The 288,358-nt window shown below is 45.1% G+C and overlaps 1 protein-coding gene across 1 annotated transcript; it reads left to right on the top strand.

The window, feature by feature from the left end:
* Nucleotides 1–50,008: 50,008 nt before the first annotated feature.
* MARK2 (microtubule affinity regulating kinase 2) lies at nt 50,009–275,095 on the top strand. Its single transcript, XM_030219412.1, is given in 21 exon segments — nt 50,009–50,218; nt 181,364–181,543; nt 183,828–183,881; nt 201,231–201,279; nt 201,740–201,805; nt 202,222–202,292; nt 213,278–213,334; nt 213,778–214,014; nt 215,157–215,276; nt 216,165–216,264; nt 216,520–216,632; nt 227,571–227,589; nt 227,592–227,702; nt 228,137–228,319; nt 228,800–228,840; nt 228,842–228,894; nt 230,870–231,028; nt 231,722–231,973; nt 233,134–233,160; nt 267,798–267,842; nt 269,172–275,095. Coding segments are annotated over 21 exon segments (2,325 nt in total). The 5' UTR covers nt 50,009–50,173; the 3' UTR covers nt 269,515–275,095.
* The last annotated feature ends 13,263 nt before the right edge of the window (nt 275,096–288,358 follow it).

Below are 288,358 nucleotides of genomic sequence, written 5' to 3'. Positions count from 1 at the left end.
ACAACTGGCACACTATGTGGGTTCATTGAAAAGGCCTGGACTGAAGTAGGCCCATCATTGGGATTGCTTAATGTCCCCCATTTAATGAAGGGAACCCCTCATTTGGTTCAAGGGGCCGACTTGCTTGAATGTCAGTTTCGGATTCTCCACAGAGCCTATTCCCCCCCCCCCCCAAACGTGCATATAAGGCCCATATCTTACAGTCGCTTATTTGTGAAAAATGTGGCACGGCTGAGGGCACCTTGTTCCATGTTTTCTGGGATTATCCAGATATCTTTATTTTTTTGGAGCGAGATGGCTATTTATTTAAGTCAGCTGCTCAGTAGGGTTCACCTCATTTGTGGTTTGGATTTTGAGCTCAATGTGGGGAGGGGTAAGGGGGTGGTCCCATTTTTCATAGGGCTGCTTTGGTGGGGATAAAGTATACTTTACAATGGCTGTATCCAGAGGGTCCTAATGTATTGGCAATGGAGGAATCAGTTCCATATTCTTATGATATGGGAAGCAAAGGAGGCCCACTTTACCCTTAAGCACTCCCAATGTTTTCCGGCAGTTTGGGGTATATATGTTCAGTCTCTTCCAGAGCGCACTGGAAGTGCCATCCTTAACAAATTGCAATGCTAATGTTTTTGGGTGTCTTGTTTTTTTTTTAAATTTCTCTTTTGTCTCCTAGTCCATACCAGAATTATATTGCATCATAGAAGGTGGAGAGCTGCTGGAATAGGTTGGGGGAGGTGGGAGGGGGGGACTGATTTCTGGTTATTTATTTTTAATAAGTCCTGGAGGAAGCTATAAGAGCTCAGGTCTCTTCCCAAGGAATAACAGGTATGTCCAGTGGTGTGCTGGAGCAGGCTCTCATGGGCTCGCGAGAGCCGTTTGTTAAATTTTGAAGAATTTTGGGAGCCGGTTGTTAAAGTAGGCCCTCCATGGCTACTTTAACTACTGGCTCCCAAAATGTGGGCTTGGGCTCCCACCTCAATTCTCTTTTACTTTGCTGGTGGGATGCTGAGCTTCGCCAGCCAAGTGAATAGACTACTGCTGCTCCCTGCTCCTTATTTCCAGCTCTGAGCAGCAGGCTGGGACTTCTCCTGCATGTGCAAGAAGTCCCAGCTTGCTGCTCAGAGCCAGAAACAAGCAGTGGGGTGTGGTGGCAGTCTATAGCATGCCTATATGAGGTGGAGAGAGAGGGGCATGTGTTGTCCCCCCAGTCCATCCATGCCCCCCCTCAAATTGCAGGGCTGGCTATGCCCAGAGAGAGAGAGACCGTTGTTAAAAATTTACCAGCACACCCCTGGGTATGTCTGGCCCCTTTGAGGGTCTGCTTATCCCCTTCATGTTGGCTTGCTGATAGGTTAAGAATGTGTACTATAAGAGGGGGATTAGGATCTTTATGGGGTTAGTTTGGGCGATGGGAGGGATTGGTTGGGCGGGAGAGGTTTTTTGTTGCACTTAAAATGATTGAACTGATAAAGTATATTGTTTGTATACTGCGGTATTTTGGTTCAATAAAAATTGTTTACAGTTAAAAGAGAGAATAGTCAAGATTTTGGAACCCAATGGATTACAGGACCTGAGGCAACATGATTTCACTAGAAGCAGGTCTTGTCAGAGAAATCTGATTAATTTCTTTGGGTGACCAGAGAGTTGAATCAAGGGAGAGTGCTAGATGTGGTGTATTTAGATTTTAGCAAAGCCTTTGACACGGATTTGCATAGACGAGTGCCCTCGGTATGGGTCCTAAAGTGACTGACTGGGTTAGGAACTGGTTGAAAGGAAAGGCAACAAAGGGTAGTGGTAAATGGATCTCATTCTGAGGAAAAGGATGTTACTAGTGGTGTACCGCAAGGTTCAGTTCTTGAGCCGGTTTTTTTGTAACATTTTTGTAAGCAATATTGCTGAAGGGCTGTCTGGTAAGGTTTGCCTCTTTGTGGATGATACCAAAAGCTACAATAGGGTAGACACTCCTGATGGTGTGGATAACATGAGGAAGAACTTGGCAAAACTAGAGGAATGGTCTGGAATATGATAGCTTAGATTTAATGCTAAAAAATGCGGGGTCATGCATTTGGGCTGCAAAAACCTGTTACGATTCTGCCCATGTTTCAGGCTCTCAGTCATCTCGCCACCTGGTGGCTGCATTGAACTGGCTGGTTATTGTCACCCATTCCAGATTTCAGCCCAGTCCGGTCCGGATCTTCCAGACTGCCAGACTTGCTCTTTTTGAACCTGCACAGCTCCCATAGTTGCCTGGTGATTGCTGCAGCTTGAGCCTCAGCTGCTGCTGGGCTTATTAGTCAGTTGGAAATTCTCTGCCTTTGCCTTTACATCGTCTAAGGTCCCTGGTATGTTGGTGCTGTGTGCACGTCTGCCAAGTCTGGTTTCATGTTTTAGTTTCTTGCCTGATTCTGCTGCCTGCCCTGACCTGGCTAGTATCCTGGTTTTCTCTTCTGTCTGCTGCCTGCCCAGACCCGGCTTGTCCTTTGGTTTACTCTTCTGTTCTGTGTTTAGTCCTTGTCTGTTTGTGTCTTTAGATACTTTTCTGCAGCTTTCAGTTCTGTCTTTGTCAGTATTTGTTCCCTTTTTCAGTGGCTGCTTGCAGCTTTCAGTCTTGCCCTTTAGCTTTCCCTTCCTTGCTTGCTGCTTCTGTATGTTCCTTTCCCCTCTGGCTCTGAGTCCTGGTTCAGCCTAGGGGGTATCCTGTCCTGCCCAGTAAGTCCTGCCGGCCACCTGCAGCCAGGGGCTCAACTCCTGGTGAAAAGTGGCCAAGCGCAGGTGAAGTTTAAGTGTGCCTGCTCTGCTTATTCCTGCCTGTTAGCCTCTGCTGCAACTCCAGTCCGGGGTTCCAGTCCTGTTCTGCCTGGTCTCCGGTGTGGGGTGGTTTTGCCTGCCACTGCCGCTCTTCGGCAGTGGCCAAAGGGCTCATAAACCTAGTTTCAGTGTTGGAAACGTGACAAAACCTGAGAGAACAATACAGTTTCGGGGGTGAAGAACTTTTGTGCATGAAAGAGGAGCGAGGCTTTGGTGTGATTGTATGTGACAATCTTAAGGTGGCAAAACAGGTAGAAAAGACGACAGCAAAAGCTTGAAGGATGCTTGGATGCATAGAGAGAGGACTGGCCAGTAGGAAAAAGGAGGTGATGATGTCCCTGTATAAGACTCTGGTGAGATCTCATTTAGACTAATGTGTACAATTCTGGAGACCACATCTTCAAAAGGATATAAACAGGATGGAGACAGTTCAGAGGGTGGTTACTAAAATGGTCAGTGGTCTTCATCATAAAGCATAGGGGTACAGATTTAAAGATCTCAATATGTATACTCTGGAAGAAAGGCAGGAGAGGAGAGATATTACAAAGACATTTAAATACCTATGCAATATCAGGGCCACCGAGAGCCAGAGCCGGGCCCGGGACAAGGCCGCCCCGCCCCCCCCACCCAAGGTCAAGGTCGTCATCGCCGGGCTCCCCCACCCGAGGTCGCCAGGCCCCCCACCCGCTACCGGGCCCTGAACTAACCTTAAACGCCTCCTTTCACCACCTTCGCAGCAAGCAGCAGCAGGGCAGACCTTTCCTTCCTTCCATGCCCCGCCCTCGTGGACGTTACGTCAGGCGAGGGCGGGACACGGAAGGAAGGAGTGGCCTGCCCTGCTGCTGCTTGCTGAGAAGGTGGTGAAAGGAGGCGTTTAAGGTTAGTTCCGGGAGCGATGGCGGGCTGGCCGGACTGCGGTGGCACCGGGCCCGGGGACTTTTGTCCTCCCTGTCTCCCCCTCTCGGCGGCCTTGTGAAACATAAATGCACAAGAGAAGGTGAATCTCAATTGAAATGAAGCTCTGGAACGAGGGGGAATAGGATGAAGGTGACAGGGGATAGACTCAAAAGTAACCTAAGGAAATACTTCTTTACAGAAAGGTTGGTGAATTTGTGGAATGGCCTCTCGGCGGAACTGGTGAAGCACAAAACAGTATCTGAATTGGAGAGCTTGGGACAAGTACATAGGGTCTAAGGGAGTGATAGGGAGAGTAGATGACATGGATGGGCAGATTAGATAGGCTAAATGGTCTTTATCTACCTACATTTTTCTAGGTTTCTAGGATATAAATGACACAAATTAATTTAAATTATTCATCACATTCTTCCATGTGAAAGTGAAGTCTGAATTCTGTACAGGATTTGACAAAATTTCAATATAGAACCTGTATATACTCTACATTCCCTCAACAGTGGAGCTAAGACCTGTAGCCTTACAGCTCAGCATACCTATATACAGTAGAACTTCATTATAAGTGGATGAAACATTTTGCCTCGGCTGAGAAAATAGGACTTCCGATGTATTTCACATGGTCCCGTGACTTCAAAGGATTATGTATATAAAGAACTCTTATGGCGGTTGCGCTTCTAGTGAACTGACTTACGACTGGTACTGATATTCAACAAAGGTAGACATTCTGCACTTGATTTGGAAATGAAAATCACCATAATTACTGATATTGAGAATGGACAAAAACAGTCAACCATATGTGCAAGACTAAATCTTGCAAAACAAACAGTATAAGATTCTGTTGTTAGTTTTCAAAGTATTAACTAATAGGATTTCTTCTCTTATTGCCTCTAGTTTTCATCTGCATCAACCTGTAAGGTCTCTAAGATCAGCCTCTAGCAATATTGGATGTTCTTTCTTTCAAATTGACAGGGCCAAAGTTCTGGAATACCCTACCCTTAGCGGTAAGGTCTTTGAAGAACATGTCTGATATTAAGAAAGTTTTGAAAACTGGTCTATTTCAGAGAGCATTCTAAACCTATTAAGTTAGGAATTTTGAATAGAAGTGCTGTTCTTTTCCAATTCTGGACTGTTTTTATGTGATTATATTCTGTGTTTAATATTATGATTATATTTTGTTACCCACGGAGGCTAAAAATATATATGTAAATAAATAAAGATGGCAGGAAAATGAAAAGCTTAAGCAAGCGTTTGAAATGTCTTCGACTGCAAGTAGAAAGTGTTTGCGAATGGCAGCATTCGAAGACATAGAATCAGTGCAGTTAAAGTGGTTTCATCTGGCACAATCACAGAACGCGTGGAAAAGTGGACATTTTCACCAAGAAATTAATGCACGACGCATTGTAGTGCAGCATTGGATGGTTGGACAGATTCAAAGACAAATATGGAATTGTGTTTTGTGAGGTGTTTGGCAAAACAGCAGCAGTGGACGAGAAAAGCGTCACCAAATGGATGACAACAGTTCTACCAAATCTGTTGTCATCATACGTACATGCGATATCTTTAATGCTGATGAAACAGGCATTTTGTTTACACCTACTTCCTAAAAAGACCATGTGCTTCAAAGGGGATGCATGTCACGGGGGCAAACAAAACAAAGAATGCTTGACTGCAATGGTTTGTGCAAATATGAATGGCAGCGAAAAACTGCCACTGTTAATCATTGGCAAGTTCAAGGGATCCTTCTGCTTTAAGCACGTAAAATTGCTGCTGGCCGAGTACACTTTCAACAAGAAGGCTTGGATGACTTCAGAGATTTTCACTGATTGGCTAATGAAACTGATCAAACGATTTAAAGCACAGAAATGGCGTCTATTGATGACTGTGGACAACTGCCTGGTGCACCCAAAAGTAAAAAATATGAACACTGTGACACTAGCATTTCTGCCACCTATTGCTACGTCGGGCTTACAACCATGTGATATGGAACTAATAAAGAACCTCAGGGTGAAGTACAGACAATTAGTAGCGAAGAGTTTAATCAAGAGCGTTGAAAAGAAAACCAACTTTGAAATCAATATTCTTGTGTGCCACTCACAAGGCATTGCAAACTGAAGACTCTAGTAGTCAAGAAAATACTGATGACGATGAAGATGACTTGCCTCTTTCCAGATTCTTATCTGAGAACAGCACATTCATGGATTATGTCAACGTGGACGATGCCATTGAGACATGTGAACAACCAACCAATAACAATGTTGCTGAAGTTGTATCACCAAAGGAAGAATCAGGTGATGATACGGTAGAGACTTCTGGAGATGAAGTGGAAGCCATTCCTACTTTTCTGAATGCTGTATCAGCCTTGGAGACGTTACAGTGCTATCTTTACACTGTCAAGGACAGCAAAGTAGCTTTGCAGCACATTTTTTTTTAAATTCTTTATTTATCAATTTAGATATATTAAAACAAGCAAAAATAAACTTGTCAAGTAAATAACATCACTGTTCAACTATATAAGGAAGTCAATTAGTATTCAACTTATTACAGCATGTTAATTAAAGTCCACATTAGTGAGATTCAAAAATTACATCATGGATTCCAAAAGAAAATAATTAAGGAAGCTTTCCTTTATCGGATGCTCATAGAAGATATCTTCTCTTAATATATAGGGTTCTAAGTTAATTACTCCCTTGTCCTTTTGCAGCTAAGAATGAAGAAAAGAATGAAGAAAGCTGTGCCGGCTCATAAAACACATATTTATTAGATTGATATTTAACTAGGCATTTGCACGGGTACTTTAGAAAAAACGTACCTCCTAACTGAATTACACCAGGCCTCATGAGTAAAAATCTCTGTCTACGTTTTTGAGTCTCCTTAGTCACATCAGGGAAGAGACTAACTTTTAAACCAAGGAAACTCTTATCCTTATTTTGGAAGAAAAGTCTCATCAGCCAGTGTTTATCTGGCGACAAGGCTACTGTGGCAATTAAAGTAGAAGCTTGGACTAATTCAGTATCTGAGGATTCCAATATCAGTGAAATGTCCAATTCTGACTTTTCTTGAGGCACCTGGCGTTTCAGGGGCAAATAATATATTTGTGTAAATGGTGGAACCATTTCCTCTGAAGCGCCCAGTGTCTCAGTAATATACTTTCTAAGCATTTCCCTTGGTAAAACTCCAACTTTTTTTGGAAAATTTAAAAAGCGGATATTGTTATTTCTGGTTACATTCTCCAAGAATTCAGTGCGTCTCCTCAAAGAAATTAAATCTTTAATCATAGTCTCTTGGTTTAAATGAACCTCTTTCACTTGTTTTTCCAATTCTTCTTGACGATTCGATATTGTCTCTACCTTGAGTTCAGCACATTTTTAACATTGACTTATTCCTAACTAGGTGTGAGTGTTGTCTTAACATCTCTCAGACTGTTTTAACTGAAGTGTTAGACTTCTTTTGCATCTATATTTGCCTTTGCTTATACAGTACTGTACTTTACGCTTCTTTTGTTTACAGTAAACCTGGGTTTAAAGAAAAACCAGGTGGTGTAGAATGGGTAGAAGTGAATCAATTTTCCACACTTTCAAAACGTACAAAGACCAGGGGACACTCAATGAAATCACCTGGAAATACTTTTAAAACAAATAGGAGCAAATATTTTTTCACTCAGAGAAGCTGGAACTCACTAATGGAGGGTATGGTAACAGTGGTTAGCATATCTGGGTTTAAAAAAAGGTTTGGGCAAGTTCCTGGAGGAAATGTCCATAGTCTGTAATTGAGATGGACATGGGGGAAGCCACTGCTTGTCCTGGGATTGATAGCCTGAAATGTTGATACTAATTGGGTTTCTGCCAGGTACTTGTGACCTGGATTTGCCACTGTTAGAAGCAGGATACTGGGCTAGATTATTGATCTGACCCAGTATGGCTATTCTTCTTATGTGTGAGCTTTTATTTATTTACTTAAAATTTTCTATTCTGCCTACAACTAAGAGAATTACAATAAAACATACACAATAAAAAGTAACACAAAATTTCAGTTTACTTCAAACAAAAGTGACATATCAGCCCTCTGCCTGCACAAACATATGTGTCTTCAATAATTTGCGAAACGATGCCATACTACCACACAGTCTTAAAACTCCAGGTAAAGCATTCCAGATCTGCAGACCAGCAAAAGAAAATACTGTATTTCAAGTACAAGCATATTTCACAGAGTGCAATCCCCTATTTGCCAACAGCATCGCGTGCTCTGACCTCAAGGCCCTTAAAGGCTGATACACCACAATAGCCTCTTTATTTATATATTTATTTTGACTTTTATTTCCTGCGTTTTCCTAAACAATGTTTAGGTTCAATGTGGCTTACAGATACAGATATTTAGAAAAATACATACTGTATAGTGCAGTTCACTGCAATTAAGCATAATGTATTTTACAATAAATCTTATAAGTCAAAACAGAAAAATGTTCAAATTGTTTCACAATGTTACAGAATGATTAAATTTCACTTTAGTGTTGAGAAAGATATACAGAAGTATTCAAAGACCATATGAGATTGGATTAGAATTCTTGTAGTTGTAAGAACTGGTTATTAACATAAGAACAGCCATGCTGGGTCAGATCAATGGCCCATTCAGCCCAGCATCTCACCCCCAACAGCGGCCAATCCAGGCCACAAGCACTAGGCAGAAACCCAACCAGTAGCACCATTCCATGCCACCAATCCCAGGGCAAGCAGTGGCCTCCCCCATGTCCATCTCAATACAGACCATAGACTTTTCCTCCAGTAACACCTCCAAACCCAGATATGCTAATCGCTACCACCACATCCCACTGGCAACGAGCTCCAGAGCTCAACCACTCTCTGAGTAAAAAAATATCTTCTCCCATTTGCCCCAAAAGTACCTCCATGCAATCTCATCGAGCATCCCCTGGTTTTTGTACTGTTTGAATGAATGAAAAAATCAATTCACCACCACACACCATTCAGGATTTTGTAGACCTGAATCATATCCCCCCTCAGCCATTTCTTTTCTAAGCTAAAGAGCTCTAACCTCTTTAGCCTTTCTTCATATGAGAGCAGTTCCATCTCCTCTATCATTTTGGTTGCTGTTCTTTGAACCTTTTCTAATTCTGCTATATCTTTTTTGAGCTACAGCAACCAGAATTGAATGCAATACTCAAGAGAGCAATAAAGAGGCATTATAATATTCTTGGTCTTATTTTGCATCCTTCTCCTAATAATTCCTAGCATTCTGTTTGCTTTGCTGGCTGCTGCTGCTGCCACACACTGGGCAGAAGATTTCACGTATTCTCTACAGTGACATCCAGCTCTTTGTCTTGAGGACTGACACCTTAAGTGGACCCCAGCATTAGATAACCATGAATCAGATTATTCTTCCAAATGTGCATCACTTTGCATTTGTCTACATTAAATTTCATCTGCCATTTGAATGCCCAGTCTTCCAGTTTCCTAAGGTCTTCCTGCAATTTTTCGCAATCTGCATGCATTTTGACAACTTTGAATAGTTTTGTGTCATCTGTAAATTTAAACACCTCACTCGACATTCCAATATCCAGATCATTTATAAATATGTTAAATAGTACAGGTCCCAATTCAGATCCCTGTGACACTCCATTATTTTCCCTTTTACTTTGAGAAAAATGGCCATTTAACCCTACCCTCTGTTTTCTGTCCAATAACCAATTGTTAATCCACAGAAGACATTGCCTCCTATCCTATGACTCTCTCAGAAGTCTCTCATGAGGTACTTTGTCAAAAGATTTCTGAAAATCTAGATATGCTACATCAACTAGCCCACCTTTAATTGTCATGTTTATTCACGCCTTCAAAGAAATTAAGCAAATTGGTAAGGCAAGACTTCCCTTGGCTGAATCCATGCTGACTCTGTTCCATTAAATCACGTTTGTCTACATGTTCTGTAATTTTATTCTTTACAATAGTTTCCACTATTTTGCCTGGTACTGAAGTCAGGCTTACCGGTCTGTAATTTCCCAGATCACCCCTGGAACCGATTTTTAAAAGATCAGCATCACATTGGCCAACTTCCGGTCTTCATGGGGAACCAGATGGCTCAGAAGGCGAGGGCGGAAACGGGGTTGAGAGCCTATGCCGCCCAGGGAGGTGCTGGACAGCAAGAGCGGATACGGGGCTGAGAGCCCAAATGCCAGGGGAGGCAGCAGACAGTCCGGCTGCGCCATACCAGGGCATCGCGCTCCCAGATGGTGAGCATGCTTCACCCAAAATGGCCCTAGATGTTCGCCAAGCTGAACCAACTGGGGGAGCCATATCTACAGGAATGTGCGAAGATCTCAATCCAGGATTGTTTCTGGTAATTCCATCAGTCTTAAGTTATTTCATCTTGAGCGGTTTTCAAGGTTGACTAATTTGTGTTCTAATTCCACCACCCGCTTCAGTAGCTGCAATTGCGTGAGGGTTAGTGGGTGGGCCCGGTCCTCCAGGTCTCCTGTTTTTTGCAACTGCACGTCGAGGTCTAGCCCAAATGCAACCAGGCGTTCATGGGCTTCCTCTGTCCAATCATACAGTTGTTGTAACTTCTTGTCTATGGTTGCTTCCACCACTACCTCTGTGGTAGGTAATCTTAGAAGTCCAGGCAGAGTCGACTGAAGGGCTGGGCGGGGATGGGGCCGCCGCCATCTTGCTTTCCTGCTGTGTGTGCCAATCCCTGTCCTTTGTCACCAACCTGGAGGCCATAAGTAATATTGTATGCTGCCAAAATTGTGCACTGTAATAGACCGGGGTTCCACCATAGGCAAGCCCAATTGTTGCTTAAAAAGTCACATCTAAAGCAGATAAATAGCTGACGAAGGCAGGGGCATGGAGGAACTTCACTATTTAGCTATTGCTCCCGTCCATCGTGTCACGTGACTCTTGGAATATTTTGAAATTTTTGGGATTGAAATGTATCAGCTTGGGTAAAATGTGATGTGATATGGTTCTTGTATCCCGCTAACTCCAACTTATTAGTAGTTCAAAGCAGGTAAAGTAAATTAAAAATTGGTAACTTAAAACATTAAGACAAAAATCTTTTAAACAAATAAGTCTTTAAGTTCTTATGAAATGAAAAATAACTGAAAGAACTGTGAAGTTCAATAGGGAGAGAGAGACAAAAATAAGGAGCCTGGTAACAAAAGGACGCTTCCAAAATCTTTTTGTATCTAACATTTAAGAAAGAAGGTAGAATCAAGCAAAATGGATCTCTAACTTTCAAGATTCCATGAACGAAAGGAAAAGAAATCAATCTAAAAACATGACCTATATAATTTTTTAAATGTTTGATGGTACATCCCCAGACTAAGTTAAATAAAACTTTCAAGTGAATGGGAAGTCAATGAAGAGAGGCAAGAGCAACAGTAGAACTGTCAGATTTTTTGAGACCAAGAATAAGTTTGGGAGCAGTATTCTGTACTAACTGAAGCTTAAGACGTAATTTCACAGTAAAAGATGAATAAAGGGCATTACATTAATCTAAATGGCTTTAAAATGGCAACGAATATGACATAACTGACGTAGCTTGAAAATAATGATTTGAGTTAGATGATTAACTTGCGGTTCAAAAGAAAGAGTAGTATCTAATATAGCGCCAAGGATCTTAGAAGACCAATCAATTTTAAGAGTTAAGTCACTAGACACTGGGAGGGAATTGGGGATAGGATTATCCTTGCGGTCCAGCCAAAGTAAATTGGTTTTATCAGCATTCAATTTAAAACCATGAATCGAGTTATAATGTTTAATCATAGAAACGCATGTGGCAACTTTCAGAGTGATATCAGTCCAGTTCTCACTGACTGGAATTAAAAGCAGCATATTTTGAGCATATGAATAAAAATGCACTCCCAGTGAAAAAAACCATGATCCATAGGCTTAGGAGTAAACTAAGGAAGTACTATTTCACAGAAGGGTGGTGGAAGCGTGGAATGGCCTCCCGGTGGAGGCAGTGGAGTCTAGGAACTGTTCCAGAATTTAAAAAGGCATTGGATAAGCATGTGGAATCGCTTAGGAACAGGAAGAATTAGGGGTTACAGAGGATGGGCAGACTGGATGGGTCATATGGCCTTTATCTGCCGTCATGTTTCTATGTTTCTATAGTAGTCATATGCTTTTATATTTTGCACAGTACAGGAGAAAATGTGGTTACTTTTTCCAGTATTGTATTGCCATGCTTTGTATGTGTGACTGAGGTGAAGGATGCTAGCACAGTGATTCTCAAACTTATTTGGCCTGCCACCCCCATGGTTCCATAAATTTGTTACAGTACCTCCCTCAGCCATTGAGGCTATTACTCAAAACAAAATATTCAAAATTTTGATACATTTTTATTTAATTAATAACATAAATAGTATCATTTAATAATATTCATGATGGAATTGAAATAATTTAATTTACAAACATATGCACCATTAGTTCACTTGTGATGGCGCAAACATGTATACGCAGGTAAATACTGTTATAGATTGGCCTATTCGCCAAGCTACCACGTTAATGAAATTGTTAAAAAATAATGCTTTCTTACTACTTAGTTGTTCATGCCACTATATTGTCCTTTTCCTTCCAGTGCCCCCACCTTGTCTTTTAACACCTCCCTAGACTAGTCCAACGCCTCCCAGGGGGCGGTGCCATCCACTTTGGAATCACTGTGCTAGCACAAAGGGATCTTTAGCTCATTCTAGTTTCCACAACAGTAGGGACATGACTGATCTCGGAACTGGTATAAGGACAAGGTGAGAGTACTGGATGTGATTTTGGATTCTCAGTTGTCTATGCAAGATCAGATATTGTCCGTGGTTTGATCTGCTTTCTTTCAGCTTCACCTGCTAACTGTGTTGAAACCTAGGCTACCAAAATACAAATTTAGGTCTGTTGTACAGAGTATGGTGATTATTTGATTTCTGCAATGCTCTGTATTTGGGTATTGCAAAATCCAGGATACAGGCATTGCAGACAATTCAGAATGCTACAGCTTACTTGTTGAGTGGCACAACTCGATTGGAACATGTTTCGCCTGTACTCCATTTGTTGCATTGGTTACCTATCCAGTTTAGGGTATTAAATTGCATGTTTGATTCATCAGGAATTGTACTCAGTTCCTTGGTACCTTACTTATTGCTCCAGACTAATTGTCCTGTCAGCTAGAAATGCAAAACCAGCATCAACAGAATATTTCCTATTACATGTACCTAGCTGCAAAATGTAACATGCAAATCTGTTTAGATAGTTGAATTTAATTATTAGGAGTAACTAAGTAAAGGAAATTAAGTATAAGTATTAGTTACCTAGTTACGTTTACCTAATTACTTATATTTATTTGTTACCAAGTTATTTATACTTAATTACCTTTAGTTACCTAGTTACATTTTACATTTACTTACTAGTTACTTATACTTGTACTTAAAGTAACTGAGTAACTAAGTATAAGTAACTAGGTACTTATTTATTTTTTTACCAAGTATAGGTGGCTAGTTAACTAGCAGGCTCATTTTCGAAAGAGAAGGGCGCCCATCTTTCGACACAAATCGGAAGATGGGCGTCCTTCTCACAGGGTCGTCCAAATCGGTATAATCGAAAGCCGATTTTGGACGTCCCCAGCTGCTTTCCGTCGCAGGGACAGCCAAGGTTCACGGGGGCGTGTTGGAGGCGTAGCGAAGGCGGGACTGGGGTGTGCCTAACACATGGGCGTCCTCGACCCATAATGGAAAAAAAGGGCGTCTCTGACGAGCACTTGGATGACTTTACCTGGTCCTGTTTTTCTTACGACCAAGGCACAAAAAGGTGCCCAAAATGACCAGATGACCACCGGAGAGAATCAGGGATGACCTCCCCTTACTCCCCCAGTGGTCACTAACCCCCTCCCACCCTAAAAAAAAATCTTTAAAAATATTTTGTGCCAGCCTCTATGTCAGCCTCAAATGTCATACTCAGGTCCATCACAGCAGTATGCAGGTCCCTGGAGCAATTTTAGTGGGTGCATTGTACTTCAGGCAGGCGGACCCAGGCCCATCCCCCTTCCACCTGTGGTAAATGTGAGCTCTCCAAAACCCACCACAAACCCACTGTACCCACATCTAGGTGCCCCCCTTCACCCGTAAGGGCTATGGTAGTGGTGTACAGTTGTGGGTAGTGGGTTTTGGGGGGCTCAGCACACAAGGTAAGGGAGCTATGTACCTGGGAGCAATTTATGAAGTCCACTGCAGTGGCCCCTAGGGTGCCCGGTTGGTGTTCTGGCATATCATGGGGATCAGTGCACTATGAATGCTGGCTCCTCCCACGACCAAAGGGCTTGCATTTGATCGTTTCTGAGATGGGCATCCTTGGTTTCCATTATCGCCGAAAATCAGAAATGACCAAGTCTAGGGACGACCATCTCTAAGGACGACCTAAATTTCAAGATTTGGGCGTCGCTGACCGTATTATCGAAACAAAAGATGGGCGTCCATCTTGTTTCGATAATACAGGTTTCCCCACCCCTCCATCGGGACATTTTACGAGGACGTCCTCAGCAAAACTTGGGCGTCCCTTTTGATAATGCTCCTCTAGGTAATCAAATACCTAGAGATGAAAATGGTAACTGAATTCTAAAATGCGTGGGATAAACATAAAGGAATCCTGTTCAGAAGGAAGGGATCCTCAGAAGCTTAGCGGAGATTGGGTGGCAGAGCCGGTGGTGGGAGGCAGGGCTAGTGGTTGGGAGGCGAGGCTAGTGCTCGCAAGACTTCTACGGTCTGCACTCTAAAAATGACAGATACAAATCAAGGTCAGGTATGCACATAAAGTAGCACATATGAGTTTATCTTGTTGGGCAGACTGGATGGACTGTGCAGGTCTTTCTCTGCCGTCATCTACTATGTTACTATCCAGCTGATTTTCGAAAGAGAAGGGCGCCCATCTTCTGACACAAATTGGGAGATGGGTGTCCTTCTCTCAGGGCCGGCCAAATCGGCATAATCGAAAGCTGATTTTGGCCGCCTTCAACTGCTTTCCGTCGCGGGGACACCCAAAGTTCAAGGGGGCGTGTCGCCAGTGTATCGAAGGCGGGACGGGGGCGTGGTTAAGAGATGACCGTCCTCGGCCGATAATGGAAAAAAGAAGGGCGTCCCTGACGAGCATTTGGCCAACTTTACTTGGTCCCTTTTGTTTCACGACCAAGCCTTGACAAGGTGCCTGAACTGACCATATGACCACTGGAGGGAATCGGGGACGACCTCTCCTTACTCCCCCAGTGGTCACCAACCCCCTTCCACCCAAAAAAAACAATTTTAAAAAACATTTTTTTTCCAGCCTCTAGGCCAGCCTCAAATGTCATACCCAGCTCCATGACAGCAGTATGCAGGTCCCTGGAGCAGTTTTTAGTGGGTGCAGTGCACTTCAGACAGGCGTACCCAGGCCCATCCCCCCTACCTGTTACACTTGTGGTGGTAAATGTGAGCCCTCCAAAACCCACCCGAAACCCAGTGTACCTACATGTAGGTGCCCCCCTTCATCCCTAAGTGCTATGGTAGTGGTGTAGAGTTGTGGGTAGTGGGTTTTGGGGGGCTCAGCACACAAGGTAAAGGAGATATGCAGCTGGGAGCAATTTGTGATGTCCACTGCAGTGCCCCCTAGGGTGCCCGGTTGGTGTCCTGGCATGTGAGGGGGACCAGTACCCTACAAATGCTAGCTCCTCCCACGACCAAAAGCAAAACTTGGGCATCCCTTTCGATTATGCCCCTCTTAGTTACCTAGCTACCTTTACCTAACTACTTATACTAAATAACTAATTCTTGGTAATTAAGTATAAGTAACTAACTAATAGGTAAATATAAGTATAGGTACAATCCACGGTACTCACCCACGCTGATTACTGTAATAGTATCTTCGTTGGATGTAAGGCCCAAATAATGAAAAAACTTCAAACTGCCCAGAACATGGTAGCTAGACTTATTTATGGGAAGCCTAGATTTGAAAGTGCAACACCCCCCCCCCCCATGAAACTTCATTGGCTCCCTATTAGAGAACGAGTCAACTTTAAGGCCATCACACTAATCCACAAGATCATCCATGGAATATCACCAAGTTACAAGGTCAATCTATTAAACCTTCCGACCAGAAACATGTCAATATCTTCACGATCATACCTTAACCTGCACCTTCCCAATTGCAAAGGACTAAAGTACAAAACATATCATGCATCTAACTTCCCCTACCTCGGATCCCAACTCTGGAATGCTCTACCCAGATACATTCGGTCAATTAGTGAATACCTTTAGAAAATTATTGAAAACCCATCTATTCAAACAGGTTTACCCGAACGACTTGACCTACCATAAGCAAACATAAGGAACCCATCTATTTACCAGTTTATCTTATCATTAACAACATGACTCAGAAATATTTCCTACCAATCCTTCTTACCCTCCATGCTCTTCCCAACTTCTCCTTTATCGCTCCACCTTCTTACCTATCCATATCCTTTCTCTTATACCTCTTTTATCCCATTTACTACTTGGTCACTTGTCCTATCACATACCTCCTTTGTTGATTCTGATACTACAGATTGTATTTTCTTGTTACTATGTAAGCCGCATTGAGCCTATGATGAGTGGGAAAGCACGGGGTACAAATGTAATAAATAAATAAATAGAGAACTAAGTATAGGCAACCAATTATAATTAAGTATAAGTAACTTGGTAACGAAAGGTAACTAAGTATAATTAAGTTGGCAACAAGTATAAATAACTAAGTAAAGGTTACTAAGTATAAATGACAAGATCCAATGGACAGTGTTTTTGTGATGATTTCAATAAAGTGCACTGGTTTTGAAGTGACATCATCGAATGACATTGCTGTACGCGTCTTTTTAAATACCGGTGCCATTTTGTGTGAGGGATTATTGCCGGCAAACATGTAGTTTTTGATAGCAGGATGAGTATGTGTTTTGAAGGGGGTCGGAAGATAAATGTGTCTAAACCTATTGCTTTATTCATTGAATTTTTCTTTTTATGCAGCTTATATGACCTACAGTTTCCCCTGAAGAAGCCTGCATTGGTGAAACGGGTCCCCGTTGGGATCGGGTCATAGACAGAGCATGTTGAAAGCTAAGTGCTGTTTTTCACTGTGCTATTGGATGTTAGTTATTACACACAGGAGATTTATTTGTTTGCTGCAAGTATTGTGAAACAAGTTAATTGAAAGAAACATTTTCGGGAGGTTTTAGCCAATGATTGGCCTTAGTCAGTAGGCAGCTGCGGTACTCATGTCAGAATGACGGAGTGGAATGGACAAAGCCTAATTTCCATAGCATGAGCTTATGACTGCTGAGGCTTTTTTTCCTCCTGTTTGGAAAAACATCTATTAATTAAGAAAAAATGTATGTATTACAACATTGAAGAGAAAAGAATTGAATGTTGTAACCTGAGAATTTTCATAGGTGAATCAGAGGTCCAGAATATTTTTGTTTTAAGCTAAGCTTTGCTTGTGGAATTGTTCATAGTTCTTGTGTTGATGGTCTATAGAGAAAGCCAATACTGTATTCTCACTAGGGCTTACTTTTCACAGAAGCAAGCCTTTTATGCAGGATGTGTGGAGGTGGCCTGTTGTATTAAATGTGGATCCCCTGACCCCACTCTAGCTCATGCCTTTTGGCACTGCTCCCGGGTAGAGTGGTTTTGGTTAAGGATACTAAAATACTAGGGGACACTATTGAGAATTATTTTTGGGAAACTGGCTTGCTGTGGAACCCTCTCTAAGTATGAGAAGTCCTTTCTGTATAAAGCCTTTCTGATGGGGAAGAATTGTCCCCTGCACCACTGAATGATGGACACTATGCCCACGTTTTGGCATTGGAAAAATTGATTTCACTCTTTACTGGTTTTTTTTTTTGGGGGGGGGGGGGGTGAAGCCTGTCTTTCGCCTAAGCGTAAATGACATTTCTGGGCTATTTGGGAACTTTATATTCAATCTCTACTGCCCAGGGCCTGTAGTCTTATTCTTAATGAGCTGAACCTTTAGTTTGCTAGCTGGTTACTATGTCTAGGGGGGATGGGTGGGAGAGGGGTGAGGGTGAGATCTTAAGTAGGGGGCTATTGGTTGGCAGTTTGCTATTTTCCTTACATGAAGGGGGTAGTCGGTAGATCATCGGAGTTCTTTACCTTACCTTACATTAGTTGGATGTGTAATTGTTTATTTCTTATATCTGTCTAGTCAAATGTTGTATCATTGCAATTATAAATACTTCCAATAAAATATTTTCAAATAAAATATTTATCCTTTATTGTCTGGATATTTTATATTTCAAACCAGGCTGGTTACAGTCTCTCTTTTACACTCTCCTTGTATCAGTCTTCTAAGTTTTCTCAGGGTCTCCTTTCCATTTCTCTAAACTCCAGTCTTCTTTCCTTTCTCTTGTACAACTGTCTGACATTTATCTTGCCTTTCCCCTCTTTTCCACTCATGTCTTATCCCTCATTCTTTTCTTCTCTCACCCTCCAGTAAATGGGCTATTTGAAAACTGCCCACTGTCCCTGCAGGTAAAACTATGCATTGATCATTCTTATGTGGCTGTCGGGTCTATTGTTTTGCTTTCTGTCCCCCAAAGGTTGCTGCCCTAGGTGACTGCCTAGTCTTGTTGGCCCTACAATTGGCCTATCAAGTCTGCCCATCAGGACAAACTGAACTGGTCCTGGTTTCAGCCCACTGCTTTTCTTAATGCATTAAGGTTAGTGCAGTGGGCTGAGAACCTGAGGAACTGGATTCAGTTCCCACTGCAGCTCCTTGTGACCCTGGGCAAGTCACTTAACCCTCCATTGCCCCAGGTACAAAACTTAGATTGGGAGCTCACTAGGGACAGATAAAGTATCTGCATACATTATATATAAACTGCTTTGGTTGTACCCACAGACAGGCAGTGTATCAAAAATCTATGACCCTTTAAGGAACTCACAACTACATCTCCCTGCATGCAATGAGATAAAATCAAGACTGGCCCATTCCACACCTTTGCTAAGGAGCTGAAATAGCCTGTAGGGGATGCAGGTCTATGTGCAGAAACTTAGGGCAAGATGCACAAAAGTCCTTGTTAGAGCCGTTCCGTACCAAATTCCATAACGAATCGGTACGGAATGGCTATGCACGAAGGAAAGGGAATGCAAATGAGCTGCTCATTGCAGCTCACTTGCATTCACTAACCCTTCTTTAAAACCATCGGTAATCGGCTCGTAAAGCATGCGCAGAGCAGCCAAGTGTTATGCTGGCTGCTCTGCGCATGCCACAAACGTAAAAAAACCAAAACACATCCTTTATGGACGGCCTTGTCCTGCCCTGCCCGAGGTCGCCGCTGCTCCCCGCTCCCCCCTGCATTAAAAAATCAAAACTTTATGCAGCCCTGGCCCCCCTCCCTTCCTCTCTTCCTCTCTTTCTCCTCAGCTCTGCCTCCCGCCATCCTCCGCCCTGTGCCCTGCCCCTGCTGCCCCCCCTGAGGTCGTCACCGCCGCTCCCCCCCCCCCCACCGGGCGCCTCTCACCTCTGTGTGAAGGCATTGTGTAGGTTACTTACGTCAGACGAGGGCAGGACCAGGAGGAACGGAGGGACGTCCGAAGATGCGATGAGATCAGCTGTTCTTCCCCGTGCTGTGCAGACCTCTCGTTAGCTTTCCCGGAATTTTCCAGCGTTAGGGCAAGTGGTAAACTTTGATGCATCTCATTTCAATAGGGTTTCTACACAATTTGCTCATCTGCATTCCGTTTTCGTTTGCTGCTACCGTCGTCGGAAATTGGGCTTTAATACATGCCAGGGTTAAACACTTGTTCATTAAAGGGTCATTAAAGGCTCGTTTAGTTTAGTGCATCTGGCCCTTAATTTGAAGTAAAAAATGTACCCTTCCCTCTCCTCTCTCCAGCATTCACCCATGTCAACCGGTGTTCACCTCCCTCCTAAGCAGGGTAGTCCAGGGGGGAGGAGACAGTATTAGCCATTTCTGCTTTTTTTTCTCCCATGTAGTTTGATGAGCTCAACTTCACAGGGTCTGTATTGCTACCTTTCTCTTGAGACTGTTAAGGCAATGCTTTTATGTTTCACAGATATATTTTGATCATATTGTCATCTTTTGCTGATTCCTGACCTGAGGAAAAAGGTTCTGCCTTCAGAAGCTTGTCAAAAATGAATTAGGTTAGTGCTAGAGACAGACACAGTATCAGAATTCAAGAGTGGCACAAGCACTGTGACTGGACAGCCCTTAAGGATCTCTGAAGGAAAAATAGATTGTAGAGACCAGGTTGTTGGTTTGAATAGGCAATCTTGATCGGCTATATAATCTTTTTCTGTCATTGTGTGCTCTGTTTCTACATTTTTATGATACAGAGCACTGCATGGTTCAAACGCTTAATGGAACCACATGGGAGGAAGAAGCGAGGGTGTGTGCTGCAGCAGAAGAAATGGAAGTGCCAGAACCACAGTGGGAAGGGAGGTGTGACTACTGGGCAGAGGGGAGTGTACACAAAAACCATTCATGCTCAGGCTTAGGGCCAGTCCTTCTTAGGAGTATAATGGTTTTCCTATCTGTGACTGTCCCTTGAACCCCTCTGCACTCAGATTGAGATTGTAAGCTCTCTGGGGAAGGCATAAAGCTATTATGTGATCTCACAGATGTCACTGTGTACATATAACAATACATATATTAATGTGTTTTATAGCTCTGTATGTTTTCCTTTTCTTAGATGGTCTACTTAACCATAGGCGCTGTTGCTGCTGCCACACCAGTTCCCACAGAGCAATCGCTGGCTGTAAGTGAAGTGGAGAGACCTTAATTACAGCATATGAGCGAAGATAAAAGAGTCTTAATAACTGCCAGGGGAATCCACCAATTACACAGCTCAAACTTGGAAGGCAGCTGGCAGATCCTCCTTCCACCATGCCACCTGATTCTCCATTCCCAAAGGAAGCATGTCCTAGGGACCCCTTCCTAAACCAGTGCTCCTTAAAAACCGTTACTGAGCCCTGGGACCCCAGTGACAGGGGATTCCCTGAATTAATTTACACTGCCCTAGTTCCTCCTATTAGAAGGAAGTGGCCTTCACCCGAGCTGCCTGAAAGGACTTTTCCTTCATGTATATTCCCCATGCTGTATTTCTTTTCTTTTCCCTTCCCTTCCATTTCTTTTCTTTTTATTTAATATTTATTGTGTCAACATTAATATACACAAGCACATCACTTTTGTAATACAAACAGTTGGGTTCAAATGTATTTAACAATTTATCATTTTAACTCCTTTTCCATACAACACCTACCAAAACAATTTAATTAGCCCTCTTTTAGCCTCTTCCTCCCTTTAGGAATCTCAAATCTTTTGAAAGACATTTCTGAGTTCTGGAAATTTGCTCTTGATATCATTAATAAATGGTGCTCACACTTTCTCAAAATTCTGGCTGCTCTCATAATGTGCTCTTATCCTTTCCATCAAATAAATTCTATTCATCCTGATTAACCACTGACCCGGTTCTGGGATTGTGCAGGTTTCCAGCTTAGTGCAATCTCCCACCTATCTCCAATCACACACAACTTTATTACATTATCCTGGCTTGTTCTTTCTCCCTGTCTTCACACATCCTGACATTGCCGCTTTAGAATCTCTTCTTTGGATTTTTCTCACACCTTTTTCAGTAGTAGCTCAAAGTGAGTTGGTACACTGGGTATTGTTTGAATAGGGTCCCCCACTGCCTGCCAGAAACGCCGGATTACTGGGCAGGCCCATTATGTAACAGCATAAGAACATAAGAGTTGCCATACTGGGTCAGACCAAGGGTCCATCTAACCCAGTATCCTGTTTCCATTAGTGGCCAGTCCAGGTCACAAGTACCTGGCAGAGTCCCACATGTGAAAGAAATCCCCTTCATGACCCCAACCTCTCCAACACATCTTGGAGGTATTAGGGAAAATGTTACTTAGCCTAAGTAGGGTGATGCACCTTTAGTGTAATAACTTACAACCAGTCTTCTTGGCTACTGGATTGGATACTGACTCTACCTGTTTCTTTAAACTCTTCTTCTCATTGCTTTCCCTCCAATTCTAGCCCAAGATCTTTTTCCTAGGCAGTCTGAAATGTAAACATCCCTTGCTGTAGTTCTCTGAGCATTTTCTATATTCACCTTTTTTTTTTTTGCAAAGCTTTTAAGGTGGAGGGGACTTGGGTTAAGCTGGGAGAGATGTGGCCTGACACTGGATGACTGCGCCAATCATGGTGTCAGTGTGGCTGGCTCTAGATAGCAGGCTGAAGGTTGGTATGGGAATGGCTGATGAGAGCTGTAACTGGTTCAGGTTATGTGACAATATGGATCAATAAAACTGTGACTTTGTACAACCAACAACAAAATGTGTGCATATCTACTGATGTGGAGGGGGAAGGAAGAAAGTCAACGGCTGCCTGATTTACATCTCAGGCTCAGTGAGACCCTTCTGTCTTGCCCTTACCATCCCCTCTTGCCCCAGGTTGTGCTTTAATTGCAAGTATACATAAAAGTCTCAAGCTTCAACCCTATACTGTTCTCTCACTTCTGCAAATGACAGAATTTCCCCCTCTGGGCATCATTGATAGACTGACCGTAGGCCCATCTGTTCCCAGGTAAGAAACAATTTATCCTCTTTCCCTGGGGGTGGAATTTCAAATTATATCTAATTGGTTGTAACAATGAGCTTCCCCTCCTCAACTATCTACATACTTTAAAAGTATCCCCTAATCTAATTTCATCCTTTACAAAACAGCTCTATGTTTTCTCCACTCCTCTATCCACCCATGGAAGAAATTCCAGAGGGATATTTGCAGCACTGTACCTTTCCACTAATACCCACTACTTTCCCCTCATTTTCTATCTGTAGAGCAGGGGCTTCAGTGGTAAGTACAAACCTCTCAGGCACTAATAGGGTTACCATCTTCAGTCTGGACAGGCTTATTCTAACCAAGGGGTTCTCCATCCACTCCTTGGGACACACCCAGCCAGTCAAGAGTTTAGGATACCCATAATGAATATGCATGAGATAAATTTGCATGCTCTCATGTAAATTCATTGAGGGTATTCTGGAAACCTGACTGGCTGGGTATGTCCTGAGGACTGAGTTGAGAACCACTGCTCTAACCTGACTATACATGACTGCATCCATGAAAATGTAGCTGTACTTTTCTTAGGAAATCATAGCTACAACTTAGTGCATGCATCAGGGAAAAATCAGGACCTGTTTTGGGTTGATCTGTGTTGAATGGCAACCCTGGACAGGTGTGATGTACATTGGCAAAGCTGTGAGTCAATTTGTGAGGGGAAGGGAGAGAAGAGCTGAGTAGTGAGATGGAGTGATACTGCACCTGGTGAGTGTTTCAGTGGGTGATCATCTGGGATCTAATGATTTTAGATTCTTCAAGGGGTCATAAGCTGGATGGGAGACTCTAAGAGAAGCAGGACAGCAGTGGGCAAAACTGAAAGGAGATATTGTAGCAGCAACAAACCTCTCTGTTTTGAAAGTAAATAAAGGTAAGAGGAAGCTATGGTTTTTTGTAGAAATGGCTAAACTAGTAAGCAAAAAAATGGTTTACATCAATAAAACACAAGAGATTGCAGAAAAAAAAGACAGGCAATGACATCTGGGAAAGCTAACAGAAGCTGGGAAGGTAGTCAGGAGAGCAAAGATTCAAATGGAAAGAAATAGTTAATAGACTAAAACAGTATGAACATTTTTTAATGGATATGTTAATGAGGATGACGTGCAGAAGTAGCATTCTGATACTCAGAGGTGCAGAGAAGGAATATATAGATCATGACTTCCCAAACTGTCTTGGGGCCCACACAACCAATCAGGTTTTTAGAATCATCACAATGAGTATGCGTGAGATAAATATGCATATGTTAGTATCTAAAGCATGCATATTTCTATCATGCATATTCATTGTGCAGATCCCAAAAACCTGACTGTATGTGAGGTCACCAGGGTAGACTGGAAAGTCTTCATGTAGAAGCTGATGAGAAAAACACTGAATTGCTTACCAAATAGTTCTCTTCAGAAAGACCAGGAGTAGGACCACAGAAAATGGACATAAATAGGAATATAAGTGATGTAGATCTCAAATGATTTTCAGAAGTTTGTCTATGAGGCGTTAGCTCAATTAAAAGTAAACAAAGTAATGGGGATGGATAGGATACATTCAAAGTTATTGAGGGAACTTATGGAACTTCTGGTGTCTCCGCTGCCTGACCTTTTTAATAGTTCTTTAGAATCAGACAGGTCCCAGAGAACTGTAGACGAATGGATGTGGTTTCTCTTCTCAAAAGTGAAATAAGGAGGAGTCTGGGAAGTATAGACTGGCTAATGAGATTTCAGTGGCAGGTAAGTTAATGGAAACACTGCTAAAACAGAGGATAGCACAGTTTTTTGTTGTAATCAGTGGATTACAGGATCCAAAACGGCATGGCCTAACTAGAGATAAGTCTTGACAGACAAATCTGATCAAATTCTTTGACTAACCAGAGAGATGAAATGGGGGAAAGCACTAGATGTGGTATACTTGAATTTCCATAACGCTTTTGACATGGTTCCACAAGGCAACTTGTAAATAAGAACATTTGTACATAAGTGTTGCCATACTGGGACAGACCAAAGGTCCATCAAGCCCAGTATCCTGTTCGCAACAGTGGTCAATCCATGTCACAAGTACCTGGCAAGATCTCAAAAGAGTAAAACACATTTTATGCAGCTTATTTTATAAATAAGCAGTGAATTTTCCCAAGTCCATGTCAATAATGTCTTTTGTACTTTTCTTTTAGAAAAGTAATCAAACTTTTTTAAAACTCTGCTAAGCTAACTGCTTTTACCACATTCTCTGGCCTCAAATTTCAAAGTTTAATTTTACGTTGAGTGAAAAAAATACTTTCTCTGGTTTGTTTTAAATTTACTACTTAGTAGCTTCATTGCATGCCCCCTAATCCTAGTATTTTTGAAAAGAGTAAACAAGCAAGTTGTATTCCTCTCAGTATCTTTTAGACCTCTATCATATCTCCCCTCAGCCGTCTCTTCTCCAAGCTGAAGAGCCCTAGCTGCTTTAGCCTTTCCTCATAGGGAAGTCATCCCATCCCTTTTCATGTTTGTTGTCCTTCTCTGTACCCTTTCCAATTCCACTATGAAGCTTATTTTCGAAAGAGAAAAAAAAAGTGGCATAAAGTAGAATTTGGACGTTTTTCTCACAAAAATGTCCAAATCAGTATTTTTGAAACCTATTTTTCAGACCTTTTTCTATGCTGTTTATCTGCGGTGCGGCCTGATCTCAAGGGAGTGTGATAAGGGCAGGGTTTGGGCATTCCTAATACTTAAACGTTTTTCAGCCATAATGGAACAAAACAAAACTAACATAAGACGTTTTGAGCTAGACCTGTTTTTTTTCATATAAGGAATAGACACAACAAGGTGCCTTAAATGACCAGATGACCACTGAAGGGAATCAGGAATGATCCCCCCCACACTACCCCTCAGTGGTGAATACCCCCTCCCATCTCCAAAAATGTGAATTCCCAGTCTTCCATTTTAAGATCTTCCTGCAATTTTTCAGTCTGCTTTGTCTCATTAATCCATGCTTATGTATATGCTCTGTAATTTTGTTCTTTATAATAGTCTCTGCCATTTTGCCTGGTACTGATGTCAGGCTCACTGGTCTATAATTTCCCAGATCATCTCTGTAACCCTTTTTAAAAATTGGCATCACATTGGCCACCCTCCAATCTTCTGGTACAATGCTTGATTTTAAAGATAAATTGTATATTACTAACAATAGCTTTTCAAGTTAATTTTTCAATTCTATCAGTACTCTGGGATGTATAGCATCCGGTCCATGCAATTTGCTACTCTTCAATTTGTCAAATTGCCCCACTTCCAGGTTTACAGAGTTTTGTTTCAGTTTCTCAGACTCATCAACATTGAATACCATTTCTGGCACAGGTACCTTCCCTATGTTTTCCTTGGTGGGTGCCCCTTTTACCCCTCGGTCATCTAGCAGTCCAACTGATCCTTTTACTGGATTCTTGCTTCTAATATACCTACAAAGTTTTTGCTATATGTTTTTGCCTCCAACGCAATCTTCTTTTCAAAGTGTCTCTTTGCCTTCCTTATCAGCACTTTGCATTTGATTTGCGGCATTTGCCATTCCTTATACTGTTTCCTACTATTTTCAGAGAGATCTTTTTTTCCATTTTCTGAAGGATTTTCTTTTAGCTCTAGTGGCCTCCTTCACTTCACTTTTTACCATGCCGGCTGTTGTTTGGCCTTCCTTCCTTCTGTTTTAATACATGGAATATATCTGGTCTGGGCTTCCAGGATGGTATTTTTGAATAGCATCCATGCCTGATGTAAATGTTTGACCTTTGCAGCTGTTCCTCTAAGGGTTGTTTTTTTTTTTTTTTAAACCATTCTTATAAGAACATAAGAATAGCCAAACTGAATCAGACCAATGGTACATCTAGCCCAATATTCTACTTCCAACAGTGGCCAGTCCAGGTCACAAGTACAAATTCTCTCACAGGCTTTCTGCTTCTGGTGTACCTGAAAAAGGTGTTACTATAAGTTTTGTCTTTGTGGCAAGTTTTTCTTCATATTCTTTTAACCTTCTTTATCAGTGCTTTACATCTAGCATAACAGTGCTTATGCTCAGGTCCGGTGCTAGGGTTTCTGGCGCCCTCCTGCAGCCTATTAGTTGGCGCCCCTACCCATCCAGGGGTGGAATCACTATGGCTCCGCCCCTACAATAGTCACACCCACAGTAGCCACACCCCCTTCACCAGCCATGGCATCACTGAAAATATTACACCAGTATAGAAGAAAATTATCTTGTGGGTTTTTTTTGTTTTCATTATAAATTATTTCTGTAAGCTGTTACAGCTCCAGTGTATCCAAAATGACACAAACCAAACTGGCATACAGACCAGGAATTAGGAGAACAGACAGTCTTGTCAACTCTGAAAAACAATGTGTTATCAAAATCTTAGAACCTAACAAACAGATCCCTATTCAGACACTTGGCCTTGCAGTCACACATGCAGAACAGATAGCCACTCTTCAAATTCTTAAAAAATTAACCTGAAATCCTAAGAAGTTAGACTCTGTCTGCAGCACGATACCAGAAAAACAGAAAGAAACACATTGCTACTGTCACGTCTGTGGCCGTGACCACCCTCAGCCTTACCTTCTTTCTGGGGGTCAGCAGCTCTGCTGGCTTCTGTCTGTGTTTGTGTTTCTCTTGTCTCTAGTCTCTGTGTTGATTGCTTCACTAGACCTCACCTGTGTGGGCTATGCCTCTTTAGGGAGCCAGCATCTAAGATGGCTGCCACCGGCTCTGTGCCAGCTTCCAAGATGGCTCCTGCTTGTCTTTCCTGTGGGCTCACTTCCTATGTGTGGCAAGCCTCTCTTTGGGGTCAGTGTACTTCCTGCTTCTGTCCTACTGCTGGTGACTCATCAGTGAGAGCCTTCATAAGGAGGTGCTGTGCTTGCAGTCAGGGCCTTTGCATAAGTGTTATGCTCTTAGGCCAGGCCAGGTCAGGTTAGTAAGTGTCTGCTGCACTACTGCTTAGCCTCTCTCTGGGTTCCAGCCCAGCTTATTTCTGTGTCTGTGTCTCTGTTGTCCTTCCGTGGGGGGTCTTCCCTGCCACTGTCTGTCTGTGGACTGCGGGTCCTTCCTGGCTTACCCTGTGTTTGGGGTGAAGCCTCTGCTCCAGGCTTACCCTGTGTTGGGGTGAAGCCTCTGTTCCTGGCTTACCCTGGGTTGGGGTGAAGCCTTTGTCCTGGTTTACTCTGTCTGTTCTCCTGTCTGCCCCAAAGACCCTTGGCCTGTTATTCCTGGTTACTCTGTTTGCTCTGCTGCCAGCCCAAGACCCCTGGCCTGTTCTTCCTGTTTTGCTCTCTTTACCCTAAGTCCTGCCTTGCCTAGCCTGTGTGCCTACCCTGCTTGTATATCCTGAGTGTATATCCTGAATCCTGTATCTGTCTAGCTAGTGTGTATTTCCTGGGTGGTTATTCCTGTATCCTGTCTCCACCTAGCTAGAGGGTTTACCCTGTGGGTATTCCCAGATCCCCGTTCTGCCTAGTGTGTATGCTGCCCTAGTCCTTGCTCCTGCTAGGCTTCTGTACGCCTTGTGTTCCTTGGTCTGTCTTCTGGGTCTTGCTAGTGGCTGTGCAGCAGCACACTGTCTGAGTCTAGTTTCGTGCCCTGTCACCCTTGTGTATCCCAGACCCAGGGTGGGTCCTCTGGATCTTCAGTTCCTGCCTTATCCTGCAAGTCCTGCCAGCTGCCTGCACTTTGGAGCTCAACTCCGGAGGAACGGTGGCTAGGTGCAGGTGAAGCTGTTCCTGTCTCATCTGTTCTAGTTGCCTGCCTTGTACTACTCCAGTCCAGAGTTCCTGTACTGCTCTTCGGGGTATCCAGTTCCAAGGTGGTCTTGCCTGCCGCTGCCGCTCCTCGGCAGTGGCCCAAGGGCTCACAAACTCCAGTCCTGCCTCGAGGACCTGACAGGATGCCACGGCCCTCGAGAACGCAACAGCTATACATTGCAAAATAAGATAGCAGATGTAAATTCTCAAAGTGGACATATTCCAAACACTAAAATGAAAATAAAATGATTTTTTTCTACCTTTGTTGTCTGGTGACTTCGTTTTTTTTATCATGCTGGCCCAGTATCTGATTCTGCTGCTATCTGTCCTCTTAACTCCATTTCCAGGGCTTCCTTTCCATTTATTTCTTTACTTTCCTTCTTTCTTCTTAATTTCTTGCCCTACATCCATAAATAAAAACTGGGTCCTCTGCAGACTTGACTGTCCAGTGGATCCAGCTTCTGCCTATTTTCTCCATCCATGTGCAGTTTTTCTCCTCTCTTCCTTTTCCCTCATCTCATCTCCTTCCTCTCTCTTCCCTCCCCTCCATCCATGTCCAGCATTTCTTCTCTCCCTTCCCTCTCCTCCATCCATGTCCAACATTTCTCCTCTCTCCCCTCCATTCATGTTCATCTCACTTCCTCTCTCTTCCCTCCCCTCCATCCATGTCCAGCATTTCTTCTCTCTCCCTTCCCCTCCATCCATGTGCATCTCCTTCCTCTGTCTTCCCTCCCCTCCATCCATGTCCAGAATTTCTCTTGCCCTCCCCTCCATCCATGTCCTGAAACTCTCCTCTCTCCCCTACCCTCCCCTCCATCCATCCGTGTCCTGAAACTCTCCTCTCTCCCCTCCATCCATCCATGTCCAGCAACCCTCCTCTTTCCCCTGCCCTCCCCTCCATCCACCCATGTCCAGCAACTCTCCTCTCCCCTGCCCTCCATCCATCCATATCCAGCAATTCTCCTCTCTCCCCTGCCCCCTCCATCCATTCATACCCAGCAATTCTCCTCTCCCCTGCCCTCCCCTCCATGTCCAGCAATTTCTCCTCTCTCCTTGGGCCCTGCCCTCCCCTCCATGTCCAGCAATTCTCCTTTGTCCCTATTATCTGCTCCCATCCATGTCCAGCGATTCTCCTCTCTCCCCTGCTCTCCCCTCCCGCTCCCATCCATGTCCAGCGATTTTTCTTTGCCCCCATCCTCCCCTCCCATTCATGTCCACCTGCCCGCCCTCTTCTCCCCCAACATCCCCCATTTTGTTCCTACCACCCTGAGTGCTTTAAATCTTTTATTCACCTCCATCGCAGCGGCCGTGTCAGTGAAAGCCTTGCCCGTCTCTAGCCTTCCCTTCGTTCCCTCTCAGTGTCCCGCCCTCGCGGAAAGAGGAAATGACATCAGAAGAAGGCGGGACACTGAGAGGGAACGAAGGGAAGGCTAGAGACGGGCAGGGCTTTCACTGACGCGGCCGCTGCGATGGAGGTGAATAAAAGATTTAAACCCCCAGGGCGGCGTGGGTGCAGGCAAATGATGGCTGTGGGAGGTGAGGTAAGCAGCGGTAAGCATGGCTTGTGGCGCCCTCCAGAGGTCGGCGCCCCCCTGCCATGCTTACCTCGCTTACCGGGTTGCGTCGGCCCTGCTTATGCTGCTTCTTATTGTCTTCATCTGGATCCTTTTTCCATTCTTTAAAGGATGTTCATTTGGCTCTAATAGCCTCTGTCACTTCAACTTTTAATCATGCTGGCTGTCATTTGCTCTTCTTTTCACCTTTTTTAATATGTAGAATACATCTGGTCTGGGCTTCCACGATGGTATTTTTAAACAATGTCCATGTCTGATTTTGGGCCTCTTTTACCAAACTGTGCTAGCGATTTCAGCGCAGCAGTGCCAACCAAGGCCATTCACTTTGAATGGGCTTCATAGGCATTGCTATGCGGGAATTGCTAGCGCTGTTTGATAAAAGAGGCCCTTAAAATCCTAACCTTTGTGGCCGATCCTTTTAGCTTCTTTTTAACCATTTTCCTCATTTTAGTCACCCTTCTGAAACCTAAATGCTGCTACAGTAGATTTCCTTAGTGATTTCACTCCAGATATCAGCTCAAAATTTGTTCATGTTATAATCACTGTTTCCCAGCAGATCCAACACCATTACCTCTCATACCATGGCATTCCACTAAAGACTAGATCTAAAATAGCTCCTCCTCTTGTTGGTTCTTCTTGTTGGTTCTTGGAATACAGTATATCTGATCTGGGCTCATTTTTGAAAGTTAAATGCTAATGTATTGGATTTCCTGTGTATACTTACTTCACAGATTATATCAAATCTGATCATCTTATGATCACTATTATCAAATGGCCCCAGCACCATTATCTCCTGCATCAGATCATACACTCCAGTAAGGATTAAGTCTAGAATTGTTCCCCCTCTTGTTGGTTCCTGAACCAGCTGCTCCATAAAGCAGTCCTTGATTTCATGAAGGAATTTTACCTCCCTATCATGTCCTGATGTTACATTTACCCAGTCAATATCAGGGTAATTGAAGTCACCTATTATTATTGTACTACCCAGTTTGTTAGCCTCCCTAATTTCTGATAACATTTCTGCCTCTGTTTCGTCATCCTGACCAGGTGAACGGTAGTACACTCCTATAACTATCCATTTTGTCTTTACACATGGAATTTCAAATGCGTTACACACTGCTAAAGAGTGAGAGAGGTCTCAGGCAGTGTGAAAGTGAGGCGTGGCATCGCTGCACTCCTGTTGCTTTGGGGGCAATTCTGGAACTTCACCGAAGCCATGCACTGAGTGCCAATTCTGTAACGACAAGCAAGCTATATTATACTCACAAGTGGGTCGACGATCTGCGTCAGCTCGGGAACCTGCATAATAGCAAAAAACTTACTAGAGCCTTCTGGCGTGCGTGCTGCACCCCACCGCGCAGGCGCAGAGTGCCTTCCTGCTCATTGTGCAACTGCGCTTCTCAGTTGTTTTTTCTTCGCGTGAGGAACAGAAGGGTTTTTCCATTGCTCCTTTTTTCACCTGGGAAAGAACCTTTATTGTGCCTGTTTCACAATTTTTTCGTGTTTTTTTTTCTTTCTTACAATTGTTCTAAAAAAACCCTTATTATTTTAGTTTTTGGGCCCACGTTTAAGTTTTCTTTACTTTATTATTATTATTTATTGCACTTGTATCCCACATTTTCCCACCTCTTTGCAGGCGCAATGTGGCTTACAAAACATCATGGATAATGGAAATGAGAAGAGGATATACATTTGGTGTTACAGAAGGATGTTGGATTGCTTGGTGATGGAATACATGATAGTAATATAATAGAATGCATTAATAACATTTCTGGGTATATGTATGAGTTTCACATGATTTGATCTTTGTGGTATATCTTGTCGAAGAGATGGGTCTTTAGTAGTTTACGGAAGTTGGTCAGTTCATAGGTCGCTTTTAGGTTGCGTGGCAGTGCGTTCCAGAATTGCGTGCTCATATAGGAAAAGGTTGATGCGTTCATTAATTTGTATTTTAGACCTTTACAGTTGGGGAAATGAAGATTGAGGAATGTGCGAGATGATTTTTTAGCATTCCTGGGTGGTAGGTCTATCAAGTCTGACATGTAGGCTGGGGCATCACCATGGATGATTTTATGTACTAGGGTACATATTTTGAACGTGATACGTTCTTTGAGTGGGAGCCAGTGTAGCTTCTCTCGTAGGGGTTTTGCACTTTCATATTTTGATTTTCCAAATATGAGTCTAGCCGCCGTGTTCTGGGCTGTTTGGAGTTTGTTGAGTATTTGCTGCTTGCAGCCAGCGTAGAGAGATTTGCAGTAGTCTAGATGACTGAGTACTAATGATTGTACCAGATTATGGAAGACGGTTCTTGGGAAGAATGGTCTTACTCTTTTTAATTTCCACATTGAGTGGAACATCTTTTTGGTTGTGTTTTTCGCGTGATTCTCAAGTGTTAGGTGCCGATCAATGGTAACTCCAAGAATTTTCAGGGTTTCCGAGATTGGTAGATTTAGTTTTGGTGTTTTGATGGTGGTGAATTTGCTCGTGTTGTGTTGAGAGGTGAGTATTAGACATTGGGTTTTTTCTGCGTTGAGTTTTAATTGAAAGGCATCTGCCCAGGAGTGCATGATATGTAGACTTTGGTTGATATCATTGGAAATTTCTTTTATGTCTTGTTTGAATGGGATGTAGATCGTTACATCATCAGCGTAAATGTATGGGTTGAGGTTTTGGTTTGATAGTAGTTTGGCCAAGGGTGTCATCATTAGGTTGAATATAGTCGGTGAGAGGGGAGATCCCTGTGGAACTCCATATTCAGGTGTCCATGTGGCTGATGTAATCGAATTTGATGTCACTTGATATGAGCGTGTGGTTAGGAATCCTTTAAACCAATTAAGAATGTTGCCTCCGATTCCGAAGTATTCAAGGATGTGTAGTAGAATTCCATGATCAACCATGTCGAAGGCCCTTGACATGTCGAATTTTAGAAGTAGTATATTCTTGCCGGTTGCAATCGTTTGTTTGAATTTAGTCATGAGCGTAACTAGTACTGTTTCAGTACTGTGATTAGAACGAAATCCTGACTGGGAGTCATGTAGTATTGAGAACTTGTTTAGATAGTTTGTGAGTTGTTTGGTTACCATCCCTTCTGTTATTTTGGTGATTAAGGGAATGGATGCTACTGGTCTATAGCTAGTTAATTCACTCGCGTTTTTCTTTGCATCTTTGGGTATGGGGGTGAGTAGAATGTTTCCTTTCTCCTTTGGGAAGAGTCCATTTTGTAGCATAAAATTCACGTGTTTCGTTAGATCTGTTATAAAGTGTTGGGGGGCCGATTTCATAAGGTTATTTGGACATATATCTAATTTGCGGTGAACTTTGGCGAATCTTTTAAGCGTTTGGGAAATGAGATCTTCCAATATTATCTCGAATTCTTTTCAAATATCTAAGAATATCTTTTCGTAGTGGGCCACACTTAGACCTGCTCGGTCGGGCTTCCCTTTTTTGTGCCTTTCTTCTCTTTAGGCACAATCGAGTCCTTTAATTTAGCCGAAGCTGTTTTCCCTTCCATGTCATTGAAGACTCCCAGTGGCTTCAAACGTTGTACTCAGTGCAATCAGACCATCTCAGGTACTGATACACATTCTTGGTATATTCAGTGCCTTGGGCCCGACCATAGCCTGGCAAATTGTGTCCTTTGTCTTCGTATGAAGAAAAGGATGCAAATTTCCCAAGAGGCCTAGAGAGAGAAACTTTTTGGAGCTAGATCCAGTCCTTTGAGGTCAGCATTGACATCTGGAGTCAAGGTAGGGATGGCTGCTGTGAGGCCCAGAGACACTGAGAGCAGTGAGGCATTGAGTGGGTCTTCACCTGCCTTGAGGCCTCCTGCTGTGCAGACCCCCAGAACCGGCCTTCGTTAGACCCGACCCCAAGGTGACGTGAGGATTCGACGTCGTCCTTGTCAGCACCGAGGAGTCTCAGTGAGGTGCATCGGGCAAAGGCAAAGAAACACTGGCATCGATTTCCGACACACAGTGCCGAGAGCTCTGGGATGTTGAGGGATCCGGCACCGGAGAAGCGTTGGCGCCGGGAAGAACGCTCCCCCTCCATTCAAGAGGTGCCGAGGCATAAATGTGCACACTTAAGTGCACCATGAAAAATGCAGGTAGTAGAGGAATCAAGATGGCATCAGAAACGGATGTGTGCTCCCAAAGCTCCTGAGACCCATCGTTAAACTAGCGAGGGAAGTTCTTTCTCCGACTTTAAGATGGGGAAAAGAAAGGGGAAGACGGTGGTTCCTACCTCCGTGGTTCCACCGACGACGCCAATCTCTCGACAAGCAACTTTGGAGAGCTTCGGAATTGGGATCCATGGCGAACAGATGACTGCTTTGACGGGTTCGACCTCTTTGGGTATGGACCGCAGCATTGAAGGAGCGACGCTGAGCCCTCCTTCTTACACCGCCCCTCCACAGCCCGGAAGTGAAAGGTTGCCCGAGGGACCACGGCAGTTGGAAGCGGTATTCGCAACGCCGTTGGGAGGAGGACCTTCGAGTACCTCAACCCCGGGGAAGGAAACAGCAGTGCAGGAGCAGTTGCAGGCCGATGCCCCTGTCGCCCGAGGCTCCACTACCGGGAGTAATGGAGGATTACAGAGACCAGCAGTGGTGACTATGAACTCATTATGGGATGCAATTCAAGGGGTCAATAACACTTTACTCCAGATGAATACCTCTATTAAGGGTGAAATTAAGGAATTAAAACAAACTTGTGAAAATCTGTCTAATAATTTTCAGGAACAAAAAGAAAAAGTTTTAAAGATGGAAGTTGAGGTTGGAAAAGTTCAAAATCTAACGGTCTCTTTAATTAAAGAAAAAGGAATACAGGAAAAGAAATTAGAAAATTTGGAAAATAATGCTCGAAGGAATAACTTAAGGTTAATAAATTTTCCAAAATCACCTTTAGTCGCAGCTATAGATATGCTGAAAAGATATTTTACCCAAATACTGGGAATCCCAATGGAGGGTTATCCCCCTATAACGAGAACCCAGTATATCTCGAGTGTTTCTAAACCTCTAAAGGAGCAACCGCCGACTACTCCAGATTTAAATTTGACAGAATTTCTAGAGAACTCTCTGGAAATTATCACAGAGAGAACAACACTTATTGTGACTTTTGCGCTGGAAATGGACAGAAATAATATTCTGAGACTATATTTTCGCCATTTAAATGATGTCTTCTTGGGTCAAAAGATACAATTTTTTCCAGATTTGGCAAGGAGTACGCAAAAGAGGAGAAAAGAATTTCTGATTTATAAAACTAGAGTTCTTAAACTGGGTGCTACTTTTTTGCTAAAATTTCCTTGCAAATGCTATATTACTTTTGAATCGGTTAACTATATATTCTTTACTCCCTCGAAGCTGTTAGAATTTATTGATTCCAAGGAGAGTGTTAATTCACCTGGAGACTTGCCTCCCTAGTTAGAAATGCTGTTTAGTTGGCTGCAGATATCTGTTATGACCCTTCCGTTTAAATAACTTTGTTTATTACTATTAATTCCTGGTATAAATATTTCCTAGTATCTTGATTCAACTTATTGAGGTCAAAATTTGAATCAGTATTTTCTGTAAGTAATGATATAAATGCATATTCCTTTATTTTATTTTTCTGATATTGCCAATCTTTATATCGTTTGATGTAAATGAAAAACTTATAAATAAAGAGTTAAAAAAAAAAAAAGAAAAATGCAGAACTTTTGGTATTCTATAAGTTACACGTTTGTTTGAGATACTCCCATAGCCTACCCATTCTCTGTCCACATATACACCCCCTTGCAGTTACACACAATCTGTCGGATTCTGTATAGCATGCCTAGCATTCCTCACTGAAATCTAAGCGTGTTCCATAAGAATGCGGTAACTTAATTGGCTTAACAAGCCAATCAGCGCTTTTTAACAGCACTTAAGCAATAATGGGCACTCATTGGCAATAATTAGAATTTACGCGCTTAAGTCGCTAAGCATATTCTGTAATGAACTGTGTCTAAATTCTAAAGTGCGCAGTTCAAAAGGGGCATGGCCAGGGGCAGGGAAATGGGCATTTTGTGGGCATTCCAAAATTTACGCATGTTGTTATAAAATATGGTCCAGTGTGTGTAAATCTACATGCAGGTATTTGTCACGTTTTCGTAGGTGTAAATGGAGGCGTGTAGTTTTAGGTGCTGGGTTATCGACTAAACATATTCTGTATACCGCACCTACATCTGTTAGAATACACTTAGGTTGAAATGTTTTCCACGTGGAGTTTTTTAAGCGCCATATATAGAATCTGGTTCTGTAGCCCTTAGGCATGACCCTATAAAATAGTTCTTTGTGCACTTATGTGCATTAGCTGCCAATTTTGACACCTCTGATGTGTGTAAGTGTAAGCACCAAGTTCTAGAACTGCCCTCCACATTTTTTTTAACCAAGTCATTATGCCTCGCCTCTGTGGGATTCATATATACACGATAGTATGGGCAAGGAGAACTTGGTTTCTTTAAGCTTCTCTTGGGGTTTTGGTGGTTTGGGGATGCCACTTCACTTCGGATCCACCAATCCTTGTTTTTCTCAACTGCATGCAGGGATTTGTAGTTCTGATTGTCTTAGGGAAAGTGATGGGAACATTAGAACTATCAATTCTTGCACGCACTAAAGCAGGAGTGGGCAACCTCGGTCCTCGAGGGCTGCAGCCCAGCAGATTTTCAGGATTTTCCCAATTAATACACATGAGATCTATTTGCATGCACTTCCTCCATCGTATCCTCATGTATATTCATTGGGGAAATACTGAAGCCAGACTGGGTTGTGGCCCTCGAGGACCAAGGTTGACCATCTCTACATTAGAATAAAACCTGGGCTGAATCTGTGTGTTTAGATGATGTGACATGAAGTGGCAGCTCTAGGCTGGTGGTTGTAGGAGGTGATACCTTAGTAAATATTTCCTATCTAAAACATTATTATAAGAATACACTACTCAGTCACACTATGGCAAAAAATAAAAAATAATTTAAGTTGTGCAGGAACTTCCTTCTGGTAATAATGGAAATATACTGGAGGATTGTAAACCATTTAGATTAGCAGAGGCAGGCACAACTAGGTGTGTGCCTAAGTGGTTAAAACAAATAGGAGGTAATATTTTTTTCACTCAATGAATAGTTAAGCTCTGAAACTCTTGGCCGGAGGATGTAGTAACAATGGTTAGCATATCTGGGTTTAAAAAATGTTTGGGCAAGTTCCTGGAGGAAAAGTCCATAGTCTGCTATTGAGACAGACATGGCGAAGCCACTGCTTGCCCTGGGATTGGTAGCATGGAATGTTGCTACTATTTGGGTTTTTGCCAAGTACTTGTGACCTGGCTTAGCCACTGTTGGAAACAGGATACTGAGCTAGATGGACCATTGTTCTGACCCAGTATGGCTACTCTTATGTTCTTATGGGGTCCCAGAAGAAGTTAGGTTACAAGATAGTAACATAGTAAATGACGGCAGAAAAAGACCTGCATGGTCCATCTAGTCTGCCCAACAAGACAAACTCATATGTGCTACTTTTTGTGTATACCCTACTTTGATTTGTACCTGTCCTCTTCAGGGCACAGACCGTATAAGTCTGTACAGCACTATCCCCGCCTCCCAACCACCAGCCCCGCCTCCCACCACTGGCTCTGGCACAGACCGTATAAGTCTGCCCAGCACTATCGTCGCCTCCCACCACCGGCTGGCTCTGCCACCCAATCTCGGCTAAGCTCCTTAGGATCCATTCCTTCTGAATAGGATTCCTTTATGTTTATCTCACGCGTGTTTGAATTCTGTTACCGTTTTCATTTCCTCCACCTCCCGCGGGAGGGCATTCCAAGCATCCACTACTCTCTCCGTGAAAAAATACTTCCTGACATTTTTCTTGAGTCTGCCCCCCTTCAATCTCTTTTCATGTCCTCTCATTCTACCGCCTTCGCACCTCCGGATGTTTGGTTTGTAAATCTGGGATCAAACATGGGTGGGGCAGGGCAAGTGCTCACTAGGAAATTTTCCACCATTAAAATGTTAAACTACAAAAATATAATTCTATTAATTCATCTCTTAACAAAATATATTATTTAAGTGGCTTAATACAAGATATACTGCCACAGGCTGCATATTGACCCCATAGTATATATATTCAGGGGAGCATACTAACGGGCAGGGGCTTCCAGTTGCACACATAACTTACAGAATACTGTAGGCTATGCATTTAGACACCTGCATTTACCCCAGCTCTATGGCTGGTGTAACTGTAGGTGAGTAGATGTTAGTTACACCAATACTGGGTTATAATAGTATTCTATAATGGAATCTGGGCACCCATCCTGCTTATTTTCGAAGGAGAAGGGCGGCCATCTTCTGACACAAATCGGGAGATGGCTGGCCTTCTCCTTATGCCAGCCAAATCGGTATAATCGAAAGCTGATTTTGGTCAGCTTCAACTGCTTTCCATCACAGGGCCGGCCAAAGTTCAAGGGGGCGTGTCGGCAGTGTACCAAAGGCGGGATGGGGGCGTAGTTAAGAGCTAGCCGGCCTCGTCCTATAATGGGAAAAAGAAGACCGGCCCTGACGAGCATTTGGCTGACTTTATTTGGTCCCTTTTTGTTAATGACCAAGCCTCGAAAAGGTGCCTGAACTGACCAGATGACCACCGGAGGGAATCAGGGATCACCTCCCCTTACTCCCCCAGTGGTCACCAACCCCCTCCCACCCCCCCCAAAAATTAAAACACATTTTTTTGCCAGCCTCTATGCCAGCCTCAAATGTCATACCCAGCTCCATCACAGCACTATGCAGGTCCCTGGAGCAGTTTTTAGTGGGTACTGCAGTGCACTTCAGGCAGGAGGACCCAGGCCCATCCCCCCTACCTGTTATACTTGTGGTAAATGGGAGCCCTCCAAAACCCACCTGAAACCCACTGTACCCACATCTAGGTGCCCCCCATTACCCTTTAAGGGCTATGGTAGTGTTGTACAGTTGTGGGTAGTGGGCTTTTGGGGGCTCAGCACCCAAGGTAAGGGAGCTATGCACCTGGGATCAATTTGTGAAGTCCACTGCAGTGCCCCCTAGGGTGCCCGGTTGGTGTCCTGGAATGTGAGGGGGACCAGTGCACTACAAATGCTGGCTCCTCCCATGACCAAATGGCTTGGATTTGGCCTGGTTTGAGATGGCTGCCATTAGTTTCCATTATCGGCAAAAACCAATGGCGGCCATCTCTAACGCCGGTGATCTCTAAGTGCGGCCCAAATGCTGAGATTTGGCCCGCCCCGACCGTATTATCGAAACGAAAGATGGCTGGCCATCTTGTTTCGATAATACAGTCGGGTATGCTGCTTTACGGGGCCATCATTAGAGATGGCCGCCCTTATACATGGCCGGCCCCGTTCGATTATGCCCCTCCACGTGTCTAAGTGCCCAGGTGAAGAATTGACTCCTATGTGGGGGCATGTGTTAAGGTTCTGAAACTTTAAACTAGGTCCCAAGAAATTTTACATTAATGAGTTATGTATCATCTACTATAATAAAACTCACCCTCAACACGTTCTGAGGACACTGACGTCAGTGAAGCCAAGCCCTGACTTCCTTCAAAAAGGTTCGAAGGTTCGTGGTGGTGAAGCCACCAAAATCGCTCCGGGCCCCGCCCTCGAGGGCGGAGCAATGGCAGAACAACGAACGGGTTGGCAGGGAGGGAGGCAGAGAGGCGGGGGTGGGGGTGGGGTGGGGGGGGACATCGCTCCGGGCCCCGCCCTCGCGTCAAACGTCATGACGTTGGGGGCGGAGCAATGGCAGAACAACGAAGGGGTTGGCCAGGGAGGGAGGGAGGGGGTGTTGGCGACGAAAACCTTGGTAGCGCCCGTTTCATTTGCTCTGAAACGGGCCTCTTTTACTAGTACACAATAAAACTGTCCAATCTTTGTTGTCTCTGGCTTGGTTTTATTGTTCAGCGTCTCTGGTCTCTTCTGTTCCTTGTGGTTTTCTCTCTTGTGTCTTTCTCCATTTTCATTCCTGTTTCAGCTCTTTTTCTTCCTTCTTTGCCTCTTTCCTTCACCAGTGGATGTTTTAATACTTTTCCTTTTATGTTTCAATATTTTTTATTAGGTTGATAACAACAGATTGCAACAACAATTTTTGTAAAAGCACACAAATATATCATGTCAGCATACATTCAACTGTTACAAACATTACTGATTATTGTTTTTATTTTCTCCCCTCCCAGACCTTCCCTCCCACCCCCCTATTCCTTTTCCAATACCCCATCATGGTGTCATGTACCATACACTTATGAACGTGTCACATATTTAACATTGTTTACCGTTATTAGTTTCAAGTATCTTGCAGTAGCCGGTCCAAGGTAGGCTTATCCCAGGTCACACTCAAAGCATGTAGTAATAACACGTGGAGGGGCATAATCGACCAGAAACGCCTATCTCCATGGGCGTTAATCTCCGAGAACGGGTCCGTGAAGGGGCGGAGTGAACCGTATTTTTTAAAAAAAATAGACGCCCATGCTTTATTCGCCAAGGTGTGAGCTGGGCGTTTTTGCTTTTCACCGATAATGGAAAATGAAATCGCCCAGCTCAAAAACGAATAAATGCAAGGCATTTGTTCGTGGGAGGGGCCAGGATTCATAGTGCACTGGTCCCCCTCACATGCCAGGACACCAACCGGGCACCCTAGGGGGCACTTTTACAAAAACAAAAAAAAAGGTAAAAGAGCTCCCAGGTGCATAGCACCCTTCCCTTGGGTGTTGAGCCCCCCAAATCCCCCTCAAAACCCACTGCCCACAAGTCTACACCAGTACTATAGCCCTAAGCGGTGAAGGGGGGCACCTACATGTGGGTACAGGGGGTTTGGGGGGGGGTTGGACGACTAGTAGCATTAAGCAGCACAATTGTAACAGGTAGGGGGGGGATGGGCCTGGGTCCACCTGCCTGACGTCCACTGCACCCCCTAACAACTGTTCCAGGGACCTGCATACTGCTGCTTGGGAGGAGGGTATGACATTTGAGGGTGAAAGTAAAAAGTTGTGAAACATCATTTGTTGTGGTGGGAGGGGGTTAGTGACCACTGGGGGAGTCAGGGGAGGTCATCCCCGACTCCCTCTGGGGGTCATCTGGTCATTTAGGGCACTTTTTGGGGCCTTATTCGTCAAAAAACAGGGTCCAGGAAAAGTGCCCTAAATTCTAGCTACAAACGCATCCATTATCGGCGAAGGGCGCCCATCTCTGTTCGGGTGATAACCACGCCCCAGTTCCGCCTTCACCACGCCTCCGACACTCCCCCGTCAACTTTGTCCGCATCCGCGACGGAGTGCAGTTGAAAGCGTCCAAAGTTCGGCTTTCGATTATGCCGCTTTATTTGTTTTTGTGAGAAGAACGCCCATCTCCCGATTTAGGTCGGAACTTGGGCGTTATTCTCGTTCGATTATAAGCAGGATAGAGTCCCTACACAATCTAACAGTGATTAATTATTCTGGGTTGTGTCAGGCGTTACAGATTTAATAGGAAACTTCTCCCTTTAGGAGGGAGAGAGGTCCATAAAGGCTCCCATAGAGCTCTGAACCGTAAGCCCGGTGTACTTTCCATGTCTATAACACCGAAACCTGTCTATCCGCATTTGTTTTATCAATTGTGATCGCCAGACTTGTAGCGGAGGTTCATCTTTGAGTCTCCATGATTACAGGATAGTATTTAGTCCAAAATACACAGCTAATTTTGCAAACGCTTTAAATCCCTCTGGGGGTTCCCTTGAATATTTAAAACTGTTGAACAGTAATAAAGGGTCCCAAAGCAGGGTACAATTCCATAATTGCTCTATCTGCTCCAGTACCCTTCGCCAAAAGTGTTCGATAGGTTTACAATGCCAGAACATGTGTCCTAGTGTAGCCCTCTTGCGTTTGCACTTGGGACAAGCCCCGTTAGTGGTGAACCCCGCCCGGAGCCTTCTTTAGGGAGATATGTGTGTTCTCAATACCCACCTATACAGCCTCTCTCTCTATGGTATACTTTTCCTTTTATATGTATGGTTCTAATAGAGGCCAACCAAATTTTGGTTTCAGTTTCAATGTTGAGTAGAGAGGTGTGGTAGCCGTGTTAGTCCACTTTTAAAGGTAATCAATAGAAATAAAACAAAATAAAACATGGAAAAGAAAATAAGATGATACCTTTTTTATTGGACATAACGTAATACATTTCTTGATTAGCTTTCGAAGGTTGCCCTTCTTCGTCAGATCGGAAATAAGCAAATGTTGGTAGATGACAGTATATATAAGTGAAACATCAAAGCATTTCAGTGACAGTCTAACAGGATGGGGGTGGATAGGTGAGAGACAGGAAGAGTAGGGTGGATGAGGGACAGGGAGATATGCATGGAGACAGGAGAGTGACAAAGCAGTACAATTTTATGGTTTATAATGGGCTAGAAAACCCAGAACCAACATTCCCAGACAACTTGGATACATATCTGGAGTATGTGAAAATCAGAGCCCAAACAAACCAAGAAATCAAGGAAGTCTGCAGAGACCCTGCAGACAAACCACACTTTTGGAGATACAGATCAAATGGGGATAGTAAACCTCTCGAACCATCAATTATCACAATATGAAGTCTCTGTACTCTCCAAAGGACTTTCATTTTGCCCATCCAGCAAGCTGGACGAAATTCAATTATACTCAGACCTGGAAGAATTCTTTAGAAAACTGCGCCTGAAGGCACATTTTCACAACAAAGGAACTCCCAACAGACTGGAATACAGATTTAAACAAAAGAACACTTATTTCACCCCACAGGATGGACAAAAGAACAAGCTGGACAACTACATAGAAAGCTTCAGACATAGGGTAAAATCACAACTTTCCAGCAAACAAAAGAAAATTCTGTACAATCTTACTCCACCAGAAAGAGCGTCCATAAGAACTCTACAAACTAACCAATGCATTATCATCAAACCCGCAGACAAAGGAGGCTCAGTGGTGATTATGGACACAAAAAAATACATTGAATGGCACAGACAGCTCACAGACAATACATACTACAGGAAAATAACTGAGGAACCCACACAGGATTATACAAAGCAGCTGAAAGACCTGATCAGAACATTTCCTAAACAAGTACAGCCACATCTGAAGAAACTCATACCAAAGCAGCTTTCTGTGGGCATATTCTACATGCTACCCAAAATCCACAAACCTGGAAACCCTGGCAGACCAATCATATCGGGTATTGGTACACTCACGGAGGAAATAGCTGGACTCATAGAGGGGATTCTGAAACCTTTCGTGCACAAAACAAACAGCTTCATACAAGACACCATAGACTTTCTGAATAAAATGAAAAATATCAAGCAATTACCACCAAGCACCCTTCTGGTCACGATGGATGTAGAATCACCATACAGCAACATTCCCCATGCGGATGGCATAGCTGCATGTGAGAAACTCCTAAAAACATCCACACACTGGACCATCAATACTCACCAGAAACCATTACAAAATTAATCAAATTTATTTTAACTCACAACTATTTCCGCTTTAGCAATGATATCTATCTACAAATAATGGGCACTGCGATGGGCACCAGGACAGCACCCCAATATGCCAACCTCTTTATGGCTGAGCTGGAAGAGACATTTCTGAATACATACCAGACCAAACCCCTAAAATACTACCAGTACATTGATGACATTTTTATGATTTGGACTGAGGGGGAAGAAACTCTGAAACAATTTTACAATTCCTTCAATACATACCATCCTACAATCAGATTCAAAATTGACTACTCCCCAGAAAAAGTAAATTTTTTTGGACACCACAGTCTCAATCAGCGATGGCTATATATAAACATCCATATACAAGAAACCCACAGACAAATGCAGCTACCTCCACAACTCCAGCTTCCACCCTTCACATACAAAAAGATCCATTATTTACAGCCAAGCCACAAGATACCACCATATCTGCTCTGACCCAGGGGACAGAGACAGACACCTTGAAATCCTGACTGCATCCTTCGAACAGAAAGGCTACAACCCCAAAATAATCTCCAAAAATATTGCCTCCTCCCTCAAAACACCCAGGGAAAATCTGCTACAGTACAAAGAGAAAAAAAAGCCACAGACAGAATCCCCCTTATAGTGACATACAACCCAGAGCTGGAAAAATTACGAAAAATCATAAAAGATCTTCAGCCTCTACTCCAGGAGGATGAATTACTGAAAGAGATATTCCCATCCCCACCAGTGCTGGCCTTCCGACAGCTACCCAACTTAAAACACAAGCTAATTAGAAGTAAGCTCCCAAAACAGACTCAAAAAGAAAAGAATGGCACACATCCTTGCAATATATCCAGCTGCAAACTATGCCAAAACATTTCACAGGACCCCACGGTCATTCACAAAGAAAAAATATTCAACATTAAGGAATCTTTCACGTGCTCATCTTCCAATGTGGTATATATCATTCAGTGTAAAAAATGCAACGAAGGCTGCTACATTGGAGAAACAAGTCAGATGCTAAAGAAGAGATTTAATTTACATAGACACCATATGAAAAATGCTAGTACTAATAAAGATGTCACGCCTGTGGGGCAGCACTTTACAAAACCAGAACACTGTACCAGTGATTTCATGGTAAGAATCCGGAAAGGGAACTTTAAAACAATACAGGAACGTAAGACCTTTGAAGTCAGAATGCTTAAATATTTTGACACCCACCAGACAGGACTTAAAAGATCTGGGTTTTCTAGCCCATTATCCTATATAATAATTCTCACCTCCAGCGTTCTATTGGTATTGCTGCCTGTGTTTGTGACTTCTTCGGAGTTGGTCTGCTAGGGTCCGTAGCACAGGCTGACGTCAGCAAATGCACTGTGACGTCAACATCAGAACCCGGGGTAAAAAAAAAACATGCCTTACAGCTGATCCAACCCCCCCTCCCAAACTGCCATACAGCTTGACAGCAACACAAACAAACAAAAAAAAGGCTCGAGCCTGCCTGACGCCACTGACACGCTCAACAGTCGTCCTCCCGAAATACCTGGGGGGGGGGTGCAGCATGACATCACCCCTCGCTGCAGCAACCCCCCCCCCTTGGAGCATCACCCAAGCCCCCCCCCCCCCGAGTACATTCTTGCCTGCCGTGTGCACACCACTGGGGGGGGGGGTGTCGGTTCCGCTGGTTCCCTGCTCCCTCTGCCCCGGAACAGGAAGCAACCTGTTCCGGGGCAGAGGGAGCAGGGAACCAGCGGAGCCGACACCCCCTCCAGCGGCGTGCATCTGGGGCGGACCGCCCCGCCCTTGCTACGCCACTGGTCAAGGGAAAGATGCTGGATAGAGGAGTAGAGAGGATAGGGAAGACAGGAGATACTGGATCAAGGAAGGATAGAAAGAAAGGAAATATGCTTGCGCAGGGAGAGGGTGGGAGTAGGGTGACAGAAGGGAGATGCTGAATTGGGAGGGAGGGAGACCCTGAACCTTGGAGGGAGGGAGGGGACGACCCTGAAACTCGGAGGGAGGGAGGGAGGGGATGACCCTGGCACTCGAAGAGAGGGAGAGGGGACTGGGAGGGAGGGAGGGGGCCCCTGGCACACACTCTCATTCTCACATACTCACTCACAGATACACTCGCACCCAGTCTTACTCTCTCTCTGTCACACACACTCGCACATTCACTCTCTCTCTTTTACAGAGTCACTCACACACACTCTCTCAAACATACACACTCCCAGTAAAACCTTGCTAGCACCTGTTTCATTTGTGTCAGAAACTGGCCTTTTTTACTAGTAAACCATAAAATTGTACTGCTTTGTCACCCTCCTGTCTCCATGCATATCTCCCTGTCCCTCATCCACCTGACTCTTCCTGTCTCTCACCTATCCACCCCCATCCTGCTACTGTCACTGAAATGCTTTGATGTTTCACTTTGATGGTGACTTTAGACATCAATGACAAGATGCACTAAAGACTCGTTAAAGCCCTTTCCTTACCGATTCTCTTAGCTAAACGCGCTGTGATTGGCTCAGAGACTTCCAGGTCTCTCAGCTGAGTGAAGCAATGCCAAAACAGACGTTTTTATTATTGCAGGGGAGGGGGGGGGGGGGGAGGCGGCCAAAATGGACACCCATCCAAAAAAAAACGTCCATTTTGGCCCCCTTAATAATAAAAATGTCTTTTTTGGCAGTGCTTCACTCAGCTGAGACCTGGAAGTCCCTGAGCCAATCACAACACGTTTAGCCGAGCTACACACGCTGTGATTGGCTCAGGGACTTCCAGATCTCTCAGCTTAGTGAAGCACTGCCAAAAAAGACGTTTTTATTAGTGCGGGGGGGGGGGGGGGGGGGGGGGGGGAAGGCGGCCAAAATAGACGTTTTTATTATTGCACTGACGAGCACTTGACTTTTTTTCCCCGATTTTTTGTGTTTTTACTTTTGTAGCAGTTTTTCAATCCCACGCAGCCTCAACAAGAGGTACAGACCTCTTGTTAGATTTTCCAGCGTTAAGGCAATCGGAAAAGGTTAGTGCATCTCATTACAATAGGGTTTCTACACAATTTGCTCATCTATATTCCGTTTTCGTTAGCTGCTACCATCGTCGGAAAAAAGTCTTTAGTGCATGCCAGGATTTACTACTTGCTCGTTAATGGCTCATTAAGTTTAGTGCATCTGGCCCCAAATCTCTCTATACATCTATCCCTCAGGAGCAAGTGCTGCAAGTAATTAAAACTATGTTGTATTCCCGCCCTAGACCTTTCGACTTGCCCACAGAATTTTTGATGGATCTAGCGGAGTTAGCCTTGTGTAAAAAATTTTTCTTATTCCAAGATGAATTTTTCCTACAGACCTTGGGAGTAGCAATGGGGGCATTGTTTGCCCCCTCAATTGCTAATCTATATGTGGCTGGCTTTGAAGACACCTGGTTTGTGAACTCTCAGTTTGCTGATTCTATTTTGCTGTGGAAGAGGTACATCGATGATGTATTCCTTTAGTGGAAAGGTGATGTTTTGGTTTTGTCACAGGTTGTAGATTGGTTGAATTCACAGAACCCAGCTCTACAATTCACTTATGAGTATTCTAATGACAGCATCCATTTTTTTGGATGTGTGTGTAGAAATTAAAGAAGGCATGTTTCACACGAGGGTGTACAAAAACCCGACTGACAAAAACACTCTATTACAATATGGGAGTTGTCACCCACGTGATTTAAACAACAGTCTTCCTTTTTCTCAATTTTTAAGATATAGAAGGATTTGCACCAGTGTGGCTGTTTTTAAACATCAAGCCGGTCTATTGGCCGTGTTGTTACAAAGCCGTGGATATCCCCCTAGGGTGTTGAAGAAGTCGTACACCCGGGCTCGGTTTAACAACTGGGAATTGTTATTGACGAACAGGTCTGAGTTTACTGTGGAAGATCGGAAAGAGACTTTTGTAATGAGATACAAGATGGGAGTGGAAGAGGTGGCCAATATTATTAGAAAGAATTGGGACATTATTCAGTCACATGAACTGTTCAAGCAATCAGGTCTACGGGTAGCCTTTTCAAGAAACCGTAACCTCAAGGAAATTTTGTGCCCTGCCGATGTGGTCAGACGATTTTCCCATGAAGTGGGGGAACATAGATCATGTGGGGCATGCTCTTTTTGTAATTTAATGGCTCCATGCAAGCAATTTGTCAATCCTGTGGACAGAAGATCCTACAAGTTGAGACAGCGCACTACTTGCAGATCGGACCATGTAATTTATATTCTCCAGTGCCCTTGCATGAGACTGTACTTAGGAAAGACAGAAAGATGATTGAGTACACGTTTGAGTGAGCACAAGTCCTGCATTTCCAATTTGAAGATTGGAGCCCCACTGGTAACCCCTTTGCAGAGAAGGACAGCATGGGTTCCATATGTTTAAGTGTTGGGTGATTGACAGTGTCATGGACCACCATATAGGAGGAGGAGATGGGGCGGGGGGGGGGGGGGGAGAGGTTACTACAAGCAGAACATTGGATTCATCGTTTACAGTCGTTGGAACCCACTGGGTTAAACTCAAGGATGCATTGGACTGTTTTCTTTTAACTTGTCCTTATGGATTTTTTCAGGATTTCTTTCAAGGTTTTTTTCAGGTTTTTTTTTTCTCAGGATTTTAGCTGCAGGATTATTAATCAATTTATTTATTTTCTTGAAAGTTATTGCTGTGTGCGAATCAGCTGTGAACTGGTGGCAAACTGTGATTGGACAGGGTCTGGTTATAACCAACTGTGCAGTTTGCTCTGATGTCTGCTAACCTGAAGGCAGTGTGGGAAGTTAACCCTCCAGCATTTGGATGTTAGACACCTTTTTGTAGTGACTTTTGTTTGATTTAAAATAATGTTTTTTTCGTCATGATCCACATTTTGCCCTTGTGTTTGTTTCTAGTATGGCAATGTGGTTCCCTGAAGAAGCGGAGCGAAACGGGACCGTTGGGACTGCATGACAGTGTTTCTGGAAGCAAAGAAGTACCACCCTTCATTTGAACTGGACAGCAGGTTAAGATAAGTGATTTGAATTCTTGCTGTCAGTTTGGGTGTTTAAAAGCGAAGAATTTAATTACGTATATTTTTTTATACACTTTTTTGCATATTTAAAAAACAAAAAAAAGTATCTAAGGGTTTTTTTTATGTCTATGATTACTTTTTGCGCTGTGTGCACCTGAAAAGTGAGAGTGTTGCCACAGGAGTGTATGACACATTTTCTGCATTTTTTGAGAAGTCACATATTTTGGTCTTCATTGGCGGACATTGTATTAACAGCTCACTTATATATACTGTCATCTACCAACATTTGCTTATTTCTGATCTGACGAAGGGCAACCTTCGAAAGCTAATCAAGAAATGTATTATGTCCAATAAAAAAGGTATCATCTTATTTTCTTTTCCATGTTTTATTTCTATTGATTACCTGGAAAAAGTCATAATCCCAAAAGAACAGGGGCTAGCCGCTACCATAAATATGAATTCTCAGTCCTCATTCTACACAGTGTTTTGTTTGCCATCCTCAGGAGTGAGATTCTCTGTAAAATTAAAAACATATCCTAATACAAAGGCATATATATACAAAGCTACTAACCCCCCTGAACATACTAACAAATATCATTCCTATATAGTATGTATCTATTTTAGAATAGGTAGATATTTTACCTATTTAGCTTTCAAGATTTTGTTGTGCTCAAAAGATTTGTAGTTGCATTTGTATATTTTTTTTGTATAGTTTCATAAAATTTGTATCATTGATCTTTTGAATAATTCTTGCATTTATTCATGTTTAGGCTTGATTTTGTTTCATTTTATCCCATTTATATTGTTTACTACAAAGCATATGGGTACAGACTTAAAGATCTGAATTGAAAGGAAGCTCTGGAAGGAAGAGGCATAGGATAAAGGTGAAAGGAGATAGATTCAGAAGTAACCTGAGTGAAATACTTTTTTAAGGAAAGGGTGGTGAATTCGTGGAATGGCCTCCCATTGGAGGTGGTGGAGATGAAAACTGTATCTAAATTTAAGAAAGCTTGGGACTAGTACATAGGATCTCTAAGGGAGTGAAAGGGAGAGTAGATGGCATGGATTGGCAGACTGGATAGGCCATATGTTCTTATCTGCTTTAATTTTTCTGTGTAAATGCCACACACTGCTCTCGGATGTAAGTATGGCCCTTACTACAATGCTACAGGATCTTAGTGAAAGACCAGTTCATGAGCAACAAAATGTACATATGCTACAGCTGGTTTTAAGGCAGGGGCCCACACGAGAAATCTTACGCATTGGCTTTAAATCTTTAGTACTGCGGTGGTAAATCTCCAGCTCTGGGATGGGCCACCCGTGGCGTCTTTGCAGCTGTGCACCTGAGCACAAAGAATGTGGGAAAGATAAATGCCCCTTTAATTCAGCAAAGGAAGTCAAATAATCATACTGGTCCTGTGCAGTTGAAAACCTGCCACTCCTAATTTAAGGGCGGCAACAGACATTGTTCAACCTATTCTGCAAATGCAATGCAAAGGGGCCTGCGGAACTGCAACTGCAGTACCAAACTGGCCAGAATAACCCAGGAAGTTCCTGAGTTACAGGTCGCACTTGGAGCTGCAAACTACAACACCCACAATGCTCTGGGCTGGCGACTTCCGGCAACCTTGGAAGGCGGTGGAAAGCTTGCAGGACTGGCGGAAGTAGCCGAAGCAGCACGAGGGCAGGCTGAACTCCCGGAGGTGGAAAGCTAGAGTCTGGCGGAAGTTGCCGAGGTTTTACGTCAGCACGGACGGGGAGGGTGCGGGGCGGTCCGGAGGCGGTGCTGCGTCGTGTCGGGAGGAGGCGGGAGCGGTGGCGGCGGCGCCATGTTGAGGAGGAAGCGGCTCCTGTTTTGGTCTCGGGCGCTGTGAGAGGAGCGGGGAAAGAGAGACGGGAGCCCGGGGAGAGTCCGGCGGTGCTACCGCCCCGCCCCCTGTCCGCGCAGAGGGGCGAGGAGAAGAGAGGGGAGCGATGTCCGCCCGCAGCCCGCTGCCCACCGTAAGCGAGAGCGACCAGGTGAGAGAGACCCGCCTATACCGCTCCCACCCGCCGGCACCGCAACCTCAGACGCTATGACGCTTCCTCCTCGCAATTCCCCCACCCCCGTGGTGCATCCCCCTCTCTCGCCTTGTCTGTCACTCGCTTCTTACTCTCCTTCTTATCCTCCCCTCACTTCATACTACTGCCTACTGGGAAATCCGTCTATAGCACTCCTGGCCCCCTCCCCCCACTTTACCACCACTCACAGCGAGACCCGGGTATAGCATGATTGACCCCCATTCCCACATACCACTGTGAGATTTGTGTGTAGGTTTATGGAGCCCTCCTCCACATCATCCTACTCACTGTGAGACCCGTGTATAGCACTACTTCTTATCCCTTCCTCGTCCCACTACTGCCCACTGTTAGACCAGGATATACACCTACTCAAATAGCCCCACATACCACTGTAAGACCTGGGTGTAGCGGAACTGAGCCCCCTTCCTAACATATGACAGCATACCTGTGTATAACACTACTTACTCCCCCCACATAGCACTGTGAAACTTGTGTATACCACTACTCAGCTCTCCCCCGCCTTCCCCACAACAGCCCTACATATCACTGTATCGCCCTATAGTACTAACTCCCATTCCCTCCACTCCATTGCTGCTCCCTGTGAGACCTAGCTATAGTATCACTGACCCCCCCACTCCCACATCCCTACATACTGTTACCCACTTTGAGACTTGTGTATAGTACGACTATCCCCCTCATCCACTTCCCCAGATATTGTTGACCACTTTTTGAAACCCCTGTATAGCATTACTGACTCGCATCTTACCTTTGTTTAGTGTGATCCCCCTAAATAATTCCTCACATACCACAGCCCAGTGTGAGACCCAGTATGACACTACATAATAACAAGACAGATTCACATTCTCCCTCTATAATAGTGTTTCCCAGGTCAGTCCCGGAGTACCCACTTGCCAGTGAGGTTTTCAGGATATCCACAATGAATATGCAGGAGGCAGTGTAGGCAAATCTGCCATGCATATTCATTGTGGATATCCCAAAAACCTGACTGGCAAGAGGGTACTCCAGGACCGACTTGGGAAACACTGCCCACTGTGACACTTGTGCAGAGTACTATTGACTCCCATTCCTTCACTATACGGCTGCCTACTTGTAAAACCTGTGTATCCTTGTTGACTCCCCCGCATTCCTGCCCACCTTCACCCAGTGTGAGACCCATGTATAGCACTACTAACCCCCATCCTCCTACTCTACCACTGCTTACTATGAGACCTGTATATAGTACTACAGACCCTTCTCCGTGCACCTCAAATCCACCTATAACACTACCTAGCCCACCCTACAAGCACACACACAAACACACATTCTCCACTACTGTTAAGGACTTCAGGGTATCCACAATTGATATGCAAGAAATCACTTTTGCATACACTAGAAATTCAGTGTCTGCAAATATTTCATGCACGTTCATTGTGAATGTCTTGAAATCTTGACTATTGTGAGCTGTTAGGGCAGGATTGAGAAGTCCTCTGATCCGATCCGCACACTACCCCTGCAGCACTTTGTTCTTGTTCACTTCTCTGGCATAGTTCTTCCTCACCTCTGCTGGTCCTTCACTTCTCTTGTCCCCTTTATTTTCTGTTTTTATACTCTTCTCTCTCTTTTTTTTTTTTTTTTTTACTTTCCCTTTTCCCCTCGTTTGTATTCCTTCACCCCAGATCCCTCCCTTGTGGATGGGGGAAGGTAGAACAGATTTTGTATGTTAGTTAATATTAATCATGTAAGGTTATTTATAATTGGTCTTAAGTCCTTTGGTGCTGGTGTGGGTGGACCAGTGGAAACCTGTTTGAAGGATTGAATGCAAAAACATATATATATATATATATATATATATATATATATATATATATATGCTTTTTGAAAGGAATTCACTCAAGGCAGTGTACAATAAGAATAGATCAAACATGAAAAATCTTACCCTCTTCCTTCTCCCTCAGTACAAGGCCACAGGCATTGAAATGTGATTTGTGTTAGAGGGCATTTTGTATCTGTCTAAAATGCTATACAAGTTGCAGGCTTTGGGGCATTAAAATATAGAGCATGAGGGCATATCTGTGATTTGAACTGGCTGTATTCAGGGCCTATGTTTTTGGCCTATAAGTACATAAGTAATGCCATACTGGGAAAATACCAAAGGTCCATCGAGCCCAGCATCCTGGCCCCGACAGCGGCCATCCCAGGTCAAGGGCACCTGGCAAGCTACCCAAACGTACAAACATTTTATATATGTTATTCCTGAAATTGTGGATTTTTCCCAAGTCCATTTATTAGCGGTCTATGGACTTGTCCTTTAGGAAACATAAGTAACTGTATCTTGAGATACTCAGCCTTGAGTTCTTATTTGTATCATCTGTGCTCTATTCATACCCGCCAGCTCACCAGTCGTTGCTGGGTATTTAGTATACAGAATGGGTCCTCTTTCATGGGGAGAGGGAACCTTGCCTTGTGTCTACAAATCTCTCCTATGTGAGATTTCATAAAGCTGCCTTATTCTGACAGTGCAATGTTTGGCTTAGAGTCCTATTATCTAAACAGTCTGTCAAGCAGGACACTTTGAAGCTGTTTATGCCAAGAGCTGTGATATACACTGCACCATAGTGGTGGTGGTAGTGGCATCTGCAAGGTAGGAAAGCAGAGACTTTCACTTAATAGTCAGCCAAGTTAGCCTTCTTACAACACTCTTAATAAGAATGTCCTGGAGTGGAGGAATAGTCTAGTGGGTAGAGCATGGGGCAGACGATGAGGGAAAAATTTCACTGTTGCTTCTTGTGATCCTGGGCAAGTCACCTAACCCTCCATTTTGCCACAGGTATAAAACTAGATAGTAACCCCTCTGGGGCCAGGAAAATACCTCGTGTATCTGAGTGTAACTCACCTTGAGCTACAGTTGAAAACAAAAAGTGAAGTAAATCCAAATAAATAATACCTAATAGTCAATATTCTGGTGTGTCCCTTTCTGTCAGAGAAGTTCGTCCAAGTTTTCCTGAGTGTTACACAATAAAACTGAATGCTGGTATGTTTTTATTCTCCGCTCAGAATATGTTGAGTTGAGGTTAGTGTGTGTTAACACACTTTGTTAGCTTCAAATGTGTTTCCTTCCCCATCTCTGCAAAATCCTTTTCTGAGGAGCTATGTTCACTTCCTCATTTGTGAAACAAAAAATATGTAATAAGGCACTGACGCCTAAAAGTGAAAGGGTTTTCCCTATCCCAGACTAAAACATTGCAGAGAGCAGGGTAGCCCCCAATCTCAGTCTCCCATGAATATATTTCATTAAAAAAAAGTATTTTCCTGGTTAAGGGGCCCGTTTACTAAACCGTGTAAACGTCTGTATGTGCCAAAATGGAGTTATCGCCCGACTACTGCGTGGCTTTTACGGTAATGTCATTTTTGGCGTGCATCTGAAAAATATTTTTTCTTTTTGGTTGCACATAATGGATGCGCGCCAAGTAGCATTTGACGCGTGTAGGTCATTATCGTACATATTCTTTACCACTAGGTCAATGGCTGGCGGTAAGGTGTCAGACCCAAAATAGACGTGCAGCAGTTTTGATTTTGCTGCACATTCGTTTTCGGCAGAAAAAAAGGCATTTTTTGTAGGTGCACTGAAGAATAATTCTGCGCGCACCCAAAACACATGTCTGCACTACCGTAGGCCATTTTTCAGCGCACCTTAGTAAAAGGACTCCTAAATGATGTGTGTGTGCAGATCAATCTATCACCCTCAGTTAAAGTTCAGATTAACCAGACAGTATTCTCTGGTTTTGGGGGGGGGATACACCCACCAATTAAACAAGCGTGGTAAGAGTTTAGTTGCTAAGATCTACTACCTGTTATGTAAAGCTGCCTGTATAGACCTGCTTATGTGTTAGACATGTCTGAAGAAAGAGAGCACCCCAGAACCCTTATTAAGATTCTATTATACCACCTTTCTGTGGTACAAAGTGCTTGGTATATTACATACAGGTACTTTCTTTGTCCCTAATGCGCTGAAAATCTGTTTGTGCCTGGTACGCAGTGGAGGGGTAAGTGACTTCCCCTGCATCACACCAAGTCGCACAAGGAATTAAACCTGGTCGTCCCTCCTCTCCTCCCCATTCTCATCCCACAGTGATAACCATTAGGCTACTCCCCCACTTATCAGTTCACAGAAAGGAAGGTCGAAGTAGGCCCCGTAACTCATGCCTGTTATGGTAGCTGTACTATCCAGGGTTGCAGCTGATCCTTTATTTTTTTTGTAAGCATCCTGTTTGTGGTTGGAACTGGCACAAGGGCTGTGGAGCTAGATCTCAGTATGTCACTTTCTACCAAACGCCCATGAGATTGTTTCCAGCAGACAGGTGGAAGCCAGTTATAATCTAACCAGTGCAATTTGGTACATTTTGTCAGCTTAATTGTTTCCAAGGACTTTGTCAGGGCAATGAAGCAGACGTGGTCTGCCCACTATGTTCTTCTGCTAATTTTGTAATGGCCTTGACAGCAAGAGAAAAGCTTTTGTTGATCTGCTCCCAGTCATGAGAAATGTAGAGGTTTGTAGCAAACAAGGGGCCTGGAAGAGCTCACTAGCAAGGGTGATAGGTCTGGTTTTTTTTTTAATGTCTTATTTGGTAGTCTTTTAGTCTTCCTGCATTGATAAAATAATTTAAACTTCTACAGTTCCAGTCATACAGAGTCCAAAGCCACTTCACAGAAACAGCACTTTTAGAAATAGACCAGTAGTGTGCTATCAAAAGTTCTGTTGTCTGTGAATGGCAAGGTGTTGGCACAAGTAGAGGCTGTAGTAACCTAGGTTAGGGTCCAAGGATTGGAGGCCGTATATAAACAAGACCATGGGATAATGAAAGCATTAATTTTCTCTCAGTAATATCAACGGTTACCTTCTCTGATGACCTGTTACATGCTGTGTAGGATAACTACAGTGGGGGAAATAAGTATTTGATCCCTTGCTGATTTTGTAAGTTTGCCCACTGACAAAGACATGAGCAGCCCATAATTGAAGGGTAGGTTATTGGTAACAGTGAGAGATAGCACATCACAAATTAAATCCGGAAAATCACATTGTGGAAAGTATATGAATTTATTTGCATTCTGCAGAGGGAAATAAGTATTTAATCCCTCTGGCAAACAAGACCTAATACTTGGTGGCAAAACCCTTGTTGGCAAGCACAGCGGTCAGACGTCTTCTGTAGTTGATGATGAGGTTTGCACACATGTCAGGAGGAATTTTGGTCCACTCCTCTTTGCAGATCATCTCTAAATCATTAAGAGTTCTGGGCTGTCGCTTGGCAACTCGCAGCTTCAGCTCCCTCCATAAGTTTTCAATGGGATTAAGGTCTGGTGACTGGCTAGGCCACTCCATGACCCTAATGTGCTTCTTCCTGAGCCACTCCTTTGTTGCCTTGGCTGTATGTTTTGGGTCATTGTCGTGCTGGAAGACCCAGCCACGACCCATTTTTAAGGCCCTGGCGGAGGGAAGGAGGTTGTCACTCAGAATTGTACGGTACATGGCCCCATCCATTCTCCCATTGATGCGGGTGAAGTAGTCCTGTGCCCTTAGCAGAGAAACACCCCCAAAACATAACATTTCCACCTCCATGCTTGACAGTGGGGACGGTGTTCTTTGGGTCATAGGCAGCATTTCTCTTCCTCCAAACACGGCGAGTTGAGTTCATGCCAAAGAGCTCAATTTTTGTCTCATCTGACCACAGCACCTTCTCCCAATCACTCTCGGCATCATCCAGGTGTTCACTGGCAAACTTCAGACGGGCCGTCACATGTGCCTTCCGGAGCAGGGGGACCTTGCGGGCACTGCAGGATTGCAATCCGTTATGTCGTAATGTGTTACCAATGGTTTTCGTGGTGACAGTGGTCCCAGCTGCCTTGAGATCATTGACAAGTTCCCCCCTTGTAGTTGTAGGCTGATTTCTAACCTTCCTCATGATCAAGGATACCCCACGAGGTGAGATTTTGCGTGGAGCCCCAGATCTTTGTCGATTGACAGTCATTTTGTACTTCTTCCATTTTCTTACTATGGCACCAACAGTTGTCTCCTTCTCGCCCAGCGTCTTACTGATGGTTTGTAGCCCATTCCAGCCTTGTGCAGGTGTATGATCTTGTCCCTGACATCCTTAGACAGCTCCTTGCTCTTGGCCATTTTGTAGAGGTTAGAGTCTGACTGATTCACTGAGTCTGTGGACAGGTGTCTTTCATACAGGTGACCATTGCCGACAGCTGTCTGTCATGCAGGTAACGAGTTGATTTGGAGCATCTACCTGGTCTGTAGGGGCCAGATCTCTTACTGGTTGGTGGGGGATCAAATACTTATTTCCCTCTGCAGAATGCAAATAAATTCATATACTTTCCACAATGTGATTTTCCGGATTTAATTTGTGATGTGCTATCTCTCACTGTCACCAATAACCTACCCTTCAATTATGGGCTGCTCATGTCTTTGTCAGTGGGCAAACTTACAAAATCAGCAAGGGATCAAATACTTATTTCCCCCACTGTATGCAAACCCCCGAAAACGACCAATATAAATAATGACGTTATCACCCATTGTCTATTTCCTGCAAAAACTATAAATACAGAGGTTAGCAAAAATTAAATCAATCAAGGCTCTCTAGTTATTAACTTTATTAAAATCTTAAATAGTTTAATAGTTATAATGTAAAATCAGTTTTTGCAGTTTTAAATAACTTATTCCTAATGTTCACTATACATCAAACATTAATAATGTCTATGCTTTCAGTATTTTTCATCTGTTTGATAACCCTTTCAATCACTTGCAAGGCTCTGGAATTTATAACGTTGGGTTTGCAAATTGCATCATCAATATCGTCGTCATTGTCACATTCGTCACCAGCATTGGTTGTGACATCTCACAGATTTTGAAGGATTTTTTTTTCATTTGTGTGATGCTGAGCTATTGGGGCTGCTTTGTCCAACTCCTTCCATTTCTTAATTTCTTCAGGTGTTTGTAAATTGAATTATTGGGTAAGTTCATACAGTTGCTGCAATTTCTCTTCTTTGTTAGGTTTCCAGGATGATTGTTTGATTTCTTCTGTAAACCCTTTTGAAAGCTGTGGTCTAATATGTCCTTGTCAGATGAGCCATCATCATCTGTGGCTGGAGAGTTAAAAGCTTCACCAAGACTTTAAGCAATTCTCAATAAGATTTGCTCGTAACTCCATCCCATGCAGCTTTAAATAAATGATTTATTTCATGTTTAATTCCTCCAAGAAGCTGCTAACCGCGATGATCTCCAGTGCATCTGATGTAATTAGTTCTCACCTATAGTTTTAAAATTCTTTATTATTCCTTGGTCCAGGGTCTGAAATTGAGAGGTCGTATTCTTCGGCAAGAACATCACGTGAGTTTACCAGCTTGGGAAAAAAGCGAGTCAGCAGAAGTATGAACACGGTAGTGATCAAAGAGCAGTTGGGCCTTGTTTTCCAGCTCCTTTGCATGCAAGTGCTTGCGTACTTCTGTGACAAAATGTTAATGAAACTATGACTCAAATATATCCCTGGTCATCCATGCAGTTTTACTGTTTGCATATAGCACAGGCAAGGATGTTCCATGTATAAGGTGAAAATACCTAGTGTTGCTAAGTTTCCCAATAAATAGAGAGAGAAGTTTGACTATCAGTTATTTTGACTCAGAATAGTAATCTTACTCAATCTTTTATCTTCTTAAAGCCAGCGGACTTAATTTCATCGTATTGGAAGCTCCGAGTTCTGTCAGGTAGACGTTTGGCAAAACAGGTTCATCATGCATTTGTTTCCATGCAAGCCCACAACTTTACTCACCTTTTTCTTTGGTGCTGATAGTTGAGTGCATTGTTCAAGATGATGTGTCTTATCTCTTAGAGATTGATATTCATGCCTTGGCTTAAGTGATACTGTGGGTTGACAGACCATGTGCTGTTGAATCTCGACTGTAACGTTGACTGGGAAAGCTTATGCATTACACAGGTGGCTAATGATATTCATCCAGTGATTAAAAGGCTACCATTGAACATTGTTGATTACATTCCTATATGTTAGCTAGTTGTATAGAAGCCTTGGGCGATGTCGTCTCAGGTCACATGTCTGTTAGATCAGGTTTTTTTTCCCCTCCCTATTTCCTCCAGCTTCCACAGACTAATTCTGGGGAAGGAGGTGGTGGTAGTTTGCACACTGAGGCACCCAATAAGAGAGTAGGCAGAAGAAATCCTAAGACCAGTACCTTTGCGTAGTCAGATAAAGCTGAGGTGCAGGACAATTAAGTGTCCTGGCTATGGTCACAGGTATGTTTTAGAAGCAAAGCATGTATATTTTAGGTTCAAATGTATTTATTTCAACATGATTTCCTTCACAAATCAGTCAAGGCACAGGAGAATAAAAATGACATACAGTACAAATAAAAACTTAAATATATTTGTTAATTCATATTTATTAAATATGTAGCCTTTTTTAATAACATGACAATTTAAATATCAAATACATTTTTAATACATCCTGCCTTATCCCACATTCATAACCTAATACCTTCTTTAAAACTTAGCAACTTCTTTCTTATCCATGAAACCTAAAGATGTTATAAATCACATTGTAAAAAGCATCTTTCAACATTTCATATAGTTTTTTTTTTCTTCAAATCGGATGATTAGTGGCAAAGAATTGTACAACTGAAGACAAAAATAAGCAAAGGCTCCTTGCCTTCTATATTGCAAATGGACGTGATCAGGCACAGTAATGTCAGAATTGATGTTTTTATTATTGCCTTATACTCTAAATCGGGGGTACCGAACCAGTTTGGTTTTCAGACTATCCTCAGTGAATATGCATGAGCTAGATTTGTACATAATGAAGGCAATACATTCAAATCTAGCTCATACATATTGGGGATAGTCTGAAAACCAGACTGGCTAGGTGTGTTCCGAAGACTGGGTTGAGAATCCCAGCTCTAAATGCATTCTGTTATATTGAGTGGCTTTTTTTCATATTTCTCATTTGGGTATTGCTATGAAGAGAGAAGTAATAAGTAGGCAAACTGAGTATTAAACAGGAGTTGGAAAATACTTATATTTTTGACTGACACCTAAGTGTTCAACGGCCAAGAAAAATGGTTTTTCCCCTGCACTCGAGCCCTTTAGAAATCAATGCAGGCTTTGCTTAATCCCCATGCTATGCCCTGTGTTCTAGAGATTGATGACCAAAGGGAGGATGTTGTATACTTGGGTCTGCTTGAGAGACTTTGTTTTTTTAATTCCATGAACAGTAGCGAATATCTGCCTGTTTAGTACTTTTTCTTGAGGCTGGAAGCATATGCTGGATTTCTTCTTGTTAGGTTATATGTACCATTTAGATGCTTGGGGGAAGGAGGGTTGTAATTTTACTTTGCAAGGCTGTTGGGCATTTCTAAGAGAACTATTTGCCTTCAGATTTTTCTAATCCACTTCAAAGACCAAATGCTGCTGAGAGCGGGATGTGGCTCTCCATAGGCAACTTATAAATAAACTGAGTGCTCTCATTACGGACTCTAAAGTGACTGGCTTAGAAACTGGTTGAATGGAAAGCAACAAAGGTTAGTGATAGATGGAGTTCATTCTGAGGAAAAGGGTTTTATCAGTGGTGTGTTGCAGGGATTGGTTCTTAGTCCATTTCTTTTTAACATTTTTGTAAGTGATATTCAGAGGGACTGTCTGGTAAGGTTTGCCTCTCTCTGTGATGATACCAATCTATGCAATAGGGTAGACACTGTGGATGGTGTGGCTAAAACAAGGAAGGGTCTAGCGAAGCTTGAAGACATGATGCCTCTTGGGAGACCTCATTTAGAGTACCATGTACAGTTCTGGAGACTGCAACTTCTATAAACAGGATGGAGTTGATCCAGAGGGTGGCTACTAAAATGGTCAGTGGTCTTCATCATAAAGTGTATGGGGAGAGACTTAAAGATCTCAATATGTATACTTTGGAAGAAAGGCGGCAGGGAGAGATAAGATAGGTGCTTAAATACTTCCATGGTATAATTCAGGCGGTTTTCAACACAGTCCTTGGGGCACACCCAGCCAGTCGGGGTTTTCAGGATATCCTCGATTGGCTGGGTGTGCCCCAAGGACTGGGTTGAAAACCTCTGGTATAACTTCACAGGAGGTGAGTCTCTTTCAGTTGAAAGAAACTTTGGAACAAGGGGCATAGGATGAAGGTGAAGAGGGATAGACTCAGGAGCAGTCTTAAGAAATAATTCTTTACCGAAAAGGGTGATGGACATAAGGATTATATCTGAATTCAAGGAAACATGGGACAAGCATTGGAGGTTCTCTAAGGGAATGGAAGGGATACTAGTTGGTATGGATGGGCAGACTGGGTATCCTTGTTTGCCGTCATTTCCTATCTTTGTGTTAAATTCTCAGAGCTTTTGTTTGCTTGGCTGGCACTTTAACCTATGTAGATGCTTTGGTATGTTGTGCTTTCCCTTTTGGTTTCTTTTTCAGCAACATTGCTGTCCCTGACTGGTAACTATAAAGGCCAACTAGTGTATAGCTATTATCTCTTGGGATGAGGTCATTTAGGAGTTCACAATGGGTGCACATGGTTTATGGTTTACTTTTGTTTGATATACTGACTTTCAAATCAAAACAGCTTATAATAAAAAAAAAATGAATAGAAAAGAAAATTACAGGAAAGAAACAATAATTCAGTAAATGGTAAAACATGATGATCAAAGCGTGGCAGCTTCAGCTGTGAGGCTTTCCTATCTCACAGGAACGTCAAACCTCCCAAAATGGAGCTGTAAATTTAAATACTATAGATATACAAAAGATGTCCTTTGAAGATAGACCATTGCAAGAATGATTCCCAGTTTATTTAAGGGTGAGAAATGCTGAGGTTTAGGTTGGGCTGTTAAGCATAAAATAAACCTGTTATTTCCTCCTCAAAGTCTGAGTTTCTTTGCATCACTGTTAGTAATTCTTTGGATATTTGTCTCTACCTCACTGTTGCTCTGTCTCTAGTAATAAGTGGGTTTTATTTTTGTTTCTGCTTTAATGTTGGTTTTATTGTGTTTTAATGTTTAATATATTGAGAAGAGTGGAATATCTAATTAAAATTTATTGGGCTTGGCACAGCTGGGTATTTAAGCCATCCTGGTGCCTATGCCAGACAGACTTCTACAGTTTGTGTCTGCCAATGGCAAAAGACAGGTGAAGATTCAACAGCTCCAGTATTGGGGGAACTAAGGCCCATTCTGGACAGACCTCTATGGTCTGTGACCTGCAAATGGCAAAAGACAGGTGAAGATTTGGCAACAGCATTGTATCAGGTTTATTTTATGCTTAGAAAGTTAAATACTGTTAAAATACTTGGTTGTAACATGTACAAAGACTGCATCATATTTAATTGCCTATATGTGGTTTACATGATAGCAAATTGCCAACCAGTGTATAAGCATGAATGACCATAACCTGCACAGAATGGTGTTTGCGGCTCTGGCCGCCCTGTTGGGCAGACTGAATGTACCGTGTAGGTCTTTATCTACCATCACTTACTGTTACACAAGTGCTCCAGAGTTCTTCAAACCTGTTGGGCTATGGTTTATCTCACCAGATACTGAATTGCCTTTCTGACACTAGTGACCTGCTTATGTAGACTTCTTGGGTCATGGATAAGATGCGCCTTAGTGGGTCAGATCAGATGTCCATCATGCTCAGCATCCTGTCTCCCAAGGATCCATATTTTATGTTGTTTAATTTTGGCATTTTATAATCTGCTTAACCATCAAGTTCAAGGCAGTTTTTGTACCTGAGGCAATGGAGGGTTAAGTGACTTGCCCAGGGTCACAAGGAGCTGCAGTGGGAGTCAAACCCAGGATGTTGGGATCAAAGCCTTCTGCACTAACCATTAGGCCATTCCTCCACTCCAGGTTATATAAGCAGTAGTTTTCCTAAGCCTATATGACTAATGATGATTATGGACACTTCTCCACAAAACTTCTCTAACCCCTTTTTAAACCCAGCTAACTTAGCTGCCTTGACCACATCTTTCAGCAATCAGTTCCACAGCTTACTTGTATGTTGGTTAAAAAACAAAATAAAACAAAAACAACTTTCTCCATTTTGTTTTAAATGTGCCACTCCTAGTTTCATAGCGTGGCCCCTCATCTTTGCACTAATAAATAGAAAAAGGTTGTTTATCTTTTTCATTTACTGTTCCAGTACACTTACGATTAAAAAAAATCTGTTATAGCTCCTGTCAGCTTTCCCTTCTCCAAGCTGAAGAGCCTTAACTCATGTGGAGTAGCATTTTAGAAAAGATGTTCAATTTAGAATTGAGATGGCCGGGACATTTGCCAGTATTTTAGAACAGGATCCCCCAGATGTAGAGCTTCTGAAATACATGGAAAAATGTAGGTTTATGTGCTTGCACATCGAGCACCCATTTTAGAAAAGTAAATGTCCAAAATATCAATGGGTCAACATAGGCACAAATGTTTGTTGTGGAGTAGTTAGTTCAAACAGTGTTGGACTATCTTGCAGATACTTTAGAACATGTAATCAGCAAATGCTGCAATACAATTTCTATGCTTTATACACCAGAATATAAAATAAGGAGGAAAAAGGCCAGGATAAGTTATTCTGGCATAGACCAGTGAGCACGACAGACCTTTGAGTCCTTTTTCCTCTGTATTTTATATTCTGATCAGTTAGTGTAGAAATAAATTGTATTTCAGCATTTGCTGATTGGATGTTGTGGAGTAGTAACATAAATATTTGCCTGAACATAAATATTTCTTAGCCATTTTAGAAACACTATTGTTTATTTTTCCTAAAGTTGTCACTGAGCCCAGTTTCCTTGCCAGTTTGACTTTTGGGGGGAGGGAGGAGTATCAAGTACTGGGAAATTAAGAGGATGACCTCCCCTAATCTTTGTAGAGCAGGGGATCTTAACCCAATCCTTGGGGCACACCTATCCAGTCAGGTGTTTAGGATACCCACAATGAATATGCATGAGACAATTTGTATGCACCACCTTCATTGTATGTAAATCTATATCAACTTATTCATTGTTGGGTATCTTGAAAACCAGACTGCTGTAGAAGAGCTCTGCTCAATAGGAGCACTTTTCTGAAACCTAGATGTCCTAGGTAGCAGGTATTAATTCTGATGTGGATCTCTTAGGACATAGACATTCATTCTCTTTTCTGAAATGGGAAATACAGGGTGGGTTTTTAGTCCTGCCCAAAACATGCCCAGACTATTCCCCCTTGCCCTTTTCACATTCTTCAGTTTTAGATACAGAGCCAATTTGATGTCTGTCATGCTACCTACCCTTAGGCGTCGGCTGAGTTTCCTCTCACTTTGCTGCACACCTGTCCGCATAGGCTGAGTCTCCGTTTGTGTACACCGTCCACCTGTAAGCATGGATTGAATGTCCTGTTATTTACACTGCCCACTGTAAGCATGGGCAGTCTTCACTTTTGCACTGCCTGCCTGTAGCTGTGGGTCAAGTGTCTGATGAAACCTCCCTCCCAACTTGGGGTAAACTTAGTCTGGGTCCTTGGAGATCCCCAAACCAATCCAAATCATCCTCAACTGTAGTACAAGGCCTAACAGTGGTTTGAGTATATACAACATAAAGAAAACTGTTCATAGCAATTGTACTATTGGCTCGAAGAAATAAGACAAAAACGTCTCAGGTTAGGACTAGGCCTGGCTTTGGCCTGCCCACCTGCCACCACCTACGTAGGTCCACTTGTGGCTACAACCTCCCACTGGCAGGGAAAAAAATATCACAATTTTGGCTTGTCCAAAACACTTTCAAAAACAAGGCACCTTGTGGGGAACAAAATAAACCCCCCACAGGTAAAACAAGTGTCCTGTACCTTCTTTCAGCATAGCAGGCTCTGGCATCGTTGACCGTGTCCTCCTCACAGGGAGTTTGAGCTCTACTCTCACTTCTTTTATAGGGTGGTAGGCTCCTTTCTTATGCACCCCTCCCCAGCCAGATTGGAGGCCCTACTGATCCATGGATTCTATTGAAAGGGTCAGAGGACCTGCCTCTAAATATCATGTGATCTCACTGTTCTAGCTGTTTCCCTGGAGATTGATTGTTGTGGTTCTCTTTGCTGGCGAGCTCTATTTTCCCCATGAAGGACTGAAGCTGGTTCTTTGTCAGTCCCTGCCTTCACCTTTTTCTCCCAGCCCTGGGTTTTCTTATGGGCAGGACATAGACCCCATCACAATGTTTAAAATGTGAATTGTGCTTCTAAATAAACGGCTTAGTGTTCACAGGGAAGTCATTCTGTTCCTCTCAGTCATTTTTGTTCTATGTATATTTTCGTTTGCAATTTTTTTTTCACTACTGCTCACTAAGCTGTGGACATTGTCCACAATTGTATTTATTTATTTATATTTTGCTCACACCTTTTTCAGTAGTAGCTCAAGGTGAGTTACATTCAGGTACTCTGGATATTTCTCTGTCCCAGGAGGGCTCACAATCTAAGTTTGTACCTGAGGCAATGGAGGGTTAAGTGACTTGCCCAAGATCACAAGGAGCAGCAGTGGGATTTGAACCGGCCATCTCTGGATCACAAGACTGATGCTCTAACCACTAAGCCACTTCTCCACTCTGCATTGTGGGAAGAGTGATATCAGAGTAATCATTACTATTGAGCTTAGTTTGCTCTTTTCTTCTTTATGATAAGTGCCGCTATACTCTACCTGAGTATTTACAAATCCTATTTAGTGGGAATGGGATGGGGACTACTTCAAGATCCTTTTCCTGGTGGTGACTCCCAACGTGGAACCCAGTACCATATACCTATTGTTTAGATTATTTGGCCTTATGTGCATTATTTTACACATGTTCACATTAAATTGCATCTGGCACTTAGATGCCCCATCTCACCAAGTCCTCGTGCAGCTACTCTCGATCTGCTAGTGATTTATTTTTATTTATTAGGATTTATTAAACACCCTTATGAAAATTCATCCAAGGTGATGTACAACAGATTTTAACTTGACATAAAGAACTTACATTGTAAGTAGTAAAATGGCCAAATATTAACATAAAATATAAACAATGACATAAACTTGGACATAGGCAAATTTAATTTATAGTAATAATGATATGAAAGAGATTGGGAATGTACATATTAAAACAACAGTAAAACATATAACAGAAATATAGAAACAGAGAAAATGACAGCAGATGTGGCCTATCCAGTTTGCCCAATCCATATCATCTGCTATCTCTTCCTTCCCCTAAGAGATTCCACATGCCTATACTGTGATACATGTTGGTAGACTAAAACCATATTAGGGAACATGGAAGAACATTTCATATAACATGGTACTCAAGATGTCAGCATAATGAAAATTAAATACCTTAGTAAGACACATACATGGAACAAGATGGGTGGGGAAAAGGCATTGGGATAAATAAGAGTGGGTAATATTAAGGCAAATTATATGTACAGTTGAGCAAGAGGGGAAATCATGCAGAGCATGGCTCATGAAATTTTCAACCCGTAAATGCATGTGTGTATACTTTGGGAAGGGGTGGTGTGTGTAAGCAATTTGAAGGTGTAGTTCCTTAATCACAATGCTACAGTGAATCAGTGTATGCATACTGCAGATGTTGAAGCTGCTTCTGCCATAGAAATGTATTGTGGCATTTTTAGAGGGGATTCATTTATCTTCTGCCTCCCACCAGATGCAGAAGCTTCACTTGTACAATGCAGAAACTTCCTCGAGATCACTTCCTTCCTGTGGTTAGAGCTGCCCTTCTGTCTTCTGCCTTCATATTGGCTGGATTTTATGTACAGATCTCTGCTGTTACTTACAGTGGAAACAGGCAAGGCAGGCTGGGAGGTGGGGGGAAGAAGGGATAGAGGTGTTAAAACTCAGGTAAAATGTCTGGACATTTTTTTCTATCATTCATTATGGGCATTAATGTGAAATTCTGCTGATTTCTGAATAAGGCCAGGCAGTTGGCACTCCTAATCTTCTGAGTCTTAAGCACATCTCACAAGGCACCCCTAAACACATGGACTGAAAGTACCATATATACTTGAATAGAAGCCCATACGAATATAAGCTGCATTTTCCCCTAAAGAAAAAAAAAAGGGGGGGGGGGTAATATAAACCAAGGGCTTATATTCAAGTATTCCTCTCCCGTGGTGACTGGCATGTCTCTCTCCTTCTCCCACAGTGACTGATACTTGTGTCTTCTCTTCCCTGGCACTTCTTTCTCCCTGCCGCCCCCCGCCTCCCCTGAAGTGACTAGCATTTCTCTTACCAGGAAGCCTGGACGCTAACACTAACATGGAAGTAACTGCAAGCAGGGCCGGTTCAGGACCTTGAGCATCTGCACCTTTTTGAGGCCTGCCAGCTCGGGAGCTGGCAGGTCTTGTGCATGCGCAGATGCTCAAGGCCCCAATTGGCTCTGCTTGCAGACACTTCCACGTCTGTCAGCATGCAGGCTTGCTGGTCACTTCCGGGGGGAAGGGACGTGCCTACTTGACTATAAGCAGAGATTATAATATTTGGACTTTTTTTTTTTTGGGCGGGGGTGTATGTGCAAAGTTTGTGGGGGCAATATGTAGGGTGGTGTGGCAGTTACAGGGGGTTGATGGGATAGTGTTTTGGAGTGGTGCAGTTTACATGTAATTTTAGTACATGGGGACAGTTTTGCAGTGGTGTGGTAGTTGCAGGGGATATGTTTTGGGTGTAGGGTTAGTATGTAGGATGGTATGGCAGTTGCAGGGTAGTGTGGCAGATTTGGGGGCAGTGGGTGGGGTAATTGTGAGAGGGGTAAATTTTCAGAGGGTTGCAAGATTAGGGAAATTCCACTTTTTAAAATGCCTTGTTCTAACTCCTACATTTTACTCTGTTTTCTAAGCTACAGAAGCTGTAACTCCCCATAGAAATGCATTGTGCCATTTTTTTTTGTTGGGGGGGGGGGGGGCTCTTTTTTCTAGAATTGATGGTCCAGTTTGGCCCATTTTGGTACTTTGTGTTTTTACTGTTTTTCCCCTACATGCCAAGTTTCATTGCATTCCATTAAATTTCCTCCCATAGGAATGTGTTGGGTCATTTTTGGGGGGGACTTATCTCTGGAACCCCCAGTTCAATTTGGCACATTTTCAAACTGTGTCTTTTTACGAGCTTTTCCCTCGTGGTAAGTTTCATCCCATTCTGTTAATTTTCTGAGAATTTTGCCCCAGACAAAGGACACTTTTTTTTTCTTGACCCCTTTTGTATAATTCTTTCCAATTTCCATTGGTTTGGAAAGAATAAGGTATGTGGAACTGGTCTTAGGTGTGCAGCAAGCTAGTCAAGGTATGGAATGAGTGCTTAATCGCTACAGGCATTAAAGGCTTGGCAGGAAAGCCAAGATTTTCACCAGTTTTCTGAAATACAGGAGTCTGGAGTTGGATGTAACCCCTCTGGTAGAGAGTTTGTGTGGGGGCTATTCTGATGGGTGTCACATTGTACAGTTTCCTTTAAGAGTACAGATAGCGGTGCTCTCTTAGAGGTCTAACCAAGGAGGTTTAATTGACAGGAGATGGCGGTAATGTGCTTGGCCCATTATCTGGCCTGAAGCCAGTAGGCGAAGCTTGTTGCCATATTGAGTCACCTAAAACAATAACAAATGCTTATTAGAAATAAGCACTGCCTATGAGTGGCTTGGTGTGGACCAGTTGTTTGCTTTGCTTTGCTTTGAGTGTATCAAGATGGCAGCTACAGCTTCAGCCTTGTCTTTTGACACAGTCTCCTATCAATTAAACCTCCTCCTTGGGTCTGTCTCAGGGTTGTCCAATCTCTGTCCTCGAAGGCCGCAATCCAGTTGGGTTTTTAGGATTTCCCCAATGAGTATGCATGAGATTGATTTGCATGCACTGCCTTCATTGTGTACAGATAGATCTCATGCATATTTATTGGGGAAATCCTGAAAACCTGACCTGGTGATGGCCAAGGTTGGACATTACTGGTCTAACTTATTCTTTAGGTTTTCTGGCCCATTTTGTCTGAGGGCTTTGAAAATCAAAGATGAGTTTTTTTTAAATTTGGCCCTGTAAGGTACTGGTAGCCAGTGCAGATTTTTGCAGGATTAGACAACTTTGAATAACCTTGTGTCAACTGCAGATTACCTGATTCATTGTTCCCTTTTCCAGATAATTTGTAATGGTACAAAAAAAGTACTGGTCCCAGTACAGATCTCCAGGGCACTCTCTCCACTGAGCTTGTAGTCCTAATTTTTGCTATTTTCTAGCCAGTTCTCATTCCACAATATGTTCCTTGTCATCAAGCAGATGAATCCATTACGAGTGGGTTGTGTCCATCAACCAGCAGGGGGAGATAGAGAGCACTGAAAAACCATAGTGCCTCATGGCCAGCTAGCTCCATCTGCCTCTTCAGTATTCTCTTATCTCCCCAGCAGGGTGGTTGCAGCTTGTTCAAGCTCCTTCAGAAAATCTGCCTGGAGTGGCTCCTGTGCTTTTGCCAGTTGTAGCAGGGGTGTTGTGGCTGATGGTGCCCACTTTAAAGGCAAATAGGTTAGCCCTTTCCCTGCCTTACCCGGCCCCCGATGTGGAAGTAGACAAATAGGCACGCCTGTCGCTGTCTTTGCCCACGCTGTGGATGCAGGCACATAGGTTCGCCCTTTCCCTGCCTTTTCCACGCTACTGATCCTCTGGAGTTAGAAATTTGCCTCTTTCGCTGTTGCCTCAAACTTTCCTCACAGCGTTAAAAAAAAAAAAAAGTTGCGTCGCGCTTTGGCGCTGCGATCCCAGAAAAGAGGTTTTCTTCTGATTGTGCAGCGTGACCGGAGCTCAGAGACTCGGTCTGGTGAGGTAAGAGCATTTTGTAGCTCCTCCGGGGAGGGCCTGCATTCAGGACGATTTTTTGAATTTCCGCCGTTTTCGGTGATGGCTGCTGAGAAAGTAAAGCGTTGTTCCATTTGTGGCAAGCGCAAATCTGCAGCGGGGCTCTGTAAGGTGTGCTTTTCAGATGATAGAGCCAGCCGGAGCATGGCGAGTGATATTCCTTCCCGCTCCGTGGAGCTGGCAGCGGGTGCCATTTTGGAACAGCATGGTGCGACCCCCGCTGAGGCGGAGGGGTTTGAGCCTGGAGGGGCGCCTTGTGTAAAGACTAATAAAAGAGCTGTTTCCCCCGGACTGGAACCGGGAGGCCAGGGTGAGCCATTTTCTCCTGAATTTGTTTTATTGCTGCATAATGCATACATGTTAAAAAGAGCTCTTCCGCAGGGGTCCTCTGCGGCCCTGCTTTCTGTATCCCCTCCAGTGGAGTCTGGCCTTGGATTACCTTCAGGCGCGTTTTCCCCTGACAGATGGCCACAAGACAAGCGCAGAAGGGTGGATTCCCTTCAGAGAGTGGCGCACCCCCTTCCCCCCCCCTCCCCGTGGTCGGGATGTGAGGACTCTGAGGGGTCTGGCAGGCCTTTGTGGTCTGGAGAGCCAGAAGAAGGTGCAGGATTGCCACCGGATCCAGATGATCTTTCCGCGGTGAGGATTTTCCACCGCGATGAGCTGCCAGCGCTTATTACTGATGCCTTGCAGGTCCTCTCTATAGAAGACCCTGGGAGTACTAAGACCTCCTCCGGTAATCCGAGGATGGCAAGTACTAAGAAGCCTGCTCGAGCCTTTCCTTTGCATGACTCCATCCAAGAGCTTATCACGGCTCAATGGGCTGACCCTGAGGGGCCTTTGAAAGTCGCCAGAGCTATGGGGCAATTATACCCTCTAAGTGAGGAGCATTTGGCGCGCCTAGCAGTGCCTAAAGTGGATGCCCTAGTCACGGTGTGACAAAGAGAACTACCCTCCCTGTTGAAGGAGGTGTTGCCCTGAAGGACATGCAGGACCGATGCCTGGAGGCAGCTATGAAACGGTCCTTTGAAATTTCAGGCCTATCCTTACGGGCGTCTGCATGCAGCTGCTACGCTGCCCGAGCCTGCCTCGCTTGGTTACAACAGGCAGTGGAACAGCCCAGAGATGGAGCGGAGCCCCTTACGGAGGTGGCACCGCGGATGGAGTCGGCCTTGTCATTTTTGGCTGACGCCCTTTATGATCTGGTCAGAGCTTCGGCTAAACGGCTGTAGCGTTGGCGGCTCGCCGTCTTCTGTGGCTACGGCATTGGGCAGCTGACATGGCCTCTAAGCAAAGGTTGGTGAAGTTGCCCTTTCAAGGCCTTCTCCTGTTTGGTGAAGAGTTGGAGAAAATTGTGAAAGGCCTGGGGGAGGTCAAACCCCAGCGCTTACCCAAGGATAGGCCGCGGCCTTCTTTCAAGGGTCAGATGGTTCCCTCCTCTTACAGACCTCGCTTCCGTGAAGCTAGAAGGTACCGCCCGGGGCGTTCTGCTGGGTTCACTTCGCGTGCCCGTTTTCAGCAGAGGAACTCCTTTCGCTCGGACAAACGTTCCGCAGCAGCAGGCTCAAGACCTTGAGTTCAAGGGCGACCCTCTCAATGATGGTGCGCTGGCCCCCTTCTCGATTCCTGTGATAGGAGGACGACTTTCCCTTTTGAGGAGTGGGCCAAGATTTCCTCAGATCAGTGGGTCTTGGACCTGATCAGAGAAGGCTTCAGAATAGAATTCAATGCCCAGATAAGAGACGTGTTTGTGGAGTCCCGATGTGGTTCTGCCGCCAAACGGGCGGCGGTAGAGGAGACGTTGCAAGGCTTGCTTCACATTGGGGCGGTTTCCCCCGTTCCTCCCGCCGAATGTGGCTCTGGCCGTTACTCCATTTACTTCGTGGTGCTGCGAAAAGGAGGGTCTTTTCGGCCTATCCTGGACTTAAAACAAGTCATCAAGTCTCTGAACGTGTGGCATTTCCACATGGAAACACTGCGCTCCGTCTTAGCGCCGTTACAGCCAGGAGAGTTTCTCGCGTCTGTGGACCTGAAAGAAGCTTACTTGCACATACCAATTTGGCCCCCGCACCAGAGGTTTCTGCATTTTGCGGTGATGGGAAAACATTTCCAGTTTCGGGCCTTGCCTTTTGGCCTCGCCACAGCTCGCCGAACCTTTTCCAAGGTAATGGTGGTAGTAGCTGCTTTTCTCAGGCGAGAGGGTATCTGGGTTCACCTGTACCTAGACGACTGGCTCATCAGAGCAGACTCTGCAGAAGAGAGTCATCAGGTTACAGCCAGAGTGGTCTCAGTACTGCAATCTTTGGGCTGGGCCGTCAATATAGCCAAACGTCACCTGACCCCCCTCTCAATCTCTAGAATATTTGGGGGTCCGGTTCGACACAGCCTCAGGGATGGTCTTCCTACCCGAGCAAAGGCGGTGCAAGCTTCAGAACCAGGTCCGTCTGCTCCTGAGGATGCCTCGCCCGTGAGCTTGGGACATAGTCCAGCTGGGGTCGATGACGGCCACTTTGGAAGTGGTGCCATGGGGCGAGAGCGCACCTGAGACCTCTGCAGTGTTCCCTGCTTCAACGGTGGTCTCCAATATCTCAGGATTATCAATGCAGACTCGCGTGGCTCCCTGCGGCCTGGCTCAGTATGGAGTGGTGACTCTCAGACAGCATGCTGCGGCGAGGAATGCTGCTAGCGCTCCCCGATTGGTGCCTGGTGGTAACAGATGCCAGCCTGAAGGGCTGGGGTGCACATTGCTGGGGAAGGCGTGCCCAGGGTTTTTGGACGCCCGAGGAGTCGGAGTGGTCCATCAATCGCTTGGAGTTTAAAGCGATTTTCCAGGCACTTCTGGCCTTTCAATTGACCCTGGAAGGATTGGCTGTCAGAGTTTTGTCGGACAACACGACAGCCATGGCCTACATAAATCGCCAAGGAGGCACTCAGTGCATAGCACTAGCAGTGCAGGCCGTGCAGATTTGCCACTGGGCCGAGCTTCATCTGCAGTTTCTGTCAGCAGCTCATTTTGCAGGTCAGAGCAACGTGCAAGCCGATTATCTGAGCAGGAATCAAATCGACCCAGCGGAATGGGAACTTGCAGATGAAGTATTCCTGCAGATATGTGCCAAATGGGAAAGCCCGTAATGGATCTTATGGCGTCAAGCACAATGCCAAAGTCCCGTGCTTCTACAGCAGACGGAGAGATCCTAGCTCGGCAGGGTGGATGCCTTGGCTCAACCCTGGCCTCAGGGCCTCCTGTATTGTTCCCTCCGTGGCCCTTGATAGGGCGAGTATTCCTGTGGATTCGGCCTCCACCAAGGAGAGGTGGTTCTCATTGCCCTGGATTGGCCCAGGAGGCCGTGGTATGCGGACCTCCGGCGGATGCTGGTAGAGGATCCCCTGCCGTTACCTCTGGTACCGAACCTGTTGTCACGGGGCCCGGTGACCATGGAGGACGCCTGCCGCTTTGGTCTTACGGCATGGCTATTGAGAGGGCGCAATTGAGAGACAAAGGATATTCCAGTAAAGTTATTTCCACTCTCCTACAGGCCCGCAAGCGTTCCACTTCCGTGGCTTATGCCAGGATTTGGCGCCAATTTGAGGCTTGGTGTGCTTCTAAAACGATTACACCCATGTGGGCTTCTGTCTCACCGTTACTTGACTTTTTGCAGGATGGTTTACAAAAAGGGTTGACCTATAATTCCCTGCGTGTTCAAATGGCAGCCTTAGCATGTTTTCGAGAGAAGGTCGCTGGCCTCTCTCTGGCTGCTTGCTCGATATGACACGGTTTCTTAGAGGGGTGCTTTGGCTCCGTCCTCCCGTCGGGCTCCGTGTCCGGCCTGGAACCTGGGGTTAGTTTTAAAGGCCCTTCAGTGTTTGCCCTTCGAGCCGCTTAGGCGAACTTCAGAGAAGGATGTGACCTTAAAGACGGTCTTTTTGGTGGCTGTGACATTGGCGAGACGGGTATCTGAGCTCCAGGCGCTGTCCTGTCAAGACCTATTTCTGCAATTCTCAGAGTCTGGAGTAATGGTACGTACAGTGCCTTCCTTCATACCTAAGGTGGTTTCAGCGTTTCACCTAAACCAGCCTATTTTCCTGCCCTCCTTTTCTAAAGAGGAGTTTCCAGAAGCCTATGGGCAGTTGCACCTTCTGGATGTGCGAAGGGCTCTATTGCAATATCTGAGCATGTCAAATGCCTTCAGGACCTCTGACCATCTTTTTGTTCTTTTGTCATGTCCGCGCAGAGGGTCTCCAGCGTCTAAGGCCACTATAGCCCGTTGGCTCAAAGAAGCTATCTTTTCAGCATATCTGCTATCTGGCCGGCCTCCGCCTGAAGCCTTTAAGGCACATTCCACAAGAGCGGTTTCCTCTTCTTGGGCTGAAACTGGAGCACTATCTCTTCAAGAGATATGTAGTGCAGCTACTTGGCTTCTAAGCTCATCATTTGCCTGAGATTACAGGCTGGATGTGGCTGCCAGGAGAGATGCGCATTTTGGAGCACAAGTGCTGGCGCGTGGTGTGGCTTGTTCCCACCCTATCTAGGGATTGCATTGATACATCCCACTCGTAATGGATTCATCTGCTTGATGACAAGGAAGGGAAAATTAGGTTCTTACCTTGGTAATTTTCTTTCCTTTAGTCATAGCAGATGAATCCATGAGCCCCCCTTCAGTGGTTCATTATGTGATTTATGTTACTTTTATGTTCAGTTTTTCCTGTGGATATGTTCCCTCATTGGGAGAAAGTTGGAAAACTCTTCAGGATTTCTGTTCAGTTACAGGAGGATGAGTTCATTCCCTCCCTTGAATTATAGCTCCAGTTTTGGGGCGTTCATCCGCTGTGAGGAAAGTTCATGTTGTTATGCTTTGCAGTGTAGCACTGCATTTGAAGCTTCAAATACTGAAGAGGCAGATGGAGCTAGCTGGCCATGAGGCACTATGGTTTTTCAGTGCTCTCTATCTCCCCCTGCTGGTTGATGGACACAACCCACTCGTAATGGATTCATCTGCTATGACTAAAGGAAAGAAAATTACCAAGGTAATTTTCCCATATTGCCTTCCATTCCATGACTTTAATTTCCTCAGGAATCTCATGAGGGATTTTGTCAAATGCTCTCTGCAAAACCTAATGTACAGTAGGTTTTGCAGTTAATGGTTGGTTATGATTTGCTTTATTTGACATACTGCCTTTTCCTTCAGACAATAACAAGGCAGTGCACAATAAAATTCAAATTGAAAAGGGAAAGGAATGCCAATTTTTAATAGGAAAGAAAAAAAGAAAAGAAATAATCAACAGTAGGGATATAGGGGGAGCTACAGAAAAGAAACAAAATTAGTGACAAGGAGGGGAAAAAGGAGGAGATTGTGGATTCTAGTAAATCAGTAAACCCTCATAGGTACACTGTCACCCATTTGTATAACAAGCTTTTTTTTTCAAATGAGTTTTGAGTAAAGATCTGAATCTTGGGTTTTAGAGTTTGAGTTTCAGAGCGAAGGTGGTATACAAAGGAAAACTATGTTCCTTGTAGACTTGTAGTTCACCTGTTGAATGGTGGAAATTTGGAGATGCCGATCATTCAAAGAGCAAAGGGCTCGGGTGAGGGTAGTAAGGAAGGATAAGAGGAAAAAGGTAGGCAGGTTTGCTCTAATTCAATACTGTATGAGTAAAGATAAGTACATCCTATATAATAATTCTCACCTCCAACGTTCTGAGGCTGCTTGGAACTGTGGTTTCCGGCCAGAGCTGCTCAGGAAAGTGGAGTAGATAAAAGTGACGTCATTCCTGAAGTGCCACTGATTGGCTGCGCCTCCAGCCTGGCACCCAGCATCAAAACGCGACCCAGCCAGCACGAAACAGCGATCCAAGCAAATGGCAACCCAACCAGCAGCAAACAGCGACCCAGGCAGGGGGAGCGTGTTTCCCTACTCCTCCCCCTGCCTAGGAATCGCTGCAGACTGCCTGCTAACCTACAGAACTAACCACCCTCAATCGGAGAGCACGAAGAGGGAGGATGGCGAAACGAGCGTCGGAGAAGTCGAAGAGGAGGGCGGTGAGACGGCGAGCGGAGGAGGCAGGTGAGGGCTCAGGGCGGGGATCGGGGTCCAGTACTGGCGAGTCAGAGGAGGGGGGAGGGAAAGCGCAGCAGGTCCGATTCCAGCGCGGCCGTCATCCCTGTTCACTCAAAAGAAAGCAAGCAAAACCTATGACATGCTGCAGGACGTTCAGTAGACAGGAGTGGAAGCGAACAAAGCAAGTCTATGGTAAGCAAGGAAGCCCATTGGTTAATCTCTGATTACACTCCCCAAAGCAGCCGTCATTCCTACACACTAAAAAAAAAAAAGGAAACCTAGGAGCTGCTTCTCATTGTCGTTTTTACAGCTGTTTCCACTGGACAAAAGGAGGGGGGAGACACACAGACCCTGCACTGGGAGGGGGAGGGGGGAACCATGCAACTGGGAAAAAGGGAGGGGGACCCTGCAACTGGGAAAAAGGGCGGAAGGGATGGAGGGGGGGACCCTGCAACTGGGGAAAAAAGGAGGAGGGGGGACCCTGCAACTGGGAGGAAGGGAGGGAGGGAGGGAGGGGGGACACCCCTGCAAATGGTAGACATACCGGGGGGGGGGGGGGCGACCCTGGAACTGGGAGAGAGGGGGGACCTTGGCACATACTCTCATTCTCACACACACACTCGCACCCAGTCTCACTCTCTGTCACACACACACACACTCGCACATTCACACTCTCTCAAACATACACACTCCTAGGAAAACCTTGCTAGCGCCCGTTTCCTTTAAAACAGAAACGGGCCTTTTTTACTAGTAAGTACATAAGTAATGCCACACTGGGAAAAGACCAAGGGTCCATCGAGCCCAGTATCCTATCCACGATAAGGATTTTAAGCTGAATAGGAGCTGGGATGGGTGGCCAATGATGGTGAGTGAACGTAGGTATGATCCGATCGAACTGGCTGATGTGAGAAAGAATACAGATAGCTGTGTTTTGGAATTGTTTGTTGAAGATGGCGAGGTTAAGATTGAGGAAGACCAGTGTAAATGATGTAGTCCAGACAGGACATCAGAAGGGCATTCAGCAAGGTTTTCTGTGAGGCTTCATCTAAGAAGGAGCGAATTATTCTGTCTTAAGCCAAAAAATAAAAAAAGTTTTGGCCAGAGCAGAAATGTGATGGTTGAAAGAGTTCTGATTATCAAAAACAGCTAGATATCTAAAGTGAGACATAAGGGAAATATGGGTATTGTGTAATTATGTGGAGTGAAGGGAGGAGTAGCCTAGTGATTAGTGCAGCGAACTTTGATCCTGGGGAAATGGGTTCGATTCCCACTGCAGCTCTTTGTGACCTTGTGCAAGTCACTTAACCCTTCATTTCCCCAGGTACCAAAAACAGATTGTGAGCTCTCTAGGAGCAAAGAAAGTACCTGCATATAATGTGTACAGCGCTGCGTACGTCTAGTTGCACTATAGAAATGATTAGTAGTAGTAGTGAAGGAGCATTGGAGAGGCCTGTAATCCAACAGGTAATGGGTTTTGATGGGTTGAGAAGGTGATTCTTATCAAGCCAGGATGAGATTTCTGTGAAAGCAGAGTCAAGTTTGGTCAAGTCAGGTGAGAATGGTGAAGATAATCTATATAATAAAATGCATGAAGGCCCAGGTCCTGTATTAGGGTTGCTAGGGGGCTCAAAAAGATGTTAAAAAGAAGGGGGGTCAGTATGGAGCCCTGAGGATCACCGCAGGGAGCCAAAAGCATTTCAGAGGAAGAATGAGATATGCTAAAAGTGTGGTTGTTGAGTGTGTCATAAACCAAGGATGAACTGAACCAGGGACTGATGTCACAGAGTTGTAGGAGTAGAATGTCATGGTTGCACTTCCCCTTGCTTCCGTCCTCCCAGTCACACATTCCATCACACCCAATTCTCAAATTTGACCCCCCTCCCCACACCCACCCAGCCACCCACATACCCACACACATACCCCTCCCCTGAACAATCTAGCCCCCCCAGCTAGGGCCCCCTAGTGAGGTCCAAGTGCTGCTGGGGGGAGATCAGGGGACCACTAATGCCCAGGGAGGACTTGGATGTCACCTCTGACCCCCAGTCCCTTTGGGACTTAGATTTTGAGGATTCTCCCCCTGGGATGAGAGAAGCAGTCCTGTTTGATCTGGCTCTTCCCCTCGGGAGGAGCTCTTTAGCCTTATTGAGGAGGTTTCAGGAGAATCTCTAGTTGCCCATATCTCCCACTGCGATCCCTTACAAGGGGCATTTGTACTTAGAGGGCCTTGGCAGGCCCCAGAGGCCTTTCCCGCTTCTTGATGCTCTCATCTGCATGTTGCTGGTGTGGTGTAGGACAACCTCCCCCTTCAGAAGTATTGGGCATTCCCCATGGTGGATACTTGTCTCGGCCGTCTCTGATGCGACTGCTGTACCTGTTCAGGGCAGCTCAGCCCTCTGGGAGTTCCACCACAGCGGGTGGTGCAGCACTTGTGATGGGCCCTTTTCAGTAGGGGTGTCTAGAGGCTATTTTTAAAGCACTTAGCCTTCCAAAGTTCCATAGGTTTCTATGGAACTTTGAAAGGCTAAGTGCTTTGAAAATATGCCTACTAGTGTCCTAGCAGCCTTATGTGGTAGCTAAGGGGCAAATGCCTTACTGTGCTGTTGGCAACAGCAACCTTCTTGGCGGATGTTCTTTATGATTTGGTCCATTGGGCTTCTTGGTCATTGAGCTTGGTTGTAGGGGGCTGCTGCTGGCTTTGGCTCCATCTCAGACGCTTCTCATTCAACTGCCTTTTCGAAGGCACTTGCTGCATGGTGTGGGCTTACCTCCTTCATCTCCCTGAGCTCAGGCAGTCGGGTTCCCAGCGTCTCCTGCTTCAGTGCTCGCTCCAGGGAGAGTCATTTTTGATTAGATTACTGCAACTCTTTATATCAGGGAATTAGGATCAAAGAAATGTGTCTCTTACAAGTCATTCAAAATGCAGCCATTACATTGATCGTTACATCTTATCTTAAAAATGCACACTGGCTACCTATAACCACCGTATTACATTTAAAAATTTATTACTTGTATTTAAAATACTATCCTTTAATTAACCACTATACCTTTCCCGACTGCTAATTCCATATTGTTCAAACAGAACATAAAGATCTGCCCAGCAGAATCTCCTCCTCATTCCCAGTCCACAAACACATTAGAGATTCTTTTTTTTTTCAGTACAAGGACCACGTCTTTGACATGCTCTCCCTCGGTCATTGAGACTACAGTCGTCCCTATCTAAATTTGACTGACCTCAAAACTTACCTATTGAAGATGCTTATAAATAACCCTACCTCCGCCCAGATGGGGAAGGCTGTGAGCCTACTGCACTATCCCACCCCTCTCTACTTTCACAATTGTAATTCTCCCTTTAATCTCGTCTGTTGTTTATTGCCCTCTTTATTTCCCTACCTCTTCTCCTCTATTCTCTTTTTTAGATTGTAAACCGTTCTGATGGCTGACAGCTTCCATAGGGCGGGGTAGTAAATACTAAATAAACTTGGACAGCCCAGCATGCTCTATCCTACGCCTCTGGTTCTGGGAGGCCTTTTTAGTCTAGCTCATTTTGGGGCCTTGAATATCAGTCATTCAGTCACCACTGGTGAAGTTCCAACTTCCCTTCCTGCCCAATGAGGAGACACCATAATCAAGCCCAGTATCCTGTTTCAAACAGTGGCCAATCCAGGTCACAAGTACCTGTCAGAAATCCAAATAGTAGCAACATTCCATGCTACTAATCGCAGGGCAAGCAGTGGCTTCCCAGTGTCTGTCACAATAGCAGACAGTGGATATTTCTTCCAGGAACTTGTCCAGACCTTTTTTAAAACCCAGATGTGCTAACCACTGTTACTACATCTTCAGCTAAAGAGTTCCAGAGCTTAACTATTCACTGAGTGAAAAAATATTTCTCCTAGGACAAGCAGGCTGCTTGTTCTCACCGACTGGGTTGACGTCCACGGCAGCCCCTCAAACCGAAGAAAATCTCGTGGGAGGTCACGCACAGCGGGCACGCCTACTGCGCATGCGCGGGCCGTCTTCCCGCCCGTGCGGGACCGCTCCTCAGTTTTTTCGATTTCCGCGCTGGAGAGAGACTCGTTTTTGTCCCTTTCCGTGTCAGCCCCAGAAAACCGTTTTGCGGCCTATTCCGTGATTTCTTTGATTCTACCGCGCGTTCGCGTGCCTCTTTTTTTCCTTTCATTAAAAAAAAAAATAATTCCCTTTCGCAAGTTTTCCTCTTTTGTTTCGCTTTGTCGTGGCCTTGTGGCCGCGCATACGATTTCTTTATTTGCATGGTGGTTACTTTTTACTGCCACCATCGATGGTTTGACCTCGCCGACATGATTTTTCCGTCAATGTCCTCGAAGGTCCTGAGCAGATTCAAGAAGTGTGGTCGGTGCGGCCGGCAGATCTCGCAGACCGATCCTCACGCTTGGTGTCTCTAGTGCCTCGGTCCGGAGCATAATTCCAAGGCGTGCACCTTGTGTCTCGGCTTGAAAAAGCGGACGCAGGTGGCAAGGCAAGTTCTTTGGGACTGTCTTTTTGGAACTTGCGCCGGCCCTTCGATGTCGGCGGCATCAGTGTCGACGGCCGGTCCTTCAGTATCAATACCGATGTCGACGTCTTCGACGCCGACTATGGCATCAACCCCAGGAGTACAGGTTCCCTTGGCCCGACGACCTGCCAGCGACAGCGAGTGACTGAGTTGGCAGTCCGCCTCGGCTGCGCCCGCTGTCCAGGGCCATCGGGACCGAACCCTGTCGGATCCGACCCCCAGAGGGCGCGGAGACTCCACCTCCTCCTCGTCCATGCCGCGGAGCGCCGATGACGGGCATCGAAAGAAAGTTGCGAAGAAGCACCATCATTGGTCGCCCACGGCGCATGGCACGGGCAGCTCAGGGACGTCGAGGGACGATTCGATCCCTAGGAAGCGCCCACGCCGAGAGGAGCGCTCCCCCTCTATTGAAGAGGTGTTGATGCGCAGGTCGTCGGTACCCCGGTACCCGTCTCCTGGACCCGTGCAGCTTCGAGCACCGACGCCCGCACCAGCCTCCCAGCCTCTCCCGACAGCGGGCCTAGACGAGTGCCATCCGAGCCATCCTCCCAGGTATCCTGGATGGGCTGATGTGCCAGGCCTTGCCGGCACCGTGGGTGCTTGCGCCAGTGGTGCCGTTGATGGAAGCGCCAGCTGGCTCTGGCCCCGTGATGCGGTTGTCGACACCGGTACCACTTGCAGCGCCGGTCTCGACCTCCATTCAGGTGGAATCCCCGTCGACGTCTGGAGGGAGTTTCGTCCCCGCCGGCGCGGGAGGTCCACCTCTCGGTACCATCATCGAGGACGTGGTTCCTCGGGGTTCGAGAGGGGCCTGGTTGCGGTCTGAGCTCAGAGAGCTCATGTCCGACACCGAGGAGGAGGCCTCGTGGGGGGAGGAGGAGGATCCCAGATATTTCTCCTCCGAGGAGTGTGCGGGTCTACCCTCTGACCCCACATCTTCACCGGAGAGGAAGCTCTCGCCTCCAGAGAGCCTCTCCTTTGCCTTTTTTGTCCAGGACATGTCCTATTAGCATTCCCTTTCCAGTGGTCACTGTGGATGAGCCTATCCGTCACCACCTAGAGAGTCTTCCACGGTACCGTTGCACAATGTCCTCAAGGAGACACTGCTTCGGAACTGGTTGAAGCCCTTATCTAATCCCACCATCCCTAAGAAAGCGGAGTCTCAATACAGAGGCCACACAGACCCGAAGTTGATGCGGCCCTCAGCTTGCCACATGACTCAGCGGTTGTGGACCTCTGCTCTCAAAAGGGCAAGGAGTTCAAGGGATAGCGCCTCTGCGCCCCCAGGGTGGGAGTCTCGCACTCTGGACTCGTTTGGGAGGAAGGCCTACCATTCTTCCATGCTCGTGACCAGAATCCAGTCATACCAGCTCTACACAAGCATCCACATGCGGAACAATGTGCGGCAACTGGCGGACCTGGTTGACAAGCTCCTGCCCGGAGCAGTCCAGGCCTTTTCAGGAGGTGGTCAGGCAGCTGAAGGCGTGCAGAAAATTCCTGTCCAGGGGTATTTATGACACCTGTGATTGTGGCATCCAGAGCCGCGGCCCAGGGTATAGTGATGTGCAGACTCTCATGCTGCATGCCTCTGACCTGGATAACTGGACTCAGCAACGGCTGGCGGGTGTCCCTTGCCGGGGGGATAACATCTTCAGCATCCACCTCCACAGTGGACGTTTTCCCGGGCCCGCAGGCTGCACCCTATGCTTACAGCAAGCGTAGTTAAACCAGCCGGCCCGAAGGCCTCCTCAGACAGGGACAGTCCCAGCGTGCTTGTTCCCGTCAACAGTGTGCGCCTAAGCAGGGGATGGGCTTTTGACTGGATCCATGGGAACATAGCCGCCATCAAAGTAGCTGTGCTGGACGGCCTGCCGGTCGGGGAGGGGTTGACAGTTTTTCACCAAAGGTGGCCTCCTCATAACCTCCGACCAGTGGGTTCTCCAAATAGTGGCGGTGCGGATACAGCCTGAATTTGATCTCCACCCCACCAAATTGCCCACCGGGAGCTCAATCCTTCAGCTCCCACCACAGGCAGGTACTTGCAGAGGAACTCTCCGGCCCTTCTCAGCGCTAATGCGGTCTACCCGTGCCACCCGGGCAGGAAGAGCAGGGATTCTATTCCAGGTACTTCCTAGTGGAAAAGAAAACAGGGGGGATGCGCCCCATCCTAGACCTGAGAGGCCTGAACAAATATCTGGTACGAGAAAAGTTCAGGATGCTTTTCTTGGGCACCCTTCTCCCCATGATTTAGAAAGACGATTGGCTATGTTCCCTGGATTTAAAGGATGCTTATACTCGCATCCCGATACTGCCAGCTCACAGACAGTATCTGCGATTCTGTCTGGGAACACGTCACTACCAGTATTGTGTGTTGCCCTTTGGGTTCGCCTCTGCACCACGGGTATTCACGCAGTGTCTCGGGTGGTTGCGGCGTATCTTCGCAAGCTGGGGGTGCATGTGTTCCCGTATCTCGACGATTGCTGGTGAAGAGCACCTCAGAGGCGGAAGCTCTTCGGTCCATGCAGTGCCCTATTCAACTGCTGGAGCTGCTGGGGTTTGTAATAATTACCCAAAGTTCCATCTCCAGCCAGTCCAATCTCTCGAATTCATAGGAGCTCTGCTGAATTCACAGACGGCTCATGCCTACCTTCCTGATGCGGGCTCAGAACCTTCTGTCCCTCGCCTCCCAGGCCAGAACGTCCCAGCAGATCACAGCTCGGCAGATTGTTGAGACTCCTGGGCCCACATGGCCTCTACAGTCCATGTGACTCCCATGGCTCGTCTTCACATGAGGCCGGTTCAATGGACCCTAGCTTCCTAGTGGTCCAAGCCACGGGGAACCTAGAAGATGCTATCCCCTGCCCACCAGTTGTCGCAATTCGCTGTGGCTGGTGGACGATTCGGACCAATTTGACCTTGGGACGCCCGTTCCAAATTCCTCAGAGCCGCAAAAAGTGCTGACGACGGATGCATCTCTCCTGTGGGTGGGGAGCTCATGTCGATGGGCTCCACACCCAAGGGGTGTGGTCCCTCCAGGAAGCAGGTCTTCAGATCAATGTCCTGGAGCTCCGAGCGGTCTGGAACGCGCTGAAGGCCTTCAGGGATCGGCTGTCCTTCCAAATTATCCAAATTCGGACAGACAATCAGGTTGCAATGTACTACATCAACAATCAGGGGGCACCGGATCTCGCCCCCTGTGTCAGGAAGCCGTCAGTATGTGGCGCTGGGCAGGCCAGCACGGCATGCTTCTCCAAGCCACGTACCTGGCAGGGCGTAAACAACAGTCTGGCCGATAGGCTGAGCAGAATCATGCAACCGCACGAGTGGTCGCTCCATTCCGGGTGATACGCAAGCTCTTCCGAGAGTGGGGCACTCCCTCGGTGGACCTTTTCGCCTCCAGACGCTGCCTCACAATCACAAGCTGCCTCAGTTCTGTTCCAGACTTCAGGCACATGGCAGACTAGCGTCGGATGCCTTTCTCCTCCATTGGGGGAGAGGGCCTCCTGTATGCATATCCTCCCATACCTTTGGTGGGGAAGACCTTACTGAAGCTCAGCAGACCCGCGGCACCATGATTCTGATCGGGCCCTTTTGGCCCTGTCAGTTCTGGTTCACCTTCTTCTGGAGTTGTCCTCCGAAGAACCGTGGAGATTGGAGTGTTTTCCAACCCTCATTTCACAGAACGACGGAGTACTTCTGCACCCCAACCTTCAGTCTCTGGCTCTCACGGCCTGAATGTTGAGGGTGTAGATTTGCTTCATTGGGGTCTCTCTGAGGGGGTTTCCCCGTATCTTGCTTGCCGCTAAGAAGGATTCCACTAAAAAGAGTTATTTTTTAAGTGGAGGAGGTTGTTGTTTGGTGTGAGAGCAAGGCCCTATAACCTCGTTCTTGTCCTGCGCAGACCCTGCTTGAATACCTTCTACACTTGTCAGAGTCGGGTCTCAAGACCAACTCAGTAAGGAATCACCTTAGTGCAATTAGTGCTTACCATCATCGTGTAGAGGGTAAAGCCATCTCTGGAGAGCCTTTAGAGTCGTTCGATTCATGAGAGGTTTGCTTCTGTCAAAGCCCCCTGTCAAGCCTCCTGCAGTGTCTGGGATCTCAACGTCGTCCTCACCCAGCTGATGAAACCTCCTTTTGAGCCTCTGAACTCCTGCCATCTGAAGTACTTGACCTGGAAGTCATTTTCTTGGTGGCAGTCACTTCAGTTCGTAGAGTCAGTGAGCTTCAAGCCCTGGTAGCTCATGCTCCTTATACAAAATTTCATCATAACAGAGTAGTCCTCCGCACTCACCCTAAGTTCCTGCCAAAGGTGGTGTCGGAGTTCCATCTTAACCAGTCAATTGTCTTGCCAACATTCTTTCCCAGGCCTCATACCTGCCCTGCTGAACGGCAGTTGCACACATTGGACTGCAAGAGAGCATTGGCCTTCTACCTGGAGCGGACACAAGCCCCACAGTTCGCCCAATGTTTGTTTCTTTCGACCCCAATAGGAAGGGGGTCGCTGTCAGAAAACGCACCATTTCCAATTGGCTAGCAGATTGCATTTCCTTCACTTACGCCCAGGCTGGGCTGACTCTTGAGGGTCATAGTCACGGCTCATAGTGTTCGAGCCATGGCAGCGTCAGTGGCCCCTTGAAGTCAGCCACTATTGAAGAGATTTGCAAGCCGCGACGTGGTCATCTGTCCACACATTCACATCACATTACTGCCTCCAGCAGGATACCCACGCGACAGTCGGTTCGGGCAGATCGGTGCTGCAGAATCTGTTTGGGGTTTGAATCCAACTCCACCCTCCTGGGCCCGGTTTTTATTCTGGTTCCAGGCTGCCTCTGTTGTTCTTCGTATGTCATTTCTGTTATGTCCTCGCCGTTGCGAGGCCCAATTGACCCTGTTTGGTTGTTTTGAGTGAGCCTGGGAGCTAGGGATACCCCAGTCGTGAGAACAAGCAGTCTGCTTGTCCTCGGAGAAAGCGAATGATACATACCTGTAGCAGATGTTTCTTCGAGGACAGCAGGCTGATTGTTCTCACCTACCCTCCCTCCTCCCCTTTGGAGTTGCGTTTTTTTCCTCATTTCTTTGCTTGTCATTTACGGAGCGGGAGCGCATGCGCGGTGGGCATGCCCCGAGTGCGGGACCTCCCCGAGATTTTCTTCTGGTTTGAGGGGCTGCCGTGGACGTCACCCAGTCATGAGAACAATCAGGTATGTATCATTCGCTTTCCTCCTATTTGTTTAAAAGTATTTCCGATGTAATTGAGTGTCCCCTAGTCTTTGTACTTTTTGAAAGAGTTAAAAATCGAGTCACTTCTACTCAGTCTACACCCACTCAGGAGTTTGTAGACCTCAATCATATCTCCCCTCAGCTGTCCTCTTTTCCAAGCTAAAAAGGGCCTTAAACCTCTTTAGCCTTCCTCAGATGAAAGGAGTTCTTCCCGTTTATCATTCTGGTCGCTCTGGTTTGAAACTTTTCTAATTCCGCTTTTTTTTTTAATACAGTGACGGAACTAAACACAGTGCTCTAGGTGAGGTCGCACCATGGAGCAGTACTGAGGCATTATAATAATCTCAGTCTTATGTACCATCCTTTTCCTAATATTTCCTTGCCTCCTGTTTGCTTTTTGGCTGCTACCACACACTGGGCAGAAGATTTCAGCGTATTGTCTACAACGACACCTAGACTCTTTGGTGGTTGCAGTTGGGGGGGAGGGCAGTCCCTCTTTCTTCACGAGTAGGCAGTTGTCATCTCAGATCATTGGGTTCTGGAGGTGGTTGAGGAGGGATACTCCTTGAGATTGCCCATCCTGCACATGACCACCTTCATGACTCCCCCCCCCCCCCCCCCCCCATTTGACTTGGCGCTCTGCGATGGACTATCGTTCTCTGGCATGTCCTGGAGCTAGGGGCCGGGAAGCTAGTGCCACGCAAAGAGCACAGGCTAGGATGTTATTCCATTTGTATTTGGCCCTAAAGAGGAGTGACTCCTGCCACATCCAGGCCTTGAAGGGAGTAAATGCCTGTCTGAGGGTGCAGATACTTTTCGCATCGAAATCCTCAGGTCTGTGATGCCACAGTATGACCAGGCAAGTTCTGATGTCCCTGGAGATCTGAGGCCTATCTGCACTTCAGCCCATCGCAGTATTATCTTTTCTTCTGTTCTTGGTGCCTTTGAGTTCAGGCTTGCTTTCCTGGCCATGACACCCTGCATATTTTCTAAGATTATGGGGTGGATGTGGTTTCTCTGCTTCACCAGGGGATCAGGGTACATCTTCCTGGATGACTGGCTGTGGGTGGGATTCAGCCACCAAAGCCAACCTAGCCACTTCTCAGTCCTTCTCTTAGTTAGAGACCCAGGCGTGAGTCGTTAATTGAGATGTCACCTGGGCCTTTCCCACGTTTTGAATGCATGGGAGTCTGCTTCTAAGCTGCCGGGGGGGATGGTGTTCCTCCTGGAGAACTGAGTGGAGAAGCTTTAGGCGCAGTAGCAAGCATCTGGTTTCCATGGTATGAGTCCACTTGGAGCTTCCTGGGTTCCATGGCTGCAATCCTGGAGGTGGTGCCTTGGACGAGGGCTCACATGCGTCTTTTGCAGGGGGCTCTGTTACCTCAATGGAATACGAGCTCTCGGGACTTCCTACATCCTCTGCCCTTTTTTGCTTTAGGTAAAATTCAATCAGCCCAGTTCACCTCTTGAGGGGGGGAGTTGCTGGTTCCCCCGCAGTTGGTGCTTGTCACCATGGATGAGAGGTTTCTCAGGTGGGGATCTTGTCTGTCATGTGGTGCAGGTGTGAGGCAGCCTGGTCCATCAGGTCGCCTGGAGACCCTGTCGATTTGTGTACTCTGCTAGAGTTTCTGCCATTCCCTCAAGGAAAGATGGTCAGGGTATTGTCTGACAATGCTCTATGGTGGGCCTGTATCAATAAGCAGGGAGGCACTAGGAGGGAGCTGGGGCAATAGGCTTTTCAGCTCATTATGGGCCCACTGGGGGCCCCCTGCTGTTTGAGCTGATGGCTTCTGGAGCCAGTGTGAAAAGTCATCAAAGGGAGCTGCCTCTCAAGGGATAGATGCTCTAGTCCAGCCACAGCCGCTAGAGGACCCTCTGTATGTCTTCACTCCATTGTCATTGCAGGTCATCCTCTTCTGGTCTTGTTAGTGGCTCTGTAATTGCCTGATACTGTTGTATGCAGACCTTGTGTGCCTGTGGAGGACATCCCTCTCCCATTGCCCAGAGGTTGGAGCTTTCTCTAGCAAGGTCTTGTAGAAATGGAGATCCAGAATGCCTTTCTGGCTTATGGTCTGGCCCTTGAGGGGAGACTTAGAGAACTGTGATTTATATATGCTATACTCTTGAAGTCTTTCATGTCCCTGGCCTGTGTCAGGGTTTGGAAATCTTTGAGACCTGATGTGTGGAACGGTTGTTGCCCTCTTGGAGAACTCAAGTCCCTGATTTGTATTTAGAATTCTTACAGCAAGGTCTGGACCAGAGTTTAGCATGGGATCCCCACTGAGGATCCAGGTAGGTGCTCTTTCGTCGACGACAAGCAGGCCCAGTTGTATTATCACATGTTGGTGATGGCATCTGACTGAGCCCAGTGTGGACTCTGGCTAGCTAATAGATGTTTCAAGAAAAATTCTAGCAGCGTCCCAATTCGAATGCACTGGTGCCTTCCCGCCTGACGCATGAGCACAGGTCATTGATCTTTGTTTTAAACCGCAGAGCAGGAGGACATGTCTTCACAGTCTCCCCTCAGCGCTTTTTTCCTCTGCGTTTTGCAGTTCCTTTCTGTGCAGATAATTTTCCTTAATTTCTTCATTTTTGTCTTTAAATTTTTATTTTTTTCCCTCTTCATTTTAATGTATTCAGCCTTTCAAGTTTGCTTTCTTTTCGCTTTTTCATAGGCCCGCTTAGGCCTGAGCACCTGCATCGATTTGGGCTCTGCTGCCTTTCTGGTCCAAATTGAGGAATTTAATTTGGCTGTGATTCTTTTCTTGATGTCTAAGGACCCCCAGTGGCTTCAGAGATGCACCCAATGTATCTGGGTGAATCTTGGCGCCGGACCCGCAACATTTGGTGAGTCGGGGGCCTTGAGCCTATCCATAATCCAAACTCCTGTTCTCTCTGCTTGGAAATGCAGTTGAGGACACAGAGGGTGCGTCAGGTCCAGCAGAGAGACTTTTTTTTTTTGGCTTTTCAAAGGCTGTTCCGTTGACATCCACACCAGAAGTATCAACCTCGAAGTCTGGGCAGCCATCAGCTACCACTGTGAGTGTACTGGCATCGAGGTGGTTGCCACACTCCCTCAACATAAGGCACTGTTAGTTGGCCCCGGGAGCAGTCCGCATTGGACCCGACACCGAGGACTTGTACAGGTTCAACGCTGTCCTTGTTGGTACCGAAGGACCGCAATTCTCAGCGTTGGAGGAAGCACAAGCATTGGCTCTCTTCGACGCATGATGTAGAGAGTACCGGGGCATCAGCATTGCTGGTACCAGAGAAGCACTGGCACCAGGAGCTGCGCTTCCCCTCCTTGGTGGAGGTGCTGGTGCACCAGTCCTTTAGGCAGTCAGGTTCCGGTTTGGTACTGACTCCTTCACAGGCTGTCTTTTGCTGGCTCCCCAGCCTTTGCTGATGCCTACCTTTGATGAGCGGTACCAAGCCATGCTCAAGGAGGGAGCTGGCGCAGTTGCAACCGCTGCACACCACTCAGGCTCAAGGGTACTTGTGCCAGCTGCAGCTCAGCCTCGTTTTTTTCCTGGCTCCTATCTTGCCTGGGTCATTGCTGCCGGCACCCCAAAGGGTGTTGACATTTACCCGTGCAGTACCACTCTTGATATTGGGCAGGAAACTTCCCTGGAGTCTGAGAGTAGGGCTGTACCCTGGTACCCTTCTGGGCATGGGTGCGGTACCACTGAGACGGGGCAGGCACAGACTTGCTTTGTTCAATCTGGGTACTGTGAGGAGTCTGATTGGGAGTGCTCGTGAGACTCAGAAGAGGACCCTCATTACTTTTCTGAGGGGGAGTCTTATCTGATCTCTCCCCACCTCAAGAGATGTAATTGTCCACCTGAGGGTCTCTTTCTCAGGTTTTGTGAAGGAGATGGCTTCAGCCATCCCATTTAATTTGGAGGAGGAACCCAGGGCACAGATGTCTGTCCTGGTTTATGAGCTTCCTGCTAAGGAAAGGGTCACGGTTCCATTACACCCTGTCCTTAAAGATGCACTGACAATCCGGGAATCTCCCCTCTCAGTGCAGGTTGCACCTATGAAAGAAGATACGCAGTATCGTATCCAGAAGGCTCCCGGATTCCAGAAGGCTCAGCTGTCTTGCCACTTTTTTTGGTAGTCGAATCTGCCTTCAAAGGAGCAGGGAGTTCCAGGACTCGTGCCACGGGTCCCCCAGGTAGAGAGGCTTGGACACTAGACTTGTTTGGAAGGAAAACTTATCAGGCCTCGATGCTTATTGCCCACGTAGAGTCCTACCAGTTCTTCACGAGCATCTATTTGAAGTCTTTGGTACGGAGTATTCTTATTCTTGTGGATTCTCTCCCTTAGGAGCAGGCCGCTGAGCTTTGCCAGTTGGCCAGTAAGCAGCTGGAGTTCAGAAGGTATCTGTCCAGGGGCACTTATGACACTTTTGATATTGTGTCCATACTCTCCATCATGGGTGTGGGGATGCAGAGACTCTCATGGCTGCATGTCTCTGACCTAGAACCAGAAGTTCAAGAGAGATTAGCGGACGTACCTTGCAGAGGATAGTCTTTTTGGTGACAAGGTGGAGGAGGTCGTTGACCTCTGTAAGAAGCACATGGACACCAACCAGTCCCTCTCTCAGCAGCATAGGTTTCTGCCACTGCCTTGCTCTGCTCAGCAGCCTCAGTCCTGCCCTCAGAAGCCCCAGATAGCTCCCCTGTCAAAACAGGGGATGGGCTTTTGACTGGCTGCAGGAGAGCATAGCTACAGTCCAAGTAACATTCCTGGACGACTTTCTGGAAGGGGAGAGCCTGTTTTTTTTTTTTTTTTCCATCAAAGGTGGCACCTTATAACCCCCAACCTTTGGGTTCTTCAAATTGTCCATCTTGGTTATATACTTCATTGACATCAAACCAACAAATTGCCTACCGAAAGCATTATTCATCAGTGCCTGGCACAAGCAGGTACTTGTAGAGGAAATCTTTGTCCTTCTAAAGGGCAATGCGGTTGAACCTGTGCCACCAGGGGAAGAAGGGGAGGGATTCTATTCCAGATACTTCCTTATGCCTAAGAAAGTGTTGGGGGGAGAGGAATCTGTCCAATCCTAGACCTAAGGGCCCAGAACAAATTCCTAGTCAAAAAAAAAAAAGTTAAGGATGCTTTCCCTAGGCACCCTTCTTCTCATGATTCAAGAAAACGATTGGTTATGCTCTCTGGACTTGAAGGATGCCTATACCCACAATCGATACTTCCCAGTAACAGGAAGTATCTCGGATTCTGTGTGGGGAAACACCACAACCAGTATTGCTTTTGCCTTGCTTCAGTTCCCAGGGTGTTCACCACATGTCTAGCAGTAGTTGCAGCATTCCTATGCAAACTGGAAGTTTACGTGTTTCCCTACCTGGACAATTGACTGGAGGGGGAGGGGTGCAAGAGTCAATGTAGAAAACTATTTGGTTGCTGGAGCTGAAGAACCAGAGGTTGGAGTGTTTTCCAACCCTCATCATGCAGAACGAAGGATCCGTTCTGCATCCCAGTCTCAAAGCCCCTGCCCTCATGGCCTGGATATTGAAAGTAGAGATTGCGTCCTTGAAGCTGCCAGAGGGTGTCTCCAGCATCTTTCTTGCTTGCTTCTAGGAAAGACTCCACTAAAAGGTGTTATTCTTTTAAGTGGAAGAGGTTTGCTGTCTGGTGTGAGGGCAAGGTCCTAGATACTCTTACTTTTTCTACACAAAAACTGCTTGACTACCTGCTCTACACCTCTGATTCTGTTTTGAAACCACTCTGTAACGGTTTATCTCAGTGCAATTAGTGCTTTCTTAGCATCGGCTCCACTGTTCTGAACCATTGGGTGTTGTCCCTTCCTACCAGGACGTGGAGGTAGAGAAAACTGAATTCTGCCAGTGACATTGCCAGCATAAGTAGAGGTGCTCTCTTGAACAATCCAGTACTTTTTCTACCTTCAGCAAGTGGTAGGTTGTGCTAATGGTGGTCCTGTTGCTGGCCTAGCTCCCTGCTGCGCCAGCCACGGTGCCTGTTGAGCTTGGAGCTTGGCTCTGCAGACCCCATTAGTGCCACGGTATGAGGCTTGGCTCGGTCCTGTGGGGCCTTACCATAGGGGTGTTGGTCCCCATTGCCCCACCCCTCTTGCTTGTTCACCCTGTTTGGGTGTACTCCCCACAGGCTCCCTCTGCAGATCCTAGGCTTTCCAAAAGTGCTTGTTTCAGCAGCACATACACTAAAAAAAAAAAAAAAGGCTCAGTTAGCTTCATTCCTTTTGTCAGGGGCTCATGCTATTGTAAAGTACAAAGTAGGGAATTTCCCTTCTAGGTGCACCCAGAGAACTGGGGACAGCAGAGATGCTAGAGCTCTGTGCCAGGGGTAAAGGGGCAGTCAGGCCAGCGCACGTCTGCCATGTTGTAGGGCATGCTGGTGGCCCATTCTGCACGGCCTTCAGAGCAAGCAGCTGAGCAGTGGTAATGGTGGATTATATTTATAGTAAATGTGGCTCATTGTCTGTCTCTCAGCATTTTACTTGTGCTGTGCCCTTCCCCCTTCAACTAAAATGGATACATTCTTCTCCACACTGTTCCTGCCAGGGCAAATTGGCAGTTAGAATACTTTCTTCTCTCTCAATTCACTCAAAGGAACATTCCTGGTCTTTGTGACAGGCTTTTTCTTTCATGTCCACCCCTGAATCCCTCAGCAGGGGGTCCCTAGGGGCCCTTTTCAGTTTATGGACCTTGCCCTTTGGCCGGGTTAGGATGCCCCACATGTTTTCCAAGGTGATGGTGGTAGTGGCTATGCACCTACAGTGTTGGTATTCAGCTTCATCCTCGCCTAGACAACTGACTGTTTCAGGCTGACTTGGCTTCCTGGGCCAGATTGGCTTTCTTGCAGGTCATTTCCCTCCTGGAATCTTTGGGCTGTGTAGTGAACTGGCCCAAGAACAATCTGGCCCTGTCTCAGTCCATGGAATGTCTCTGGGTTCGCTTCGACTTGGCCAGAGGGAATTTCTTTCTTCCAGAGGAGTGGACAGAGAAGCTCTGGGCACAGTTGCGCTGGTTGTGTGATCTCCCGGAGCCCATGGTTTGGAATTACTTGAAGATCTTTGACTTGATTAGTGCAACCTTGGAGGTGCTGCTGTGGGAAGAGGGCTCACGTGTGTCTGTTACAGCAGGCCCTGTTGGCCCGGTGGGCATTGACCTCTCAGGACTTCCATCATTCTCTCCTTCTCATGCCCAGGGCGAGGATCAGTCCGGAGAACCTTTCAAGAGGGGTCCCTTTGGATCCTCCTCAGCTGGTCACCACCAATGCGAGACTCCTCACTTTAGGAGTTCATTGTCTTAAGTATGTGGCACAGGGCACCTGGTGAAGCTAGGAGGTGTCCTGATCCATCAACTCCCTGGAGACCCGAGCGGTCCATCTGGCTCTGCAGGAATTTCAGCTGCTCTTGGAAGGCAAAGCGGTCAGAGTGCTGTCGGGCAACGCCATGGTGGTGGTGTACATCAACAAGCAGGGCGGAACCAGTGGCGGCCCTGGAGGCGGAGAGTCTCTGTCAGGGAGGCAGAGAAGTATCTGCAGGCTCTCTTAGTGGTGTATATTGTGGGCAAAGTCAATGTGCAGGCGGACTTTCTCAGTCTACATTATCATGAGAAGATAATTCAAAGATAAGGTGGCTATTTTGACGTCTTTGACCTTGTAAGTAATATATATCAGTATCAATGTCAAAGATGTCAAAACATCCACCTTATCTTTTAATGAGAAGATAATTCAAAGATAAGTTGCATATTTTGAGGTCTTTTTGGCATTGATACTGATATATATTATTTGCAATATATGAAGTGAAAGATTGCGATATACAAGCTATACTTTACTACTACTACTACTACTACTTAGCATTTCTATAGCGCTACAAGGCATACGCAGCGCTGCACAAACATAGAAGAAAGACAGTCCCTGCTCAAAGAGCTTACAATCTAATAGACAAAAAATAAATAAAGTAATCAATCAATTAATGTGAACGGGAAGGAAGAGAGGAGGGTAGGTGGAGGCGAGTGGTTACAAGTGGTTACGAGTCAAAAGCAATGTTAAAGAGGTGGGCTTTCAGTCTAGATTTAAAGGTGGCCAAGGATGGGGCAAGACGTAGGGGCTCAGGAAGTTTATTCCAGGCGTAGGGTGCAGTGAGACAGAAGGCGCGAAGTCTGGAGTTGGCAGTAGTGGAGAAGGGAACAGATAAGAAGGATTTATCCATGGAGCGGAGTGCACGGGAAGGGGTGTAGGGAAGGACGAGTGTGGAGAGATACTGGGGAGCAGCAGAGTGAATACATTTATAGGTTAGTAGAAGAAGTTTGAACAGGATGCGAAAACGGATAGGGAGCCAGTGAAGGGTCTTGAGGAGAGGGGTAGTATGAGTAAGAAAAGAGGAAAATAAAATAAAATAGATGTTTTTTTGCCAATGAAGGGAGGCCGGTCAGCGTGTCTGAATACAATAATATTCAGACCGCCAACGTGCAGAGGCATTTTCCATCTTTAAAAATTCCATTTCCTCAAGCAAAGAGATAATATGATTACTCAATTTATTGAAAAAATTTTGAGAAAATATAAAATTAAAAAATAGAAAAATAAAACATTTTGAAAAAAAATCTCCATAGTTAAGATACAATTTATAATAAATTTACATAGTAGAAAAAAAACACAGATTGGTTTCAAATTGAGGTGGTTTAGTGCTTCAGACATTTAAAAAATTAAAACTGTGTGAACAAGAAATCCCAAGCGACCCAGTTGGAGAGGGGGACCCAAACATACACTCCAAACAAAATCCCTGCGACAGATAGCAAAGTACCGAAGGTGGGTGATAAAATCTGTGAGATGCTTCTAAAAAGTAAGAGTTCCTGGACAGTGCCAGAACATATGTTCTAACGTTGCTCCAGGCTGGGAACATTTAGGGCAGGTATCCAAGGGAGCTATACCAGCCCAATGGGCATGGTGAGGTAAAATATTAATGCTCAAGAGAACATTATAGTGGTGTTCCCACAATTGTATGTTGAAAGTAACTCTACTGATGCCTAGTAAGAGACACCCTCGTCCAGAGCAATTACCAAATCCGTATTCCACAGTGTAGTAAGACTCACATAGTCAATGTCTGGGGTAGTTTCCAATAGAAATTTGTGATGGTAAGATGGTAGGACCGGCAGCTGGAAGCCCAGGGAATACACTTCAGACATAGTCTCTTGCACATCTCGCACAATTGTTCCCAAGGTAAGCTCTGGATGTAGTGCTTAAGTTGTAGATATGCAAAGTGATCCCGAACTGAGAGTTAATATTGGGTCTGCAACTCTGAAAAGGGCCAGGGTTTGCCCTTGTCTGTAAGTATATGAAGCAAACATTGGATGCCTTTAATTCCCCAGGTATGGAGAATTTGAGTCTGTGCCAGGTGGAAAAGAGGGGTTCTTTTGAATTGCCAGGAATAGAGACACTGCCACTGAAAAGTGATGTCTATGACAATGCCAGTGCCATACAAGATGTAACTGACTATGAAAAATGTCAGCCTTTAAGTTCTTTAGGAGGGGCCCGGCCTGTGGTGTGTAGAAGACAACTAAAGTGGACTGCAGGAACAATACTAGTTTCCAGACTGGTTGCCGATAAATGTTCTGTGGCCCGGTACTGGTCATTTACATGTTGTTTTCCTCAAGTGACCATTAGATATTGCAAATTCAGTAGTCCCAGGCCCCATTAAGCTTTGGTGTTTGAATCACCGTTATGGACAAATGTGTTCTCTTCCCATTCCAAAAGTATGATTGGATCCTACGATGAAGGTAACACTCATCATTTGTTTTTAGAAACAGTGGTAGCATCTGAAGAAGATACAAAAAACAGGGAGCAAGCATCATGTTAAATAGACTGATTCGACCCAGGGTATGCCCTCTATAAGTCCAGTTTATGACTGGTAGATCAAATTAGTGGTGGAACATTGCAGTCATACAAATCATCCAGATTAGCTGGAATAGTGACCCTGAAATAGTGAAGATGGCCCTCTGCCTACATTAAAGGAAAAGAGCTCTGTCAGGCATGTTGCTGTGTCTCTGGCAAAGCCAAAGCTTAACATTTAGTAAAGTTGAGTCTAGAGCCTGATAACACCTCATATTCCCTAATGACATGCAATAATGCATTCAAAGAATCAAGCAAATTAGTTATGATGAGCATTAAATCATCAGCAAGAGCAAGAACCCACCACAACCCCAGTGATGATAAGATGATAGTTTTAATTGGTGTCCGCCTTGCTTGCAGACTCTTGCCCTATGCCCATGATGGCGAACCTATGACACGCGTGTCAGTACTGACACGCTTAGCCATTTTCGGTGACACGCGGCCGCATGTGGCCGCATACAGAGAAGCAGCGGTGTTCCCCGGGGCGGATCGCCGATGCGTTCCCCCCCCCAGGTGCAGCGCGACCTCCCCCCCCCCCGGTGCATGTTTACCCGCTGGGGGGTGCCGTGTGCGCTCCTATTGGCTCCCTCCGAGTCCTCCGCTTGTTCCCTCCCTGCTGCTCCCTCTGCCCCGGCTCCTGCACGGCCGTTAGGGGATCTTTGACCTCACTTCCGGCCGGCGGAGCAGAGAGCAGCGGAATGCCGTGGGGGACGCATCTCTGGGGGCCCTGTGATCGCCATTACCACATAACCACAGCAACCATCATCCAATCTACTGTTCTGGGGTGTTGTGGATTTCTAATTGACCATCATTGCTGAGATAGGTGAGGGGGAGGCTGGGAGAGGCGAGGGCATGTGCTATGGGTGCCGTTTCCCGCCATTAGAAATAGCGGCAGCCATCTTAATTTACATAAGGTGGTCAGTTAGGCTAGTTAACCCCTAATTGCCTGCAGGGCTAACAGGTTATCTATAATTCTATCTTCTGTCACTGCCCCCCTGATGGAGAACCCAAAAAATAAAAAACCAAGGTTAAGTAAAGGAAGTGGTAGTAGCAGTAGCCGACCCTTTCAAGAGACATGGACCGAGATGTATGGCATTATAGAAAAAAATGGCAGATCATTTTGCGTTCTATGTACTGAAACGGTAGTAAGCAGAACGTGGAATATAAATAGACATTTTGAAACTAATCATTCCCAGCTCTTGAAAAAAAGTGAGGATGAAAGGAAGGAATACATTTCCAGGCAGCTACACTTTTATAAGAGCCAATCTAAGTCCATCCTTAAATTTGTAAAAGGTTCTACAAATTTAACATCTGCAAGTCTGAGCATTGCTCACTCCATAGCTCAGCATGGAAAAGCACTCAGTGAGGGAGAATTTATTAAAGAAACTCTCCTAAGATGTGCACCAGTTCTATTTCACGATATGCAGAATAAAGATGCAATTATTAAGAGAATATCTGAGTTACCAGGAAATTTGGAGTGCCTGGATCCGATTACCAGACACTTTTAGCACCCTGAAAAATATAGCAATGGCTTTACTCACAATTTTTCCCTCTACGTAGTTTTGTGAAACCTTATTCTCAGCGTTAATAATATCAAAACCAACAAAAGAAACAGATTGAAAGATGAAGTTAGTAGTGCTTGCTTGGGCTTGAAGTGTACAAAATACCAACCTTCAATTGAAGATTTAGCCAATGAAATTCAGCAACAAAAAAGTCACTAATAGGCAGATTAGTTAAAGAATTCCCCCTCCCCCTCACTTACAGTGGGGGAAATAAGTATTTGATCCCTTGCTGATTTTGTAAGTTTGCCCACTGACAAAGACATGAGCAGCCCATAATTGAAGGGTAGGTTATTGGTAACAGTGAGAGATAGCACATCACAAATTAAATCCGGAAAATCACATTGTGGAAAGTATATGAATTTATTTGCATTCTGCAGAGGGAAATAAGTATTTGATCCCCCACCAACCAGTAAGAGATCTGGCCCCTACAGACCAGGTAGATGCTCCAAATCAACTCGTTACCTGCATGACAGACAGCTGTCGGCAATGGTCACCTGTATGAAAGACACCTGTCCACAGACTCAGTGAATCAGTCAGACTCTAACCTCTACAAAATGGCCAAGAGCAAGGAGCTGTCTAAGGATGTCAGGGACAAGATCATACACCTGCACAAGGCTGGAATGGGCTACAAAACCATCAGTAAGATGCTGGGCGAGAAGGAGACAACTGTTGGTGCCATAGTAAGAAAATGGAAGAAGTACAAAATGACTGTCAATCGACAAAGATCTGGGGCTCCACGCAAAATCTCACCTCGTGGGGTATCCTTGATCATGAGGAAGGTTAGAAATCAGCCTACAACTACAGGGGGGGGAACTTGTCAATGATCTCAAGGCAGCTGGGACCACTGTCACCACGAAAACCATTGGTAACACATTACGACATAACGGATTGCAATCCTGCAGTGCCCGCAAGGTCCCCCTGCTCCGGAAGGCACATGTGACGGCCCGTCTGAAGTTTGCCAGTGAACACCTGGATGATGCCGAGAGTGATTGGGAGAAGGTGCTGTGGTCAGATGAGACAAAAATTGAGCTCTTTGGCATGAACTCAACTCGCCGTGTTTGGAGGAAGAGAAATGCTGCCTATGACCCAAAGAACACCGTCCCCACTGTCAAGCATGGAGGTGGAAATGTTATGTTTGGGGGTGTTTCTCTGCTAAGGGCACAGGACTACTTCACCACATCAATGGGAGAATGGATGGGGCCATGTACCATACAATTCTGAGTGACAACCTCCTTCCCTCCGCCAGGGCCTTAAAAATGGGTCGTGGCTGGGTCTTCCAGCACGACAATGACCCAAACATACAGCCAAGGCAACAAAGGAGTGGCTCAGGAAGAAGCACATTAGGGTCATGGAGTGGCCTAGCCAGTCACCAGACCTTAATCCCATTGAAAACTTATGGAGGGAGCTGAAGATGCGAGTTGCCAAGCGACAGCCCAGAACTCTTAATGATTTAGAGATGATCTGCAAAGAGGAGTGGACCAAAATTCCTCCTGACATGTGTGCAAACCTCATCATCAACTACAGAAGACGTCTGACCGCTGTGCTTGCCAACAAGGGTTTTGCCACCAAGTATTAGGTCTTGTTTGCCAGAGGGATTAAATACTTATTTCCCTCTGCAGAATGCAAATAAATTCATATACTTTCCACAATGTGATTTTCCGGATTTAATTTGTGATGTGCTATCTCTCACTGTTACCAATAACCTACCCTTCAATTATGGGCTGCTCATGTCTTTGTCAGTGGGCAAACTTACAAAATCAGCAAGGGATCAAATACTTATTTCCCCCACTGTATCTTAGTTCACGGCACCCCACACAAGTTAAATAATATCAAGACCAACAAAAGAAACCGACTGACAGATGAACAAAGAAGTCACTAAGCAGGTAAGTTAAATAAATAGGTTTTGGTTTATTAAATACAGTTATATATTACAATTATACATTTTTGTTATTTAAACTATAAATATCGCGAAATTATGGTTTTTTTCTCGAAGTGACACACCACCCGAGTTATGCTCGGTTTTTTGGCGAATTTTGACACACCAAGCTCAAAAGGTTGCCCATCACTGCCCTATGCAGTCATTCCTTTTAGTTCCTTAGCAGCTCCACCACCATTCCTACCCCCTCCATCATTTCTAGGACCGGCTGTTCATGAAGCAGCCACATATGACATCTAGAAACATTATCTCTTTAGCATGCCCCTATGAGACAGTTATCCAATCAAAATGGAGTAACTGAAAACTATAAATAAAGAAAAGAGTAGAATCAAAACCTGAAAATTTAAAATCAGCTCAAAAGGAATACTGTCATGGTTTGCCAGCACCTATATGCAGCAGATGTAAAAAAAATGTTGTGGAGACAAACAGGCATATTTTCAAAGCACTTAGCCTTCCAAAGTTCCATAGGTTTCTATGGAACTTTGGAAGGCTAAGTGTTTTGAAAATATGCCTAAAAGAGACAATTTTTTACATTTGCAACGTATATAGGTGCAAGCAAACCCATGAGAGTATTCCTTTTTGAGCTGATTGACTTTTAGATTTTTAGGTAACTGAAAACTCCCATTATTATTCTGCTACTGATTACTGTTGCCTCCCTTGTTGGCTATATCATCTCATTTCTAGTCCATGTCTACCCATGTCGGCTGTATCATCTCATTTCTAGTCCATGTCTACTATATACAGTGGTCATTTTTGCTTGCATTTGTGTTTACTGCTACCTTTTCTATGCTATTAAACCCGAGTTATGGGTGAAGGTAAGACATTTTCATTGTTTGTGGTTGTTGTATAACAACTGCCTGAATCACAGCCAGCTCCTTCAGAAATGTCATGTAACTTCCTGATGTTATCAGCCTCCATGCTTTTATGTGTGGAGTATTTTTCTTTCTGTAAACAAAACATTTTAGTTGAAGCTTTACATGTTTTTTGTTAGTATGCCTATTTACTTGTTTTATTTCTCTGTGTTTCTCAACCCAGTCCTTGAGGCTCAGGCAGTTGGGTTTTCAGGATTTCCACAATAAATATGCATATGAGAAATTTGCATCCCTGCTTCCTTGGTGTACAAATCTATTTTATGCCTTTTCATTGTGGGTATTCGAAAAACCTGACTGGCTGAATGTGCCTTGAGGACTGTTTTATATATGTATTGTACATCGCTTAGGTTGTTGGATAAGTGATTCATATATTATGAGAGAAGAAAATGTTGAAGTAATCTGTAAGCAAGACAGAAGAGATCTGTTCACTCACTAAGCAGCTTCCTTTGTAAGAGCTGCTCTTTGGTATCATGGTGGAACTTGACAGGCCTCCTGCCATTCTCTCTCTTCACTGAAACAGAAGTGTGGAGGTAGAGGCCTGTTTTGCAGAGCCAAAATAACTTCTATACTTAGAGCCGCCCGCACTTGTAACACAGGGAATAGATTTAGCTGTTGCAGTTCTGTATTTTCAGCAAGAGGAAAGATATTGAGCTTCTCTTTGTGAGATTGCTGGGAGCTGGGCATGTAAAATGCTCCCAGATTGTGAAAGGACTGTGATCCTGGAGCAGGAAGAGAAGAGAATCAGGAGCTTTTCCCATTCACAGTGAGATTCTGCCAATCACTAGAAACCCTTTAAATCATCCTTTGCATTTACTGCTCCAACGCTTCAAGTTAAAAATTCATTCTGGCTGATTCATGAGCCATTGATGAATAGAGATAACGGTGTGGCTGGAGATGGAGTAGTTGTGAAGCTTATCTCTGCTATCTTTTCATTTGCCTTACTCAACAGAATCTTGGTAAAGTGTGTGTGTTATATATGGCACTGTTTTTCAGCCCAGTCCTTGGGACACATCTAGCCAATCAGGTATCAGATACCCATAATGAATATGCCTGAGAGAGATTTGCACGCAAATTTCTTATGTATATTCATTGTGGGTATCCTTAAAAACGTATTGCCTGGGTATATTTTGAGTACTGGGTTGAGAACCCCTGACACACGCACACACGCGCGCACACACACACACACACACACACTCTGTGTAGATGACAGACAGTTCCTAGTAACACACACACAAATATATAAACTCTGTGTAGATGACAGACAGTTCCTAGTAGCTTTGTAGAAAGTGTTTTTCGGTTACTTTATTTGCTGCTCCTTTTAAAGATGGAGCCTTTATATAGCAAATTGGACAAAATTCTGCATGTCTTCTGTCCTCAGATTAACATTTGGGTGTAAAATCCTATTGGGCACAGCGGCATCTGTAAGCTGCAGCTCCTGATTCTTGTTTTGGGGGATTGGTTTTCACTCCTGGGGAACAGGTGGGCTTCCAAGGGCATTGGCTTGGCAGTGTCTGTAAGACATCAGAGGGTTAGATGGACATTGGCTTGGCAGTGTCTGTAAGATACGAGAAGGTTAGATTCAGGAGTATACTCTCTGTGCATTACCATATGGTACTATGTTCGTTATAGTGTATTGATCCCCATACTGTAGGTTGTGGAAAGTGCTGTTTAACCTTTTTATGAGTTCTCTGTCACATATTGTTATAGGTGAGGGAGAACAATTGTTTTCTTATGTGGATGGTATTTTAATGTTGGTTCCTGTCTCTGCTACCCTGCAAGAAATGTCTGTAAAAAGTTTTCATGCTATGGATAAAATTCAGACATGAGCTGTCGAACATATGCTTCAATTGAATCAAAGTCAAATGAAAGTTTTATGTGTTTTCTAATTCTGTAATAGATGTTCCTTCTAATTTAACATTAATGATATAGTTTTGCATGTGGAAAAAGATCTAAGGTCTTGGGTGTCATCTTGGATTACTCATTGAACTTTGAAGCCCAGATTAATCAAATTTTGGAAAAAAAATATTTTTTCAGAATGCACCAATTGAGGCTGATAAGGCCATATTTTTATACATCTCATTTTGCACTTTTAATTCAGATGTTGATTTGTCTAATCTTGATTACCATAATTCACTGTATGTTGGACTGAGTAGTAAGTTATAGCTAAAAATGTTATTACAGAATATGGAGGTATGGTTCATTTTTTGATTGCAGAAATATGACAGTGTTTCTGGATATATGGAAGACTTTGTGTTTGCTCAATTATTTTTAAAGCTGGATGTTTAATTTTTCAGGTGCTGTATGGATAGACATCTGTATTGCTTATCCAATTTTGTATTTGCTGTTTTTATACTTCTGTTCAAATTTGCAAAAGTTTGCAACTGAACTATCCAGTTTTTAAGAATATATGGTTTGAGGCAGCTTGGTTCAATATTTTCATTTCAGTCCATTACTGTTTGGAATGATCTACACACTCCAGTTCATCAATAAATAAATTTTCCTTAGCATAAGCAGCAGATGAATCCAGGAACTGGTGGGTTGTATCCGCCTACCAGCAGGTGGAGATAGAGAACACTGAACCGAAAGAAGTGACACTGGACACCCAGCTCCTTGTCTCCTCAGTATATCTCTATCTCCAGCAGGTGGTGGATGGATTTCTCCCAGCTCCTGGATTCTTGGGGAGCTCCTTATCTGTTTGACCAGTTGAGTGTAGGAGCGTTTGGCTGAGGGTGCCAGACTTGAGGACATACTTGTGCTGCAGGTCCCTGTCCTACCCTGTTCCTCCCCCAGCTCTCTGTAGTCTTCCTTTCCTAGCTGTCAAAAAAAAAAAAAGTTTTCTCTCCTCACAGCTTTTTGTGAAGGCAGCCAAGGAGAAACAGAGAATTTATTTTTATTTTCTGTGTAAACTGCCTGTTTGGTACTCAGTTTGCTGCTAGGCTGAGTGGAGGACGGGAGCGCCATTTGGGCTCCCTCAGAGAGTGACCGCCCCGTTTGTTTTGCCTTCCCTGCAGTGCTGGTGAGTTCTTTTCAGCTTTCTTTTTGTTGGAGGGTGCTGCGGCGGAGGTCAGTGAGAGGGCGGTTTGCGATGGTGGTCAAAAGATGTTCCCGCTGCGGCTTGTGCTGTTCGGAAGCGGGAGCCTGCTTGGCGTGCTGCTCAGATGTGGCGGCGGATACTTTAGAGCCGACGGGTGACAGTTCCCACGCTTTGGACCATGCGGTCTGCGTTTCTTCGGTGGCTTCTGATGTGCCTTTGGAGCCAGAGTCTGTTGTTTTCCCTGAGTCTTCCTGCCTTCCTGGTTCAGCAGGTGCGGGGAGTGGTAGTGCTGGGGTGGATCCTGGGTCGGATTTTAGTGTGGGACCTCCTTCTGGATCGGAGGTGGAGTTTTCGCCAGACTTTATTTTATTAATGTTCCAGGCTTATTTAAAAAAGGGATGCCTACAGGGCCTTCTCCTTGCTCTCAGCCTGTTTTGAAAACCAGAGAGTTCCTTTCTACTCAGGGAGATGTTGGGCCTGTATCTTACTCGGAGGATTTACCTGCTAAGTGCAGACGCTTATCCTCTTTCCCTGAGGGGGTGGCTTGTTGCCCCAATTTCTTCTCCTCCTCCTCCTCCTGTGGTAATGGGATCTGGGGATTCTTCTATTCCTTCCAAGTTCGAGGATTTGGAGGAGGGGGAGCCCTTGTTTGGGGAGCAGGATGATCCTTCTGCGGTGAGGATTTTTCATCGTGAGGAGCTTATTTCTGAAGCTTTAGCTGCAGTTAATATTTCAGATCCTGAGGAACTTGCAGTTGCTTCTGTGAACCCTAAAATGGCTACTACTAGGAAGCCGTCGAGGGCTTTACCTATGCATGAGTCCATTCAGGAGCTAATTTCTGCTCAGTAGACAGACCCTGAAGGTTCTTTAAAAGTGGCTAGAGCCATGACTCGGTTCTATCCGGTGTCCCCGGCTACTGGAGGGTACTGGAGGGTAGCCAATGTTACTCCGATTTTTAAGAAAGGTTCCAGAGGAGATCCGGGAAATTATAGACCGGTGAGTCTGACGTCGGTGCCGGGCAAGATGGTGGAGGCTATTAAGAATAAAATTGCAGAGCATATACAAAAACATGGACTGATGAGACAAAGTCAGCACGGATTTAGTGAAGGGAAGTCTTGCCTCACCAATCTAATGCATTTTTTTGAGGGGGTAAGCAAACATGTGGACAATGGGGAGCCGGTTGATATTGTATATCTGGATTTTCAGAAGGCGTTTGACAAAGTGCCGCACGAAAGACTCCTGAAGAAATTGCAGAGTCATGGAATCGGAGGTAGGGTATTATTATGGATTAAGAACTGGTTGAAAGATAGGAAGCAGAGAGTAGGATTGCGTGGCCAGTATTCTCAGTGGAGGAGGGTAGTTAGTGGGGTCCCGCAGGGGTCTGTGCTGGGTCCGTTGCTTTTTAATGTATTTATAAATGACCTAGAGATGGGAATAACTAGTGAGGTAATTAAATTCGCCGATGACACAAAATTATTCAGGGTCGTCAAGTCGCAGGAGGAATGTGAACGATTACAGGAGGACCTTGCGAGACTGGGAGAATGGGCGTGCAAGTGGCAGATGAAGTTCAATGTTGACAGTGCAAAGTGATGCATGTGGGTAAGAGGAACCCGAATTATAGCTACGTCTTGCAAGGTTCCGCGTTAGGAGTTACGGATCAAGAAAGGGATCTGGGTGTCGTCGTCGATGATACGCTGAAACCTTCTGCTCAGTGTGCTGCTGCGGCTAGGAAAGCGAATAGAATGTTGGGTGTTATTAGGAAGGGTATGGAGTCCAGGTGTGCGGATGTTATAATGCCGTTGTATCGCTCCATGGTGCGACCGCACCTGGAGTATTGTGTTCAGTACTGGTCTCCGTATCTCAAAAAAGATATAGTAGAATTGGAAAAGGTACAGCGAAGGGCGACGAAAATGATAGTGGGATGGGACGACTTTCCTATGAAGAGAGGCTGAGAAGGCTAGGGCTTTTCAGCTTGGAGAAGAGACGGCTGAGGGGAGATATGATAGAAGTGTATAAAATAATGAGTGGAATGGATCGGGTGGATGTGAAGCGACTGTTCACGCTATCCAAAAATACTAGGACTAGAGGGCATGAGTTGAAGCTACAGTGTGGTAAATTTAAAACGAATCGGAGAAAATTTTTCTTCACCCAACGTGTAATTAGACTCTGGAATTCATTGCCGGAGAACGTGGTACGGGCGGTTAGCTTGACGGAGTTTAAAAAGGGGTTAGATAGATTCCTAAAGGACAAGTCCATAGACCGCTATTAAATGGACTGGAAAAATTCCTCATTTTTAGGTATAACTTGTCTGGAATGTTTTTACGTTTGGGGAGCGTGCCAGGTGCCCTTGACCTGGATTGGCCACTGTCGGTGACAGGATGCTGGGCTAGATGGACCTTTGGTCTTTCCCAGTATGGCACTACTTATGTACTTATGTACTTTTCTTTGCCTAAGGTAGATGCCTTGGTGACGGTGGTCACTAAGAAGACTACGCTCCCTGTAGAAGGTGGTGTTGCTTTTAAGGATATGCAAGACAGGTGTCTTGAAGCCTTGCTTAAGTGTTCCTTTGAAGTGGCCGTGTTGGCTTTACAGGCTTCTATTTGCAGTTCTTATGCTGCCAGAGCTTCCCTTTCCTGGTTTCAGCAGTCCTTGGAGCATGAACAGGATTCAGCCTCGGGAGTCTTGGTTGGTACTCCGTTGGAGTCGGCTCTTGCCTATTTGGCGGATGCCCTCTATGACTTAGAGCTTCAGCCAGGCAGATGGCTTTGGCTGTTTCGCTCGTCGTTTACTTTGGTTACGTCACTGGGCCGCTGATATGGCTTCTAAACAGCGTCTCACTAGGCTTCCCTTTCAGGAGAAATTGCATTTTGGTGAGGATCTGGAAAAGATAGTTAAGCATTTGGGGAATTCTAAGTCCCAGCGTCTTCCTGAGGACAGGTCTTGAGCTGGTCCTAAATCTGGTTCAGCTAGGCCTCATTTTAGGAAGGCTCAGCGTTACCGTCCTGGGTGTAATGCTTCCTTTCAGCGTTCCAGATTCCAGCAGAAGTCTTCCTTTCGGAATGACAAAAGAGCCACAGGTGCCTCAAATAGGTCTCAAGTTCCTATCGCTCTACCCAGTGATGGGGCGCGGGTTCATACCTCGGGCCTTTCCATAGGAGGGCGATTATCTCTCTTTCTCGGGGTGTGGACCACCATAACTTCAGACCAGTGGGTCTTGGATATTATAAGAGATGGTTACAGGTTAGAGTTTGCCGTTCCCATCAGAGACAGATTTTTGGAATCTCATTGTGCCATGGTGTCCAAAAAGCAGGCCGTTCTGGCTACGTTGCAAACGTTGTTGGATCTCGGGGCGGTGGTTCCTGTTCCTCGAGCCGAATGGCACTCAGGCCGTTATTCAATCTACTTCGTTGTTCCTTGAAAAGGAGGTTCTTTCAGGCCCATTCTCAATCTCAGGAAGGTGAACGAGTGTCTGTGAGTTCGTCACTTCCGTATGGAGATGGAGAGGTCGGTGATCACCTCTGTTCAGCCAGGGGAGTTTCTCACGGCTTTGGACTTGAAGCGTACTTGCATATTCCCATTTGGCCTCCTCATCAAAAGTATCTCCGTTTTGCCGTCTTGGGGGAGTCATTTTCAGTTCTGTGAGCTTCCTTTTGACCTTGCCACGGCGCCTCGTACCTTTTCCAAGGTTATGGTAGTGGTGGCAGCCTCCCTCAGAAAAGAGGGAATCAGTTCATCCGTATCTCGACGATTGGTTGGTTCGGGCGGATTCTGCTCAGGAAAGCGTTTCGGCCACCTCTCGGGTCCTGGAGTTTCTGCAGTCCCTCGGCTGGGTGATCAACTTTTCCAAAAGCTCTTTACTCCCCTCCCAGACCTTGGAATATCTGGAAGTTCTGTTCGATACAGCTTGGGGACGTGTTTTCTTACCAGAAAGCAGAAGGCTCAAACTTTGCTCGCAGATTCACAGCCAGTTGCATTCCCCTCGTCCCTGGGACTGGGATTACGTTCAGGTCCTGGGTTCGATGACAGCCACTAGAAGTTGTTCCTTGGGCGAGAGTTCACATGCGCCCCCTTTAACGAGCCTTGCTGAGTCACTGGTCTCCAGTGTCCCAGGATTATTGTTGCTGTCTGGCGTGGCTTCCATTGGCGAGAGACAGCATGCACTGGTGGCTGTGTGCCGACAACCTTCGCAAGGGGATGGCTTTGGCATCCCCTCTCTGGATAATTGTAGTGACAGATGCCAGTCTCTCGGGATGGGGAGCCCATTGTCATCGGGTGGCTCATGGCCAGTGGTCTCTAATGGAGACGAAGTGGTCCATCAACCGTTTGGAGTTGAGGGCAGTCAGTCTGGCTCTCAGGAAGTTTCAGGATCTGCTAGAGGGGCAAGCAGTTCGAGTTCTTTCAGACAACACCACAACGGTAGCGTGTATCAATTGCCAGGGCGGCACTCAGAGTGCAGCCTTGGCTTTGGAAGTGACCGATCTGCATGGGTGGAGGCTCATCTGCTTTGTCTCTCAGTGGCTCACATTACAGGACAGAACAATGTGCAAGCAGACTTTCATTACTTGGATTCGGCAGAGTGGGAATTGGCGACGGAGGCCTTCAGTCAAATTTGTCTACGGTGGGGCACTCCAGTTATGGATCTGATGGTGACCAGACAAAATGCGAAAGTACGAAAGTTCTTCAGCAGAAGGCGGGAGGCAGAATCTGCAGGTCTAGACGCCCTGTTACAGCCTTGGCCAATGGTCGGTCTTCTTTATGTCTTCCCGCCTTGGCCTCTCATTGGACGTCTGCTGTGTCGGATCAGGTTTTATCCAGGTCTCGTGGTAATGGTAGCTCCAGACTGGCCACGTCGACCATGGTATGCGGATCTAGTACAACTTCTCGAGGAGCCCCCTCTTCAACTTCAGGTCTTTCCCGGACTGCTTCATCTGGGCCCGGTTCAGATGGGAGGACGTCGCCCGCTTTGGTCTTACGGCCTGGCTTTTGAGAGGGCAAGGTTGAGGAAGAAGGGTTATGAAGATTCTGTGATTGCCACCTTGCTTAGGGCTCGTAAGCATTTCCCAACCTCGGCTTATGCCAGGGTTTGGCTTACGTTTGAGGCATGATGCGCTGAGTGTGCCTGGGCTCCCTTTAAGGCTTCTGTTTCGCAGATTTTGGCCTTTCTGCAGGAGGGTCTTCAAAGAGGGTTGTCTTTTAACTCTCTTCGGGTGCAGGTCGCAGCTCTTGCCTGTTTTCGGGGGCGTCTGGCTGGTACTTCCCTTGCTGCCCATTCGGATGTGGTGCTTTTTTTGAGAGGCTCCCTGCATCTTCGTCATCCCCTTCGGCGTCTTTGGCCTTCTTGGAAGTTGAATTTGGTCCTTAGTGCATTGCAAATCCCTCCTGTTGAACCGTTGCATTCCGCTTCGGTTTAAGATCTCACGTTGAAGACGGTGTTCCTGGTGGCTATTTCCTCTGCTCGAAGAGTTTCGGAATTGCAGGCTGTCGTGTCGAGAGCCTTTTCTTCAGTTCTCTGAATCTGGTGTCTCTTTGAGAACAGTTCCTTCTTTTTTGCCCAAGATGGTGTCTGCTTTTCATTTGAATCAGCCTCTTTTTCTTCCCTCCTTTTGGAGAGCAGATTTTCCTGAAAACTTTGCTGGTTTGCATCTTTTAGATGTTCGGCGTTCTTCTCCAGTATCTTCACGTGACTAATGAGTTCCGCGCATCTGATAATCTGTTCTGTTTGCTGGACCTAGAAGGGGTTGCGCAGCATCCAAAGCGACCATTTCTCGTTGGATTAAGGAAACCATTTCCTCTGCCTACTTGGTGAAGGGTTTGGTTCCTCCGGAGGGTTTGCAAGCTCATTCGACTCAGGCTCAGGCTGCTTCTTGGGCGGAGACAGGAGTGGTTTCCTTGGATGACATTTGTCGAGCGGCTACCTGGGCCTCTCGCCATTCGTTTGTTAAACACTACAGGTTTGATGTGGAGGCGAGACAGGATGCGTGTTTTGGGGTTACGGTTCTCTCTCAGGGAGTGGCGGCTTTCCACCCTTAGTCTTTTGATAGCCGAATTTCTCGCCTTATTTTCTGATCTTTGCAGGGGATCCTTTAAGAAACCAAGAGGAATTTCTTTTTATACAAGTTGATGGATTCCGATTTTTGACTCTTGTTTTGTAGAGTCATTATTGTTTGAGTTTCGAGTTATTTCCTTGGCTGTTCACTTGTTGTGAGGAGAGTATTTTCTTCTCTTTATGACTCCTTTCATCTGCTTTGGAATACGATCTATACTGAGGAGACAAGGAGCTGGGCGTCCAGTGTCACTGCTTTTGGTTCAGTGTTGTCTATCTCCACCTGCTGGTAGGCGGATACAACCCACCAGTTCCTGGATTCATCTGCTGCTACTAAAGGAAAGAAAATTATCAGGTAGGACATAATTTTACCATATGCAATTCCATAAGAAGTTAAAACCCTTTTTATTTTATAAATTTTAGATTGTTTTTATGTTTTTCTTTAATATTTTATTTCTCCCTTTGGTGAATTTTGAATTGTAGACTGCCTAGAACCTTTTGTTGGGATCAGCACGGTCTATAATTCATGAACTAGATCAGATCTGATCTTGTTTTTACAGGGTTTTTTTTCCTCTGGTAGCCACCAGTACTCTTGGACTGTGGCTTGGTGTATTGTAATATCTTGGTTGTTTTTACAGTTGATAGCTTTTAATGTGGCCCTCATCTGCAGCCAGTGGTTTTCTTGTCATCCTGAAGCAACAGAAAGTTTGTATGTATATACGTGTTGTGTATATGTTTTTAATGATAAGTCTGTTTTATGGGTGTAACAAGGCACTTCCGCACGCCTGCTCATGAAAGGAATCCTGTTTCCTGGGTGCTACTTTTCATGCATCTGGAGTATCCTGGGTTTATGTGCTGCTGACATATACTGGGGCGATGTGTATGACATATCAGTTTGGTATCCTCTGGACAAGGGTGGCTTTATCCAACAGGCAGGTTGATGAAGGATATTGTATGAGCAAAAGATGACTAAAAAAGTATCTCACATGGTGAGTAGATATTGCAGAGGTGGTAGGAGCTGTTTGTGCCCTGCATGCTGTGTGCTTATCTGGCAGTGCTCTCTAATCCCTCCCTATTTGTGCTTCTTTCATTTCTGGTAAGAATAATTGTATGGCTTGGAAATTAGCTATGTGATGTAGACTGCCAGTGTGGTTACTAGGGGCTATATTGTTTAAAGGCTTGTGTATTCTGTACGAGTATATGTAGTTTTTGTTAAAAGCTTTTCTCCATTCTTTGAGAAGTGCTGCTCTTTGTGGCTAAGCATTAAAGTTGGAATTGAGGCAGTGCAGGTGAATTTGGCACGTTGTTAAGTTTAATATTTATTTCTTATAGTCTATCCCTGTAAACAACAGTTCTGATATTTATCCTGCAGCTCCTTACAGTGCTTGGCTGCCTTTGCACACAACAGGGAATAACTTTTCCTGGCTATTCAAACCCAGGAGTCCCATCAGTCTGAGATACATTCCTAGTCTGCCTAACAGAGATAGGAGTGGCAGGAGAAGGAACTTGGGGTTTCTATCCACATGGCATTGTAAGCTTATGTGGCCACTAATGTAGTTGTGCAAGTGTGACTGCCTTCTGGAAAGGCTGAGCAATCCTTTCACCAAAGAAACTTAATGTGTAGCTTGAAAAGTGTTGGAAAGCCTTATAGGGAACATCTTGGTGTTGGCAGTAGCACCCTGGGTACTTGCACTGTATGTAAGGCTCTGGGAGCCATTAATGACGGGCTTTGAGCACCCTCCTCCTTTCATTGAGAAATGGTGAGGCTGGATCACATAGCTTGGCAAAACCAGTCAGGCTGGTTCCTGCTGACTACCTGTTTTCATGCTGGCCCATCCTGTAGGAGGGAAATTCAGGCCCATGAGGTCATATTTACAGTGACGCTGTGGGCTGAGCACCTTTCACTGCTCTCAAAGTTACTAGGAGATGGAGAGACCTGTGCTTTTCAACCTGGACACATTTTCCCAAAAGCAAAAGTACTCTGAAGACTTCTATCAGCAAAGGTTTGAATCTTTTATACTGTTTGTGTTCAGTAGTATAATGTAGTTTGCATTTTGTTTTTCTTAATATACCTCTTTGATGTGTAAATTGTACAAGTTGATTCTAAGGAAATCTTTCAGGTTCTCTTTGGGGCAGTATCTCTAAATAAGTTGGTTTTACACATACTGTGACAATAATGGACCACATTCCTAAACTAGGGTATGTGGAATTTGATCTCAGTCTCTGGGATTTGCTGCCAGTACTCTGTCTTGCATCATGCCAAAGAGCTTCCAGTGGAGTTCATAGTGCAATATGTATAGGCAACTTATCAAGGTATGCATAAAAGTTGCTTTTAATTAGACCTGTGGCACCCAATGTGATGGGAAATATTTGTGTATCTTTCTGCCACATTTTCTCATCTTAGTCTGTTTTTCCTTGTCTCCCGTTTATCTTGTACAGTGCTGTGTACATTGATTTTGCTAAAATGGCAACATGATTTTATCAAAGTATATGTGAGCTTGAGAGGACTGTGTGTGTGTATGAAGGAAGGGGGTGGTCGGTTAAGACATGCTCTCCAGTTGTCCATCAGTCTGAGCTTATGTAAAATGGCTGAGAGGTTTTGAGTCTGTCCTCATTCAGGCCTTTAATGGATAGAGGGGTCCCAAACTTTCCGTAGAACAAGAATTTCTGCCAGTGTGGCCTGATATGTTTTTTTTATTTTTTATTTTGGATTTAGCTCATTCATTTTTTCAGTAGTAGCTCAAGGTGAGTTGTTCAAGAACACAAAGTGTGTTTCCACCTGGGGAAAGGAAGGGTTAAGTGAGTGTCCAAGATCAGAAGGAGCAGCAACATGATGTGAACTGGGCTTCTCCGGTTGGTGCTCTAACCTCTAGGCTACTCCTAGTGTCTTAGGAATAGCTTTTTTTCTGTTCTCTGATGGTTTCTCACAATCTACAGTAAAGTAGCTCAACTCAGTTATCTCTGTAGATTACTAAGATTTAAAAAAGTCTTTGTGTAAACAAAGCAGCTGGCTCAGTCCTTGGTTACCTGCTCTTCAGACCTGGGTCTTACCTGGCCACTCCTTTTCCAGTGTAAGTAATAAACTGATCCTGGAACAGCTGAACTACTATGCTAGGGCAGAGCAAAGGTTAGTGTAGCTTAAGAGACAGAAATCAAGGAGTGGATAAGAGGTGGTTCCACAGAACAGGAGAGGGTGTATTGGTGGAGCTATGTGTGCTGGAGGTGGAGGGGGATAGGGTACATCTTGATACTGGAATAGCAGGAAATGCTGCAGTTTGCAGTGAGGTGTATTAGCAAATCTGAGTTTGTTGAAGTCTTAGTGTAGTAATAATGGGCTTCTGCACAGCTGATGTGAGGTCAGTGCCAGGTTTTGGGTTCTGCAGCTGCATAGGATGCCAGTGCACAAGGGTATACCACCCAACACCTTTCAACAATATGTGAGCAAGGACAACAAGATGGGATGTGAGAGAGGAAGAGTAAGCAAAAAAGAGATGCTGGGTAAGGGAAGCAAGAGAAAAGGGCATGCTATATTAGGTATGTTGCAGCTACCAAAGAGAAAAAGATAATGCGCTGGAGAATTCACAGGTTGAAGGCTTGGGTGCTAAGTTCAGTTTTCATCCATGGCATCAGTTAGTATAGAGCAGTCTCTGAGGGGTCAATGCAGAAAGCTGCATCATGACTACCAATGGGGTTGTACGTGCATGTTAGTGGCTGAGCAATGCGCAGAAGAAATGCCACAGAGTGTATTAAAGTGTATGGACTTGATATACCGCCTTTCTGTGGTAAATCAAAGTGGTTTTCATATTCTGTGCAGGTACTTTCTCTGTTCATACTGTGCTCACAATCTATTTTTGTATCTGGGACAATGGAGAGTTAAGTGACTTGCCCAGGGTTATAAGGAGCTGCAGTGGAAATTGAACCCAATTCCCCAGGTTCTCAGCACTCAGTAGAAGAGGAAGCAGTGGCTTTTGCCACATGGATAACACAAGAAATTTCTTGCCATGTCTGGGGCAGGTTAGAAGGGTTAGTGGAGAGAATTTAATGCCAGGTTTTAAGATTTAACTGCCTGTTCCTTATCAGGAGCAGATGACTTGTGGGTTATGACCATCTACTAGCAGATGGAGATAGTTCAGAGCTCCCTCTGTGCTATAGGATGATATGCTCCTTGGCCAACGCAGCACCAAAAAAACAGGAAAAGGGGGACCCCTATGACGTGTCCAAAACGCAAATGAAGAAGTAGGGAATGACACAATGACTTTGGTGGGCAGTTCGATGTAACCACAACAGGACCCAACACGGTAACTGATACAGTTAAACTGGGTGCTAACGCTAACTGCGTTTGTCTCTGCAAGGAGTGGAGTCTGTAGTTTGCCATTCCATAGTGTAAGCAGCAGATGAATCCAGAAACTGGTTGGTCGTATCCGTATACCAGCAGGTGTAGATATAGAACACTGAAAGAAGCCAGTGATCCTGGACGTCCAGCCCCCTCTTCCTTCAGTATATCTCTATCTCCAGCAGGTGGTGGTCAGATTTCCTCCAGCTCCTGAATTCTATCTTGAGAAGGCTCCTGGAATGTATGGCTGGTGGTACCAACTTTGAAGGCATACTTATTGCTCAGATCCCCCTGCCTTACCCTATAGTTTCCTATACGCCAGGCTACTCCCTTCAGGTTTCTGGCTTTGCTGCTGAGGCCGTCCTCACCCCCCCCCCCCCCCGCCACTCATAAGTACATAAGTACATAAGTAGTGCCATACTGAGAAAGACCAAAGGTCCATCTAGCCCAGCATCCTGTCACCGACAGTGGCCAATCCAGGTCAAGGGCACCTGGCACGCTCCCCAAACTCAGCAAGCAGTTGTCAGCTGATTCTCATTTGGCAAAAAAAAAAAACAGGTGAGAGAGAGGAAACCTTTGCCTGTTTGGCTCTGGGGAGCCAGGAGTGCTTTTGGGCTCCTGCTCGGTCTCCCGCTGAGAGCACAGCGCCGTTCTGCCTGGGGTAAGTGGTTTTTTCCTTATTTTTCCCTGGGCTCTGAATCGCACCGGCGCTGGGGCAGTAAAAGGACAGCGTGAAGGCTCATGGCGCTGTGGATTGCCTGCTGAACGGAGTTTCCGACGTGTTTCTGGCGTGAGCGCCATATTGCCTGCAGATGTGGGGACAACTGCATCTCAGCGAGCGGCCTGTGATTCCTTGCGACTGGGGAGTTCTCGGGCGGCAGCTTCTTTGAAGTTCCTTTGACCTCGGGTGGATCTCTCGGTTTGGAGGCGGGAGATGTTTTTCTTCCGAGAATCTTTTTTCTCCCCGGCTTATTTTTGATAACGGATTTTCCCTGCACTTTGTGACAGCTTTGGTGCCAGCATCCCACAGGTTTTCCTGGGGTACCTTTTCTGAGGTTTCACGCTATCTTAGAGATTTCCGCGCAGAAGGCGCAGGTGCGTGTTCTCCATATTGGAAGTGGGGTTGTTCAGACCCCATTCCCCTCCTCCGCCTTTTTGGCAGACTCGGGGGAATCTTCCCGGCCTTCTATTTGGACGTGATAAGGATCAGATCTCCTCCTTAGGACCTGGAGGTCCTTTTGGCCTTACGCTTGGGTTTTCTATGAGCTGATGTCTTTTTCCAAGCGCTTTGTGGCATGGGGGCATAGTGTACTCTCAGGCACGGATGGCAGCTGCCGTCAGCCCTTCTTGTGCTAGAGCATGAAGGTCTTGCAGGCATTTCCCTCTTCCCTGTGGTTTTGGTCTCTTTTTCCGGACAGGTTTCTGACTGCTATGTGGTCGCTCAGGTGACTGAGGTCACCAAGAAGGCCATTCTGCTGTTGGGCAGCAGGTGGACCTCAAGGTTTTGCTGGTCCGGCAACTGAAGTCCTCCTCCCTGTGTTTTTGAGGTTAGACTCTTGCGCTGCAGGTGTCCTTTTGTAGCTGTTCCGCAGACACAGGTCTTCGCTGGCTGCAGCTGGAATAGGGCTACAAGTGGTCAAAGCGTTAGAGCCTGCGTCTTCCTGCATGGAGTCTGGTTTGGACTTTTTGGCTGATTCTCTTTTAACTTGGGGCGAGTTTCAGTCTTGCAGTTGGTCCTGGCGAGGAGCGAGAAGCTCTGCCTGGAGGCCTTCCTTTCAGCCGCTAAGACTGGGGCATTTAGACCTCGGTTTCTTGCAGTCTGGCCTTCCCTCCGGTCCCCCTGCTGGGTCCCTTTTCACCATGCCGCCTTTTTAGACCGGTCATCTTTTCATTCTGAATAGGTCGGTATGAGTAGCAACCCAGCAAGATGCTCCTTAATGTTCCTTGGCGCTCCTGGGAATGGGGAGGCACAGATTCCTCCTTCCGTGTTTTGGGGACCCTTGTCCACACTGTGTGGGCCTAGTTCTGTTTGGCCTTTGGGAGTTCCCCCACCGGTCAGACGAGCAGAGGTCGAGGGAATAGTAACGGCCGTTTTCAAGTTGGGGTGGTGGAGCCCAGGCCAGCCCCACCATCCACGGTGAGCACAGATCGACTCTCTTTTTAGTTGGTCATGCTTCATAGGAGGGTTCCTGCTGACCTGTGCCTTGGTCCTTTCAGGTATACGAGTTCCGGAGAGTGCGAGGTGCCCACAAGGAGATCTTCCTTTTCCTGGTAGCGACTTCTGCCTGTCTGTGCTGCTTTTGGCCCCCGCTTCTGCATTTCATGCACTTTGTGGTTCAGGGGTTTCTTTTCCAGTTTCTTGCCTTTCCCCTTGGGTTGGTTCAGCTCCCTACAACCTTTCCAGGTGTTGGTGGTGGTAGCGGCACATCTTTGGACGGCTTGGGTCAAGCTGTTCTGTTTCCTTCATGTTTGGTTCGAGCAGAATCTGTTCAGGGGTGTTGCTCGGCCGCCAGTCGAATTCTAGCGAGCTCGCAGGCTTTGGCATGGGTGATCAACTTTTCTGGAGTTTCCTCATTCGTTTTCGCTCCCTTGTCTTTTTGTGCCTGCACCGACATAGTGCAGGGACGGATCTTTTCGCCAGAGAGCAGGGGGATCAGACTCTGTTCTTCTTTACTTTGTTTTTGTGATCCTTCTTTACTTTGTCCCATTAGTCCATGCTTTTGAATGTGCTCTGTATTTTTGTTCTTGATTATAGTCTCTACCATTTTGCCCGGCACCAACGTCAGACTCACCAGTCTATAATTTCCCGGCTCTCCTCTGGAATCTTTTAAAAATATCGGCGTTACATTGGCCACCCTCCAATCTTCCGGTACCATGCTCGATTTTAATTTATCCTTAAAATCAAGCGTGGTACCGGAAGATTGGAGTGTGTCCAATATAACGCCAATATTTAAAAAAGGTTCCAGAGGAGACCCGGGAAATTATAGACTGGTGAGTCTGACGTTGGTGCCGGGCAAAATGGTAGAGACTATAATCAAGAACAAAAATACAGAGCACATTCAAAAGCATGGACTAATGGGACAAAGTCAGCATGGATTTAGTGAAGGGAAGTCTTGCTTCACCAATCTTCTGCATTTCTTTGAAGGGGTAAACAAACATGTGGACAAAGGTGAGCCGGTTGATATGGTGTATCTAGGTTTTCAGAAGGCGTTTGATAAGGTCCCTCATGAAAGACTACAGAGGAAATTAGAGGGACATAGGATCGGAGGTAGTGTCTTACTGTGGATTAAAAACTGGTTGAAAGATAGGAAACAGAGAGTAGGATTAAAAGGTCAATATTTGCAATGGAGAAGGGTAGTTAGCGGGGTTCTGCTTTTTAACATATTCATAAATGACCTAGAGATGGGGGTAACTAGTGAGGTAATCAAATTTGCCGATGACATAAAGTTGTTCAAAGTCATCAAATCGCGGGAAGATTGTGAAAAACTACAAGAGGACCTTATGAGACTGGGAGACTGGGCATCTAAATGGCAGATGACGTTTAATGTGAACAAGTGCAAAGTGATGCATGTGGGACAGAGGAACCCAAACTATAACTACGTCATGCAAGGTTCAGCGTTGAGAGTCACGGACCGAGAAAGGGATCTAGGTGTCGTCGTTGATGATACGTTGAAAACTTCTGCTCAATCTGCTGCTGCGGCTAGGAAAGCAATAGAATGTTGGGTATCATTAGGAAAGGGATTGAAGCAGATGATACCCATCATTAGTAAAGGGATTGAAAACAAAAATAAGGATATTATTCTGCCGTTGTATCGCTGTATCGTGCGACTGCATCTCGAGTATTGTGTTTAATTCTGGTCGCCGCACCTCAAAAAAGACATAGTGGAATTGGAAAAGGTGCAGAGAAGGGCGACAAAGATGGTACAGGGACGACTTCCCTATCAGGATAGGCTGAAGAGGCTGGGGCTCTTCAGCTTGGAGAAAAGGCAGCTGAGGGGAGATATGATAGAGGTCTATAAGATAATGAGTGCAATGGAACGGGTCGATGTGGAGTGTCTTTTTACGCTTTCCAAAAATACTAGGACAAGGGGGCATGCGATGAAGCTGCAGTGTGGTAAATTTAAAATGAATCGGAGGAAATGTTTCTTCACTCAACACATAGTTAAACTCTGAAATTTGCTGCCGGAAAAGGTGGTTAAGGCGGTTAACTTAGCGGACTTCAAAAAAGGTTTGGACGGCTTCCTGGAGGAAAAAGCCATAGAATGTTATTGAATGGACGAGGGAATAATACAGTATTTCTAGGATGGGCGGGACAAATTGCTTGTTCTTTTGGCTGCTGTCGGTGACAGGGCGCTGGACTCGATGGACTCTTGTTCTGTCCCAGCATGGCGATGCTTATGTACCCTTCCTTTTTGAGTCGCCTCGTCCTCGGGCCTGGAATTTTGTTTTCATGTTCGGGGGCCTTCATGGTCTCTGTTGTGCCTGTGCCCGAAGTGAGGCTGTGCTGGTATCTGCTATTGCTCTCCCTGCTTTGCCCTAGTCTTTGGTGCCCCAGGGCTGTCCTCGCTGTCTTTCTAGGCTGTCCCAGGTGTGGTGCAGCATGAGCTGGCAGCCTTGCTTTGCTGACCTCCAGCAGGGGCTGCAGATGATGGCTCTTCTGTTGGTTGTAGTGGTCACAGCGGCCAGCATCTCAGCATGCTGAGACCCTTTGTAGTTTGGAAGATGACCGCAGTTTGGGTTTCTGCCTGGTTCTGGTGACCTGGCTTGGCCACTGTATGGAAACAGGATTCTGAGCTAGATTGCCCTTTGGTTTGTCTCAGTAGGGCTGCTCTTATGTTCTTCGTTCCCTCTGGTTTTCTCTGGAGTTGTGGTCTCTGACAGAGGCTTGTGCCCACCTATTGCCTGGAGCTTCGAGCAGAAGCTTTTGCTCTGAGGTTTTTCTGATTCTGGGCAGTCGGCCTGTTCACGTTTTTGGTTTTTCTGCAGATAGGGTTGCAGAAGCTATTAGCCTGCAATTTTCTTCGGTGCAGGTTGCGCCTTTGGCATGTTTGAGGGGTTGAGTCTTTGGCCCTTCCTTGGTGGAGCGTTCGGATATGCTGTGGTACGGCATTGCACCCATTTTCTTGGTTTTCCTATGAGTTGTTCTTTCTTGCCCTGTAACTTCTGTTGCTGCCAGAGGTGAGGCAGGATTCGCTGCTTTGAGTGGCTGTGGTTCGCCTCCAACGAGGATCTTCCCTTTACGGCGGTGGTTTTGCTGCAGTGGCTTTGGATCAGCGGGGTTCGCAGTTCCAGGCATGGGCGTTGGAGTTCCTTCTTGCTGATTTTGGAGTCCGGTGTGATGGTGCACATAGTGTAATCCTTCTTTCCGCAGCTGTTTTCTGCGGGTTGGTACATTGGCTTTCTTTTCTTCCTATCTTCGGCATGAGGATTTCCTGTGGGAGTTTACACAGCTTCGGCTCTTGGATATGCAGAGAGACATCCTGCAGTAATTGTTGAGGTTTTAGGTCCATTGTTCGGATCCCCTTTTCGGGCTTACTTCTTTCCTCTGGCAAGGTTTTGCAGTCCCTCAGCCTCTTTAGTTCGTTGGTTGATGGCTGTGGTGTTTTTTCGTGTCCTTCTTGGCGGGGCAGTTTCTGCCGGTGGGGTTGTGAACCTTGCAACTTAAGAGCACGCTGCTTCCTGGATAGAGACCGGGCTTCTTTCCTTGAAGGGGATTTGGAGAGCAGCTTCATGGCCTACCTGGCCTTCTATTTCGAAGCTTTCTGGAGTCATTGTGGCCGCGCAGGGTGATGCGCAGATTGGAGGCATGGTTCGGTCCTAGGGAGTGACGGCGGCTTTCCCACCCTCGATAGAGGATTGCTTTGGTACATCCCACCAGTTTCTGGATTCATGCTGCTTATGCTATGGAAGGAAAAATTATGTATTAGATAATTTTCTTTCCTTTAGTAGCAGCAGATGAATCCAGGATCCCTCCCTTCCATTCTGCCGCGCTCTGTATTTACCTCTTGAGGTTTTGTTTTTTCAGTTTCAGAATTAAAAAAAAAAGAAAGAAAAAGATGACTGAACCCTTATTGGGGAAAGAAAGAATTCAATGGAGACAGTGACATGTTCTAGTCACAGTTCGAGATTCATGTCTCTTTTGTGAGGAAGGTTTACTCTTTGATTGTCTGTTTTCTGCTTTGTGATGAGACATATGCTGAAGGAAGAGGGGGCTGGATGTCCAGGATCACTGGCTTCTTTCAGTGTTTTCTATCTCCACCTGCTGGTAGACGGATACAGCCCACCAGTTTCTGGATTCAGCTGCTTCTGCTAAAGGAAAGAAAATTATCAGTTAAGACATAATTTTTCCTTGTCCCCTCTCTGAACATAGATTGTCGTATTAATTCCTACAATGCTGTTGACCCCGACTCTTTAGGAGACCCAAGCAAAGAGCTTGTGAGAGAGACCATCCATCCGCCTGCTGGAGATAGAGAATGCCGACTGGCCAAGGAGCATGTAGGGAATAACGCAATGACTTCCAGTGGGCAGTTCAATTTAACCACAATCTCTACTAAACAAGCATCAATACAGGACCCGACACGGGATCGTGATTTGATGGATGAGACCACCTGCCTCGGGGTCAAAAGCACTGTAGGAATTATTGTGAGAATCTATGTTCAGAGAGGGGACAAGGAAAAATGATGTCTTACCTGATAATTTTCTTTCCTTTAGTAGCAGCAGATGAATCCAGAAACTGGTGGGTTGTATCAGTTGAGCTTGGGGTTATAGGCTAACTCGGTGTTTATTTCTGAGTTACACCAGGTGGTGCCAGGTCCTTACCCCTCTCCCTGTTCTGCCTCTGACCCCCTTATCTCCTTCCTCACAGGGAAAAAAAACGGGAATTTGTGTGTCAAAACTAGGGCAATTTCACTGCTGCTGCGGCTCAAATTGGAGGCCTCTCTGCTCTGCTCACAGCCCAGTCCCTGCAAGGAAGCGGCAGGCTTCACTTCTCACCAGGTTGTGGTGAGTACCGCTTTAAATTTCTGCCTTTTTTTTTTTGTGTTGGAGCTGCACTTATGGTTTGCAGAATAATAGTGACAGAGTTAGTGAAGCATTTCTCCTGCTGTGGGAAGCATCGAGCAGTATCAGAAGTGTTCAAGCAGCATGGTGGGCTCTGAAACAGCTGCAGGTGAGGGAGAATCAATGGGGCCTTTTTCCTGCACAGAGGATGTGCTGCCACGTTCTTCTCCTCTTCCCCTCCTGTTTGGTGACTCCAGCAGCCATATTGGACAACCGGGTTTTTTCCCCAAATGAAGAGGGCAGACAGAGTATGACATCTGCTACCTAGGCTTCTCTCCTGGTGGGTTAGGGCAACTTTTCCTCCAAAATGAGGAGATTTGGAGATGTCTGAGGGAGATAATGTCTCTCTTCCTTCTCCTGGGCCATCGGAGGGAGGTGGATCTGCTGCCTCCATGTTTTCACCCGTCATGGACATGCTTACTGGAAGAAGGGGGAGGGGACCATGGCAGACAAGGCAGACATCCCTACGTCAGTCAGGGTTTTTTGTAAGGAGGAATATCCCTCTTCCATTATCAGGGCTCTAGAAGTACTTAACATTGTCCTCAGAGGTCCCAACTCCAGCAGTGACTATTCCTAATTTGGCTATCAATAAGCGGCCACCCAGGTTCTTTCCAATTCATGAGGCCATTCAGGAATTAATTACAGCTCAGTGGTCCACTCCGGATTATAGCTTGAAAGTGGCGAGGACAATGTCCCTTCTTTATTCAATTTCTTCTGATGAGTTGGAGAAATTAAAGTTGTCTCCATTTCAACACTTGGGGAGTATGGAGCCAGGTCAGAGTCGTTATGGCTGATCAATCGGTTGAAGCTCCAGGTTGTTCACAAGGCTCTTGGCCTTTTGGTCCCACCTCAAGGACAGGCCGGTCCGGATTTTGTTGGACAGTGTTGTGTCAGTAGCCTTATAATAGACAGGGTGACACAGCGTGTAGATGGCGGAGGAGTCTCACCTTCTGCTTTGGTGGGCAGAGTGGAATTTGCTGCTCATCTTGGTGGCTCACATCTCGTGGAAGTTGAATGTGTGAGTGGATTTTCTCAGCCACAGCTCTCTGGATCCAGTGGAGTGGGAGCTCTTAGAGAGACCGCCTTTTGGTTGGTGACTTGACGATGGGGCACACTGGTTATGAATCTCATGGCATCACGTCGCAATGCGAAAGTTCCCAGATTCTTCAGCAGAATAAGGGAATTTGGTTCAGAAGGGCTTGGGCACCTTGCTTCAGCTGCGGCTGTCATTCAGTCTACTCTCCGTCTTCTTTCAGTGACCACTGATAGGCAGGGTGCTGCACAGAGTCATGCTTCAGGCAGGTCTATTTTGATTACTCCAGATTGGCCAAGGAGGCCGTGGTACATGGATCTTGTCTGTCTGATGGTGGGAAAGTCCCCGTGCTGCCTCCTGCTCTGGACCTTCTTTGTCAAAGCCCAAATAAAATGGGCGATCCATCCCACTTTGGTTTTATGGCTTGGCTCTTGAGTGGTCAAGATCAAGGAGGAAAAGATATTCCGATTCAGCTATCAATCACTACATAAACTGTTGCAAATGTGGAAGTGTTCTACCTTGTCACTTGGTTAGAATTTGGAGGACCTTTGAATCCTGATGCTCACAGCAGGCAATTTCACCCCTTCACTCTTCCTTGCCTCAGTTTTTGGCCGCCTTACAGGAGGGGCTGTTCAAAAGATCTGGTGTACAATTCATTAAAGATTCAAGTAGCGGCCTTGGCATATTTTAGTGGTCAACTGCTCTTTGGCTACACATCCAGATGTTGTGCAGTTTTTGAAGGGGATTAGTCGATTTAAGCCTCCTATTCGGTATCCCTGTCTGGAATGGAACCTAAATACAGTTCTTTGAGCCCTGCATAGGTCCCCCTTTGAGCCTCTTCAGAATACTACATTGAAAGATGAAAACACTGAAGTCTGTGTTTCTGATGGTGATTTCATTGGCGCTCTGCATTTCCAAGCTCCAGGTGCTGTCCTGCAGGGATCCCTTTCTCCACTTTTCAAAGGCTGGGGTCACTATTCACACGGTGCCTGCTTTCCTTCCTTCCGTATGAATCAGCCCTTGTTTCCCATTTCATTTTAGGAGGTGGATTATCCCAAAGAGTTTTGTCTTCTGCATTGTCCTGACGTTCACTGATCGCTTCTTCAGTACCTTCAGGCCACAAATGAGTTTCGTTGCTTGGATCACCTTTTTGTTCTCTTGGGGGGGGGGGGAGGGGACCTTATTGGGGTGCAGAGGCATCTAAGGCTACCATTCTTCATTTTATCAGGGAGGCTGTTGCCCTAGCATACATGCTGGTGGAGAAGACTCCTCAGGCTCTTCGGGCGCACTCAACTAGGGCTCAATCTACGTCTTGGACGGAGTCATGCACTTTTTCTCTATAAGAAATCTGTAGATCAGCTACTTAGTCTTCATTGCATACGTTTTCTAAACATTACCAAGTGGATGTTTCAGTGTGAGCGGATGCTTCCTTTGGGGTGTCATTTCTTTCTGTAGTAGTTTCTGCTTCCAGCCCTATTGGAGGATTGCTTTGCTACATCCTACACGTCTGAATTCGTCTGCTGCGGTTAAATTATTTGATTCTTTCCTTTAGTCTTTTTCCTTTGGTTCTGTGTTTAAAAGTTTGTTGTTTGTCATGAGTTAATGTTCATATGATTCATATCTGAGGAGGAGTTTTTGTGAGGAAGGAGTCATGTTGATTTAATTGTTTTTCTGCTTTGTTATGTGAAATACTGACTGGCCAAAGAGCATAGAGTCCTATATCACAGGGTTCAGTTCAGTGCTCTCTGTTAGAGAATGACATGGGGACAAAGTTTGTCCCCGTGGGTTTTGTCTCCATCCCCGCCCCGTCCCCATGGGTTCTGTCTCCATCCCTGCCCCATCCCCTCGGGACCTGTCTCCGCCCTGTCCCCGCTCCATCCCCATGGGCTCTGTTCTTATCTGCAGAAGCCTCGAACAATTATGATTTTTATATTTAAATCTTTTTATTAAAGTATAAAAAGGAACAGTATGCTGGTCAACTATTGTGTATAAATTACAAATAGAAAACAATAATAACAGCGAGCAGCTATAATAACCCTCTTCACACCACCCTCTACCCTTCCAACCCCAACAATAGCTGATTTCTACTACTCCAAGGAATCCTAATCCACCCTGTTAAAATGTCTAGGGGTACAAAATACAACCCATTTTGTATGCCCTAGAGGGGAGAAATATGCCCTATGAAACACTGTTATGACTTGTTAATCTGTGGATGAATAAGAAGTCATGAACAATCTCAGGATTCAGTCTAGCTCTCCTGTCTTCCACAGTCCTTCCTGCAATAGAAGATGTCCTGGTAGCAGGAATGTATAAGATCCCCCATGCAAATTTTACTAGTTGTGGCCAGCATGTTTGCTTGTTTTTCCAAAAAAATCAATATATTATTGTTTGCATCACTGAAACATAAATAACAGTCCAGTTCATTAACAGGCTTCAAAGTAGAAAATAACACAGGGACAAAGTTTGTCCCCATCCTCATGGAATCTGTCCCCATCCCCACCCTATCCCTGCAAGCTCTGTCCCCATCCCCGCCGTTACTGCAGGTCCCCATCCCTGTGTCATTCTCTATGCTCTATCTCTACCTGCTTGTAGATGGTCATTATATTACATTACAATTAGTACTTATAGGCTGCACGTACCCAAAATTTAGTTCAGTGCGGCTTACAGAGTAAGGCAAATTCTAGAGCATACATAATATATGATACAAACTTCTAAAATATGTTATTAACAGCTTTTAAAAGGTCAGACTCATAACTTATGTTCTCTAGCTTACAAACAATGGGGCAGACCCTAAAACTTACATAATATTGAAGCCATAAAATTATCACAATTCAGCATAGTGCAGACTTGTTTAATTAAAACTTTTTATACAGCCTAATCTAACAAAATATAGGTCTAGGCAGTTTACATTTAAAATCAATATAGAAATAAGGTGAAAAGAGTGCTGTTTTCAAATAGGACAGAAACAACCAGAGATCAATGTATTCCCCCCCCCCCCCCCAAACAGAAAATTGTAATTTAAACCTCTGAATCTCCCCAGCCAAATGCCTTTGCATAAAAAATACATTTTAAAAAGAATTTTTAATTTTTTTATACGATGGTTTATATCGAATATTCCATAACTTAGGAGTCAGACAATAAAAAGCAGAATGTCTTGTGGATTCTAAGGCCCTGTTTACTAAGGTGCATTAGTATTTTTAGCATACCTACACTTAGTGTGTTCTGACAATGTAGGCGCCTATAGGGATATTGTAAGTACGTACATGGTTAACGCGCGTTAAAATTTTTTTTTTAAAGCAGTAAAGTTGTGTCTGTGCTTGAACAGGAGAAAAGTCTCAAGTACTGCTGCCTCCTGTTTGATTCTCGGGATGGCATACAGAAAAAGTCACCATCGACTGGAAAAACCCCTGACTAGGTACTGTTGATGTCCTTCTATAATGATTTTTTATTTTTCTTTTTTTATTTATATATCATAAATTCAAAAGTTTCTGGGTTGAACATTTCATTAGAACCCTTCACTTATCTTATCTGTTTATGATGAACTCTAGCTACTTACTAAACAGGGTCCTAAGTGAGCTAATTTTGGGGGAAGTAGAACCAAATGGTGGGAATCAACTGACCAAAGAGCTCTAGACAGCATGTATGGGACAGTGTGAACAAACAAAAATGATGGTTGGCCTATATGATAGGCCAAGAATGCAAGACACAGAATCTTGAACTGAATTCGGTATGATAGTAGAAGGCAATGTTTGAACAGCGTATGTTCTTTGGCAGCTTATTCCATTAATTTGCTGCTTGATGTTGAACAGTGAAGGAGAATTCCGCCTTATAAATTATACGTTGAGGTGAAGAAAACTGAAATGTCAAATAATGTGGTACTTTTACTAAGGTGCTGTAATGGATTTAGCATGCACTATAGGCGTCTTTATCACTTAGCACGCTCAATCTGTTAGCGCACCGTAGTAAAAGGACCCTGGTGTGTAAAAGGTCCCCAATATAGCCATTACTGTTTCCATACTAAACCCACTTCTAAAGCCCGATTGAGAGTAATGAAGAATATTGTATTCCACCAATTGTGTAGCAGCTGCATTCTTCATTACTTTTCTCAACAGGTATGGAAGCCACTGGTCTATAATTTGTGATTTCACTTTGAGAAACATTTTAATTTTTTGGTATAGGTGTTAAAATTATTTTGCCATCCTCCTCAGAAAAATTACCAGTAGTAAAAATCTGCAGTTCATAATATCTGTTATGTAGTGGACAAATTTTAAGGATGTTTATTTCATCAAAATAGAACAATTATCAATGATACAATATGATAAAGAAAATTTCTTTAAAAAAGTAGACACTGTTTGAGTAGAACGTTGAGTAAATGAGGACCAAATCATATCCACTGCCATAGCTTCTCTTTTACTACTCATGTTGTCGTCAACTAACTCATCCAAAGAATGTAATGCTCTTAAAGTGGTACTCTGATCTCATCCCATGGTTTTCAGTATCATCTTTATGCTGATGACTCCCAGATCTACCTCTCTACACCAGAAGTCTCAGCAGGAATCCTGGCCAAAGTGCCTGCCTGTCTGACATTGCTGCCTGGATGTTTCACCGCCATCTGAAACTAACCATGACCAAGACTGAGCTTCTTATCTTTCCCCCTAAACCAACTTCTCCTCTTCCCCCATTCTCTGTTTCTGTGGATAACACTCATCCTCCCTGTCTCATCAGCTCGTAACCTTGGGGTCATCTTCGACTCCTCTCTCTCCTTCTGTGCACATATTCAGCAGACTGCTAAAACCTGTCATTTCTTTCTCTGTAATATCACCAAAATTCGCCCTTTCCTTTCTGAGCACACTACCAGAACCCTCATCCACACTCTTATCACCTCTCGCTTAGACTGTTGCAACTTGCTTCTCACAGATCTCCCACTTAGCCATCTCTCTCCTCTTCAATCTGCTCAAAATTCTGCTGCATGACTTATATTCTGCCAGTGTTGCTTTGCTCATATTAGCCCTCTCCTCAAGTCACTTCACTGGCTCCCTATCTGTTTCCGCATACAGTTCAAACTCCTCTTACTGACCTATAAGTGCATTCACTCTGCAGCTCCTCAGTACCTCTCCACTCTCATCTCTCCCTACACTCCTCCCTGGGAACTCCGTTCACTGGTTAAATCTCTTCTGTGCACCCTTCTCCTCCACCGCTAACTCCAGTCTCCGTTCCTTTTATCTTGCTGCACCATATGCCTGGAATAGACTTCCTGAGCCGGTACATCAAGCTCCATCTCTGGCCGTCTTCAAATCTAAGCTAAAAGCCCACCTTTTTGATGCTGCTTTTAACTCCTAACCCTTATTCACTTGTTCAGTACCCTTATTTTATCATCCTCACTTTAATATTCCCTTGTGTCTTATTTGTCCTGTTCGTCCTAATTAGATTGTAAGCTCTGTTGAGCAGGGACTGTCTCTTCATGTTCGATTGTACAGCGCTGCGTACGTCTAGTAGCGCTATAGAAATGATCTTCTCAATTTTAATCCTAAAATATGTTGCAACACTTCAGCTGAATTCGTGACTAAAGGAAAGAAAATGATCAGGTAAGACATAGTTTTTCCTTTTGCCTTCTGCAGCCAGAGGTGCCTGCAAGTTTAAAGGACTGATGGGAGGTAACAGCTTGTGCACGTGTCGAAATAAAAACAGAAGTATCGGCACCTATCTTTCTTCGCATAAATATCAGCCTCGCAAAATTTTTATCTACTAGAAATTTTTAGCGAAATTAGAAAAGGTTTAAAGACGAGCGACCAAAATGATAAAGGAGATGGAACTACTCTCATATGAGGGAAGGCTGAAGAGGTTAGGGCTTTTCATCTTGGAAGAGCGATTCTGGGGGGGGGGGGGGGGGATATGATTGAGGTTTACAAAATCCTGAGTGGTGTAGAACGGGTAAAAGTGAATCAATTTTTCACTCTTTTAAAAAGTGCAAAAACTAGGAGACACTCAATTAAATTACATGGAAACACTTCTAAAACAAGTAGGAGGAAATATTTTTTTGCTCAAAGAATAGTTAAGCTCTGGAACTTGTTACCGGAGAATGTGGTAACAGTGGTTAGAATTTGGGTTTAAAAAAGGTTTAGACAGATTCCTGGAGGAAAAGTCCGTAGTCTGCTATTGAGGCAGACATGGGAAGTAACTGCTTGCCCTGGGATTTGTAGTATGGAGTGTTAACCAGTGCTCCGACTGTTGGAGCTTGAACAGACGGAGCACTTGTTAAGCACCACTGCTGAGCCTGAACTGGTATCGACGAATTGGGTATCCTATGTCCCCTGAAGAAGCCCTCTGGTGAAACGGGTCCGTCGGGTCTTGGTTGCCATTCGCGATAACTACATGCAGTCAGTTAAGTTAAGCTGAACCTTTATTTTTATACGGCTGGCAGTGGGATGTGGTGGTTACACAGTTATTATCTTTTTTTTCTTTTCAAGTTGATGCATGATGCAATTAAAAAATTCCAGAAAAAATATATAAAAAGAGACACTAATAATTTTGCACAACCCTTGCGGTTGGCTGGGGATTTTTTGACCGATGATTATACAGAAAAGACATGTGACCAGGATGGTCTAATTGCTACAGGCTTGGAGTAGCAGGTCACCATTTTCTGTGGTCTTTCCCCCCATTTTTTGCCTTTTTTTGATTGGGTGGTGTTAGTCACATTCAAAGTTTTTGCTCGCTTTCTGCAGTACTACTGAGGTCCTCTTTAATACCCCCACTTGGAATTGCCTATTTGTCTCCCTGCTTGTTATATTTGACTGTACTCATAGTTGAATGATGGCTTTAAAACATTTGATTAGGGTGAAAGGGGCTAGACTTGGGAGTAATCTAAGGAAATATTTCTTTGTAGAAAGGGTGGTTGATGCATGGAACTGCTTCCCAGTGAACTGGTGAAGATCACGACAGCATCTTGAATTCAAGGAAGTATGGAACAAGCACAAAGAATCTGAGGGAAAATAAAAGGTTGTAGAGCCTTAGGCTTGTAATTTTGCTGTTTCTAATTTAGCAGAAAGTGAGCAGGCAGAGTACCTTTCCCTTCTCTTTGAAGATGATTTGATGAGTTATCTCTCTAAAATCCTAGAATTTTGAGAGGTGTGTTTAAAATTTTTTTTTATTTTTAAGGGCCCGCAGTGAGTGTGTGACAATACTGGGAACGCTAGCAGTCTTACTTTCTTCTCTGGTAATGTTGATTTATTAATATGACTAATGAAACTTTACATTGCTTGGTGTAATCTCGGTATCAAGTAGGGCTGTGAATTATTCGCATTAACATGATTAGTGCAAGATTTTTTTACCATCATTAAAACAAAAAATTTAATTGCATTAACTGTGCTGAGCAGCTGTCTGCCTTCCCTTCTTTTCTCCAGCTTCTGCGGGTCTGACATCACAGCCCATACTGTTACCTGCCTTTCTCCGCTTGGCACCCCACCCAACCTTTTTGCTTCCACATCCTGCCTCCTCTGATGCAACTTCCTGTTTCTGTGAGGGGTGAGATGCAGCTGCAGGAAGGCTGTGGGGGCTAGAGGAGGAAGGCAGGTAACTTTTTTTTTTTTTTTTGTGTGTGTGTGTGTGTGTGTGTGTGTGTGCGCTTACTGCAGTGGCAAGCTCACACTCCACTGCATGTACTGCCACTTCCAACAGGGGGATAAGATGGTAGCTGCAGCAGCAATTGCAGGAGGGGCACTGCCGCATAACTTGCAGGGGATACGGGCAACTGTAGTTCTATCCTTGCTCCAGCCCTGCCCTCATGCTCTGTAATTGCTGATGCTGTTCAGTGAAATATTGGTCCGATGCCAGGCCAGCCAACTCAAGATTAAAAATTTTAATCGTTAGATTGGTCGCGATTAAAATTTTTAAGCAGCCAGCAGCCCTATTATTAAATGGGTTTTGAGAAATTTAATTTTATTAGTTTAACACACGTCCCTTGTTACACCACTAGGATGAATGGCCGCCTCTGCCACATTCCCCTCTCCCCACAAGCTTTATAAATTGGAAAATCTCTACTCAAGCAAGAAAAAAAGAAAATTAGGAACCTGCAGGAGCCTCTTCTGTGCTTTCCTCTCTAGCTTGTTCATAGGTGCTGTTAAGGATGTGAGGATGGGGAGGGTTATAGTCAGGGATGGTGATTCCATTCTTAGGGAAGCAGTTCTAGGCCCTGGAGGTTGGGATCAGTGTTAGGAGAGGAGGGTGTAATGACTTTGTGAGTGAGTGGATTGTTCTGTACAGCAATATTATTCAGGCACCACGCTAAGGCCCCAGTGCTGCCCTCCAGCCACTTGTCAAGTTCAGCTACTGGCCTTGCACCCTGCCACTTGTGTTCTCTCTACTTACTTAGGGCATTGAGGCCTGGTTTCTTTGGAGCCTTGGTGAGAAAAATGTCCTTTATTTTTTAAACAGTAAAACTCATAAGACCCTTTTCTATTGTTAGAACTAGAGATCTGATTTGTTTTGTGTCTTCTGCCTTTTTTATGTGTCTGCAGATTAGAAGTGGTCAGGTGAGGATTGGATTGTCAATCACAAAAAAGGTGGCTGCTTATTAGAAGAGGTCTTCGTACTTGGGTCTAGAAAGCAGCAGATCTCATATTCTGCTTTTTTTGTGAAAGATGCAGAATGTGTTTGCTACAATTCTTGTGGTGTGCTTTTCATTCCATATGGTGTGTGTCCGTTTCAAGATCTCATGATGACACTGAGAGGACAAATCCACACCTAGCCTGGCTTTGAAATGTTATATGGGAGCAGCAGGGGCCTGGTTGTTTGCGGGCCCCCTCTGTAGTTTTAGAAGTTTCAGGGTTTTACATTTAGGGACTGCTGCTTTCTGGAGGCAGGATATTGTTGGAGCTTGTCAGAAGTAAGCAGTTATGTTTCCTCAACCTGTTTAATTTTGGGATTTTGAAGAAAGGGTTAATTTTAGCTTGCTAAATAATTAGGTATTTCAGTGGTATTGCTTATTGTAAACGTTCTGTGCCTTTCATTTACTTTTATTTTTTCACATTTATTCTGAGCATATTTAAATGTTACTGAAAGCCGTACCTGATCTCATTTCCTTGCAGAAGAGGTATAAATAAATTGAGGCATCACCAACGCCTGTTCTGCCTGAGAGCTCCAAGACAGTTTGAGTCACAAGGCTGGCAGATGTTCACGACTAGTTTAGGGTTTTCATCGTGTTTGTGTGCTCATCCTGAGGAAAGAACCTATTAATGTACAGGTCTGGCTGGAAAGGCTGCTGTACATTTTTAGACACACCCCTTGATGCAAATATATTCCTGGGGAGTACAGAACTGCAAAAACTTGAAGATGCTGTCATTTCCTCTTGTGCACTTTCCAGAACCCCAACTGAACCTCTTTGAATTACTGCCTGCTGTTCTGACAGCTGACTTGCATCCAGCTGCTGAAAGAATCAGATTCCCACCTTGCTATTTTATTTTGTGATTCTCTGAATATATGTGTATTTTAAAATGTGAGCATGTGCAGCTTGGATGGTGGCTTTGAAAATAAATCCTCAGCAGCACATTCAGCACCATAGTTGATAAATATTGTGCTAAAGCCAGTGAGTAGTTCAAAACTGAAATTGATTATTTGAATGGGAGTGTGCTGACAGAGGGACTAGTACAAATGGTCCCTCATTATACACAAACTCACTTAATGATGTTTTGCTTAATTAAAATTGTTTTGTGGTTGGAATTTGATACAGGGAAAAGTATGGAATCACTTTAATGGAATTTTGACCCAGCCTTTTTTCCATACTGCTCAGCTGTTTTCCATGGAGGTAAGGTCTCAGTCCAGAGCCACCCTCCCCTAAGAGGAAAGGAAAACACTTTTGGATGCTTTGGAGATATGAAGCTGCAGATCCATTTTAGGAGAGGAAATCCTGAAACATGAACTCTTGCTACAACCCACAGCCTCTCTCCATTTTCTGCCTTGTCCTGTGGAGAGCAAATCATTTGGTAATGTCTAGAGCAGTGAATCCCAAACCTGGTCCTGGAGGCACCCCAGCCACTCAGGTTTTCAGGATATCCACAATGAATATTCATCAACTACCAAGTAACTACCTCACACTGTATTGGAAAATTCCAGCAACTTCTTTATTGAAAACTTTCAATTATAAAATTATATAAAATTTCAAGCACCTAAATACTAGTATCCCAACACGCTTGTCTCATTCTCACCATTCATTGCACATTCCCACTGAAAATACTACCAATCTTGTGGGTTCAATCAACCATAGGACTATTTAAATATATAATATTTCTGTTCTTCCCTCCATGTAAAATATATCACAATTCAAATACAAAATGTTCACTTTTCACAGAAATATGCCTTATATAATTCATTAATAAGTGTCCATCATTTCTCAGATACTTTAACCTTAATGTCCACTTATCTCTGTTGTTTCTATTCCATTGATTGTGTTTCCCACATGTATATCAAACAATGCCTTTATTTTTCCAATACACTTTTCATCTTCCTGATACTTTTCTTCGTATGGCAAATAACCACACCGCTATCCCTGTTCCCTCAGTTCTGTCCATCTCATGTGTTCACAGATTATATCCACTCTGCTTTTAATACCGTCAAACCCTACACAGTCTGTGTTTCACTGATTGCGTCTTCAGGAGTTTTAATTTATAATTTTAAAGTACCTTCTTAGCCACACTCCCAAGACGAACCTCCAGTTGGTATCTAGAACAATGGCGCCACTGCACTCTAAAATGCCAAAGCATTGTTTGAGATATGTGTAGGAACTGCAATCATTGGAATAGAAACAGCAGAGATAAGTGGACATTAAGGTTAAAGTATCTGAGAAATGATGGACACTTAAAGAAATTATATATGGGAATATTTCTGTGAAAAAAGTGAATATTTTATATTTGAATGGTGATATATTTTACATGGAGAGAAGAACAGAAATATTAGATATTTAAATAGTCCTGTGGTTGATTGAACCCACATGATTGGTAGGGTGGAATGAATGGTGAGAATGAGACAGTGTTGGGTTAATATTATTTAGGTGCTTGAAATTTTATATCATTTTATAATTGAAAGTTTTCAATAAAGAAGTTGCTGGAATTTTCCAATAAAGTATGAGGTAGTTACGTGGTAGTTGATATTTTGTATTGTAACTAGAGTGGAAGAGGGATACTCAGAGATTTGTATTTAACAATGAATATTCATGAAAGATTTGCACGCACTGTCTCCATTACATGCAGCTCTCTCTCATGAATATTCATTGTGGATATCTTGAAAACTTGCCTGGCTGGGGTGATTCCAGGACCAGGTTTGGGAACCACTGGTCTAGAGGCTGACCAAGTTTTGGTGTTGGTGCCGAAACTAGGCCGAAATCAGTATTCTGCCTTGTTTTGATTTTGGCTGAAAATGTCTGTGCATTTTCAGCTGAAACTGAAACATTGTGCTGTTTCCCTATAGTGCTCACTCCACCCCCCCCCCCCCCCCCTCCAAACAGGAGCAAGCTCCACTCCCTTCCCAAGCGTAACTTTATAATTGCTGGCTATTATAACCACTAGACCACCAGCAATTGTAAGATAGACCTTTGGGGGGGGGGGGGGGGGGCAACAGGTGGGCGGAGGAGGGGTCCATGGGGGGGGGGGGATCTATTTGTTCGAGGGCAAGTCGAGCCATAGTGCTGATTCAAGACAGTAGTGGCCAGTTTCAGTTTCTGCTTATATTTTGGCCAAAACTGAGTAGTGAATTTCAGCTGCAGATTCAATTTCTGCTGAAGTGAGAAAAAAAACGGTTTGTCAGACTCTTGTGAAGTTTGCAAAAGATCTATTGTCTGGTGGTCACAGCAGCACTAAAAGATTACAAAAATGAACTTAAAGGTAAAATTAGAAGGATTAAGGTGCATTATCTTGTGAAAAATACAGGGAATGTATGCTGGGGTTTGCAGCATCCACAGAAGAAATAATCTGTGACAAAGACAAAATCAGAGCAAATTATCAAGCAGCTACACCTTTAAATGCTTTTAGGCTGTTTTATCATAGGCATGATGTCATGGAAAACATGAGAAGACTGAGAGAGAACATGTGGATCGAAGATCAGACTTCTTTTGAATATTGACCCTTCCCTTTTGTTTTTCTTTCAGTTTCCAAGTTTAATAATTTATTATTAAATAATCTGTTTATTGAATGTCAGATGACAAATGCGACATATTCCAAATAACTAGATAATACATCTTACCAGAAGTCCCTCCCAGACTCCCCCCCCCCACCAAAGGTATACACCCTCCCCCAAAATCCTCTCCCCCGTCCCAAAAGAAAAGGTAGATGAGTAAAAGAGAGATCAGAGCCTTGGCGCTGACTCTGAACACACATCACCAATGAACCCCTGCACCCCATTGTTCCCTCACCCCCCCCCCATTAACTAGAAGGCATCCAAGGACTAGTTTGCATAACATTCAAAACATGACTTCCAGCTCTGGCAGAAATTCAGAGTAAGTAGGGTTCCCAGATGGATAAGAACTGCTTTTGTCTCTTGGGGTGTGTCTTAGCTCCTAGGATTCCCCCAATATCAGGGTGTGAAATTTATTTTGCCAATACCAGAATGTGGGAGGCAACATCAGCCCGTGACTCAAGATACATTTCTTTCCCACTACATAGGCCTTTCCCAAAAAGCTACATTCGCCTTTACTCCTGACTCCTAAGAATGTAGACTCCTCTTTTTATAACGAAGTTTTTAGGCTGTCAAGACAATAGGTGCATAAGTTGCCTTTATGGGAACCTGTTGCCCGATGCTGGTGTATAAACTTGAGTCCTGAACATGATGGCTAGTCTCTGCTCCCTTTTTTCTTTGTGTGTACATCTGTTTGGATGGTTGCTTCTTTCCTATCGTTAAAGTTTTTAGTTTGTAAACTCCATTGATTTGCATGCCAGGAATGGTGATATTGAAAGTACCAAGAATAAATGTAAATGACATAAGGTCCTTGTAAGCACAGCAGTAATCCAGGAAAAGGTATGGAGTTTGTGAAGGTGGGGGGAGGGGAGGTGGTTTGAAAGCAAATGGCAATAAGTGCAGATATATATTTTTAAATTCTGCACTCGGTGATTTGACCAGGGGGTGACAATGCACAGGATTCTGGGGGCATATCTGAGACGAGTGCAGCAGAGCAGGATCTTGCCAGCAGAGATGAATGCAGCACAAAATTCCCCACCTGTCCTGCCCTGAGAACATGAGTTAATGCTGGAAATTTGTGGTGATGTGTGGTGTTCAAAAGGTGTTGTTCGTCTCAGCGGAGACAGATATCTCAAGTGGGTGGGTAAGAAAATTGTAGAGAATTTGAGATGGAAGCTTGTTCATTAGTGATGTGTCTGTTGCAGTGGTGCCTCATCAGATGATGGTCACAAGACTTGCAAGTGTTTCTCCTTTGGACTCCTGGAATGGAGAAAGAGTCTGGAGAAAGGGTTTGCGGGCGGAGGACTTCAGGTCACTACCAGAAACCTGGTTGAGCCAGGGATTGGCTGTATTGGGTTGGAGACTAGCTTTAACCCTTTGCTTCAGCTGAAAATGGACTAGGAAAGAGGGAATGGTAAAGACCCCAGGCTTAGGGTGGGGGGTCTTTATACTGACTCAGGTTTGTGTATAGTTACAAATCTATGGCCAGGTTTAATTCCAGTTACTGACTCTTTATTATTTCAGAGATGTGGAGAATAGAGGTAATGACCGGGAGGAGGATGGGGAAGTGGAGGGAATAACCGGACGGAGGGTAAACTTCTGAGTGCCTATTTTAGTCTGTATGAAGATTTACAGGATGAATGTGGAGATGGTTCTGAAAGTGAAACTTTTACTGCTACAAAAGGGTGCTCCAAGAGATTTTGCACAGCATCAAGGAAGAAATAGCAAGTGCTAATGTAGATGCTACTCGTGAGTCTCTGCTGCTGAAGAAATTAGTCCAAGGAGAATACAAACAATAACAAGTTTTTTTCTTGATATGATAAGCCTTTCTGGAAGCAGATGTCTGACAGAAATGTAATTCCAAGGAAGAAAAGTTTGTACCATGTTTTGTCAGTAGCATCTCCTGGTTGGTAATGCTGCAGTAATTTTAAACCGAAACCCTTTCTGGTGTACGATTTCAAACATGCAAACGCCATAAAATGCTATGCAGAATTAAATTTACCAGTTATTTATACGTCCAACAAGGAAACCTGAGTGATGATGAAGCTCTCCTGAGAGAAAGTGCTTAATTTGATTCCATGTGGGGAAAGAATGTAATGGTGTTTCTTATGTTTAGTAAACTGCCTTGGACAAAGCTACTAAGGACATGGTAGATAACAGAAGATTGGGTACAACAGTGAATGAGGGGTTTTAAAGGATGAGCGTGAAAGGAAAGAATCAGAAGGTATTGCTTTTGGGAGAAGGGATGACTGACCCTCACTCGCCTGATCCCAGATACCCCATTTTAATATGCAGAATGCATTAAAAATGTGCCATACAATTGCTGCAGAAATTTGAAAACTCACCACAGGAAATAGGGTGGGGTGGTGCTCTGCTGGTCATAGTATCTCTCACACTCTATTTAAAGTGCTTCAAGATCCTCATGTTTATTCAGTACATACTATACTGCTGTTCAACAATATATCAGTGCCTTAGACTCCTGAGGGGAGTCAGTGATGATGTAGTTTCACCACAACTCTAATATTTGGCTTAGTCCCTGCTCATTTTCTGAGTTGCCAAAACGTTTGCCTTAGATAATGTGGCTATTGCCCCATGGGTTGCATCAATGTCGTTTTTTGTTCGTGGGGAGTTATTCAACTCTCCCGTTTCTCAGATGGATCCTCTAGGTTCACGGGATGACATGAGACACTGTCTATATCTTTTTCCTGGCACAGTAGTGTTCCACTGCAGCCAAAAGAAGTTTATTAATTTAAAACATTTTTCCTTGCCCCTCATGTCACATTTTGTTCTTACCTTGCCCTACCCCCCCCCCCCCCCCCATTCCTCTCATTTTCTCTCATGCCTCGCTCCATTCCATCACTCTGCTCTCTGTTTTCACTTCCATCTCAGCTTGGCTTGGCTACAAAGGAGGTCATCGGCATCTCCCTCCTGTTGCAGCCTGGGGTTGGTGTTGTGCTTTGTACTGTGCAGTTCAGAGTGACATTCTGGACCTGGAAGCAAAGGGAGAGAATGTGGCTTGAGGCAAAGTGCTCCCGCTGTGCTTACAAGAAGTCATGAATCAGCAGATTAGGGCTGCTGCTGCTGTTTCTAGTGCTCCAGCCCTGTCTCCTGTGATAATTCCATGAGCAGTGAGGAATTCCACTGGAAGAGCCAGGCTATAGAAATGATTTATAGTAGTAGTAGTAGTTTTACATCTCTTCCCATAGGATACTGGGAGCTCTGATGGCCAGAGCATATGTGCGCTCTTCAGAATTTTATCAGAAATGGAAATCCTTTCACAGTGACGAGTGATTTCTTACTAATGATTTGAAGGTATCATAGAACTGTAGCTGCAGTGAGGTTAGAACCCACAATGATTCTGATGGTGCCATAGAAGAAAGTTAGTGACATGTGAGCCTTTGTATACACAGTGGCTGATTTGCATAAAGGGCCAAAGACTAATATGGCATTGATGGAAGGTAGTATTTGAATTCTTGAAATTGATAATCTGTTAATAGACCACCTTTTCTGTGCGTTGAGAGAGAAATGGTAGGTTTGCCATGGGGTGAAAGTTTGCAGGAGCAAACTTGTCTAAGACTTTTTAAAGAAGGAGGTGAACCAATGAGTGCTTCCATAGTACAGAGGGAGAAAAAAACAAACAAACCTTGTGCCAGCCTGTTATAAGATCAGTAAGGATGGGTGATGGGGAAGATCAGGTGCCAAGGCGGGATTCCATCGAGAAATGAACCCAAGGGCCTTACAGAAGAAGTCAACTTTTGAAGGCTAATATAGAGGAATACACTTTGAGAAAGTGGTACTACTTACAACCTTGGTGACAGAGCAGTCTGTGTTCCAAGGAGGAAACAGTGGGAGGGGTGAAAAATAGCAAAGTTTCCCATAAGAAGGACCCTGGAATGATTCAAGTTTCTTTATCTGATACTGCAGGTATTAATCTAGGAAGGAAAGAGGCAGGTTGGAAGATCAATTAGATCTAGTGCAAAGGTTCTCCACTATTATAAATAGTTTATGAAGATAGTTCTCAGCAGAATGAATACGCTTACAAATACAAGAGGATTTAGCCTTTGAGAAAAGATTTATGTTTGTGAAGTAAAGACAAGTATTCCTGGTGAGAAACTGGGGATTTAGCCTTTTTCCATAAGTGTTCTTCTCTACACAATAGTAGTTTTGTAAGCTCTTAAGTACTGGGGAATATCAGGGTGGCTTTTCTTTGGATGAGCGGGTACTTCTGTGGATGTTCAAAGTGAATTGAGCATAGAAGAAAGGTGAGACAAAAATACAGGCAGGGAGAGAAGGGTTGGTTGAATTGCAAGTCACTATATTGTAAATTGGTTTCTGTCTAATGTCTTGAGGTGTTGACTAAAGTGGATGCATAGCTGGGAGGGTCTGACCTAACTTGTAGGTAGATAAAGACGTCTAAATACTTGACAAATAATTTAAAATGTGTAAGATGTGCTCAGAAAAAAAAAATATATATGTGCCCAATACATATAATGCAAATAATTCACACACATACTGATGGACTAGCGCATTTTTTGATCGTTACACATCAAGGAGGCATACTTATATCAATCAGATGTCAAAAAGATCAAAAATAGATGAATTTAATAAGTTAGTACTTAACTTATATAGTGCCACAGATGTATCCCAAAAAATATTCAGTATGAATGCACTTTCCAGCTATGAATAGAGGTTCACAGTCCTCAATCCTCAATATTCAGTTCTGACATAGATCTGTGTTTCACTTGATGTTTCTTCAGGGGATTAAAATTAAAAACTAAAAATATAAAGAAAACCTATATTTTGGGCATCATCAAAAAATATATATGTATACCATATCCATTTTATAAACATAACTACTAAAACAACATTCAGCAGCGCCGAAAGGTTCACTCCCAAGTGAACTGATGGCAGACATCAAAATGTTCAAATAAAAAGTTCACACCCCAGAAATGACATTAACAAGGATCCATTGTCCAATCAAAATCTTAAACAACATTTCAAAAATCAGACCAATCAATCTCTTGATTCAACCCCCAGGGGGAAACTGTATTCCAATAAAAAATAAACCAATGTTCCTTTTGCACCAAAGCTCACATTATATCACCCCCTTGGGGGAGCCGTCTCTCCACTAGTACTGTAAAAGTAAAATCCTCAAGTGTGTGTTCTGCTTGGATCCATTGAGACACCAGAGAGGCTTCTTCACAACAATTAGATAAGCAGCTTTAAATGTTCAGCCATCTGAAGTTTAACCTTATGGCTAGTCTACTCAATATATAATAATTAACAATTGCACTTAATACAATAAACAGCCAGTCCAGTATCACAATCAGAATAATGGTTAAAAATATATAATTTTCCCATTTTGGGTGAAACCACTCTGCTTCCCATGTGTAGCAGCAATAGGCACGATGACCACAGTTTTATGACCCAAGGAATATGTAGAAGCTATGGTCTTATAAAGGGATGAGTTATAAGACTATTGCTGAGGTTCCTACCACAGTGATATGCAAACCTGGGCTTTTCATTAAAACACTGATGATACTGTAAAATAGGCCAATGTTTTAAAATTATTTTATGCACAGAAAATGCTTAAGGGGGAATAAGATAATACACAAATCATAGAATTAAAATGAAATGGACATTGCACAAAATAAGCTTGCTTAAATGCTTGAACTATTGCACGTGGGTGGCCTTGTTCTAAAAATCATTATGCCATCCTAGTGGCTTGATCCTTAGCTAAAAGAACCATAAATTTATTTATTTTTGTTACATTTGTACCCTGCGCTTTCCCACTCATGGCAGGCTCAATGCGGCTTACATGGGGCAATGGAGGGTTAAGTGACTTGCCCAGAGTCACAAGGAGCTGCCTGTGCCGGGAATCGAACTCAGTTCCCCAGGACCAAAGTCCACCACCCTAACCACTAGGCCACTCCTCCACTCCAAAAGATGATTTATGTCCTGAAGAATTGCTACATCTAGGCAATAACGCTGGTTAGCTTTGTGTGTAGGGTAGTAAAGGTAAAGAGTGAAGCCAAGGTCAGAAAGAATATGCACATTTCAATGTCTAATTGTGAAATTGGATGAGCAACATGAATATTAAAATCACCAAGCAACAGGAAGGGGCTGGTAGTTGGAGGAGGAGGATTTGCTGTAGAAATGATAGAACTATAAAATTGCTCAAGGAGGAATAAATTAAGATTCTTGAGGGATGAGGGTCTCAAAAGCATGGACAAATGAACTGACTTGTCAAATAGTCAGGGGTGTCTGCCAGGTGGCTCTGAATGAAGAAGGAAGCCTGGAGGAGCTCACATTGCCTGAACTGGAGGGGGCACATTTCTATTTGGTATCTGGAAAAGGAGTGGGTGCTCCTAAAGAGCAGGGTGGTGGCCTGGAAAGACTGTAAAGTAGAGGTAAGTCACCTAACTCCATTTTGCCTCAGGTACAAAATTAGATTGTAAACCCTCTAGGAATAGGTAAATACCTAGTGTATCTGAGCGCAACTCATGTCGAGCTACAATTGAAAAAAGGTGTGAGCTAAATCCAAATAAATAATAAAGATATTCAGGTTGATACACAATAGAATTAATCTAAATTTCAGGGTCAACATTATACTTTAGTTAATGTGTACACTTCAATAACAATTGGTTGACTTTTTTGATCACCTTGGCACTCTGCTTTTGAAATAAGTGGAGGGCCAAGTGATTGAGGGTGGAGATTTTAATACAGTTCTGGATCCAAAAATAACACTTCAGGAGGGAGGAGGGCTAATGACAAAGGGGACGAGAGGAAGTTGAGACAGGTGCTGGAAGATGTATAGAAAGCATGTCACCTATTAGACAGGGAATATTCTTGAGAGAAAAAAAAAAGTTCATGTACTCCTAGTTGGATATATATCTAGTTGAAGCGGAAATGATGATGGTAGTGGTGGGAGGGATACGGGGTTGGCCTTATTACATGGTCAGACTGTGCCCCAGTATGGATGACCTTAGCCTTGGGGGAATTGGATATGGGGAGGAAGTTTTGATACGTTAAAACTTTTTAAACAATAGTGTCACCCAAGACCAAATTAGACAGGACGTTACAGCTAAATTTGATATGGTTGATACAGGGAACAATCACTTGGAGGATTCTTCAGGACTGTTTTGAAATCTATAATGAGCAGTAAACTGATTTCCTTCTTGGAAGCATTCCACAAAAAGGGTGTGGACTCTCGGAGGGTATATGAATGCCTATAAGAGAACTGAAAAGTAGTAAATGATTTGGAAATGAGAGCACTAAAGTCGTCGTTAGAGCCATTCCCTACTGAATTACATAGCGAATCGGTAGGGAACGGCAATGCATCAAAGAAAGGAAATGCAAATGAGCTGCTCGTTGCTGGCAAAAAACCCCCCCAAAACTTAAAACCTAAAGCAGTCACAGCAATGTTCCACACAACTTACTGATAAAATGAAACCAAGCTTTGATGCAGCAAGGCTAGTTACTGTGCTGGGGTCAAAGGTTACAAATCACAAACAATATTAAAAACTGCATTTAAAAGTAATTATTAAGGGCCTCTTTTACAAAGTCGTGCTAGCAATTCTTGGTGCAGCAAATGAGAGGAAGCCCATTCCATTCCTATGGGTGTCCTCTCATTCCATATCATCATGCTGATCAATCCATAGACTGGTGGGTTGTGTCCATCTACCAGCAGGTGGAGATAGAGAGCAATCCTTTTGCCTCCCTATATGTGGTCATGTGCTGCCAGAAACTCCTCAGTATGTTCTCTATCTCAGCAGGTGGTGGTCACACACAGCAGCAGCTCTGGCTAGGTCTCCAAGCCTAATTTTTAGGTTTTGTTGAGTACCTGGGGTTGAGGGCTCTTCTTGAGCAAGTGCAAACCTGGTGGCGCCAGGTCCCTCCTTTTCTCCCCCCTCCCGCTGGCTCCGTTAAAAAAAAAAAATAATAATTTTGGACGTCCTTAAAGGCGTTTATTTCGACCTTTATTTAAACGTTTATTGCAGCTACTCACTGGGACACCAGGTCGTTACAGCTCGGAGCGAGAAGCAGGTAATTTTTACCTTTTTATAGCGGGCAGGGGGTTCCCCGATCTATCTCCACGTGGCCTATGGCGTCGGAGGGCGAGGGCGCGAAGAATCGTTCCCCGGACCGCGTGTGCGCTTCTAGCGGGGATGCGGGGGTCTTAAAGTCTGATTCGCCCTTGTTGGGTGTCAGTTCGGAGGCCGGTCAGTGTCCCGGGTCTTCCTCCGGTGCGGCGGTTTTTCCCGCCATAAACGGCCATCCCCCGCTGCTCGCCTCCGCCATCTTGGCCGGCCACTCTACTCGGACGGCTTCTTCTTGGGCTGCCCTTGAGCTGGGAGACGTTAATGCCATGGCTGCCCTTGATTTGGGCGACGGCAAAAAAGCGGCTAAAGTTAAGCGCCGTTCTTCCCGCGCGGCTCCTTCGCGGAGTGTCGCGCTGGACGCCATCTTGGATGCGCAGCATGTTTCTCCCCCGCTCTTGCGAGCGCCGGTTGAGGGTGCGTCTAGGGCTGTGGCCCAGGCTGCTGAAGTGCACAGTCTGGGGGGTTTCTCCCCCGAGTTTATTTTGCTGCTGCATCAGGCCTTCCTTATGCAAAACGCTATCCCTTCTCCCTTGTCCGATAAAGGGGTTGAGGCCCCCGGAAGTAAACGCCCTCGGGTGGATTCCCAGGCCTTAGAGGACTCTGTTTCCTCTGATGTAGATGAGGGCAACGTATCTGAGTTCTCCCAACGGTCCTTTGGGGATTCCTTGGAGGAGACGGATTCCCGCTCGGATGGAGCGGATGACCCCTCTGCCAGCGCGGATCTTTCGCTCAGAGGATTTGCCCAACCTGTTAGTGCAGGCCATGAGCATTTTGAAGATTTCCTCTCCAGAGGACGTCTCTCCCTCAGCCCCTGTTGGCTCCGCCATTATGCTGGGGACGAAGCGCCCGCCTAGAACCTTCCACGTGCATGATGCCATGCACACCTTAATTTCGGCTCAATGGGATGTCCCGGAAGCGAGCCTCAAAGTGGCTAGGGCTATGTCCCGCCTCTATCCTTTGCCTGAAAGTGAACGGGAGGGCTTTCTTTGGCCTACCGTGGATTCTTTAATCACTGCGGTGACTAAGAAAACGGTGTTGCCGGTGGAAGGTGGCACGGCCCTAAAGGACGCCCAAGACAGAAGATTGGAGGCGGCCTTAAGGTCGTCCTTCGAGGCGGCTGCCTTAAGTTTGCAGGCCTCAGTTTGTGGCTCCTATGTGGCCAGGGCGTGCCTGACGATTGTGCAGCGGGCTTCCCCCTCGGATCCTTCCTTGAGGGCTGATTGGCCGGCCCTGGAATCGGGCTTGGCTTATTTGGCAGACTTACTGTATGATGTCTTGAGAGCCTCGGCTAAAGGCATGGCTCAGACAGTCTCTGCGCGGCGGTGGCTTTGGCTGAAACATTGGTCTGCTGACCACACCTCTAAGTCCCGCCTGGCTAAGTTGCCTTTTAAAGGCAAGCTGCTCTTTGGGGTCGAGCTGGACAAAATTGTGACTGATCTCGGCACGTCTAAAGGCAAGAGGTTACCAGAGGTCAGGGCTCGGGCCAGTGCTCGCTCCGGTATCTCCAGAGGATGGTTTCAGGAAGCCCGTCGGTACCGCCCAGGCAAGTCGGGCTCCTCTGCCCCCTCTTCCTTCAAGAGGAATTTCTCCCCCAAGCAGCATTCCTTTCGCAGAGACCGCCGTCCCGGAGTTGCGCCCTCCGGTCCTCCCCCAGGGTCTCGTACCCAATGACGGGGTCCTGGTCCATGGCCCAGTGCAGATTGGAGGACGCCTGTCCTCGTTTCTGGGCGAGTGGACTAGGGTAACTTCAGACGCTTGGGTGCTGGAAGTCATCAGAGACGGCTACAAGCTAGAGTTCTGCCGACCCTTAAGAGACGGGTTTGTACTCTCTCCCTGCAAGTCTCCGGTCAAAGCTGTGGCAGTGCAGCAGACCTTGGACAATCTGATCCGCCTGGATGCGGTCGTTCCGGTGCCAGAAAATCAGCTTGGCAAGGGAAGTTACTCCATTTACTTTGTGGTACCAAAGAAAGGAGGTTCTGTACGCCTATCCTCGACCTCAAAGGGGTCAATCGGGCCTTGACAGTTCGGCACTTTCGCATGGAGACTCTCCGCTCTGTTATAGCGGCAGTGAAGGCAGGGGAGTTCCTGGCATCCTTGGACATCAAGGAAGCGTACTTGCATATTCCCATCTGGCCTCCTCATCAACGCTTTCTGCGTTTTGCAGTCCTGGGCCGACACTTCCAGTTCAGGGCCCTCCCGTTCGGGTTGGTTACTGCTCCGCGGACCTTCTCCAAAGTAATGGTGGTCATTGCGGCCTTCCTGCGAAAGGAAGGAGTACAAGTCCATCCTTATCTGGACGACTGGTTGATCCGAGCCCCCTCTTATGCAGAGTGCGGCAAAGCTGTGGACCGGGTGATTGCTCTTTTGAGCTCCCTGGGGTGGATCATCAACTGGGAGAAAAGCCAGCTGCGCCCGACTCAGTCCCTGGAGTATCTGGGAGTTCGATTCGACACCCAAGTGGGCAGAGTGTTCCTGCCGGACAATTGGATTGTCAAACTTCAGGCTCAGGTGGACCAGTTCCTAGTAGCCTCTCCGCTTCGGGCTTGGGACTATGTGCAGCTGTTGGCCACTATGACGGCCACGATGGAAGTAGTGCCCTGGGCCAGGGCTCATATGAGACCACTACAACACTCTCTGCTGCAGCGCTGGACTCCGGTGTCGGAGGATTATGCTGTGCGCCTTCCCTTGGACCCAGCAGTGCGCAAGGCGCTGAGCTGGTGGCTGAAGACAGACAAGTTGTCTGCAGGGATGCCTCTTGTGACCCCGGAGTGGATTGTCGTCACGACGGACGCCTCTTTGACGGGCTGGGGAGCCCACTGCTTGGGAAGGACAGCGCAGGGGCTCTGGTCTCCTGCAGAGGCAAAGTGGTCTATCAACCTCCTGGAACTCAGAGCCATTCGGTTGGCGCTTTTGGAGTTCCTCCCGGTACTGGCGTTGAAGCCAGTACGGGTCCTGTCGGACAATGCCACGGCTGTGGCCTATGTCAACCGCCAGGGAGGTACCAAGAGCGCCCCTCTAGCCAAGGAAGCCATGAATCTATGCCAGTGGGCGGAAGCGAACCTGGAACAGCTGTCAGCTGCCCACATTGCCGGAGTCATGAATGTCAGGGCGGACTTTCTCAGTCGCCATACCTTGGATCCCGGAGAGTGGCAGTTATCGGCTCAGGCGTTCTTGGACATCACGAAGCGCTGGGGCCAGCCGAGCCTAGATCTGATGGCGTCATCGGTCAATTGCCAACTGCCGCGCTTTTTCAGCAGAGGACGGGACCCTCGATCTCTGGGAGTAGATGCTCTTCTCCAACAGTGGCCGACACAAGAGCTTCTCTATGTGTTCCCGCCCTGGCCCATGTTGGGCAGGGTACTAGACCGGGTGGCAAAGCATCCGGGCCGGATAATCCTGGTGGGTCTGGACTGGCCCAGACGTCCCTGGTATGCGGACTTGATCAGGCTCTCAGTGGACGACCCTCTGCGGCTGCCAGTGGAGCAGGGCCTGTTGCATCAGGGTCCCGTGGTGATGGAGGATCCCTCCCCCTTTGGTCTTACGGCCTGGCTATTGAGCGGCAGAGTCTGAGGAAGAAGGGCTTCTCAGACAAGGTCATAGCCACTATGCTGAGAGCGAGGAAGCGCTCTACTTCTACTGCTTACGCCAGGGTTTGGCGTACCTTTGCAGCGTGGTGTGAAGCAGGCTCACTTTCTCCCTTCACTGCTCCAATTTCTTCAGTGCTGGCGTTCCTGCAAGAAGGTCTGGAGAAAGGCCTGTCGCTCAGTTCCCTTAAAGTCCAGGTAGCGGCTCTGGCTTGCTTCAGGGGCCGCCTGAAGGATGCTTCCCTGGCTTCGCAGCCAGATGTGGTACGTTTTCTCAAGGGAGTTAATCACCTGTGCCCTCCTCTGCACTCAGTGGTGCCTGCGTGGAATCTCAACCTGGTGCTAAGAGCCTTGCAGAAGCCGCCTTTTGAACCCTTGTCGAGGGCATCTCTGAAAGACCTGACGTTGAAAGCAGTCTTTTTGGTGGCTATCACTTCAGCCAGAAGAGTTTCCGAGCTCCAGGCACTCTCATGTCGAGAGCCTTTTCTGCAGTTCACTGAGGCAGGAGTGACTATTCGCACAGTGCCTTCCTTCCTGCCCAAGATTGTTTCTCGCTTCCATGTGAATCAGCAGCTCTGTCTCCCTTCCTTTCGTAGGGAGGACTACCCAGAGGAATACTCTGCTCTCAAATATCTGGATGTGAGACGAGTTATCATCAGATACTTGGAAGTGACCAATGATTTCCGGAAATCGGATCATCTGTTTGTCCTGTTTGCAGGTCCTCGTAAGGGTCTGCAGGCTGCTAAGCCTACAGTGGCAAGATGGGTCAAGGAAGCCATTGCAGCGGCTTATGTGGCTGCGGGGAAGGTGCCGCCTATCCAGCTGAAGGCTCACTCCACTAGCGCTCAGGCGGCCTCGATGGCAGAGGCCGGGTCCGTCTCCTTGGAAGAGATTTGCAAGGCGGCAACTTGGGCATCGGCCCATACCTTCTCCAGGCATTACCGCTTGGCTGTGGCTGCTCGGGTGGAGGCCCGGTTTGGAGCTTCAGTGTTGCGGTCAGGGATTTCAATGTCCCGCCCTGGGTGAGTACTGCTTCGATACATCCCACCAGTCTATGGATTGATCAGCATGATGATATGGAAGGTAAAATTATGTATCATACCTGATAATTTTCTTTCCATTAATCATAGCTGATCAATCCATAGCCCCTCCCAGATATCTGTACTGTTTATATTCTGGTTGCATTTCAGATTCAAGTTTAGTCTTCAGTTCCTGTTCAGGAGGACTTCGTGTTCAAGATTTTTCAATTGGATTCTTCAAGAGTTGAGACGAGTTTGTGTTACAGTGAGCTGCTGCATTCCTCTCCCCTCTGTTTTACGGGGCTGGATTGAGACATAAATTCTGCCGGCGCTCCCTCCCGCTTCGTGCGGCTGTAGGGCAGCTTTGTACCCCTCCCGCTTCGGCGGTGTTAGGGTCGGTCAGCTCCTCCCGCGGTTGCAGGATAAGCCAGATCCCCCCGCATCGGCGGGGTGGTGTCCCTCCCCCGCTCCGCGGGGATGAGCTGGACGGATTCCCCTCCCCCACTTGTGTGGGGATGAGCTGGGTTAATTCCCCTCCCCCCATTTCGGCGGTGGTGAGCTGGGCAGAGTGTCCCTTTGTGGGTGTAATTCTCTAAGTGCTGAGTCCTGCGGATGGAGCTTGGATATCGACATACTGAGGAGTTTCCGGCAGCACATGACCACATATAGGGAGGCAAAAGGATTGCTCTCTATCTCCACCTGCTGGTAGATGGACACAACCCACCAGTCTATGGATTAATCAGCTATGATTAATGGAAAGAAAATTATCAGGTATGATACATAATTTTACCTTTGCTGCGTGGGAATCGCTAGTGCGGCTTTGTAAAAGAAGCCCTTAATGAAACACCCACCACACTCTTAAATAGGCAAAAAAAAAAAAAAAACCCAAAACTAAGCAAGCCTAAGAATACTTAAATCAAAAATGCATTTAAAAGCTGCACTATGTCTTTAAAAATGGCAGTTTTTTAACCCCTTAAAAAAAAAAAAAAGCAAAGCACAATCTGAAAGGATGACATGCCCTTCTAGAATATCTTTAAAAAAAGAAAAATAAAAACTGCACAAAATCACCACTTTATTCACTGAAAAATCGATAAAAACACTGAAAAGTTCTGTCCATACCAGTGATGCGATGATATCGACATTGGGGCACATCGAGAACTGGGAACATGTTTATATAGATCAAACACTTATTAAAGATGTAAACAATAAATAAGGTCATAAATTAATTTAAAAATGATGGCGAAAGCCATACTGTTTACTATCTGCAACTGTAATTGAAATTGTGAAACAGCAATGTAACTGCTTCAACTATCAATTGTAAGTCACATTGAACCGAAACTTGTTTTGGATAATTGTGGGATATAAGAATGAATAAATAAATAAAATAAAAATAATAAAATAACACATACTTAAAACCAGTTGAACATAAAAGCAATTGCTTGTCATAAGAGTGGAAGTGCTGATCATAAAGCAATAAATAATGTTCTAAAACAGCCAATAGCTGGTCAGAAACAAATACTAAAATTATCAAATTACATAGAGGTCATCATGCATATAAATAACACGTATAAAATGTTATTGGTTATAGATATCACATTCTTAAAACTAAATTATACAAAAAACAAGGCTTCAAACCAAATTCATTCTCTGGATTACTGTTTTTATATAAAAATCATATGTTCCCCATAAGTTAGTCTTCATGTGTGGCTTATATAGAAAGACACTCGGATCTGACTAAACCATTTTGGTGTTAGTTATCTAAAAATACATCTCTGTTTTTCCTGTAAAAGGATCCCATTTACATTGCTACCTTCCTATGAATTTTGAACTTTTTTGAAGCTCCAAGTTGTAAGCAGAGGGAAAGAAGGCGCGAGGCCATAGCCTTGTGTGCGCCATTGGTGGCTCTTGTGGGTCCTGCCCCCTATTTCCTGTTCTGGAGGGGCAGGACCCACATGAGCCAGTAGCGGTGCACACTAAAAACTATGGACTCGTGCCTTGTTTCGGTGTGCTTGTGACATGGAGTCGGGGAGACAGCGGGTCAGGGAACGTGTAGGCAGCAGGTATGGAAGGACGTAGTTTCTATTTATTGGTGCTGCTGCAGTTATGGGAAGGCAGCAGCCTTGCAAGTGAGCAAGTAGTAGCAGGGAGGGGAAGACAGCAGTTGGGCACCAACTGGGTTCCACATATCCCCTGCTAATGTCTCGCATGCATGCCGTATGTTGGGAACCTATGATATAGCCTAGAGCAGTGCTTCTCATCCCAGTCCTTGGGGTGCACCCAGTTGGCAGGCTTTCAGGACACCTATAATGAATATGGATGAGAGATTTGCATGCACTGCCTTATAGATATGCAAATCTTTCTCATGTATAGACATTGTGGATATCCAGAAAATCCGACCGTGGGTGCCTCAAGGATTGGTTGAGAAGCATTGGCCTAGAGGGAACCATAGGTAGGTAAATCCCTAAATATTAAAAGGATGTTTCTCATTTCAGAGGAAAATGTCCCTCCCATCCTTGTTTCAGTGCCTTATCTGATGCAAGAGTGTCTGATCTATTAACATTGTTTGAAACCCAAAAACCACTGTATGCTTGAAAGCTACTTGTTAATATTGGGAGTGATCTATGTAGATCAGTGATATGGACTACTACAAAGGTGGCTTTGTTAAAAGTAGACTGATGCAATTTTACTCCCTTGATCTTCAGATTTCTCTAGAATCTTTTGAATTGGAGAGTCTATCATCAATACAAAAAGCAGGGGAGAGAGAGGGTGACCTTGGCACATTCCCATTTGTATAGCAGAGATTAGGTGCAATTCCATTAACCCAGACAGCTGCCTTTGGCATTTGGTATAAAGTTTGAACAGCATCCAGAAAGAGACCACCTATGCCGTTTTTATCCATCTCCTCGTGCATAAACTCCCATGACACCCAGTCAGTATCGGAACTAATCAGGGAATGTTCCTTCCAATGTTTAACTGCTTCCAAGGTGGCCAAGATCGCTCACACATTCTTTGCTGTGCAACATGCACACACAAAACCAACTTGTTGCTCCATGATAATACTAGGAAGGTCAATGTAACGCCGATTTTTAAAAAGGTTCCAGAGGAGGTATGGGAAATTATAGACCAGTGAGCCTGTCAGTTCCAGGAAAAATGGTAGAGACTATTATAAAGAACAGAATTACAGAGCATATTCAAAAGCATGGATTAATGAGACAGCATGGATTTAGGGTAGGGAAATCTTTCCTCACCAATCTATTACATTTCTTTGAAGGGGTGAACAAACATGTGGATAAAGGTGAGTCGGTTGATATTGTGTATCTGGATTTTCAAAAGGCGTTTGACAAAGTACCCCATGAAAGACTCCAGAGGAAGTTGGAGAGTCATGAGATAGGAGGTAGTGTCCTATTGTGGATTAAAAAGTGGTTAAAAGATAGAAAACAGAGAGTAAGGTTAAATGGTCAGTATTCTTAATGGAGAAGGGTAGATAGTGAGGTTCCCCAGGGGAACTGAGACCGCTGCTTTTTAACATATTTGTAAATGATCTAGAGATGGGAGTAACTAGTGAGGTAATTAAACTTGCTGACAACACAAAGCTATTCAAAGTTGTTAAATCGCAAGAGGATTGTGAAAAATTACAAGAGGACCTTACGAGACTGGGAAACTGGGCATCTAAATGGCAGATGACATTTAATGTGTACAAGTGCAAAGTAATGCATGTGGGAAAGAGGAACCCGAATTATAGTTATGTAATGCAAGGTTCCACATTAGGAGGCACTGACCGGGAAAGGGATCTAGGCTTGAAACCCTCTTCTCAGTGTGTGGCGGCCTCTAAGAAAGCAAATAGAATGTTAGGTATTATTAGGAAAGGAATGGAAACCAAAAATGAGGATGTTATAATGCCTTTGTATCGCTCCATGGTGCGACTGCACCTCGAATATTGTGTTCAATTCTGGTCACCGCATCTCAAAAAAGATGTGGTGGAATTAGAAAAGGTACAGAGAAGGGCAACAAAAATGATAAAGGGGATGGGACAACTTCTCTATGAGGAAAGGCTAAAGCATCTAGGGCTCTTCAGTTTGCAGAAAAGGCGGCTGAGGGGAGATATAATAGAGGTCTATCAAATAATGAGTGGAGTGGAACGGGTAGACATGAATCACTTGTTTACTCTTTCCAAAAATACTAGGACTAGGGTGCACACAATGAAGCTACAAAGTAGTACATTTAAAATGAATCGTAGAAAATGTTTCTTCATTCAACGTGTAAATAATCTCTGAAATTTGTTGTCAGAGAATGTAGTAAAAGCGGTTAGCTTAGTGGTGTTTAAAAATAGTTTAGATAGCTTCCTAAAGGAAAAGTCCATAGACCATTATTAAAATGAACTTGGGGAAAATCCACTGCTTATTTCTAGAATAAGCAGCATAAAATGGATTGTACTGTTTTGGGATCTTGCCAGGTACTTGTGACCTGAATTGGCCACTATTGGAAACAGGATGCTGGGCTTGATGGACCTTCGATCTGTCCCAGTATGGCAATACTTATGTACTAATGTAACTGTTTATAAATCACAAATAGAAAACAATAATAATGAGCAACTATAATAACCCCCCCCCCCCCACACCCTGTATCATTCCAACCCCAACAATAGCTGACTTCTACTAACCCAAGGAATCGTAATCCATCCTGTTAAAATGTCCAAGGGTACAAAATACAACCCGCTCTGTTTGCCTTAGCTGGGGAGAAATATGCCTTTTGAAGCACTATTATGATTTTTTTAAATCTGTGGATGAGTAAGTCATCAACTATCTCAGGATTCAGTCTAGCTCTCCTGTCTTCCTGCAGTAGAAGATGTGTTCTTAGAAGATGTGCTGGTAGCAGGAATGTACAGCTTCCCTTGCAAATTTTGCTAGTTGCGGACAGTGTTTGCTTGTTTTTCCAAAAAAATCATCTGCATCACTCAAACATAAATAACAGTCCAGTTCATTAACAGGTTTCAAAGTAGAAAATGACATAGGGACAAAGTTTGTCTCCGTCCCCACCGTTCCCCGTCCCTGCGGGTTCTGTCCCTGCGGTTACTGTAGGTCCCCGTCCCTGTGCCATTCTCTACTTCAAAGCTTATCTCTTGCCCCCCCCTTTTTTTTTTTTTTTTATACATGCTGGCTAGATAAGAGGACCAATTGGAACAGATGTGGCCTCTTCCTCAACTAATCCCACCTGGTTTAGTGCCTTTCTATAATTTTATTATAGGAGCAGTAAAAGAAATCTTTATTTTTTTTTTTTTTTTAAGAGACTTGGATCTGGGCTAGGTGTCATTTTATTCATGTTAATTAGGAAAAGTCATTTGAAATGTTATGTTCATTTTTAAGTTGATTGGGGAACACATCTCTTACTGCACTAAGGGGGTCCTTTTACTAAGCTGTGGGAAAAAGGGCCCAGAGTTGGTGGTGGCGGCAATTTTTCCTGTGCGCCAGGGCCCTTTCGGGGCAAGACTACCGTTGGTAGCCGTGTTGGGCCAGTGGTAGTCCTGAAAGAGTGAGTGGTAAGCCCGCATTGGGCTTACCGCCGCTCTGTAAAAGGGCTCCTAAATCACATCAGTAATAATATCCATAACATAAGTTATCCTCAGGATTTGTACAGTACATACAAGATCTATGTGGTGATTTATAGAGACATAACAGTTCCTGGTGCTTACAAACTAGTTAAAGATTCAGTGAATGATTTTGATTGAAATGTGATGTAGGCACTGTTAAATATTTAAGAATTCTTGTTTTTATAGTTCAGGGAAAAAAGAAACTTTATTTCTTGGTATGCAGTTCCTGTGTCTAGACAGAGGGGCATGGTGAAAGAGGCAGGTTACAGTGATTTTCTGAAAGCTGCTGGGAGAGTCCGCTCCATCTTTTCCTGGAGACTGTGATGTATATGTAACTTTTTTTTTTTTTTAGTTGAAATGTAATTTCACATCATTTAGGTTTGCCTGGGCACACAGCTTCTTGGGCGCCCCATGCTGCCGGCTGCAGGGAGTGAATTTGGGCAAGATCCCAAGCTTGCTCGTAATGAGGAGGTGCTTAAGCTACTGAGCTTCCACCCTAGGGACAGGGAAGTAACTCCTGTGAGAGCCTGTACTGTGCATAGCTCAGACCGGACCTGCTAACGTCTAGTTCCGCCGCTCCCCATGACGGCAGCACTATGGAAACGAGTTAAGTTACTCGTGAGTACTTGCAAAGGTCCTGGAGGTTTTTTTTGTGACAAATTGGTGTCTTGCTTACTCTGCCCTTGACCTGCTTTTCTCGGTCACACCTGTTTTACTCCATGGGAGACAATAGCAAGCACTGGGTGTGTATGTGTGTGAGTGAAAGAGGTATTTTTTCATTTTTAGGTCTGGCTTTTTTTATTCCATCTTGTTTGGAGTTAGATAGATCTTAGGGTGGATAATGGAACACTGATGTTCCCAGGAAACCTGGCTGTGGTGGTATTCTTAGATATGTAAATATAAAGAATAGCTGACTTTTCAAAATGTATTTTCTTCTGTGGAACTTTGTTCAAGATCCTTTACATCACGTTATATTCTCCTTGTTTTCCTCTTTTTCTTCCCCCTCTCTCTGCTTGGAAGGATAGTTAATTAGTGGGTGTCTTAAAATACTGAGGCTGTCTTGCAGGCATGTCATCCCAGTAATGTTATAGGAAAGCTGAGCTTTTTTTCACCAGGTTTCTGCCTTCCTGTACTCGGCTCCCCGGATGCCCATCAGGACTGGGCGGGTTTCTCTGTACTAAGCTGTATATGAAACATTAGAAGGTTGTAACAGACAGACATGTTTGGGGAATGCAGGGACATGTAGAGGCACTGCAAAAGCTTTTCCCCTTGAGTAACAGTGCAGTCAGTAACTAGCTGAGTGCTTCACAGCTGGCCAAGTGTGAGAGCCTTTCAGAAAGAGAATATACATTAGATATATTTTTTGGGAAGTGAGGGGGAGAAGGGGGCAAGTCCAGGCTATGTCTATTGGTTCTATGTTTGGAACAGGCAATAAGAAAGTTCAGTTACTGAAAAGAGCCAGATGTTGGCAAATTGTTACCTTAATGGTTAGAGAGTCAATGTCTCACTGCTAGTCTTTTGTATCTTCATGGTGTGCATACGTTTCTAAATAACATAGTGGATGACGGCAGATAAAGACCTGTACGGTCCATCCAGTCTGCCCAACAAGATAAACTCATTGTATGTGCTACTTTATAAGTGATGTGGAAAAATGAAATGAAATCTCTGCTAGTCATGGCCTTTCTAACAGTATGAGCTCATCATCCTGGTTAGTGTCCTTATCCATATGTGCTTAATATTGATGACATCGATGATAGACCTGTATACCTTAATACATATTGGATGTTGTCAAATATAATTTGATTCTTTCTTTTAGTCTTTGTATTTGCTTTTTGCTTCCACTACTCTAACTGAGATCATTTCCAGTCTGCCAGCTATAAAAGCTTAACCACCTCACCTGCCCCTTCTTTTTCTACATAGCTGGAAGGTCATACAAAGAAATTTGCCTCTGGTGCTTTATCAACAGCAAATTCTTTGAGATCTGTTAGCAACATGAAGATTTGCAAAACTGGAGGAAACAAGAATAGGTAAAATCCCAGGAATTGATGAATATGTGGATGCATATTAAAGTATAAAAAGGAGCAATAAGCTGTGCAACTGTTGTGTATAAATTAGAAATAGAAAACAATAATAACAATGAGCAGCTATAATAACCCTCCTTCCCACCCCCACCCTCTACCCTTCCAACCCCAACAATAGCTGATTTCTACTACACCAAGGAATCCTAATTCACACTGTTAAAATGGAGTATAAAATACAAACCCGTACTGTATGCCCTAGAGAGGAAAAATATGCCCTATGAAGCACTGTTACATTTTTTAAATCTGTGGATGAATAAGAAGTCGTCATCAATCTCAGGATTCATTCTAGCTCTCCTGTCTTCTACAGTCCTTCCTGCAATAGATGATGTCTTAGAAGATATGCTGGTAGCAGGATGTACAGGATCCCCCATGCAAATTTTGATAGCTGTGGCCAGCATGTTTGCTTGTTTTTCCAAAAAATCAAAATATCGTCTGCATCACTCAAACATAAATAACAGTCCAGTTCATTAACAGGCTTCAAAGTAGAAAATGACATGGATCTGTCCCCATCCCCACCACATCCCCGTGGGATCTGTCCTCTTCCCATCCCCATGAGCTCTGTCCATGTCCCCATGTCATTCTCTAATATGATGTATAATGAGTTTATCTTGTTGGACAGACTGGATGGACCGTACAGGTCTTTGTCTGCCATCATTTACTGTGTTACTATGTTACTAATTCATGTTTATTATGGTATATTGTATTATAGTCTGAACTAGAGAGTTGCATGGGGACAGAAATCTTACCCAACCCTGCCCGTCCCTGCTGGAATCTTACCCGTCCCCACTGGAATCTTACCCACCCCCACCCATCCCCGCAAAAATTTAACCCATCCCAACCCGTCCCCGCAAGAATTTAACCCATCCCCACCCATCCCCGTAAAATTTAATGGTACATAAAAGAAAATTCCAGTCAGCTCCCTCAGTCTGTCTCTGGATTTGAGCCACAGCACTGTAGGCAAGGAAGGACCGGAAGTTGGAATTTGGAACACTCTGGTGTGCACATGTAAGATTTGTCTCTGATTCACTGGCATTGTGTGCTGAGAGGTCGCCACACGCACGCGCCAGTAGGTCAGGTGACATCTGATTCTCGTGCCTGTGTCAGAGCTGAGGTCTGTGCACCAGCCTGGGAGCAAAGAGGATTAATAGTAACATAGTAAGTGACAGCAAATAGACCTGAACGGTCCATTCACTCTGCCCAATAGTCACACTCATTATCAATTCATGATTAAATCAACGAGTGTGATATTATATACTTGATTATGGTCTTTCTTTCGTGTTTCTGGAACAAAGACCACAGAAGTCTATCTGGCTCTATCCTTAAGTTACAACTACTGGAATTGCCATTGATTGAAGCCCACTCCAGTCTATTCGTCTTCTCATTTGTGAGACATAGACCGTAAAAGTCTGTCCAGCACTGTCCTCATGTTCCAGCCACTGAAGTTGCTGTCTAAGCCCTTTCCAGCCCATCCTAAACCAGATTGCCATATATGAGACACAGACCATACAAGTCTGCCAGGTATCAGCCCTAGTTCATCAGAGCCAGAGTCGCCATCTAAGCGTCACTTGACACATCCACACACATGCATCCATTTAAGGTTAGGTTTTATATAACTTCCATTTTCTAATTAGAGATCCTTTGTGTTCATCCCATGCCTTTTTGAATTCCATCATCATTTGTGACTCTGCCACCTCCTTAATAGAAGACTTTCCACATTTGTGCTGTTAAAGCAATGAAGAAGAGGAAGAGGAGGAGACAGCACTCAAAGAACTTGGTATTCGGTAGATGAGAGGCTGGTGCAGGTGCAGCTTATATTTAAACGGGAATCCCGCTGATCTGCTTCCATCTCCGCGGGAACCCCGCAGGAACTGCCTCCGTCCCTGCGGGTTCCGCGGGATTCCCGCAAACCCCATTCCCGTGCAGCTTTCTAGTCTGAACATTGTGTTCACTTCTTATTTTGTAACCCACAGTGAACTGTATTGGTATTAGCGGGCTATAAGTTCTGTATAAAATAAATAAATGTTATTTCAATAAAAATTCAAAATTTAAAAAAAAAATGTCCAGGGCTACAACAGTGGGGGATAAATATGCCCTATAAAGCACTGCTATGATTTTTTAAATCTGTGGATGAATAATAAATCATCAATAATCTCAAAAAATAAATAAATAAAATATCTCGTTACTGGGATTGGTTTTGATTTGATGCAGTGTCTGTTTCCTTAATCAAGTTGTAATGCATATAAAATAGCTTAATCACTGGGAAAATATATCTGTATGACTGTTTGCAGAAAGCAACTATGTTGGTGGGGGGTGGGAGAACACTACAAGAAATTACTCTGACCAAGCCCTTTTGTCAGTGGTAGTGAAGGGTGTTTTAAATGAGAGGTGTGTGCTTTGAGATTGCCCTTATTTGCCTTGCCAACATTTAGAAGATTTCTAGGTATTTGAATTGTGGTGAATCGAGTTTTCACTTTATTTGCTGGAGGTGGACTGTGAATGATAGGTTCAGAGTTAGGTGAATTGAGTTTTCACTTTGTTTGCTGGAGATGGACTGTGAATGATGGGGTCAGATTTAGACACAGGCAATGTCTAGGGCAGTCCTTGACTACTTTCCTGTGAATGTAGAAGCCAGTGGATGAGAGTGCTCTGAACCTTCAGGTCATCCCCAGAGAGGTTGAAAGAGTGGGTGGAAGGGAGTCGATGACAAAGGGTAGGCAGTTCTCCAGCAGTTTTTAGAGGTTCTCCCAGTTCTGTTGCTTCTGCTTCAGAGCCTGACTTACTAAGACTATTTTCCTATTCTGTATCTATAGGAGGGGAAAACTTACTAAATCAAGCCTTTAATGTGTGGTTGCTCCCCCTTTCTCTCTCATCCTCTTAACCTGTACCTGGTAGCCTCCCCATCTCCACTATCCTAGTTTCCTCTGGTCTTCTTCTCCAGACTTCCACCTTCAACCCTATCAGTCTCAACCCATCTCTTCCCTGTGTTAATCATTCCTTCATGCAGTCACCTACCAATCACCCCCACTGTAGCCCTCACCAGGATCTTCCTTTCTCTTCAAACCCTCCTCCAGCCATTCCTTTTCTCATGCTTAACCAGAACCAATCGCCCATCTGTAATCCCCCTGGAAGTTATTCCTTCAGTTCCCCACCCTCCACCCAACCAGTCGGTCACCCCTAGCTGATCTGAGTCAGTTATTACTCCTAGAGGGAATTCTAATTTTGTGCAAACATTTTTTGAACTCTTCACAAAATTTTGCAAAAATTTTTAGTATTGTTTTACATAGTTCCCCCATCATAAAGCCTGAAATCCCTTCCTGCTTTTTCTTTCTGAGGCTTTAGCCTCCTTAGTTCCCCTTCTCACTCCAGCTGCAGTTCTCGCGCCCTCTTAATCCCAATAAGACCCATAATTGTCTGTCCCTGAAGTCTTCTGCATGTAATACTCCAGCCTTTCATTCTTTCACTTCCCAACTGTCATTGTATCTCCTCCTCCATGGTACACACTGAGATTGGATCGCTCACACAGCAGTGGTACACCTTCAGCTTGCTGGCACAAACTCTCAGCTTTGTCCCCCACCCCCACCCCTGCTTAATGCTCATGGCACACTCTCGCACCTTTACTCTGCATCCTAATCCCTGTGGCACACTCACCTTTGCTCTGGCCCCTTCTGATTTTCAGCCATGACAGCAGCTGTGCTTTCTCTCTTCCCTTCCCCTGCTGAGCTCCCGCGGCAAGAAGAGGAGGAAGTGAACAGTTGCATATCTGTTCACTTCCTCCTCCTGTGCCAGCTTAGACCCAACTGTTTATGTGCACTGCAGGCCTGACGTATCTGGTGGTCTTGTGAGACTAATATGAGAATTCAGGCCCTGTGCAGCTCAAACTAAATAGAGCTGTGTAGGTGCAGAAAGAACAGTTTGGTGGCAGTAGAGGTAGGACATTGGGCAGCCAAAATCTGGCCACAGATTACCAACCTTGTATATTTTTCTCTTTCTCCTGTCTACAGAGGTAAAATTCATAATGTTTTAAAGTAGGAGTTTGATTTCCAGTTCTACACAACATACTCTACACTTTCAGTATGAAAGGACAATTATAGAAACATTCCAAAAGTAAGAATAAGAAACCAAAAAGTCTTGATTGTGTAAGTCCTTCTTATCCCTTGACTCAGTATTTGGTGGAAACTTCTTTTGGTCTTTTAAGATAAGTGTCTACAGTAGGATGGTGCAGTTTTTGTCCATTTTCCTTAACAGAATATTGAAAATTATGGTTGCATGGTCTTTATATGCCCATTCATTCTGCCTATCCATACCAATTAAGAAGCTCTACAATCTTTTCCTCTCCCTTTAGAGATCCTCTGTGCTTCTCCCATATTTTCTAGAATTCAGATACAGTCCTTGCCTCCACCATCACCTTTGGAAGGCCATTCCATGCATCTACCATCCTTTCCATAAACAAGTATTTCTATAAATTATTCTTAAGATTATCTCCTTTATCATATGCCCCCTTATTCTAGAGCTTTTTTGTAATTGAAAGAAGTCTATCTCATGTGCATTTATGCCATAGAGGTGTTTAAATATCTATCAGATTTCCCCTTTCCACCCTCTCTTCCAAAGTCTGTCTCCACATGCCTTGTCAAAGTTCTCAAGTTGATAAGGGATCATCTATTGACTTCAGTCTTATATCTTGCCACACATTTTCTATTGGATTTGGGTCCAAATTTTGTATGGTCCAATTTTTTTTTTTAATTATTTTTATTGAAAAGAACTGCACAAACAATGAACAGTTACTGTTTTGTACTATCTACTATAATAAAACGCAGCCTCAACGTTCTGAGGACACTGACGTCACTGAAGTCACTCACACACCGGTTCGTGGTTTCATGGTGGTGAAGCCACCACAACATCTTCATGCCTCGCCCTCGCGTCACACGTGATGACGTCGAGGGCGGAACACGAAAACAAATTAACGCACGTTTCCCTACTCCTCCCCTTCCAACAAATCCCAGCCGCCACCGCCGTGCACATGAATCCGGCCCCTTTCGCCACATAGCCCCGCCCACGGTAGCACACGCTTAACCTCACCAACCTCCCTCCCTCCCTGTCACCTCCCCTCCCCTTACGCGTGTCTCCCTGGTGGTCTAGAGGTACCTGTTCCGTCGGCCCAGGAAAGAAAGAGCCCCCTCTTTCCTTCCGTAGCGGTGACTTCCTTGCTGTATGGTGTGGGAGTCTGGCTCTCAGCATTTGAAAATGGCCGCAGAGAGTTCAAGCTGCCTCGCGAGACTTCAACTCTCGGCGGCTATTTTGAAACGCCGAGAGCCGGACTCCCACACCATGCAGCAAGGAAGCCACCGCTACGGGAGGAAAGAGGGGGCTCTTTCTTTCCTGGGCCGACGGAACAGGTACCGTAAGGGGAGGGGAAGGGAGTCCCGTGCCTGCTAGCGCCCGTTTCATCGGCGCCAGAAACGGGCCATTTTTACTAGTAAACAATAAACACAAATAGTTGATACAAAATAAGATGTGATTTCAGTTTTACTTTTATAGATCGAACTCACCTTTCCCCGACCCACTCCCCTCTATACAGTGCTTTACTACAGCAAAAATAAAACCAAAAATGTATTTAGTCTGGTTCAGTGGGATTCCGTACACTAGAACACACAAAATACAGTAAAAGTAAGTCTCAGAATTTAGCACCATGTGATAACAGAATATCATGGCCTTACATTAAGTATCCAACTACGGACCCTATGTGGCATGGCAATCCAGACTGACTCCCAGATTACTTGATATTGTTTTTAATCATGCAAGGTTATTACGCCCCACCTTAAATCGCTCCATAACCATTGTAGTGTATAGTAGATTGTCTTAAATAGACCAGTTTGACTGCTCTATTTAAAACAATTCACTTCTTGCTCTAATTCAGTGCTGTTGCTTTTGCTTTGTGCCACCTTCAGTGGGCCTTACTATTCTGCTGAATACATCTGTTCCAGGACCTTGAGAAGTGTTTTCCCTTACTAAAGCCGCTACAAGCCCAAAGGGGCATCTTCTCAAGGGGATTCCACTGGATCTGCCCAGTTGGCTAGCAGTGACCATTGATGACGAGTCTCCAGGGATGTGGAGCTCACTGCCTAGGGAGGGTTGCATAAGGCTGGTGCTCAGACAGAGCAAAATGGCTCATCAATCGTTTGGAGGCAAGAGCTATCCTTTTGGTGTGTCAGGAGTTTCTCACCCTAGTTCAGGGGCAGGTGATCTCTTTATTGTCAGACCTATGGCTGTGGTATATAACAAGCAGGGAGGGTCCCAAAGTGCGGCAGTGGCCCTGGAAGCTGCCTAGCTTTACAGCTGGGCTGAGATTCATCTAACTGCCCTTTTGGTGGTCCACATAGCAGGATTGGAAAATGTCCAGGTAGTCTTTTTGAACAGACAGGCACTGGATCCAGGGGAGTGGAAGCTGGCTCCCTCAGTCTTACAGTTGTTGGCAGATGGCTGGGTTCCCCCATGGTTCAACCTGATAGCAATGCATCAGAACTCCAAATGTTCACAATTCTTCGGCCACAGGAAGGCGTATAGATCAGAGGGAATTGATGTGCTGGTGCAATATGTCTGCAGCCAGGTGTGTGTCTTAACTGTAAAATAGCGATCTAGGTGATCTCCAAGAGTATTCTTTAAGGGTGCTATCACATGGCTGGCTAAGCTGCCAGTTGTCAAATGCCATTTAAACTGATATTGTGTTGGGACTACTAGATGTAGTGAAGGCTTAGTATTCTCCAACAGTTATTTTATAGCCCTGTTAAATGGTTTCAACATCATAACTTCCTTCTGTAAGGAGTCATCAATTGTACACAATTTGGTTAGGAACTGCTTATTTTGCATTTGGTTCAGTGGGAATTGCATGCAGCTCCTCCATATTCTCTGCCACAGATTTCAGTGTCAATAGAACACTGTTCCACCAAGTTGACACACTTGAACAGTTGATTTTTTGTTTGCATAGTGAGTGTAACCACCTCCTTGCACAGTGTTATAAACTTGCTTACCTCACTGGGAAGGTCATTCGGATTAATGGTCTGGAGTCCATGAGAGATTGAGATTATGAGCTGCACAACCTACCTAGGCCTCATCTCAAAATGCATTCATATTAGCATACACAATAACACCTTCCCAACAGTCAGGTATAATAAATCTGTGCAGGAAAACATTTTTAATATATTTATTTTTGTGACCATCAACTTCAGGGTTATATTGCCAATTCAACATCGACTTTCTTCTTGCCATCCTTCTATACAGGATATGTTTGTGGAGCAAGCTTGAAAAAGTTGAACAGTTGAAGAGGACGGGTACAAATCAAAGTAGGGTATACACAAAAAGTAGCACATATGAGTTTGTCTTGTTGGGCAGACTGGATGGACCGTGCAGGTCTTTTTCTGCTGTCATCTACTATGCTACTATGTTCTCCAGTTTTAGAAAGAGAGCTGTGTAGGCCTCATAGTGATTTTCCTTAGCAGGTTCCTTAATTCACAGCATCAGAAGGAAATTCAACAACCTCACTAAAAGTTAAGTGGGTAAATCAATATCCGTCAAAAACAAAAGAAAAAGTCTCAGAATATTATGGAGTACTCACATGTACTTCCCCCACTTCAGTCACAGGCATAACAAACCTTTGTTATGACTTAAACAAAGTGCAGTTCAAATCCAAAGAGATTGTGAATAAACTTAAATAATCCAGCGTACATAAGGCTAAAAAAAACCAACATTTTTAGAAATTCACAGAAGAATGGTGATGCTTCTTGGGCAGGGATTTCCAATGAGTACCAAAGAGTTTGTTCATTGTTCAGATTGCCAGCATGGTCCAAACGGCCCACAAGGACCTTGTTTTACAGGAAAACCCCACTGCTTCAGGGCAAAAAAAGGACCTTTCATATAGCTGTGCTTATAGCATCAAATATCCTGAGTCTTTTTCCTTCGTTTAATGGATAGTGATTTACCTGCTTAAATTTTAGTGAGGAAGTTGAATTTTATTTGTAACTAGTAAAAAAAGGCCCGTTTCTGAGACCAATGAAACGGGCGCTAGTAAAGTATTTGTTTTCTGCAATTAATGTTTTGAAAGGGATATTTAGGATAATTGTGTGTGTGTGTGTGTGTGTGTGTGAGAGGGTGGGGCGGACTGGGAGGTTGGTTGCTAGTGTCTGTGTTTTTGTGTTGTTGTGTGTTTCTCTCCAAGGGTGGGGAGGTGATCTGAGAGGGTGTGGCAGGGGGCTTGGAGGGTGGGTCAGGGGTTTTTTTTTTTGGGAGGGGGGGGTTTGGCCATGTTGCTTGCTTGTATTACTGTGGTGTGGGTTTTTTTTGTTGGGGTTGTGGGATGTCTCGTGCTGGCAAAGTGGGATGAGGGTGGTTATTGTTTCTGGGATGATATATATATATATATAATAGAGAGAGAGAGAGGAGGGGTTGTGTGTGTTAGTGAAAGGTCATGTGTGTCACAGAGCTATATTGTGTGTGGAGAGAGTGTGTCTGTGTGTGTGTAAGTGAGAGAGGGTGGGGTGTTCAGGTTCCCCCTCCCTCCCTCTCTCTTTCTCCTAGTTTTGGGGTCTCTTTCCCTCCCAGTTTCAGGGTCCCCCTCCCCTCCCTCCCTCCCTCTGTCCTAGTTCTAGGGTCGTCGTCCCTCCCTTCCTCCCTCCCTTCCATTTCCCAGCCGCACTCCCTCCAAATGTGTAAAATCATTTTCACACTTACCACGTCGAAAACAGCGTTAAAGGCGTGCAGCCTCGGCCCTTCTCCCTGTGTTAGCTCTGGTCCCGCCCTCATTGCGGAAACAGGAAATGAGGGCGGGACCAAAGCTAACAGAAAGAGAAGGGCCGAGCCTGCATGCCTGGGGGCGGCGACCTGGGGCTGCGTGGCAGGGGCGGGGCTTCATGCTGTCGTTCGACCTGGGGGGCGGTGCGTTGCGGCGAGGGTGGCAGGGGCGTGACCTCGTGCTGCTGTCGTTCGACCTGGGGGGCATGGCGTTGCGGCGAGGGCGGCAAGGGCGTGGCCTCGTGCTGTTGATGTACCCGGAACTACGTGGCGTTGGTCTAGTAGTTGGAGCCAGAGAGCAGGAATGCCTCGGCCATGCAGTCAGCTTCAGAACATTGGAGGTAGGTTTTATTTTATAGGATATTGTCCCTCGCTCCTCATTTTTTCTGACAGTTACTGTAGGAGTGGCCTGATTGAGACAGTGTCCTGGTGAAGCCAAACTGTTTCCACTTTATGGGTCTGAGAATGCCCTAAAAGGATATTCATACACACTGAAATTTTCTTACTGCCTTCCACCTAATCTGTACTTTTTGAATAATTTTACCCTAGAGTTTAGATTTAGACAAGTGAAAATATCTTGATTTCTTATCATTAACTTTTCAAATATGTCTATACTTTTTCTTTCATGTTGGAAATGTAGACTATGATGTATAGATGAGTGAAACAAACTCCTATTTTGATGTATTTTGGTTTGTATTTTTTTAGACTTCAGAGTGTGAAAAATATACACGGTTGTGAAGATTTTTATAAGGCACTGTAGCCAAGTTGAGGAGAATCCGGCTTCCACCTGCTTTAAGCGCTATATGCATTTAGCAGTTCAAAGGGTCTTCATTGTGGCACTCTGGCTACTCTTACAAATATCCAGGCCTGCCTTTAGGCACCAAAACTTTGAATCAAGATCTCGGGGCCAGCTTAACCATTGGGCAAACTTGGGCAGTCTCCTAGAGCAGCAGCTTCTAGCTTTCAGGGCCGCAGAGAGGCTGAACCGGGGCAGGGCTGCCTCCCCCCCCCCCTCCCCACGATCGTTGCTTCTGCTGCCCCACCATACAGTCGTCTGCTTCGGGCCCCCCACCCACAATCATTGCCACTGTCGCAATTCAAATACCTTGGCTAGTGGAGATCCCGATGCCCTGCCAGCAGAAGAGCAGCACTGGAGGAAGACCTGCAGTGTCTGCTCCTCTGGGTCCTCCCTAGCCTCCAAGGGGGGCTCGGCACCGGATTTTTCTCTCTGCTGCTCCTGTGGGGAAGCGGGTCAGGAGCAGGAGAGAGAGAGAGAACCCTGCACTGCCCCCCCCCCCCTTGATGGCCCTACTAGCTGGCAGCAAAGAACAGCTGTAATCAAATCTTTCGGGAAGTATAAACTCTCTAAAATCACAGGTCAGGAATCTTGGGCTACTGTTAGTCATCACTTACTCTGATCCTGCAAATTAAAGCTACCTTTAAAAATTGTTTCTCCTATGGCAGCTACAAAATCTCTCTCCATATATTGAAAAGACAAACCTGACCATAGTGGTTCAGGCCATAATAAATGTCACGACTTAACTACGGTATAATGCCTTGTACACTGGTCAAACCAACACCAGCTCCAACTAATTCAGAATGATGCAGCATGACTGACAGATCACACCCTTCCTGCAAAAACTACACTGGCTACCAGTACCTTACAGGGCTAAATTTAAAACTATTTGATTTTCAAAGTCCTCAGACAAAATGGGCCAAAGTATGTAAAGGGGGAAATGGGACTTGATATACCGCCTTTCTGAGGTTTTTGCAACTACATTCAAAGCGGTTTACATATATTCAGGTACTTATTTTTTTGTACCGGGGGCAACGGAGGGTTAAGTGGCTTGCCCAGAGTCACAAGGAGCTGCAGTGGGAATCGAACTCAGTTCCCCAGGATCAAAGTCCACTGCACTAACCACTAGGCTACTGCTCCACTGTTTAGCCCTCTAAACACCTTTGAGGAGCATCACTCTCTGTACCCTCATCAAAAGAAATTGATAGCCAGCGAGCGTTCTCAGGAGTAGCCCCCACATTTTGGAACTTACTCCCAGAAGGGCTACATCTAACTTAAGACTACCTCTACTTCAGAAAGCAGGTGAAAGCCTGGCTCTTCTCCCAAGCTTTTAATACATTGTGTTGACTGACTATCCACTTACTCTGCACCTGGACTAGCTTGCTGCACACTCTGTAACTTAGACCATTCCTTATGTCTTTATTAACTGTACATATAACTTGCCTTGAATTTAGTCACTCATCTATATATCCCAGTTGACTTTGTATTACCCATCTTGTCCCCATCTGTGTATCTGCACTTGGCTCCCTCATCTACATAGTAAGATATTTCATTGTATTTTAGCATTACCTATGTTGTTCAAATGTTCTAATGTGTGCTTAGTAGGTGTTTTCATTTGTATTGTACTGATGCTTATGATATTTCTGTTATATGATTGTTCAACAGTGCTGTTAAATGTGTGTATTTGTTATTGTTTTATGTTAGCCCTATAACTAGGTTTCAATTTGCCGTTTCCAAATTTCTTATCGATTTTATTTACGCTTATGTTTAGTCACTTTTTTATACTGTTAACAAAATTGTAAGCTTTTTTAATGATAAACTGTACCTGCTCTACACCGTCTTGGGTGAATCTCTTCATAAAGGTAGTGTACAGCAGACAGTTTAAGGAGTGCAGTGGCCTGAGAACCAGGGGAACTGGGTTCAATTCCACTGCAGTTCCTTGTGATTCTGGGCAAGTTGCTAAACCCTTCATTGCCCCAGGTAAAAAAAAAAGGGTACCTGTACATATGTTTCAATGGTTTTTTTTATTAAATGAAATAAGAAAAACCACTGCAAAATGTTTCAATGGTTTTTTTTATTAAATGAAAGAAGAAAAACACCTGCAGAATGGTGTAGGCCTCCCACTTGTTTGATTGGAACCCTGAAAAATCACCATATTCTGTGATACTTTCCAACAAATTTAGAAGATATTGGCGAGGATGTGTTGAATGCACAAATAAGTCATTGGCAAATGCCGAAATTTTAAACTCCTGGTTCCCAGTTCTTACCCCTTGTATCTCAGAGTTACACAGAATTTCTCTAATCAGGGGATCTAAAACAGAAACAAATGGAGGGGACAGAGGGCAGCCCTGCCTCGTGCTTTGCTACTACTACTGCTACTTAACATTTCTAAAGCTGAGCAGTAACGATTCCATTTACCTGCATGGAAGCTACCGGATCTTTATATATAAAAAATTGATTGCATCTCCGAAGTAGCCTGTAACACCATATCATTTGTAGGCAGGCAGCAGTCATGAGAGTAATCCAGGTATAGGCAAGGTCAGGAGGCAGGCAGGCAGCAGACACGAGAGTAATCCAGGTACAGGCAAGGTCAGGAGGCAGGCAGCAGACACGAGAGTAATCCAGGTACAGGCTAAGTCAGCAACGAAGAACAAAGTAGAGGAGAAGCACACTACTGAGCAAGGGGAAGGAGGAACCGGAAGACCAATAGGAGAGAAGCAAGGGAAGCCACGCAGGGGAAGAGCAGACCCAGGTGGGTGGAAGCAAAGCAATCAAGGAGCCTGGAAGCCAGGCAGAGAGAGAGCAGAACCAGGTGCATGGAAGCAAAGCAATCAAGGAGCCTGCAGCCAGAGAAGAACTACACACACATGGCTCAGGGCTGTGCCAGTCAAGTGTGCGTGTTGACGGGACCCTGCGCGGCCCGAGGACTCCGCTTGCATTGAGGTAGTGGACATGACACTGTGTGATCTTTCATTGTTTCAAAGTGATGTGTCACAGTGACGGTGTCTCAGGTTGAACACTTTATATTTACTAAGAATCTACAAATTTGGTTATTACTTTCAGCAGAATGAGTTGGCTCATATTTATAGGAGGTGGCAACATGTGTTTGGCCAGCTATGGGCAACTCTAGCATCTGGAGTAGTGGCCAATTGAAAAGATAGTTGTTCATGGTCAAAGTGATTGCCAGCATCACTGGCCAGCTCTGTGCCACCTCCTAGCACTATGAGCCAACTCATTCTGCTGAAAGCAATAACCAAATTTGTAGATTCTCAGTAAATATAAAGTGTTCAACCTGAGACACTGTCACTGTGACACATTACGTTGAAACAATGAAGGACTACACAGCTCCAAAACTATGATTGCTGTTTGCTGAGCAGCATAAAACTTAATTGCAAAATGTGCTCCAAATGAGCCTTGATAAAATGCTATTGTGTTCGGAGTAGTCAATGCATTGGTGTCAGCAGTTACTAAGACATCTAGACAAATGAGCAACTGGATACTCCTGCAAGGATGTGTGGTGTTGCCACTGCTATTCAGTGTAATCATTGATTGGGTCTTGAAGCAAAGTTTTGCAGGGCATGTGGGCATAGAATGTGGTACAGACAGCATGACATTTACCAATGCAAGATACGCAGATGATAGTGAAGAATCAGCATCTAAGGCTCAAGGGCTACTAGATAGAACCCCTCAAAAGAGGAGGAAAACTGGAGGGGGGGGGGGGGGGGGGTACAGATCGGTGCAAAGAAAATCCAGCTCAGGGCATCAACTTTGAAAGTGGGCCCACTTGTCCTGTGATGAGCTAGTAGACCATGTAAAGGAATGTAAGTGTTTAGGATCAGTGATCTCAGTGTTGAGTTACTGCAACTGCTGATATTGCAGCCAGAATTGGTGGCATCCAAGCAGCCTTCATTAATCTAAAATGGTGCATGTGAAAGAAGCACACTGAAGACCAAGATGCCGCAGTCACTCTAGTCCTTCTCTTTATATCAGAAACATGGACATTGCTAGCTGAGGACTTGTGTAGGCTGGAAGTGTTCTAGATAAAATGCTTGTGCATGATTCTCAGCAGCGCACTGCTCATAACATAAGAACATAAGTGTTGCCACACTGGAACAGACCAAAAGTCCAAGCCCAGTATCCTGTTTCCAACAGTGGCCGTACCAGGCATGATCCCAAAAAAGTAAAACAGATTTTATTTATTGTGCTTATCCTAGAAATAAGCAGTAGATTTTCCTATGTCCATCTTAATAATGTCTAATGGACTTTTCTTTTAGGAAATTATCCAGACCTTTTGTTTTTTTAAATCCTTGCTAAGCTAACTGCTGTTACCACATTCTCTGGTAATTAATTCTAGAGTTAATTACGATGAGAAGAAATTTTTTCTCCGGTTTGTTTTAAATTTACTACTTAGCTTCATTACATGCCCCTTAGTCATAGTATTTTTGAAAAGAATAAACAAGTGACTTACGTTTACTCATTCCACTCCACTCAGTATTCTATAGAACCCTCATATCCTCCCCTAAGATGTCTCTCTTCTCCAAGCTGAAGAGCCCTAGTCGCTTTAGCCTTTCCTCTTAGGGAAGTCATCCCATTCTCTATCATTTTTGTCACCATTCTCTGTACCATTTCTAATTCTGTTATATATTTTTTGAGATGTGGTGACCAGCATCGCACACAGTATTCGAGGTGCGATCACACCATGGAGTGATACAAAGTGATAACATTCTCATTTTTGTTTTCCATTCCTTTCCTAATAATACCTAACATTCTGTTTTCTTTCTTAGCCACCATCGCACACTGAGCAGAGGGTTTCAGGTATCATCAACGAGGACACCTAGATCTTTTTCCTTGGCAGTGACTCCTAATATGGAACCTTGCATCACATAGTTATAGTTTTGAGTTCCTCTTTCCCGTATGCATCACGTTGCACTTGCTCACATTAAACGTCATCTGCCATTTGGATGCCCAGTCTCGTAAGGTCCTCTTGCAAATTTTCACGGTCCTGTTGTGATTTAACAACTTTGAATAACTACCAGTCATTGCTTGACTGGTGTAATGAAACAACTACAGTTAAAGAAAAGACAATCACACCTGCTGGGTTGGCCATGTCTGCAGAATGGAGGCATCTTGACTAAAGTTACTCCAACAGTGTTGACTACCTGGCGGGAAGGTTGTTAAAATAGTAACATAGTAAGTGACGGCAGATAAAGACCTGAATGGTCCATCTAGTCTGCCCAAGCATAAAAGACACAATTTACTTCCCCGCCCCCCTTTCAGCAGTTCTCTCTCCCAACGCCTCAAAACGCTCTTCCCTTGAAGAGGTTGACAGGCTACCAATCCATAGCAGTGCAGAGCCGTGCAGGGAGACCACAGGAGGAGTAGAGGGAGGGACCTGGCCACCTGAGTTTGACACCCCCCGCCCCCAAGGCTTAGGGAGACCCCCGCAGGCCTCAGCCTCCAGACACTGCAAGAGACACAGAATAAAGTTACTCCCTACCCCGAACAAAATAACGTTTATATGTTTAATTTAAAAAGACAGCAGAAAAACAAAAAAGAGAAGACAGACTGAAAGGCTCACCACCTTCCACCTGCTGGAGACTGAGAATACAGAGTCTAGTTCCAGTTAGTCAGGGCTCTTATTGGCTCCCTCTAGTCAGAGTTTTCAGTCTCCACCTGCTGGAAGGCGTGTAAATGCTCCAAAAAAACCTAGCATAGACATATTGAGGCTGAAGCAAAATGACTCCACCTCTACATGGATTATTTTACTGCAGCTGCTCAGGACAGACTGAATTGGAAGAGACTCGCTACGGATTTCCTTGCCATGTCTTCCACAGCACTTGTGGGACTTCCCTACTGAGGCAAGAGCATTGACTAGACTTGAGAATAAATGCAGGAATGGAGGCTGCTATTTGGCTAGCCAACTTGCCATATTGTTCCTGACATCTCTGCTAAAACAACACCAGTAGGTTACCAGTCCAACACCGCATTCTCTATAAAGTAGCAACATTCAAGGCCTTCAGCGTAGGCTCTCCTGATTATCTCTCCTATCTTACGATTCCCTATTTACCAGCTAGAGTTCTTCATTCCGTAAATGATTATCATCTAGTTCTCCCGAGCCCTAAGTTTGCACATCTAGAATCAACTTGACATAGTGCATCTTTCTTTCTTTTGCCTCACGTTTGGAACAATCTCCCTCTTCGTAGTAATCTCTTTTAAGAACTTTAAATCTGACTTTAAGTTGTAGTGCTATAGAAATTAGTAGTAGTAGATTGGGCAGGCTGGTCAGCGTTGAGTTGGTATGGGCAGACTGGATGGATCTTATGGTCCTTAACTGTAGTCATCTTCTGTATCTAAGATACTGCCTGTTTCTACTGCTGTGATGTAGTCTGCCTCCCTTTATTGTTCTCTCCAGGGTGGACACTATTCTTTTGTAATTAATGGCTGATTAACCTTAATTTGTGCTGTATAGGGAGGGAGGCTGTTCCTCCTGGTTGACTCCTTGGTAGGTGATAATACAGAATATGAAGATAGATGAGGACTGATATCTGCTTTCACATATCACTAAGGATCTTCTGTGCTTTTTCCAGACCCACTTCAGTTATAATTTCCCTGCATCCACCTCTCTTTAATGCTGGGTTTGCTGCTTTATAATATCTGTGAATTTATATCTCATACTCTGCCCCAACCTTTAGTTTACAGCCTCTTTTCTAGTGAACACTGCTTGCCCTTTGTACGCTCAGGTTGGGCTTTGAAATATCTGAGCCTGCATGGTTAGACCCCGAAGTATAGAAGCCCAGCCTGTATGATGTGGACCTCCTAGTACAGGAGACAGTGGCATATCTCTCCCCCCTCCACCCCTTAAGCACAGTGCAGCACTGCTACTGATGTAAAACAAGTAGCTTATACAGCTGGGCTCATGCCCATAGGCACTTGCCCACTTTGCCTCTTACTAAGTTCTCCCAACTGGACTCAATACCTTGGATCAAGGCTCAAGGTTTCCCTGCCTTCATTGGGTGTTGTCATGCCAGTTTGGTGATTCGCATTTCTGGAACAAGCTGGATAAATGCTGAGATGGCAACAGTGGCAGGTTCATGAGTGTCAGGTTGTTTGTTTCGGTCTCCTTCTGAGCTCCTTTGTCTTTTTCACGGTTCCCATGAAAACGAGGTATTTTTATCTCCTGCAAAAATCTTGAAAGCCTTGTATCAGAGTCTCTTAATTCTGCAGGGGAATGCACGCACAGTGTGGATGCTCGCTGGGGTGCCCCTGGCTTGCCTGTTTAGCCCTGCTGGTCGAAACAGGACTCGACTCCCGATTCCTGGCCTGCGTGGGTTGCTAATTAATTTCTGCCTACTACTTTGCATTCATTACAGTTATAATCGAGAGTCCGGAGACCTCTGGCAGATTACAGCAGTAAATGAAGAACAGCAGTGTGGTTTCTGTGTTGTAGACATTGAGGACTGGATGTTTTCATCTTTGAAGTATCTATTCTTTAACTGAAGTCATCCTAAACAGGTGGTTGCCTGACAGAAAAACACATCTTGACCTTCATGGTCATATTTACCTTTGTAGTAAGCAAATGTCTTGAAAGGAAATTGAGGGGTGTGTGTGTATGTATATTGAGCCTGCCCATGGGTGGGAATAATGTGGGATATAAATGCTATATATATATATTTTTTTTTTGACCACTATGCTAGAAGCTATTGGCCAGGTGACCTGGATTGGCCACTGTTGAAAACAGGATACTGGACTGAGTGTACCTTAGATCTGTCCCAGTATTGCAATGCTTATGTTCTTATAGCCTTCAGAACCTGGTCAAGTGTAGCTAGGGAGGTGAGAGCTTATGGCTCTGAAATGGCTATCCAGTTACAGGTGAATTCAGTGTATTAGGAGCAAAAAGAGATATTAAAAAGAAATGTACTCTACCTTTGAGGTTTGATTGTGGCAAACAGTGACAGTATTGGAGCCTTATAGTGGGACAGTATTAGATTTGGGTGATAGGTAAGGGTGACTGTTGTAGCTGTAGCTAATCTCCATCTCTAGGAGCAAGAGCCACAAAAAACCCACACACCCTTTTGCATAACACTCAGCACTGGCAGCTGTTTAAAGACTTCCTAAATACATCCTGAATACTTGATAGAAACTGCAAGAGATTCACCATCTATGTGCTGGGATTCCTGTGTCTGAATTATTTCCCCTCTTCGCAGACTCAGCATTGCAGAGACTCAAAGTGCCTGCCCTGACAGCCTCTCCCCCAAACAAGACACCTGTGTCATGCAGGGCAACTGGCTTATGGAGAGCCTGCAGGGGGCAGAACTAACGGGGATCAGGGTGTCCTTTTGTTGTAGTCAAGTCCCAGAGAAAATAGAGATTTTGTTTTGTCATTGTTAGAATCTTGTGTTTTTACCAGATTTCCTTGTGCAGAGCTCACATGCACACACCTACGCTGCCTCTCAAGCAGTCTCTGACTCTGGCATATGGGCTCACACATTCTTCCTTTCTCGCATTCAGATGCTGTGAATTTCCCATGTTAAGGAGGCTGGTGGAAGTCCACCTTAGGCTTGATTTCTGGAGAGGAGAGGGTAGGCTCATTGCTGTGGTTTAGAATCCAGTTAATCAGAGTTTAAGGTTAAGGTAGGAACTATATTTAGGGTTTCTGATTTCAAGTTTTAGCTGATAAACACCTAATGCGCAAACTAAATAGATGCTTATTGGATAAACATCATAAAAATTCCACTTCCCTTAATACTCTCTCACACCCTCCTCTCCTTATTTGCCTTGGATTCTCCATTCTTGTGTTTCTGTGCTGACAACTCCTCAACTGCTCAAGTAATATTGAGATTGGGGGGGGGGGGGGGGGCGGGGGGTTGGATTGAGATGTAATGTCAGGAAGTACTTTCTCACAGTGGGTGGTGGATGCCTGAAATGTTATGCTATATTGTATTTTTATAACCCGCTTTATCCTCAGAAGGGTTCAGAGTGAGGTAACAGGCTGATCGATAATACTAAATCGGGAATAATACATAAAATATGAAAACCATAAAATCCCAAAAATATTTATCAAACAAATAATCTTCAAACGTTTACAAAATGAAAGATGAGAAGTGCAGGCACAGACTTGCTCTGTTCAATCTGAGTACTGTGAAGGAGTCTGATTGGGAGCGCTCATGAGACTGAGAAGAGGACCCTCATTACTTTTCTGAGGGGGAGTCTTATGGGGTCCCTTCTGATCTCTCCCCACCTCAAGAGATGTAATTGTCCACCTGAGGGTCTCTTTCTCAGGTTTTATCTAGATTGTAAGCTCTTTGAGCAGGGACTGTCTTTCTGTGTATGGTGTACAGCGCTGCGTATGCCTTGTAGCAGTATAGAAATGATAAGTAGTAGTAGTAGTAGTTTTGTGAAGGAGATGGCTTCAGCCATCTCCTTCACAATGCCTGAACCCTGCAACACAACAAATCTAATACTCGAAATGGACATAACATAACTCTTCCTCCTTTCCGATTCCATAATGTGTCTGTCACACATGATCTCCACCATGATATCACTATGTATTTGTCATACCGGAACTGGCGATCACCAGCATGGTGCTATGTAAGCCACATTGAGCCTGCAAATAGGTGGGAAAATGTGGGATACAAATGCAACAAATAAATATTAACTCGTATTTCTTACAGTAAAGAATTCCATATTTCTATTGATTGATTAGAGGGGAAAGAAATGATCAGCATGAGGACGAATAGAACCAGAACTTGACAATCACAAAGATGAAGATAAACCTTCTGAAGAACATCCATTTAAAGTTTTAAATATCAAACAGCGGATCTTAAACAAAACACGAGCCTTTAAAGGCAACCAATGAAGTTGCACCATTAATGGTGATACGTGATCATAATTTTTTTGTCTTCCAGAAGCTGTATTTTGCATTAATTGAATTTTTTGAAATAGCTGAATACAGAGAGTTACAATAATCCAGCTGCAAAACAATCAGCTACTGGTAAACCACAGAAAAATGATGATTGGCAGTACTTTTCTTTATTGAATATTTATTATTTACCGCCTTTTTGATGCCGTTCCTTTCCTTAATTTTGTTGTAATTTTATGTAAACGCTATGTTCTGATAGGTCAGTAATGGCGATACATCAGGTGCTTATTAGATATAAACATTAACAAATCAAACGAAGTTGCTTAAGTTTGAAAAAAGTCTTTTTGATTAAATTATTAATCTAAGAGTCCAATAGTGTCCCCAGGACTCTAGAAACCTTGTCCACTATCAAAGGAACCAAGTACAATCTGGAATCACTTCAGCATTCAAAATCATCCTTCCCCCCTCACCCCCCGGCGGGAGGTGGTGGACACGAGAACAGTAACAAAGTTCAAGAATGCGTGGGATAAAAACAAGAATTCATATATGGAAAAAGAATAGAATCAAAACAAAACTATAGTGGTGCTTCGATGGCAGCTCAGTTGGGAAATCAGGCCAGTGCCAGGCTAGCATTGATGGTCTGTGTCCCAATTATGCCTGGACAGCTCTGGATGGGTTGGAGTGGGCTTCAACAGTAACTCCAGTAGTTAGGAAATAAAGCCAGTGCCAGACAGTCTGTGCCCTGAAAATGGCAAGGACAGATCAAGATCAGGCATGCATATGTTATCATATCGCATGCTATGAGTTTAGCAGTCATCTACTATATTACTATGGTGCTATATATAACATGTATTTGATTCCAACAGAAAAGGTGCCTAGTAATAGTACCTGTGATGTGAAAATGCCAGTAAGCACAGACTTTCAAAAGACCCTTAGCTGGAAATGTGCCTTTTTTTTTTTTTTTATACATTTTATAAACTCCTAAGAATGCAGTCACTGAATGTATTTACCCAGCAGTATCTGGAAGAGTCTCTAGCTGGCACAGTGCCTGCTCACCATGGTAGAATGGGTGGGAATGGCAGTAGAATGGCATACACCCCTTGATAACAGTGAAGCTGCAGCTAAGAGCAGGAACACAAGACTCCTGCAGCTAGCAAGCAGTTACTGTTACTCCCTCACGTGGTGTGGTGTTGCAACATCCTCTGTCTCCCTACCTTTGCTGTCCTCTTTTTTTTTTTTTTTCTCTCTCTTTTCTTTGTTCTTTCTCCTTCCTTTTGCCTGTGTCCCCTACTGTTCTGATTTTTTTTTCTCTCGTCCCCTTTCTCCATTCCTTTCACTGTCTCTCCTTCCCCATCTCTTTTCTTGCCTCTTCCACTTTTTCTTTCACCTGCACTTCCTGCAGAGTCAGGTCTGACCTTCCTCTCTGAAGCTGCCATGTTCTGGCTTGTTCACTCAGAAGGTTCAGAAAATATGCCGGGAGCAGCTGTGTAGGTCCAGCTCAGTCTGTCGCCTGGGGCTTCCCAGCAGGCAAGGCCTCGCCTATGCTCTCACCATGCTCTACAGGTTTTATAACCATTCAGGGCAAGGGACTGGTCCAGGATAAATAAAGCATTCAGCAGAATCCTAACCTCACTAATCGCATGTCCAGAGCACATATTTAACCCCCAGATTCTATATAGTGTGCCTAGAGATCAACGCCAAAATTGGTGCGAATTCTATAACAATGCATGTAATTTAACAAGCTAATACGCTGATAGCAGCATTTAAGCAATAATGAGTACTAACATAGTAAATGACGGCAGATAAAGACCTGTACGGTCCATCCAGGCTGCCCAACAAGATAAACTCATTTTACATGGTATGTGATACTTTATATGTATATCCGAGTTTCATTTGTCCTTGCCTTTCTCAGGGCACAGACCGTAGAAGTCTGCCCAGTACTAAGTTCTTGTACTAAGTTCTGAAGCTAACATCGAAGCCCCTTAAAATTTACACTCCAGCCCATCCCTGTCTATTCAGTCACGATCAGGGCGTAGACCATAGAAGTCTGCCTAGCTCCCGTTTTGTTTCCCAATTACCAGCGTCACCACCCAATCTCCGCTAAGTTTCCACAGAACCATTCCTACTAAACAGGATTCCTTGGTGTTTATCCCACGCATGTTTGAATTCCGTTACCATTTTCATCTTCACCACCTCCCGTGGGAGGGCATTCCACATATCCACCACCCTCTCCATGAAAAAATACTTTCTGACAGTCCTGAGTCTGCCCCCTTCAACCTCAATTCATGTCCTCTAGTTCTACCGCCTTCCCGTCTCCGGAAAAGGTTCATTTTCAGATTAATACCTTTCAAATATTTGAACATCTGTATCATATCACCACTGTTTCTCCTTTCCTCCAAGGTATACATGTTCAGGTCAGCAAGTCTCTCCTCGTATGGTTTGCATGGTTTGCAATACAAATCCCATACCATTTTTGTAGCTTTTCTTTGCACCGCTTCAATTCTTTTAACATTTTTAGCAAGATACGGCCTCCAAAACTGAACACAATACTCCAAGTGGGGCCTCACCAATGACTTGTAGAGGGGCATCAACACCTCCTTTCTTCTGCTGGTTATGCCCTCTCTACGCAGCCTAGCATCCTTCTGGCCACGGCCGTCGCCTTGTCACATTGTTTCTTCACCTTCAAATCCTCCGACACCAACACCTCAAGGTCTCTCTCCTGAGTCAAGCTTACTAATCTCTCCCCTCCTATCCGGTTTCTCTCTTTTGGGTTTCCGCACCCCAAGTGCATCACTCTACACTTCTTGGCATTAAGTTTTAACTGCTAGACCCTTGACCTTTCTTCTAACGTTTGGAGATCCCTTCTCATCGTTTCTACTCCCTCCAAGGTATCCACTCTATTGGCTATTTTCGTGTCATCAGCAAAAAGGCACACCTTTCCTTCCAACCCTTCAGCAATATCTCCCACAAATATATTAAACAGAATAGGTCCCAGCACCGACCCCTGAGGAACTCCACTGCTCACCTTCCTTTCCTCCAAGCGGATTCCATTTACTACCACCTTCTGGCCACATGTCAGTCAACCAATTTCTTATCCAGTTCACCATTTTCGATCCTAAGTTCAACCCTTTCAGCTTATTCATGAGTCTTCTGTGGGGGACCGTATCAAAGGCTTTACTGAAGTCCAGGTAGATTACATCTAGCGCACGTCCCTCATCCAGTTCTTTGGTCACCCAGTCAAAAAAGTCAATAAGATTCGTTTGGCAGGATTTTCCTTTGGTAAAGCCATGTTGCCTTGGGTCCTGTAACCCGTCGGCTTCTAGAAAGTTAACTATCCTTTCTTTCAGCAGCGACTCCATTACTTTTCCTACCACCAACGTGAGACTTACAGGTCTGTAGTTTCCCACTTCTTCCCTGTCTCCACTTTTGTGAAGAGGGACCACATCCACTCGTCTCCAATCTCGCAGAACCTCTCCCGTCTCTAAAGAGCTATTAAATCTTTAAGAGGTCCCGCCAGGACCTCTCTGAGCTCCTTCAGTATCCTGGGATGTATCCCATCTGGCCTCATAGCTTTGTTCACCTTCAGATTCTCCAGCTGTTTATAAACTCTTTCTTCCGTAAATGGCGCGGTATCCACTCCATTCCCAGATGTTCCCTCAGCAGCCAACCGCAGTCCTTCTCCAGGATTTTCCTCCGTGAACACTGAAGAGAAATAATTGTTTAGCACGTTCGCTTTATCTTCATCACTCTCCACATAGCCATTCTCATTATCTTTCAGTCTCGCAAGAATCGGTGTTCACGGAGGAAAATCCTGGAGAAGGGCCGCGGTTGGCTGCTGAGTGAACGTCTGGGAATGGAGTGGATACTGCGCTGTTTATGGAAGAAAGAGTTTATAAACAGCTGGAGAATTGGCACTGATCAGAATTTAGGCGCACAACTCACTAAGCATATTCTGTAACGATGTGCGCTGAACTTCTAATGCACACAGGCAAAAAGGAGCAAGTTTATGGGTGGGGAAATGGGTGTTTTGTGGGTGTTCCAAAATTTAGGCACCTAGTTATAGAATATGGCCCAGTGCATCTAAATCTACACACTGGGATTTATTCCACATGTTCATTGGTGTAAATGGATGCGTGTAGATTTAGGTGCTGAAATATCAACTAAGCATATTCTAAAATCTAGGCACCAATTATAGAATATGCGTAGCACCAGTTTCAGCTCTGATTTTTTTTTTTAGGCGCCATATATAGAATCTCCTCCTATATTCTTGTCTGTACCCCCAGTGATCATGTCCTTAATGCACAGAGGAGCTAATGTATACAGAAACGCACAGTTAGCATAATGTGTGTGCTCAAATTTATGTGTACCTGATGCAGAGAAGGGTTTTGTTCAGAAGCAAAATCTCATTCGACATCCACGTGCATCATATTAAAGTAGAGGCTGTTAACTGTTCTTCCCTAATGTGGAAAACTGCTGCCAAAGAATTTAAGGCACGCATAATACAGGAACCTGAATGCTAGGTCTGAGGAGGCATAGAAGAATTAGCTATTCTGCCCCTGCTGCAGAAAACCAGCTAACAGCCTGCACCCCACACCTCATCAAAAATCCCCTGGTAGTCTAGTGGACTCCCCCCACCCCTTGAAATCAAAAAAATCCCTGTTAGAAAAATGGACCCTGAAACCCCTCCCTCCTTTCCCGCCACCACCACCACCAAGTACCTTGAACAAGAGGCAGGAGCAATGCCTATTCGCTCCAGCCACCACATAACCAGTGGAGGTGCCTGATCCCACACGGTGCATCCAACGCCCCCAAAATAAATCCCTGGCAATTTAATGGTCCCCTATCCCCTCTCTCGATACCCCAAAAATAAATCTCTGGTAGAACGTGTGTGTGTGTTTGGGGGAGGGTTCGGATCCTATTAGATTGTAAGCTCTTTGAGCAGGGACTGTCTTTCTTCTATGTTTGTGCAGCGCTGCGTACACCTTGTAGCGCTATAGAAATGCTAAATAGTAGTAGTAGTAGCAGTGTTCTATAAGAGATTTGTTTTTGAGGTATGGGAGGCTGTTAGGCTATCAGGGATTCATTTGGGGGGTTTTGGAGGGTGGGGGTGTCTACTAGGCTTCCAGGGATTTATTTTTGAGGTGTTGAGGAAGGGATTGAGGGTTGGTGGGGCAGTAGACTACCATGGAATATTTTGTGTGTATGTGTGGTGTTGAAGATGACAAAAAAAAAAAAAAATATCCTCCACCAGCCTAGATGATAACTGCATTCATAAAACTTCTCCCTTTTTGCTCTTCAGCATGAAACCGCTGAATTCTGCTGCCTTGGTGTGTGCTGTTTTTCTTCACAGTGCATACACACTTTGTAACATGGTGGTAATTGCATGTCATTTGTTTACCGCATTAAATAGCAAAAATTGTGCATTCAGCTGAATGCCAACCCACAGTGCAGGCTTTTTGAATTGGCTCCAGAGTTTGCACTAGCCAGATGGTGCACGTTTGTGGGCCTTCCTGGAGTTCTCTGAAGCATCAGTAGGAAGTGCAGGTTGCTGATATCTTTAGACTCTGCTCCTTTAATTGTTGTTAACATGTGACCTAGAAGAATAACAAATAAGTGTCAGATTTCTAGATGCCTTTAGAGAGATGGCATATCAAATTTAATAAAATAAGTCTTAAACTGTAAGATATCTTTCTCAAGAGGGTTATAATCATACAGTAGAGGGTGATGACTGAAGGCCCACTGCTGTGTGCAAGTCCTCCTTTTCAGACACCAGACTTGGATCTAACAATCCACTCTGCCAGTTCTAGTCTTGAATGTTGGTACTTTCGGCTTTCCCAAGCCATTCCTGTGCATCAGGCACCTTTTCCTATCAAGAAATATTTCTTAATGTCATTCCCTAGTCTCCCTCTATTGAGTATGAGCTCTAATATTTTGATGTGAGCTGTATCCACTGCTGGCCTCTGTCCTCTAGATATCGGATATCAGGGAAATGGTTAATAAGAAGCTACTGTTTCCCCCCAGATCTGTCATTTTTGTATTTTACATTTTTGATTGGCTTTTCTCTAACAACTGGTAGTAAGATGTACATTATATTTTAATATACATATGTAAGTAAAACAGAATACATAGGTCATATAACCTCTTAACTTGAACAATTTGCTATCCATACATTTCCCCTTATCGTACATTATCAACTGTGTTGTGTATATACGTGTAATTTCCTTCATATAGGTAATAACATAGAAATAAATGAAACGATAACTTTTATTTATTGGACTAACTTAATACATTTTAGTCTAGTTTTGTCCAATAAAAAGGTATCAGCTTATTTTCTTTCTATGTTTTGTTTTATTTCTATTTATTACATTTAAAAGTGGACTAACACGGCAACCACATCACTTCCTTCATATAGATATCTTTAATCCCCTGTGATTTAATATCCCTTTTCTGTATGCCATGTAACCTGACACGTATGTCTTTCTCTTCCTTCTAGTTTTCTATTCACATAAGTTTAATCTTAAGCGAAAGAAAAATAAAGGGGGAACAAAGAGCGAGAGAGAGCAGTAGAAGGTGGGAAAAGATCAGAGTGAGAGAGTGCACACACATTGTTGGAGCTCCATGTGTCAGGCTTCTTGCAGGTTAAGTGGAGACAAAAGAAACATGTAGAGAAAGCTCATCTTTGCTGCTCACTTCCTCCTCTATAAGTCATGCAAGTCCCTGCTTTCAAAGTACCTGTATATCAAATGTGTAAACTTTAAATGCATGACTCCAGGGGGTTGAGTTTTGTGCTATATGTCTTGGTTTTGCATGGGCAACATACTGAAGGAACACAGTGTGTTATATGCCTAGGTTAATGAACATTTTCACATTTAATGTAATTGTTGATGTTGCTCTGTATGTTTTACAAAATATAAATAAAATTGGGACAATAAATAAATGCATGACCCAAATCCATATCCATATGGATCTTCAAGGGCCAGGCAGAAGATGGTTTTACAGAGTCTGGCAGAAGAGAGAAGCATACCAAACACAGGATGCGGTCTGCCTGGAAAGACTATTCTGTCCCTATGTGCTGTCCACAGCTCCTTATATACCACTATTTCTCGCTTCCTTTTCCTCTGGTCACCCCCATTTCTACCTGGCTCCCTTCTCCCTGCTTCCTTCACGCCAACCATCTTCCCTTCCTTTCTCTTCTCATCCTCCTCCTCTCAGGTTCCTCTGATTCATCCAGCCGGCTTCATTAGCATTCCTAAGTGAATGAGTAGGAAAGCTGTCAGCTCCTGAAGAGTCTGTTGCTTTAGGAGTGGGGATGTACAGAAGGGTGGAGTGCCAACTCTATTTTGGGCTCTGGTTGTTATGATGACCTAATAAAGTTTGCGTTTGGAGAGGACCTTGATATTATAATGCAGACAGGTCTTATAGTGGGGAGGAAGGAGTAATGATTTATACAGATCATTTTAGCAACATAGAGTTCCCTTGTCTGAATGATATGTGTAGGCTTATCTGTGATGGAAAGGCATCCCAGCATTTTGTGCAATTTGCATGACTGCATCTGCATGAATGTAGCGAATCAGTCCGTGGGACAGCTGGGATTAAGGAGATAGTATAGTAACATTATAGATAATAGAAAAAAAGAGTCCATTCACGCTGCTTAGTTTTACATGCTTATCTGCCTAAGTATTAGGATATCATTTCCCATATGCAACTCACTGCCAACTCTGCCCTCACTACCATGCCTTCTACCTAATTTCTCAACCTTTTTACCCACCATTGCCCTCTAAATCTGTCCTAAACATGGCCAAAATGTATTAAAAATGCTGTTCACTACCACCTCTGCTGGTAGACCATTTAGAGCCTTGTCATCTTCAACTTTAATTTCCTTAAAAACAGTACATAATGTAACATCTAGTCCCCCTTCCATGTCTCTTTACCAATTTTGTAATAATACTCCACAGCCACCACCCCCATGCTCAGTGATGTTTGGGTTTTAATCACAATTCCTCCAAGCAGGTTACAGCCATCTTGGTGTAGGGATGCAGCCACTGTTGTTTGCAATTATAACTGCCTCACCATGCAGGTTACTCCTTATACTTTGTGATAAACTGGCCCATCTGCAGGCTTATATACAGATACTTGCTGACAGAGCTGGGCATTAGAATGCATCATAAGGAAGATAGTAACTCAGTCCATGCAGTTAGGGGCAAAGCTGAAATCTCAGTGGCATCTTGCATGATTGTGGCCTAGTGGTTAAAGCAGTGGTTTAGAACCGGGGAAGTTAGCCAGGGTTTATTTGTTACATTTATATCCCACATTTTCCCACCTATTTGTAGGCTCAATTTCTGCTTCTGCCACTGACACTCTTTGTAACATTGAACAAGTCAACTTGCCTGCTACAGGTACCCACTTAAATTGTAAGCTTATTGGGGAAGGGACATATTGTACCTGCTTACTTAATACTTAATACTGTGAATGTCCAGTAATGCTATAAAAATAAGTGTTAGACCTGGAAATCCCACTAAGTGAATTGTGTCCTCCGAGGATGCCTCTTCTGGGACCCTTTGCCCTCTTGAAGGGCATACAGGGAGTGGAGTGCCTTGTTGAACCTTGAGTTGAATATATGGCCAAGAACAGCCTTAATTTAGGCTCTGTCTTCCTTTCTCTGCAGCCAGTGTTGGGGCACATGGAGCCAAAGTCAAGCAAGACCAACATGTTGCGATGTCGAAATTCCATCGCTACCTCTGCCGACGAGCAGCCACACATCGGCAATTACCGACTGCTGAAGACTATTGGCAAGGGCAACTTTGCCAAGGTCAAGCTGGCCCGGCACGTCCTGACTGGGAAAGAGGTAAGGGCAACAAATTTCATTGCTTGGTTTCCTGGGGAGTGTTGGAGCAGGAGCAAATCGCAGTGGTTTTGACAAGTGGCTTTACTTCAGAGCACATGTGAAGTAAAGATCTGTCAAACAGCATCGGATCATAGGTCCATCCAGGTTTACAAGTACCAAGTAGGGCCCCAAAGATATGATGGCTTTCTCAAGCCTACCTGTCTAATAATGGTTTATGGACTTTTCCTCTAGGAACATGTCTAATCCATTTTTGAACCCAGCTGTACATCTTCTGATAACTAATTCTACAGCTTAATTGTACATTGAATGAAGAAATGCCATCTCTAGTTCAGTTGACGCGTGCTATTTATTAGCTTCATGGACTGTCCCTTCCTTTCTACTATTTGAAAGGGTAAGCAACTGTTCTCAATTTACTTGGTTTATTGTTTATTGGAGAACTTGCTGTACTGCCTTTCCAGGAACAGTGTACAGTCTACATAAGGATTGAAAGGAATGACAGTGAAAATAGGACAGATAACCTCATTCATCTAGAGAGTAGAGCTACAAGTGCAACTAGATAGAGAACCATTCTTTGCATACAGCAGTGGTTCCCAAACCTGGTTCTAGAGGCACCCCAGCCAGTCAGGTTTTCAGGATATCCACAATGAATATTAATGAGAGAGATTTACATGCACTGCCTCCTTGGTATGCAAATCTCTCATGAATATTCATTGTGGATATCCTGAAAACCTGACTGGCTGGGGTGCCTCCAGGACCAGGTTTGGGAACCACTGGCATATAGCACTGTGTCACCACAGACTCCAGTCAAGTGACGGTTAACTGAAAGTCTCTACAAAAAAAAGTGTGTTTTTTAAGCACCGTTTTCAGTTTCTTAAATGAGGGTTCACTACAAGTAAATGAGGGGGAGGGTTCAAACTTTGGGGGTCAAAAAGAAAAAAGCTGCGTGCTTGGTAGATTCATAGTATGCTTTTGAGGGTGCAGGGAGCAGCAGGCGATGAGAGCCTGAAGAATGAGGGTTTTGGGAAGAGGTATAGGGTAGGATCAGATTGGATAAGTAAGGCGGCTCACCTGGGTGAAGGGCCTTATGTGGTAGACATAAGATCTTAAACTAGATACAGTGTTAGGCTGGTAGCCAGTGCAAAGTTTTCTGTAAAGGAGAGCAGTGCTCAAATTTATAGGCTTTGCAGGGAAAACAGGTGCCAGTGTTTTGTAATGTTTATAATAGTTTCGGTTCTAATTAGAGAAGACCTGTTTGTGTTGTGTTGCAATAGTCCAAGCGTGAGATCAAGAATGTGTGAATTTATGTGTGTAAGGCTGTGTTGTCAGGTATCTTCCTGAGTGGGTGTAGCCCACAGTGTGTTCATAATCCAGATTGTAAAACATTCGCGATCTGGGTGTGAAATTAAAAACATTTGAGATCTGGGTGTGAAATTAAAAAGAAGTGTCCAGTATGATTTCAGATAGTGAAAAGATTCCACTACAGTAGCAGGGGAGTCAAAGAGAACTGAAGCCACAGATTTTACCCGTCCTATTTCATCTCCACCTGCTTGCCATTTCTGGAAGGTTGTAGTTTCTGGGGATAGATAAGCGTAGCACTGGTAGATGGCTGGTCCAGGAGATATCTGAGCATGCCAAGATACCAGGATCACTGGGACCTTAATGTCTGTTCTCATAGTAGCTAACTGCAAGAACCTTAGACACAAACCACAGTGTATTGTATTTGGTGAATGTAACTAGTAACTGCCTTATCTGACTTCCTTGCTGTTAGGGGTGTTACACAGTGACACAGATGAGGCTGTTCAGAATAAGACATGGGAGAGGATTAGCAGGAAACCTTTTGAGAACCCTTTCCTGAAATTGCAGCCTTTGCATTTCTGCTGCTGAAGGTGTGCAGTAGGGATTGTGGCTAATGCAGTGGCTTAGGGCTGAAAAAGCACTTAGGGCTGAGAGCTTATTCCAGACTCAAGCACCAGCCCCCAAGACAATATGACATTTTATTGTGAGGTTTTGTCTTGATTCCTCCTCCTTCAGTTCTGCAAGTACAGTGGGGGCTTGAGAGCAGGATATTAGTGCACTAGTTCTTGGCTAGCAGAACTCCAGGCTTGTCCTGAGTGCATGGTGGAGGAGGGGGGGGGCAAGGGTTGATTTAAATGAGAGCATAACTTCAGAACAGTACACAGGTTGTATTTTTTGCATATATTCCTTGTTCAACATTAGGACTTACCATGATGTATGTCCCCATGCTGCTAACTTGCCGCCTCTTCCACATCTCTCTTCATTTTAGGTCGCTGTGAAAATAATTGACAAAACTCAGCTGAACTCCTCCAGTCTGCAGAAGGTAAGAACCTGATCCCTGCAACTTCTCACCTGTCTCCATTTTTTGGTTGTTAATGAGTTAGAATGCACCAGGGAGGGACATCTTGTGCCTTTTGCAAACTTCACAATCAGACTAGGACTGATGGAGGGTTCCAAGGACTTTGCGAGATGTAAGATGGTGATGCTGATGGCGTTTGTGCCCTATTGATGACTGCTTTTTGACTCTGTTTAGCCATTTAAAGGACTTTTCTGGAAAGATCTTGAGAGCTGGCATTCCTATGGCCAGAGCCTACTGTGGATCGTGACATCTTGATTATGAAGGGACAGGGTTTGGCTTTGCAATCTGATCTTTATGTCCCTTATAAAATAGGGGGAGGGGGATGGTTGCTGGTCTCACTGTTAACTCTGACTTTCCTTTTGGGGGTGCTAAAGAGACAAATGGGGGCTGGACCTGGACCTAGCTCATCTTTGCAAGCCCTAATGGATCTCTTTCTCATTTCTAAGTAATACCTCTCCTAGCATCTTTCTGTTAGGTTCAGGTAGCATTCAGTCATCCTATATATATATATATATATATGGAATTCGCTCAGAGGAGGGAAAGGTGAGTAGTGGAGTGCCTCAGGGATTGGTGCTGGGGCCAATTCTGTTCAATATATTTGTGAGTGACATTGCCGAAGGGTTAGAAGGTAAAGTTTGCCTTTTTGCGGATGATACTAAGATCTGTAACAGAGTGGACACCCGGGAGGGAGTGGAAAACATGAAAAAGGATCTCAGGAAGCTAGCAGAATGGTCTAAGGTTTGGCAATTAAAATTCAATGCAAAGTGATGCACTTAGGGAGTAGAAATCCACGGGAGACCTATGTGTTAGGCAGTGAGAGTCTGATAGGTACTGACGGGGAGAGGGATCTTGGGGTGATAGTATCTGAGGATCTGAAGGCGACAAAACAGTGTGACGAGGCAGTGGCCGTAGCCAGAAGGTTGCTAGGCTGTATAGAGAGAGGTGTGACCAGCAGAAGAAAGGGGGGTTTGCTGACCTGAACATGTATACCCTGGAGGAAAAGAGAAACAGGGGTGATATGATACAGACGTTCAAATATTTGAAAGGTATTAATCTGCAAACAAACCTTTTCCGGAGATGGGAAGGCGGTAGAACTAGAGGACATGAAATGAGATTGAAGGGGGGGGCAGACTCAAGAAAAATGTCAGGAAGTATTTTTTCACGGAGAGAGTGGTGGATGCTTGGAATGCCCTCCCGCGGGAGGTGGTGGAGATGAAAACGGTAACGAAATTCAAACGTGTGGGATAAACATAAAGGAATCCTGTGCAGAAGGAAGGGATCCTCAGGAGCTTAGCGAAGATTGGATGGCAGAGGCGGGGTTAGTGCTGGGCAGACTTATACGGTCTGTGCCCTGAAAAAGACAGATTCAAATCAAGGGGCTAGTGGTTGGGAGGCGGGGCTATTGTTGGGCAGACTTATACGGTCTGTGCCCTGAAAAAGACAGATACAAATCAAGGTAAGGTATACAGAAAAAGTAGCACATATGAGTTACCTTGTTGGGCAAACTGGATGGACCGTGCAGGTCTTTTTCTGCCGTCATCTACTATGTTACTATGTGTGTGTGTATATACGTGTGTATATATATATATATATATATATATATATATATATATATATATATATATATATATATCTCGAAAAAAACAAAAAATACTCACATATTAGCATATGGAAATTGTGGAAAATAGTTGTACTTGGAGACAAATGTTAACTGTATTATTTTCACAGAATGTTTAATAATAAAATATGATTTAAACATAAAGTATCTCGTGTACCAACCTGCTGAAAATGCTGGAGGCTATCCAAGGTTAACATGGCCTCTGGATGTCTAGGAATGATGGTGTTGATTAGCCATGTGTGTTTATTTATTTATTGCATTTGTATCCCACATTTTCCCACCTCTTTGCAGGCTCAATGTGGCTTACAATACATCGTGAATAGTGGAAGCATATAAGAAGATATACAATTAGTATTATAAAAGGATCTTGGGTAACATGATAATGATAAAACGTAATAGTAGTTTAACACGCGAACATGATAATGATGAGACAAACTAGTAGTTTAACAAGCTAGTATTGTAAGGCATTTCTGGATAGTTTTTTTTTTTTTTGTTACATTTGTACCCCGCGCTTTCCCACTCATGGCAGGCTCAATGTGTCTTACATGGGGCAATGGAGGGTTAAGTGACTTGCCCAGAGTCACAAGGAGCTGCCTGTGCCAGGAATTGAACTCAGTTCCTCAGTTCCCCAGGACCAAAGTCCACCACCCTAACCACTAGGCCACTCCTCCATATTTGTTGGTCTTTGGGGTATGCCTGGTTGAAGAGATGGGTCTTCAGTAGTTTGCGGAAGTTAGTTCATAGAGCGTTTTTAGGTTGCGCAGCATCGCGTTCCAGAATTTTGTGCTCAGGTAGGAAAAGGTTGACGCATGCATTGACTTGTATTTTAGACCTTCGCAGTTGGGGAGGTGAAGATTGAGGAATGTTCGGGATGATTTTTTGGCATTTCTGGGTGGTAGGTCTATCAGGTCTGACATGTAGGCTGGGGCGTCTCCGTGGATGATTTTGTGAACTAGGGTGCATGTTTTGAACGTGATGCATTCTTTAAGTGGGAGCCAATGTAGCTTTTCTCGTAGAGGTCTAGCACTTTCATATTTTGATTTACCAAATATGAGTCTGGCTGTAGTATTCTGAGCTGTCTGACGTTTTTTTGATTATTTGCTCTTTGCAGCCTGCGTGGAGTGCATTGCAGTAATCTAGATGACTGAGTACCATTGATTGTACCAAGTTGTGGAAGACAATTCTTGGGAAGAAAGGTCTTACTTTTAGTTTCCACATTGAGTGGAACATCTTCTTGGTGGTGTTTTTCGCGTGACTCTCAAGTGTTAGGTGTCAATCAATGGTAACTCCAAGGATTTTTAGGGTGTCTGAAATTGGAAGATTCAATTTTGGTGTGTTAATGGTGGTGAATTTGTTCCTGTTATGTTGCGAGGTTAGTATTAGGCATTGGGTTTTTTCTGCATTGTTTCAGTTGAAATGCGTTCGCCCATGTGTGCATGATATGTAGGCTTTGGTTGATGTCATTGGAAATTTCCTTTAAATCTTGTTTAAATGGGATGGAAAGCTGTCAGGGATGCTACCATATAATGCCCAGGGTTGACCTCTAGGTGAATGCTGGCTGCTTATTTGTATGTAGTCTAATTCACATATGCACACCCCAGCCCTTCATGTGAGACAAATGTCAGGAGAAGCCTTCAGTAAAGGAACTTTGTCCCTAGCAGATTACTTTGTGACCATAGAAAATGCTTGAGATGACTCCCTGCAAAACAAACAAAAAAGCAAAACTACAGAGATGATCACCAAGAGCAAGTGAAACTGTTACTGGCAGAATCCTGGTTTCCTCTGGCCTTTTCACCCTCAGCTGCTCTTATATTGACTCTCTGTCTGTATTGCACAAGAGTGCATTTTCTGAGTCCTACAGGTATGGGTTCTCATTTCTCCCCCTCCATCATCCCCTTGATGGTGTGTATGAAAACTAAGTAAAATATGACACTCAGATTCACTCACCAAGTAATGTGGAAAACTACTACTACTTAACATTTCTAGAGCGCTACTAGGGTTACGCAGCGCTGTACAAATTAACAATTAAGGACAGTCCCTGCTCGGAAGAGCTTACAATCTAAAGGAACACAAAAGATACAGTGAATCGTTATAATGGCACGCCCACTTTCTTAAAGGAGGAAAAGACCTCATCCAACTGTGGCAAACAGTATATAGAACTGGCAGGGGTGTAGCTACGTGGAGTGGCGTAGCCTGTAGGGGTAGAAGGCAATTTTTGGGTGGGCCAACTGGTTGGATGGGTGGGCACTAGACAGTGGTGTGCTGGTAAATGTTTAACAACAGGCTCTCTCCCCAGTCCACCTGTGTGCCCCCCCCCCCCCCCCCGTCCACCTCTGCGCCCCACTGTCCATCTCTGCCCCTCCCCTCAAAATTGCAGAGCTGGCTATAGCCGGGGAGAGAGCCTGGGGGGGCAATGCATTACTCTCTCCAGGAAAAAAAAATTAAATGATCTCAGGTTCGAATCTAATTCATGTTTAATGTGGGATAAAATGCCGTAAATAAGTAAATAAATATAAACTTTTAACATTCCAAACACTATAATGAAAATAAAATTATTTTTTATACCTTTGTTGTCTGGTGACTTTGTTTTTCTGATCATGCTGGCCCAGTATCTGATTCTGCTGTTATCTGTCCGCTTAACTCCGTTTCCAGGGCTTCCTTTCCATTTATTTCTTTACTTTCCTCCTTTCTTTTTCATTTCTTGCCCTACATCCGTAAGTAAAAGCTGGGTCCTCCGCAGACTTGACTGTCCAGTGGATCCAGCTTCTGCCTATTTTCTCCATCCATGAGCAGTTTTTCTCCTCTCTTCCTTTTCCCTCATCTCATCTCCTTCCTCTCTCTTCCCTCCCCTCTCTTCTCTCCCCTCCATCCATGTCCAGCATTTCTTCTCTCCCTTCCCTCTCCTCCATCCATGTCCAGCATTTCTTCTCTCCCTTCCCTCTCCTCCATCCATGTCCAGCATTTTTCCCCTTCCCTCCATCCATGTCCAGCATTTCTCCTCTCTCCCCTCCATTCATGTTCATCTCACTTCCTCTCTCGTCCCTCCCCTCCATCCATGCCCAGCATTTCTTCTCTCTCCCTTCCCCTCCATCCATGTGTATGTCCTTCCTTTGTCTTCCCTCCCCTCCATCCATGTCCAGAATTTCTTCTCTCTCCCCTCCATCCATGAGCATCTCCTTCCTGTCATACTCTTCCCTCCCCTCCATCCATGTCCAACAGTCTCCTCTCTCCCTGCCCTCTCCTCCATCCACTCATGTCCAGCAACTCTCCTCTCCCCTGCATCCACCTATGTCCAGCAACTCTCCTCTCCCTTCCATCCACCTATGTCAGCAACTCTCCTCTCCCCTGCCCTCCATCCACCCATGTCCAGCAACTCTCCTCTCCCCTGCCCTCCATCCACCCATGTCCAGCAACTCTCCTCTCCCCTGCCTTCCATCCACCCATGTCCAGCAACTCTCCTCTCCCCTGCCCTCCATCCACCCATGTCCAGCAACTCTCCTCTCCCCTGCCCTCCATCCTTCCATCCATCCATACTCAGCAATTCTCTTCTCTCCCCTGCCCCCCTCCATCCATCCATACCCAGCAATTCTCTTCTCTCCCCTGCCCCCCTCTATCGATCTATACCCAGCAATTCTCTTCCTGGCCTGCCCCCCTCTATCCATCCATACCTAGCAATTCTCTTCTCTTCCCTTCCCCCCTCCGTCAATCCATACCCAGCAATTCTCCTCTCTCCCCTGCACTCCCCTCCCGCTCCCATCCATGTCCAGCAATTCTCCTTCGCCCCCATCCTCTCCTCCCATTCATATCCACCTGCCCGCCCTCTTCTCCCCACAACATCAGATCAGCAATGCGGCCGCGCTGGAGAAGAGGACCGGCTGGCGGGGGAGGGTTGGCGGCGGGGGGAAGAGGGGGGTCGAAAGAGTTGGCGCTGGGGGGGGGGGGGGTCAAAGGTGGTGGTGGTGACGGGGGTTGGGGGGTCGGCGCCGCTGGGGGGGGGGCTAAAATGTGCCCCCTCACCTCGGGCTCTGTTCCCCCCTCCCGCCGAAGTCTGGCTACGCCCCTGAAAACCGGATCACTGATTCAGCTGATTCACATGCACACAGTTAAAAAATTAATCGTTATGATGATTAATTTTTTTACCTGTGTGCATGTGAATCAGCTGAATCAGTGGTCCGGTTCTACATACTGTTGTTTGCCACAGTTGGATGAAGTTTTTTTTTCCTCCTTTAAGAAAGTGAGCGTGCCATTATAACGATTCACTGTATCTTTTGTGTATGAGAAGTAAGCCATCCCACCTTGTTGCTTCTGTAGCAGTGACATCTAGCCACCTGACTTGGATTGATTCAGGGTTTCCATGGAAATTACTTAAATATTTAAACATTTGCAGTATGGCTCCCAAGAGTAGTGGTCTGGCAGTATGTATTGTGTAATGGGAGAGAACTGCTCGTTTTCTCTTTGAAGGCAGTAAAGGGCTACCTTTTCTCATTGATGACATAAAGTGAAGCTCCGCTTACTCTGGAATGAATCCCAGAGATTAAATGGAGCAGTGTACCAGAGAAATGCGAGAGGTTCAGTCCTTGATTTCAATTCCACTATTAACAACAAACTCTCACTGTGTTCTAGTGTGGAGAGAACACAGAAATGGGATAGCAGACTTTGGATCCCATCTCACTACTGCTGTCATCTTTATAAGAAAACTAGTAAAAAAGGCCCGTTTCTGACACAAATGCCCCCCCTGCAGCCACCCATGTCCAGCGACCCTCCTCTGGACATGGATCAGCTGTGAGGCATGTTCCCCCCCCCCCCCCCCCCCCCGGGTTCTGAAGTTGACATCATAATGGCTACGGTGATGTCAGCCTGATCTACGGAGCCTAGCAGACCAACTCGGAATGAGCCACGGTCCCAGGCAGCAAGTCAGAACGTTGGAGGTGAGAATCAAACATATAAACGGCAAGTGACCGACTCACCTGCAAATGCGTAGTAGAGTCACTCAGAACGCTAAGAGTGTAGAAGTCCAAGCCCCGCCTCCACCAGCAGTACAGCCCAATAGGGAGGAAGGCTTGGACATGGGCTTGGAAATCGGAGGAGGAGGGAGCAGGGAGGGAAGGAGGGGGCGGAACTGAGGGAAACACGCCAGGGGGAGGGCAGGGGAGAGAGCAGGGTTGGTGGACCCGGGGGGGGGGGGGGGAGCATAGGAAAACAAAAAACTAGCCTGTTGTTACGGGCTTAACAGCTAGTTATTATATAGGATACAACCTGGGTTAAAGCAGTGGTTCATTGAGCCCAGTATCCTGTCTGACAGTGGCTAGTCTGGGTCACTTGGAAGTACATTCCTAAGAACTGCCCAGTATTAAAGTGGAAAGACACCCATGTCTATCTACCTGATAATTATTTATGGACTTTAGCTGCAGAATCTTGTACCAGCTTTTAAGCCTTGACCTCATTCTCTGACAGCTAATTCCATGGCTTAATTGTGCACTGACTGGAAAAACCCCATTGTTTTAAATTTGCTATTGGGTTTCCCAGAACGTCCTCTAGACCTAGTATTATTTTGAAGGGGTAAGTTAAATTCTCCGAGGACAAGCAGGCTGCTTGTTCTCACTGATGGGTGATGTCCACGGCAGCCCCTCCAATCGGAACACTTTCTAGCAAAGTCCTTTGCTAGTCCTCGCGCGCCGATGCGCACCGCGCATGCGCAGCCGTCTTCCCGCCCGAACCGGCTCGTGCCGGCCAGTCTTCTTTTGTCCGCGCTCGGTACGGTCGTGTTTCGCCGTTCGCGCCCTGAAAGTTGACCTCGCGCGTCGTTTTTCGACTTCGCTTTAAAAAAAAAAAGTGTCAGAAGGAGACCTTTTCGGTCTGTTCCCTTCCTGTACTTCTAGTTTTGCCCCGGTAAGTTTTCTTTCGTCGTCGGGGTAGGCCCTATTTAGGCCTCGGTTCGAAGTTTTTCTTCCCCCTCTTTTGTGGTGCCATTTTCGCCATTTCGAGTTTTGATCTCACCGGCGCGATTTTTCCGCCCATGACATCGAAGTCTTCCAGCGGCTTCAAGAAGTGCACCCAGTGCGCCCGGGTAATCTCGCTCACTGACAGGCACGCGTCGTGTCTTCAGTGTCTGGGGGCTGGGCACCGCCCGCAGGCCTGTAGTCTGTGTTCTCTTTTGCAAAAGCGGACTCAGGTAGCGAGATTAGCCCAGTGGAACGTTTTGTTCTCGGGCTCTTCGTCGGCATCGGCACCGGGAGTATCGACTGCTTCGACGTCGTCGGCGCCCGGACCTTCATCCTCGCCCCCGATTGCATCGAGTGCATCGGCCATCTGCATCGGGGCGACATCGGAGGGCTGCGTCGGCCGTCTGCTGATGTCGTCGGACGGTGGTGCTTCGTCTGGAGTGCAGGTGAGGGCTGTCCATTCCCCTGCTGGTGGCGGTGAGCCTTTGGGTGGGTCTCCCCTTACCCTGAGGGCTCCTGCGGTACAGCCCCCCAAGACCGACCTCCCTCGGCCTCGGCCCCGAGGAAGAGACGGCTGGATTCTACGTCCTCCTCGTCGGTGCCGGGAAGCTCCGGTGACATGCTTCGTCCCAAAAAGTCGAAGAAGCATCGTCACCGGTCCCCTTCCCGTGTCGGCACTGAGAGCTCTAGGTCGCCGAGGGAGTCGGCACCCAGTAGGCATCGGCACCGAGAGGACCGCTCGCCCTCTGTTCAAGAGGTGTCGGTGCGCTCCCCTTTGGACAGCCCGGAACAGCCTCCACGCCCGGAACAGGTTCTGACATCGACTCCTGCATCGGCTTCCATGTCTTTTTCCACAGCCGCTCTGCACGAGAGCCTCCGGGCCGTTCTCCCAGAGATCCTGGGAGAGCTGTTGCGCCCTACCCCTCCGGTACCGGGGGTGCTTGCGCCACCGGTACCGTCGAGCGAGGCGCCGGCTGGCCCATTGCCCGGGGTGAGGTCTCCGACATCGGTGCCGCTTGCGGTACCGACTGCGGTAGCCTCCCAGGAAGGCTCCCCGACTACGTCGGCGGAGGGAGCTTCGCTGGTGCGGGCGAGGGAGTCTACCTCTCGACGCTCTCACCGTGGCCGTGGTTCCACGGAGTCGAGCCGGGCACGGCTTCAGATACAGGTCCGTGAACTTGTGTCTGACACCGATGGTGAGGCCTAATGGGAAGAGGAAGAGGACATCAGATATTTCTCTGACGAGGAGTCTGAGGGTCTTCCTTCTGATCCCACTCCCTCTCCTGAAAGGCAGCTTTCTCCTCCTGAGAGCCTGTCTTTCGTTTCCTTTGTCCGGGAGATGTCTACGGCCATCCCCTTCCCGGTGGTTGTGGAGGACGAGCCCAGGGCTGAAATGTTTGAGCTCCTGGACTATCCTTCTCCACCTAAGGAAGCGTCCACAGTACCCATGCATCATGTCCTCAAAAAGACATTGCTGGCGAACTGGACCAAGCCTCTAACTAATCCCCACATTCCCAAGAAGATCGAGTCCCAGTACCGGATCCATGGGGACCCAGAGCTGATGCGCACTCAGTTGCCTCCCGACTCTGGAGTTGTGGATTTGGCCCTAAAGAAGGCCAAGAGTTCTAGGGAGCATGCTTCGGCGCCCCCGGGCAAAGACTCTAGAACCTTGGACTCCTTTGGGAGGAAGGCCTACCATTCTTCTATGCTCGTGGCCAAAATTCAGTCCTACCAGCTCTACACGAGCATACACATGCGGAACAATGTGCGGCAGTTGGCGGGCTTGGTGGACAAGCTCTCCCCTGAGCAAGCCAAGCCATTTCAGGAGGTGGTCAGGCAGCTGAAGGCGTGCAGAAAATTCCTGGCCAGAGGGGTGTATGACACCTTTGATGTTGCGTCCAGGGCCGCTGCTCAAGGTGTGGTGATGCGCAGACTCTCATGGCTGCGTGCCTCCGACCTGGAGAATAGAATCCAGCAGCGGATTGCGGACTCGCCTTGCCATGCGGATAATATTTTTGGAGAGAAAGTCGAGCAGGTGGTAGAGCAGCTCCACCAGCGGGACACCGCTTTCGACAAGTTCTCACACCGGCAGCCTTCAGCCTCTACCTCTACAGGTAGAAGATTTTTTGGGGGAAGGAAGACTGTTCCCTACTCTTCTGGCAAGCGTAGGTACAATCCTCCTTCTCGACAGCCTGCGGCCCAGGCTAAGCCCCAGCGCGCTCGCTCTCGTCAGCAGCGTGTGACACAGCAAGGCCCCTCGGCTCCCCAGCAAAAGCAAAGGACGAGCTTTTGACTGGCTCCAGCAGAGCGTAGCCGACATCCAAGTGTCAGTGCCGGGCGACCTGCCAGTCGGAGGGAGGTTGAAAGCTTTTCACCAAAGGTGGCCTCTCATAACCTCCAATCAGTGGGTTCTCCAAATAGTCCGGCAAGGATACACCCTCAATTTGGCCTCAAAACCTCCAAATTGTCCACCGGGAGCTCAGTCTTACAGCTTCCAACACAAGCAGGTACTTGCAGAGGAACTCTCCGCCCTTCTCAGCGCCAATGCGGTCGAGCCCGTGCCATCCGGGCAAGAAGGGCTGGGATTCTATTCCAGGTACTTCCTTGTGGAAAAGAAAACAGGGGGGATGCGTCCCATCCTAGACCTAAGGGCCCTGAACAAATATCTGGTCAATGAAAAGTTCAGGATGCTTTCCCTGGGCACCCTTCTCCCCATGATTCAGGAAAACGATTGGCTATGCTCTCTGGACTTGAAGACGCCTAAACGCACATCCCGATCAGGGGCGTATCTGCTATGGGGCCACAGCGGCCTGGCCCCCGCAGATTTGCCCCTGGACCCCCTTACCAATGACACTCTCAACCCCCCTCCTCCTGCCGTCACTCCGCTGTTGCACCTCACCTCCCTTTGCTGGCGGGGGACCCCAACCCCCGCCAGCCAAAGTCTCCATCCTTTCTTCCTTCCTTCCTTTGTTTGAGATTGGTGGTTTCTGATGTCCTGCACGCACGCATGTACAACGTGCAGCGTGCAGGACGTCAGAAACCACCAAACCCAAACGAAGGAAGGACGGAGACTTCAGCTGGCGGGGGTTGGGGTCCCCCGCCAGCAAAGGGAAGTGAGGCATGACGGCAGAGTGACGGAAGGAAGGACGGAGACTTCGGCTGGCGGGCCAGCCCCCACCAGCAAAGGGAGGTGAGGCGCGACGGCGGGAGGAGGGGGGGTTCAAAGTAGTTGGAGCTGTCTTCCGCGAGAGGGGGGGTTTAAAGTAGTCGGGCGGGGGGGAGTGGTGTCGTCTTCGTCTTCGTCTTCATCGGGGGGGGGGGCTAAAATGTGCCCCCTCTCCTCGGCTCTGGCCCCCCCTACCGTTGAAGTTCAGATACGCCCCTGATCCCGATTCTGCCAGCTCACAGACAGTATCTGCGATTTCAGCTGGGCACACATCACTTCCAGTACTGTGTGGCTACCCTTTGGGCTCGCCTCTGCGACCAGAGTGTTCACGAAGTGCTTGGCTGTAGTAGCAGTGGCACTTCGCAGACTGGGGGTACACATGTTCCCATATCTCGACGATTGGCTGGTGAAGAACACATCCGAGGCAGGAGCCCTGCAGTCCATGCAGATGACTATTCGCCTCCTGGAACTACTGGGGTTTGTGATAAATTATCCAAAGTCCCATCTTCTCCCAGTGCAGAAACTCAAATTCATAGGAGCTCTGCTGGATTCTCGGACGGCTCGCGCCTATCTCCCAGAGACGAGAGCCAACAACTTGTTGTCCCTCGTCTCGCGGGTGCGAGCGTCCCAGCAGATCACAGCTCGGCAGATGTTGAGATTGCTGGGCCACATGGCCTCCACAGTTCATGTGACTCCCATGGCCCACCTTCACATGAGATCTGCTCAATGGACCCTAGCTTCTCAGTGGTTTCAAGCTGCTGGGGATCTAGAAGACGTGATCCACCTGTCCACGAGTTTTCTCAAATCCCTGTATTGGTGAACGATTTGGTCCAATTTGACTCTGGGACGTCCTTTCCAAATTCCTCAGCCACAAAAAGTGCTGACCACGGATGCGTCTCTCCTGGGGTGGGGAGCTCATGTCGATGGGCTTCACACCCAAGGAAGCTGGTCCCTCCAGGAACGCGATCTGCAGATCAATCTTCTGGAGTTACGAGCGATCTGGAACGCTCTGAAGGCTTTCAGAGATCGGCTGTCCCACCAAATTATCCAAATTCAGACAGACAACCAGGTTGCTATGTATTATGTCAACAAGCAGGGGGGCACCGGATCACGCCCCCTGTGTCAGGAAGCCGTCAGCATGTGGCTCTGGGCTCGCCGTCACGGCATGGTGCTCCAAGCCACATATCTGGCAGGCGTAAACAACAGTCTGGCCGACAGGTTGAGCAGGATTATGCAACCTCACAAGTGGTCGCTCAATTCCCATGTAGTGCGACAGATCTTCCAGGTGTGGGGCACCCCCTTGGTAGATCTCTTCGCATCTCGAGCCAACCACAAGGTCCCTCAGTTCTGTTCCAGACTTCAGGCCCACGGCCGACTGGCATCGGATGCCTTCCTCCTGGATTAGGGGGAAGGCCTGCTGTATGCTTATCCTCCCATACCTCTGGTGGGGAAGACTTTGTTGAAACTCAAGCAAGACCGAGGCACCATGATTCTGATTGCTCCTTTTTGGCCGCGTCAGATCTGGTTCCCTCTTCTTCTGGAGTTGTCCTCCGAAGAACCGTGGAGATTGGAGTGTTTTCCGACCCTCATCACACAGGACGAAGGGGCGCTTCTGCATCCCAACCTCCGGTCCCTGGCTCTCACGGCCTGGATGTTGAGAGCGTAGAATTTGCCTCTTTGGGTCTGTCAGAGGGTGTCTCCCGCATCTTGCTTGCTTCCAGGAAAGATTCCACTAAGAGGAGTTACTTCTTTCTGTGGAGGAGGTTTGCTGTCTGGTGTGACAGCAAGGCCCTAGATCCTCGCTCTTGTCCTACACAGACCCTGCTTGAATACCTTCTGCACTTGTCTGAGTCTGGTCTCAAGACCAACTCTGTAAGGGTTCACCTTAGTGCAATCAGTGCATACCATTACCGTGTGGAAGGTAAGCCGATCTCAGGACAGCCTTTAGTTGTTCGCTTCATGAGAGGTTTGCTTTTGTCAAAGCCCCCTGTCAAGCCTCCTACAGTGTCATGGGATCTCAATGTCGTTCTCACCCAGCTGATGAAACCTCCATTTGAGCCACTGAATTCCTGCCATCTGAAGTACTTGACCTGGAAGGTCATTTTCTTGGTGGCAGTTACTTCAGCTCGTAGAGTCAGTGAGCTTCAGGCCCTGGTAGCCCAGGCCCCTTACACCAAATTTCATCATAACAGCGTAGTCCTCCGCACTCACCCTAAGTTCTTGCCAAAGGTTGTGTCGGAGTTCCATCTGAACCAGTCAATTGTCTTGCCAACATTCTTTCCCCGTCCTCATTCCTGCCCTGCTGAACGTCAGCTGCACACATTGGACTGCAAGAGAGCATTGGCCTTCTATCTGGAGCGGACACAGCCCAACAGACAGTCCGCCCAATTGTTTGTTTCTTTTGATCCCAACAGGAGGGGAGTGGCTGTGGGAAAACGCACCATATCCAATTGGCTAGCAGATTGCATTTCCTTCACTTACGCCCAGGCTGGGCTGGCTCTTGAGGGTCATGTCACGGCTCATAATGTTAGAGCCATGGCAGCGTCGGTAGCCCACTTGAAGTCAGCCACTATTGAAGAGATTTGCAAAGCTGCGACGTGGTCATCTGTCCACACATTCACATCTCATTACTGCCTGCAGCAGGATACCCGACGCGACAGTCGGTTCGGGCAGTCAGTGCTTCAGAATCTGTTCGGGGTTTAGAATCCAACTCCACCCCCCTAGGCCCATGTTTATTCTGTTCCAGGCTGCACTCTCAGTTAGTTGGTAAATTTTTTAGGTCAATCTCAGTTATGTCCTCGCCGTTGCGAGGCCCAATTGACCATGGTTGTTGTTTTGAGTGAGCCTGGGGGCTAGGGATACCCCATCAGTGAGAACAAGCAGCCTGCTTGTCCTCGGAGAAAGCGAATGCTACATACCTGTAGAAGGTATTCTCCGAGGACAGCAGGCTGATTGTTCTCACAAACCCGCCCGCCTCCCCTTTGGAGTTGTGTCTTCCCTTCTCTTTGTCTTGCTACATATGAGACTGGCCGGCATGAGCCGGTTCGGGCGGGAAGATGGCCGCGCATGCGCGGTGTGCATCGGCGCACGAGGACTAGCAAAGGACTTTGCTAGAAAGTGTTCCGATTGGAGGGGCTGCCGTGGACATCACCCATCAGTGAGAACAATCAGCCTGCTGTCCTCGGAGAATACCTTCTACAGGTATGTAGCATTCGCTTTCCCTATGCACCTGTTCTGTCCCATGCATGGTTTTATAAGGCCTTTATCGTATTCCCTCTGTTATTTCCTCTGCAATCTATTTAGCCTTTCTTCAGAGGAGAGCACCCATCCCCTTTCATTTTGGTGGCCTTTCCTCTGACTTTTAAAATTTTGCTGTGTCCTTTTTGAGGTGGGGTGACCAGAACTGCACACAGTTCTCAAGGTGCATTTGCTTCTTTAGATCATGAGGTGGACATTTTGATAGTCTCCCTCTTATCTGTTTTTTTTCTGAATAATTTCTACCATTCAGTTTGCTTTTTGGACTACTGGCACACTCTGAGCTGAGGATTTCAATGTGGTGTTCACAGTGACTCCAAGAGCCTTATGTGGAACCCTGCAATGTGTACTTATAGTGAGGTTTATTTTCCCTAAGTACATCCCTTAGCACTTCTCCACATTAATACTCATCTGTATGACCTTGAGCTGAGAGTGAAAAACTGTGATAACAACTGACCCTATACCCAATCCCACTTTTCAAACAGTGTGGTCTTTAGTAAGCTATGTATGTATTGGAGGGCCTTTGTTTTAGAATAACATTTCTGAAGAGCAGGCATGAGGTGCATATAATGCACAGGCAGAGCTGTGCATTATGTGACTGCATTTTGTGCATTCCAGGAGTCATCTCAGTATTTTTGTTTATGAAATAAGTAGGCAGAAGGTGGATCTTTATTTAGGAAAGATAATATACCTGAATGTGTGAACTGTGATGATAGCACTCTTCACTCTTACCTAAATTGGGCTTGATGCAGAAAATGAAGGGTTTTATAGTACAAGAATCTGGCCTTGAAGCCACCGCCTCCAACATCAGGGAAACAGTTTTTAAATGAATCAGAAATTGGCTCTTTTTGGAATGATTTCCGTTAACACTTTGATTTCTTTGTTAATGATTAGGTGCTTTCTTCTGTCAGATTGATCAAACCTCCTGCATAATTTTAATGCTAAAGAACTATTAGGAAGGGAAAGAATGAAAATTGCAGATAGGATTTTGGCCTCTCTAATAATAGCTGGAAGGTGTTTTCTCTCTTGTTCAGGATTTAATATGGGGTGGTGCTTTGGTGGGTTCATTCCAGTAGATCAGACAAGCAGGTAAAATATATATTGCATAGCTTTTCCCACCAGAAAAAGACCCCGTTTAAATTATGGGCTAAACCTTTCCAAACGTTTTCACTTTAGGGAGCTGGGAGTTAGCTCTCTGTGTCTTTCCATTGCCAAAGCTGCTGCTTTTAAACATTCAGCTGTTACAAGAGAGTATGTGAGGGTCCTTGGGGGGGGGGGGGCAACAAGAATAGCACACAAACCAGCTCTTCTAGTGAATAATTAAGTGTAAAGATAGCAATACCACAATCGACATTTTAGCTCCTGGTTAGTTTCAACGTTCCTGTAGCAAGCCAGATGGTAAAGAGGCTGTCTGATGGGAAGGGGTAAGGTGCAGAGATTCTTATTGTCCTGGATGGGTGTTAAATGTAGGAATTATGAGGAAAGGCTTTACCTAATGACTAGCTTTGAGAGGCAGCTGAGTAGTAGTCAGGAGCTGTGCCTGATGGCTCTCTGATAAGAGCCAGCAGGAGAGGTTGTTCACAATAGGTATGGTGAGGGGGGAGGCGCTGTATCTGAGGGTTTGCTGTTGAGAGGTAGACGGAAAGGAGTGAAGACGTTAGGTTGTGCTTTATGGTTTTCTATTGAAAGCCAGATGGTGGAAGAGACAGTGCTTGATGGCTTCTTGCAGGATAAGAGTAGATGAGTGTAGAAGAATTGATGTGAATTGGTTTCCTGTTGCTTATGGAGTTTCTTTCTTTTTTCTGTTTTATGATGTATTAACTACCTTGACCTATTGTAGATTTGATGGTGAATGAAGGTTTAATAAACAATAAAGGGAAAGGAAAGGGGATGGGATTTTATATTCCACCTTTCTGTGATTACAATCAAAGCGGTTTACATATTATATACAGATACTTATTTTGTACCTGGGGCAGTGGAGAGTTAGGTGACTTGCCCAGAGTCACAGGAGCTGCAATAGGAATCAGACCCAGTTCCCCAGGTTCCTATGCTGCTACATTGCACTAACCATTAGGCTACTCCTCCACTGGTGGTGGGAGGAGGAGGAGAAGCTGTGTCTGGTGGCTTATTAATGGAAGCTGGATGTGAAGGAGTGAAGCAGTGTCTGGTGGCTTCTTGATGAGAGCCAAATAATGGACATAGGGAGGAGAGGCTATGCTTGATGGCGCTCTTAATGAAAGGGAATAAGGGAGGCCTCTGGTGGAATTGGAGGACCCACAACACCAACCCCCTGTGTCCTTCACTGTAGTGTGTTCTCTGTAATGCAGGAAGAGAGAGAGCAGATTTGAAACAGGAAATGAGGAGCAGGGCACACCCAGGACTGTGGTTGAGGCACTGACTGCTCAGCCCCACCTTACCGTCTCAGGACCTTGCCTCCAGTACAGTTTATCATTTGCTTTACTGCTCATATTGGGCCTTCTGCTCACAGATCGTTCCAGCAAATGATGGCTTTCTGAGTTTGTAAAGTGCTTGGGGAAGTGGTTTATATGAAACAGATCAAGGGTGCTTTGGGCCCAGGTAGTACCCCAGCCATGGGAACACTCACTTTTATGCTTAACCCTTAATTTAACTTTATATGGGCTGCTCTCATAGGCTTGGGCACTGGACAAATACCCCCATCTGCCTCCTGCTATCCCTTTAATCAGTCACTGTCCCCTTCTTTGTCTTGCTTTGTAAAATATGCACTCATATGGGGCTCAGGACTGGCATCATGCATCTCATTCAGCAAAACACTTGGGAGCAGAAACTGTATAAAAGGTGCAATGCATGTATACAGGGAGGATGGTTATTTTTTTTAAATGTTTGAGTAGCTTACTATACCGCCTAACAAGGGGACGCACAGGGCAGTTTACATATTAAAAATAGAAGGAAAGGAATGCCATCAATCACAGGACTCAGAGGGAAGAAAGAAAACTTCAGGAATAACTTCAGACTTCCAGGGGCAGAATGACTGTCAAGTATGCGTGTGACAGACACTAGAGCATAAATGGAATAAAGAGGCACAGATCAAGTGGACCACGGGGTCTTTATGGATTTTTTTTTCTGTCTGTTTGTAAAGTCTTTTATAGGTGAGAGATGCCAGCCATGCCCGGCTCAGCATCCTCAGGGCTTCATGTCTGTCATTTATCAGAACATAAGTGTTAGAGGTTTGTTAGTGAATTCTCTGCTCGTTTGATCATGGCCTACAGAGCACAGTTTGACATGACTGTCTGTGCAGCTCTTTACATGCATCCACTTCTAGATCAAGCTGATGAGGGTTTTTTTTTTTCCAGCTGTTCCGTGAAGTACGAATAATGAAGGTTTTAAATCATCCTAACATAGGTGAGTAAATCACCCACCATAAGGGAATTATAGCAGAAACGCGTACGAAAGGGCTTCAGCTATTCCTGCCTGTCACTACATCCCCATCTGCTGTGTATGAAGCGCTCCTTTCTCCAGCAGCTGAGATAGCTTACCTTTACTGCTGCTGAATACATTTACACATCTGTTATCTAGGTTTATAGTAGCAGAGTTTGAATCAGGACAGACGATGAGAATGTTCGTTTGTCCTCCCTCTATGAACTGACAAGTCATTTTCTTACGTTCTGGTTTAGTTCTAATCCCTGGACTTGTCACTGACTCTTTATATAACTTCTAAGCAAGTCTATCTCCCTTTTACTGTTACTGAAAGTGTGCAGCCTTTAAACTGAACTTTAAGCATTAAGCAGTGTTCAGAGTCCCACCTATGATTTTAATGGTTTTGCTTTTTTTTTTTTTTTTTAATGTCCAATCTGTTTTGCAGTTAAATTATTTGAAGTTATAGAGACAGAAAAAACGTTGTACTTAGTCATGGAATACGCCAGTGGAGGTAAGTCCTGACCGCTCACTAACTTTGTTCTGTGGAAGGAGAGCTGATCAGGGATCTGAGTACTGGAAGTTGCTTCTTTTCCTGATCTAACACTTTCATCTGACAAGCCTGGAGCAGACTTCCTCAGTCCTACTTTTAGTAAACCCAAGGATGTTCCATCAAATGGGACCAATACTAGCTTGCCCAGCTAAGAGCAGCTGCATCTAAGTGCAACAACCCCTATGCATGAAGTTAGAGGGCAGATCTTTCTCCCTGAATACAGGTCTCTGGGTTTACAGAAAGTTGCTTCAAAGATCTTGCTTTAGTTTATGGTTTCAGTTCCATAACAGACTTTACCTATACTCCCTGCGGAACCTTTTGTGCTTCTGTCATCCTTGTCTACCTCGCTTTCTGCTCACTTGTACTTTATTTGTTAGGTGAAGTTTTTGACTACCTGGTAGCACATGGAAGAATGAAAGAGAAGGAAGCCCGAGCAAAGTTTCGACAGGTTAGTTTGGTTTTTAGCTAACATTCAAAGGGTTGGAGGTTTATATGATCACCCATCTCTGTGTCTAACCCCAGCACACTTTTCTGTCAAGCCCTGTTGACACCAGATTTTCAAGACATTTCAAAAGAGCCAAAAAGAATCGGACATTGGAATCTCAGGTCCACTAATTCCACAATTATGTTCACATAATTGTTGTGCCGTTATAACTTTAGTCTTTCCAATCCAACATATGTTGCAAAGAAATTATACATAAGTGATCCAAAATGTCTGAGAAAAAAAATATCTTTGAAAATTTAATGAAATGGTGCCAACTTTGGCATGGGGAAAACCAGGGAAAAACATTGAGTTTGAAAATGGGTCAGATTAGATTGGAGATTCAAAAAAATAAATAAATAACCTCCCCCCCCCTTTTTTTTTTTTTTTAAATAAAATTAAAACAAAGGTCCAGTGCATTTGTATGGAAGAAAATGTTCAGTTTCTGCAGCATAGAAAATGTCATACATGGCAAGATAACAGTTCAGGAATTGTTCCTTTTAAGCTGCATTGCTCCTCTCAGTAAATAATCCTACTTACTTTTTGCTGTACAGTGGTAATAAATATTCAGATACAACATGTCTCTACCTCAAGAAGCTTACAGTATGAGTACCTGAGGCAATGAGAGAGAGTGATTTTTCCAAGGTCACAAGGGTTGTCAGAAGCAGGATTTTAGTCCTGGCTTCCCTGCTTCTCAGCCCACTGTTCTAGCCACTAGACTACTTACACTAAAACATGCACACACTCATCAAGAGGCATGCTGTTCACATAGCACCCATACACCCCATCCATGCTAGGCTGGTTATTAATTTATTTATTTGTTACATTTGTATCCCACATTTTCCCACCTAATTGCAGGCTCAATGTGGCTTGCATAGTACCGGAAGGCGTTTACCGATTCCAGTGTGAACAAATATGATGTGATGTAGTGGTAAGATAAGTTCATATGGCAGAGCCACAATAAGAATCGTAGAGTGGAAGAGTAGTGTTTAGTTTTCTTGTGTATCCGAGGTCAGGCATTTAATGATTCAGATGTGGGTTTTTTGTTGTTGTAAATTCTACTGTGAAACCAAGTGAATGAACAGTGTAGCTTTCTTTTTCCGAGTCCAAGCAGTATGTGGATATTCTTACAGGTGGATGATGTCATCTGACAGAGCCTGTCATGGTAAGCACTCCCCAGTGTTCCTTTTCAAAGCCTTTGGAAGCGGACCACCATGCATGCTTGCATCTTTCCACATGCTGTTGTAACACAGGACAAGTTCAGTCATGTATTTTCCACGAAGCAATGAGGACGTGTTTCTAGTCTCTTCCCAAAGCCTGGGTCTCGGTGACTTCTACTCCTTGATTTCTTTTAATTAGTTTTTTGGGGCGATTTCTTTTATTTTGCTTTTGCTTTTTTTCCTGTCATGTCCCAGAAAACTCTGTTTTCAAGAACTGCACTTGGTGCAACAGGATCATATTCCTCATGGACATCCATGACAGCCTGGAGCTGTCAAGAAGAGGTATTTAATGGTCAATAAAAGCAGCACGAACGGCTTTTTGGAGCTCAGAAGTCCTTTGACTTCAGTATCAGTCTCAATAGTTCTGGGAGCTATGTCAGACTCTGGGGATGCATAAACATTGAGATGGTCTCCATCTTCCTCAACCTCGAGTGTTGATAGTGGCTGCAGGGATCAGGCATCCTCTGATTCTCTTCCGAGGGCGAGGAAAGATTCATCATCCTCTTCAGCAATGCCATATATTGGACAAAGGCCAAGAAGCATCAATATTGAGAGCTTTGAGGCATCAAGATCATCAATACCTTCCGTGTCCCATGACGAGGGCCACTCGTCCTCCTGGGAACCGGATAGGGCATGATAGCCTCCATCAAACTGAGACCAAGTCTTTGATAGGGCCCCAATGACTTTGCAGGATGTGATCATTCCAGCTGAGCCTCAGACTTTGATGGCAGCCCTTGAGAAGTGACTCAGAGCTATGCTTTAGGAAGAGATGGGGTGCCTTCTGGCCCTGCAAGAGGCTATGGCATCAAGGGCAGCAATGCCAGGACCTCAGGCATTCCAGCCCATCCTGGAGGTCCATGCACTTCATGCAGGCAGCACATGGACGTCGAGGCCTTGGGGCCAGTCTGCACCAAGCCTGTGTCGGTCTCTAGCACCTCAAATGGGTAGCCTCCTTCGAAAACCAGGAATCCCCAGTGCCTTGGTGCCCCCAGCCTGGGCCTGAATGTAGTCTCAGATGTATGAAGCAGGCAGAGATTCCAGCATCTCCATGGGAGTACTTCTGCGAGTCTTGACTTCTGCTGGGTGTTTGATGAGGGGGGTCCCTTTGACTAATGTCAGACCTCCCTTCCCTCCATATAAATGAGTCATCTCCAGAAGACCTCTCCTTTTTTGACTTTATCAGGGAGACCGAGGATGAGCCTAGGACTCAGATGTTGGACGTCCTTCACTTTGACGTCTTGCAGCCCCCGTACAGCAAGTGAACAAGGTGGTCAACTCTATGTATAGGATTCAGAAGGCTCTGGGATTTAAGAAGCTTCAGCTTCCTCACATTCTTTTTTTCCCAACACAATCTTTATTGTAATTTTTCTTAATAATACAGCCAAAATGCATCATAAACATAAACACAGATTGTTCCCCAACTCCCTCCCTCCCTCCCTCCCCCAGAAACCCAGTAAAACCTGTCCTAATTGTCGTACTCACCATTCTAAGATAGTCAGATCTGCTGTCAAAACAGCCAGGTGCTCAAGACTCACTCCTTGATACCCTTGGGGAGGGAGGCCCGGACCTTGGAGTCTTTTGGGAAGAAGTTTTTTATCAGAATGTTATGCTTATCTCCCGCATAGTTTCTTACCAACTCTTAACGAGCATGCATTTGTGGAATGTTGTTCAGTCTGGTGGAGTTTGCAGACAGTCTCCCTCAGGAGAAGGCTGAGGAGCTCCATCAGCCAGTAGCCAAAGAGCAGGAGTGCAGCAAGTACAGGTGCAGGGGCAACATATGATGCTTTCAAGACATTTTGAGCCTCCGCTATGAGTATTGGATTGCACAGACTCGCCTGGCTGTGCATCTTGGACCTAGAACTAGCAGTTAAGGAGAAGCTGTTGGATGTTTCGTTACAGGGAGACAACTTTTTTGGTGACAAAGTGGAAGAGGTAGCCGACCTCATTAAGAAACATTCTGAAACCATGAAGTCGCTATCCTGACCCACTCCTGGCTCAGCTTCCACATCAAGAAGGTACGGTGATGGAGGATAACCAGCACTTCTTCCTCTTCTTCCCTCAACCCCCCACCCCACAATGCTAACATAGCTCCCTCTCCTTCCCTTACCCCCCCCCCCCCCCGTTTCTCACTCGTCAAACCTGCTTTGTTTGCCTGCCCCCGCAAATTTAACAGGCTACTTGGACTAGCCAGATCCTTCCCTCTACCGCATCTCATCCCTCTAACACAACTTCCTGTGTACGCAAGAGTGGGACTCAACAGAGGGAAGGATCCAGCACCAACCAAGGCAGCCTATTAAAGCTGCAGGGGCAGTCAAACAATGCAAGTTTGACAGACCGAAGGAGACAGGGAGAAGAGGAAGCGAGAAGTGGTGCTGGACTTAGGAAAGGGGGGGGGGGGGGTTGAGGGAAGAAGAGGGATCAGTGCTGGTCTCCATGGCAGAAGAGGGGAGAAAAGACATGCTGTACACTTTTAAAATAAACAAAATACCTGATGCTCTGTGCTTGCCCCGCAACACACTGGTTGAGAACCCCTGTATTAGACTGATGTAGTCCTGTGGGATGATGGTGGGCGGAAAATGTACACGTGCAGTGCTTCCAAGGCTTTGAGAAGGAAAGCTGGGGAGTACTTACCTCAGTGGGCTCCATCGAATGAAGTCACCCACTAATAGGAATGTCCTTGGAGAACACGTGCTACAGGTGAGTAACTTTGTTTAATGATTGCTGTGTATTATATCTAGTGAATAAATTGTGCAGTTTGCTACTGGTTGCTGTGTGTCTGGCCTCTGGTAATAATGAAGCATGGTAATATTTGTTGCCTTAGAAAAGTTACACACTACACCTGAAATCCATTCTTTCACATCTCTTGACAGTGACATCTAATATTTTCACACTTCTGTTCAATTTCTTCTTCTTTCCAAATCAATAGAATGTTTGGGTACTGATTCATTCAAATCAACCCCTCTTCCCTTCTGGTCAGTGATATACAAAGAGACAACACAAATGCAGAAGGGTTTGAAAGAATTCCAGAACCTGTGCTATGCAGGCCTTCCCCACTTTTTTGTTTTGCATTCTACTTGGTCAAATCTGTATCACATCACAGGGAGTTTACAAAGATCATGAATTTGGGGGACCTGCCTATTTCATGGATATTACGTTTACTTTTTGTTTTTGCATCCAATGCACACCAAATTTTCTAGAGATGCCATAGGGACAAACAAGATTTGGATACAGTATCTGTTTTTGAAAATCCACACAGTTATTTGTACATACCAGAAAATAAGCTCATAAATGCTGTGTGGAACCTGCATGGTTGTAGGTTAATTGTTTGGGGGGGGGGGGGGGAGGTGGGGGGTTGGGGGGGAAGGGTGTGTGACTGTACCAGGTCCTACATACAAACATAGATTCCATATCATCAAGCTGATCAATCCATAGACTGGTGGGTTGTGTCCATCTACCAGCAGGTGGAGATAGAGAGCAAACTTTTGCCTCCCTATATGTGGTCATGTGCTGCCGGAAACTCCTCAGTATGTTCTCTATCTCAGCAGGTGGTGGTCACACACAGCAGCAGCTCTGGCTAGGCCTCCAAGCCTAATCCTTAGGTTTTGTTGAGGCCTGGGGTTGAGGGCTCTTTTGAGCAAGTGCAAACCTGGTGGTGCCAGGTCCCTCCTTTTCTCCCCCCTCCCGCTGGCTCCGTTTAAAAAAAAAAAAAAAAAAAAATTTTAAACGTCTTTAAAGGCGTTTAATTCGACGTTTCTTTAAACGTTCATTGCAGCTACTCACTGGGACACCAGTTCGTTACAGCTCGGAGCGGCAAGCAGGTAATTTTACCTTTTTATAGCGGGCAGGGGGTTCCCCGATTCTTCTCCTCGTGGCATATGGCGTCGGAGGACGAGGGCGCAAAGGGTCGCTCCCCGGATCGCTGGAGCGCTTCTAGAGGGGATGCGGGGGTTTTACAACCTGATTCGCCCTTGATGGGTGACAGTTTAGTGACCGATGAATGTCCCGGTCGTTCCTCCGGCGTGGCGGTTTTTTTCCCGCCATAAACGCCCATCCCCCGCTCCTCGCCTCCGCCATCTTGGCCGGCCACGCGGCTCGGACGGCTTCTTCGTGGGCCGCCCTTGAGGTTGGAGACATTAATGCCATGAACGCCCTTAATTTGGGCGACGGCACAAGCGGCTAAAGTTAAGCGCCGTTCTTCCCGCACGGCTCCTTCGCGGAGTTTCACGCCGGACGCCATTTTGGATGCGCAGCATGTCTCTCCCCCGCTATTGCGAGCGCCGGTTGAGAGTGCGTCTAGGGCTGTTGCCCAGGCTGCGGAAGTGCACAGTCTGGGGGGTTTCTCCCCCGAGTTTGTTTTGCTGCTGCATCAGGCTTTCCTCATGCAAAACGCTGCCCCTGCTCCCTCTTCTGATAAAGAGGTTGAGGTTCCCAGAGGTAAACGCCCTCGGGTTGATTTCCAGGCCTTGGAGGACTTTGTCTCCTCCGATGTAGATGAGGGCAGCGTGTCTGAGGTCTCCCAACGGTCCTTTGCGGATTCCTTGGAGGAGATAGATCCCCGCTCGGATGGAGCGGATGACCCCTCTGCAGCGCGGCTTTTTAGCCCAGAGGATTTGCCCAACCTGTTTTTACAGGCCATGGACACTTTGAAGATTTCCTCTCCGGAGGACGTCTCTCCCTCAGCCCCTGTTGGCTCTGCCATTATGCTGGGGACGAAGCGCCCGCCTAGATCCTTCCACGTGCATGATGCCATGCACACCTTAATTGCGGCTCAATGGGATGTCCCGGAAACGAGCCTTAAAGTGGCTAGGGCTATGTCCCGCCTCTATCCTTTGGCTGTGAGTGAACGTGAGGCCTATCTGTGGCCTACCGTGGATTCTTTAATCACTGCGGTGACTAAGAAAACGGCGTTGCCGGTGGAAGGTGGCACGGCCCTAAAGGACGCCCAAGACAGAAGATTGGAGGCGGCCTTAAGGTCGTCCTTTGAGGCAGCTGCTTTAAGTTTGCAGGCCTCAGTTTGCGGCTCCTATGTGGCCAGGGCGTGCCTGACTATGGTGCAGCGGGCTTCCCCCTCGGATCTTTCCTTGAGGGCTGATTGGCCGGCCCTGGAATCGGGCTTAGCCTATTTGGCAGACTTGCTGTATGATGTCTTGAGAGCCTCAGCTAAAGGCATGGCTCAGACAGTCTCTGCGCGGCGGTGGCTTTGGCTGAAACATTGGTCTGCTGACCACGCCTCTAAATCCCGCCTGGCTAGATTGCCTTTTAAAGGCAAGCTGCTCTTTGGGGTCGAGCTGGACAAAATCGTGACCGATCTCGGCACGTCTAAGGGCAAGAAATTACCAGAGGTCAGGGCTCGGGCTAGTACTCGTCCCGGTACCTCCAGAGGACGGTTGCAGGAAGGCCCGTCGGTACCCGCCCGGGCAAGTCGGGTTCCTCTGCCCCCTCTTCCTACAAGAGGAATTTCTCCCCCAAGCAGCATTCCTTTCGCAGAGACCGCCGTCCCGGAGGTGCTCCGTCCGGTCCTCCCCCAGGGTCTCGTACCCAGTGACGGGGCCTTGGTCCACGCCCCAGTGCAGATTGGAGGACGGCTGTCCTCGTTTCTGGGCGAGTGGACCACTATAACTTCAGACGCGTGGGTGCTGGAAGTCATCAGAGACGGCTACAAGCTAGAGTTCTGCCAACCCTTAAGAGACGGGTTTGTACTCTCTCCCTGCAAGTCTCCGGTCAAGCTGTGGCAGTGCAGCAGACCTTGGACAACCTGATCCGCCTGGGTGCGGTCGTTCCGGTGCCAAAAAAAAAGAATCAGATTGGCAAGGGACGTTACTCCATTTACTTTGTGGTTCCAAAGAAAGGAGGTTCTGTCCGGCCTATCCTCGACCTCAAAGGGGTCAATCGGGCCTGGAAAGTGAGGCACTTTCGCATGGAGACTCTCCGCTCTGTTATAGCGGCAGTGAAGGCAGGAGAGTTCTTGGCTTCCTTGGACATCAAGGAAGCGTACCTGCATATTCCCATCTGGCCTCCTCTCCAACGCTTTCTGTGTTTTACAGTCCTGAGACGACACTTCCAGTTCAGAGCCCTCCCTTTCGGGTTGGCTACTGCTCCGCGGACCTTTTCCAAAGTAATGGGGGTCATAGCGGCCTTCCTGCTAAAGGAAGGAGTACAAGTCCATCCTTATCTGGACGACTGGTTGATCCGAGCCCCCTCTTATGCAGAGTGCGGCAAAGCTATGGACCGGGTAGTTGCTCTTGTGAGCTCCCTGGGATGGATCATCAACTGGAAGAAGAGCCAGCTGCGCCCGACTCAGTCCCTGGAGTATCTGGGAGTTCGATTCGACACCCAAGTGGGCAGAGTGTTCCTGCCAGACAATCGGATTGTCAAGCTTCAGGCTCAGGTGGACTAGTTCCTAGTAGCCTCTCCTATTCGGGCTTGGGACTACGTGCAGCTGTTGGGCTCTATGACGGCCACGATGGAAGTAGTGCCCTGGGCCAGGGCTCATATGAGACCACTACAGCTATCTCTGCTGCTGCGCTGGACTCCGATGTCGGAGGATTATGCTGTGCGCCTTCCCGTGGACCCAGCAGTGCGCAAGGCGCTGAGCTGGTGGACGCAGACAGACAAGTTGTCTGCAGGATTGCCTCTGGTGACCCCGGAGTGGATTGTCGTCACGACAGACGCCTCTTTGATGGGCTGGGGAGCCCACTGCTTGGGAAGGACAGCGCAGGGGCTCTAGTCTCCTGCAGAGGCAAGTGGTCTATCAACCTCCTGGAACTCAGAGCCATTCGGTTGGTGTTATGGAGTTCATCCCGGTACTGGTGTTGTAGCCTGTACGGGTCCTGTCGGACAATGCCACGGCTGTGGCCTATATCAACCGCCAGGGAGGGTACCAAGAGCGCCCCTCTAGCCAAGGAGGCTATGAGTCTTTGCCAGTGGGCGGAAGCGAACCTGGAGCAGCTTTCAGCGGCCCACATTGCCGGAGTCATGAATGTCAAGGCAGACTTTCTCAGTCGCCATACCTTGGAGCCCGGAGAGTGGCAACTATCTGCTCAGGCGTTCTTGGACATCACGAAGCGCTGGGGCCAGCCGAGCCTAGATCTGATGGCGTCATCGGCCAATTGCCAAGTGCCGCGCTTTTTTCAGCAGAGGACGGGACCCTCGATCCCTGGGAGTAGATGCTCTTCTCCAACAGTGGCCGACACAAGAGCTCCTCTATGTGTTCCCGCCCTGGCCCATGTTGGGCAGGGTGCTAGACCGGGTGGCAAAGCATCCCGGCAGGGTAATCCTGGTGGGTCCGGATTGGCCCAGACGTCCCTGGTATGCGGACTTGATCAGGCTCTCAGTCGACGATCCTCTGCGGCTGTCAGTGGAGCAGGGCCGGTTACATCAGGGTCCCGTGGTGATGGAGGATCCCTCTCCCTTTGGTCTTACGGCCTGGCTATTGAGCGGCAGCGTCTGAGGAAGAAGGGCTTCTCAGACAAGGTCATCGCCACTATGCTGAGAGCGAGGAAACGCTCTACTTCTACTGCTTACGCCAGGGTTTGGCGTATCTTTGCAGCATGGTGTGAAGCAGGCTCACTTTCTCCCTTCACTGCTCCAATTTCTTCAGTGTTGGCGTTCCTGCAAGAAGGTCTGGAGAAAGGCCTGTCGCTCAGTTCCCTTAAAGTCCAGGTAGCGGCTCTGCCTTGCTTCAGGGGCCGCCTGAAGGATGCTTCCCTGGCTTCGCAGCCAGATGTGGTGCGCTTTCTCAAGGGAGTTAATCACCGGCGCCCTCCTCTGCACTCAGTGGTGCCTGCGTGGAATCTCAACCTGGTGCTAAGAGCATTGCAGAAGCCGCCTTTTGAACCCTTGTCGAGGGCATCTCTGAAAGACCTGACGTTGAAAGCAGTCTTTTTGGTGGCTATCACTTCAGCCAGAAGAGTTTCCGAGCTCCAGGCGCTCTCATGTCGAGAGCCTTTTCTGCAGTTCACTGAGGCAGGAGTGACTATTCGCACAGTGCCTTCCTTCCTGCCCAAGATTGTTTCTCGCTTCCATGTGAATCAGCAGCTCTGTCTCCCTTCCTTTCGTAGGGAGGACTACCCAGAGGAGTACTCTGCTCTTAAATATCTGGATGTGAGACGAGTCATCTTCAGATACTTGGAAGTGACCAATGATTCCGGAAATCGGATCATCTGTTTGTCCTGTTTGCAGGTCCTCGTAAGGGTCTGCAGGCTGCTAAGCCTACAGTGGCAAGATGGGTCAAGGAAGCCATTGCAGCGGCTTATGTGGCCGCGGGGAAGGTGCCGCCTATCCAGCTGAAGGCTCACTCCACGAGAGCTCAGGCGGCCTCGATGGCAGAGGCCGGATCCGTCTCCTTGGAAGAGATATGCAAGGCGGCAACTTGGGCTTCGGCTCATACATTCTCCAAGCATTACCGTTTGACTGTGGCTGCACGGGCGGAGGCCCGGTTTGGAGCTTCAGTGTTGAGGTCAGGGATTTCGATGTCCCGCCCTGGGTGAGTACTGCTTCGGTACATCCCACCAGTCTATGGATTGATCAGCTTGATGATATGGAAGGTAAAATTATGTATAATCATACCTGATAATTTCTTTCCATTAATCATAGCTGATCAATCCATAGCCCCTCCCAGATATCGGTTTTTATTCTGGTTGCATTTCAGGTTCAAGTTTAGTCTTCAGTTATTTCAGAAAGACTTCGTGTTCAAGTTCTTTCACTTGGATTCTTCAAGAGTTGAGACGAGTTTGTGTTACAGTGAGCTGCTGCATTCCTCTCCCCTCCGTTTTACGGGGCTGGATTGAGACATAAATTCTGCCGGCACTCCCTCCCGCTTCGTGCGGCTGTAGGGCAGCTTTGTACCCCTCCCGCTTCGGCGGTGTTAGGGTCAGTCAGCTCCTCCCGCGGTTGCGGTTGCAGGATAAGCCAGATCCCCCCGCATCGGCGGGTGTGGTGTCCCTCCCCCGCTCCGCGGGGATGAGCTGGACGGATTCCCCTCCCCCACTTGTGTGGGGATGAGCTGGGTTAATTCCCCTCCCCCGTTTCGGCGGTGGTGAGCTGGGCAGAGTGTCCCTTCGTGGGTGTAATTCTCTAAGTGCTGAGTCCTGCGGATGGAGCTTTGATATCGACATACTGAGGAGTTTCCGGCAGCACATGACCACATATAGGGAGGCAAAAGTTTGCTCTCTATCTCCACCTGCTGGTAGATGGACACAACCCACCAGTCTATGGATTGATCAGCTATGATTAATGGAAAGAAAATTATCAGGTATGATTATACATAATTTTACCATATAACAGATCATGGGGGACATAAGGCCAATCCACTCTGCCCAGTTCGGTTCTCGGTGCAATACCATGGATCCTAGTTGAACTCTGGCCTTCTCTTTGTTTCTCCAGAACTAGGACTCCTCTGTGCTTATTCTAGTCTTTCCTATATCCTCCTAAGGTGTTGGTGGTGGTGAGTGGTCTTGCAGTACTGCCATTTTAGTCAGTCTGGTTTTCTGCAGTGACTGACTGGTTTCTTATGTTTAATCTCTTTATTGACTTTATTCTTATTTATTTCTCACCAGAACTTTTGGATCTGGTAGACTTTTCAATCTTTTAACATTTATTATGTGACCCAGAAACACCATTTAAATCTTCTGCTATTAATTCATTCTGGGACATTCAATTCTGTGGTTTTGTGAGAGCAATAGGGTTGTGTTACTCCATTGTATTCTCTAACGATGTTGTTCTGTCTCACAGATCGTGTCTGCAGTGCAATACTGTCATCAAAAATCAATTGTACATCGAGACTTGAAGGTAAGATGGGCTGAGAGGGGGACAGGAGGTGCTCTAGAACAGCTTCTTGTTGATCCTTTTGTCTGGAACAGTCACAAACCTTTCTACTCAGTGATGAGTTTAGAAATATATCACCAGAAAATAAACTAGGCCATCTTTGCTTCTTGTCCTTGCACCTTCTCCAGGGCTATATAGTGATAGTGTCATTTGGAACGTTTCCACGGCCTATGCTTTAGCATATGCCACTTTTGTTATACCTGCAACAAGGCTATTTAGATAACCACGGTCATCAGCAGATTTTCATGGCCCCCAAGGATGTTTGCTATAGTAGTAAGATGTATTAGGATCTCTTGTAGGAGATTTCACTGTCAATGGACCCTTTTTGGTTTTGCACACTTTTCCATAAGTCCTAGAAGGGTGTTGGTCATGTTTAAGCTTGACTGCTTTGGACTGTCTCCCCACAGGCTGAGAACCTGCTGCTGGATGCTGATATGAACATCAAGATTGCTGATTTTGGCTTTAGCAATGAGTTCATCTTCGGGAACAAGCTGGACACATTCTGTGGAAGCCCACCCTATGCTGCACCTGAGCTCTTCCAGGGCAAGAAGTATGATGGGCCTGAGGTGGATGTCTGGAGCCTGGGAGTTATCCTGTATACTCTGGTTAGCGGGTCCTTGCCCTTCGATGGCCAGAACTTAAAGGTATAGGTATACCCTGCTCTTCCATACAAAGGCACATATCCTCTTTTGCCCTCATACAGGATTGTTCTCAGCCTGCATGCTTCCAGTGATCTGCATCAGCTACTTAGCAACTGATCAGCTGCAGGAGGCTTTCATATGCTTGTGTCTATGCAGTGTTTGCTCACGGCACACTGTGGGCAGAGGAAAGCATGGACCAACAGGCTGCTATTACTGCACACTTTATGGCTAGAGCCTTTCAAAGCAGCAGCACTTTAGGGGTCAGGAATGGTAAAATGAAAGCTGCTGCCTACTGGGTGTGTTCATTCACATAATGTCTTAAGTGTGAAACTTGGGGGTTTTGGCCGAGCCAGGCTTGGAACTCCTGCCTCATCCTAACCTTAGGTGCTCTCTCTCTGTATCAGCAGTCTCTGCCTTTTCCATGTTTCATAGCACAAGAGTATTGTCAGATAAGTATATATTTATCCCCAGCCGTGAATGGCTCCATCTGCATAGGTGGGGGAGTGTGTGATATGCAGCTAGCCTGCCACAGCCTTCCTACCGAATCCTCCTCTTCCCAGCTGGTGACACAGATGCTTCTGAAAACACAGGGAGCTATACAGGAGGGAGATGGAGGAATCCACACATATGCCTTGGGGTTGGGGAGTGGAGACACTTAGTTAGAAAATGTGTGGCTACAATATATAGTTATCATAACATAAAAAGTCTTGTAGACAGCTAATACCTTGTAGTTCTAAGTGGTTAATAGATGAAGAACAGGAGCAAACTCCTGGAATAATCAAAGTTAAATTCAAAATAATGAATAATATAATATAAACATGAAAAAAATTGTAGTTAACCATATGAGAAGTTGAAATTATATAAAGTCAGTAGGTTTTGAGACATGAATGGGGAGGATTTGAAAGTGACTGGGATGTTAGCAAGGCTTCTGTTGTAGTGGCAAGATCTGGGAGTCTACCTTTCATTGCCAGGAATGTCTGCCTTATGTTAAAAGACAAGCAGCCTTAACAGTGAAGAATTTTTCTTCATTGTGGTTGCCCTACCCAAACTGTCTTGTGTGCCAGAACCCTGTTACTGTGCCGCATGAATTACTGTTCAACCATGTAACATTATTCTCAGTCTTTCGCCTGTACTGTTATTTCTAGGAACTGCGGGAACGGGTATTGAGAGGGAAATACCGTATCCCATTCTATATGTCAACAGACTGCGAAAACTTGCTGAAAAAGTTCCTTATTCTGAACCCCAGCAAGAGGGGTACTTTAGAGGTGAGTAGCAGAAGCACATGTGCACAGGCTCCCCAAGTGTGTGCGCTACTGGGTGCTAGGGGTGCTTAGAAATACCACTTTTCTTGTCCTTATCTCAAAGTGCCACTGAATTACACCATGTGCCCTGATTAGAGAGATGAAGTGGAAATGACAGGTAGTTCTCCTAGATGGCTGAAAAATAGCTCTATCAGTCTGATAAGTGTTTGGTTCTGTTAGCTGAAGAAATGTTTTGGGTATGAGTTGATTTTACCAGCTAAGCAGTGGCATTTGAACGTTGTGTTTCAGGCCCATTTCTCTGCCTAGTGAAACTTAAAGCACCGTAGGAAGATGTGGCTAGCATAGGCCAAGCCTAGCATTATAAATACCTTTGCATGGCTGCAACATAGTAAATCTCAAAGAAAATGAGCCCAGAGCTTCTGTAGTGTAGCCAGTGTGAAATCACTGCAGAACCCAACTTACCCTGTCAGGTTTTTTTTTATTTTGGATTTTGCTTATGCTTTTTCAGTGGAAGTTCAAGACAAGTTACATTCAGATACAGTAGGTATTTCCCTGTCCCAGGAAGACTCAGTCTAGGTTTGTACTTGAGATGCTGAAAGGTTGAGTGAATTCCCCAAAGCCACTTGTGACCTGGATTGGCCACTGTTGGAAACGAGATACTGGGCTTGATGGACTTTTGTCTGACCCAGTATGGCGATTATTAGTTACATTCTTATTCCTTCCAAAAACACAAAATCAAAATTAAAAAAAAAATCCCCTGCCTGCTTCACTGGGACTGAGAGCCACTTTATAATTGTCTCTTCTGTTGACAAGATCGGCTTAGCCTGGTTAGCAGAGAACCCATGTGAGGTTTTTTTTTTCCTGACCTTTTCCTGTTTTTACCCCCACCAGCAAATAATGCGAGACCGCTGGATGAATGTAGGTCATGAGGATGATGAGCTAAAGCCCTATGTGGAGCCGGTTCCAGATTACAAAGACCCCAGGAGAACAGGTGAAGTGCCCTGCCAGATTCTTTCTGCCAGCAGCTTCTCTTCTGGTTACATTTCTCTCTTCTCTGGAAGCTTTTCACATTCTCTGAAAACTACCATGTCTTTTCAGAGCTCTTGTCAGGAAACAGCTTTGTGGTAGCATATGGACAATAAATGTTGGTGGTGTGGAGTTCTTTGTGACTGGCACAGTATCCTGTTCTCTACCTGCATAAGGTATGGCGTACTCAAGCCTCTGGTCTCTTTGCCTCCTTCTATAGAATTGATGGTCTCTATGGGTTACACTCGTGAAGAGATTCAGGACTCGTTGGTCAGCCAGAAATACAATGAGGTTATGGCCACATACCTGCTACTAGGGTACAAGAATTCTGAGGTACTGTTTCATTATCACATTTATGACTCGCCTTTCTAAAGATTAACATTACAAAATGTAATTTGATCAGCAATAGAAATATAAAAATTGCATTTTTATGTATGTTTTTACTAGTTTTTAGCTTGTTTTTAATGTGTGTTTAATTGTTATTTCTTTTATGTTTTTATTAATGTTTGCCTGAAGTGATGGAGCAAATTTTAGAAATTTTAGATCTCTTAGATCACTAACTGGCATCAGATTAGTACTCCCTAATAAACAAGACTGTCAGCTCAAAAGGATTTTTAACTGCATGCTGCTAGCTAAGGAGGAAGAACTGTGGAACTCACTACTCCAAAAGCTCAGACAAACGTCAGACTACATGAGATTGATAACTTTTGAAAACATAGCTTCTTCAAAGACGCTGTGGGATGACAATGAATCCCAGCCAGATGACTCAATAATACTTAATTGACAATAAGTAACACCCAAAACGAGGACTCTATAGAGCAGTTAGAATGACAGAAAACTCTTTATTAATCTTCTGGAGCTCACTTTAATGACAATATAATCTCTAATCCACAATCTCAGGTATTACAAAATGATGACATAATTTCCAATCCTTAATCTCAGACGACACTTAAATGTTTTTATGCTTCTATTTACTCATAAGTGTCTATAGTTTTGCTCTGCTGATTGCATTTATTATATTTATTATGCATTTATCCTGTTATACTGTGCATAGGGCGCTGTTTACTAAGGTGTGCTAGCATTTGTAGCGCCCACTAAACGCTATACACCCATATAGTCCTATGGGTGTCTCTAACATTAGCATGTGCTAATTTTTAGCATGCGCTAAAAATGCTAGCATGCCTGTAGCACAGCTTAGTAAGCAGGGCCCCTAATGTATATGTTTACTTTTATTTGATATACTGCCTTTATAGGTCAAAGTGGTTAGCAAAGTTTATAAAAAAAAAAAGTTAAGGAAAAGAAATCGAGCAAGATCAAATAAAAGTGTTAAAGAAGACATTCACTTCTGCACTCCTGCATGGCTAATGGGACAAGCTGTCTGCGGGCAAGATAAACGCCAGTTTAAAAAAATGGCTCTTAAGTAGAGTTTTAAATTTAGGAAAGGAGAGTTTTGATCTGAGGGCTGGGGTAGGTTGTTCTGAAGTTTAGGGGCTGTTGATAAGCCAGTCATGGAGAGGGAAGAACCAGATGATCTGCTTCAAGGGAATGAAGTGAATGGAAGGAGTGTAGGGAATTATAACAGAGGAAAGATAGGAGGGGGAACCAGAATAGAGTACCTTGTGAGCAAGAATCAAGATTTTTAAACCAGACGTGATAAGGAAAAGGCAACCAGTGAAACTGAAGAAAGAGAGAAATGACATGGTCAGATATTTTTGATTACAGAAGAAGATGAGCTGCTGATTTTTGAAGGGTTTGAAGATGTTTGAACGGAAGTAATACCTGCATAAACTGAGTTACAGTAATCAAGTCATGATATAATGAATGCGTGAATGAGTATGCATTGCTGTGAAGTTGAAACACTAATAGATCAAAGACAGCTAAGCCAAAAAAAAAATCTGAGTTGAACAACCTTAGAAATCTGAAACTCAGAAGTTAGCCGTGAATCAATGGTAACCCACCCCTAGGTAACAAAATGATGAGACTGGAACTAAAGATGTGTTGAAAAAAGTGAGAGGTAGTGAGAGAACAGGGTAGGAATCAGACACCTAGCAAGCTGTGGTGTTGGATGGGTTCGGTACAAGTCTATGTGCAGAAAGCCAGTTATACAGAGCTTGAGTTGCTTTATAAAGAGGACCAAGATCTGGAGAAACAAAAGAGTTGGGATAAATAAAGAGAATATCACCAGCATAGAGAAAACCCCCAAATGTGATCCTGAAGCAGGGTTGCAAGGGGGCTTAAGAAAATATTGACGAGTAGAGGGGGAAAGAGCAGAGCCCTGGGGGGACCCCACACCGAACACGTTAAAATGTTTTACTGTACAATATCATTTTGAACTAGTCTTTCCTCCACCTAGAACTTAAGTGGAGGAGTGGCCTAGTAGTTAGGGTTGTGGACTTTGGTCCTGGGGAACTGAGGAACTGAGTTCGATTCCCACTTCAGGCACAGGCAGCTCCTTGTGACTCTGGGCAAGTCACTTAACCCTCCATTGCCCCATGTAAGCCGCATTGAGCCTGCCATGAGTGGGAAAGCGCAGGGTACAAATGTAACAAAAAAATAAATTAATTAAGGGTTCAGTGGATTATAAATGCCAACCTTAAATTAAATACAAATAAAATAACTTACCTTAAAAGAAAACATACTTCTCCAAGGACAGGCACTATTGGCACGGCACAGGCCACACCTACCAGCATCTGGGACTCACGTCCCTCTGCATAGCTGGCACCACTCTGATATAGTGCCACCTTGCTGATTATTGCAGCACTGAGGTTTGGGGAAGGCCTCTCACAGCTGGCTCTGGTCCCATGATACACACTGTATGAAAGATTGAGGAGGGGGGGGGAGAGGGGGGCTCAAGCTTTTCACTACAGACTCATTCTATTCACAGAAAACACTCCTCCAGCTACCCCAGGAGTCACAACTTGTCTGGACCATCTAGACACTGCCCCCTCCCCCAAGTCAAACAACATTGCAAAGACACTTGGATCAAGACCTTCACAGCTTCTCTCACTCTGCCCAGGCCAGAGCTCTGCCTAGGCCAGAGCTCTGCCTTCTCATCTGCAACTCCTGGACCTCTGCAACTGATTTGTGGCACAGCACCTCTCAGCACAGGGTCCTGCTTCGTTTACCCTACAGCTGAAACACAGAGCACCAGAAGGAAGTGCTCTAGCAACCTGTCGGCAGAAGTGGTTGTTATCCCCACTCGCCTCCCCCCAACTCCTCCTCTGAGCCTCTCCCTGGATTCAGACCCATCAGATGAAGGTGAGATTTGTGAGTCTGTCAGCTCTGATATCTCCTTCACTTCATCGTTGTCTAACTCCCCAGGCATACCTTCTGATGCCCCATCTCCTCCACCTCTCCCTGTCTCTCTACCAAAGTTTCTGCAGAAATTTGCCAACAATTTTCACTATCACCCAGTGATACAACTGACCCGTGATAATAAGATCTTCAGCATCCACAAACATCTGGTCACCACTAAACCCATGGTGAATCTATTGTTGACAAGATCCTCCTCAACCACAGGGATGGTAATTTATTTTTATTTATTTGTTACATTTGTACCCCACATTTTCCCACCTATTTGCAGGCTCAGTGTGGCTTACATAGTACCGTGAAGCGTTAGCCACCACCGGTGATGAAACAAATACAAAATGATGTTATGATTGAATGAGATTCGTGTGTTGCAGACACATTAGGGAATCGTAGAGGAGAAGAGTTATATAGTGTTAATTACGAGCTTTGATTTCGTTGTGTCGCAGGGTTCAGGCACTTAAGTTGGGTCAGTAGGGTATGCCTTTTCGAACAGGTTGGTCTTTAGTGATTTCCGGATGTTAAGGTGGTCGTACGTTGTTTTCATGGTTTTCGGTAGTGCATTCCATAGTTGCGTGCTTATATAGGAGAAACTGGATCCATAAATTGATTTGTACTTGAGTCCTTTACAGCTAGGGTAGTGAAGATTTAAGTATGTTCATGATGATCTGATTGTGTTTCTGGTTGGCAGGTCTATGAGGTCAGTCATATATCCCAGGGCTTCGCCATAGATGATTTTGTGGACCAGGGTGCAGATTTTGAAAGTAATACGTTCTTTGATTGGGAACCAGTGCAGTTTTTCTTGAAGGGGTTTGGCGCTTTCGAATCGCAATTTTCCAATATAAGCCTGGCTGCTGTGTTTTGAGCGGTCTGTAGTTTCTTTATGAGTGGCTCTTTGCATCCCGCATAAATTCCATTGCAGTAGTCAGCATGGCTTAGTACCATTGATTGTATCAGGTTGCGGAATGTTGCCCTCGGGAAGAATGGTTTCACGCGTTTGAGTTTCCACATTGAGTGGAACATTTTCTTGATTGTAGAGTTAACTTGGCTTTCGAGTGTAAGGTTCCAGTCGATTGTGACATCGAGGATTTTCAGGCTGTCTGAAATAGGGAGGGTGTTATCTGGGGTGTCTAAGTTTGTGGGTATGTTCGAATTGTATTGGGATGAGAGGATGAGACTTACCACCAAAAGGTCATGCAGTAGATTTGAGAAAACCCAACTGCTGCATCAATCTATCATTATCACATTGGCCATGAAGAACCTTGAGCTCTTCCCACTTCAGTACACCCCCTAGAAAAGAACAGGAGATCTTAGATGTGGTCAACAAAGTGATCTTCCAGGGTACCATGCTAATCTCCCGCATTGTTGCCCATCAATTGCAGCTTATCCTCTACCACAGTTGTTTTCTGGAAATTCAAGATATATTCTGATGTCCTTTTCCCAGAAAGTGAAGAACTCTCCTTTTCCACAACAAGAATGCAGAAAACACCTTTTTCACTCTGCATTTGACATGTTCAAGACCGCCTTGCACACTGCTGGCTTGTCTGTTGCAGCCAGGCGCATGGCATGACTGAGAGCCTTGGGTCTCCAAAGACATCTATGAGCATCAGATTGTCGTCTCCTGCTCTTGCCTTGTCGGCATCACACCTGCTCTGGAGAAAATATTTTGTGACAGTCACTACTGTCATCATCAAAGACCATTGTACCATCCTCCAATCCCTCTTCACCAATGGTGTGGTCTGCACACCAACATTCAGGAGACTATATGGATTTTGTCAGGAAATCCTACTCCAACCTACAGTGCTACTATGAATACCCAAGATGGCAAGCTTGACACCAAAGATCTCAATGTTGCCATAGTCCCACCAGCAAAGACCACAGCCAAGGTTGAGGTATCAGAGCAACCCGCTCATCTACAAAACCTACACCCAGTTTTTGACAACCTGTTGGTGGAATCCATACTGGTGGGGGACCAATTCCCACATTTTGTGGGTGCCTGGGCATGGATAACAGCAAAATAATGAGTTCATGGCATCATCCGACAGGGTTATCTTATCAGATTCCAAAACCATCTACTTCACAAGCCAGTACCCACTATTGAGGCTCTGGAAGAGCTTCACCCCTTACCCTTTCTGCTAGGGGAGATCCACATCCTCCTCCAGGTTGGAGTCATAGAACAGGTTCCCCCTTTGTAGATCAAAGATTCTAGTCCGGCCAGTTCTGGACCTCTGTCACTTCGACAGATGCATTCACAAGGAAAACAAAATTCTGAATTCACTCCGTAGCAAACTTTTCCTGTTTATCTAAACAGACTGACTGGCCTCTCCTGATTTCCAGGTTGCTTGTACCCATGCTTCTAAGCCATGGACCACCATTTTTTGGCTTCTCCGAACTGAGGGTGTTCATGAAATATGTGGCAATCGCTGCGATGCATCTTTGTAAGCAAGGAATTTATGTATGGATATGTTTGTTTATTAAAATGTGTATTTCCTTGGAACAATTCCATTCAGGATGGTGTGCAAGCAAATGTTTCAATAAAAGTATTAAAACCTTCAAAGATAAAATAAAACTAAATTTGCATATTCCCATATCTTGACGACTGGATTTGATTGTGTGGGATCCTTAGCCCAAGAGGCCCAAACCTTGACCCACACCACTGTGACCCCCCTCCAGATGCTCAGCTTTATCAATACTAAGTCACAATTTTCTCCAGCCGATCTTGGGAATCTACTGGGGATGGATATCTGCACAAACACAACCAAGGCATTCCTACCATCTCTGAGGGGCAGGTGCCATCATCTCCCTTGCACAACACATTGCATCCATGAAGACAACACCAACCAGAACTCTACTAAACTTTTGGGATATCTAGTGGCAGTAGTCCACGTAGTTCTGTTCACCATGTTTCATATGCTTCTTCTACAGTGGCCCTTACACAAGCAATGGAACCATCACACTCTTGTCACTTTCACAAGGTCACGATTGGATCCTGGATGTGCTCAACTAATGGATAAAGTGGGACAGTCTCTTCATTGACAAATCATTTCAGCAACCCCAGCATCAACTGACACAACAGATGCGTCCAAATGTGTCTGGGGAGCCGTACAAACCCACCTTTCTGGATGAACCTGCCAAGCATTTGGACTCACTGAGAGAGGAGGTGGGCTGGCTGGTTCTGATATGGGCTCCTGGTACATGCTCAAAAGGACCTTTTTAAAGGGTCTTTCTTAGCTCTGGTAGAGCAGTTTCATCCCTGGTGCCATTGGATGACATTACTGACTTACCCTGTTATCTATCAAGAATTTCCTTTACAGCTAAGTAACCTTGTCAACTGTATCTGACTGGTTAGTGGACTGCATTTAATTTTGCTTACCAGCAAGCTAGTCTTTCTAAATAAGACAAAGTAAAAGTGCCTCGAATTAGGGCTATGTCAGTATTTATAGCCCATTTCACAAGTATCTATATAAGGTATCTGTAGAGCTGCCACATGGTCCTTCCTTCATGCCATTTATATGACACACAAAATTACATGGACAGTACAGTAGAGCAAGCAGTTTTGAATTTTATTTTATTTTTCTATAGGTAGTATCTTAAATCTAAAGAAATCTTGGTTGCTTAAAATCTGCCAATCCTAATATGTGTCACATCTAAACATTCGTAAGTTATATACAGCTGCTTTTTTTCAAAACATAGTAACGTAGTAGATGACGGCAGAGAAAGACCTGTACAGTCCATCCAGTCTGCCCAACAAGATAAACTTGTATGTGATATTTTATATGTATACCTGACCTTGATTTGTATCTGCCATTTTCAGGGCACAGACTGTAGAAGTCTGCCCAGCACTAGCCCCGCCTCCCAACCACTGGTGCTGCCACCCAATCTCTGCTAAGCTTCTGAGGATCCATTCCTTCTGAACAGGATTCCTTTATGTTTATCCCACGCATTTTTTAATTCTGTTACCGTTTTCATCTCCACCACCTCCCGCGGGAGGGCATTCCACGTATCCACCACTCTCTCCATGAAAAAATACATTCTGACATTTTTCTTTAGTCTGCCCCTCTTCAACCTCATTTCATGTCCTCTAGTTCTACCGTCTTCCCGTCTCCAGAAAAGGTTTGTTTGCGGATTAATACCTTTCAAATATTTGAACATCTGTATCATATCACCCCTGTTTCTCCTTTCCTCCAGAGTATACATGTTCAGGTCAGCAAGTCTCTCCTCATGCTTCTTGTAACGCAAATCCCATACCACTTTTGTAGCTTTTCTTTGCACTGCTTCAATTCTTTTTACATCCTTAGCCAAGATATGGTCTCCAAAACTGAGCACAGTACTCCAAGTTGGGCCTCACCAATGGCTTGTATAGGGGCATCAACACCTCCTTCTTCTGCTGGTCACACCTCTCTCTATACAGCCTAGCAACCTTCTGGCTATGGCCACCGCCTTGTCACACTGTTTTGTCACCTTCAGATCCTCAGATACTATCACCCCAAGATCCCTCTCCCTCCCTGTCTGTACATATCGGATTCTAACCGCCTAACCTATGTCTCCTGTGGATTTCTACTGCCTAAGTGCATCACTTTGCATTTCTTTGCATTGAATTTTAATTGCCAAACATTAGAACATTCCTCTAGCTTCTGCAGATCCTTTTTCATGTTTTCCTCTCCCTCCAGGGTGTCCACTCTCTTACAAATGTTGGTATCATCCGCAAAAAGGCAAACTTTACCTTCTAACCCTTCAGCAGTGTCACTCACAAATATATTGAACAGAATGGGACCCAGCACCGATCCCTGAGGTACTCCACTACTCACCTTTTCCTCATCAAGAGTGAATTCCATTAACCACCACCCTCTGGCATCTATCCGTCAACCAGTTCCTAATCTAGTTCACCATGGTGGGTCCTATTTTTAGCCTGTCAAGTTTATTCAAGAGTCTCCTGTGGGGAACCGTGTCAAAAGCTCTGCTGAAATCTAAGTAGATTACATCTATAACACATCCTTGATTCAGTTCTGTGGTCACCCAGTCAAAGAATTCAATGAGATTCGTTTGGCACGATTTACCTTTGGTAAAACCATGTTGTCTTGGATCTTGCAACTTATTGGCGTCCAGGAAATTCACTATCCTTTCCTTCAGCATCGCTTCCATTACTTTTTCCAATAACAGAAGTGAGGCTTACCGGCCTGTAGTTTCCAGCTTCTTTCCTATCACCACTTTTGTGAAGAGGGACCACATCCGCTCTTCTTCCCCTTGCACATTCGCCAGCTGTATCTCTCTCTTGGCTTCTTTCAGTTTCATCCGATATTCCTCTCTCTGTTCCTCTTCTTCAGTTTGTCTGTATTTCATGAACACCAACTCTTTAGCCTTTATTTTCTCAGGCACTTGCTTGGAGAACCATATCGATTTCCTTTTTCTCATGTATGTCTGATTCAGCTGTTTAGGGAGAACTTTGAGGTTTTTTTCTTCTTAGGCCCTAGTGTGGTTCATTTTATGTATTTTACAGTTACTTTAATTTTGGTGGCTGTGATCTTTGTAGATTTGAGGCATCATTTGGTACATTTTTTAATGTAATAGTTTTCAGTTTTGCTGCAATTGTTTTTCACTTCATGTCTCAGAAACCAGTCATGCCAAATGACTTCAAGATGTACGGGTGATGCAGGAGAACAATAACGACCAATACTCATAAATTGTGCATCATACCCAACTAAAATATTCTAGTTGGCAAAAGATGACATGTAGAGGACTTCATCATCAAGAGTAGAATAAAATACTTTGTTTGATCAGGTCTGGCCCATCAGCATTGGAAGTATCAAGAACTCCAAGATACTCTTTCAAAATCAACTGGTAGTACCATCGTTCCTTGAGATTTTTCACGAACACACTAGGAGTGCGATCTTTTCAGTACAAGGTCCACTACATTGGAACAAAGACCACAACTGCTCCATCATTGGATATCACTGGAAAATTTTTAAACCGAATTGAAATCTTTTTTTTCTCAGATGCTTTGGCATTGCTACTTGAAGCATTATTGGTCCCTGGGATGAACTTGAGCAACTTTTACCCTTCTTCATGTACTTACCCACTCTACTATCCTACTGAAATTGTAGTTCTTCCCTTTTCACCCTGTATTTACTGTCTGCTTACCTCACATTTGTGTCTTTTATTTTTATTAGATTGTAAGCTGCCTAGATAACACTGTTTGATGGACAGAATAGTGAATTTCTAATAAACTTGGTATCAACCCTTAAGGGACCCATGAGCTGCATCAGAGGTTGGTGATGCATTGGCATGAAGTGAGCACCAGTAGAGGCCATTGATGCTGACTGTCGAAGTCCCATCACAAAAAAGCTCATACCTTAAAAGACAGGGGAGATACATAATATAGATATTTGAATACTTGAAAGGACTTCTTAATTCACAAGAAAAGAACCCTTTCCAAAGGAAAGATAGCTGTAGAACTAGGGTTATGATATGAAGCTGCAAGGAGGGAGAATGAAAAGCAACATTCTTGCTGATATTGCTGAAGTCTGCTGATTTTTTAGCAGCTTTGGGGCCATTAGAATATATGATGGACCAGACTGCATCTTGAGCAGGAGTTGACCTGGACTCAGATCCTGTATTTTAGTGGCTAGAGGGTGGCATACCTCAAACTGTCCGGGGGGGGGGAAGAGGATACTGATGTGCCTTTTTTTTCCTGACCTGATGTGTGTTCTATTTTTTTGTGAATTTTGTGACCTGCCTCCTACTGTAAGGTCTGTATTGCAGGTTGAGAATGTGTGCTAATTTGTCCCCATGGGTCCTTGACTGAGCCCACTGGGAGGGAGTTTCAGAGTCTTCTCATCATAGATGCCTCAGATTGCCTGTTAGGGAAGGAAATAGCAAGGCGATGAGGTTGACAAATGTAACTTTATTAAATCATTGCGTGGTTCCTTTAGTTTCTCTCCCCCTCTCCCTATGTGGTGTGGGGAGTTACCATTAAGACTGAGAGGGAAGAGTGATCGTAGGAGCACAGGAAGTCTCATTCGTACTTGGAAGCCACTAAAGACTTTCAGATCAGGAGAGCAACTGTCTGACCACAGCTCCATCTGTGTCTTCACCCAGGGAAATGCATATGCATCTCAATGGAGAATGCCCATATTTTCCTCTTCTCCTTATTTTATCATGCAACTTCATTACTCGTCTTTCCTCGATACATAAAGGCAAATCAAGTCTCAAATTCATCAAGCAGAAATCATACAAACGATAGTGTTGATTCACCCACAACCCTTCATAGTACCACATCTTCTAGTGCCACAATTCCACATCTCTAGCAACTGGAAAAGCTGGAGTGAGTAGCCATGCTTATATTAATTATTTGAGATGCAGGAAATTAACTTCAGTTCTCAGATCACCAGGTATAGGCTGCCAAAGCATCAATGCAAAATAACTACATGCTGCAAGCCAGGTTTATTCCCTTGATAATGTTACCAGAACAGTGAAACGAACATATCTGTATTTGGAGAAGCAAGCAACTCTTTATAACAAGTTGCTTAAATCAGCAGTATAATTGTTGAAAATCTTTTATAGTGTTCAGGAGTACATCTAATAAATTGTGACTCAAAAAGAGGCAAATATCTTTGGCTTACCACGTTGGTCATCACTTTCTACAATAGGAAGTTCAGTAATGACTTTCTACATCATCTCTTTCATGATGATAATGAGAGGGCAGGACTGCTGGTACTAACCCATTGCTTTGGAGGCCCTTAGTGTCAGGAGGCTCCCAGTAAGCAAAACACACCACCATCTCTGCTTCCTTACATTTGCCCTTAAAGGTTGCTGAAAACACATGTAGTCATAGCACAGGGCTTGAAGAATGGGTTTAGGACCTGAGAAACCACTTTAAGCAGCATTCTTTAAAAGGAGAAAATGGTTCATGTATTTCATATTATAGGTGTCCCCTAGCACCACTAACACAGTTCTCTTGCCTTTCAGCTGGACAATGACAGTATCACCATAAACAGAGACCAGCACAAGACCTGACAAATAGTTCAGCCCCCTCCCCCTCGCACAAGGTACAGCGCAGCGTGTCGGCAAACCCCAAGCAGCGGAGGTTCAGCGATCAGGGTGAGTAAAACAGCTAGGGGAAGATCAAACGTTAGGAAGAAACAAGTCTGAAGTGATGATGAGTGGAGGTTAATATGGCTTAGTTAGGAAATCTGCTAAGCCTCAGCCACTCTCCCCTGCATCATGAGCAATATTAAGATTACCTGGGGCATCATGTTAAACTATAAGCATTAAATCCACATGTGATCACTCACTAACATAGTCTGGGCTTGGAAATTATGTTGCTTAAATGACTTTCTCGGTTGGTACAAGTACTACTTTGTGAGATCCATTAGGGGTGGCATCCAGCAGGGATTTCTGCAAGAAGTCTGCTCTGTGCCCATAGTTGCCAGGTTCCTGAGCAGAGCTCTTGATACGCTTCATGTCTTTTAGTCGGGATAAATGTGGGTGCAGTAGCCTGAGGACTAAGTTTGTATGTGTGTTTCTTGTTACAGCTGGCCCAAACCTTCCAACCTCCAATTCCTACTCCAAGAAAACACAAACTAACAATGCAGAGAATAAGCGTCCCGATGAGGAGCGGGAGTCCAGCCGCAAGTCCAGCAGCACCGCCAAAGTTCCAGCAAGCCCACTTTCTGGGCTAGACCGGAAGAGGGGCACCCCTACGCCCTCCACAGTGAGTCCAGGGTTTTTTACCTTGAAGGGGGAATCTCCGTGGGAAGTCCTGGCCATGTACCCTAAGAGTAACCCTGCTTCCTTCATGATCATTTTCTGTGCACATGCCTTCCCAGCTAGGGAAGGCCTTGCAAGCATTTTAAAATCATTTTATGCACCTTTCTGATGTTGACAGTAGGGAAATGCAAGGGAGATAAGGAAGCTATATATTTTTTCATTGAGGGAGAGAGGATTTCTGTAGATATACCTCATCTTTGTGAGGGCCCATGCATTCTTAGGCTGTTATCCTCCTATTGGCTTTGTTTTCCCTGCACATTAATTTCCCTGTTACACTTCTCATCATAGGACCCCTCCCCCCCTTTTTTTTTTTTTTTTTTTGCTAAAAGGTTTGGACTGAAGGGTTGTGATGGGCCTTTGTATATGTAGCCATGGTCCATGAGTTCCCTCTCCTCTCAACATTTTGTTCTCTCCCCCTTACAGAACAGTGTTCTCGTCCACTGGCACAAACCGCAGCCGCAATTCACCTCATGGTGGAACGGGCAAGCCTTGGGCCAGGCTCTGTGCAGAATGGCAAAGACAGGTAGGATGTCAATGCAGAGTGCGCTAGCAGAGACCAGCGGGGTTTTCAAGGCCCAGACATGTCCAGTGGCTGCTTTGTAAATTCCTGTTTAGGGAGTTTTTAATACTGGGAGCAGGAGTATGCAAAAATCAACAGCCAGCATAGATAAAGGGAGGAAAGGTTTTTTGTTTTTCCTCAAACCAGTTGAAATGATCTTACGTTCCTAGTGTTAGGGTGCCTTTGCTGGATCTGGGATGTCATCACATTAGAAACACTGCCACCTCTTCAGACAATGTTTAGTGCCTGATGTACTTTTTATTTGTATTTTTGAATTCATGGTTTCTTCTTACTTCTTACTTTTGATCCCCCAAGCAGAGGTGTAGCCAGCCCTCTGATTTTTTTGGGGGGGGGACGACAGTCCAGAGGTGAATTGAGGGGGCAATGTATCTCCTCTTCCCCCCCCCCCCCCCCCCCCCCCCCCCAAGTGCATTAAAAATGATACCTTTGCTGGTGGGGATGCCAAAGCCCGCCACCCAAAGAAATTCCTTGTCAAGCTGCTCCCCTCCTCCTCAAGCTTTTGCAGTAACCTGAAGTTGGCGGGGTGCCTCAAGCTGCCGACTTTGGGACTTCCTTAGCATGCTTAGTTCTTGCCTGAGCTGAGCATGGATGAGGAATCCTGGTGTCGGTGACTGGAGGTACCCCACCGACTTCCGGGTTACTGCAGAAACGTGAGGAGGAGGGGAGAGACTCGGCAGGGAATATCTTTGGCTGGTGGGACTTCGGCATCCCCGCCAGCCTTTTAATGTGTGCAGTGCAGGTTTGGAGGGGGCATGATCCCAAAGTGTGTGTGGGGGGGGGAGGGGGAGGGCTGACCCTCAAATCCTCCCCCCATGGCTAAGCTGTTCCCAAAGTAAAAGGTTTTCCCCAATTTATATCTATGGAAAATAAATGCATCCTGGGACTTAGTTTTCACATTGCTTCCATGGGCTTACTGCTCCTGCTCTTAGCCTGCTGTTTGCTGCTCTTTTCTGCTAGCAGTGTATTGGTCATGCAGGCTGGATACCTGGTAGTCTGTGCAGGTAAGTTTTGGACAGCAAGGAAACAGTCCCCACTGGTCACTATTCCCTCTATATAGGGTTCTTTCCTTCATCCAGCTACTGATTGACCAATAGAGTTTGAAATCTCCTGATGTGAAAGTGCAGACATGGGCAAAATACAGAAATTCATCCCTCCTTTTCATGCTCTCTTCAGCCCTATGTGCTGCCTCCCTGGAGGAGAACTGCTGATTTCCACTCTCCTTTCCTTCCATCTGCCCCATGTGTTATCTCCTTACAGCCTTTGCATTAACATGTTTTCTTTCAATACAGTTAGTTTTGTTTGGATTAATACATTGTGACTTCATTTCATATACATATATACATGTATGTATATTGTATATCACCCCTGCTTTCCACACCTGGCTCCTCCAGAGAGGGGAGGCTGTATTCATAGGTTGTCTAGCACAGACTCAACTGAGTTCTCTAGGCTGGCCACCTCCCTCATCACACCCCAAGCAAGTCTCAGGGCAGGGAAGTTCATACCCATTTTAAATGTCATTTGTGACAGCCTATTATATATCAGTAGGGTCAATTCACCACACATTGTTATAACCCTGTTACAGGTGAGTACTGAGACACATGACAGAACCAGGATTTGAACCCAAAAGTTTCTTGCCTATCAGGCTAAGCTATAATATAGTTGTAATATTGTTTTGATTATGATTTTGCTCATAGACTCCATAATTTTTTCCTGCTGTTGAAAAGTAGCAGCCACTACTGTAGAAGATAGGTTGTGGGGAGTAGCTTCCTCTTATTCAGGCCATGAGATACTTGTGGGGACAAGGGTGGAAGATTAGTGATGTGGTATATTGCTCTTCATATACCCCATGAATACAGCCTGCCTCCCTTCCCCGCCCCCCACCCCCTTAAAACTCTGCTTCCATGCTTTTGTTTCCTAGTTTAACCACGCCTGGGTCCCGTGCCTCCACTGCTTCTACCACCTCCTCAGTGACGTCAGCGCGGCCCCGCCAGCACCAGAAATCTATGTCCACTTCCGTACACCCCAGCAAAACCTCTCTTCCCTCTGCCGAGACTAACTGCGAAGTGCAGCGGCCCAGGCAAGTTGGGACGGGTAATGGGATTGGTTCTAAGATGCTGTGAAAACAAACAGCTGAAGTCTGCATCACCTCTGCGTTTTTTGCCAGGCAAAAATTCTTTGTTTGCCTTACATTACTGTGGAGCAAAAAGAGTGCACAGTTCAATTCATTCCTTCTCTTGTTTTCACAGAGCTGGCATTAAGACAGCAGGTCATTCCCTGTTTAGCATTACCCTGGGAAAAAGCAAATTCCAAGTTTGGTGTTCACATCCTTGTCAGATTTTCAGACCTCTTAAAATGAAAGTGGGAAGCCTCTGTTTTTCACAGTGACTGCCATGGGGGAACTTTAATGTTAGGTTGGCATTATAACACTGTCATGAAGCTGGGCCTCCCAAAAAAGGGAGATGCTGCTAAGGGTTGCTGGCTGAGGGTTCCTGGTGGCTGCTTCATCCTCTCCCTTCTCATTAGCCATCCTCAGCACTCTCCTCCCTCCCCCTCTTCCTTTATTTTGTTGGACAACTCTTGTGTGATACTCTGGGATTGATGGGAGGCAGCAGAGCATAATATGAATTGTGGGCTAAGCATAGCTTGCTTCCAAAAGATAAGTGGTGAGATTGAGGGGGGGGGGGGGGGGTCAGTGATCTACCTTCTCTGTAACACTTGATGTTTGCTAAAATATACTTACCAGCCCTGTTTTGTTTTTTCTTTTTGGCAGCACTGCTCCTCAAAGGGTCCCCGTGGCCTCTCCCTCAGCACATAACATCAGCAGTGCCCTTCCCGAGCGCACCAACTTCCCACGTGGTGTGTCTAGCCGGAGCACGTTCCATGCTGGTCAGTTGCGGCAGGTTCGTGACCAGAACCTGCAATATAACGCCTCACCAGCCTCACCCTCCGGCAACAGCCAAGGCCGGCGTGGTGGTGCCTCTGGCAGTATCTTCAGCAAGTTCACTTCCAAATTTGTGCGAAGGTAAGAACACAAAAAAAAGTGTAGGGCCTTTATTTTGTGCAGCACAGTTTGCTTCTTTGAAAAACATCTTCCAGGGATGAAACAATAGATTATCTAAATGTTACCAACACCCTGACAACTCGATTCATATGTCATAGCCTAGTAAAAAAAATGAGGGATGTTTGATTCCGAGGAGAAACAATTATTGCAGGTGCTGGTGAGTCAATGAATTCCCAAGACAGTAGTTAGCCAGGTTTCATGGTCATTTTTGCCAATGTATTGTTTCTCTTAATTATTAGAGCGCTTGCCTTAAGCCATGCCCATTGCTGCAAGGAAAATGACTTTAAAGTTATTTCCTTCCATGTACGTACTGGCTTACTGGTGCTGTTGTGCCAGCTACCCTTTCTCTCTTTCTCTACACCTTACCAAGCTATGCTCTATTAGAAGAACTCTTGAAGTGCAGGTTCCTCGCCACCCCCCCACCACCACCACCACTACCACCAATGTGTTCAAAGCATTGAGGAATACCAGAGCTAGACAAGAGCCAGGGTTAGGATCTATTTGTAGGTAAGTAGAGGAAATTGTTGAATAGAGTGATTAAGTTAATAGTTTTCATTGATGAGCAGGGTATGGAGTGGAAGCTCAGTGTAATGGGGTTAAAGCTTTGGCTCATGAGTGAGGAGTAGTATCTCAGTGGTATGAGGGATAAGGCTTTGAAGGGAGACAAGACTATTGTTTTAATTAGAGTAGTATTTGGGCTTAGATTCTCCTGCCATGTGACACTGTCCTCTAGTGCATAACTACATAATGTAGGCATGAAGGCCACAACCCTGCAACAGATCGTTCCCCTTCTGGGCAGAGATGAGTAGAAAGGGTAGATATATCTAGTTTGCTTTTTATAATGAACCCTGGCAATGAGGGAGAGGGCCATTGCGTGAGAGGGGTGGGGTAGTTGGTTGCAGCTCCCAGAATGAAGGTGGAGTTGTAGGGGAACAGTGCCTGTCTCTTGCTCTCATCCTAAGAGAGGGTTGAACAGGTAATTTTCCCCATGCTTCCTGCTCCCCATGCTGCTACTCTCCCTGCCTCATTCCATCAAGCCTTATATCAAATCTTCAAGATGGGTGGGGGTGGGTCTATTAAACATTTATCCCTACACATTTTTCCCTTTTTTATTTTTATAGAAATCTGTCTTTCAGGTTTCCGAGAAGGTAGGCATTGATCCCGTTATTATGTGATTTTGTGTCTGTCTGCTGACAACTAACCCTGCTACCCTCAGATTACCTCCCCCTCCCCTTATCCCATGCATCTTCTGCAACTGTGTACCTTTCTTTGCTTTCCCTCTCTTGTCTGGTGTCTGTCTGTGATGAGAGAACAGAAGATAGAGGCAGTGGCTGTGTTGGATACCCTTTTGGAGGGAGGTCATGACATTTTCTCCAAACACACACAACCTTCAGTTCCCTTCCAAAACCTATTTCCTTTGGGTGAATGGAAGGTCCCCTTCTGTCAGTGAGAGTTGCTTTTATTGCCCCAAGTGTGGAAAGAGTGAAGGGATAAGAGGTTAAATGAGACAGCCAAATAGAAAGGAGAGAGGCCATGTGAGGCCCTTCCCAGATGAGTCAGATGGGAAAGTAGTAAGGAAAGCCAGCTAGTGTGTAGGCAGAGGTGTACTATATTTGATGCCCTCCTGCTGACAGCTAGCTGGCTGTAGGCTGAGGCATGGTGCACACATGCTCTGTTTGGCTTTGGCTTCAGGCATTGGTAGGAAGGCCACAGTTATCTGTCATGCTTTTGATGGACTGAAAGTATGTGCCCCTAAACCCCAGAGGGGTCTTCCAAGCACCACTGTCTCTGTAAGCATCCAGGAGCTCCCTGTGCTCTCCATCCTGGTTACAAAGGCTGAGGGTCTCTTCTAACCATGAAGCCTTCACGTGATCTACTTTCTCCCTACCCCTTTGCTCTCTTCCCTCAGAAGTTGGAGAGAGACTTCCCGACTAATCCTTTCTTCATGTGTCATGGGTGTTCTGGAGATTCGCTGCTTTCAAAATTGCTTTTGTTAAAAATTCTCTTATTTTAAGCACAAACCCAATCAAGTCTTTAACCCTCAAGTTTTCTGGGGTGTTGCTGTATTTTTGGTGGGGGTCAGTGAATGTGGCATTTTTAAAATCCTTTTTGTGATGTTTCAAATTGTATTTGCATTTGAAAGCAAAAGATGAGCTCTGAAATGGCAAGGTGTACCCTGCTGGCACTCAGTCGCAAGGTCTTCATATGAAAACAAGGCCTTACAGATCAGTTCACTGTTTAAAGAGATGCTCTGAGTGAACATGACGCACAAAGCTAAGTCGCTTGTGTTGTCTTTGGACAGCTGGCAAATTTAAATATCTTCCGTCATGTGTGAAGCATTGTTCTCCTAGATAATCACAGCCTCCAGCTCCCATGCCTTCTACCGATCCTCATTTGTTCTTCACTCCCCTCACTGATCCTCCATTAATGATTCTTCAGAGGACCTTACAGAAAAGAAGATGCCAATGGGGACCTTTAGAATAAGGATGAAGTCTACTCTTTACCAAGATGTGACTAAGGGAAGAGAGGGACTATATTCCCTGTGCATCTCTCTGACAGAAGGCTCTCATCACATAACACTTTGCTGCTATATTTGTGGCCTTTCATGTTTGCAACAACAACAAAAAACCAAAATGGAAACTGTCCACAAGCCCACCCCCCTCTTCGGGGTCACTGAGGGGAAGAGGCTGTTGGAAGTTTGCATTCTGCAGAAATGTGGACTCCTGATGTGGACGTCCTGTGTATTGTCTGACTCCCACCTCCCTTGTGTTCTGTCATCCTAGCTATCCCATGTGTTTGTGTGATGTCCTTATCTGAGGGTCAGATCAGCAAACCCCTGCCCTCCTCCTTATAGTCTTCCCAGTTCTAGTTCTCATAGGGGTGAAAACTGACAGCCTTTCACTGTTAGCTTGCTAAAGGATGAGTATTGAGCCACTCTAGTTTCAACACTTGCTTTCCTTCCATGGGTGGGAAAATGTGGGATACAATGTAATAAATAAATAAATGTCACAGCTGTAAGCTTTGTTGCTGCAGCTTGATAACTGTACTGTGCCACCCTGTTTCCAGCTGCTATGGCTTCTGTTAAATCCAAGACAGGTCTGAGACGGATACACATGAAGAAAGTAAGCCAAAAACAAATGGCCCTCCCACTCCTTTTCTGATTCTCTTGTGGCTTCTCTGTGGCAGAAGAAATACAGCTTGATGTTTCCCACTTTTTATTTCCTCCCCCCTCTTTCCCCCTTCCTAGATTCAAAGAAGGGGTGGGTTAATCCTAATAAAATAACTCTGAACATCTCCTGTCCTCTGCTGTGCGAATCACTTACCAGTGCTCTGTAGGGTTCAAACAGCTGATAATGAATGGAATGGAAGCAGAGTTGGGCGGAAGCCTTACTTCTGCAAACTGCCTAGCACTATCCTGCCAGGATGTCCACCAGTCCTGTCTTGCCTTAAAACCTGGGATAGCTCTTACAGGGAAGCAGCACCATAAAGTGTGGGGGGGAAGGGTGCTGTTATATTAAGCCATACATGCAGAATCATTCTCTTTCACAGTTCCCTTTCTCAGATGCATACATACTATCCTTCCCTCTTGCTCTTCCATAAACAGAAGTACATTCGATCATCCTAATATACACCGACACAACTTCTTAACAAAACAAAATATATATATATATATACAAATGTAACAAATATATATATATATATAGATATATATAATGGTCACACAACCGCCTTCACCTTCACTCAGTTACCAAGCATGCAGTCTCTCAATGCTCCCACAGACATGCACAGAAGGGACTCACTTTTAACAGTCTCTCTCTTCCTCGCACACCTTCTCCCTGAATCTGTGTTGCAAACACATTGATTCACAGTAACACAGTAAATGATGGCAGATAAAGACCTGCACAGTCCATCCAGTCTGCCCAACAAGGTGAAGCTTGCACCCACCACCCTGTGCGGGTATTCCATTTGTGTCTTTTTGTTTTTACATTCATTCTCAGTAACTGCAGTTTATGATTCAAATACAATTTCCAGTGACTATACATAAGGGTTAGTAGGGAGAGAGTTGAGCTTAATAAGGAAGAGGATGGGGGGAAGGGTGTATCTGATGGGCAGGGGGTTAGGGAGAAGGGCCTGAGGGGCAACAATCAATCAGGTTCTTAGGGTGGTGAGCTAGTGGGAGGGGGAAGGCATACAGAAAGCTGACTAAATTTCAATTACAGTGCCAAAACCGACCCAAAATCTGTTTTCTGCCCAGTTTCAGCTGAAATGTTATTTTAATATTTGAAAATCAAGAAAAAGGAAGAGACGCTCCTACACTCAAGTCCGAAAACACCAAAGAAGGGATCTCAAACAGTCTTCCAAAAGTAAACACAAAAGTCAACCTTTATTTGATCAAGTTAAACCAGGACTTGACACGGAGCCGTGTTTTTGCATGAAATGCCTGCCTCAAGAGTTAAAGCTTGTCACTCCTCTGTAAAATTATTGCGGTAAATCACTGAAAATACTGGCAGGTATTACAGCAAGAAGGAGCCACGTATGTGTACATATAAGGGATTGAACAAAAGCAGACCCTGCTTCCATTGGTTCTCTCCAAAGACCCTGTGTAGAGCTCAGCTGTGGGGGAAACAGGGTCTGCTTTTGTTCAATCCCTGATGTACACATGCATTGCTGCTCCTTGCTGTAATACCTGCTAGCATTTTCAGTGCATTACCAGCAATAATTTTACAAAGGAGTGACCAAGAAGCTTTGACTTCTTGGGGCAGGCACTTCATGCCAAAACACGGCTACGTGTCCTGGTTTAACTTGATGATCAAATGTTGACTTTTGTATTTATTTTGAATTTTTGTCCAAGTTTTTGCTTTTGGCTGAAATGTTTTTTGGTGGAAGCCGAAAATTTGTCCATTTGTCTCCCCCCCCCCCCCCCCCCCCCAAAAAAAAAAAAAAAAAAAAAAAAACAGGAGTTCTCCCTCTTCTGGACCCCCTCAAGTGCTTCCCCCTACAATCTGTAGGCCACCCTTGACCTAGCTTATAATCCCTGGTGGTCTAGGGGTTGTAGTTGGGGCAGGAATGATTCCGACTTAATCCTGCCCATTCTGGCTCATATTTCAAATGTGACTACTGTGACTTGGCCATTACTCCTGCCCTGCCTACACCACTAGATCACTAGGAAATGTAAGGTAGTCGCAGGGGAGCTACTCTTTGTATTCTTTTTTTTATACTGCAATTCCAAGTAATGCAGTTACGATCTTGCACAATAGTTTACATGGTATATAGAATGCTGCAAATAAATGCTTTTGATTACAACATTTTAGCAGGAATTTGTCTGTAAATTTGGGTTGATGAGCTCCTTAGGAATTAGCTTCTCTAGGGAGTTCAGATGTCAGCTGTCACTCAGTGTAGCGCAGAGTTGGCCATTGTAAAAGCACTGTGGTTTTTAGTTTCAGTTTTCATTAGCTTTGGTCCATGTAAAGGGTCATGGGTTTGATATACTGATTGTCTATGGTATAACCAGAGTGGTTTACACTTACGATATACAGGTTATTTTGCTTGGAGGTAAAATACGGCCTTTCATTATTAAATTATTCTGGCTTGGATACTGTGGGTTTAGCAGAGGAATGCAGACTGCAAGTTCTGACAATCCCCAGCAGCCCTCACCAGTTCACATTCATACAACCAAACTTGAGTTTTTGGTTTCAGCTTCTGCTGATAACAGGCGATGAGTTTAACTGTGCCAAAGATACCCTGCAGCTGCAGTAATGCTTCTTCTAAAACAGACTTCAGCAAAGACCCTTCCTGAACTTGTACGCTGAGAGAGACTGTGATGCCTTGCTCCTCCTATCAATTTTGATGGTGATGGGAAGCATGTGCCTAGAGGAGGGAGTGGAAACTACAGGGCTGGTCATGTTCAGGAAGGGCCTATGCTGAAGTTTGCTTCAGAAGAATCATTGCTACAGCTGTGGGTTAATCAGCTTCAGGGGCAGCAAAGAGCAGCTGCAGTCAAAGGGAAATGGGACTTGATATACCGCCTTTCTGAGGTGTTTTTGCAACTACATTCAAAGCGGTTTACATATATTCAGGTACTTATTTGTACAAGGGGCAATGGAGGGATAAGTGACTTGCCCAGAGTCACAAGGAGCTGCAGTGGGAATCGAACTCAGTTCCCCAGGATCAAAGTCCATTGCACTAACCACTAGGCTACTCCTCCAAAGGGAAGCAGTAGGTCCTTCGCCTACAAAACAATGCTTCCTTTACCTTGAAATAAGCCCATAACACACTCAATTTATTCCGCTGAGACACAGAAGTAACTAACAAAGTATCTCTTGTGGAAATAACTTTTGAGATGTCGAGAAATATGGTTCGGCCTATTCTTTTTCCAGCATTGGACCCAATTGCACCTCCTGCTAAGGTTGAGTCGGAAGAGATCCTGGATACATGGAAACATTTAATAGTCTGGATCAGAAAGACACAAAACATCCTTAAAAGTATTTTTTAAATAAAATCTCAGGAGATAACAAATGCATTTTCCTTAGCATCCACACCATCCTTGTTCAGAACTTGTGTATTATGCCAGTCAACTAACAGATGGAGACAGAACATGAGCTGCAAGCTCTGCCCTATAAGGGCATCTTGGAGACTTAGCTCCTCAGTATTTTTCTGTCTCCAGCAGATGGTGAAGGTTTGGTGTACAGCTTCAGGACTGATTGGATTGCTCCTGAGCCAGACGGATAACTGGTTATCTGAACAGGGAGTATTTCTATTGAGAATTTAAGCTCTGTATATCTGTATCTAATATATGTAATATTTTTATTCCTTGATTCAGCAGCTGTTTATAAGTACATAAATATTGCCATACTGGGACAGACAGAAGGTCCATCAAGTCCAGAATCCTGTTTCCAATAGTGGCCAATCCAGGTCACAAGTACCCGGCAAGATCCCAAAAAAGTGCAATACATTTTATGCTGCTTATCCTAGAAATAAGCAATGGATTTTCTCCAAGTCCATTTTAATAATGGTCTATGGACTTTTCCTTTAGGAAGCTATCCAAACCTTTTTGAAACCCTGCTAAGCTAACTGCTTTTACTACATTCTCTGGCAACGAATTCCAGAATTTAATTATACGTTGAGTGAAGAAACATTTTCTCTGATTCGTTTTAAATTTACAATTTTGTAGTTTCATTGTATGCCCCCTAGTCCTAGTATTTTTGGAAAGAGTGAACAATCATTTCAGCGTTGCCCTGTAGGCGGCATTGTTTAGTACGTATGTCTCTAGAGCAGGGGTTTTCAGCCCAGTCCATGGGACACACCAAGCCAATCTGGTTATCAGGATGCCCACAATGAATATGCATAAGATAGATTTACATATAGTGGAGGCAGTGAATGCAAATTGTGGATATCATGAAAACCAGACTGGCTTCTTTGTTAGTTAGAAAGTCTGTGGGTCCCAAGATCCATATGCCTTCTTACAGCCTTGGTCTTAGGATCAACTGCAGTTTGTATTTTCTCCAATCCCAATACTCAGTCACATAAATAGCATCACTCCCAGGTCAAGTAATTCTAGTACCTCAAATGTTTGCCCAAAAGACCCTAGCTTCTGGATTGGGTTCATATCAAGAAGCCATTTCACCATCCCCATGAGAAGGATCGTTTTCATCATGGTCCAATAATTCTGGAAATTTCAGCACCCTTTTGTCTTATGACTTGGTGTTCCTCAGATAAACAAGGAAATGTTGGCATTGTCTATTGTGGTGTCAGTCTGACATTGCCTATGTGCTGGAGCTCTCCCTCAACATAAAGAAATGTTTTTAATTTCTCTGCGCTTGTGTAGGGTTCCTACGTTGCTTCATGGACCATTACCCTGCCAATCTCTTCCATCTGCAAGTCAGTTGCAAATGTTCTTCCTTCGTTCACCACACTGAAGAAGAAAGCAAAACAAACAAACAAACAAACCCAAACATAGAGCAACTCAACAAAGCTCTGTTTTTTCTTCATAGCAAGATTTATTTTGTATAAAAACATGAGCACTGCTCCTTCTGCTACTACCCGCCAGACCTGGCTTTAACTAGGCCAGAGGATGCCACTAGAACCTCTTCATTAAGCACAGCAGCTACCACAAAGGCAGAAGCAGTTTCTTTCAAGACAGAGAAAAGGCTTCCATAGTCCCACGAAGGGAGTTCAACTTCCATCTCTCCTGCTTCTGTTTAGTAACCTTCAGCTACCTCAATGCCAGTTCCTGTTTCATAGGATTGTGAAAAATCAAAAGTGAAGAAAAAAATCCTCTCTCAAGGTTGCCCACTCCAGCAGACCATGAAGTGTCCCAAAAAGGTTTTAATAAATCCTTCAGGTAAGAGCTTGGGTGGGGGGGGGGGGGGGGGGGGGGGAGATGCAGCAAAGCCCTGCATACCTGAGGAGCCTTCTGTGAAACATCACAGAAAATTCCCTTATACCTCAAGTGAACTAATTTTGTCTCCAGGTATGAGGGCCAAGTACCCCACTGCTGTTCATCTGATCCTAACGTGTGTCTCATTTAACTGATAAAAGTGCTTTTTGAGGGACAATGCAGTAATCTTGCAGGAAACTGACCTCCTTTCTGGCTTTTCCCCTCTAGCTAACATCTTAGAGGTTCAGCTCCCAGGATGATGCCCTGTCAATGAGTAGTCTGCCTTGTGACTATCAGTAGGATTGGGCCCAGTTAAAAAAACCACGTGCATTTAGATCCTCTGTAGATTGTACTGATTTGGAAATAGTGAGCGATGCTCAAAGGAAATAGCATGTAAATGAGCTGCACACAATTTCAGCAAGCAGCTTGGTAGGGAAAGCACCTAGCGCATACGCAGAACAGTCTCTCAGTAAGTGTTCCTGTTCTGCGCATGTGCTAGGGCTGCTGTACTCTTTCCTTTCCCCAGCAGTACTTGCTGCTCCACTGTCCTCCTGTCTCCTTGCCCTTGCAGTGCTCTGGTTCTGGCTCCACCTTCCTCATGCAGCTTACTTGCCTTCCCTCTGAGCCAGTGATTTCGCTTGGGAATCTTCTTGCTGAAAGCCCTCCCAGCTGACAACATAAGGGCTTTCCTCAGCCGACTGGCTGTCTGTTTGTTTCTCCACCCCTAAGCTCTTCTCTGCTCTCCAACACTGTTTGCCATTGAAAAACAATCTCCTTCCTGACCCCCCCCCCCCCCAGCTGTTTCTTTGCCCCTCTAAAGCTGTTCTCTGCTCTGGCTTGGTGGCCTGGTCTCAAGGATTAGAAACTCACAAGGATTCAAGGTAAAACTTGGCCTGCCAGAATTAAGCTTTCTGCTGCTTACACATCTGTGGCGAAGGTATATGTTGAAATGGTGCTCTTGTCTTCTCTAGGCTTCCCCTGGCCCCACTGAACCCGGAGCTTTTTTCTGGCTTCCTCAACCACACCCTTTTGCTCTGTATTGCAGAATTTAATGTGGCTCTCTGAGAGTGGTGTTAAGGGAAGTTGATAACTTCCTGTACACTCCCTCACATTCTTGTGGTAATCCCTTTCTCCAATTTGAGGTGGCTGGGGTCTCTATTGGTACAGTTCCATCTTTTCATCCTAAAGTAGCTCCTGCTTCTCACGCAAATCAGATACTACATCCTTCATTCCTGTGGAAAAGAATTTAAATATTTAGAAGTAGCGCATGAATTTCGTAAGTCAGATAGGTTGTTTATTCTTTTTGAAGATTCTAAAAAGCTGAAGCAGCTTCTAAGGCTGTTACGTGTTGGTTGAAAGAAATGATTTCATCCATCTATAGCTTGCTAGTGAAATAGCCTCCTTTCTGAAAACTTGTGAGTAACCTCTACCAGAGTCATAGCAACTTCACTAGCAGAATTTCAAGAGGTTTCTCCTCTGGACTTCTGCAGGGCAGTGATGCGATCTTTTCTTCGTACTTTTGCAAACCATTATAAACTCGATCTGAGAATCCAAGCAGAAATTACTTTGGAGCTGAAGCAATTAGGGCAGGGATTTCAAGGTCCCACCCAGCTGTGAAGACTGCTTTGCTACATCCCACAAATTCTGGACTTGTCTGGGAGCTAAGAAAGGAGAAATTAAATCTTAGCTGCTAATTTTCTTTCCTTTAATCCAACCAGACTAGTCCAGAGACCCTTCCTTATTCACAAAACTCAAATTTCCTCTCGTGTTCAATATGTGCTTTTATTGTATTTTTAATAATTTAATTTAAAAAAATTTGAAGGATAACTAGTAGTGTTGCTATCTCAAGCGAAAGAAATAACTTTTGGTCTATTGCTTTGTCATTCAAAATACTGAAGAGCTAAGGCTGCATGATATTCTTATTGGACAGAGCTCACAACTCATTTTCTCTGTCACCATCTGCTAATGGACGGGCAAAACCCACAGATTCTAGACTGGCCTGGTTTGACTAAAGGAAAGAAAATGAATAGGTTAGATTTATTTATTTATCACATTTGATATACCGCTAGGGTCTGCACATAGGCATAAAGCAATTTACAATTCAACTTAACAGAGAGGAAGGAAGAGGAAGAAGGTGAAAAGAAAAGGGAAGGAATCAAGTGGTATTGGGGTAAGTAACAAAGAAGAGGTGGATTTTCAGGGGTTGTTTGAAGGTAGGGAGAGAGGTTTGGTTTCTGATACATAAAGGAGAGGTCATTCCGAAGTCTGGGACTCAAGTAACTGAAAGCAGATATAATTTCTCCCTGGGGAAACTGATCAAAGCAAATTATCCATGGACTCCAGCTTGTGGTGCAGACTGATGCTATCTTTAATTGCCTGCAAGGATTGCACCCTTGGCTCCACCATCTGTAATTGTCCTTCACTAAGTACAGTCCTAGAGTCCAAGTCTTTAAACTTAGTAACAAGTCTCAGTAAAGGAGCATAACTGGTTGACAGTTCCCCTAAGCAACTCTTCAGTTCTGGACACCACATACCATATATCTAACAGGGAAACCTCTCTGGCAACTCTCCCCCCCTCTTAATCTAATTCTGGCAGACTGGAAAAGAAATAGATTTTGGGAATGTTGAGGCGTTCAGTTCTAAAGGGTACTCCTGGCTGCCATCCAAGTCGCACATTCAATCCTTCTGCAATACTAAAGAGACGGTGTTCATGGAGTTAAGCAGTGGTGAGGATGAAGGAGTTCTGCTTGAGCTAAGAAAAATCCCTTCAGATGACTCAGAAGGCATAAGACCACGTGCCTGCAAAACAGGCACCAATTTTTTATCCACAGGGCCAAACTGCACCAGGATAGAAGCAGCTAGAATTTTGCTCTTACTCTTCCTTCCTCCCCCTGTAATGAGAGGGGGAAAAGTCAAGCACTCACCAAAGAGGACTAAAATTGCACCTTCAGTCCATCGGAAAAGCTCTGAAATTGCTCCAAAAGGGCAAGGTATACCCTTTTGGGCAAGTGCCAATGGCAGTGTGCTATAACATGTCTCCCTTGCTCCTCTGGGAGTGGGCGAAGCTCTGACATCACTCTTTGGTTCTGTATACATGGTCAGTGCTGGCAGACTTTCAGGGCTATCACATATTCCCCAGCTCTAAGGGTGGTGGTCTTGGGCTCATCAGCATCCCCTTTCTCTCTGCCAAAATGCAATATTGTAAAAGGTGCCCTACATTTTTCTATGGCAGTGCTGGCACACATCCTTGCAATATATCCAGCTGCAAACTATGCCAAAACATTTCACAAGACCCCACAGTCATTCATAAAGGAAAATATTCAACATAAAGGAATCCTTCACATGCTCATCTTCCAATGTAGTTTATGTCATCCAGTGTAAAAAATGTGACGAAGGGTGCTATATTGGAGAAACAAGCCAGATACTGAAGAAGAGATTTAATTTACATAGACATCATATGAAAAATGCCAGTGCCAGCCAAGATGTTACCTCTGTGGCACAGCACTTCACAAAACCAGAACACTGTACTAATGATTTTATAGTGAGAATACTTAAAGGAAACTTTAAAACAATACAGGAACGCAAGACCTTTGAAGTCAAAATGATTAAATATTTTGACACCCACCAAACAGGACTTAACAAAGTTCTGGGTTTTCTAGCCCATTATAAACCATGAAATTTCACTGCTTTGTCACCCTCTGATCACCATGTTTTGTTTTGTTTTTTATCTCAACAGGATGGGGATCGCCATTGGGGAAACGCATCATTTCAGTTTGGCTGTCAGATTGCATTTCTTTCACTTATGCCAAGGCTGAGCTGGCCCTGGGGGGTCATGTCACAGCTTATGTCAAAGCCATGACTGTGTCAGTAGCCCACTTGAGGTCAGCCTCCATTGAAGAGATTTGCAAGGCTGCAACTTAGTCTTCGGTCCACACATTCACATCACACTACTGCTTTAAGCAGGATGCCTGATGTGACAGTTGGTTCGGGCAGACAGTGTTGCAGAATCTGTTTGGGGTCTAAAATCCAACTCCACCCTCCTAGGCCCATTTTATTCTGTTCCAGGCTGCACTCTCATTCAGATTGTATGTGGTTTCAGGTTAATCTGTGTTATGTCCTTGCCGATGCGAGGCCCAATTATCCACTGTTTGTTGTTTTTGGTGAGCCTGGATGCTAGGGATTCTCCACTTGAGAGAATATAGAGGCCTACTTGTCCTCGGAGAAATCGAAGATATTTATCTGTAGCAGGCATTCTCTGAGGACAGTAGGCTTTATATTCTCATAATCCCGCCCACCTCCCCTTGGAGTTGTCTCCTTTGTTATTTTTACCTCGCACTCCACAAAGCTCTGTTTTTTAGCTTTGGCAAATGCCAGACCGGGCGATGCGGATCGGCGTCACCCACTTGTGAGAATATAAAGCCTGCTGTCCTTGGAGAATACCTGCTACATGTGTAAGTATGTTCGCTTTACAGCAAGTCACATGATTGGGATATGGCCATACTGGGCTATAATCTGCTTTTGAAGGATATAGATGGCTGAAAAGGGAGAAGAGTAGCACTTTGTCAATATTGATACCTAAGCAATTAAAATGAAAGGGCATAGGGAAAGAAGCACTGTGGAAAGTCTTCAGAAGAGAAGATGGCACTTATATTCACACGTGTGTTTACAGACTTCCATCTCAAGACAGAGGAGCCTAGACCAAGAGCTGGTCATAGATATCCAAAAGTTGGGAATGAAGGGGGGGTGCTGTTGCTGGAGACATCACCTACTGAATGTGGTCTAGAGCATCTGCAAAATTGGAAAGTAAAGATGACAAGGACACTTTTCCAGGATGTCTACTCAGGCACATGGTGATGGAACCCATGACGTAAGGGGCAATGCTGGGTCTAGTGTTCACAAATGGGAGACAGCATGGCTAATGTCCAGATAGTGTCCCATCTAGACAGCAGCGATTATTGTACAATATGGTTTGATTTAAAAGCTAAATCAGTGTCTACTCATCAAGGTAAAAGACCTGAACTTCAAATACATTGGCTTTAACAAAATGAGACAATACCTGAAAGAACTATCAGGGTGGGAGGAAATAGGAAATGGAAGGATAGTGAGCCAGAAGGGTGATGGATCTCTGCGTTAAGAAATAAAAGAAAAGGAAATGAAAAACATTATGGTTTTCCAAGGAGGTGGCTAATAGAATAAGGGCCAAAGAATTGGCATTCACAATATACAAAGGAGGAATATAGAAAATATATCAGATAAAGGGAAAATTTTGCTTTTTTGGAGATGAACGAAGATCTGCAACAGAGTAGATACCCCAGAGGGAGTAGGCAAAATGAGAAGAGATCTACAAAAACTCCAGCTGGTAAAATGCTTTTGGCAGTTTACCTTTGCAAAGAAGTACAGAGTGGTATATTTGTAATTCAGAAATCCAAAGAAGCTATATGTAATAGGAAGGGAGAAGCTGATGAACATGGACCAGGAGAAGACTCCTTGCAGTGATAGTGTCTGAGGATCTCAAGGTGACAAAACAATGTGACAAGGCAGTGGCCAAAGCCAGAAGGATGCAATGCTCAATAGCGAGGAGTATAACAAGCAGAAAGGAGGTCATGTATACTGTGTTCAATTTTGGAGGTCGTATCTTGCTAAGGATATAGAAGTTGGCGTTGGTACAGAGGAACACAACTAAAACGGTAAAAAGTCTCCATGAGAAGAGACTGAAGGTGCTAGATATGTATAGCCTGGAGGGACAGAGAGGGATTTATCCATACACACCCTTAAATACTTGAAAAGAATTACTGAATAATTGAGCCTTTTCCAAATAGGGAGAAGCTCTAGAACTAGAGGACATGATATGAAGCTACAAAGAGGTAGAAGCAAAAGTGTGGTTGATGCCTGGAATATCTTTCCAAAAGATGGTGGAAGTAAAAACTGTGTGATAATCCAAAAAGAAATGGAATATACACAGTGAATCCCTAAAACTGTGCTTCTCAACCCTCTTCCTGGAGGCATCCAGCCAGTTGTGTTTTCAGGATTACCACATTGAATATACATGTGAGATATCCATATATATTCAAGATCCCTAGTACGCATATTCATTGTGGGGGGGTGGGGGGGAGATGCCAGATCACACATTGTGGACCGAGGTTGGAAGTGGAAGAGAGCAGAAGAGATGTTTGGAGGAGATAGAAGGTGCTGCAACATGATTTAAATTAATTGCAATTAAAAATATTAACCATGATTAATAATGCATTAATCACAGAGTTAACTGCAATTAACTTGCAACCCTAATATATATCTTTGTCCAGGATCTAAAGTACTAGGAAATATAAGTAGATCCAGAACAAAAAAATTAAAGCCTAATATCAGTAGAAGTCTGAGTTGGACAGTAGAAAACTAGAGGAGTCACAGGTGAAGGTTCAGTGTACTGACTCCCAGAGGTGTAGCTATAGGGGTCGCCAAGGGAACAACCGCTCCCCCAAATGGAGTTCCAACAGCAACGGTGCCTATTTTTCATGTGATACGTCGCATTTAGAATACATGCCGGTCCCATCGGCAGTCCACTTTCCACACCCCCCGCAACCTGAACCTGGCTACACTTCTGCCGACTGTACACCTCTGATGCCTTGGGATGTTTTAATGTAAATCCAGTCCTGCATAGCATCCTTGAAGGCCTGTATGATTCAGCACTTACACAGCATTCTGGAAATGGCACAGAAATTCTACAATTGCTTCTTTCAAAAGGAAAAAGGTGAATTTTATTTGCTAGTGATTTGAGGCAAGGAATACAAGAAGCATCTTGCCAATTTCGCATATAATGCCTCTGTAAGGGCTATAGCCGTGTCATTCTCTCAAGTGTTCTTAGAAAGGAATCCACTGGGTTTTACTGTTTTAGATGGAGGAAGTTTGCTGTCTGATGTGATGGGAAGGTTCTAGATCTCTTCTATATAAATGCTGCTTGACATCTTTGAGTTACTCTTTTGGTGGCAGTTATTTTAGCCTACAGAATTAAGGGCTTCAGACTAAATGTAGGGCTTCCAAAATCTGTCCTGGTGACCTGATTTGTGTAAACTCCTCTCATGCCTATTCATTCTAGATATCTGGAAAACCTGGCTGTAGGGAAAGTTCAGCCATTTTGACTTATCCACCTTGTTCTAAATTCCGTCATAATATGGTGGTGCTTCACACACATCCTAAATTCCTGTGTAAGTTAATGGTGGATTCACACTTTCAACAGTTATTTTACTAACATGTTTCCCAAGACTACATGCCTAAAGGATGCCAGGCTGCAAAGTTCTTGTGTTTGGCTATAAGAAAACTGTCCCTTATCTCTCCTCTCTGCATATAGATAGTTAGGTCCCTTTGCCTCATTACTTAGTACTTTTTAATAAAGATCCCATACCATTTTTATAGTCTCTGTCTCTCTTTTTCTGAATCTTCATTATTTCTATATCTGAATTTATGGCCTTCAGGACTGCATACTAAGGATGTGAATGCCATTTAAAGTCAGCCTCAAGGGATGTGGGACAAGGGGCAAATAACACTCTTTTATCACCGGAACTCCCATGCAGGAAGGAAGCCTGACATTATAGACATGGACCAAAGCTTGGAACACACAAACAGCACTGAAGCCAGAGGCAAGTGTCGTATCCGCCTGCTCCCACAATAGATAGGAATAGATTTGATGAAATGGTTAAATGAAGACCGTTTAATATTCAGCATCCTTACTGGATGCAGTACTGGAGGTGAGATCTCATCAGTGACCTGTAGTAATCGCGTCCCTTTTTCTCCTACTTCTACACCCCCTTTTTGAACTCTAGCAGCTTTCTGGCTCTAGCTCATCACTGCCTTGAGATCATCAAATATAATAAACCCAAGGCTGCCCTTCTGCTTTGTGGACAGCAACATCTCGTTCACATATGCATCACTTTTTTGGATCTCTAAAATCATGGTGCCAAGCAATAGACGACTCTTTGAGCTTTTTTTTTTTAAATTGCTTTTCATTCTGTCTGCTCTCTCAAGTAATACTCACAGTGTTGCAGATCTTAGTGTTGTCTGCAAAAAAGACAAATGTTCCTTCCTGCCTTGGCCTATCTGAAACAGACTAAAGCCCTTAGAAAGTCCACCCAGCTTTTTGTTTTACCCTGACAGGATAAGGGTTGGTTGCCTTTTGCAAATAAATAGTTTCTAAGTTGCTAGCAGGCTGCATTTTCTTCACCTTATGCCCAGCCAGGTCTGACTCTTGAGGGTCATGTCGCAGCTCATAACAACAGATCTGTGGCAGCATCAGTAGCCCACTTGAGGTCTGACTTGATGGAGCAGGACTCCCACATGACAGTGGGTTTGACCAGAATCTCTTTGGGGATTAGAATACAACTCCAGCCTCTTTAGACCGATTTCTTTCAATTCTAGGCTGCCTTCTTAAAGTCAAAATACTGAAAGGGTTTGTTGATACCAAAAACACTGTTGGTGTTTGCACTAAAACAGGCTATAAAGTATAAGATGCATGCTTTGTTTTATTTTTTTCCCTTTTTGTGGTTGAAGGCACCCTGTAGCTAGAGTGTTCCATGTTGGGAGAGCTTGCTATTTTGTTCTTCCTTGGAGGAAACAGTTACTTGCACGTAGCAGGTGTTCTCCAAGTCCTCATGTGCCTTCTCACTTCCTTGTGGAGCTGCGTTGTGATATAAGCTTTAATATGACTGAAGTGGTTCCCTGCGACAGCAGCAGGTGGGAAGTGGTGCACGTGAGCAGTGAGCCTTGGGAGTCCTGAAATGATTGATTCATTGATTGATTCATCCACCCAAGGCAGTGTACAGCAAGAATAACTTTGACATAGGAAGTAAGTGATTAAAGTAGTAAAACAAACAAAAAACCCCAATTTAAAATAAAGTAGAATTGGAGCCACACATGGTGATAAGTACATAAGTAATGCCACACTGGGAAAAGACCAAGGGTCCTTCGAGTCCAGCATCCTGTCCACGACAGCGGCCAATCCAGGCCAAGGGCACCTGGCAAGCTTCCCAAACGTACAAACATTCTATACATGTTATTCCTGGAATTGTGGATTTTTCCCAAGTCCATTTAGTACTTGTCCTTTAGGAAACCGTCTAACCCCTTTTTAAACTCTGCCAAGCTAACCGCCTTCACCACGTTCTCCGGCAACGAATTCCAGAATTTAATTATGTGTTGGGTGAAGAAGAATTTTCTCCGATTTGTTTTAAATTTACTACACTGTAGTTTAATCGCATGCCCCCTAGTCCTAATATTTTTGGAAAGCGTGAACAGACGCTTCACATCCACCTGTTCCACTCCACTCATTTTATACACCTCCATCATGTCTCCCCTCAGCCGTCTCTTCTCCAAGCTGAAAAGCCCTAGCCTCCTTAGTCTTTCTTCATAGGGAAGTCGTCCCATCCCCGCTATCATTTTAGACACCCTTTGCTGCACCTTTTCCAGTTCCACTATATCTTTCTTGAGATGCGGCGATGTGTGGAGGAGTGGCCTAGTGGTTAGGGTGGTGGACTTTGGTCCTGGGGAACTGAGTTCAATTCCCACTTCAGGCACAGGCAGCTCCTTGTGACTCTGGGCAAGTCACTTAACCCTCCATTGTCCCATGTAAGCCGCATTGAGCCTGCCATGAGTGGGGTACAAATGTAACAAAAAAATAAAAAAAATTGAACACAATACTCAAGGTGCGGTCGCACCATGGAGCGATACAACGGCATTATAATATCCTCACACCTGTTTTCCATACCTTTCCTAATAATACCCAACATTCTATTCGCTTTCCGAGCCACAGAAGGTTTCAGTGTATTATCATACTAACATTGCCTATATGCTGAAATTCTCCCCTATCAGAGAAATATTTTGGATGCCTGCACAGTCACTCAATCCGTCCCTCTTCACTCTATTCCAGAGCAAAAAGGTATTCTTCCATTTGTTGTGTTTTATTTTTTTAAGTGGGAAAGGAGGGAGGGTGAATGTGGCTGTATTCCCCTGCTGTCTAAGGAGAACTTCTGTTACAGGTAAGCAACTCCAGTTTCTCCACAGTGAATCAGGGGGATGCAGGTACAGTCCATGGTGAATACAAAGCTAAGGGCTGCTGTGGTTGGAATAAGTTCATTAACAGCCTGAAGTCAGTGAGTGATGGTATGAAAAGTAACAAAGGTGTGAGGAGATGACCATGTGGCAGGTTTACATATGTCATCAAGAGAAACTGATTTCAAGCTTCAGCGGAAGTCTTTTTGGAATGTAACTGAGGTCCAATTCTTCCTGGAGAGGAAGGCTGTGGTTGAGTTGTAGGAAAATGTTATGCAGTCTAGTACTCATGTTTTGAAAGTATATTTTTAGGCTGGATTGCCTAGATTATTTGGATTGAAAGTGACAGAGTTGGGACATTTTTCTGCAATCTTTGGTAGCTTGAAGATAATATAAGAATACATTTCTACAATCCAAAGTATGAAGAGAAGCTTCTGCTTGTGAAGCATAAGATTTTGGAAAAAATACTGGAAGACCAATAGGCTGGTTCAAAAGAGTCTGAAACTACCTTAGATATGTACATGTACGTAGGATGAGTTCTGAGAACTACCTTGATGTGATTTCAGTTTATGGAAGATAATGAACTAGTGCTTGCATCTCACTGGCTCTCCTTGCTGTTGTAATAGCTATGAGAAAAATTGTTTTCCAGTTAATGAACCTTTTGGATTTGCTGACTAATGGCTCAAAGGCGGTTCCATTAAGTGAGTGATTACTACATTTAAATTCCAAAGAAGTGGTGGAGATTTTAGTGGAGGGTTTTAAATACGTGAGGCCCATCGTGAACTCTGAGATTACAGGATAGGTAGAGATGGGCTTTGTGTCAATATACCTATGGAATGCTGAAATGGCTGGTAAATGAAATTGGAATGGATGACATTTTAAGGCAAGAGTTAGACAGATAGAGGTATGTGAAGATTTGGGAGAGTGGGCAGGAAAATGGATCTTGCTGGTAAGCCAGCAGCATCCTTAAGTAAAAACTCATTGTTATGACTTTGTAGTCGCTGGCCTCCTGGCAGTGAGAACTTATAGAGGAAAAAGTAGATTATTGAGCATTCAGCATCCATTCTGTGGGTGCTAGACTGTGCAGTTGGGATGTAGTAGTTTGCCCCAATGTTGCATTATAAATGTGGGATGATGTCCCAGGGGTTAGTGGTGGGGACACTGATAGATTGAGGAGGTGAACATACCAAATCTGCCTTGGTCAAGATGGAGCAATGAAAATGAGCTTTGCTTTTTCCACAGATGCCTTTTGTAGGACTCTGAATCGGAGGGATTGGAGAAAAGTATAAAGAAGACCTCAAGCCCATGTGATTGCAAAAGCATCAGGGCAAATCTGCCTGTGCTTGGCCAAACAGAACAAGATAGAGTGCATTTTGCATTTTTTGCAGACACAAAATCTGTGTGTAGAAAACCCCAGAGTCGGAACAGTTTTTGTCAACATTGTGCTCAAGAGACTACTCGTGAGGGTCTAATTGGCAATTCAGAGAATCTGCAATTTTGGCCTGATCTGGTCGGTATACTGCTTACAGTGGACACTTCAATGGAGTACACCGGCTTCTTGATAAAAGACAGTGAACTTGAGCCTCCTTGTTTTCTTATATAAAACATTGCTACCAGATTGTCTGCTGTTATTAATACTACTTTGCCTTGGATTAATTTTTGGATGGAAAGGAATGTTGCTTTTAGTTCCAGGGCATTTATATGGAGTCCTTGTTCTCTAGTCCAGACTCCCTGAATGGAAAGATGAAGCAAATGAACTCCTCAGCTCTGTGAAAGCAGCATCTGTGGTGAAAGTAATTTATGATCTGAGTGGAAGGAAAGAACACCCCTTGAGTATTTTGGGTTGCTGCATCTATTATTGCAAGGAAATTGCCACTTGAGTACGTAATGGAATTTTCTTTGAGAAAGGTTGACAGTGTTGATCCCAGTGCAGTTTTAGATACCACTGCAATGTTCACGTGTAGTCTGGTTAAGGGAACTACACAGATGTTTGTGTCCCAGACGTCTGAGGAAATTGTAGGTAGAGATCAATGGTACTGGACAACATATGTCACTAGTGCTTTGTTTGAACCCTTCCCTTGGGATGAATGGGTTTTGCTTCCTTAGTGTTTGATACAAGCCCTGATTAAACTGTATGATTTGTGTTTGGTAGAAGGACAGATTTTTTCCTGTTGATCAGAAATCCTAACGTGTGCAAGGTGATGATAGTGTTGTGTAGTTTGGTGCAGTGTTTCTGGCAAATGACTGGAAATTTGCCAGTTGTCCAGATAAGGAAAGGAAATGGGATTTTGATGTACCGCCTTTCTGTGGTTGCAATCAAAAGGCACTGGAGGGGTTAAACAATTTGCCCTGAGTCACAAGGAACTACAGTGGGAATTGAGTGTGGTTCCCCTGTTCTCAAGCCATTCCACTAACCATTAGTCTACTCCAAATGGTTAGTGTTTAATGCCCTTTCCCTTTCTCACCTTCTGAGATGAGCAGCTTGCCATGCATTTGGTAAATACTTTAGGGGCTAAGGAATATCTGAATGGAAGGACTGTGTTGGAAATGATGTTGAAGGACTATGAATCTTAAGTACTACTGATAGTTTTGGTGAATTGAGATGTGGGCATAAATATTTTTGAGATCTAGGGAGCTGAGCTAATCATCATCCTTCAATAGAGGAAGTATGGTGGCCAAGGGCATTCATATTGAATTTTGCCTTTTTCAGGTAGAGGTTAGGCCTTGCAAGTTAAGGACAGATCGTAGATCACCCATCTTCAAGCTTTGACCTCTTAGATGGGCAGGAACTTCCATTATAGCTCTCAATTTCAAGAATAGCTTGCTTGGTTCTGCTAAAATAGGAATATGATGGCGGAGGATATTTGGAGTGGAGATTTTCTGATGAAAGGTGTAAAGTCTGAAGTACAGTCTGGGGTGATGATACTGAGCACCCAGTAATCTGTTGTAATTGCTTACCATTCTGTCTTGAAAGATTGAAGATGGCTTCCTACAGGAGGATTGTCAAAAAAACAGAAGTAGAAGGTTTGGATATGGTTGTGGTAGAGGTAGATTGCTGCTTATGCTCCCTAGGGGTGAGATCTCTGCAGGATCTCTGCAGGTAGGGCTGAGTTGGCTGTGGTTGAGGTTTAGAATTTGATCGATAATCGCCAAGCATAAAACTTGTGAAAATATTGATAGTGGAAAGATTTCCTAAATTGATACTGTTGACTTCTGAGGTACTGAGAATTTTGATTCACTGGTTGAGAAGATGGCTCCTGGGCTGTGGAGGAGTGATTTTTTTTTTTTTGAGAGGAAGTATCACTAACCTTGTCACTAAAAAGTTTATCACTAGAGCAAGGAGCATCAGCCAACCAATCATGCAAATCCTCCTCTGAGTCCCGATGCTCTGAGTTATACAGTCTGTCTAGCCACAGTAGCCGATGCTGATACTGCTGTAGACACAGTATCGTAAGCATCATAGGTCATTTGGAAGATGTAGCATGTAGACTCTCACAAACTAAGAAGCAACTGTGAAAGATACTGTTGGTTTGATGGAGGGGGAACTATTAGCAGCTCTTCTAATTGCTGGGGGATAGAATGCTGGTAATGTAATATTTGCAGCTGATGCACAACAATTTTTAAGTTAGGATTGTGCTCTGGTAAACTTTTTTTCGTAAAGGAATCCAATGTTCTCTTGTCTTTCCCAGAAGGTCTATAGATATGAATTGTGGAAGTTTTAATATGCTTAAGTGCATTCTTCTGATATGGAATGGAAGTTGTTGATCATGCCCTGCAGCTGGAAGAACTTTGTGTTTTAAGCTCTAAGCTTGTTGATGTAGGGGGAATTGAAAAAAAATGTGTTTTCCAGATAGAAATTTGAAGATCCTGGAGAATTTGATGCCCTGGCATGCCTACCGTTTGAGTGCTGCAAGACTATTGAAATGGAAAGAGGATCTTTTTATTCTTCAGCATTTATATAGAAGTCAAATAGAGCTTTGGATAAGTTTTGCAAGAATTTAGGGTTGGCGCACTCCTTCAATGAATCCTCAGGAACAGATGGATTCTCTGAATATGGCAAGTCTTGATCCATAAACGGGGATATGGAACCAGTTGGTACTACATCCCATTAATATTCACAAGGGAGTCAATGAACTGGTAGAACATCTGCCAACAAGTGGTCCAGAGCCCAAGGTGTTTGAGGAGGAATAGGAGATACCAAGGGTTCCCTTACAGGATATTCTAGCCCTTGAGGTATGGAACAAGCATCTTGAGCTAGTGACTGAGGAGGGGGCTCATTTCCCTGGAGGATAGTAGCACTGTATCTCGAAAGCATTTTAAAAGCTCTATAAGTGAAACATTAGGTTCTGTCAGCTGAACCATGGAGGTTCCCCAAAGAGGAAGAGGAAAATTTTATGTTGCTTAGGGAGTGGCTCCTCCTGAGGGGAAAGATCTGCCTGCTTTCTTACTGACAGTGCTTGAAGACTGAATAACAGCACTGGGTTTCTTACCTTTAAGCACCGTTATTTCTGCTTGTCCTTTGTTTTGATCAGCCTGTGACTGGGCAGCCTTGTGAGTGGACTTTCTTTACTTTCTCTGAGTTTAACAGCTTGAACTACTTTGGGTTGCCGAGCCCTAGTTTTTAGAAAGAAACCTCAGAGATCAAGTAGTATTGTTTACCAACACAGGAGAAGTGGGCCTGGATCTCCTGTCCCAGTTGTGCAAGGGATGAATGAACTCTGCTGGCTGAGTGTGCTGCCTGGAAAGAAATTGTTTCCGGCTCCGTGATAGTGTGAGAAATAGCTGTTACTTGTTTAGAGCTATCCCCTAGCCTTGAAGGAGCTGGGACCAGCAGGGTACAAACATGCTGAGTCACACTCATTTAATGCTAAAAAATGCAGGGTCACACACTTGGGTTGCAAAAATCCAAGGGAACAGTACAGTGCTAGGGGGTGAAGTACTTTTATATATGAAAGAAGAGCAAGACTTGGGGGTGATCATATCTGATGATCTTAAGGTAGCCAGACAGGTAGAAAAGGTGATGTTCAAAGCCAGAAGGATGCTCAGTTGCATAGGGAGAAGAATGGCCAGCAGGAAAAAAAGAGGTGAAAGTGCTGTTATATAAGTCTCTGATGAGGCCCCATTTAGAATACTGTGTGCAATTCTGGAGACCAGACCTTCAAAAAGATATAAACAGGATGGAGTCGGTCCAGAGGGTGACTACAGAATTGGGCAGTGGTCTCTGTCATAAAGTGTATGGGGACAGACTTATAGACCTCAATATGTATACTTTAGAAGAAAGAGAGGGGATATGATGGACACGTTTAAATTAGGGCTGTACATTTAACATGCTAATAATGCGGCTAATGCGCTAAATGCTTAACTAGAGTTACAAATTTTAACACAGTTAACACACTCCTCTGTCTCCCCATCCCCCGAATCCAGCTTTGTCCTGTTTTGTCTCCCTGTCCTGTCCTTCACGGTCCTCTCCCCCTCCCACTGGCGGCACTTGGTTAAGAGATCACTGATTTTCTTTTAATGTCCTATTCAAGACAAATATTTTAAGGTGGAAGAATCGCTAGAATGTGCTGATTAAGAGTACAAAGTTTGGATGTAGTCAGCTCAGCAATATGGACTACACCCATGAGATTGAATGAGTAGGATCAAAGGAAAGATGAACAAATTGAAGAATGGTGGAACAATAATGGATCCCTGGGGCACCCCGAGAGTACAGGGGTGTTTAGTTAGTGCAGCAGGCTTTAATCCTGGCAACCTGGATTCAATTCCCACTGCAGCTCCTTGTGACCTTGGGCAAGTCACTTAACCCTCCATTGCCCCAGGTACAAAAAAACCCCCAAAACAACAACTTAGATTGTGAGCTCTTTAGGAACAACAAAAGTAGCTGCATGTAATATGTACAGCGCTATAGAAATTATTATTAGTAGTGGTGGTTCCGGAGGTTTGCCAGTGAACAGGTATCAGCTTGGCAGATTTTGAAACTGTTAGCCTACTTGATCCTGTCTTCCCAGCAACGTACTCAGAAGTAAATATATAAATTCCCCAAACCCTTGCCTAACCTTAACTATGGATACCTCCAACACAGGATTGGGAGCACCAATCACCTACCAACCCAAGGCTCTTAAAGAGAGAAATCTTCATTTCAATCTTCAACTATATGCAAGTCTCAGATTCAGGACAATCAGGCCACAATATTCTATGTTGACAAACAGGAAGAAACAGGGTTCTGGTGACTAAGAAGCACAATACATATGGGAATTTACATTGAGAATAAAAACGTTCATTATAGTGACTTAACCTCCCAGGTGAAAAGAATCATCTAACTGAGAGATTGTCATCAACTGGATCCACATTGAATAGTCGTTAGACATCAAAATAGCTTGAACACTCCCCAGGAAATGAGGGCATCCAAGGATAAATCTGTTTGCAACAGAAGAGAACTAGAAATGTCCTGCCTTTTGCTCCCACTTTCCAAATTCTAATTGCCTAGACCCAGATGTTTTTACAATCTCTTAAAAGCAGGATCTCCTGTATACTTTTTCTCCAATCCCACTCATAACCAGAAGTTGCAACAGGACACAGTTTTTCTAACTGTAGTAGTCCTAAGATGGCCAAGACAGGTTTGGTTTCCTTGTCTGCAGTGACTAGCAAGTTACTTCATCCCAACTTTATTCCCTGGCCTTGACAGCATGGATATTGAAAGTTGATTCATTTCAAATTTCATTCGTCCATTGGAGTGGAGGATATTTTATTAGCAGCTTGGAAAGACTACCAAAAAATCCTATGGATTGGAATGGATTCACATTTGACTTGGTGCAGAAAATGAAAATTAAACCACTTTAATTGCTCAGCTTCACACATCCTACAATATTTTCTGTGTCTGTCAGAGTCAGATCTTCATACGTCTTCAGTCAGACCTGAGACCATTAGCATTGTACTATGATCAAATTCAAATTAACCTGTTTCCAGGCATCCATTAGCAACCAAATTCATGAAAGGACTACTAAACACCAGACTTCCATTCTCCGTTCAAGAAACCAGCTGCAGTATGGGACCCAAACATAGATCATTTTCAATTTATGGAGAATCTATTTGAGCTATTGATAGCTGCCCATCTAAATGTTTCTGGTGGAAAGTATTGTTTCTACTAGCTATCACAACAGCACACAGAATTTGTGAACTTCCGGCATTGGTAGATTACCAACTCTATACTCAGTTTTTTGATGACCAAATAGTTCTTCAGACTCATCCAAAATTGTTACCAAAAGTGGTGTCCAACTTCCACATCAATCAGCCTATTGCAGAGTGATTCATTTGGGGTGTAGAAATCCAAAGGAGTTGTGAGATTGGGGTGAGAGACTGATAAGCACAATTTAGGAGAGAGTATTTGAGATGATTGTTTTTCTGCCTTGAGATCATTAGACACTATGTGACAAAGTGGTAGCCATAGCCAGAAGGATGCTAGGTCGCATAGAAAGAGGTATAACCAGCAGAAGTAAGGAAATATTAACCCTCCTGTACAAATTGTTGTTGAGGCCCCACTTGAAGTATTGTGTTCAGTTTTGGAGGCCATATCTTTCTAAAGACATAAGACTTGAAAAGGGACAAAAGTGATACAGAGTTTGTGTCAGACATTTGAGAATGGACTTAATGACCTGAGTATGTATACCATTGGGGAATGGAGGGATGGGGAGATGTGATACAGATGTTTAAATACTTGAAAGAAGTTAATATACAAAGTTTTCCAGAGATGGGGAAGCAGTAGAACTAGAGGGCATGAGTTGAGGTTGCAGGGTGGTGGACTTAGGAGTAACATCAGGAAGTACTTTTTCACAGAGAGAGTGGTGGATGGCTAGAATACCCTCTTAGGGGCGGTGGTGGAGATGAAAACAGTGACGGAATTCAAAAGTGCGAGGGATAAGCACAAAGGATACCTATATGGAAAGTGAATGGACTCAAAAGAGAACTTAGTGGTACTTAGGTGACAATTCAGTAGTTGAGAAGTAAGGCCAGTACTGTGCAGACTTCTACAGTCTGTATCCCAAATATGGCAAAATAAGGCAGACTTCTATGATCTGTGTCCCAATTGTGGAAAGACTGATCTGGATGGGCTGGAGTGGGCTTTGCTGGCAACTCCAGTAATTGAAAAGTAAGACCAATGTGTGGCAGGTTTCTATGGTTTGTATCCCAAAAATGCCAAGGACAAAAGAAGAACAAGTATTTGTATTTTATATCTCATCCCTATCATATTTGCTACGAGTGTATTTTAGGTTGATAATGAGTAAAATGTCAGTTTATAATGTTGGCTTGCTGAATTTTATTTTCTCCAAGGACAAGCAGGCATACCATTCTCACAAGTGAGTAGATGATCCGCGTTGCCCAGGAATCAGTACAATAACCAGCAAACAATTTTCGAGAGCCTTCTGTGCGAAGTACCTTCCCACACTTCAGTTCTTTTTTTCTTCATGGTAGAAGCAGCGGTGTTTTTTTTTTCATTGATCCTCTCACGCCCGGGAAAAGCCTTTCTTGTGCCTTTCGGTGCTGTATTTTGTGCTCTGCTTTGACCTTTTTCTTCTTTTATCATTTCAAAAATAAAAAAAAGTATCCATTATTCCTTAGTTACTTTTTCCGCGTTTGTTTCCTTTCTTTTTCATAGCGGGCTGTTCGTAGGCCTGCTTGGACAGGTCTTTTTGTACCTTTCCCTCTTTTTCAGGCACAGTTGCGACTTTTGATTTTGCTGAAGCCATTTTCCCTTCCATGTCATCGAAGACCCCCAGTGGCTTTAAGCGTTGCTTCTGGTGCAACTGTACCATCTTGGGTACTGATACACATTCTTGGTGTATTCAGTTCCTCAGGCCCAACCATAGCCCGGCAAATTGTGTCCTTTGCCTTCATATGAAGAAAAGGACCCAAATTTCCTGAGAGGCTCAATGCAAAAAACATTTTGGAGCGCGGTCTGGTTCTTTGACATTGGCATCGAGGTCGTTGGCATCGGGAGTCGAAGTAGGGATGGCTGCTGCGAGACACTGGGAGCAACGAGGCATCAAGTGGGTCTCCCCCTGCCTCGAGGCCTCCTGTTATGCAGGCCCCCTAGTACTGACCTTTGTCGGACCCGACACCAAGTCAACGGGAGGATTCTACGTCGTCCTGTTCGGCACCAAGAGTTTGAATGAGGTGCATCAGGTGAAGGCCAAGAAGCCCTGACACCGATCTCCTTCGACGCACTGTGCTGAGAGCTCTGAGACTCCGAGGGACTCGGCACCCGAAAAGCGTTGACGCTGGGAGGACCGCTCCCCCTTCAATCAAGCGGTGCTGATGCATCTTTCTCCCAGCAGCCGAGATCCTGCTCCCGCACCCCAGGCGGTTTGACAGCCTGAACCGCAACCATACCCCTCAGCCTTTACCGATGGCAGCTCTCGATAAGCGTGTCCGGGCCTTGCTCCCAGAGCTTTTGGAGGGATTGATGTAGCGATGTGCATCGAGGGTGCCTGCACCTGCCATGCCTTCCACTGCGGCCCCACCTGGCCCACAGCTCACATTGCGGCCTCCAGCACTGGTGTCGATTGCCACCCGGGCTGGAACTCCTTCAGTGGCAGTGGAGGAAGCTTCACCGGAGTCGAAACAGGAGGTGGCTCCTCGACGTCGAAGCGGGCCCAAGCATCCCTGAGGGAAGTGCTATCCAATACCAAGGAGGAACACTCGTGGGAGTCAGAGGAGGATCCCAGGTACTTTTTCTTCGATGAGTCCTATGGGATCCCTTCTGAGCCTTCCCCTCCACCTGAAAGGAGACTGTCTCCACCAGAGAGCCTCTGTACCTCTTTTATAGGAGGAGCCCAGGGCCAAGATGCATGAGGTCCTGGACTACACCTCTCCACCTAAGGAAGCAGTGACAGCTCCACGAGATACTCAAGGCAGTCCTTGTCAGAAATTGGGTGTCCCCTCTGTCTGTCCCTGTAGTCCCCAAGAAAATTGATACCCAGTATCAGGTGCAAGGGCAACCTGGGTTGGTGAGGTCTCAGTTACCCCATGACTCCATAGTAGTGGATGCCGCTCTCAAAAAAAGCCAGGAGTACTAGGGGACTATGCCTCGGCTCTCCCCGGTAGAGAAGCTAGAACCCTGGACTTTTTTGGGAGAAAAAATGTATCGGACATCTATGCTCATTGCCCATATCCAGTCATACCAGCTCTTCACGAGCAGAACTCTTTTGCCAGCTGGTCAAGCAGCAGAAGGCGTGTCGCAAGTTCTTGGCCAGGGGCACTTAAGACACTTGTGATGTGGCATCCAGAATCTCTGCCCAGGGTATAGCAATGCGCAGGCTCTCATGGCTGTGTGTTTCTGACCTGGACCATACAGTCCAGCAGAGGATGGCGAATGCCCCTTGACGGGGGGGGGGGGGGGGGGAGATAATCTTTTCAGAGAGAAGGTTGAAGAGGTCGCTGACCAGATCCAAAAGCACACTGAGGCTGTCTTCTCTCTCCTGACGGACTTCTTCTTCAGCTACCTCCTCATCCAGAAGGTATTTTAATAGATTGCGGAACACCACCTATTCCTATTTTAGGCGTAGGTACACTCCTGCGGCTCGCAAGCCTTGTCAGCCCCAGCACGCTCGTTCTCATCAACAACGTTCACCCAAGGCCCGTGCTGCTCCCCAGCAAAAGCAAGGGATGAGCTTTTGACTGGCTTCAGCAGAGCATAGTCACTGTCAAAGTGTCCGTGCCAGGCGACTTGCCGGTCGGGGGGAGGTTTAAATTTTTTCACCAAAGGTGCCCTCTGATAACCTCCAACCGGTGGGTTCTTCAACTAGTCTGTCTCGGATACACCTTCAATTTGCTTTCCAAACCTCCAAATTGTCCACCGAGAGCTTATTCTTTTAGCTCTCATCACTAGCAGGTACTTGCAGAGGAACTCTTCGCCCTTCTACAGGCTCATGCAGTTGAACCTGTTCCACCAGGGGAGGAAAGGTAGGGATTCTATTCCAGGTACTTCCTTGTGCAGAAAAAGACAGGGGGGATGCATCCCATCCTAGACCTAAGGGACCTGAACAAATTCCTTGTCCAAGAGAAGTTCAGGATGGTTTCCCTAGGCACCCTTCTTCCCATGATCCAGGACTGAAAGATGCATATACACACATCCCAATACTTCCAGCTCACAGGAAGTATCTTCGATTTTGGATGGAAACACATCACTCAGTACCGCGTGTTGCCTTTTGGCCTCACATCAGCTCTCAGGTTTTTTTACAAAATGTCTAGCGGTAGTTGCAGTGTTGCTACACAGACTGGGAGTTCATGTGTTCCCTTATCTCAGCAATTGGCTGGTGAAGAGCACCTCAGAGGAAGGTTATTAGGAGTCAATATGAATGACTATTCAGGTGCTGGAACTACAGGGGTTAAAACTACCTCGTCCCATCTCCATCCTGTTCAACATTTGGAGTTCATAGGAGCCCTGCTCAATACAAAGAGTGTCTGAGCCATCCTCCTGGAGATGCATGCGGTTAACAATCTATCCCTCACATCCAAGGTTTGGGCATTGCAGCAGGTCACGGCTCGGCAGATGCTGAGATTTTTGGGCCACGTTGCTTCCACAGTATATGTTACACCTATGGCACGTCTTCACATGAGATCTGCTCAATGGACCCTAGCTTCTCAGTGGTTTCATTTCAAGCCATGGGGAGTCTAGAAGATATCATCCCAGTGTCCCCGGAGGTTGTATGTTCTCTTCAGTGGTGGACAGTTCGATCCATTTTGACCTTGGGACTACCATTCCAAATTCCTCAGCTGCAAAAAGTGCTGATGACAGATGCATCTCGCCTGGGGTGAGGTGCTCAAGTAGATGGGCCTTACACTCAAGGAGTGTGGTCCCTTCAGGAAACAAATCTTCAAATCAATCTCCTGGAGCTCCGAGCATTCTGGAATGCTCTAAAGGCTTTCAGAGATAGGCTGTCCTATCAAATTATTCTAATTCAAACAGAAAATCAGGTTGCAATATATTACCCCAACAAGCAGGTGGGCACTGGATCTTGCCCTCTGTGTCAGGAAGCTGTCCAGATGTGGCTTTGTGCACACCGTAACGGCATGTTTCTTCGGGCCACTTATCTGGCAGGTGTAAACAATGGCCTGGATGACAGACTGAGCAGGATAATGCAACCTCATGAGTGGTCTTTAAACATGGGCGTAGCCCACAAGATCTTCCAACCGTGGGGCACCCCCTCGGTGGATCATTTTGCCACGCAGCTCAACCACAAGGTCCCTCAGTTCTGTTCCAGGCTTCAGGCTCACGACAGACTAGCGTCAGATACCTTCCTCCTTCATCGGGGGACAGGCCTTCTGTATTCGTATCCTCCAATTCCTCTAGTGGGAAAAACTTTGTTGAAACTCAAGCAACACCACGGAACTTAATTCTGATTGTGCCCTACTGGCCACGTCAGATTTGGTTTCCTCTTCTTCTGGAATTGTCCTCCGAAGAACCATGGAGATTGGAGTGTTTTCCGATCCTCATCACTCAGAATGAGGGGTCGCTTCTACATCCCAATCTCCAGTCTCTGGCTCTCAAGGCCTGGATGTTGAGAGCGTAGAATTTACATAAGTACATAAGTAATGTCATACTGGGAAAAGACCAAGGGTCCATCGAGCCCAGCATCCTGTCCACGACAGCGGCCAATCCAGGCCAAGGGCACCTGGCAAGCTTCCCAAACGTACAAACATTCTATACATGTTATTCCTGGAATTGTGGATTTTTCCAAGTCTGTTTAGTAGCGGTTTATGGACTTGTCCTTTAGGAAACCGTCCAACCCCTTTTTAAACTCTGCCAAGCTAACCGCCTTCACCACTTTCTCCGGCAACGAATTCCAGAGTTTAATTACACGTTGGGTGAAGAAACATTTTCTCCGATTTGTTTTAAATTTACTACACTGTAGTTTCATCGCATGCCCCCTAGTCCTAGTATTTTTGGAAAGTGTGAACAGACGCTTTACATCCACCTGTTCCACTCCACTCATTATTTTATATACCTCCATCATGTCTCCCCTCAGCCGTCTCTTCTCCAAGCTGAATAGCCCTAGCCTCCTTAGTCTTTCTTCATAGGGAAGTCATCCCAACCCCGCTATCATTTTAGTCGCCCTTCGCTGCACCTTTTCCAATTCTACTATATCTTTCTTGAGATGCGGCGACCAGAATTGAACACAATACTCAAGGTGCGGTCGCACCATGGAGCGATACAACGGCATTATAACATCCTCACACCTGTTTTCCATACCTTTCCTAATAATACCCAACATTCTATTCGCTTTCCTAGCCGCAGCAGCACACTGAGCAGAAAGTTTCAGTGTATTATCGACGACGACACCCAGATCCCTTTCTTGGTCCGTAACTCCTAACATGTAACCTTGCATGACGTAGCTATAATTCGGGTTATTTTTTCACACATGCATCACCTTGCACTTGCTCACATTAAACGTCATCTGCCATTTAGCCGCCCAGTCTCCCAGTCTCTGGTGCCCCAAATGGAGAAGGTTTGCCATCTGTTGTGACAGCAAGGCCATAGATCCCATTTTTTGTCCTACACAGACTGCTTTGAATATCTTCTGCACTTATTAGTGTCTGGTCTCAAGACCAACTCAGTAAGGGTTCACCTGAGTGTAATCAGTGCTTATCATCAATGTGTAGAAGGTAAGCCCATCACTGGACAGCCTCTAGGACGCTTCATGAGAGGTTTGCTTTTGTCAAAGCCACCTGTCAAACCTCCGCCAGTGTCATGGGATCTCATCGTTGTTCTCACCTGGCTGATGAAAGCTCCTTTTGAGCCACTGAATTCCTGCCATCTGAAGTACTTCACCTGGAAGGTCATTTTCTTGGTGGCTGTTACTTAAGCCCGAAGGGTCAGTGAGCTTCAGGCCTTTAGTAGTGGATGCACCTTATACTAAGTTTCATCACAACAGAGTAGTCCTCCACACGCACTTCTGCCGAAGGTGGTGTCGGAGTTCCATCTAAACCAGTCGATTGTCTGGCCAACATTCTTTCCCTGACCACATGCCCATCCTGGTGCAAACTGCTTGGACGCCTTGGACTGCAAGAGAGCGTTGGCCTTTTATGTAGAGCGGACCAGGCCCATCAGACAGTGCACCCAGTTGTTTTGTTTCTTTTGATCCCAACAGGAGGGGAGTCATCATCAGTAAACACACCATTTCCAGTTGGCTGGCAGGCTGCATTTCCTTCGCTTATGCCCAAGTTGGGCTGACTTTGGAGGGTCATGTCACAGCTCATAATGTTAGAGCCATGGCTGCGTCAGTGGCCCACTTGAAGTCAGCCTCCATTGAAGAGATTTGCAAGGCTGTGATGTGGTCTTCTTTCCACACATTCACATCTCATTACTGCCTTGAGCAGGATACCTGACGCGACAGTTGGTTTGGGCAGTCAGTGTTGCAGAATGTGTTTGGGGTTTAGAATCCAACTCCACCCTCATAGACCCTTTTTGTTCTGTTGCAGGCTGCACCCTCATCTAGATGTATATAGTTTCAGGTTAATTTGCATTACATCCTTGCCGTTGTGAGGCCTAATTGACCACTGTTTGTTTGTTTTGGATGAGCCTGGATGCTAGGGGTTCCTCACTTGTGAGAATAGTAAGCCTGCTTGTCCTCGGAGAGAGCAAAGATACTTACCTGTAGTAGGTATTCTCCGAGGACAGCAGGCTTCGCATTCTCACAATCCCACCCACCTCCCCTTGGAGTTGTCTTTTTGTTCATTTTTGGTTTCTTAATTATGCTATTGGATTTAACTGAAGAGGTGCGGTCAGGCTGCGGGCGGGAAGGCACTCGAGTATGTGTGGTGGAGTGCTGCATGCACCAAATTTTTTGCTGGTTATTGTACCGATTCCCAGGCGACGCAGATCGTCTACCCACGTGAGAATGTCAAGCCTGCTGTCCTCGGAGATTACCTGCAACAGGTAAGTATCTTCACTTTGTTGTAAAAGCATATAAATAGTAGTGTTAAGTAAGGGTTTCTGGAGGTGTTCAAGAGTTGCTAACTTCTTTAAAAAAAAGTACAAGTATTACTGTTGCCCACTGGAAACCTTACTCTCCCCCCACCCAGCATGTCAGATCCCTTAAAAAGGGCAAATTGGTACCTGTACGTCCTTCCTCATCTCAGTGGTCTGTAAGGGAACTCTACATACTCCCACAGTTTGCTTGCTGATTTGAAATATTCTAGTGTGTTTTATATGGCCCCTCCCCTTAGTTTGGGAACCCGTGCTATACATGAGACAATCTAGGTTGTAGCATATTAGTAGAGCATAGTCTTTCATTGTTGTACCCCCACCCCTTCCTTCCCAACACACGGCTCTGGCAGCACACCTCCATCATGACTTGTAGAGTCCCCTGATATTCCAGTACTGAGATTTTCACCCCAACCACAGGCTTACTAATGCACCTCAGTCCTTCCCTCCCCTGCTATTCCAGTATTGGCTGACCCTCCTCTTATGGAGGGATGAGAGCACAGTTCTACTGTTGTTCTCCTACAGAAAGGTGGGACACTGTTGTATCATAACATAACAATGGTATTTGTATACTGCTATAACCGCATAGTTCTAAGCAGTTCACAATATCCACTAAGGCACTAGGACAACCTCCCAGGAATTACAACACAAAAATTAAATAGCAAGCAATAAGTCATTATTAGATAAAACAAACTTCTGGGAAAGGAAGTTTTAAAATTTCTCCTAAATAAAGCATAAGAGTCAGATTGAGCAAAACGTAATGAGAATTTGAGCCATAATTTAAGGATTTGATAAGCCAACAATAATTCATGAATTTTCAGTCTCCTACAATCTTTGATAGAAGGAAAGCTAAAAGGAAAATTGTTAATAGTTCTTTGAGATCTAAGCAAAGATGTGAACTAGAAATTATCCAACATATAAGCTGGAATAGCTCCATCTAAAACTTTAAATAAAAAAACATGCAAACTTAAACAAAACCCTGACCCCTATCGGCAACCAATGTAATTTTACAAAATACCCCAAAATCTTGTCTCACTTTTTTTTTTAAATAAATAATTAAATGCAACCCTGTATTCTGTATTATCTGAAGCTTTCTTAATTTGTACTTGGCACTTCCCAAAAAAATCAAATTGCAGTAATCTAACTTCGATAATATCAGTGATTGAACTAGGAGTCTAAATTTGTCAATTTCAAAAAGACATCTCACTCTGTTTTCTTAATAGAAAAAACTACAGCATTGATACATAAATCAAGAGAGAGAAAGAGAGTACTATCTACATGAACCCCTAAAATTTGAATTACAGAGGAAAAAGTGTATTTAGTTTGCTTGACTTGAGTATGATCTAATAGAGGATCAAGGTTATTGGACAATAGCAATAGCTTAGTCTTCTCTGGATCTAACTTAAGTTTGTGGCTGCTTCTCCTGTAGAAGAATGGAGGGATTGGGCCACTGCTGCTTTTGTACCTGCAAAGAGTGATGGGTGCTGCTGCTGTCCCCCCTCCTCCTGCAGAGGAACAGAGGGGTGGGGACACTGCTGTAGCTGCTTCTCCTGCAGAGGGATAGGGACAGAGCTCCTGATTGTCCTGCTCCTGTAGAGGGGTAAGAAGTGCTGCTGCTGTTCCCCTTCCTCCTGCAGAGGAACGGAGGGGTGGGGATGCTGCTGTGGCGGCTGCTCCTGCAGAGAAATGGAGGGATGGGAGCCAAGCTGCTCCTGCACCTCCTGCATATTAATGGGAGAAGATGCAGCTGCTGCTGTTGCAGAGGATAGGGGAGGGGGTTATGGGGATGCACAGCTGTGCCTGTTCCTTCATTAGCCATATGCTGGCAAAGCTTCAGGGCTGTGATACATTAGGCAGTATGTCAGCTTCCTAGGACACTAGATGGTGCTACTGTTTTGTCATCTGGGCTCCCCCACCCCCCAATCCTCCCCCATGCTGGAGTAAAGTCAGCACAGCTTGAGAGAATTTATATAATGCTATCTAGCAGCTCCCAGTAACCTGGCAAAAAGCAAGTCACTCTTCCCACTAAGCAACATGCTAGCTACAGCAGATACCAGCACACGGTGCTCTATAACAGCATAATGGCACACTAGGACAGCACTAACTCAGAGGAAGGGGTGCCCTGAACACTATGCTGGATAGTACTGGTCCATAGAGAAACATGCCCCTGACCCAATACTGGCACGCTGATATGAATTGATACCCGCTGGACAGCTTTTGCTGAGGTCCCAACAGAGCAGCACTTTCCTCAACGCTGTGTCCTGGGAGGGAATTGGTGGGGATATCTACCTGGTGAATGAGGAAGTGTCAAACTGAGAGAAAGCCTCTTTAAAATAACATACATTTGTAAATATAGAAATAACATTCTAAACTTCACAACTCTGTTTTTTGAGGAACCCGAATGAGCCAGAAGGGAAAGATCGCGTGGAGAGTGTCAGGTGAGACTTGGGTCTATGAATGACCTTCCAGCCTTTTTTATGCTTTCATCTGTGGTCTCATCTTTCACCCCAGCTCTGCAGTCTTTCCCTGGCACACTGCTTCCTCAGCCACCTGGAGACGCTGATAGGACACAACCTTACCTTCACTCTGCACTCTTTCCTTGGTATTTCCGCTCAGACACTAAGGGTATGCAGTCTATCCCCTGCACTGCCTCCCTAGTTGCTCAGATGTAACCACTACTTTGTTCTGCTGCCTCAGACATTGAGGAAATAGTCTCCTTTACTCTTGCTCTCTTCAGGCACTCAGATGCTGAGGGGCCATCAACTCGCCTTTCCTCTGGTGGTTTATATCTCTGTCCCTGGCACTGCTGTTTCAGTCACTTATGGTAGAGGTACTGAAGGGATGTGGTCTTGTCTTTCATTCCCTGCAGTCTCTCTGGTGCTGGTGCTTCAGGCACTGAGAGGGACATGGACTTTTCTCTGCTCTCTCTTCCTGACATTGCTGCCTTAGGCACTCTGAAGCAGTCTCTCTTCCTTTAGAAGGTTTGTATTATTTATCTTTGACTTGTGGCAGGGGATCAGAGGTGTTTTGCATCAGGGTTTTTTTTTTTCTTTTGGTTGGGGGGGGGGGGGGAGGATGGGGAATATGGCACAGCAGCTTCTTTGAAGGGCAATGAAGGTGCTAGTCTTTGGGTTCTGAGCTGTAGTTGTTGCTTTCTTGTTACCAGTGTTTGAGACATTATATTGTCTGTATTTTCCTTTCTGAAGTTCAACCTTGTTTTCTCCATGCTAAATCCAGTGGTGCACTTTTCTTGATTTAGGCACCTGAAGTCCTGTAAGCTTGTGCATGTTGAGGCTGAGTCCCTTTTCCATGGGAAGACTCCAGAAGAGACGAGAGAAATTTCCAGCAGAGGGGAACATAATGAATATTAATACTAACTGTGCAATTTTAATATTTCAATCTCTGCTTCCCAGGAAATTCTTAAGCTCCACCTATAAGCCATGAATTAGATAGCAGGCTGTCAGATTTTATATGATAAATGCATCACCCCAAATGGGTTTCCCCCAAGGAGGATTAGTATAAAGTGTTCTTCCAGAGTTCAACAGTTAGCCTCTGTAAAAGTTAATATTACAAGTACCCTCTTAAATCATAAGTCACATCACCTTTGCTGTATTTTGAATATTATCAGAAGACTTCTTGTAGTATAAAAAGCATAACTTGCAGAGCCCATTTTAATTAGCAGACTTAGTGCCTTCCCTGTATGGTTTATAGATTCTTAATGTTGTATGGTTTATAGATTCTTAATGCACTCTCTTCCCCTTCCTCAGACCTCACCTGGGCATGGAGAAGGAGGATCCCCGAGACTCGAAGCCCCGTTCACTGCGTTTCACCTGGAGCATGAAGACTACTAGTTCCATGGAGCCCAATGAGATGATGCGAGAGATCCGTAAGGTGCTGGACGCCAACAACTGTCAGTGTGAGGCGCAGGAGTCCTACACGCTGCTCTGCATGCATGGCCTACCAGGCCATGACAGCTTTGTGCAGTGGGAGATGGAAGTATGCAAGCTGCCTCGCCTCTCACTCAATGGTGTACGCTTCAAGCGCATCTCGGGCACCTCCATAGCTTTCAAGAACATTGCCTCCAAGATTGCTAATGAGCTGAAACTTTAACCCAGAAGAGGAGACTTATGCCCAGATAAAAGGACCCTGCTGCAGGCCAGTTTTCTAGGACCTGCTGTTGGGCGCAAACCGCAGGAGCAGGAATGCGGCCCCGATTGCCAAGAGGGGGGAAAAGGGACTACTTGTGGTTTCCATTTTATGTGAGGGGGTGAGGGGACAAGAATGAATGAAGCAGAAGAGATGAGCATTGTAATATAAAGATGAAAAGTCTATTTTTGATCAACTTACAACAACAACAAAAAAAAAAAAAAGGAAAAAAAATGTCCTAGCCAGGCAGAGTCTGGCCTTGTGTAGAAAGGTGTGGGATGGAGGAGTGATGTGAGTGATGTGGAGAATGCAAATCCCTGAGCCACACCAGGACTTTTTGGTACTACTTCTTGCCTGATTTCTTCTTGTACAGATTTTGTTTCACCAGGGTTTTTCTTTTCTTGTTTTGTTTTGTTTTTGTTTTTAAGAACCATGTTCAGAAATCCATATGCACATGTGAGAAGGAAGATGGAAATAGATCTCTGGTGTGCCCTTTATGTACTGTAGAACCTTCTGCTGCCTGATCTCTGTAAAAGTGAAGGAGATCGGGAGAGGGTGTGTGGAGCTGAGAATGGCCATTACTGCTTTAAGCTTCTGAGAGGGAGGGGGCTGTGTCGCCATCTCACTCTCCACCTCCTCCCCCCCCCCCTTAATTTCTCTCTCTGGGGGCAGACACATGTTGCTTTCCCTCTCTTTTTCCCCTGTTAGGTTTGCCACAGTTGAATGTCATAAAGGATAGGCTCTTCCGGTCCTGGTTTTACCTCCCTTCTTGCATGGATATGTAATTACAGTTTCCTTAAAAGAAAAAAGAAAAAAAAAAGCAAGGACTACATATCCCTGCATGCAGTAGAGTAAAATCATAAGTGACTTAGTCTGTGTATCTTGTGACACAATTGCTGGCAGCCCATTTCTCCTCCCATTGTGGCCTGCTGGGATCTCTCAGGCTGTGTGGGCCCTTGAAGCTCATATGGAATGAGGGGGAAGTAGAGAGAGTAATGTGCCCAGTGGCATTGTGCTCTCTCCTGAGGCATGATGAGAAGGGTAGTGACAGGCTTGTATTCTTCACTGCATGGGTGTTACCTGTCCCTTCCCTGCACATCTGTCTTTCCTATAAATGTAGTGAATGTAGTATTGGGGTGTAGGAACTCTTTCTGGGGGTTTCTGGGCCCTTTTAGGGCCAGCTAATTAATGCCTTTGCTTGAGATTGTTTTAGAAGCAAACATGCAGCTAACTTACACAGATTTCGATGCATAGGAAACTTTTTTTTTTCACTTGTGAAATTCCTAAATCTAAAATGTAATAGCACTCTGGGACCTAGGTGTCCCCTGTTACTGGCACAATGCATACTTTAAGGACTCTATCTCTGCCTTAGCCCTTTTCTTTACTGCACTTCCTGTAGAGTAGCAATGAAATGCTCTGTTTGCAAGGGAGTCTGCCTCCCAAAAACAGTGACTCATCCTTACTGGCTTTCTACCATCAGCAGGGAAGCGGTACGCTGCTTCCTCCATTCTTATGCTGCAGGGATTGAGCTGTGCTCAAGGAGTTGTCATCCATACAGGGTGTCTCATGGTGGTAGCAGATCACATCTATTATGTAGCTGCTTTCTTTAAGGCAAAATGTTTTGGGTGGTGCTAATGGAGGAAGCAGGTTTAAAGCTTAGTGTTAGCATATCTATAGATGGTGGAAGTCATGGACTGTTCTGTACCTTTTTTCTTTATTTCCTGTAAGGAATGATGGAGCCTTTTGCTCAGTGCCAGTCTCAGTGACACCCTCCCCTCTCTCCCTGCACACAGATTGTACCAGTTGCGTGGGGTGTACAACTGAGCCTGTTTGTAAGTAGTTGGCTTCATGGCGTTTCAGGCGATGAGAGCTCTCTGCTGTGCCCCTCACCACACCACAGACTGGATCAAAGATCAATTATAGTGCTGTTAGGTTACTAGCTTACTTCCTTTCCTCCTCCCATGTTTAGAGATGTACATTTACTTTAGGTTTTACTTTTGTGGGAGGGAGGGTAGGTTTTATTATTTCCATGTTTAACTGGTGGTGTCTAGTATAGTCTTGATCTTGTTATTAAAGTGGGGCGCTGCATCTCTAGAAAACTCTCCCATGCTGTTTCCTGGTTCATTTGCAGGCAGGTTTTCTCTTCCTTCAGTGTGTGCTGTGGTTAGGTATTGGAAGGAGCAGAATGGAAAAGGAAACAGAGGTGTGTCCCTGTTTTACTTGGCTACATCCCTTTCCCTCTCTGTCTTATGGCCATACCCTCTTTTACCCCCTTAAACCAATGTATGATGTCATCTCTTGTGCAATCTGAGACACACTTGTTCAATTCCTGCCCTAGCATACATGAGGAATGTAGGTGGTTCACTGTCGTCTTAAGATTTCCATTTTGACCAACAGGGACACGGAGACTGATTTTTAGTATTAAGATGTTCTGATTCTCCAGCCCATTGCATATACCAGTTAGGGTAATGTTTCCAACTGTGTTGATTATGTGCACACAGTGACAGAAATGACCCTCGCTCCAGTCTCTGTCTTCTGCTAATGGGTGAGGTGCAGTAAGCATGCCATGTGTTTGTATTGCTCTATATGAGTAAGTTCAATTTGCCTGAAAGGGAATTATAGGGAAATGCCCCCTTGCTAGTGGTGCAGAGGGTAGGAATATGTTGTGCAAGTTCAAGAATCAGCACAAATGGGTCTCTACTTAGGTTGTGGTGAAAATCTCTTCCTCCTCATACCACCTTCCTTCTTGGCACACTTTTCCCATTTCATCCATGGAGAGTTTAGTGAGCTTGGGGGATCTAGTTTAATTCTGCTTCCTCCAAAACTTGTGATGTGTGGTAATAATCTGTGTGACCCTCAGCCACTGCTTATCAGTATCTGGTGAGCAAGTCTGTTATGAGTACTGGACTGGTGCCAAAGCATGTGCCTGCAGGGTGATCATATTAACATCCCTGAGGAAAGCTTATAGCTAATGGAGAGGACCTGAACTAGGTTTTACTACCTGACAGAACAACGTGTAGTCAGTTAATGAGAAATCATGAGGTGATCAAGTGATTCTGTTCCATAGTTGAGGTATGTGGAGCTATGTATGTAGCCAAGCAGTGACAGCCATACTTTTAACTTTCATTCTAAAGGGTGAAGCTGAAGCCTTCCCTTAGCCATCATGCCCAAGAAGAGACAGCAGTTGGTGTCTCCTCCTAAGGCAAAAATGATTAGAGGCTGGAAGAATGAGTGCAAAGTCCTTTAGATGATAGCAAAATAGGCCTTAGTGCTGTGGCAGTGCACTTGACGTACTACCACACAGAGGAGCCTGGGTTCAGTTCCTGGCTCAGGTTTCTTGCTCCCTGGTTCTGGGACCAGATATAAGTGGGACAGATCAACCACAAAAAGTGGAGGAACACTCAATCCCTATGACCTTGAATTGTGCAGCCAAAAAAAAGTAGGGTAGAAGGGCTCTTCCAAGGAACATAAGGGAGACACAACAATTCTTGTGTGTTAGAGTTTATTGACACTCCGGTCACACTGTGCGATTTCCCCCCCCCCCCCCCCCCAATGGAATTGTATTCTTTTTCAGATTTAGACATCGAGCTATGTTTTGCTGGAGTAGATAGTTACTGAGCTTCATGTTTTCCTGTGTGTAGCGTTGGACGAACAATATACAAGATTGTACATCGCACTAACTCCTGAGGCAGGCGCCGAAACACGGCCGCTGTTGTATCTCCTTTGTGTTCCTTGGAAGAGCCCTTCTACCCAACTTCGTTGTCTGCACTACCAGATATAAGTCCCATGACTGCAGAGTTTTGAAAGAAACATGATTCGCAGTCCCCTGGCTGAGAACTTTTACTGCCAGACTGGATTAAAGGCAGGCAGGAAGAGATGTAAAATAGGGAAGAAATAGCCCTGGGTCTTTATAGAAGAAGGCTTGTGCCCCAGACCTCGGCTCTGGAAATCCAAAGGAGCAGGAGGAAACCACTAGTTCATAAATTTAAAATATAAGTATTTAAAAAGTAATATTGAAAAGAAAATGAAACAGGCTGATGGTGTGTTAAAGTACTTTGCTGCTCTGTCAACTTTCCACCCAGGGAACAATATTTGTGTTCCACACTCAAGAAAGCTTATTGGAGAGTTGAGGTTTTATCATGCCATAGATCTCTGACTCACTGTGCTTTCAGTGTGTCACATGTCCTCTTTCTGGAATAGGCAGAGACTCTGGCACTGCTGTGCATCTCCTAACCGAGAATTTCCCAGGAGCCATTTGGGTGACAGGAGACCGCTTTTCAGAGCTGTGTGGCGGGAGACCCTCACCATGCCTCACTCTTGAAGGTTTCACTCCAGGGCTCTTGATTTTCAAGTTTTTATTTATTTATACATATATATATATAAATATATATATATACATATTGAGAGAGAAGGGTTTTTTATGTTAAGCAAATATATATCTGGGAGTGGCATTATCTTTTTATATGATAAAAAATGTGAAACTCCAGGAGGATATGATTGTGTAAAGCTAATTGTTTGAGATGTGGCATTCCTCTTGTATTTGGAACATCTTTCATTCTTTGAACCTTACAATGTTTGTTTTCAATTCTGCATGGGCTGTCTCACAAGAACATGGTTTCTGGGGACTTTGGGATAGCTTTCTTAGCAGCAAGGTCGTGAGGAACAATCAAGCCAGACATGAATTTCCAGATTCTGCTGTAATTCCCTGCCTGGCCTGTTCCTCAGGGCCTGAAGCCACATGGGGGATCCCTTTTGTTTGTCCTTTTCTGCCACTATGGAATTTAAATGTTAACGACATGGAACATGAGAAGTCCCAATCCCAGTCCCCTTCATCCCTGTACTAGACTCCAGTTTTTACAAAGTGTGAATAAGGTGGTTCAAAATTTCTATTTTATTTTTGAATGGACAGTCCTCCTTTGACCCCATTGCATGTATGGATTTATAGTTGTTTTCTTGTAGAAAAGGAGGCATGCAGTGGGGTTATAAGAGCTGTGCTAGCTAGAGGTGTAGCTACTGAGGGATTCTCTACCGCATCGCTTGCCATACATGCAATGGGTGAGTCGAGGAGCTTTTCTTTAAGGACTTCCTTGTGGACAGACCGCTAATCTGCATCTTGCCTCCCAGTGCATAGGGGGAAACTAGTGTGGTCCTACTGATGGGCAGAAGCAGGGAATCTGCAGGCACATCCAAAAGCACAAAGTGAAGAGACTCATCCTAAGCCCTCCACAAGCAGTGGGCATTCTGTAAAACACAAGCAGAAGGCTCCTTCCCTTGCCCCCTCTGTAACTTTACTAGCACTCGTTAAGGAAACGAATGTATTAAGAGAAAAGCTGTAGGGGGTTGATTTTTCTCTGGAGTTGTTTATAAATATGAGCTGTATATAGTTATATTGATACCTCAGTTTTGTGATTTTGCTTGGATTTTTTTTTTTCTTTTTAAATCATGTCATTTCCTTCCCTCTCCCTGAATAAGATTACTGTGGGATAAGACAACAATGCCATTGACTGTAGATTACAGGCCTAGATTAAACTTTCCAGAAAGTGTGGCGCTGAATTCTGTCTCTGTCTCTATCCACCACTTCATCAGGGAGTTGTAACACTTTTCTGCCTCTGTTGGGGAACTATGCCATTTGCAGGAGTCACTACTCTTGTTCCTGTAGCTTACCACTGTGTTTACGAGGATCATCAGACAGTCATTGTTCAAGGTCCCTTTCTTTCCTTTTGAACTTAGAGATTCATGCTGCAGTCTATAATTTAATGTATATTATCTCATCTGTGACAGCTTTTATGCTGGTGGCATCCTTTCTTCTCTGAGCTGAGAGAAGAACGTAACTCCCAGAACTTCCTTCCTTTGTTGCCTTTTGATGCCCCACTTGAAGTCACAAAAGGCATGAGTACTACACGCCTAGCTTAAGCAACAGATAGCAGTAAAAGTAGGAGTGGACCTTGCTATCCTGGGACTAGGAAGCCTCTATTTACCCCTGCAGCACTTTGTGTTCCGGGGGGGGGGGGGGGGGCTGTACTGGTAAAATTAGGGCAGTGATTCTTAACCCAGTCTTCTGGCACACCTAGCCAGTCAGGTTTTCAGGATACCTGCAATGAATATGCATGTGAGAGATCTGTATGCACTTCCATTGTAGACAAATCTCTTATGCATATTCATTGTGGGTATCCTGAAAACCTGACTGGGTGTGTCTCGAGGACTAGATTGAGAACCTCTGCATTATGGTGTTATGTCGCTATTGAGCTGCATTGGTGACTGGGATTGTGTATGATATTTGGCTGGAAAGCATGCCATGAAATTATAAGCTAACGGCAAGTGGCCATCCATGGCTCCTGAAAATGTTACAAACTTAGTTAAGTGAAACAGGTCCATGGTACTTCTTCCAAAGCAAGTTCTATCTCAACCTAAGTTCCTGCACAGGCTGTTAATGTGTTGTCATTCTTCATCATGTGAAAAATCATATAGTAACATGGTTTGCAGTTTCTCCTTACAGTGGGGGAAATAAGTATTTGATCCCTTGCTGATTTTGTAAGTTTGCCCACTGACAAAGACATGAGCAGCCCATAATTGAAGGGTAGGTTATTGGTAACAGTGAGAGATAGCACATCACAAATTAAATCCGGAAAATCACATTGTGGAAAGTATATGAATTTATTTGCATTCTGCAGAGGGAAATAAGTATTTGATCCCCCACCAACCAGTAAGAGATCTGGCCCCTACAGACCAGGTAGATGCTCCAAATCAACTCGTTACCTGCATGACAGACAGCTGTCGGCAATGGTCACCTGTATGAAAGACACCTGTCCACAGACTCAGTGAATCAGTCAGACTCTAACCTCTACAAAATGGCCAAGAGCAAGGAGCTGTCTAAGGATGTCAGGGACAAGATCATACACCTGCACAAGGCTGGAATGGGCTACAAAACCATCAGTAAGACGCTGGGCGAGAAGGAGACAACTGTTGGTGCCATAGTAAGAAAATGGAAGAAGTACAAAATGACTGTCAATCGACAAAGATCTGGGGCTCCACGCAAAATCTCACCTCGTGGGGTATCCTTGATCATGAGGAAGGTTAGAAATCAGCCTACAACTACAAGGGGGGAACTTGTCAATGATCTCAAGGCAGCTGGGACCACTGTCACCACGAAAACCATTGGTAACACATTACGACATAATGGATTGCAATCCTGCAGTGCCCGCAAGGTCCCCCTGCTCCGGAAGGCACATGTGACGGCCCGTCTGAAGTTTGCCAGTGAACACCTGGATGATGCCGAGAGTGATTGGGAGAAGGTGCTGTGGTCAGATGAGACAAAAATTGAGCTCTTTGGCATGAACTCAACTCGCCGTGTTTGGAGGAAGAGAAATGCTGCCTATGACCCAAAGAACACCATCCCCACTGTCAAGCATGGAGGTGGAAATGTTATGTTTTGGGGGTGTTTCTCTGCTAAGGGCACAGGACTACTTCACCGCATCAATGGGAGAATGGATGGGGCCATGTACCGTACAATTCTGAGTGACAACCTCCTTCCCTCCGCCAGGGCCTTAAAAATGGGTCGTGGCTGGGTCTTCCAGCACGACAATGACCCAAAACATACAGCCAAGGCAACAAAGGAGTGGCTCAGGAAGAAGCACATTAGGGTCATGGAGTGGCCTAGCCAGTCACCAGACCTTAATCCCATTGAAAACTTATGGAGGGAGCTGAAGCTGCGAGTTGCCAAGCGACAGCCCAGAACTCTTAATGATTTAGAGATGATCTGCAAAGAGGAGTGGACCAAAATTCCTCCTGACATGTGTGCAAACCTCATCATCAACTACAGAAGACGTCTGACCGCTGTGCTTGCCAACAAGGGTTTTGCCACCAAGTATTAGGTCTTGTTTGCCAGAGGGATTAAATACTTATTTCCCTCTGCAGAATGCAAATAAATTCATATACTTTCCACAATGTGATTTTCCGGATTTAATTTGTGATGTGCTATCTCTCACTGTTACCAATAACCTACCCTTCAATTATGGGCTGCTCATGTCTTTGTCAGTGGGCAAACTTACAAAATCAGCAAGGGATCAAATACTTATTTCCCCCACTGTATGTACTGGAGTCTTGCAAGTTCAGAAAAATGGTAGAAGAGGCAAATAGAATCAACAGCAATGCCATGGAAGGAAGCAGGAAGCCCTGGCTGTAGATGGCTATCCGGAACTATTTAGTCATATTTTTCAACAATAGAGGGAATGCAGCCACACTGATTGGTAAGGTCATCCAGATGTCTTCTGGTGTGGGTGCTCTTCCGTAGCTCAGGGAAGCTGAGGCGCTCCCATGAATGTTCACAGGTATTTCCATCCTAACCAGTAGTCCTTTCTCTCTGTTTGGTCTGTGTCCCCCAGTCTTGTCTTCCTGTTCCTCCATACAAGCAACTTGCCTTTGTTTAGAAAAAAAAAAAAAGTGAGATGTCAGCATTGCAAGCAAACAAAGGGAAAGGAAAATACCCAAGAGTAAGGCTTCAACCCCTCCCAGGCCCCAGTTCTCCTTTCCAATAGGTCCTCGCTTTAACACATGCAGGAATGAAAGCAGTAGCGTTAATATCAAAACTGCTGTCTAGGGATGGCTGGCATCCACATTTAGCTGTCCCAAGCTGCTCCTCTCTGGCACTGGCCCATGCTGAGGTTGTGACCTATGTTGCTTACCAGAGTCACGGCCAACATGAACCTGATGCCAGCTTCCACACACAAAACACAGCCTTGCATGCCGCTTCTGCTCCTAAGGCTGCCCAGACTTTTCTGGATCTTTGGAGCTCCACAGTGTGCCAATGTTCTCTTAATGAAAAAGTGCACCAAGAAAAGTTTATGGTTTATTTAAATTTGATATACTGCTTATCCACAAATGTGATATACTGCTTTTCTGAGGACAAGCAGGCTTACCATTCTCACAAATGGGTAGACGATCCGCGTTGCCCGGAAATCAGCATATAAACAAGCAAAGAACATTCCAGAGCCATCTGAGGTGTGCGCGGCCTTCCCGCCCGCAGCGTCCTGGCATCTCATCAGTTTCTTTCCGCAGGAGGAAACAGCTGTGCTTTCTGTTGTGCCTCACATGCCCAGAAAGAACCCAAACTGTGTTTCAGCGCCTTTTTTTCATCTTTTTTTCTTTCGTTATTTAAAAACAAAACAAATCCTCTTAGTTCCCTTAGTTTTGTTTCTTTTTTCATCACTGGCCCCCATTTAGGCCTGCTCGGACAGGTCTCTTCTTTTTTGTGCCTCTTCCATTTTTCAGGCACAATCGCGACTTTTGATTTTGCTGGAGCCATTTTCCCTTCCATATCATCGAAGACTCCCAGTGGCTTCAAACATTGCTTCTGGTGCAACTGGACCATCTCAGGTACTGATACACATTCGTGGGGTATTCAGTGCCTTGGGCCCCGACCACAGCCCGGCAAATTGTGTCCTTTGCCTTCGTATGAAGAAAAGGACCCAAATTTCCCAAGAGGCTGAACGAGAAAAACTTTTTGGAGCTTGATCCAGTTGTTCAGTGTTGGCATCAATATCGAAGGAAGCATCAGGAGTTGAGATAGGAATGGCTGCTGTGAGACCATGAGACATGCTGAGAGACTCGGCACCTGAGAAGCGTTGATGCCGGGAGGACCACTCCCCTATTCAAGAGGTGCCAATGCGTGCGTCTCCCAGCAACCGAGATCCTGCTCCCACACCCCAGATGGTTCGACAAACCTCAGGCTTTTCCGATGGCAACTCTCGACAAGCGAGATGGTTCGACAACCTGACCCCACATCAGCCCCTCAGGCTTTTCCGATGGCAGCTCTCGACAAGCGCATCTGGGCCCTGCTTCCAGAGCTCTTGGACGCCTTGATTCAGCGATGTACATTGGCATCGGGGGTGCCTGCGCCTGCCATGCCTTTCACTGTGGCCCCGCCTGGCCCTCAGCCAGCGGTGCAGCTCTGGTGTAGATTGCCACCCAGGCTGGTTCTCTTTCAACGTCTGTAGAGGAAGCTTCGCCAGAGTCGAGGCGGGAGCCGACTCCTCAACATCGTTCCCGAGGACATAGATCCTGCACGTCGAGGCAGGCAAGGTCTCGGACATCCCTGAGGGAAATGCTGTCCGATACTGAAGAAGAGTACTCATGGGAATCAGAAGAGGATCACAGATACTTCGATGAGTCCTATGGGATACTTTCTGAGCCTTCCCCTCCACCTGAGAGGACACTGTCTCCACTTGAGAGTCTCTTTCACTTCTTTTGTACGGGAAATGGCGTAGGCCATTCCATTCTCCATACAAGTGGAGGATGAGCCCAGGGCCAAGATGCTCAAGGTCCTGGATTACACCTCTCCACCTAAGGAGGCAGTGACAGCTCCTCTCCACGAAGTACTCAAGGCAGTCCTTGTCAGGAACTGGGCGTCCCCTCTGTCTCTGTGGTTCCCAAGAAAACTGATGCCCAGTATCGGATCCAGGGGAAACCTGGGTTGGTGAGGTCTCAGTTACCCCACAAGTCCATGGTGGTGGGTGCCGCTCTCAAAAAAGCCAGGAGTGCTAGGGACTATGCCTCGGCTCCCCCAGGCAGAGAAGCTAGGACCCTGGACTCTTTTGGGAGGAAAATGTATCAGGCCGCTATGCTTATCGCCCATATTCAGTCACCAGCTCTTCATGAACATTTACTTGCAGAACTCAGTGAGATAGCTGTCCGACTTGGTCGATGCGCTCCCACCGGAACAGACTAAGCCTTTTCGCCAGCTGGTCAAGCAGCAGAACTTTTGAAATGGCATTCAGAATTTCTGCCCAACGTATAGCAATGTGCAGACACTCATGGCTGTGTGTTTCTGACCTGGACCATTCAGTCCAGCAGAGCATTGCTGATGCCCCTTGCTGGGGGATAATCTTTTCAGAGAGAAGGTCAAAGAGGTCGCTGACCAAATGAAAAAGTACATTGAGGCTATTTCTTCTCTCTCCCACAGGATGTCTTCTGGAACAACCTCCTCATCCAGGAGGTATTTTGGTGGATCGCGGAGTGCTTCCTATTCATACTCCAGGCATAGGTATGCTCCTGCGGCTCGCCAGCCTGCTTGTTCTCATCAAATCATGCACCCAAGGCCCCTGCTGCTCCCCAGCAAAAGCAAGGGGTGAGCTTTTGACTGGCTCCAGGAGAGCATAGCCACAGTCAAATTGTCCATGCCAGACGACTTGCTGGTTGGAGGGAGGTTAAATGTTTTCACCAAAGGTGGCCTCTCAAAACCGACTGGTGGGTTCTTCAGATAGTCTGGTTAGGGTACACTTTCAAATTGTTATCCAAACCTCCAAATTGCTCATTCATTCAGCTCTAATCAGAAGCAGGTACTTGCAGAGGAACTCTCCGCCCTGCTAAAGGCCCATATGGTCGAACCTGTTCCACCAGGGGAAGAAGGGCAGGGATTCCTATTCTAAGTACTTCCTTAAGCAGAAAAAGACAGGGGGAATGGGTCCCATCCTAGACCTAAGGGCCCTGAACACATTCCTAGTCTGAGAAAAATTCAGGATGGTTTCCCTGGGCACCCTTCTTCCCATGGTTCATGAAAACGATTGGCTGTGCTCTCGGGACATAAAGGACGTATATACCCATATCCCGATACTTCCTGCCCAGCAGAAGTATCTTCGATTTTGGCTGGGAACACATCACTTTCAGTACCGCGTGTTGTCTTTTGGCCTCCTGTCAGTTCCCAGGGTTTTTACAAAATGCCTAGCGGTAGTCGCAGCGTTGCTATACAGGCCGGGGGTGCATGTGTTCCCTTATCTCGATGATTGGCTGGTGAAGAGCACCTCAAAGGAAGGTGCTCAGGAGTCAATGCGGATGACTATTCAGGTGCTGGAACTACTAGGGTTTATAATAAACTACCCCAAGTCCCATCTCCATCCAGTTCAACTATTGGAGTTCATTGGAGCCCTTCTCGATACGAAGAATGTCCGAACCTACCTCCCGGAGACACGTGCAGACAACCTCCTGTCCCTTGCGTCCAAGGTTTGGATATTGCAGCAAGTCACAGCTTGGCAGATATTGAGATTGTTGAGCCACATGGCTTCCACAGTAAATGTTACACACATGGCACATCTTCACATGAAGTCTGCTCAATGGACCCTGGCTTCTCAGTGGTATCAAGCCACAGGAAGTCTGGAGGATGACATCCGAGTGTCTCCGGAGCTTGTACGCTCTCTTCAATGGTGAGCAGTTCGGTCCAATATGACCTTGGGACTACCATTCCAAATTCCTCCGCCACAAAAAGTGCTGACGACGGATGTGTCTCCCCTGGGGTGGGGAGCTCATGTAGATGGCCTTCACACTCAGTCCCTCCAGGAAATGAGCCTTCAGATCAATCTCCTGGAGCGCCAAGCGATTTGGAATGCTCTAAAGGCTTTCACAGATCAGCTGTCCAACCAAATTATTCTAATTCAAACGGACAATCAGGTTGCAATGTATTACACCAACAAGCAGGGGTGCACCGGATCACGCCCTCTGTGTCAGGAAGCCGTTCATTTGTGGCTTTGGGCCTCGCTGTCACGGTGTGTTTCACCAAGCCACTTACCTGGCAGGCGTAAACAACGACCTGGCTGACAGACTGAGCAGGATAATGCAACCTCACGAGTGGTCTCTGAATATTGGCGTAGCCCGCAAGATCTTCCGAGCATGGGGCACCCCCTCGGTGGATCTTTTTGCCACTCAATCACAAGGACCCTCAGTTCTGTTCTAGGCTTCAGGTCCACAACAGACTAGCATCAGATGCCTTCCTTCATTGGGGGACAGGCCTTCTGTATGAGTATCCTCCCATACCTCTAGTGGGAAAAACTTTGTTGAAACTCAAGCAAGACCGTGGAACCATGATTTTGATAGCACCCTTTTGGCTGCAGCAGATATGGTACCCTCTTCATCTGGAATTGTCCTCCAAAGAACCGTGGACATTGGAGTGTTTTCGGACCCTCATCACATAGAACAAGGGGTCACTTCTTCATCCCAGCCTCCAGTCTCTGGCTCCCACAGCCTAGATATTGAGAGCTTAGAATTCGCTTCCTTGTGTCTTCGGAGTGTGTCTCCCAGGTCTTGCTGGCTCCCAGTAAAGATTCCACTAAGAGGTATTAGCCTTTTAAATGGAGGAAGTTTGCCGTCTGATGTGACAGCAAAGGCCATGGGTCCCCTTACTTGTCCTACACAGACCCTGCTTAAATACCTCCTACCCTTATCAGAGTCTGATAAGACCAACTTCATAAAGGTTCACCTTAGTGCAATTAGTGCTTATCAGCATGTAGAAGGTAGGCCTATGTCTGGACAGTCTTTAGTTCACTTCATGAGAGGTTTGCTTTTGTCAAAGCCCCCTGTCAAAACTTCACCTGTGTCATGGGATCTCAACGTCGTTCTCGCCCAGCTGATGAAAGCTCCTTTTAAGCCACTGAATTCTTGCCATCTGAAGTACTTCACCTAGAAGGTAGTTTTCTTGGTGGCTGTTGCTTCAGGCCTTAGTAGTGGATGCACCTTATACTAAGTTTCATCACAACAGTCCTCCACACGCACCCTTAGTTCCTGCCAAAGGTGGTGTCGGAGAGCCATCTGAATCAGTTGATTCTCTTACCAACATTTTTTCCCCGACCTCATGCCCATCCTGGCGAAAGCAGCTTGCACACCTTGGACTGCAAGAGTGTGTTGACCTTTTACATGGAGCGGATGAAGCCCTTCAGACAGTCCGCCTAGTTTGTTTCTTTTGATCCCAACAGGAGGGGAGCCACTATCAGTAAATGCACCATTTCCAGTTGGCTAGCAGACTGTATTTCCTTCGCTTATGCCCAAGCTGGACTGGCTTTGGAGGGTCATATCACAGCTCACAATGTCAGAGCCATGGCTGCATCAGTAGCTCACTTAAAGTCAGCCTCCAATGAAGAGATTTGCAAGGCTGCGACGTGGTCTTCAGTTCATACATTCATATCTCACTACTGCCTTGAGCAGGATACCCGACACGACAGTCTGTTTGGACAGTCAGCATTGCAGAATCTGTTTGGGTTCTAGAATCCAACTGCACCCTCTTAGGCCCGTTTTATTCTGTTCCAGGCTGCACCCTTATCTAGTTGTATTTTAGTTCAGGTTAATCTTTGTTATGTCCTCGCCGTTGCGAGGCCCAATTGACCAGTGTTTGTTTTAGGTGAGCCTGGATGCTAGGCATTCCTCACTTGTGAGAATGGTATGCATGCTTGTCTCCAGTTCCATTAATTCTCCATAGTCCCCTACACATCCGATTAGACTACATACTCGGATATCATTGTCCAAGTTTCCCTGTATTTATCCCATCTGTCTGTCTATTTCTTCATCACCCTGATTTGATAAACTCATTTTCTAGTTTTGCAATGTAGGTTCCCTCCTCTTTCAGTAGGCTGCCACAGTGCTCATATTAATCAGTTTGCCTACAGTTAGAGCCCATGTTCTCGTCCTCATTTCCCCCCAAAAATAACCATATTTTCATACTACTACTACTACTACTTGACATTTCTAAAGCGCTACTAGGGTTACGCAGCACTGTACAATTTAACATAGAAGGACAGTCCCTGCTCAAGGAGCTTACAATCTAAAGGACAAATGTACAGTCAGTCAAATTGGGGCAGTCTAGATTCCTGAAAGGTATAAAGGTTAGGTGCCGAAAGCAACGTTGAAGAGGTGGGCTTTGAGCAAAGATGTTCATACGTAAATGTGTATTTAGCAGGTTAATAATATGGTCTTATTATCCCCTGTCCCCTTGGTGCCAAATAAAAGTGCACACTATTCATAGCGTATGTATTTTTAGCTGCAGGCTCAAGTAGCCAAAATCAGGTTAGGAAGGCAAAGAAAGTATAGAGATTGCATTTTGAAATCTGCACCTATGTTCTTGTACATGCTTTTCACTTGTTTTGAGCTTGAGGAGCTACTGCTAGTGATATGCAATTTATCCTTAAAATCGAGCGTGGTACCGGTCGAATCACAGCACAGAGACAGTACTAACTACCCTACTGACCAAATTTAAGCAACGGATCGCAACAGGCTCTAATATACTCCTCCTACAATTTGACATGTCAAGTGCCTTTGACATGGTTGACCACGGAATTCTATTACACATTCTTGAATATTTCGGCATCGGAGGCAATGTCCTAAATTGGTTCAAGGGGTTCTTAACCTCACGCTCATACCAAGTCACATCAAATTCAACCACATCTGCTGCATGGACACCTGAGTGCAGAGTACCGCAAGGATCTCCCCTTTCACCAACAATTTTCAACCTACTGATGACCCCACTAGCAAAACTTCTATCAAACCATAACCTTAACCCTTACATATATGCCGATGATGTAACGATATATATTCCTTTTAAACAAAACATCAACGAAATCTCCAACGAAATCAACCAAAGTCTACACATCATGAACACCTGGGCAGATGCATTCCGACTGAAATTGAACGCAGAAAAAACTCAATGCCTCATACTAACCTCCCAATACAACACAACAAAATTTACCGCCATCAACACACCTAAACTAAACTTGCCAATTTCTGAAAATTTAAAAATCCTTGGAGTCACAATCGACCGCCACCTTACACTTGAGACTCACGCGAACAACACAACAAAAAAGATGTTCTTCTCCATGTGGAAGCTGAAAAGAATAAAACCATTCTTTCCAAGATCTGTCTTCCGCAACCTGGTACAATCACTCGTATTAAGCCATCTGGATTACTGCAACTCATTATACGCAGGCTGCAAAGAACAAATAATGAGAAAACTTCAGACAGCCCAGAATACAGCAGCCAGACTCATCTTCGGAAAACCAAAATACGAAAGCGCAGCACCATTACGTGAGAAACTACACTGGCTCCCACTCAGGGAACGTGTCACCTTTAAAGTATGCACGTTAGTGCACAAAATCATTCACGGTGAAGCCCCTGCATACATGTCTGACTTGGTAGACTTGCCACCCAGAAATGCCAAAAAATCATCCAGAACTTTCCTCAACCTCCACTTCCCAAAGTGCAAAGGCATAAAGTATAAAGTACTACATGCATCAACCTTCACCTACAAGAGCACGCAACTCTGGAACGCACTGCCACGCAGCCTGAGAGCGGTCTATGAGTTGACAGACTTCCGCAAACGATTAAAGACCTATCTCTTTGAAAAAACATACCGCAAGGATTAAAACATATAAACCCCATATACATCATAATAATGCCTCAAGACATTACCTCACGTACTCCACTTCCCCGTACTCTCTCCCACTCAACAATCTACCCACTGATAAAAACTGTCTACCCATCACTCTCTTGCTATTATTCGATCACCGTAGTAATTCCCCAACGTCATATCCTATAGTTTCTACGCCTAAAGGTGACCGATATAACTCTGTCTTCCTTAACTATTCACAATGTAACCATAATCGTAATGTAACAACTGTATTTCTATTATTTACAATGTATTGTAAGCCACACTGAGCCCGCAAATAGGTGGGAAAATGTGGGATACAAATGCAATTAAATAAAAATAAATAAATAAAGATTGGAGGGTGGCCAATGTAACACCCATTTTTAAAAAAAGGTTCCAGGGGAGATCTGGGAAATTATAGACCGGTGAGTCTGACGTCGGTGCCGGGGAAAATGATAGAGGCTATTATTAAAAACAAAATTACAGAGCACATCCAAGGACATGGATTACTGAGACCAAGTCAGCACGGCTTTTGTGGGGGGAAATTTTGCCTGACCAATTTACTTCAATTCTTTGAAGGAGTAAACAAACATGTGGACAAAGGGGAGCCGGTTGATATTGTGTATCTGGATTTTCAAAAGGCGTTTGACAAGGTACCTCATGAAAGGCTACAGAGGAAATTGGAGGGTCATGGGATAGGAGGAAATGTCCTATTGTGGATTAAAAACTGGTTCAAGGATAGGAAACAGAGTGGGGTTAAATGGGCAGTATTCACAATGGAGAAGAGTAGTTAGTGGGGTTCCTCAGGGGTCTGTGCTAGGACCGCTGCTTTTTAATATATTTATAAATGATTTAGAGATGGGAGTAACTAGCGAGGTAATTAAATTTGCTGATGACACAAAGTTATTCAAAGTCGTTAACTCGCGACAGGATTGTGAAAAATTACAGAAGGACCTTACGAGACTGGGAGACTGGGCGGCTAGATGGCAGATGACGTTTAATGTGAGCAAGTGCAAGGTGATGTGTGTGGGGAAAAAAGAACCCGAATTATAGCTACGTCATGCAAGGTTCCACGTTAGGAGTTACGGACCAAGAAAGGGATCTGGGTGTCATCGTCGATAATACACTGAAACCTTCTGCTCAGTGTGCTGCTTCGGCTCGGAAAGCAAATAGAATGTTGGGTATTATTAGGAAAGGTATGGAAAACAGGTGTGAGGATTTTATAATGCCGTTATATCGCTCCATGGTGTGACCACATCTTGAGTATTGTGTTCAATTCTGGTCGCCGCATCTCAAGAAAGATATAGTGGAACTGGAAAAGGTGCAGCGAAGGGCGACTAAAATGATAGCGGGGATGGGACGACTTCCCTATGAAGAAAGACTAAGGAGGCTAGGGCTTTTCAGCTTGGAGAAGAGATGGCTGACGGGAGACGTGATAGAGTATATAAACTAATGAGTGGAGTGGAACAGGTGGATGTGAAACGTCTGTTCACGCTTTCCAAAAATACTAGGACTAGGGGGCATGCGATGAAACTACAGTGTAGTAAATTTAAAACAAATCGGAGAAACTTTTTCTTCACCCAACGTGTAATCAAACTCTGGAATTCGTTGCTGGAGAACGTGGTGAAGGCGGTTAGCTTGGCAGAGTTTAAAAAGGGGTTAGACGGTTTCCTAAAGGACAAGTTTATAAACCGCTACTAAATGGACTTGGGAAAAATCCACAATTCCGGGAATAACATGTATAGAATGTTTGTACGTTTGGGAAGCTTGCCAGGTGCCCTTGGCCTGGATTGGCCACTGTCGTGGATAGGATGCTGGGCTCGATTGAGCCTTGGTCTTTTCCCAGTGTGGCGTTACTTATGTACTAAAGTAAAGATACTTACCTGTAGCAGGTATTCTTTGAGGACAGCAGGCTTCACATTCTCACAATCCCGCCCACCTCCCATAGGAGTTGTCTTTCTTCGTAATTTGTTTCATTTTTATGCTATTATATTAAACTGATGAGACGCGGGGATGCTGAGGGTAAGATGGCACTCCGCACATGCACGGTGGGGCCCAGCACACGCCCCAGAAAGCTATGCATTTTTTTCTTTGCTGGTTAATATGCCAATTCCCGGGCGATGTGGGTTATCTACCCACTTGTGAGAATGTGAAGCCTGCTGTCCTAGGAGAATACCTGCTACAGGTAAGTATCTTCGCTTTATCCACAAAAGCGATCACAGCAGTTTACAATACAGTGCAATCCGCTTAAGTGCAAGGGTCTGGGACCAAAGAAGTACAGTCAACCGGAGCGTGCACTTAACCATTGTGACCCAAAGAAGCTTGACATCTGATAAACATATGTACAGTACTGTTTATACGTACAGTATACAGTCTCCGTTAACTGAAGTTAGGCTTACTTGAAGTATTCAGTCATAGTCCTCTGTATACTATTGTGTCTATGAGTCCCATAGACTACGTCTGCCAGACGGTAAAAACTGTCATAGCACTGACATCCAGTGGCCTCCAGATAGGCCCGCATGGTGTTGAGTTTTTCCAGCGCACTTGCAAAAGTGGCAGGAGGTTGTTGAATTTCATCAGCATGTGCCTCGCTGCTCATTTCATCTTCTGTTTCATCATCAGTCGTTGCCTGTG

Source organism: Microcaecilia unicolor, chromosome 11 (genome assembly GCF_901765095.1).
Source record: "Microcaecilia unicolor chromosome 11, aMicUni1.1, whole genome shotgun sequence".
NCBI classification, from domain to species: Eukaryota; Metazoa; Chordata; class Amphibia; order Gymnophiona; family Siphonopidae; genus Microcaecilia; species Microcaecilia unicolor.
Note: the sequence above shows the minus strand (reverse complement) of the source record. Positions and strands in the feature narration are given on the sequence as shown.